This window comes from Triturus cristatus, chromosome 8 (genome assembly GCF_964204655.1).
Source record: "Triturus cristatus chromosome 8, aTriCri1.1, whole genome shotgun sequence".
NCBI classification, from domain to species: Eukaryota; Metazoa; Chordata; class Amphibia; order Caudata; family Salamandridae; genus Triturus; species Triturus cristatus.
The window spans coordinates 1056589739-1056866558 of NC_140591.1; the positions used below are offsets into that span (position 1 = coordinate 1056589739).

At 44.5% G+C, this 276820-nt stretch overlaps 1 protein-coding gene across 1 annotated transcript; it reads left to right on the forward strand.

Annotated features, from left to right (window-relative positions):
* The first annotated feature begins 14973 nt into the window (after window positions 1-14973).
* On the forward strand, window positions 14974-242710 carry LOC146805375 (interleukin-18 receptor accessory protein-like). Its single transcript, XM_085620500.1, has 10 exons — window positions 14974-15159; window positions 84609-84879; window positions 99692-99866; window positions 99962-100136; window positions 114844-114912; window positions 127788-127911; window positions 169527-169681; window positions 170044-170187; window positions 238001-238180; window positions 242321-242710. The coding sequence occupies exons 1-10, from the start codon at window positions 15084-15086 to the stop codon at window positions 242689-242691; spliced, it is 1740 nt and encodes a 579-aa protein (XP_085476626.1). The 5' UTR covers window positions 14974-15083; the 3' UTR covers window positions 242692-242710.
* Window positions 242711-276820: the final 34110 nt, after the last annotated feature.

Below are 276820 nucleotides of genomic sequence, written 5' to 3' on the forward strand. Positions count from 1 at the left end.
AAGCAAAGAGTAAAGTTGCAAAAGGTTTAAGCAAGTTTTACCAGTATTTCCTGTTGTCTACAAGGCATCTGGGAGAAATCATTTGAAAAGTACTGGAGAATTCCATTCTAAGATCAATGTTATTTTCACCCCAATTTTCTATGTTAGAAGGCATGACCGCAGCTCTTCAATAGCATGTACAAGGAATTTCGGTAACTTTAACATTATTTGAGAAGTATCGGGGCGGAAGTACACCTTGCATGGTTTTGTGAGCATGAGCCCCTGACCAGAGATACCCAACTGCAAGTATCCATGGTGTATTTGATTTTGAGAACTCATCCTGCAGCAATTACGCTTGTGCTCTGGCGAAGACCAAGAGTCTGGTTCTGTGGTCTAGAGGGCTGCACCAAGCTGGCCTTCCTCTTTTTACACGGGACACTGTTCATGTTCTGGTTCATAGATGCATAGCGGCGGTGGCAGCAAAAACGTTTTCAATCTCTAGTACCAGACTGGTGTCTCTTCCCTGTCCCCAGTAGCAAACAAAAAGCCTACTGACCTGACTCACAAAAGTGCTATGACCGGCCTCTTACTGCCAACCAGTGTGTGTGCTATGCGTGCAATGATCAGGTGACTTGCATGACGAATCTTTGTGGCATGCAAGTGGATGTTAATGAGACCAGTGGGATCCATTTTGGACTTTTCCATGTGATGCATGGCACAAAATAGGAGCTGGATAACTGCCTCCCAGATAAGGAATGTGTGCCAACATTCCTGAAGCTTTTGCGAAGCACCAGACATTAAGGTGTGGGAAGATGGAAACATTGCTCACTATATAAATGTAGCAATTGCCCTTCAGGAGTGGTCTGCCTGATTGCTCGTCCATGAGCACTCCCATTAGGATAGATGGAAGGTGTGCGGAAGTGGAGACAGCAGCATCCAATGTAAGTTCAAAATTAACCATTCTGTTAGGGGCCTACCTTTTATCTCTCTGAGAGGCCCAACTGGAAAAGGCTGATGGCTCTCTGGTGCGAGCACCTCATTCCTTATTGTGCTTTTGCTTTGAGTACTCTCCCTGGTGGAGCCCTCCAGCACTCCCTGCTATGGAAACATGACCTGAAGTCAAGGACATTGGGCCATATTTAGAATGTGGCAAGTGGGATACTACTCCACAAATGTGACAGATATCCCATCTGCTTTATTTCAAATATCATAGGCATCAATACACCAATGCAGTGGATGGTATAAGCGCCTTTGTCTGCTTTGGAGAGAAGAGATAAACAAACTAACCAAACCGCCTCAAACCAGTATGAGAACAGTGATAGTGGGATCAACATTCTGTGTCTAGAAAATAACTAAAAGTGAAATCTTGAAACATCTTCAGATGGTTCCAGGATTTCTTACCGACTGAGCAGGTGACACTCCGCATAGTATAAGGGTAACACTTGACATTCAGGCTGTTATCACTGACAGTCAGACTTCTTGATCATTGTTTAATTAATTTTAAGGATGGATACAGAGAAGAGAATCTATCTTCTAGAACTTTAAAACATGGACAAGATAGCCATCAAATCGACTACATATTTATGCCCCCCAAGATAGTTAACCCATTGCCAAGGGTTATGTGTCTTAGATTGAAAGTGAGTGATTATTTTTGCTTAAATGTTTGTCTAGAAATCCATTGCAATCCCACTTTAAATAAACCTCTGGTTTCAGATTTAGACCTCCATGGTTAGCATCTTCGAAAAATATTGAATTAAACCCCAGGCTTTTGATTAATGTGACCCTCTTAAATGGTATGGAAGTGAATACACCAAAATTAGAAATTGTTTTAAACATTCTATCACTACATTTGATCAGCAAACTTGTTTGACAAAGAATCGGAATTAAATCACCCTAGTTTTATAAAGAATACAAAATGTTTCAAGAACGCTTTCCTATTTATCTATAAAAAAAAGAAAATTGAAATTAATTGCTCAAGTTATGAATCTAACGTATGACATCAATTTGTGGCATGATAATTGAGATAAAAAACAAAGGTTCTTAGGAAATAAATGGCAATTTATGTTAAGAAAAAAGTGACTGCTTATTTTAGTACAAGCCTATCCTAGTTTTGCTGGTATGAGTCCAGAACATGTACGAAAAGCCTTGATGGACCAGTATTTAATGTTACGAATATGTTCAAGATAAACATATATTGTATAGTATTACTGTACAAAAGTCACAAATTTAACTCAAGCAGTTGGGCCTTGAAAATGCTACAAAGTATCGTTAGGGCAAATGTCCGATGGTTGTCCATCTTACTTTGCTCACTCTTCCAGTGCATCGTAAGAGAAGGTAAAAAGCCTTCTTTCTGGCAGAGAGCCATGATGAGTTTTCAAAAAAGGCAGCAAATATAATACCATCAGCAATTGATTAATATCTTTGATTGATTTATCTGCAAGCAATTCAATTCAATTCAAAGATCTTTATTCGGCCAAAAAATGACATAAAATCACACAAGTTAAAACAATTGTACCAAAGACAAATATGAAATACAAAAAGCTTTTAAAAAAAAGCTGTAAATACATAGCAGGTCCAGTTAACATGCAAAAAAATATCTAAGACATTTAATACAAGAAAATAAAACTCACTATTAAAGCAAAGGGAATTCAGAATACAGTTAGAGATGTAAAAATCAGCAGATAAACTCCAAGTCTGGCAGTGCGTTGGCATGATCAAGAAGCAACAGGTTCAAACCCTACAATATTCATTCATGAAGTAAACACTAATAATTACCATGGGGCTCAAATCAGATTCAGACTTACTGGACCATGAGCATCTTCTTCCTGAGTCTGAATGCTCCCACAGAAAACAGACATGGGAGAGGAAAGCATTTGTAAGTACAATAATGCAGGCCTTACTTGAACAAACTGGCCAGATATAAGCAGGGGAAGAACACATTTTTTCGGAAAGTGATATAAAATTAGCAAAAAATATAAAAGGGGGTCCTGGTCAGAGAAAGTGTCACATGGGCATGGCTTTAAGGCACCTGGCTTCGAGAAGCCCTTAGGAAAGGCTAGTAACTAGTGTATAAAGTTAAATCTAAATCTGGTTAACAAGAAGCGATGGTGAACATTGTTAGCAAGTGACAAACAGGGTGTACCTGCGAGCTTAAGTTCAGTGTAATATATTTTCTCAACAAGAGATTAGCAAATTTCATACCCTCCCTTTCTCCCTGCTGCCTAGCCAGAAATAAATGTTTAATGTTACTAATGTCACTAGGGCGTAAAGGCCTGGGGTTTGTGGACAAATCAGAGCCACCTAACCGCCTCATCTGCTCCATGATGTACCTTAACCAAGGAATATGCAGAGCCCCCTTAAGTGCAGTACAGTCCACTATTACAAGTTGATTTAAAGTGGGAGCGACTGCGACCGCGATAAGATCTGAAATGTATGCTGGGCCAAGCTCCTCGTACACCATGATGGCAGGGGTGCAGGGGGGGACACAAGGAGTATATGCATACATTTGTTTTCCACCACCTGCAAGTTTCTCACATTGTTGTACCCCCACACATCACATTCATATGTGGCCATTGAGATACATTTATCTCTATACACCTTTAAACAAACAGGAACAGGCTTAGCCTCTGATCTCTTTGTAATGTCCATGGTTGCCCCCACTTCCCCTTGTCAAAACTTTCTTTTTGTGTGCTCTTTGCGCAACCCACAAACTTCTGTCATCAAACAGCACACCCAAAGTAGGGGAAAGTTGAAAGTTTTGATAGTTCTACCCCTACAGAATAACTAGCACCAAACAGACTTCTGAATACCGATCATCATGGTATGAGATTTAGGAAAATTAGTTGGGAGGTCAAGGGAATCCATAAAATCCATAAAAGCATTTAAAAGTGTTGAAGACCTACGACAGCCCTGGTAAACAACACTGCGTCATCAGCGTAGAGAAGTGCAGGAATACGTTTGGAGCCAGTCCTAGGGATGTCTTTACTTGTTGCTGAAAGGGCGTCCCCTAGCTTACTGACGTAAAGCGTAAATAGCAGGGTGGCCAAAATACACCCCTGTCTGACCCCTCTCTTGACCTCCCAAGAGACTGACATACTGCCATCCTCGTTATATCTCACTGTCGCAGTAGTGTTAGCATGGGCGGAGTGTAGAAAAGCCACCAAATATTCGTCCATGCCCAGATGCAGGAGGCTAGACCACAGCTTGGATCTGTTGACGCTGTCAAATGCCGAAGTTAGGTCTATAAATGCCATATACAGCGATCCCCACTTAGCTAATGTATATTTACCCACCACCAATTGTAAATAAATGGTTTGATTTTATGTCCCTCTGCCATGTCTAAAACCGTACTGTAAGTCTGAAATAACATTAAAATTATCTAACCAGGAGGTTAAACGCACCAGGATCACCTTTCCCATAATTTTTGCAATTGAATCTAGAAGGGAGATTGGTCAATAGCATGCTGGGTCACCCTTATGCCTTTTTAAAAAATAGGTAAGATAATAGACCAAGAAGAAGGTAATCAACACAGGCAGGCTGCATAAAAGACCCGTATCAATATCTTTGCCCAGGTCGAAGGGTCAGCTTTATAGAGGTCTGAAGGGACTCCATCCAGAGCCGGTGCTTTCACCCCGGCTGTGGCCAGGATAGCTTTATGTACCTCGTCTGCGGTGAAATGCAATGGCACAGTGACCATGCCAGGATCCCAGTGTTTACCTGACCCTCCTACATCATCGTCACTGTCCATCCAAAGTGGAGAACCCATCTCTTTGCAGCTATAGTGCAATCTACTCTAGAATTTGCTGCATCTGACAAAAAGGGACTGTTGACCATTTCTCAGAACTTGGTGCTATTTTTCAGCACACTTGCCTGACTCAGGGCCTCCCATGTCCGCTCCCTGATAGCCTTCTTCCTCTGCTGGGTTGCAAGCTTGTAGGCCCTTCTACAAGACCTGACCCTACCTCATCCCTCGGATTTTGCTTAAGGGCCAGCCTTGGGCTTCTGTGAGCCTTAGAGTAAGTGCTATCAAACCACTTTTTCTCCTTGGCTTCATTAGACCTACAATTAGTGGTTAGGTTATAGGCTATCTGCTTAGTAAGTTTATTAAAAGCATCTAGTACAGTTCTGTCATGCGTTCCCCTATCCAGGCAGACTGAAATCTCATCTGCACAATCTGCATACAGAATATGTAGAAAAGCCTCCGATATCACCTTCTCCCATTTTAACGAGCGCTTGGTCTTTTGTGCTAATAGCAGAGTTTGGAATGGTCCTTCCTGCCCCTCGGTGTGAGTCAAAGGAATGAGCCAGTTCAAGCGTTAAGGGGTTGTGATCACTATATCTATTCCAAGAGACAGTCAGTTTATGGACTGCAGATGCTAGAGGGACAGGGAGCATTATAAAATCAATCGTGCTGGAGGAACCCCTGCCTGAATAAGTGGGAATAGGAGCTTCCAGTCCAGCCTGTTCTAAGAAAAGCAGATTGTACGCTGCAAGGATCTCTTCTATGAGATGACCTGATTCTGAGTGTTCAAAATGGACAGCCTGCGGTAATATATCCGACTGACCCTTTGCGAAAGTACAATCAAGCTGACATTGATGTGTGTTAAAATCACCTAAAATTATGACCTCATAGTAAGTCTTCCCTCTCCTGGTATTGTTCAAGAAACTCATCTAATGCTGCGATGTGTTCAACATCAAAATTTCTAGAAAAAGAATTGTAAAGATTTACTACCAACAGGGGAGGATGGATTGTGAAAAGCAGCTCTACTGCTAACAGGTGGGGTGAGTGGCAGTCTACCTATCCAGTAGTACAATTTAATTTAAGTGAAACCAGAAGAAGGAGACCACCCTTGGCTCTGGCCACTGGAAAGATGAGGATGCACTTTTCAAAAAAGAGGATAGCCATCCAGGAAAAAAGACTCATCAGTATCCCATGTTTCCTGCAAAGCAATTATGTGGCAACGAGCAAGGATCCTCCGCCACAATGCGTCATCTCTTTTGGACCTCAGTCCTGCTATATACCAGGACATGATCTTCATACAATGGGAACAGGAGTAATAAAAGCTGATTTGGGGGGTGTAATGGATACATGAATACTTGAATGTCTGATCTGAAACTAGTAATCTTCTTTCCCTTGAGCAAGCTGGGTTTCAAAAGAACCCTTGAACTTCAGATCAATGTCCAGTGTTGTAGGTAACTTCCCAGAAAACCACTGAGCAACAAGATCCTGTGAACGCTTGCATCGTAGATATTTAGGCATCCTTCAATTCTGTGGACTGCCAAGCTTTAAGGGCAAAACTGAAAGTAACTTGTACTCATCTGGGGATGTTAGCTATGATTAAATGTACACACTGGTGAAAAGGAGCACATTTAGAATTAACATTAAATGGGACCCGGCAAAATTAAGATAAAAACCTGGATAAAAACCACAGTTAATGAGGAATTGAGCATTATACAATCAAAGCACGAAAGCACAGTGCGTGCCTTAACAACCTCAACAGGGTGGCGCCAACCAATAATCTGCGCGGTAGTACACCAATTGTAAATGGCATTGATACAAACTAGGACTGCAAAGTCAATAGCAAATTGATGATAAATCTGTTACAAGCATGTATAATGTCGAAATCTTCGCCAACTATGTAACGCAAACGTGTGTACAATTGCAACGTTCATATATACTTGAAACATTTTAATTTAATAAACAGATTTGAAATAAAAACCTGGATAAAAACAAGACTTTCTTTTGACTCCTGTTCAGATTTTCTTATTATCGTCTATCTGAGTGCAGCTTTTGCTGATACCAAATCCTTCTCTCCAAGATTCGGCCATAGACACATTGGTTCTCTCCTTTTTGCAGATAACATTGTTATTTTACACATGACACCTATACGCCTACAGCATCAGACTAGCAACCATCAGGAATATAACAAGGTAAATACATTTGTTATCAATACTGGGACTACAGAGGTTATTAGATGTTGCAGAAAAAAATAGGATTTACCTGGTGGTTAAATGAAAAGAAGCTTGAAATTATTAACCATTTTCAATATTTACAAATGAGTTTCACTAGCAGTGCAGTGATCTGACCGCAGGATGGAATAGCAGTATAAAATGTAGTACATTTTCAAGGCTTGATGCATTCTATTAGCATATTTAGAGGGCATTCTGTCCTACTCCCATTAAGAGCACTAGAGGGTTAACTTTTGCCTTCTGTGCATTATGGCAATGATCAACCACACAAAAGGTGATGGGAGGAATTCTTGCAATAAGTTAACCATTGTCAATCACTTGGGTAGGTTTCCAACCAATTGTTCTTTTGACCACCGTGCCATTTCATTTTAGACCCAGCCATATGCAAATCCGTCTAGACCCTGCTCCAATGGGATCAGTCCCTCCCTGAAACAGAATACCAAAAAACCAGGACCAGATTCACTTTGACTGGTGATCATCAGTCACGTGTAGCTTGGATCCAGTGGCACAGTGAGCACTGGACCCATATCTGAGCATACCTATCCCACTTGGGGCAGTACATCAAACACACAAATGGTGATGGGAGGAATGCTTGCAATGAGACTAACCACTGGCAAACACTCAGAGTAGCATTCCAACCCATTATTCTTTTTGTCATCATGCCATCTCAGTTAAGACCTAGCCATATGGAAATTATTCTTGACCGTGCTCTAATAAGAACAGTCCAGACAAACTGCTGGGTCTGGTTCTCCCTGAACCAGAGCACAAGGAACCTAAATCTGGTTTCACCCTTATTGGGGCGTGTCAATTGTATCTTTGTTTCAGTGGCGCAGTGAGCACTGGAACCACATCTGGGCCTACCTTTTCCACTTAGGGCCGTACATCAAACACACCGAAGATGATGGGAGGAATGCTTGCAATAAGTTTAACCAATGGCACCTGCCACCAGTGTACACCCTAATCCTGATCCAACTCTAGACGCTGTGTTGTGTAGGCATTGAAATGGGTGATCCTCTGTGAATGTGTATAGCAACCAGCATTCTCTTAAAAATTAATGGACCAGTCACTGCTCCATTCTTACACAACACACCCCTGTTTGTGTTTTTTTCCTGTACTACAGCACTAAATGTGCATGGTACCTATGCATTTGCTTAAGCAATAAACACGTTTTGCACCTATCTTGATGTTGTGTCTCATTTCAAGCAAACCCACTTCTATATAAGAGAGAATGGAGGCAAAGGGAGGAGGAAAATGGGGCATATCTATTAAGATTAGGTTGCCATGTGACAATGCACACACCCATGAGCTATAGTGGAAGCTTGTGTGTCTTCTCTACAGCATTGGTTTAGTACTGGGAGGGGACCTTCCCAGTACAAAAACTATCCTGTATGACTTTTCCTACTTTGTATGTGTGCTCTACAATGCAGCACACAAGGAAAGCTGGAAAAATAAGGAGAAATAAAAAATATTCTCCTCGATACACCTGTCACTGGGAGGCATAAGGTTTTGGTGCTTATCTTTGTCTGTGAATATTAGTTGATAGCATTTTGCGTCACAACCAATGGGCTGATGAATTGGAATGCCAATGTATAAGCCATAGAAAGTTCCTTGATGCACAGTAGTGCATAGCACAACTTTGCATTACTTTGGGGAACTTTCAATTGCAAATCCTGGTTTTTGTTTGACAGTAAATCCCATCCCAACTCTACAATGGGTTTGAGTCACCTTTGTCATGCAAACCCAGTGCAAAGAATTCGTAAATCTTGGCCCAAGTATCATCAGTTCATGACAGATATATCCCTCAAGAGACAGAATCACATAGAATGCACACAATTAAATTACTGTTATGATGAAGTTTGTCACTAAGAATAATTATTAGAAAGAAAAGAAACATATGTGACCATTCAAGAGGCATAGCACCTGTGGATATGTGTCATATTTGGGGGTAAAGATTCCAAGATGTAGAAACAATGAACTAAAATACTTCCTGAGTCCAGTCAGGAAGACTAAACTTGCAGGGGGCAGGCGAAAAATAAAAATGTAGGGATGTTGGAGAAAATATTATTTCCTATGCACTAAGGAGGAAAGTAGGGAGAAGAAAATCAGATTTGGACACAACGTTTTAACATAAGACAAAATATCCAAAATCATAGTCATAGGCAAACAATAGAACAAAATTGTTCAGTTCAAAGATACATTCCCTCAAGTCAGACATGCTTTCTTCATCAATGGCAAGAGTTGGGAAACAGGAGCTTTTTAATCTCTACAATGTCAGCGATGAGGGTCACCTGTAGCAGTCCCTCTGGATATTTCTTGAGGTTTATTACATACTGGGTGAAATGAAAGGCAAGTGGCTACTGACAAACAAGGGCTGGCAATGACAGCATGGGAGAAGAGCAGGTTGGACAATGGGAAGACAGTACAGAATTCCAGGGCAGCAGTAAGCAGGTGAGTTCCTATTGTTGGGATGTCTGGGCATCTTGCATGACTCTGAATGAAATGAAATGAAATGAAATGAAAAAAGGAATTTAGTAAAGCGCACTGCGGCCAAAGCGGCTTCCTGGCGCTGAATGCTCCAACATTGTTGTCATTGCCACACACGTAAGGTTCTGCAAGATGCCCTGCTGCCAAGAGTGCTGAACTCAAAGAATTTCTTCTGAGAAATATAAGTAGATGACTGATGAAAAGAGACATGTGAAGTCCCAGAGGTGTCAGCTGATGTTACTGACAGGCACTACCAATGGGATGAGTGCTGTAGACAAAAGATGTTTTAACGCCCGGTTTTGGAGGGGTTTGGTCACTGACACTCATCTCAATCTCATGTTATTCTCATGCCCCAATGGTGAAGGGGCTTGTTCTTTTGACATCAAAGTTTCTTGCCCACCATGATGAGCCACCTCCTCAGACTCCTCCAGACATGTGGTATTAAGGGTGACCATCTCCTTTTCTATGGCTGTGGCCTCCACCTTGAGTCTCTTTGGTAGCAATTGTATCTGCTTCTAAATAAGCAAGCTCTCATTATCAGTGGTGTCATTACTATCCTTCTTTGTGGTGGCAGTGTCTCAAGCCTGCCCTGTACTGAGGCCATACATCTATTTTGAGTCAGCATATTCTCATGTAGGAGTCACTAACCTCCTACTACATGGTGGCATTGTTCCACTGTGCAACTGAGGCCCTGAATCTCCTCAGCTTGGATTTGCTGCTCCCTGCCTTGTTTCTGGCTGCCTATTGCAGAAGAATGGAACATGATTGAAAGACCCATGATTGCAACCAAAACATTATAGAATGTAATCCTTTAGTCAGGCTAACTTTAATTAAACATTCAAAAGTGCACTTCAAATACATGGTTATACTTGTGCACATGTAACTCACGAACAAATGCAAACGTGAGTAAAAGCATAATTGATTACACTTTCAAATGGGATTTTCAGAAAATATGCAAATGTAACTTAAAGTATAAACGAAAATGTGAATACAACATACATGTGTCCATACTAAACTGAACATTAGCACACGTTTGTAAAACTCTAGTTTCTAGAGTAAATACATGTCATTAATGCATTTAAATGTTCACACACATTGATAAAGTTATGGCACACAGTAAATATAGTGTTGCATGTGGGTACATAAGCGTATTTCCGTGATGTGTAAGGGTGGAATTTAAATTGTGCGTTTCCACCCTATAAGCTTATTTAATTGAATCTAACGTTATGTTGCACCCCCTAGATAACTACAAATAAAATATTTTAACTCGAAATTTCCTAACCAAAAAGCAGAAAGAAGCTCCCCTATCTTAATTATTGGGTACACAACCTAATGTTTTGCAACAACCTTTACTTAATCATCACTGTTTAAACGAACTCCAGAGTTCAATATACATTATTTTTAAAAGTATATTATTACTAAGAATGTATCATTTAAAGAATATAAGCCTGCATAACGATTGCCAATTGTCTCAAAACCAGATTTGTGACCGCACTCGCTTCTGTTTGCCATTTAAGAATGCAATATGAACTAACTTTCTGTTGAACTGAACCAACCGGAATCTACTGAAAGATAGAGTTGTAGCAGAAATTCTTTAAACTAGACTCCAAAAATCAAACAGATAGCCTTACCAGCATGATAAACACAATGTTATCTCGGGCAGGTTTGTTCACTACGGGCATCCCAAATGCCATTCATTTAAACTCGATTTCTGTAATCAAGTGAGCGTGTGATCCTTAGTGCTAAAACAACTAGTATGCTGACTTCGCACTAATGTATCAAACTGTGGTCACCATTTTCTCTAACGTGATCAAGCTTACTTTATGAAATGTAAATTATTTGAAAAGGTGAAGGAAATTATCAAACAATTATATGTCTTTGGTGGCATGATCTATTGCTTCTTTACATAAATATTTCTCAATCTCAAGCACTGATTACATCCTCAATACAATAATGATCTAAACTGCTAACTACAACCTGAGTATCCCTCTACATGCACCGTTAATTCTCCTGATTGTGTTACAAATCCTAGATCCGTATGCCTTCTCATGAAGGTACTGCATTAAACTCAATTGTTCTTGAATTTAGAGTGCTTTCTTGTGAATAGTAAGTACTCCCTAAATTCTCAATTAGTACATTATGCTCATCTGTCTACATTTATGGAGCAAGTATGACAACTATCAGCAATTTCCCATGCAAAACTAAAGTAGACACGCCTAACTGTAAGCTCAACTGCAATCCAAGTCATATCTATGTAATGGAGTTGATTTTGAAAACAGTAACCCCAACCAAATGTCAGACTATCTTGGAAGTCATGAATAGTGACCTTATTCCCATGTTTACACCTCTGAATTCCTCTAACTCTACAGGAAATCACTTATACTCACATGTGCTAAACCTGTTCAAAATTAGTTCAACCATAAGAGATATTACAATAAGTAGAGTAACTCCTCTTCCTTATTGAAACCCCATTCAAATGCCTTCAACTTATAAAGGGAGAAACGTTCTCTCTCTCTCGCAGTCTTTGTGTGCAATCATCTCCCCTTCTATGTGGTTTGAAAGTTCCAAAAGCTACAAAATATATTTCATCAAGTGTTTTCCCACATTCCGAGAATTTAAGATGTATCGACACTAGATATTTTTCATAGGGGCTCCTGAAAGCCATTAAATGTTCTTACCATCTTTTAATATACATTCTTATTGTTCTGTACTTAAGGTAAAGCGTTGGCCCTGAAGAAGAGACTTTACTGTAGTAAAAAATGTGTTGGCCAGCATATTTTTAAAAATAAAAATAAACGATTTGAATGAAAATATCCTTGTGCACAATCACTTTATCTTCAGACCTCATACCAAGTCTGCTGTGAATGAAATAATTAGCTGTGGCAAAGAAGACAAAGAAGCCCTCAAAAGTGAGTGGGTCCTTCCCCACTAACTTTTGAGGGCTTCTTTGTCTAAATGCAAGAGCCTCAGTGTTCCCCTTCCTGCTAGTAGTTATGGTGGGTACCTAATCAGGTTGCAGGTGAATGGATCAGAAACGATCCCACATTACAGAACACCACCACCTCAAATATGCCTCGCTCCTCACACAGCAATACTAACTCTAAGAAGAAGCAATGCTAGGCCATGGTATGGGCACCTGGAACAAACAAGACAGCCACAGAAAAAACTGTGTCAGGAGACACAAAAGCTAAAATAACATTGAAGGAATACGTAAGTATAATAGGTCAAGAGAGGAAGGAAATTAGAGGGATTCCGCTAACACACTATTTACCTGAAGGTTAGTCTGGTGCCCACAAATTATTATTTTAGGATCCTCACACCGGAAATGGCTTCATTAAATGAGATATATTTGTATGAGAAGAGAGAGGTTCTTTACAAGTATTTGGAGTGGGATTGAATATTTTCCAGCAATTACTAAAACATAACATATTATTTTACATTACTGCTGCTAGTTATATTTTTAATGTAAAAAAGTATTTAAATATTGAACCTGTGACATTTGATTGGAAGGTGCTAGCAAAACCTAATTTTCGGCACGTAGATAGTCCATCCTGAATTGACTAGTTGTGAAGTTAAATTCTTATTACATATTTCTTTTATTATATCAGTTTTGGAATTTGGGATTTATTCTGCCCACACTCAGGTGAGAGGCATACACAGTTCTGGTTAGAATTTACTCACCCCTAATGCATGCCTTTTTGGCCCCTAGAAGTCTGCCTGAAGCAGATAATTCCTGACTACCTACTAGAGTATTGGAGAGAGTTGTCTCGAACCCTCATATTCAGAACTGCTACTCCTAGTTTCCTATCATAGTGTTCCCAGGAGGATTTAGGTACATCTTCTGAAAAGATGGTTGGTGAGTGAGAAGATTCACAACCCTTCTGGAGATTCCTGTCCTACCTAGAAGAAAGTTGCCTTGAACACTGAATATTGAGGGGACTAAGAAGAGTCTAAACTCAGATGGAACTACTGAGAGTGAATGTTAAATGAAGTTGCAGTCAGTAAAACTAGCCGCTAAGATTTCAACACTCGTTCTGGAGGGGAATTTCTGCACCTTTACCTTGTTTCGGTTCATAAAAGTTTTAAGACTCTATGTTCAAGGAGGCTTCTGAGCTGATTGTTAATCAGCAAGCCAGCATAACTTTGTAGCCACCACAGTTGCCTAAGTCAAAGAAGTTACACAGCAATTGCTGGTGTCCATAAACTTTAATCTGTTTACATTGGACAATGATCGCAGCTCAACAACATGCCCCTAAGTGGTTCAACCCACATTGACCATTACTTCACTGAAGACTCAATGCTATTGAGCCATTTAAGTTGGTAAAATGACAAAGACATAATGCTTCTTTGCATTTCTCACATTGCTCCATTTTCGTTGGTTTGTGATTTGTCTTGTTTTTTTCAAGAATTTATCATTGTTATTGATCTTATTTTTTACCTTGAAGTTCTGTTTTTTCTTCACTGCATTGTTGTTTGGCCAGTTGTTGCACACATATCTCACAATAATCTAAGATATTTTGAGAGAAATCCAGTGAACTCTGAAGGATCAGTGTATTGGGTCTTAATGGAGCCCAGTCAGTGCTCACATTCAGACATCTCTTTTCTGTTGTTGAAAACCCTGACTCCCTGTGACCCCCTTCCGAGATGTAGCATCTTTGAGGGGGGAACACTGTTCGAAATAATGCTGCTATTTTTTTAGGTAATGCCAATAAACATATACATTAATTATCTACCACCTGATCTTTGTTCAATGTTACTTGCGGTTTTATATTTTGAATGTTAGTATTTTCATTAAGACTTCCTTTCATTAAGATTAAACAAGTTCTAGTAGTATATTCACTGTCTGAAGGATTATGACATGCTTGGGCGTGAGTGGGAGAGAGAGAAAAGCACAGAGGGTTAAAGAGAGACGGACAGAGAGAGATAAACAGAGGGAGAGATAGCGAGAGGAGAAAGAGAGAGACATAGAGGAAGAGACCGAGGGTGAGAGAGAGAGAGAGATAAAGAATGAAGTCAAAAAGAAGACAAGACCGGAGATCAAAGAGGAACTCTGATTGCTTAAAATCTTAGGCAAACTAAACAGTTGTTTTGACAGCGAGTATAACGTGCAACAATTAATATAAAATATTATGTAAAAATATTATATTCTGAGCATGAAACAAGTTTTGTCAATTGGAAATAATCTAAAATTTTACAAGTTGTCAAACAAGTTCATCGAAAATATTTCCAGGCACCACTTCAGTTGCTTGTAACTAATTGTTCCTAGATCTACTTAAATAGCTCAGTGAGAATTCCAAAGCAGCCAACACGTATGCGCATCTGAACGCGGTCCCTTTAATTATGAGTTAATACCATGAGACCGTCGGCAAGATCGTTTCTTTGCACACGCCCGTGCACACCTGAAAGAAAAACGCTCGTCATTAAATCCTGCCCAACAATTTCAGTCACACTTCCAGGAAACATATTGTTTTTGTGCAATCAATGCTTTTCTCACATATAAAACGCCGAGCATGATAAAGCTGTCCAAAGAAGTACTGTGTGTGGTGCACGTAGTTAGCCGGGTATTGTTTTGTTTCCTTTAGAGAAGGAAAAATGTTCATCGATTCATCCTGACGTTCTTCGACTCATCAGAGAATTGTGACGCAGCAACTATGGAGCTCATGTTCATCGTCTTTTGGACTTTAGTGTTAGTAAAGGGCGCAGCAGGGATTGCATTTCCTTTATCAGGTAAGCGTTCTGTTCTTATTTTACCTCTTGGCGAAAAGATTTTATTCAGAAGTATTAAATCGACAGAGATAACCCATCCCAGATGAGCGAGTGCCCACTGCTTTTGGTGGTGCAAAACGACCGCAGCTTCACTTTATTCGCATATTAACTTAAAAAACAGACAGTCCAAATTTAAATGCATCATGTTATCATTACCCCAAGTTGCCTGTAGTTCAAGTCCCGTAGTACTTAGTCCATAACAGCATCTTGTGACAGCGCCCCGAGAGAAGGCCCCCTTCCCAGCCAGGTTCTAACACCTTTCCTGCGGCTTCTAGGCTACACCTTGCTGCCAAGTGGTGTCGGTGGCCCTCGTGCCTGACCCGGTCTGTAAGTGCTGTAACGCCCTCTGCTGACCCATAACCTGCTCCCTGTGCCCCTCCCTAAGGCATCCAAAGGGCACCTGTTTGAGCGGCACCACCATTGGCTATTGCGCTCCTTCATTTGTCTCACTGGGCAGCCCCCACCATGCCTGAGCCCATTTTTTATTTGTGGCTGCGATGCCTGCTTTATCGGTGTGGGTGGGTGGCTCAACAGCGAAGGCACAGGACTTTTTGGGTGGCCCCACGCCCTTTTATCTTTGAGGTGCACCAAGGGGGCCCCTGCCAATTGGTCGCTTCAAACCAAGCTGACCAATCGGTGCCTGTCATTTTCCTGGGCTCAGCTGCTGCCCGCTCTTATTTCTGCCCCTCGGGCCGTTCACCGGTCCGGCTGCACTTCCCCGGCCCGCGTGCTAAACTGGTGCTATTCAGTGACTCAGGTGAAGTAGAAGATAACGTCCCACTTCCTCTACTCAGTCAATGGAAAATTCACAAGAAACATACGTACCTGGTAAAATATCTTCTTCTCATGAGCCCAGCTTATACTAATTAGTGACATTTTTGCAGTGTCTTTGAATTAAAATTGTGTTGGAGATTTCTAAGTATCTGCTTAAGACAGTTGTGCAAAATTACAATTTTGCTAGTAACCTTTGTAAGCAAAGCATACTGCCATTTCATGACTTTGAAAGTTTGTCACTTTTACAAAACCTTTACTAACTAAGAATTGCTTTGCGCAGAATAATGATAGAAGACATTGCTCATAAAATCTCTTTAAAAAACACTTTTTTTAGTCTCACGCTAGCCAAGATCTTTTGATTTGTTAAAGAAAATATAGATATGATATACTTATTTAAAGTGGCTTTCAGCCAGCTATCTTCATCCATTGGTCTGTTGGTGTGTCGTTCACATTTTGCATCCACCCACTATGCCATATAGTATGGGGAAGGGTGTCAGCCCTCGTCAGCCACTGGATAACTACAATTTGAGTGGCTGCATTTTGCTACTTCATGAGGAGCACACATGCACATGAGGTAGTTCTCTTTAGTGCTAGTGTTTTGGTTATCACTTCATTGTTTTGGTGTTGCCTTTGTGTTTAGAGTCCAATGTGATAGCAGGAGGCTTTCTGTCACCCCTTCTGTGCTGAGCACAGGGCACATTCAGTTTTATCAGTCCCTATCTCCTGCTAATGGTATTTTAAATCCCTTTAGGGTGGCTTATTTGTTATTAGGTCTGGTGTTAGCCACCTCTCTTCGGCCATTGGTCTGTTTTTGTATCATTCACATATTACTTCTGCCCACTATGGCATACATCTTGGGGAAATAGGGCAGTCTACTTCAGCCATGAGCTAACTTCATTTTAAGTGACTGCAATTAGCCCTTTTGCTAGGAGCACATCCACGCATGAGGTAGTTCCCTTTAGTGCAGGTGTTTTTTGTTGTTTTCATTTTATTACTACTTTGATGTTACCTTTGTTTGTAGAAGTTGATGTGATAGCACGGTGCTTTTTACCACATGAGAACAAAGGACCCATTCTACCTTTATCATTTCCTGTCTATTGTCATTGCTGTTGTCATTTCCTTTTGTAATGGCCTGCTGCTTTTTCACACCATACCAGCTCCTTACATGAACTCCGAATATAAGCTCATGAGAGTACTCTATATTTGTAGCCCTCTCTCTCTGTCTTTCTTTCTTTCTTTCTTTCTTTCTTTCTTTCTTTCTTTCTGTCTTTCTTTCTTTCTTTCTTTCTTTCTTTCTTTCTTTCTTTCTTTCTTTCTTTCTTTCTTTCTTTCTTTCTTTCTTTTTTCCCAAAGGAAACAAGCTAGATACCAGTACCACAGCTATTGGCTTGTTTGCCTCTGCCTAGCCCAGACCTTCTGATTTGACTAATATTATGCGTATAATATAATTCTCTATAGGGGGTGTCATCCAGATTTCGTGCATTAGTCTGTGGTTCTGCAATTCACATGTTTCTTCCACCCACTCCAGCATGAATCAAGGGGCAATAGTCAGCCAAGTTTAGAAATGAGCTAACTTCACTATAGGTTATGGCTTGCTGTCCTTTCATGAGGAGAGCATCAACACACAAAGTAGTTCTCCTTAGTGCCGGAGAGTACTATGGCAACATGTGATTTTTTTGGGACCAAACCATTATTTTGCCTTTAGTCCATGTTTAAATTGATGATTGCCCAGCATCCCCCCATGAAATAAAGTGTTCTAAAAACCATCACAAAACAAGAACTGCCCAAAAGCTGGTGGCTAACACCAGACCTATTGACTTTGATAATGATTGTTTGTCTGGCTGCTTCTATTTCACATCATACCAAATTTTGTGTCCATATGCAACTGTTCCTCATTAACTTGTAATTTTTCTTTAGCATGCACACAATGAAGTGCATTTCTAATTGCACTCCTGTATCTCATGGTGGTATATATTTTAATTGAGGACTGCAGTTATATTTGTGCAACAATTTAGTCGGTATGCCCTGCCGGAATGGCTTTCTAGTTTTCTTTCAGTGCTGTAGTATATTTTTATATTTGTAAACCAATTTAGACTGTATGTCCTGCTTGTATGGTTTTCTAGTCTGCTTTCTGGGCTCTTGTATATCTTGTTTGTATAGACATTTAACAGTTATATTACATATTTTAGCTCTGATGTTTTTTCCAATGTCCTGTTCTGTCTGTCTGTCTGTCTGTCTGTCTGTCTGTCTGTCTGTCTGTCTGTCTGTCTGTCTGTCTGTCTGTCTGTCTGTCCGGCCGTCCGTCCGTCCGTCCGTCCATCCATCCATCCATCCATCCATCTTTGCAACACTATCTAAATCTCTTTTAACACTATCTATATTTGCAAAACTAGCTATACAATCCTCTCTGTATCTGTTTTTGCAAGCCTCTGTCATTGTAAGCCTCACTACGTCTTTGCAAGCCTCTCTGTTTGTAAGAAAACTTCATGAAAATGTTACAAATAAAGCATTGGCAAATGCAAAAGACTGGCAGCCAATGGTAGCCCAATTGCCTTTTTTTAGTCTGGTGTGTTCTGCAGGTCCTTTTGATTTTACTATACTTATGTGTACAAGTTAATTACTTAGAGGGGTTTTTATTCAGATTTCATCCATTAGTTTATTGCTATGTCATTTACATTTTTCTTCCAGCCACTGCAGCATGCATCACGGGGCAGTGGGTTGTCACACTTCAGCCACTGTCTGACTTCACACTGAGTTACAAAATGCTGCCCTTTTACAAAGAGCACATCCACCCACAAGGTAGTTCCTTTCAGCGTTACGGACTAATATGGTAATGTGTGTTTTTGGAAACCACAAAAATATTTTTCGCTTTAGCCAATGATTTTGTTTTAGATTGATGAAGTCCTGGCTGCCCCCCGCCCCCACAATATGGTATTGTACAAACTTTGACAGAACAAAACAACAATTGCCAAGTCCAAAAGTCTGGCGGCCAGGGCCAACCCTATCGGCTTCGCCAATGCTTTTTAAATTTGGTGAAGTCTCGAAATGTCTTTGAAGACACATTCAAAAGTTTGCTTAACCATAACACTGAAACTTGATGTAGTTATTTTGTATCTAAACAAAAGGGCACTATATATGAATGTACCAAAACAGTTCAGTTATTCATTTTGTATGTAACATAGTGAAATCTACTATGTTAGGGGAAAATTATTGTACAGAATACATGTTACATCAAGTGATTGTGATATGACAGTTTTTTACACATTTGGTAGTCAAGTATAATGGTTGAATATCATTAACATACAGAATCAATATAATAAATGGCATATTTTGCAAACTAATGTTGTGTTTAATTGTGAATAATTAGAAATTGCAGATATGAAATGCATTTTAATGATATTCAATTTGAGCAATCACAAGCACAGCAAATTACATGATAGTGTATATATCACTTACTCTTCAATAGGTAGTGTACTGTCTACACACAGAGCATTGCTTTACCCCCCCCCCCCAAGTACAGCCTGGCAGACAGGACTAGATTAATAGGGATCCTTGTGCACTTCCGAGAGCTGCTTTGAAGTCACCCCCTACATCAAAGACACTTTTGGGTATAAGAACTTGGTCTCTGACCCCCTAAAATCAGACACTTCTGGATCTTAAACTGACTACTGTGTTGCTTAAAGGACTCAACTGAAACAGTGAATATATATTCACTGAAAAAATCAAAGGTTACAGGGACGTTATAGTTAGGCTCAGATTTCAGAAATACAAAACTATAGAAATTCAGCAGTTATAGCTATCTGAGCTAACTATAACTTATGCCCTCTCAATGCACTGCTTATGACCTCATATATTACATCAATCAACATGGTCAGTCACATCTCTTATGACATCACTGATGTGATGACATCTCAAATGACATAATTCACAGAACCACTCCCATACCCACTCACACCCATGCGACCTCTCATACACCTGCTTGCAAACCCATTCAACCACTCACATACCCATTAATAGAACCATATAGCCACTCACACAGCCACTTCCACCCCATACAACCTCTCTCATACACCCAATTTTATACCTATTCACAAATCCATACAACCACTCTCACACCCACTCACTCATCCACAGACACACCCACCTACCCACTCACTCACCTATACCACCAGTCACTTACCCATACAGATACTAACAGGGGAAGGCACTCTCCTATACAGCCACTCACACACCCATTAACTAACCCACACAATCACTTACATACCCTTTCACTCATCTATACACACAAACACTTGCCTATACTACCACTTATCCAGCCACTGATGCATCCACCTACTTACCCTACACCCACTCAAACAGCTACTCACTCACCTATATACCCAGTTACATACCTAGTCACTCACCCACAGAGCTACTCACACAGTCACTCTCTCACCAAAATAGCTACTCACACAGCCTCTTACATAGCTATATAGCTACTCAGAGGCCCAATCACCAATACAGCCACTCACAGAACCACTCACACACCATACAGCTGCTCACACACCCACTTATTGACCCATACAGCCACTCACACACCCATAGAGCCACTCACACACAGATTCAGACAGTCACACAGCCACTCAGATCATATATGTTAGAAATAGTATCACTCATTAGTAGTACAGAACAAATGGCAATGTATGTAATTCAGTAGCTTATTATATATCTTTAAGTCTCAGAAATATTTTTGATATACCCCACTCACTGGATGATGCCATCAGCAATGTAATTTGTGATGTCATCAGTGAAGTTATCAGTAATGTCACTAACCATGTCATGAGTGATGTGATATGTGAGGTCGTAAGCAGTGCCTTGAGGAGGCGAAGTTGCAGATAGCTCAGGTAACTATAACTGCTGAATTTCACTGGTTATGTACGAGTGAAATCTTAGCGTAACTGTAATATCCCTGTAACCTTTGAATTTTTCAGTGAAATTCTAAGTTTTTCTAATTCTATTTCCTGACTCTAATGTCCCTGTAGCCTTTGTTTTTTCAGTGAATTTCTAAGTTTTGTTTTTTAAATTGTATTTCCTAACTATAACATCACTTTAACCTTTGGTTTTCTCCAGTGGATTTCTAAGGTTTTTTTAATTGAATTTCATAACTATAATGTCCTTGTAACCTTTGTTTTTTCAGAGAATTTCTGTTTTTTCAAATGTAATTTCCAAACTATAATGAACCCTGTAACCTATGGATTTTCTACTGAATTTCCAAGGTTTTAAAGAAATAATCTATTTCCTTACTGTAACCTGTAACCTTTGAGAGTGGGTGTGTGAGTGGCTGTTTAGGTCAGTGAGTGGCTATGTGAGTGGCTGTATGGGTCCGTGAGTGGGTTTATGAGTGGTTTTATGGGTATGTGAGTGTCTGTATGTGTTAGTGAGTGAGTGTGTCAATGACTGTTTCTGTGAGTCGATGTGAGCGTTGCAGAACAGGTGTGTAAATGGGTGTCTTAAGTGTCTGTATGGGTGTATCAGTAGCTGTGTGAGTGACTGCAGGAGAACGGAACCTCACCTGCCCCTTTATCCAACCAAGTCCACAGCTTTGCTCTACCCAACTAGAGTACTTTCTACTGGTTCATTTTTAAGTGCTACTTTGGTTAAATATCTACTGCATAGTCTACACTACAGCTATGTAATGGACCAAAAGGAATTGTTTCCAGTGACCTTGTGTACTTTTTGGCAATGTGATTGTTTCTCATGTGTCTTCATCTAGAAATCGGTAATAATATGAATCTTTCTATAGAGAAGACAATGAGACTACAAAGAGATAAATCTTTACCAAACAAGCGTAATTCCTTGTAACTATATCAAGTAAGTGCTTCTTTGATTGGTGGTGATGTCCTCATATTCCATGGCATCAAGAATGCACCACCAAAATTATTGGGAAATGTGCTGGGGCCTTTTATTAAGCTGCCCAGCATCCTGGCAAAAGGCGGGAAGACCATTGCTTACTACTAAGGTAAATGGGGCGAGGCCAAACGGTGATTTTACACATTTGTATACCTGTAGTCATTCAAGGAAGGCCCATGGACTCTGCTCTCATTAGGTAAGGACAAGAAAGAACCCACTCATCACAGTCACTACAGATTACGCGCCAATTTATCAATGATGCATTCACCTCCACAACGCATTTCAGATCATCTTTCAATGTGGAATTGCCAAGAAAAAAACTTGCTTTGGCTTCGTCAAGCCCAGGAGGTTAGGATCATTTGTCCTGAACAGAAGTGGAGCTTCAACTGGGGCACCCGCTATGTTTATATCTGTAAGTGCTTCTTGTTGAGGATTAATTTCTATGAAATGAGCATAAGGGCCAGAACTGCCCAGCCAAAACCTAATTGGGGCCCAGGGGACCCAATTCCTGAGGTCCCAGACATTATTTAGTGGGGATCGGGGCCACGTGGCCCCAGGGACCCCACCCCCTGGGGCCTGGCCTCTTCATGTTGGGTGCCCTGGAGCCCACCCGGACCACCCAGTCTGCAACATTGGAGACTGTGGAGGGAACCCCAATGCCCCCAATGTCCCTACCAACTTCCCATCTCCAATAGGAGCTGCCATTGCTCCTGCATATAGGGAGCTGCAAAAAATTATGTTCCATGAATATGGAAACAATTCCTTCATCTGTTTCCTTTCCCAAAACAGATAAAAACTCTGCTCGCAGTGAGTGGGAGAAGTTTTCCTGCTCCTGTCTGCTGGGATCAGAGTTAGTGTTTTCTCTAACTTGGCTGGGGCTGCCAAAATTCCTGCCAAGTGGGAGCAAATGGCCATGTCCTGAGGTTTGGCACCTTGGGAGATAGCAGCCATAGCAACCAAGTGTCTTCCTAGGGTTTCAAGTCAACACCCCTATAACTCAGTTACAACTTCCACAGAAAAAGTTAGCAAAGATAAAAAAGGAGGTCTCTTATGTCCTTTCAAGGGAATCAGTCAGCTTAAGGGAATTAGCAAGGATAATAGGTCTTTTATCTTCCTCGATTCAAGCAATTTCTCCGGGGCCTTTACACTACAGGGCCTTACAGAGACTGAAGTCGTCAGGGCTAAGGCAAGGGCTTTGGTATGCAGACCTTCTCCCCCTGTCGTTGGAATCCCGGGAAGATCTTCTTTGGTGGCGCCACAACCTAGACAGCTGGAATGGAAAGGCGATTTTCGGGAACATTCCGGAACACACATTAGAATCAGATGCAAGCAGTCTGGGTTGGGGTGCAAGATTAGGGAGTTTGGAAACTGGAGGGAGGTGGTCCCAGAAGGAACTTTCCTTACACATAAACAGTCTGGAAATGATGGCCAGCTTGAACGCTCCAATCAGTTTCAAGGATATATTGAAAAACAGCGTAGTTCTTATCAAGCTAGACAACTTTACAGCTGTTTCTTACATCAATCGCTTGGGTGGAGCCAAATCCAAAATCCTTGCGGACCTGGCACAAAGGATTTGGTACTTCTGTTGGAATCAAAAAATAATTCTAATTGCAGAATTCATCCCAGGCCATTTGAACACAAGAGCAGACTGGAATTCAAGGTTTCTGAGGGATTCAAGCGATTGGAAACTCAGTCCTTTGATTTTTCAGAAACTGCAGTTCCTTTGGGGTCCTTTCAATCTGGATCTCTTTGCGAGCAGGCTAACCTTTCAGATAGATCAGTTTTTCAGTTGGAGACCAGACCCTCTAGCTCTTGCAGTGGACGCTCTCCTTCAATCATGGGACATACCCAACTGTTATGCGTTCCCTCCTTTCGCACTAATTCAGAGAGTACTCTTGAAAGTTCGAACGGAGCGTTGCCGCATTGTTCTAATCGCTCCTTTTTGGAGTTCTCAAGTTTGGTTCCCAGCCGTGATGAAGTTGGCAATAGATTTTCCACGCTTCTTCCAAGGGAGTTTAGATCTCCTTCAGGGCCCAGATGGGGAAGTACACCCTCTTCTCTCAGAAGGAAAAATGAACCTTCTTGCTTGGAAGATTTCAGGGGTTCAAGAAGATATTCTGGCCTTTCGGGAGAAGCTAAAGTTCTTCTGGATGAATCTTGGGCTCCAGGAACAAGGAGAAGATATACCGGTTCTTGGAAAAAATTGCATAGTTGGTGCCTGGAACGGGATTTGGATCCCGTGGATGCACCTGTAATTGAGGTTGCGAACTTCTTAGCAGATTTATTTAAGTCAGGCCTTTGCTATAGAACGGTTAATTGTTATAGATCAGCAATTTCTGCAGGACATTCTTTACTAAATGATTTTTCAATAGGTTCTGACCCCCTAATTCGCAGGGTGATGAAGGGAATTAAACTCAAACGCCCTCCTAAAGCTAGGTATGATTCTTTATGGAATGTAAACCTTGTTTTTGAACTTTTGTCTTCTTGGCCTGATAATTCTTCACTAACAAGAAAGCAAATCTCCATTAAGTTAGCTACCTTATTATGCCTTATATCCTTCAGGCGCGTGTCAGACGTTAAAGCTTTAGAGATTTCTAATAGGTTTTATTCTCCTGATGGCGTGTTGTTTGAAGTTTGTAAAAGAACTAAGACTATGTCAGAAAATATTTTCTATCCCTCCTTTTTTGACTGTCCCAAACTCTGTGTGGTAAGTTGTATGAAAGTTTATGAAGAGAAAATGAGTGTTTTGAGACCTTCTAATGAGAATCAGTTACTGATTTCGTTTGTTAAACCCTACAAGGCTGTTTCTTCTGCTACTATCTCTAGATGGGTTAGAACAGTGATGTTGGATGCCGGTATTGACCTTTCAAAATTTGGTGCTCACTCCTCTCGTGGAGCTATGGCTAGCAAGGTTTTCTGGGGTGGAGGTTCACTTTCAGATATCCTCAAAGCATCTGATTGGTCAAATGCTTCAACCTTTGTTAAATTTTATCTTAAGCCTGTAGATCATGTAAGCAACATAGCATTGCAAAGCTTTAAACTTGCATAATGTAGCCTCCGGTCTTGTAATGAAATGACGATTCTCCAATTATCATACAGAGAGAATCTTGATTTCATTAAAGACAACGGAGGCTTTAGTGCCTCCTTTACTTTTCCTAGACCAGCCCTGTGGAGGTTGTTGTCCCCAGGGTCCCAGGGGGTCAGTGTGGACCCCCTTCTAATTTCTTAATTTTAGCCCTGGGGAGGTGGTGATCCCTGGGACTCTAAAGAGCCACAGTAGGGTGGGTCCACACAGCTACCCCGTCCATATTATATTTTTAACCCCAGGGTGGTGGTGGTCCCGAGGCTCAAAAGAGCCTTAGAAGAGGGGCACTGTGTGCTCCCTCCTTTTCATTTGTTAGCCCACATGCCCCTGGGACCTGGTCCCCCGGTAGCTATATTATAAATAAGCACAGTAGACTGTGCTTGTTTTTTTGGGAGGGCCGCTAATTCACAAATCAGTCACGATTTCCACCTTGAACTTTAAAAAAAAAAAATCTTTTTGGCCCTGGTATGGCCCTTGGGGATCCCGCGCACCAGGCCTAGGGTGTCAGGGTTTTTTTTATCCTGCTCCCTCGTGTTCAGAATTTTGGGCTGTAGTCATGCGTAAAATTCCTTTTGAAGGTAATGTTGTAAATGCACATCGTTTGCCCCCCATTTTTCTTGGCCCCCGCTTGATGGATGACCTCAAAACTTTTCATGCACTATGGGACCTAGCGGCACACTTTTTTTGGAAAACTTTGTGAAGATTCGTCAAATGGCACCAAGGATATAGGCAAGTCAAAAAGTACTTTTCCTATGGCAACTAGGTCCTAGCTGCCAGTATGTGATAGGTATATATATCTGAATGAAATCCTTTGGACTTAGCTGGAGTGTAGGCACTTATCTTTGCGGCAAGGCGTGTCTGCATTGGCAAGGACATTCAAGCATATATATATATATATATATATTCACTGAAAAAAACATAGGTTTCAGGCACGTTATAGTTAGAAATTAGCATTTAAAAAAACCATAGAAATTAACTGAAAAAAACATAGGTTTCAGGAAAGTTATAGTTAGTTGGGCATTTCACTTGTACAAAACCATAGAAATTCCTGTGTTATAGTTAGTTCAGCTAACTATAACTCACACCCCCACAATGCACTGCTGATGACGTCACATATGAAATTTAGCAGTTATAGTTACCTGAGCTATCTGCAACTTCGCCTCCTCAAGGCACTGCTTATGACCTCACATATCACATCACTCATGACATGGTCAGTGACATCACTGATGACATCACTGATGACATCTCAAATGACATCACTGATGACATCACTGATGACATCATCCAGTGACTGTGTGTTTCTGTAAAGTTTAATTTTGTTTTATGTATATGCCAAGCTGTATTGAGGAATGAGTGAGTGTATAAGTGTCTGTATGGAGGATTTAGTAGGTATGTGACTGAATGTATAAGTGAGCGATTAAATGTGTCTTACTGAATGCATGGGTTAGTGACTAAACTGTGTGAAAGTCTGTATCAGTCTGTCTGTTGTTGTGTAAGCTGCTGCATAGGTTCGCGAGTAGCTGCACGAGTGTCTATATGGGTTATTGATTGCTTGCCTGAGTATTTGTATGGCTGCATGAGTGTGTGTGTGTGTGTGTGTGTGGGTGGGAGGTGTGTCTCTCTGTGCATAGATGTGTGAGTTGTTGACTCAATGAGTGTATGGGTTCAAGAGTGCATGTGGAAACAGCTGTATGGGTGGGTGAGTGTGTGTATGGGTATATTGGTGAGTGAATGGATGTCTCAGTGGTACATGTGCAAGTAACTACATATGTAAAAGGCAGTATATGTGAGTGATGGTGTATATAAATAACTATATGTGAGAGTCAGTAATTGTGAGAGTGGCTGCATGGATGAGTGTGTATTTGTATCAGTGATTCTATAAGATAGTAATTATGTGTTAGTATCTGTATGAATAAGTGAGGTTGTGTCTGTATAACTGTATAGGTGAGTAAATGGAAGTATGATTGATTCTTTGCATGACTGACTAAGTGTGTGAGTAACTCTGGATATGTGGCAGTGTGTGAGTGTCTGTATAGGTGTATGAGTGCACATGATAGTGTTGTATTGATGAGTGACTGCATGTATGAGTGACTGTACGGGTGAATGAGTGGCTGTGTGTGTAGACCTAGGAATCAGTCAGTGCGTATTTAGTAACTGGTATTGATGTGTCTATTTTTTCGAAAATTATAGTCTGTATTTTAGAGTGGGTGTATCAAAGGTTTTATTCAGGTGTGAGGAGGTGCATCAGATTTTCATGTGGATGATGTCATCAGTGATGTCATCAGTGATGTCATCAGTGATGTCACTGACCATGTCATGACTGATGTAATATGTGACGTCATCAGCAGTGCATTGTGGGGGCGTGAGTTATAGTTAGCTGAACTAACTATAATGCCAGAATTTCTATGGTTTTATACGAGTGAAATGTCCAACGTTCCTGAAACCTATGTTTTTTTCAGTTAATTTCTATGGTTTTTAAATGCCAATTTCTAACTATAACGTGCCTGAAACCTATGTTTTTTTCAGTGAATTTCTATGTTTTCTTAAATGCTAATTTCTAACTATAACGTGCCTGAAACCTATGGTTTCTCCAGTGAATTTCAAAGGTTTTTTAAATGAAAATTTGTAAGTCTAATGTACCTTAATCTTATGTGTTTTATTTTTATTTTCGATATATATATATATATCCATATATATATACTTAAAAAAATTGTGAATAATTTTTAGTTAGGTAAACTATATTCATTCTTTTTTTTTTATATTGTACAGAAGTCGCACACCCTTCGCACACCCTACACTATGGCTGCGCGCATTCTGGTAGGCATTTTTAAAAATCGCGCTGGGGTTGCAACTTCGGCGTAATTTGTAAAGTATGAAATATCTTTAAATTATTTCTAAATAAAAGTTTTCCTTTAAGTGTTTGTCTAAGTTTATTAATAAAAGTATTTTTTAAGTTTTATTTTCAATATAATTTCGACTAAAAATATTATTCAATTATTATTGGATTCAGAGGTTAGGAGGGATAGACATTTTGCTCGATCTGTTTTGCAAGATTTTTTGGTCTAGTCAGGTGGACACCCTCCTCCAGGTGAGGTACGGCTTGAGGATTCTATTCAAAAGGTGCGGAATCAACAGGCAGAAGTATCCATCAGAAGAGCAAGTTACTTACCTTCGGTAAGGCTTTTTCTGGTGGATACAGTATCTGCCTGTGGATTCTTCACTATCCCACCCGCCTCCCCGTTGCCCACCTGTTTCTACCAAAAAGATGCTTTTACTGTTTGGCATGAATGTTTTTAATAAGTCTTAATCATGCTTATGTTTTAATAGTGAGAAATGCTTGATCTGTTGCTATTTCTTTATGCTATTATTGGTTATGCATTTGTACATATATATATATATAAATATATATTACCTACTGGCGGTCGCCAGTAGGTAGTTATAGTTAGGACCTATTTTTCATAGGAAATCCGCAACATTCTATTCCCAATAAGCCTGGCGCCGGTTGACGAATCTTCGCAAAATTTTCGAAACTTTTGGCCAGCTCCGGTCCGCTTCTATCCTGAAAGTTTCGTGGTGATTCGTCAAGCGGGGGCTGAAAAAAAATGGGGGTCCTAAAACGCTTTTTCCCCATGCAATTTCAATAGGACCTGTTGACGCAGCTACAGCCCGAACTGCTGAACAGAATTACACCAAATTTGGCAGAAAGGTAGACCTTGGTTCAGAGTCGAGCCTTTTGCTTAAATGGTGTAAATCCGTTCAGTAGTTCCTGAGAAAATCAAAAGTAAAATCACATATATATCTGGGCGGAGCCTAACCACACATCTCATCGTGAGATCTGATTGGCTGTCAGCACTTCATCCAATAAATGTTGGCAGCCATCTTGGGACCAATATACATGATAGCACCTCATTAAAAAGCATTGCAGTTAATAGCAGGTTTTAAGACTTTAGTTACATTATAAATCATTTGTTGATGGTACCATACTCATTTTAGGAATTGTGGTATGTTCTAAGGGGATTTTACCATGTGAAAAAGCCTTCTGCTGGGATATCATGAATCATGTTTGAGAGAAAACTATTTTCACATGCTTTTCCCACAGAGGTTTGGAAGGTGATCTATAAGCTAAACTGAGAGTATATTTTCTGTAAATTCACATTATCTTTCTTAGTCATGTGAGAATGAAGTCTGACATTCTCAGTAAAACATGTACATCCAACAAGGGCAGAGACTGCCAGTTGACTCCTTTGTGTTCTACTGCAGCTTCCCAGAGTGTTCCAAAGAACAACTAGAGCGCTAACACTCCTACTTATGATAAACGTATGGCACACCAGAAGCCATCTTGATTGGAATAAAGTGGTAACTCTTAAAACATTTAATTTAAAAAGGAACAAAATGAGGGGGTTCATTTTGCCATAGAACGTATGATTAGTGCTGCAGAAAGAAAAATTAGGGCACATTTTGAGAGACTTCTCAAATCCTCTTCTATTTCATTAAATAATTCTGACATGCAGACTGAAACATGCACTTTCAATACCAGCAGCAGACTTCCCTGGTGAGCAGTAGCTTTATTACAGTGATCTAATAAGCAACTAGAGTGCTAACATTCTGAATTTATGGCAAATGTGTGACACATCTGAATGCCTTCCTTCATTGAATCAAAGTAAAAAACTGACAGTATGCCTACTGAGGAGACTGTAGTAAATGAGGAAATTAGGAAACTTCATAACAAGTCTCCCAAGATGGCCACCAGAGACAAAAGAGCCCAAATGTAGCACAAATATCACCGAGATGTAGCCCAAGTATAGGCCAATGACAGAAATCCCAGAGTGTTTTAAAGAACAACTAGAGCGCTAACAGTCTTACTTATGACAAAAGTATGGCACACCTGAAGCCATATTGATTGGAATAAAGTGGTAACACTTAAAAAAATTAAGTTGCAAAGGAACAAAATGAGGGGGTTCATTTTGCCATAGAAATTATGATTAGTGCTGCAGAAAGAAAAATTAGGGCACATTTTGACTTCTCAAATCCTCTTCTATTTCATTAAAATGTTCTGACTTGCAGATTGAAACATGCACTTTGAATACAAGCAGCTGACTTCCCTGTTGAGCAGTAGCTTTACTACAGTGATCTAATGAGGAACTAGAGTGCTACCATTCAGAATTTATGGCAAATGTGTCACATCTGAATGCCTTCTTGATGGAACCAAAGTAAACAAGCATTGAAAATGCAATAGGTCTCGCCCTCGTTTAAGTTAAAGCAATTCTGTTTGTAATTAGGTGGCTTTTTAGCTTTGCTTTTATTAGTGTTTTTCAAAATTTCATGTACATAACATGCATATATGTATATGTATGCATGCATTTATATTTGTATTTATATAGATATGCAGATTAAATATATGTTTATATATGTATGCATATATATATATACACATACATATATATAAATGCATATGCATATATGTGCATATGTGTGCGTGTAGAGAGAGGTAGAGAGAGGTAGAGAGGTAGAGGTGTAGAGGTAGAGACGTAGAGGTAGAGAGGTAGAGAGTAGTAGAGAGAGAGGTAGAGAGAGGTAGAGAGGTAGAGAGTAGAGGATGAGTAATAGAGAGTAGAGAGTAGAGAGAGAGTAGTGGAGAGTAGTAGAGAGAGTAGCAGAGAGTAGGAGAGAGTAGTAGAGTGAGTAGTAGAGAGTGATTAGTAGAGAGTAGTAGAGAGTGAGAAGTAGTGAGTAGTAGAGAGTAGTAAAGAGTGAGTAGTAGAGTAGTAGAGAGTGAGTAGTAGAGAGTAGTAGAGAGTGAGTATTATAAAGTGAGTACTAGAGAGTAGTAGAGATTGAGTAGTGGAGACTGAGTAGCAGAGAAAGAGTAGTAGAGAGAGAGTAGTAGAGAGAGTGTAGTAGAGAGAGAGTAGTAGAGAGTGAGAAGTAGAGAGTAGTAGAGAGTGAGTAGTAGAGAGTGAGTAGTAGAGAGTAGTAGACAGTGAGTAGTAGAGAGTGAGTAGTAGAGAGAGAGTAGTAGCAAGTGAGTAGTAGAGAGTGAGTAGTTTAATTTAAAGGGAACACAATTAGGAGGTTCATTTTGCCATAGAAATTATGATTAGTGCGGAAAAAAGAAAATTAGGGCACATTTTGAGTGACTTCTCAAATCCTCCTCTATTTCATTAAAAAATTCTGACATGCAGACTGAAACATGCACGTCCAATACACATCTGAATGCCTTCTTGATGGAATGAAAGTAAAAAACCTGAAAGTATTTCCCACTGAGGAGACTGTTGTAAATGAGGAAATTACGAAACTTCAAAACAAATAAGTCTCCCAAGATTGCCACCAGAGACAAAAGAGCCCAAATGTAGCACAAATATCACCGAGATGTAGCCCAATTATAGCCCAATGACAGAATGTCCCAGAGTGTTTTAAGAACAACTAGAGCGCTAACAGTCTAATTTGCAAAGGAACAAAATGAGGGGGTTCATTTTGCCATAGAAATTATGATTAGTGTTGCAGAAAGAAAGATTAGGGCACATTTTGACTTCTCAAATCTTCTTCCATTTCATAAAAAAATTCTGACATGCAGACTGAAACATGCACTTTGAATACCAGCAGCAGACTTCCCTGGTGAGCAGTAGCTTTATTACAGTGATCTAATGAGCAACTAGAGTGCTACCATTCAGAATTTATGGAAAAAATGTGACACATCTGAATGCCTTCTTGATGGAATCAAAGTAAACAAGCATTGAAAATGCAATAGGTCTCGCCCTCGTTTAAGTTAAAGCAATTCTGTTTGTAATTAGGTGGCTTTTTAGCTTTGCTTGTATTAGAGTTTTTCAAACTTTCATGTACATACCATGCATATATGTATATGTATGCATGCATTTATATGTATATAGATATGCAGATTATATTTATATGTTTATATATGTATATATATATATATACACATACATTATCTACTGGCGGTCGCCAGTAGATAGTTATAGTTAGGACCGTGTTTCCATAGGAAATCCGCAACATTCTATTTGGAATAACTTTGGCCCCGGTTAACGAATCCTCGCGAAATTTTCAAAATAGGTGGGGCGCTCTGCTCCGCTCCTACCCTGAAAGTCTAGGGGGGATTCGTCAAGCGGGGGCTGAGAAAAAAGGGGGTCCCAAAACGCGTTTTCCCCCATGCAATTTTCCATAGGGACCTTTAGTCCAAGGTACAGCCCGAACGGCTGAAAAGAATTACTTGAAATTTGGCAGAGAGGAGGTCCTCAGGTCAGGGAAGTGCCTTTTGCAGGTCTGGTGTCAATCTGTTCAGTAGTTCCTGAGAAAATCAAAAGTAAAATCATATACATATGTGGGCGGAGCCTAACCACACATCTCATCCTGAGATCTGATTGGCTGTCAGCACTTCATCCAAGAAGTGTTGGCAGCCATCTTGGGACCAATATACATGATAGCACCTCATTAAAAAGCATTGCAGTTAATAGAAGGTTTTAAGACTTTAGTTACATTATAAATCATTTGTTGATGGTACCATACGCATTTTAGGAATTGTGGTGTGTTCTAAGGTGATTTCACCATGTGAAAAAGCCTTCTGATGGGATATCATGACTTGAGAGAAAATTATTTTCTCATGCTTTTCCCACAGAGGTTTGGAAGGTGATCTATAAGCTAAACTGAGAGCTTATTTTCTGTAAATTCACATTATCTTTCTCAGTCATGTGAGAATGAAGTCTGACATTCTCAGTAAAACATGTACATCCAACAAGGGCAGAGACTGTCAGTTGATTCCTTTGTGTTCTACTGCAGCTTCCCAGAGTGTTCCAAAGAACAACTAGAGCGCTAACAGTCCTACTTATGATAAACATATGGCACACCTGAAGCCATCTTGCTTGAATTAAAGTGGTAACTCTTAAAACATTTAATTTAGAAAGGAACGAAATGAGGGGGTTCATTTTTCCATAAAAAGTATGATTAGTGCTGCAGAAAGAAAAATTAGGACACATTTTGAGTGACTTCTCAAATCCTCTTCTATTTCATTAAAAAATTCTGACATGCAGACTGAAACATGCACTTTCAATACCAGCAGTTTTCCCTGGTGAGCAGTAGCTTTACTACAGTGATCTAATGAGCAAAAAGAGTGCTAACATTCTGAATTTATGGCAAATGTGTGACACATCTGAATGCCTTCTTGATGGAATCAAAGTAAAAAACTGAAAGTATTTCCTACTGAGGAGACTGCAGTAAATGAGGAAATTAGGAAACTTCATAACAAATAAGTCTTCCAAGATGGCCACCAGAGACAAAAGAGCCCAAATGTAGCCCAAATATCACCCAGATGTAGTCCAAGTACAGCCCAATGACAGAATGTCGCAGAGTGTTCTTAAAAACAACTAGAGCGCTTACTGTCTTCTATTATCACAAAAGTATGGCACACCTGAAGCCATCTTGATTGGAATAAACTGGTAACACTTAAAACATTTAATTTTAAAAGGAACACAATGAGGGGGTTCATTTTGCCATAGAAATTATGAATAATGCTGAAGAAAGAAAATGAGGGCACATTTTGAGTGACTTCTCAAATCCTCTTCTATTTCATTAAAAAATTCTGACATGCAGACTGAAACATGCACTTTTAATACCAGGAGCAGACTTCCATGGTGAACAGTAGTTTTACTACAGTGATCTAATGAGCAACTAGAGTGCTAACATTCAGAATTTATGGCAAATGTGTGACATATCTGAATACCTTCATGATGGAATCAAAGTAAAAAACTGAAAGCATTTCCTACTGAGGAGACTGCAGTACATGAGGAAATTAGGAAACTTCATAACAAATAAATCTCCCAAGATGGCCACCGGAGACAAAAGAGCCCAAATGTAGCCCAAAATCACCCAGATGTAGCCCAAATATAGCCCAATGACAGAAGTGTGCAAAACACTTATTATTTTGTGTTTTTGCAGTGTTATATAGTGCAGACTTGTCAGGTATTGGAGTGCTTTACATGAGCATTGGTTACATCACACAAGAACAAATTATTTTTGGTTGTAGACATGGGGAGACTAAGTGATTTGACCAGAATCACAGAATGTCGAGCTGAAGCAGAAACTCCAACCTGGTTCCCCAGTTGCAAAGTCTGCAGTTCTGGAAGTAACACCACATCCTCTCACCTAAGTGCAACATTTAGTCAAGTGGTCAACTGGATAAAAAAACATAAAGATAACAAATAATTTAAAAGTGCTTTGTCGCTATTTGAAAACTCAGAAAATATGTCGTTATTTTAGTCTTTTAGAGCACTAACCATAATTTTGATGCCAATAAGACCCTCTCATATATGTAATTTCTAAAGGAAATGCTCTAGGTATTACAGTTTTGATTACATCAAGATGACGTCAGGCGTTCCACACTTTTGTAATAAATATAGAATGTTAGCAATCTAGTTGTTCATTAGGATACTGTTGAGAGGCAGAGGCCAGGGGCACGGACTCTGAAAATTGAAGGCAGGTAGGAGGGTGCAAAGGCAACAATTTAACCACACTGAGCAGGCAGGAAGGGCCGTGGCAGCACAACAGACTATGGAGGGCAGTGGAAAGGGGGGCAGGGGCAAGAAACGAACAATAAAGGACAAGCAAGAGAGGCTGTGGCAATGTAATAGACCATTGTGGACAGAAGGAAGAGGCAATGGTAGTACAACCATACATACCAACAGACCTGATTCAGCCAGGAAACGTCCAATGTTTTTAAGCTCAAATGGGCTTTATTTGATCTGTCTCCTGTCTACAATCTCCTCTTTTTCAATGTAACTCAAAGGGGAAAATCAATACCCCAGTTTTTGTTCAAAATCTCCCTCTTACCAAGTTCAAAATGTTCGCAAGTATGGTACATTGGATCATGGAAGGAAATGGGGTAGGGACATGGACTTGGATAACAGAGGACAGGAGGGACATTGAGAGGTGCACCAAACTGACCCTGCAGGGCAGGCATCAGGTTTTGCAGCAGCACAATACACCACACAGGGCATGCGGGACGGGAGTGCAGCACAACAATCCATAGAAAGCAAGAGGGAGGGGACAGGACCATGCACATGGACAACAGAGAACAGAGGGGCAAGAGGCAATGGTAGCTAGCTGACCATAATGGACAGACAGGAGAGAAAGCTGCAGCATGACAGACCATAAAGGGCAGGAGGGACGGATCAGGTGCATTACAATGGAAAAGACAAGCCAGGAGGGAGGGAGTAGGGGTCTGCACATGTAAACAGAGGGCTGGGGGCAAGGGGTCAGGGCAGGAGCAGCAAGATAGCCATGGAGGTCAGGCAGGATGGGCACTAGAAGCAAGACACACCATGAAGAGCAACACTGAGACTGTGATGGCATACACACAGACCATGGAGGGAAGGTGGGAGGGGGTCAGGGGCAGCTAACTGACCACACAGGGAAGGTGGGAGGGGCCATGGCAGCACAGAAGACCATGCATGGCAAGTGGGAGGGTTAGTGGCAGCACAATGGCTATGATGGGCAAGAAGGAGGGTGCAGGGGCATGCACAAAGGACAAGGGAGGATAGAAGGGAGGGTCAGGACCTGTGCACAGACAAGAAAGTTCAGGGGAAGGGGCCTCACAACAGACCGCACGGGGCAGGCAGGAGGAGCAGTTGCAGCACAACAGACCAGGGAGGGCAGAAGGGTGTGGCAGTACAATGGACCATGTAGGACAGGAGGAAGAGGATAGGGGCATGGCATGTGGACAGGCAGGGTGGAGGTGGCAGTGACAGGTTACAGTCATCTGATAATGCTAGGCAGGTGGGAGGGGAGTGGCAGCTCAACAGAAAACTCAGAGTAGATAGGAGTGGCAGGTCCATGGAACATGGTGGGCAAAAAGGATGGAGCAGGGGCATGCACAAAGACATCGGAGGGCAGGGGGAAGGAGAATAGGGGCAGCAAGCTAAGCACAGAGTTTAAGCAGGAGGTCAATGATGGGGCATAGAATTGGGCAATGGAGGGCAGGAGGAGTGGACTGGTACATCATACTAAATTGAGGGCAGTGGCAGCACATCAGACCATGCATGGCAGGAGGGAGGAGGCTAGTCCATGGATTCACACAACAGAGGATAGGGAGGAGGGGGATGGGGCAGCAAGCTAACTGTTCAGAGAAGGCGGGTATTAGGAACTTTATTGTTTTTAAAACGTGTGTCTGTGCGAACTACTTAAAATATGAACAAGTATGCAGCATAATCTCACTTTTATTCAGGAAGAAGAGGACGTTTGTGACTGTGACTCCGGGCTCACTTGGAAGAAACACCCCCTGACCCTCCACCCCCTATCGCAAAATGTAATGCTCTTGAAAAGGGTAGGTGAACACAGTGTTATATAGAACATATAGAACATAGTCCTGAGAGCACGATTGAAAATGAAAACTGGTATAAACTAGGCACCAAAAAGTGTGATATAAGATGAACCGGGCGTGAAATATAATATGCAATACATTGTGCGTAATTACAGATTCATTGGAGAGCGCGAGATAGCACAGGTACTAGCGCGTGCTATGCGATATGCGCCTTGGAGTGTAATATGCACAGGGCAGTGTTGTGTAACCTAACTAGTCTCTAAAGTTGTAATATAAAATATGTGCTGGGGAGTGTAACGTTGCATATGCCCTGTGACAAAGATATGGATCCCAGATTGTAATATGTATGGCATAGCACTGTGCGTTATAACATAGGCATCGAGGAAGGCACGTTAGATGGGGCAATAAAACCCGTGCGAAGACAAGTGTGGCATGACATATTCACGGGGTGGTGTTACAGTGCACATGGGCTAGAGAGTGTCATAGCATATGCACTAGCTAGTGGAATACAACACAGAGGTGTGTGGCACTCAGCAGGCAATGGTGGGTGTAACACAGCATTGGGCTCTGCCAGGAGCATGCTGTGACTCTCAAGTGATGTTCGTCCCCTTTCCAGAGAGTAAAATAAAAAGTATTACACATCCGGCAGTGGATGTGTGTTTTATTAACCGTGAGGGGGGTTTCTTGCATAGTTTTGGTCGAATTTTTGTCGAATCCCCTTTGAATGGCTTGGTGTACATGTGTATTAAATGTGCCCGTCAATAGCTACCCATGTTTGTATAAATAAACGACAAGGGTGTCTACCGGGATTAGGCACGGTAGGGCATCAGACATGTCAGAGCTTCACTAGTGGTGTAAATACATTCCACATGGATTCATTGTATGCATAGTCGCCTTTTAATGAATATCACGCAAATCGTCATGGTGATAGGTACGTACGGTTTGTCCAGCATGTCCTAGGTGTGTCTATATTTTTTTTAAATAATAAAAAACAGTGGCCGGCCCTGGGGATTGGGGTCAAAAAAATATAATTAAGAGACAGGCCCTGGGGGATGGGGTCATCAGGGCCAATAAATTAGAATAAGAAGGGGAACCACACAGCCCCCCTTCTTAAAAAATTAAAATAAATAAAAGACTGGCATTGTGCCGGAGGCCACGCCCCCTCCTTGCAGCACTCTGCAAACGCGCCCCCTGGCGATTTGTAAGTTGGAGAATTAATTCCTCTTCAATACTGAGGGTCCCTGAGGGCCAACTAGCCCAACAGGCATCTCCAGTATGCGCCAGGGAGCTGCGCTGCAGACAGGTGTTCTGAGGCCAAGCCCCTTTTTACACCTCTCTGCAACGCAGCTCTGTGGCACTTACTGGAGGTACCTAGTGGTCTAGTTTGACCCTAGGGACCCTTAGGATTCAAGGAGACTTAATCTCTCAACTTAGAACAGCCACAGGGCGCGTTTACACAGTGGTGAAGGGAGGGGATGGGGCCTGAGGTGACGTGTGCAAACACGCACTATGGCACGTTTTAAATTGGGGATATAATTTTCCTTCAATACTGAGGGCCCCTGGGGGCTAGCTAGCCCACCAAGTGCTTCCAGTAAGCGCCACTGAGCTGCATTGCAGAGAGGTGGTCCAGGCCGTGCCACTTTTTACACCTCTCTGCAACGCAGCTCTGTGGCACTTACTGGAGGTACCTAGTGGGCTAGTTGGACCCTAGGGACCCTCAGGATTCAAATGAACTTAATCTCCCAACTAAAAACGGACACAGGGCATGTTTATACAGTGGTGAAGGGAGGGGACAGGGCCTGAGTTAACGTGTGCAAAAACGCCCTGTGGCCTGTTTTAAGAGGTAGTTTTAATCCCCCTGCCCTATTATATACTAGGGGCTTACAGAGGAGGTCATGCTAATCACAGGGGGACCCCAACGCATAATGTTCCCTAGTGTATGTTGGTGTTTTTACTGTATTCTAAGTGTCTTTTAACATAGCACTGGCTCTAGGACTGGTTAGTCAGACTCAGTTACCACCAGTATCTGTCTGAAAAAGTTGAGGGTACAGGATGATTTTGCGACAAGGCTTCTTTCTGTTCTTCTGTTTGTTCTTTCTGCACGTTATCCTTCTTACTGCACTTTTCTTCGTCTTTGAGGACTTCTGTTGCTTCTTTCTGCATTTCTTTTTTTTCTTTCTGTGCGTTTTTTCTTCTTTCTTCACATGTCCCATCTCTGTAGCCATAGTTAGAAATTAGCATTTAAAAAACCTTTGAAATTCACTGAAAAAACCATAGGTTTCAGGCACGTTATAGTTAGGAATTAGCATTCAAAAAACCTCAGAAATTCACTGAAAAAAACATAGGTTTCAGCGGTGTTATAGTTAGCTGGACTTTTCACTTGTACAAAACCATTGAAATTCCCCCGTTATAGTTAGTTCAGCTAACTATAACTCGCGCGCCCGCAATGCACAGCTGATGACGTCACATATTACATCACTCATGACATGGTCTGTGACATCACTCATGACATCACTGATGACATCACTGATGACATCACTGATGACATCATCCTTGTGATAGAGTGGCAGACCTCCTCTCACCCTAATATAACCTATGATACACACATTCAAAAATAGAGACTAAACTTTTCAAAACAATGGACATACCAATACCAGTTACAACAACCTCTTCAGTAATTCTAAGATCCACATACACACCCACTCATTCACCAACAGTCCTATACAGTCACTCATACATGTACTCACTCAGCATATGTACTCATACACCTATACATCCTGTTACACAATGCCACTCATCCATAGAGTTACTCACACACATAGTCACTCATGCTAATAAAGAATCAAACATACATTTAGTTACATATACAGTTATACACACACCACCACACTTACTTCTACGGAAACTTACACATACTTAGTCTTTTAAACAATCACTTATAGAAACACATACTTATTCATACAGGAACTCTTTCAATCTCTCACTCTCACATATACTCACTTATATACACCAATAGTCACATATACTAGTTTAAAACATATGTAGTTACTCATAAAGACACTATTGAGACAGTCATTCACTCACTAACAAACCCATACACACACTCATCCACCCATACAGTCCTGCACACATGCTGTCTTCAACACATACAAACAGTGAGTCACTCATTCATGCACCTATGCACTACGTAATACCCCCCACCGAACCATGCAGACACTCAGACTGATACTCAAAAAAACAACTAATAACCTATATAGACACCCATGTAGCTACTCACCAACCCATGCAGCCACTTATACACAAAGTGAGAGACTGATACAGATATTTACATATTTAAACATTACTCACTAAGCCATGTATTCACTATGATACACTTAATCAGTCAGTTACACAATCAATTTTTCAAAAACAAATCATCCATTTAGACACTTATATACCCATGTATTCTTCCATCGACCTTGAGATATACATATATAAAACATATTTATTTTCAGAAAAACACACATTCACTGGATGATGTCATCAGTGATGTCATCAGTGATGTCATTTGAGATGTCATCAGTGATGTCATGAGTGATGTAATATGTGACGTCATCAGCAGTGCATTGCGGGCGCGCGAGTTATAGTTAGCTGAACTAACTATAACGGGGGAATTTCAATGGTTTTGTACAAGTGAAAAGTCCAGCTAACTATAACACCCCTGAAACCTATGTTTTTTTCAGTGAATATATATATAAATGCATATGCATATATATGTATGTTCATATGCGTGCATGTACAGAGAGGTAGAGAGGTAGAGGTGTATAGGTAGAGGTGTAGAGGTAGAGAGGTAGAGAGTAGTAGAGAGAGTAATAGAGAGTAGAGAGTGAGTAGTAGAGAGTAGTAGAGAGTAGTAGAGAAAGTATCAGATAGTGAGTAGTAGAGAGTAGTAGAGTGAGTAGTAGAGAGTGAGTAATAGAGTGAGTAGTAGAGAGTAGAGAGTATTAGAGAGTGAGTAGTAGAGAGTAGTAGAGAGTGAGTATTAGAGAGTGAGTAGCAGAGAGAGAGTAGTAGAGAGTGAGAAGTAGAGAGAGTAGTAGAGTAGTAGAGAGTGAGTAGTAGAGTGAGTAGTAGAGAGTAGTTGAGAGCAAGTAGTCGAGAATGAGTGGTGGAGAGTGAGCAGTAGAGAGTAGTAGAGAGTGAGTAGTAGAGAGTGAGTAGTACAGAGTGAGTAGTAGAGAGTAGTAGAGAGTGAGTAGTAGAGGGTAGTAGAGTGAGTAGTAGAGAGTAAATAGTAGAGAGAGAGTAGTAGAGAGTGAGTAGTAGAGTAGTAGAGAGTGAGTGGTAGCGAGTAGGAGAGAGTAGTAGAGTGAGTAGTAGAGAATAGTAGAGAGTGAGTAGTAGAGCGAGTAGTAGAGAGTAGTAGAGTAGTAGAGAGTGAGTAGTAGAAAGTGAGTAGCAGAGAGAGTAGTAGAGAGTAGTAGAGAGTGAGTAGTAGAGAGTGAGTAGTAGAGAGTAGTAGAGAGTGAGTAGTAGAGAGTGAGTAGAGGAAAGTGAGTAGTAGAGAGCGAGTAGTAGAGAGTAGTAGAGAGTGAATAGTAGAGAGAGAGTAGTAGAGAGAGAGTAGTAGAGAGTGAGTAGTAGCGAGTAGTAGAGTGAGTAGTAGTGAGTGAGTAGTAGAGAGTAGTAGAGAGAGAGTAGTAGAGAGTGAGTGGTAGAGAGAGAGTAGTAGAGTAGAAGAGAGTGAGTGGTAGAGAGCAGCAGAGAGTAGTAGAGTGAGTAGTAGAGAGTAGTAGAGAGTAAATAGTAGAGAGTAGTAGTAGAGAGTAGTAGAGAGAGAGAGAGTAGTAGAGAGTATAGTAGAGAGTGAGTAGTAGAGAGTAGTAGCGAGTGAGTAGTAGAGAGTAGTAGAGAGTGAGTAGTAGAGTAGTAGTGAGTGAGTGGTAGAGAGTAGTAGAAAGTAGTAGAGAGTGAGTAGTAGAGAGTGAGTAGTAGAGAGTGAGTAGTAGAGAGTGAATAGTAGAGAGTAGTAGAGAGTGAGTAGTAGAGAGAGTAGTAGAGAGTGAGTGGTAGAGAGAGAGTAGTAGAGTAATAGAGAGTGAGTGGTAGAGAGCAGCAGAGAGTAGTAGAGTGAGTAGTAGAGAGTAGTAGAGAGTGAGTAGTAGAGAGTAAATAGTAGAGAGTAGTAGTAGAGAGTAGTAGCCAGTGAGTAGTAGGGAGTAGTAGAGAGTGAGTAGTAGAGTAGTAGAGAGTGAGTGGTAGAGGGTAGTAGTAAGTAGTAGAGTGAGTAGTAGAGAGTGAGTAGTAGAGTGAGTAGTAGAGAGAGTAGTAGTAGACAGTGAGTAGTAGAGAGTAGTAGAGAGTAGTAGAGGTAGAGAGTAGTAGAGAGAGTAATAGAGAGTAGAGAGTGAGTAGTAGAGAGTAGTAGAGAGTAGTAGAGAAAGTATCAGATAGTGAGTAGTAGAGAGTAGTAGAGTGAGTAGTAGAGAGTGAGTAATAGAGTGAGTAGTAGAGAGTAGAGAGTAGTAGAGAGTGAGTAGTAGAGAGTAGTAGAGAGTGAGTAGTAGAGAGTGAGTAGTAGAGAGTGAGTAGCAGAGAGAGTAGTAGAGAGTGAGAAGTAGAGAGAGTAGTAGAGTAGTAGAGAGTGAGTAGTAGAGTGAGTAGTAGAGAGTAGTTGAGAGCAAGTAGTAGAGAATGAGTGGTGGAGAGTGAGCAGTAGAGAGTAGTAGAGAGTGAGTAGTAGAGAGTGAGTAGTACAGAGTGAGTAGTAGAGAGTAGTAGAGAGTGAGTAGTAGAGAGTAGTAGAGTGAGTAGTAGAGAGTGAATAGTAGAGAGAGAGTAGTAGAGAGTGAGTAGTAGAGTAGTAGAGAGTGAGTGGTAGCGAGTAGGAGAGCGTAGTAGAGTGAGTAGTAGAGAATAGTAGAGAGTGAGTAGTAGAGCGAGTAGTAGAGAGTAGTAGAGTAGTAGAGAGTGAGTAGTAGAGAGTGAGTAGCAGAGAGAGTAGTAGAGAGGAGTAGAGAGTGAGTAGTAGAGAGTGAGTAGTAGAGAGTGAGTAGTAGAGAGTAGTAGAGAGTGAGTAGTAGAGAGTGAGTAGTGGAAAGTGAGTAGTGGAAAGTGAGTAGTAGAGAGCGAGTAGTAGAGAGTAGTAGAGAGTGAATAGTAGAGAGTGAGTAGTAGAGAGAGAGTAGTAGAGAGTGAGTAGTAGCGAGAAGTAGAGTGAGTAGTAGTGAGTGAGTAGTAGAGAGTAGTAGAGAGAGAGTAGTAGAGAGTGAGTGGTAGAGAGAGAGTAGTAGAGTAGAAGAGAGTGAGTGGTAGAGAGCAGCAGGGAGTAGTAGAGTGAGTAGTAGAGAGTAGTAGAGAGTAAATAGTAGAGAGTAGTAGTAGAGAGTAGTAGAGAGAGAGAGAGTAATAGAGAGTATAGTAGAGAGTGAGTAGTAGAGAGTAGTAGCGAGTGAGTAGTAGAGAGTAGTAGAGAGTGAGTAGTAGAGTAGTAGAGAGTGAGTGGTAGAGAGTAGTAGAAAGTAGTAGAGTGAGTAGTAGAGAGTGAGTAGTAGAGAGTGAATAGTAGAGAGTAGTAGAGAGTGAATAGTAGAGAGAGTAGTAGAGAGTGAGTGGTAGAGAGAGAGTAGTAGAGTAATAGAGAGTGAGTGGTAGAGAGCAGCAGAGAGTAGTAGAGTGAGTAGTAGTGGGTAGTAGAGAGTAAATAGTAGAGAGTAGTAGTAGAGAGTAGTAGTAGAGAGTAGTAGCCAGTGAGTAGTAGGGAGTAGTAGACAGTGAGTAGTAGAGTAGTAGAGAGTGAGTGGTAGAGGGTAGTAGTAAGTAGTAGAGTGAGTAGTAGAGAGTGAGTAGTAGAGTGAGTAGTAGAGAGAGTAGTAGTAGACAGTGAGTAGTAGAGAGTAGTAGAGCGTGAGTAGTAGAGAGTGAGTAGTAGAGAGCAGTAGAGTAGTAGAGAGTGAGTAGTAGAGAGTAGTAGAGAGTGAGTAGAAGAGAGTGAGTAGTAGAGAGAGAGTAGTAGAGAGTATTAGAGAGTCAGTAGTAGAGTCTCCCAAGATGGCCACCAGAGACAAAAGAGCCCAAATGTAGCACAAATATCACCGAGATGTAGCCCAATTATAGCCCGATGACAGAATGTCCCAGAGTGTTTTAAAGAACAACTAGAGCGCTAACAGTCTTACTTATGACAAAAGTATGGCACACCTGATGCCATCTTGATTGGAACAAAGTGGTAACACTTAAAACATTTAATTTGCAAAGGAACAAAATGAGGGGGTTCATTTTGCCATAGAAATTATGATTAGTGCTGCAGAAAGAAAGATTAGGGCACATTTTGACTTCTCAAATCCTCTTCCATTTCATAAAAAAATTCTGACATGCCGACTGAAACATGCACTTTGAATATCAGCAGCAGACTTCCCTGGTGAGCAGTAGCTTTACTACAGTCATCTAATGAGCAACTAGAGTGCTACCATTCAGAATTTATGGAAAATGTGTGACACATCTGAATGCCTTCTTAATGGAATCAAAGTAAACAAGCATTGAAAATGCAATAGGTCTCACCCTCGTTTAAGTTAAAGTAATTCTGTTTGTAATTAGGTGGCTTTTTAGCTTTGCTTGATTAGTATTTTTCAAACTTTCATGTACATACCATGCATATGTATGCATATATGTATATGTATACGTTTGCATGCATTTATATTTATATAGATATGCAGATTATATTTATATGTTTATATATGTATATATATATATTCACTGAAAAAAACAGAGGTTTCACACACGTTATAGTTAGCTGGACATTTCACTCGTACAAAACCATTGAAATTCCCCCGTTATAGTTAGTTCAGATAACTATAACTTGCGCGCCCGCATTCCAAGGCTGATGATGTCACATATTACATCACTCATGACATGGTCAGTGACATCACTGATGACATCACTGATGACATCTCAAATGACATCACTGATGACATCACTGATGACGTCATCCTTTGACTGTGTGTTTCTGAACAGTTTTAATAGGTTTAATATTTTTAGGGAAAGGCCTGTTGAAGAATAAATGGGTGTAAAAGTGATTGAATGGATGATTTTGTAGGTGTGTAACTGACTCAATCAGTGAGTCATTAAATGTATCTTACTGCATACTAGTGACTAAACTGTGTGAATCTCTGTATGTGTCTGTGTGTTGGTGTAGAAGTGGGTGCATGGTTTTGTAAATAGCTATATGAGTGTCTATATGGGTTAATTATTGGTTGTCTAAGTATCTGTATGGGTGCCTGAGTGTATGTGTGGGTGGGGTGTGTGTGACTCTGTGCAAAGATGTATGAGCGGGTGATTCTATGGGTACATGGTTTTAAGAGTGCAACTGTGATCGACTATGGTTGGCTGAGTGTATGTAAGAGTGTGTTAGGGATTGAATGTATATCTCAGTTGGACATGTGACAGTAACTACATATATGAAACACAGTGAATATGTGTATAAGAGTATATAACTATCTATATCTGAGAGTGTGTGATTGCGGGACTGGCTGTATGGATGAGTCTGACCTTGTACTAGAAATTGAATAAGAGAGTCAAAATGTTTTAGTATTTTTATGAGTAAGTGAACTTGAGTGTGTTTAACTGTATAGGTGAGTTAATTGGAGTGTGTTCATTTATTCGCACAACTGACTAGGTGTGTCAGTACCACAATGGATGATTGTTGGTGTGTGACTGTCTACATATCTGTATAAATGCATATGATAGTCTTTTACGGAGTGACTGTAAGTATAAGTGACTGTACAGTTGAGTGAGTGGAGGTGCATGTAGATCTAAGAGTCAATGAGTGGGTATGTAGTTATTGGTATTGGAGTAGCTATGGTTTTCAAAATAGCAGTCTGAAATTTTGAGTTGGTGTATCAAAATTTATATTAGGGTGGGAGAAGGTGTACTAATTCATCACATATATGACATCATCAGTGATGTCATTTGAGATGTCATCAGTGATGTCATCAGTGATGTCACTGACCATGTCATGAGTGATGTAATATGTGACGTCATCAGCAGTGGATTGCGGGCGCGCGAGTTATAGTTAGCTGAACTAACTATAACGGGGGAATTTCAATGGTTTTGTACGAGTGAAATGTCCAGCTAACTATAACGTGTGTGAAACCTCTGGTTTTTTCAGTGAATTTGCAAGGTTTTGTAAATGCTAATTCCTAACTATAACGTGTGTGAAACCTATGGTTTTTTCAGTGAATTTCAAAGGTTTTTTAAATCCAATTTTAGTTATTATTTCTTTTTAGATTTTGTTTTTAAACAATATGCTACCTATGTATATAATCATTGATTTACTGTACCCTGCAATATGGAATGGTTCACCTTTTTTAAATAAATGTTTAGATATAGTTGAACAATATAATTAATATCTTCTACAAACCTTTAAAAAAATATATATATATTTTTTTTAGGATTTTTTACCGTGCGCGTACGGTAAGCTTACGGTACGCGCACGGTACGCTATAAGTACGGTGCGCGTACGTAATATTTATGCTCTGTGTGCGCATGCGTACGCGATTTACGTATGCATCCGTACTTCGTTTGCGACGCTTATGCGCTTGCTTCCTACGCGCATGCGCGCGTTTTATTTTTTGCGCATGCGCGCGTGCACCTTACGCGGAACTGCCGTACGCGCATGCACGCGTGCCTCTAAAGCGCATGCGCGCGTGCGCGCGTGCCTCTAAAGCGCATGCGCACGGGCCTCTAATGCGCATTACGTACGCGCATGCATACTTTTACCGTGCACATACGGTAAGCGTACGTAGCGCGCACGGTAGGTCATGTGATCCAGAAATAACACTTTTCGTTGGTTTAAACTTCTTTCATTTCCAGAAACTTCCAACACCACACCCATTCCCCTCATTATTGCTTGTGATTCCCTAGGAGAAGGAGCTGAAGTGTCTTTGGGATACAATGGCAGAGCAGCAGTCCTCTTCTGGGAGTGAGCAGGACAGCATTATCAGACAGAGAAAGAGGAAACAGAAGGATTCTTTTGTCTGGCAATATTTTACATTTCCAGAGGGGCAGAAAAAAGTCAATGCTCCATTAGTCACCTGCAAACTTTGTGGGCGTGTCTTGTCTAGAGGAGATCCAAAGAAGAAGTACTCTTTTGGAATCTTCACTATGTTCAGACACATTCGGGATGTACATCCCAAGACTTTTGCTCGACATACTGAAGCAACCCCTCCAGTAAGTCAGCCGAGCACATCCGCAGAAGCTCAGCCGAGTACATCATCGGCAGCTCAGCTGAGCACTTCCTCTGCGGTGGGAGCGTCACCCTCTTCTGCTCCTCTGGACATTTACCCTCGGTTTCAGAGAGTACATAGACAATAAGATAGAGCAGCACAAGTGCGGTACCTTATAATATTGCCATTCTTTCCTTCCTCTGTCCCTGTATTAACACAAGGGCTCTTTTAAGAGCCACCTTACCTCACAATTTTTTAAATTTTTTTTAATCACTTTTTTTTTATTTTTCTCTACCGTGCGCGCAAAAAAAAAAAACTTTATTTCACCCTTCAAGGTACTTGAGGGACCACAAGGGAAATGTGAAAAGCAGAGTGAGGAGAAGTGAAAAAAAGGGAGTATGAAAGTAAATGTGTGATAAATACAGATATTTCAAACTTACCTGACCAACAAAATAACTTAATTATCAATAAATGGTTTTTTTTAATTGCTAGAAAAAAGGATTCATTTTCCTAAATTTTCTTTCTCAATCTGTAAAAAAAGAAAAAAAGTATTAATATTTAATAATACATTTTAGAATACAGTACACATATTTTCGTATTTAAAAAAACAATATTTTGCCCTTTTTTTGCTGTTTTCAGAATATATTGAATTTCACTGTAAATCGTGAAATCAATTGCATTCATCACTTAACAGCGGGCCAAAAAATTAACAATCTGAAAGATTGTTTAAAAAAAGCCCTGAATCTCTTCTCCGTAAAACATACCTTTATAGAAATGTAACATATTTAATAAAAACATCATCTAAAAACAATAACTATTTGCAATAAATATCGTCTGTAAATCTTGTTGCTTAAGCACATACACCAAAATAATATCTGTCAAAGAAGTCCACAAGAGAAATTTTTACCTTTCTATGAGGCCAAATGGTAATTTTTAAATTCTTTTATGATGAAATATCCAATGGTAATCCAATAAAGTCGCAAAAATGATTTGTTCAGATGTTGCAATTTGTATCTAAAATTTTGGTTTCAGAAAAATTCAATAGGAATTTGGTAATTCTGCAGGCAAACGTTGCTTGAAAATCAATTGAGAATCATTACACAGTGTCCAGCCTTTTTCACATTTAAGATAAACTGTGTAATGACCAGAAGTTATAGAAGGTCCATCATGGAAAATTATTGCAACTGCAACAAAAGTTTTTCCAGATATTGATAATTGATGTCCTGTAAACTTCTTTATTAAAGTGTCCAATTTTGAACCATCAGCTCTACAACGTTGCATCATTAAAATTACATACTGTCTATATTTCTTTTAAAATAACGTTGAAAACATGTCTGATTTACATTTACAACATTCCATGTTGTGATTTGCATCTTTAACTAATTTACTAAAAGTCACTGATTTAGTCTCTGGTAATGTTAAATATATAAACCTTTCTGAAGCAACATTAGAGCTGCATGTGTTGAAACAGTTTTCACAACTGTGTTCCCATTTATAAGAGAGACCAAACATATTTTCTATTTCTACCCCTTCTTCTTCCAGCACCATAAGGATATACATCAAGAATTCCTGTGCATCTTGCTGGACATTTTGAGTAAACTGTGTACATCCTGAACATACATCTAAAAGTTTTCTAACATCAGAAGCACTTTCTATTTTAGTTTTATCAATTCTCAGCTTCTCAAAAAGAAAACTCATCAGAGAACAAAATCTTTTTTCATGATTTACTATTATCTGCTCTTGCAAACTTTCAAGATAAAATACAACATTCAGCACCACATTTGCGTAGCAGTTGACACCAGAGCTATTTTCAAAATGACAACCAACAACCTCTTGAACATTGTCCTTTTTCTTTTTGCTTGCAATCACATCACTCTCCTTTTGTTTTCTCTTCTGTACATCCTCATTACAGATATTCTCAATTCTCCTTTTCCGAGAAACAACACGTTTTTCAAACACAGGATACTGACCTAAATGAGGAGCATAGGTTCTTCTTAATCTATTATACTCCTTTACACAATTTGCATCAGCACTAACTTTTGAGTCATCAAAGTCTATCATGAATAAACCAGATAATGTTTTCACTTGTGACAAAGCAACATATGCCATACCTTCTTTGAACACAGTAGAACCAATGTTTACAAAAGCACTATCTACAGTTAATCCTTGAGATTTGTGAATAGTTACAGCATATGCTAGAGAAAACGGAAACTGCTTCCTACGTACATATAAGTCTTTTACAAGCAAAAAACGGACTTAACAACGACTAATGTCTCTAACCTCTTCAATGTGATCAAATTTTATTTTTAAAAATTCAATCCCATCTTTTTTCTGGTATTTCACAAAACCCACAACTTTACCCATAGCTCCATTCACGAAACCTTTTTCTACATCCAAATTTCTTCTTAAAAATACTCGACAGTTCATACAAACATAAAGATTTTTTTCTAATCCAGCTGTTTTCGAACTGTTCTTCTCTAGAGAATCCAATTTATTTTTCAGTTTGCCTGTTAATGTAATAGTAATTTCTTCATGCTGAATTTTGTCCACTGCTTCCATTTTCTTAATCTCTTCCTTTTCCAATTTCAAAAGTTCCTCATTGAATATCGAGCATTCACGTAGTGTTGGCATTAAGCAGATTACAGTATTTTTTTCTGCAATGTTCTGGTATATTTTCTCTGCAACTATTTCTTCACTTGGAAATAAATTATGTAGCAACCGACTCTGTAATGCTTTTCTGACAACTTCTGTGAGTAGTCCAATTCTGATATCTTTCAGAATACTTGCATAATCTTCATCATTTGCTTGCCTCGTATTGGTAGTGAGTTCTTTGTACTCAAAGAATGACCAAATATTCGCATTACCAATACTTCCTAATGACTTCTTCGTGTCTTCATGTGTCACAGTATTAAACACTGGTTGTCCTTTAACTGGAGTGAGCTGCAGAAGATGCCTAAAAACTATAACATGTTTTCCACCAAATAACATGTCATAGTCTCTCTTTAGAATTTGCTGCATTCTTAAATGCACAAAGGCAAGCATTAAGTTTGATACCATGCTTACCTCATCAATAATGAGAACTTGCATCTTCTTCAACACTCTTGAAGCTTCGAAGCATGCTTCTCCTGTTAGCTTGTGATATTCTATTTTGTTCTCATGCTCCACTGGTAACATTAGCAAGCGATGTAAGGTAATTCCTTTTATGTTATATGCTGCTAGCCCAGTTGGAGCAGTAACAACACAAGACAAAGTTGAATCTGTTTTTTGCTGTAGGTAGCTTCTGATGACTTTAATTAAGAAACTTTTTCCAGTTCCAGCTTGTCCACTCACATACATCCTGATTGGTTCAAATGATGTGCATGAGCATCTTTCTTTTCATGTAGTAATCCATGATCAATTTTTTTTGTGACTTCTTCATAAATTTGTTGTTGTTCCTCATTCAGTTGCTGTTTCAAATTTGGTAAGTCTATTAAATCTTCCTGAGCTTGATTCATAGCTGTTTCCACTTCAGTCATTGCTATTGCAGCTTCATTTTCTACGTTGGTTGTCCTAGGGGATCTTGACTGAGCGTTCCAGAACTTTGGCTGTCTTGAGAACTGTCTCTAGCTACTTCAGCTGCAATTGTAGCTTCCTGTTCAATTTCTTCATTTAACATTTGTACATATTTTGTGAAAGTACTGCATTCAATCGTATCTTTACATGCATTAAAGGAATCTTCATAGCTGTGAAAATCTCCAAGTAATTCATCCTCTGAACGCCATGGTTTAAACAGCTGTAAAAGTGCTAAGTAGTAAAATTCTTTTGTCAGGAGTGTCGCAACTCAGCTTCCTGTGATTAATCAAACTTCCTTTTGTTTGCTTCACCAAACATCCTTCCTCACCAATGACTTTATATTTTCCATTGTTGATGTCTTCTGTGGCTTTCCGTGTAAAAATGTAGTTCTGCAGCACTTCATAGAGACACATGTTCTCAAGATGACGACTTCTTTTTGGGTAATATGTGTCCAACATGTTTGATTTCAAAATATCTGTACTTTCCGGGTCGTTCTCTGCCAAATATTCAATTTCTCAAACAGATTTCAGTACCCGATTTCGCATTCCTGCTAGGCCTAAACTTACCCAAATTATTCTTCTGGATTTGGAGTACAGACTTGCAGATGATAACCTATCTGAGCATTCGTAGGATCCAATTTCTCGATGCGATACTATCTTTAAACTGAAACTGTATAGCTTCTTACTGACAGTCTTCTCGTGAGAAATCTCTTCCCACATTTCCTTCAATTCCGTTTTCTCAGATTTAGTGATGTAAGATGTAACATACCGAGCAACAGCAATAGAATTGTCAGCAACATACTGTATATCCATGTTAGCATTCCACATGGATAAAATGACTGGGTTGTAGTCATTTATATATTTTGACTCTTCTTTTCTTTTTAGGTTGTACGTATTTTTGGGAGATTTTCTTGTAATAGTATGTCGCACAGCTGACATAAAACTGTTGACTCTTCCTTTTGAAAGAACAGGTCGTGGAAATCCAAATCAACATTTTGTGTAGAATTTTTCTTTACTCTTGTACTTTCGTCGACAGTATTTTCCACACCGATGACTTTGGAAATGTAAAACTTGCTCTTCTAAGTTTTTCTCTTATGTGCTTTTAGGTATAGCACATGTTGCATATTCTTCGATGAAACTTAAAACTGCATCATCAGAATCTGTTCCAAATTTTGGGGCATCCTTGATCCACAACAGCATATGAATATGAGGAGCACCTCTTGCTTGGTACTCTTTTCTCCAAAAGAAATCCACAACTTCTCCAAGAGGTGGATTTTTTTTATTGCAGATGAAGGACATCATAGCCTCAAATCTATGATTGAAATATCTGCAAAAATTAACCGGATCCAATGAGCACAATTCTCCTGCTGTCTTGTATTGGATGTTTTCAATATTTGAATTTGCCTTTCGAAGAAAATCCAGAATATCATCCCAAGCGTACTCAGCACAGCTTAGGGTGAGAAACCATGTAGGAGTTCCTAAATTCCGTAACATACATTTCAATTCTCCATGGCGTCGGTACCAATATTCATTAGTTCCACGCTGACAAGCCATCAGATTCAACAATTGTGATTCCAAATGATCATCTCGCTGTTGCACTTTGTTCATAAAATCCTTTGCAGACACATTATGTAGATGTACTCAACTTTTTAAAATGTGATTTACTGCATAAGATAGTGCAGACAAGTCACTTTCAAATAAAAGATGGAACAAATAAGGAATACTTTGACAAAATCTTGGATCTTCTGCATATAATCTTGTAGTCCGATACTCAGAAGCAGGAATCTGTACTGGACGTTCATCATATCGTCCACCTTTTTTCTGTTGGAAACAGCTTGGGAAAACAACGAGCTTCCAAGCTCTCCTCCCATACACTCACGGGAGTTCCTTGTGCTTTTTTCATCTGAAACAGATCAATAGCGTTTGCCATAACTTCTTTTGAATGAAGAGGATGTATGCTGAAATGTTCATAAATTTCTTCTTCTTTTGACTTATCCACTTTTTCAATTTGCCCAGCTGGTATTCCTGAGTCTGGTAGTAAAACTTCTTCATCTTCCTCCATATAAATTGTTTCATACCATTTATTATTTCTTTTCAAATATAAATTTGCTCTTTGTACTTTTCGTACATCTACCAGCTCCTGCCAAATTTTCTTATTCTTTGTTGGTACTCCATTAACCAGAATAACTAATGGTTCAGTTTCCAATCTATCTGCATCAATTGTTTCCATATTATTTTTCAAATCCAATGGCAAATAGACAACTCTTCCTTTTAAACCTCTTTGTAAATCCGAAGGAGGTAATTTACCTGTTTTTGGCTCCATACGCACTATGGTCTGAAACGGATGGACACATTGAATGAGTATAGACTCATACGTATTTAAATCACTAAGTTCTGCAGGAATTTCAACCAATTCTAAATTATTATATACAGCTCTGGCTGGCATTCTATTTTCTTCTAACTTGTTATAACAGTATTTACAAATACGCTGATCTTCACCCAAATCAAACTATTTGCCAGAAATATATATGTGGCAAAATCCTTCCACTTATAATTATCTTCATTTTCACTCTTTTTATACAGATCAACATTTCTTGTTTGAATTTTGTAATGGCTTCTCCGGCAACAAATACAAGTAATATTTGGTCTTTCATTAGAGATGATAGTAAATTTTGTCATTTGATCTTCAAAATTTTTACTAACAGTGGGTTCTACATTCTCTTCCACATTTTCTTCAATAACTGTGTCATTACCTGCACTTTCTTGTTCCGGACCAAAGTAACAAAACTGAATTTCATCAGTAACCTTCTGTACATCTGATACAGATCCACGGAACAAAGCCCTATTCAACTCATTTAACTTTAATGCTGGACTTTTAGCAAAATACAATCTTCTCACAAACTTTCTCATTTCAGTATGATGAACTGCCAGCATCCTAAAATGGTGAAAACACTTTGGCAAACTTTCCTAGAAAGACAAGCCAGAGAATGTCCTTGCAAACCAGTATTCTCTCTCACTCTACATGGATCTAGTCTTTGAAGCACCTTAATCTTCTGTTTAACACTTTTTTTACTATATTCTCTTAGAAACTCGCGTAATTTATCAATAGATTCTTGTCGTACAGTACAAATACTACTACAATTCCAAGTGTACACTGGGGCTTTAGGTCGTCTCCCCATAACCTCATCAGCTATCACTTCTTCCTCATTTCTTGGAACCATTTTCTCCTTTTCCATTACACAACCATCTTTCACTTCAGAAGCACGACCTCTGGTGTCAACTGCATGCAGCAAACTATTACTTTGAAGATAACTCTCTTCATTAAAAAATGGTTCAGTACTTGAACTATGCATCCATTCTCCTAAAAACACTTTACAAAAATTATTTCTTTTCACTACTCTTTTCGTTTTGCTTTGTGACTTCATTACATTGACCATTTTATCTAATGTACGGATCCTGTTCAAAATTAAAATGAATAGTTTTCTTTTCAAATCTAAAGCCTTAGCTACAATTGATTCAATTTCTTTCTTTCTCTTATAAAATTTCGCTTTCTTCTTATATTTTTTCACATCCTTTAGCAAATTGGACATCACTCTTCTCTGAAACATTTTTCTACGAATGTCTTTAAATGCTGTTTTTCTTTTTAAGTCAATCTCTATTGCTTCTGATTGTACATTAGCATTTAGTAATTTCTCACTTTTGTCCTGTTGTTTTTTACTTGAAACACTATTTGCAGTGGGGACATTTTTCAAATTTTTTCTTTTTTTGAAGATATTTTTAAAAAAATCCTTACTCTGCTTACCAGAAGACTTTTTTTTCCCAACATGAGGATCTTCAACTAATTTGGGTCCTCCATTTGTCTTCAAATATAAATGTTTTTTCTGTTCTTTTCTCTTTCTTGATTTTATAGGCATCTTTAATTTATTTCACTGTTGTTCAGCAATACCTGAAAGAAACTAAAAAAAAAATACCTTTATGTAATTTAAATATATTACTATATATTTTTTGAGCTTTTCAAATCCTATCATATGAGCTGCCCCTCTCCTACGAGTGCAAGTCTTACAGAACAAGAGCAACACAAATTAAATCTCTGACAACAATTCCTGTGTGCACACACACTCATGGTGTGATTCTAGGCAGAAAACGATATTTGATTGGCAATTTCAAAGCACATTTACTACTGTGGTAAAGCAAGTGATAATTACTGTAACAGCCTGACACATTTTCCTTATAGTTTAGAGAGGCAGAAAAGAGCACATGTCCTAACAGCTACTTGAGACCATGAGCATGTGGAACCTGGGTGAGTGATTAGACTAGAGCAAAGGAAATGAGCCTTGGTGACGTTGAATGTGGTAGCGTTACTCACTGCTATCTGAAACACCACACAGTGCTGAATAGTAAGCATGACTGTACATGAGAAACAGCTTGCTCTCTGCTAAGAGTGGGCTTCTGGAGACTGTCTACTGTCAGGTGCAAGAGAGATCTGCATGGACGCTTGCACAACTGCATAAACACTGGAGACATGTATGTAAGACTACATGTGTGGTAAGGGTTAATAGGACTTTTGAACATGTACAAACTATATGACCCCTTGCAGGAGTGGAAGGAAAATCTACCATTTTGATTTCAAATGTGTTAGCATTGCCCTCTCATTTGTGACATATTAATTTGGGCTGAATGCTAACCAACACAGTTCATGAAAACAAGCTTCCCCTTTCCTACGAATGCAATTCTATAAGAACCAGAGTAACACGAATTGAATCTCTGACAACAATTCCTGTGTGCGCACAGACTCATGGTGTGATTCTAGGCAGAAAACAAAATTTGATTTGCAATTTGAAAGCACACTTACTACTGTGGTAGAGCAAGTGATAATTACTCTAACAGTCTAACACATTTTCATTATAGTTTTCAACAGCAGAAAAGAGCACATGCCCAAACAGCTTTTTGAGACCATAAACATGTGTAACCTGGATGACGTACTACACTCTAGCAAAGGAAATGAGCCTTGGTGATGTTGAATGTATTAGCATTACTCACTCCTATCTGAAACACCACACAGCGCTGAATAGTAAGCATGACTGTACAGGAGAAACAGCTTGCTCTCTGCTAAGAGTGTGCTTCTGGAGACTGTCTACTGTCAGGTGCAAGAGAGATCTGCATGGACGCTTGCACAACTGCATAAACACTGGAGACATGTATGTAAGACTACATGTGTGGTAACGGTTAATAGGACTTTTGAACATGTACAAACTACATGACCCATTGCAGGAGTGGAAGGAAAATCTATCATGTTGATTTCAAATGTGTTAGCATTGCCCTCTCATTTGTGACATACTAATTTGGGCTGAATGCTAACCGACACAGTTCATGAAAACAAGCTTCCCCTTTCCTACGAATGCAATTCTAAAAGAACCAGAGTAACACAAATTGAATCTCTGACAACAATTCCTGTGTGCGCACAGACTCATGGTGTGATTCTAGGCAGAAAACGAAATTTGATTTGCAATTTGAAAGCACACTTACTACTGTGGTAGAGCAAGTGATAATTACTCTAACAGTCTGACACATTTTCATTATATTTTTCAAAAGCAGAAAAGAGCACATGCCCAAACAGCTTTTTGAGACCATAAACAAGGGTAACCTGGATGACGTACTACACTCTAGCAAAGGAAATGAGCCTTGGTGATGTTGAATGTATTAGCGTTACTGACTCCTATCTGAAACACCACACAGTGCTGAATAGTAAGCATGACTGTACAGGAGAACAGCTTGCTCTCTGCTAAGAGTGTGCTTCTGGAGACTGTCTACTATCAGGTGCAAGAGAGATCTGCATGGACGCTTGCACAGCTGCATAAACACTGGAGACATGTATGTAAGACTACATGTGTGGTAAGGATTAATAGGACTTTTGAACATGTACAAACTACATGACCCATTGCACGAGTGGAAGGAAAATCTACCATGTTGATTTCAAATGTGTTAGCATTGCCCTCTCATTTGTGACATATTAATTTGGGCGGAATGCTACCCAACACAGTTCATGAAAACAAGCTTCCCCTTTCCTACGAAGGCAATTCTAAAAGAACCAGAGTAACACAAATTGAATCTCTGACAACAATTCCTGTGTGCGCACAGACTCATGGTGTGATTCTAGGCAGAAAACGAAATTTGATTTGCAATTTGAAAGCGCACTTACTACTGTGGTAGAGCCAGTGATAATTACTCTAACAGTTTAACACATTTTCATTATAGTTTTCAGAAACAGAAAAGAGCACATGTCCAAAAAGCTTTTTGAGACCATGAACATGTGTAACCTGGGTGACTGACTACACTCCAGCAAAGGAAATGAGCCTTGGTGATGTTGAATGTATTAGCGTTACTCACTACTATCTGAAACACCACACAGTTGTGAATACTAAGCATGATAGTACAGGATAAGCAGCTGAGTGTGTGGTAAGAGTCTGCTTCTGCAGACTGTATTTTCAGTTACAATAGACATGTGCATGGATGCTTCCACAACAGCATAAACATTGGAGTGATGTATATAAAAGTACATGTGTGGTAAGGGTTAATTGGAGTTTTGTACATGTAGGAACAACCTTACCCATTGCATGATTAAAAGTAAAATCTACCATATCAATTTCAAATGTGTTAGCATTTGCTTCCCATTTGTGAGATACTGTTTTATGCTGAATACAAACCATCACAGCTCTAAAAAACAAGCTGCCCCTTTCCTACGAATGCCATTCTTACAGAACCAGACCAACACAAATTAAATCTCTGACCACAATTTCTTTGTGCACACAGACTCATGGTGTGATTCTAGGCAGAAAACAGTATTCCTGGGTGATACCAGTACACCATAACTTCTAGAGAAGACATACTCCATAATATTTTACAAGTTCAAGGCACTTAAATATCTGCCTTAACATAAAATGTAAAACACAACTTTAAAAGTGGAAGGAAAATGTACCATGTTGATTTCAAATGTGTTAGCATTTGCCTCTCATTTGTGAGAAAGTGATTTCTGCTGAATGCTAACCATCACAGTTCAAGAAAACAAGCTGCCCCTTTCCTGCGAGTGCAAGGCTAACAGAGCAAGAGCAACACAAATTAAATCTCAGCCCTCCACAGGGCTTGGTCGCCCCACTCACTGCTGCCGCTCCTGCCTGCCTTTGCCGCCTCCTGCCTGCAGATTCCTTCGCTCGCTGCCCGCTGCTCCTGGGAATTTCCAGCTGCTCCTGGGAATTTCCCACTGCCCGCTGCTTCTTGGAATTTCCCGCCGCTGCCTCCCTGCGGCCCCGCCCCCCTGTGATTCCATTCGCCGCCCCGCTCCCGCCACCCAGCTGCTCCTCCCTCCCGGCTCATTACTTATGACGCCCCCAGAGCGACCGCGCAGTGGGAGCGCCGATTGAGCGCCGAAGGTGCGCCAAAGGTAAGCCCGTCTGCGCCCGTCCGCGCCTGGACCGCGCCCAGCGCCAGACCCCCTGGTCCTCGCCCTCGCCAGCACACCCTGCACATCTACGACGCCAAAACCCTCCACGCACTCAACACCGGCCGAAACACCGCCTGCTACCGAGCCACCCCGACACGCACCCAAGGACCCTTCACCTGCCTGACCTGCCGCTTCACCGGCCTCCGACCCAACACCGCACCTGCTAAACCGAGCCCCAGCAACAAACACCTGATGTGCATCCTGCTCAACACCCGCTCCGTTCACAGGCATGCCGTCGAACTCTGGAACCTCCTCGACTCGACAGCACCAGACATCGCCTTCCTGACGGAAACCTGGATGAACGCCTCCTCAGCGCCCGACGTCGCCATCGCCGTCCCAGAAGGCTACAAAATCACCAGGAAGGACCGCGTCAACCAGACAGGAGGAGGCATCGCCATCATCCACAAGAACACCATCCGCATCATGACCAACTCCGATGACACCTTCACCTCCGCCGAACACCTCCACTTCCAGATACACACCTACCCCAAGACCACGCTCAGAGGCACCCTCGTCTACAGACCACCGGGACCACGCACACAGTTCAGCGAAGACATCACAGACTTCATCAGCCCGCACGCTATCAATTCCACCGACTACATCCTCCTGGGGGACCTCAACTTCCACCTGGAGGACAACAAGGACCGCAACACCACTGCTCTGCTGGACAACCTGGCCAACCTCGGACTCAAGCAACTGGTAACCACCCCCACCCACTATGCCGGCCACACGCTTGACCCAGTCTTCTCATCCAGCAAATACGTCACCTTCAGCCACTCCACCAATCTCCAGTGGACTGACCACAGCTGCGTCCACTTCAGCTTCAGTAAAACGACGACCCACCACCACCCTCAACAAGGCCCCCGCAGGAGCTGGAACAAGATCACCGGCGACCAACTCACCACCTTCCTCAGCCAGAACCCCCCACCAGCTCAACGGACCCCAACAAAGCCACCAACAACCTCACACAGTGGATCACCAACTGTGCAGATGCCCTCACACCACTGAAGAAGAACCCCCCCAGCAGACGCGGCAGCAAGAAAGCCTCCTGGTTCACTGACGAGCTCATCACCTCCAAGAAGAACTGCCGCTCCCTGGAGAACACCTGGCGCACCAACCAGACCACAGACAACATGACGGCCCTCAAACACGCCACCCGCAAACACCACCAACTGATCCGCGCCACAAAGAAGACAGCCTTCAAGGAACGACTGGACAACAACACCCACAACAGCAAGGAACTCTTCAGCATCATCAAAGAGCTCTCCAACCCTGATGCCGGAAACAATGACATCACTCCCTCGCAAGACCTCTGCGACTCCCTCGCAGCTTTCTTCCACGACAAGATCGCCAACATTCACAACAGCTTCGGCCCACCAACCACGAACCCCACCACCGAACCGATGCCCCCCACCGCCACCCTCCGCACCTGGACCCCAGTCAGCACCAAAGACACAACACGCACAATGAACACCATCCACTCCGGATCCCCTACGGACCCCTGCCCACACCACATCTTCAACACGGCCGACCACATCATCGCACCCCACCTCCGCGACATCATCAACGCCTCCTTCAACACCGCCACCTTCCCGGAGTGCTGGAAACACGCCGAGATCAGTGCCCTGCTGAAGAAACCAACTGCAGACCCCTCCGACCTCAAGAACTACCGCCCCATCTCGCTCCTCCCGTTTCCTGCCAAAGTCATCGAGAAGACCGTCAACAGACAGCTAGCCACCTTCCTCGAGACCAACGGATCCCTCGACCACTCGCAATCCGGCTTCCGAGCCAACCACAGCACGGAGACCACCCTCATCGCAGCCACAGACGACATCAGATCCCTAATGGACAACGGGGAAACTGCGGCCCTCATCCTCCTGGACCTCTCCGCAGCGTTCGACACTGTCTGCCACCGCACCCTGGTACAGCGCCTGAACAACACCGGCATCCAGGAGAAGGCCCTGGAGTGGATCACCTCATTCCTCGCCGGAAGAACCCAGAGAGTCCGCCTCCCCCTGTTCCGGTCAGCAGCCACCGAAGTCATCTGCGGCGTTCCCCAAGGGTCATCGCTCAGCCCCACCCTCTTCAACGTCTACATGAGCCCCCTCGCAACCATCGCACGTCAACACAACCTCAAGATCATCACCTACGCCGACGACACCCAGCTGATCCTCTCCCTCACCAGCGACCCGGACGCCGCCAGAGCCAGCCTACACGAAGGGATGAAAGACGTCGCCGAATGGATGAAGAACAGCAGCCTGAAACTGAACTCAGACAAGACGGAGGTCCTCATCCTGGGATCATCACCCTCCGCCTGGGACGACTCCTGGTGGCCCCCCGCCCTGGGAGCCACCCCCAAGCCAACGAACCACGCACGCAACCTAGGCTTCATCCTGGACTCCTCCCTCTCGATGACCAGACAAGTCAACGCCGTCTCGTCTTCATGCTTCAACACCCTGCGCATGCTTCGAAAGATCTTCCGGTGGATCCCCACCGAGACCAGGAAGACGGTCACCCAGGCCCTCGTCACCAGTCGGCTGGACTACGGGAACGCCCTCTACACCGGCACCGCCGCCAAACTCCAGAAGAAACTCCAACGGATCCAGAACGCCTCAGCACGACTCATCCTGGACATCCCCCGACACAGCCACATCTCCGGACACCTGAGAGACCTGCACTGGCTCCCTGTCAACAAAAGAATCACGTTCCGACTCCTCACCCACGCACACAAGGCCCTCCACGACCTGGGCCCCAAGTTCCTCAACAGCCGCCTGACCTTCCACAAGCCCACCCGCCAGCTCCGCTCCGCCAGCCTCGCTCTCGCCACCGTCCCCCGCATCCGCAGAGCCATCGCCGGAGGAAGATCCTTCTCCTACCTGGCAGCCAAGACATGGAACTCCCTCCCCATCCACCTCCGGACAACGCAAGACCATCTCGCCTTCAGGAAGCAACTCAAGACCTGGCTGTTCGAGCAGTAGCGTTCCCCCCCCCGCGCCTTGAGACCCTCTGGGTGAGCAGTGCGCTATACAAATGCCTATGATTGATTGATTGATTGATAACAATTCCTGTGTACACACAGACTCATGGTGTGATTCTAGGCAGAAAACAGTATTCCTGGGTGATACCAGTACATCTTAACTTATGGTGAAGACATACTCAATAATATCTTACAAGTTCAAGACAGTTAAATATCTCCCAAAACACAAAATGTGAAACACAACTTTAAATGAAGAATCACATATCTATTATTTATATCAAAATGCACCACATACATCCCCTCTCATATTCATGACTCACCTTTAAAAGTAGTTAGTTCAGAAAGAAATGTGGCACTCAAACAGCAGATTATCACAGCAACAATCACTGAGCTGTACACCTCTCTCCTCTCACCAGAACCAGTTAATGGCAATGTTTCCCTCTCTTGTTTCACACATATACATGTTAACTCCAAATCACAGTGCTTCCCACATTTTTTTTCAAATGGAAACACACATTTCTATTGGTTGGAAATGTCAACCCTTTCCAAATGATCCCTTCCCCCAACATGACTTCTGCCTGCTACCATAGCAACAGGTCATGGAACACTGTTGTGAGCAGTGAGAACATAAGTTCAACACACAATGTTTCTAATCCTTAGAGCAAGAGTGCTTGACTTTTCAAAACTAACAGCAAACCCAAAGTAATGTTCTGTGGGTACACATTTTTCTGAACCAATACAAAACATGCTTGTAAATATCTAAACATACAGCCTAGTTTTAACTGTAAAATGGTTTGAATCAGCCAATCAGTTCTTTTTAAAAAAAAAAGTATGTTAGCCTCCATTTTACAACTATTTTTCTTTTCATATTGCCATTCTACTGAGAGACACCTTCTTTGTGCATCCAGATCTCTTTGAAAGATGTTCACAGTGTGGATTATAGGTCATAGCTATGTCTTCTGGAGTGAAAAGTTTGCAGAAAAAAGAGGTATTGTGAAAGACCTTGCTTTGCCAAATGTAGACATTAAATGGATTGGTCAGAGAGGGTTAAAGTGGCACCAATTAATGCCTTTGGTGAAAACCTTTCTACATCTCCCACAGCCTAACCTTATTATTGTGCACTGTGGTGGAAATGACCTAGGCACTTTAACTGGGGTAGGTCTGGAAATGCTTATTAAGGACACCTTTGTGCAATTGATGTCACTTTTTCCACAAACTGCCTTTGTATATTCTAATATATGCCAAAGGCAAAAGTGGAACTGGTCCAACCAATTTTGTCCGCAGATTGACAAAGCAAGAAAGCATGTCAATAAGTCTGTTTCTGCTTTCCTCAGAGACAATGGTATGGGTTCTATATACCACAACAACTTGCATTACAACATGCAAGACATTTATAGAGGAGACGGTGTACATTTCAATGATGAAGGGAGCAGAGTCTTCCTCTTGAACTTTAGACTCTGCATCGGTACTTACTTGTAGGTACCAAAAAAACACTTCATAAACACAACAGCTCTTTTTAGAGCCACCTAACACCTAAACATTTAATTTTGATTTTTGATTCTATTTTTTTTCTTTATTTTTTTACCGCCATACGCGTACCGTACGCGCACAGTACGCGTACCCCGCAATTTAAAAAAAAAAAAATGTATTTTTCACACTTCTGGGTCCTTCTTGGACCCCCTGACAAAGGCTAGGGGGTCTGCAACTCTCTACCTTGCCCCCTTTTCCCGTGCTTCACCTTTGTTTTTCAGTGCGAGACACACAAAATGGCGGCCGACACTTCCTGATTTCGACCGACTGGAATGTTTACTGTCATGTAACCACCAATCAGAATTACGCTCGCGCACGGCAGCGTGTGCGTACGGTATGCGTACAGTGCGCGTACGGTACGCGTACGGTGCGAGGCTATAGATATGTATGTACTTTTAACTGCAATTTTCTCAGAAACTACTGAACAGATTGACTCCAGATATTCAAAAGGCACATCCCTGACCTGAGGACTTACTCTTTGCCAAATTTCAAATAATTCTGTTCAGCCGTTCGGGCTGTACCTTGGACTAAAGGTCCTTATTGAAAAATGCATGGGGAAAACGCGTTTTGGAACCCCCCTTTTTTCTCGGTCCCCGCTTGACGAATCACCCCGAGACCTTTAGGGTAGCAGCGGAGCGGAGCGCCCCACCTATTTTGAAAATTTCGCGAGGATTCGGCAACCGGCGCCAAAGTTATTCCAAATAGAATGTTGCGGATTTCCTATGGAAACACGGTCCTAACTATAACTATCTACTGACAACCGCCAGTAGATAATACACATACATATATAAATGCATATGCATATATATGCATACATATATATGTGCATATGTGTGCATGTACAGAGAGGTAGAGGTAGAGAGTAGTAGAGAGAGTAATAGAGAGTAGAGAGTGAGTAGTAGAGAATAGTAGAGAGTAGTAGAGAAAGTATCAGATAGTGAGAAGTAGAGAGTAGTAGAGTGAGTATTAGAGAGTGAGTATTAGAGAGTGAGTATTAGAGAGTGAGTAGTAGAGAGTAGTAGAGAGTGAGTAGTAGAGTGAGTAGTAGAGAGTAGTAGAGGCTAGTAGAGAGTGAGTAGTAGAGAGTAGTAGAGAGTGAGTAGTAGAGAGTGAGTAGTAGAGAGTAGTAGAGAGTGAGTAGCAGAGAGAGAGTATTAGAGAGTAGTAGAGAGTGTGTAGCAGAGTGAGTAGTAGAGAGTAGTTGAGAGTGAAGTAGAGAGTAAGTAGTAGAGAGAGAGTAGTAGAGAGTGAGTAGTAGAGAGTAGTAGAGTGAGTAGTAGAGAGTGAGTAGTATATAGTAGTAGAGAGAGAGTAGTAGAGAGTGAGTGGTAGAGAGAGAGTAGTAGAGTAGTAGAGAGTGAGTGGTAGAGAGCAGCAGAGAGTAGTAGAGTGAGTAGTAGAGAGTAGTAGAGAGTGAGTAGTAGAGAGTAAATAGTAGAGAGTAGTAGTAGAGAGTAGTAGAGATAGAGAGTAGTAGAGAGTATAGTAGAGAGTGAGTAGTAGAGAGTAGTAGCGAGTAAGTAGTAGAGAGTAGTAGAGAGTGAGTAGTAGAGTAGTAAAACAGCTGCGGATTACCAAGCTCCTCACCTCCTGATTGTGCACTGTGGTGGCAATGAACTAGGAACATTGACTGGGATAGGGCTGAAAATCCTAATGAAAGATGCCTTTGCAGAACTGATGTCGCTTTACCCTTACACTGTCTTGGTGTACTCTAATATATGCCAAAGACAAAAATGGAAGTGGTCAAATGAATTGTGTCCACAGATTGACAAAGCCAGGAAACACGGTAATAAAACTGTTTCTGCTTTCCTCAGAGACCATAACATGGGCTCTCTTTACAACAACAATCTACGTTTTGACATGCATTGAATATATAGAAGTGATGGAGTTCACTTTACAGACAAAGGGAACAGGGTGTTTTTAAGCAACCTGAAACTCTGCATACAGTCTTATCTGTAGCTGGCTTATACACACTCACAACACAAAGGCTCTTGTCTGAGCCACCCAAGAGTCACCCTAAATTGTGTTCATTTTCTTATTAAGTAGTTTTTGTGTGTGTTTTTTTATAAATTCAGGACGATGAAACAATGATCGCGAGCACAGCGCGAAATCGCAAATCAAATGCAGACATTCAACGACCACCAACACATTAAAAAAATTTACTTAAAAAATGTATTATAATTATTACAATACACATGTTACTTCCTACATCACTGCTTTAAAAACATATTTGTACACATATTTTTCCTAGTAATTTTTTGAAGAAACTTCATTTCAACCCTACTTTTCATTTTTGCAATTACTCCAAAAGTTGTGATGCCTTCGGTACCCGCGATGCTTACCCTTTTTTTTTAAAGTCTAAAACCCATGTATGCACACAGTTTACAGTATTTTAGACCATAGTTGTTTATTACTACACTGTTTAAAATCATATTTGTCTAGATAGTTTGTATAAAATTCATCTTTAAACCTGATTACCTGTTTTTGCGGTGACACTGAGCGTCGCAATAACGTTGATACTGGCAATCACCACGAATATGTCGCAAAATGACAAAACAAATGCAGACATTCAGTAGCCACCACCAGCACCACATTAAAAACTTAAAACCGCAAAATGGATTATAGCCAACACACTAAACACATTGCTATCTAAATGATTTAAGAATAGCATGTAAAACTCCCTTAATATCTCTATAACACAGTGTATAACCTGTTCAGTGTAATCTATGTCTGTATACATCACTGTATCAATAAGTCTCTCATTCACTGTATAAGTATTTGAGTGGATCTGTGAGACAGTGCATCAGTCTATCAATGCTTCTGTAATAAGCTGTATGACTGCCTCAGTGCATCTAGGAGTGGGTGCATCAGTGTCATAATGGGTCTGTGATTGGTTGCATACGTCTCTCAGTCGAACTGTGAGAAGGTGCATGAGTGCCTTTGTGCATTTGTAAGTAAGCATATGACTGGATCCGTAAGTCCAAGTGGATGTCTGAGTGGGTGAGTGAGTGTGTGCATGAGTGTCTGAGTGGGTCTCTGAGTGATTGCATGAGTCTCTCAGTTGATCTATGAGTGACTGCACGAATGTCTGAGTGGTTCTGTCAGTGGGTGCATGGGTCTATGAGTGTGACTGTGTGTGGGTGCATGAGTCTCTGAGTGTATCAGTGACTGGGTGCATACGTCTCAATGGGTCTGTGAGTGGCTGTGTGAGTCTCTGCCTGAATGGGTGAGTGGCTCACTGCATACGTCTCTGAGAGGGTTTGTGACTGTGTGTCTGACTAACTGTATGGTTGTGTGAGGGGGTGAGTGAGTGAGTGTATGAGTGTCTGAGTTGATATGTAGGTGGATGGATGAGTGTCTCAGTGGGTCTCTTACTGGGGGTGAGTGTCTCAGTGGGTCTGTGAGTACATACATGAGTGTGTGAGTGGGTCTGCAAGTGAGTGTGTGAGTCTCTGAGTGGGTCTGTACATGGGTGGATGTCTCTCCAAGTATAAGTGGGTGCATGCGTATATGAGTGGATCTGTGAATGGGTGGGTCTGTGAGTGGGTGTAAGAGTCTCTAAGTGGGTATGAGACTGCATATGATTCTATGAGTGGGTCTCTAAGTTGGTGCGTGAGTCTCTGAGTGGGTCTGTACATGGGTGCGCCATTCTCCGAGTAAGTCTGTAAGTGGGTGCATGAGTACCTGAATGGGTATGTGAGTGGGTGCATGTGTATGAGTGGTTATGTGACTGGATGTATAAGTGTGTGAATGGGTATGTGAATGGGTGTATAAGCATACATGAGTCTGTGACAGTGACCGGCGAGTGTGTACAAATATATATTTTGTTATATTTCCAACATTATTCTCAATGTCGCTAAGATAGTTGCGCTGACCCCGCGACGTTACATGGGGGTATGCTGGGGATCACGGCGTTGTCACAAATATCATGCACAATCAAAAAAATCACTTTTGGACACATAACTTGTGTCACTAACACCCCCATTTTCAAACATGGGGTCAGAGTACCTCCAACATGACCCCTTATGTTACCCTTCAAACAAATTTGCAGATCCAGGAACCGTTCTCGATCAGTAAAATGGTGGCTGCACCTTTCTGTTCAGATTGCGTCCAGCCAATCAGAGCATTCCCGTTCGCATGCGCCTTCGCAATTAATCGTGAAATCGTCTCAAAATATCCGCGGTCAAAGATATCACTTTAATTTTCAACTTACATTTCTCAAAAACTCCAGAACGGATTACCACCAAATAACAAAAAGAACAATCTGCATAACAATATCTACCTTTCTGCAAAATTTTGTGTAATTCCGTCCAGCGATTCGGGCTGTAGGTTCAACAACGAGTTCCTATGGGAATTGACATTTCAAACACACCCTTACTTTGCACCCGTATTTCTCGGTCCTCACTGCACAGATCACCCCCAAACTTTCCATGACAAATAGAACCTACTTTGACACTTTGGTGCCGATTACGATCCTGGAAAAAAATTCCCCATACGACTCGTATCCGGTCTTTTTACCGTACGAATCGTACAAGTGCCGTACAAACTGCCAATCACGATTCGCATGGTAAAAAGTCCATACGAATCGCATTGGGAATTATTCCCCACACGTCCTTGGGTCGGAAAATGTGTCCGACACGTCCCCGGACGATTTACCGTACAAATGTGAAAAGTGAAGTCCGACCGCGGAATCACGATCCATCTCATGCGTCCGATGTTACAACCGTATGGAAAAAACACCGTCCGCACTGAACTCCCATAGCAACCATGGAGACATGTGCCCGCATACACGCCCAACACCCCCCCAGCCCTCCTATGTACAAGTCGAATCCCCACCCGTGTATGTACACCCATGTATGTACGAGACGTACCCCCACCCGTGAATGTATAGCGCGTACCCCCACCCCAACCATGTATGTACGACCCGTACCCTCACCTGCGTATGCATGGAGCGTACCCCCACCCCAACCGTGTATGTACGACCCGTACCCTCACCCACGTACGTATGGAGCGTACCCCCACCCCAACAGTGTATGTACGACCCGTACCCCCACCCCAACCGTGTATGTACGACCCGTACCCTCACCCGCGTATGTATGGAGCGTACCCCCACCCCAACAGTGTATGTACGACCCGTACCCCCACCCCAACCGTGTATGTACGACCCGTACCCTCACCCGCATACGTATGGAGCGTACCCCCACCCCAACAGTGTATGTACGACCCGTACCCTCACCCACGTATGCATGGAGCGTACCCCCACCCGAACAGTGTATGTACGACACGTACCCCCACCCGCGTATGCATGGAGCATACCCCCACCCCAACCGTGTATGTACGGACCGTACCCCCACCCCGACCGTGTATGTACGACCTGTACCCCCACCCGCGTATGCATGGAGCGTACCCCCACCCCAACCGTGTATGTACGGACCGTACCCTCACCCACGTACGTATGGAGCGTACCCCCACCCCAACTGTGTATGTACGACCCGTACCCTCACCCGCGTATGCATGGAGCGTACCCCCACCCCAACAGTGTATGTACGACCCGTACCCTCACCCGCATACGTATGGAGCGTACCCCCACCCCAACAGTGTATGTACGACCCGTACCCTCACCCGCGTACGTATGGAGTGTACCCCCACCCCATCAGTGTATGTACGACCCGTACCCTCACCCGCGTACGTATGGAGCGTACCCCCACACCAACAGTGTATGTACGACCCGTACCCTCACCCGCGTATGCATGGAGCGTACCCCCACCCCAACATTCTAAGTACGGAGCGCACCCCAGGCCCCAACACCAGCACCTTCACACAACATCGCGCATGTACGAGTCGTACCAAGCCAGACACAAGGACAGCACTGTACAACAAAATTCCCCAAGTACACACCGTACACACGCTAAAAACGCACGTACACAACCAGGACAAAGCACAACAACACAAGAATACACCATTCGAATGGCACAAAGCCACAAAACATGTCCAACAAGCACAAAAACAACACATTCACTGACCTGCAACTGCCAAAATCCCAAACAGAGGCCCAAAACACAACCACTCCTTATAACACACCCACCCAAACTTCAAACACAGCCACACCCACCAATAGACCAATAAAAAGGGCCCACACACACAAACCATGAGCCTTTGCAACAGACTCACTGCTGCCAGACCCCACAGACAACCTACAGCACCATACTAGAACCTTTACTACACCTTACACTTGCACACCTTCACACACACACCTTCACAAACACCCCCTCATCACATTCACACACACACCTGCACAACTACACCCACACACCCACAACCATCCACCCCCCCATCCACATCCACACCCCTCACCAGGCCCACTAACAAGAATCCAAAGTTCACTAGCCGAGAGTTGGAGGTCCTTGTCGACGAAATCCTCAGAGTCGAGCCACACCTCTTTGGAACATTGGTCAGACAGACCTGCATGACCGAAAAAACAGCCATGTGGCAGAGGATTGTTGATGCTGTGAATGCTGTTGCGGCCACCAGAAGGACCAGGCATGAATGCCAAGCCAGGTGGTACGATCTGCGGAGGAGGGTCCAAGCCAAAATGACCGACGACCACAACCAGGCCAACATCACTGGAGGAGGGCCGCCCCGCAGACCCGTACAATACAATTCCTGGGAGGAGAGGGTGATGGCCATACTGCCGGTGGTGTCAGTGGACGGATTAGAAGGACTCCGAGACCCGGGTGAGTACACAAACAACTCACCTCACATGGGAGGAACGTCATCCACAACCAAACTCACAATCATACACGCAACCCCCCCAAGCTATCGCATGACTCAACCACACTCCATAAACACGCACATGCCACTAGCGCCACCATGCCCCATGCACCCAGCTGGACAATGCCAAGTCACAGGCCACAGAAAACACCAACACAAGACACGGTAACCCGGATGGCAGGAGTGTGGGCCACCAAAATCACATAGTGCAACTCAGAAGCAGACAACAATGCCCCCTGCCCATATGGCCTAGGTCACAGCCAGACAAACAGTGTGTCCCCACACAGGAAAGACTTGCCAGCAAATGGCAGACGCCTTGCATTAACACATGGGGGTGACGGCACGTTATCGCACATGACAGCAGCTAATGAACAGCCAACACTGTGAAAGAGTGGCAGCACACACCACCACAGGAGCAGCGCAGACACAGACACCACACCCAATGGGTGCCTGGAGATCAGAAACAAACTCACATCAACAAGCCAAGGGCCATTCAAAGATCTGCAAAAAGTGTGTGCTTATGAAGCTGGGCTGAGGTGACAGAGGCTGACACACAGAGGGAGGGAGAGGGGGACAGAGAGGGAGTGAGAAAGGGACACACAGGGAGACCAATTCAGCCTTGGGGGGTGTGGGAATGTCTGCTCGTCAGCAGGTGGACTGCGTGCATGTAGACAAGGGTGGCCAGTGCCTGAATCCCCCTCTCTTCTCCATGGCAAAACACTGGGCCATGTCTCAACCTGTGCACGAGCACAACGCCAGCTACCTGCATTATCTAAGTGTGTGGAACAACTCCATGTGCCCACGTACAGTGCAAGACGGAAGGCGCCAATGCATGGCTCACCACACCTGCTCACTCCACTGCTGACTGCAGTCACAATTGACGCAGCAAGTAAGACTGTGTCACACATAGGTAAAGTCGCAAAAGCTGTGGCCAAGGGACATACCCATGCACAAGTGCACTGTGAGTGGAATGCAAGACATATCCAAATTCCAAGAGGAAATGTGCGAACTTAGAAACCAATGAAACATGGATGTTGCATGGAACACAAATAACATTGTCTCTCTCACACACAGGTCAACGTCGTGGATCACCCCCCAACACTGGGGGGAAAGACTCACAGGACCCGGCGCGGCGGGATGACGGAGCCACCGGCAGCGACAACTCTCACCACTCTGTGGACGAACCCGACCCCGACCAACCTGGCCCCTCTGGTGTCCAACGACCTGCAGCACCTGCGTCAGGTACAACTGGGCCAACCACCACCCCCACTCCTGCCACATCCCAGGAGACACCCCGGATCCCTGCCCCACCACCACAATGCAGCCAGGCTGGCCAGGAGGGACACGGTGTACCGGGCACCCAGGAGGAGGCAGGCGACAACGCCAATGCCACCCCTCAAGGGTCCCGGAGACCCGATGTGCCCACAAGGGCAGGCCAGGTGCAAGTGGGCAGGGGTGGTGGGAGTGGAGGAGGGCGGAGGCGCGAGCCTGACCGGTTGGCTGCGGAACCGGTATATTCCCATGTCCGAAACATCCTGGACACATACCGGCAGGACACCACGGGCATGGCCCAGGTTGTGTCCATCCTCGAGGAGATCAAGACCCAGCAGGCCCAGCAACATGCGGAGCAACATGCCTGTCTACTGCGACACCAAGGGCGGATGGAGGACAGACAGGCTGAGCTCGTGACGGTGTTCACGGGAATTCACAGTACACTCCGTCGGATGGCCGACAACATGGGCAACCCTCCCTGTGCCACCAGGCGTAGAACTTCACCACCCACAGAGAGGGATGAGGAGGAGGAGGAGACATCCGACGGAGCATCCCAAACATCGTCATGGCCTGCTTCTGAGGGTCCCCACAGGAGGGCGGGTCGTCCACGGAAAAGACCGTGAGGGTCAGCGCAACAGCACCATCTCCCAGGACACCTGGCCTGGCACCTGGCCCACTGGACCAACAGCAGCACAGCAGCAAAAGACATTCTCTGCCACATGGACTTGCTGGTCACTGTCTGACCAATGTTGACAAAGACTGTGGCATGGACTCTGAGGATTTTCAATGGCAAGGACACCAACTCCCCTAGTGAACTTTGGATTCCACACACCCGGAAAGCCCCTCATGTCATACCCCCCCCACGTACCCCAACCAAAATAAAAAGTTACACGATAAAGAGATGATGCCTACATTTTGCATTATTACCTTACATGTGTCTTGTAAAGTCTAACCATGCCTGAGTTCTCATTTGACTTCAACCATCCACACCCTGGGGCCTGAGTCTGGCACAGGACACACATGGGTCACAATGTATTAGGAAAGACGGACATGGAGCACCATACACACCCGTGATGGGCCCAACCAGCTGAGGGGGTGGCCGCACAACCGTGCCGACAGACATATTGAGTACAGCGACAGCCATGTGCAGTGGTCAGGGATCATGTGGAGTGTCCTGGGGGGCACCCAGGTATGTGTGGACAGGTGGCAGAACCATGTCCTGCAAGCTTGAGTCAGGTGGATGCAGAGAATGGTGGCCTGGCCAACATTGGATGCATGGGGATGGCACATGTCACAATACCCACACAGTCATGGACATCATGCACAATACACAGTCTAATCCCACACAAACAGCTTGCATCTTGCTACTCGACACATAGACACATAGCCACTATCACAGAAAACCATGCCAGACATGCCGTATGCACCGTGGCAACACACCAGCATTGACTGAGAATAGGCACCTTGGAGGCATAGGGACACCTTTATTAGTCATGTATTTGGTAATGCGGAGGCAACTCGGAGTACACATGAACAGGTCATGTGGAGTAACATGTGGGTCCAACACTGGAACCCCCCTTCTGCAGCACAAATGCGTGATAGCCATGGAACTGGCACACAAGTGTTGGCTAACAGCTAAACACCCCCTGCTGCTCACGGAGAGGCTGCCATACACCATTGATCCGCTGATGTGGAAGTCCCACACCATGTCAAGCCAATGCAAACCGTATGTGTCCGAGGGCAGTGTAACACACATTGATGCCATCATCACAATCCACAATCCCATCACTGATGACTGTCAACAAGTCTGACCATCTATTCAGGTGTACCCAGCTGCATGTCATGTGTCCCATGGTGATGCGACATGTCTGCAGAGGAACCAAACATCGACAGGGGCAGTGTGCAAACATCATAAACAACTGCCACACCCAATACACCCCTGATGCATCACTTACCCTAAGGAGACTTCCACACTTGTCCGTGCGTGTAACGCTGAGTCAGCACACGATGACGTGTCCATGAGGAATAGCAGTGCCACAACAATGCAACCAGCAGACGGCATGCGCAAGTACCTGGGGATGAGAGACACACAAGAAGTCAGCCACAAAAAGCACAGCCACTTGCATGTGCATGTACTCGACACATGTAAGGATGACAACATGCTAGGTCACTATTATGACTGTGGAAATACACTCATCACTGGCACCATCACTCCAGTGACACATCCACACACACCTCTGACTCACGTGGCATACATGCAGATGGACACACACATGGCAACACATGCCACACGGGGACCAATGCGTGCACACACAGACACTGGTACTCACCACTAAGCGAAGAAGTCGCGTATGAGCCGACTCCGGATGTCCTCTTGCGGAACCACATCCTCCACATCACTAGCCCCATTGCCAAGACCTTGGTCCTCCACGGGTGGATGGTCCTGATCATCTTGATCCAGGATGAGTGGCACAGCTTTCTCAACTGCCATGTTGTGCAGCATGCAGCAGACCATGAAGATTTTGCAGACCTTTGCCGGGGCTTATGGGAGGGCGCCGCCGGTCTTGTGGAGGCATCTGAATCGGCTCTTCAGGAGGCCAAATGTCCTCTCTATCACTCGCCTTGTCCGGCCATGGGCGGTGTTGTAGCGGAGCTGGGCAGGCGTGATGGGGTTGCGGAGAGGTGTGATCAGCCATGGCATGTTGGGATAGCCAGCGTCCCCTACATGGAAAGCACATGGACATAAGTAGGACAGGAGAAGCGGTCGTGCTGGGAGTCTACGCAAAATACAGGACAGACAGAGTGTACCCACCAACAACACATGCTCGTTCGTTGCGCAGCTGCATCATCATTTCAGGCACCCTGCTACGCCTCATGATGTAGGTATTGTGTGCTGATCCTGGAAAACGAGCACAGACATGTGAAATCACCATGTTGGACAGACACACCACAAGGGCATTGATGGAGTGGTAGTGCTTGCGATTCCTGTACGCTACCTCCTGTGCCTGTGGTGGTACCAAAGCCACATGTGTCCCATCTATGGACCCAATGACATGGGCCATCCCTCCCAGGGCATAGAATCCATGCTTGACCCCAGTCAACATTTCAGGGGTTGGGAAATGGATGAACTCATCCAGGTGAAGCAACATGGCCTCTAAGAAATCATGCAGCACACGGAAGAACATGCTCTGGGACATGCCACCAACATGAGCTATGGTATTTTGAAAGGTACCCGTGGCAAGAAAATGTAGGGCTGCCATTACCTTCAGCTTGGGTGTCAGTGCCGTAGGATACCTGTGCAGCGGTTGCAGGTGTGGTGCCAGCCGTCAACTCCTCAATCAACGGTTGCGGGAAGCGGTAGCACCGGATACAGTCATTCTCCCGCATGTCAGCCAAGTCCCGGAATTGCTCGGGGAAGAGGCGGCGCTCTGCACTAATTTGGAAGTGACAAGGAAGAGTGAGTGCACTACAACAACAAATTTGTGGTGCTGAGCACATGTTAATCTGTCAATACACATATGCGACATACGGAGTCAGGTATGTGCCACATGCCCTGGACACGTATGGCTGCCAGGTGACACTCCTACCAAGACCCAGCTACACACGGAGATTGTGAACCTCCACATGGCATGGGATTAGCTGTGTCCCAGTGTAAGTGAACATCCAGACGCAACACAGGAGTGACATACATCAACACATCAGCAGAAGTAGGATGTCGATTTCAGAGACCGGTAGCGGAACACTAGAGCCACAGGTCACATGACATTACACTAGGACCGCCCACACACCTTGCCAATAAGGTGTACATGTAATGACTCACCACACATTCATAGAGAGGATGCAGACATGTCCTTGTTACGCTACTCCGTGTCCCATGCATACATACGCACCTCACATCCGATACCACATGTGGCCTGGTGTGCGTAACAGTGTGCCATGTCCATCTACACACAGACACATGTTGGTTGCTGCAACAGCTGATGCTTTTGAGGGAGCACCAACATCAAGCTAATGGGAAGCCCCCACACATACATGACATAGTCACATTGTGCACCGTGGGTAGTCACATGTCTGGTGTGGTAACCCCTGTAGCGGGCATCAGGGGACACTTGCGAGTGTTGTTGACTGTGCCATGCCAGTGACGCTCATCCCAAGTGTGCAGTACGACATGCACGCATGTCAAAGGAGTGAAGGGCATGCCTGGCACACATTGCACCATCACACATAACATCTGTACACATCTCATCATACATCTGGTGCCTTCTCGACTCAGGAGTAATGTGCCACATCACAGCCTTTCACACGTGTGCCCCACACATGTAGTACTGCCCAGATAATGCCTTGATGTCCATCCATGGACAAGTATGTCAGCCCTATTCCTTCCTGTGTGCTGCCTGTCACCACTGTGATGTGTGAAAGGCACCGTACATTCGTTCAGAGGGCCTGTGTACGTTCCCTATCACTATGGGAGTGCTGCCGTATGTGTACCCATAGTGATAGTGAGCGTACGCACGCGTGTACGGTCCGTACCACTATGAGTACGCATACGCGAGAACACCCATAGTGATACGGACCGTACACGCGTGCGTACGCTCACTATCACTATGGGTGTTCTCGCGTATGCGTACTCATAGTGGTACGGACCGTACACACGCCTGTACGCTCACTATCACTATGGGTGTTCTCGCGTATGCGTACTCATAGTGGTACGGACCGTACACGCGTGCGTACGCTCACTTCCACTATGGGTACGCATACGCGAGAACACCCATAGTGATAATGAGCGTACAGGCGTGTGTACGGTCCGTATCACTATGGGTGTTCTCGCGTATGCGTACTCATAGTGGTACGGACCGTACACACGCCTGTACGCTCACTATCACTATGGGTGACCTCGCGTTTGCGTACTCATAGTGGTACGGACCGTACACGCGTGCGTACGCTCACTTTCACTATGGGTACGCATACGCGAGCACACCCATAGTGATACGGACCGTACACACGCCTGTACGGGCCGGTGCTATGCATTTGTGGTGCCCTAGGCCCCCGGTACGCACCGTACCTGTGTGTGAAACTCCAAATTACATAGGGGACACATGAGGGACAAGTATAAAGGCCTACATGCATGCTGGTTGTCATGGAGACCAAGTTTAAAGTTTGAATTTTTTTAAGCAGGTGCACAGCAGTAGGCAGTTTGAATGAATCTACTTTGTTGCAATGTGGTTCTGGAGTTGACATCATGCTCAAGAAAAAAACACAATAAGAACCCACTGACTCTGCTAGGTTTGAAGGGATTGGAGGAAACATAGGATGCAAATGTGAGTGACCAATCACTCTGTACTCCTGTGCATGAAACAGGCCAGCAAGGCAGATATAAGGCAGCCAGGTCCCATGAGGGAGCACTTGCCTGCACATCTTTGGATTCGACGACCCAGCTGCTGCTACTGATTCCCTGGAACCATGTCAAGGTCTGTGGAGAGGTCACAGCCTTTCACCCTGGAGGAGAACCTGGCTTTGCTGGATGTGATCCTCCTACAGTACCCCCTGCTGTATGGGCGACCAGGGTATCAGGTGAGTTCAGAGTCTACTAGCACAGACTGTGTCCCTTGTTTGTGACTGTGACTTCTGGCATTGTGTCCATGCTATGTACTGTAGGCGGGGTCCCAGGGGGGGGAATGCCTGATGTCTCCGAGCCAGTGCATGCTGTGGTGCATGTCTGCCGTCCTCACTTGCATTGTGTTTACTGTGACAATCACTGCATGGTGCATGCCACATTCTGGCTGTCCTCCTGGGAATGTAGCCTCTACAGTCCTCATTTTATTATGTGGTCAGCCCAGTGTGACAGGTGACTGTACCCACAGATGTGTGTTAGTTCTGTGTACCTGTGCTGAGAGTGTCCACATGATGTGTTCGTACCCTGGACATCGGTGTGTGTGTAAGCCCCCTGTCATGTGGGTGGGTGCATATGTGGAGTGTGGCACCCAGCCTGCATGAGGGATGGATATACCCTGCCCATGTGATGTGAGCAGGGAGCAGTGCTGTGTGTCTGACGTGCAGAGCCAGCCCCACACCTGTGAGCCCCCCCCCGTCTAGTGGCACATGTGCAGAGTGAGGTTTGTCGCTGCATTTGGCAATGGCAGGTGAATGTCCTGTGCCTGTGTGTGTCTGTGTACTCTGCTGCGGTAGCGTCAGTGGCCTGTGGCATGTGACTGCTTAGAGGTGCTGCACATTATCCTGGTGTACCTTCTGATGCACAGTGTGAGCCTGGATCATTGATTGTGTCATTGCCCTCATTCCACCTGTGTACTTTCAATGGCACGTACTGCTTTTGCCCTTCCCCAGAGGATCATGTCTCTATGACAAAGGTGCAATGCGTTGGATGCATACCATGCCTTGTTGTAAACAGCTAATTTGTTCTAATATGTCTCTCTGTGACATGTGCCTGGTGTATTGATGTAGTGTCACTTGTTCATCCTCACAGGTAGGCGCCTCTGCCAATGAGCAGATATGGATGAACGCCGTCAGTGCCGTGAGGAGGACGGAGGGTCGCGAGCGGTGCCTGGCCCAGGTGAGGAAACGCTGGCAGGATATCCGGTGCTGGACGCGGAGGATCGCACGGGTCCTGCTGGGGGACTCACCTGAGACCCATAAGAACCGCGGGCGCCGCCGTCTGACCCACATCCACAAGCATGTGCTGGCGGTGGTATTTCCAGACTTGGACAGGCGCTTACAGGAGAAGCAGCAGCAGGAAGGGGGTAGGTACATGTGTGTTTGTTGTGTGTCACCAGCATTTGTAAGTGCACAGTTGCATGGATACACTGCCAGGGTTTAAAGGTGCTGTGCAGATCCAGTTACCCACAGTATAACGGTGCTCTCCTGCCTCCCTTCCCCTCCTTGCAATGTGTTCCCTGGTCTGTGTGTAGTCACTCCTTCACAAGGTAATGTAGGCTGGCGCTTTCTCCACGTGAACTATGCCTGTAGCATCATGTGTGGGGGTGGTGTGTAACAGGTTTTGGGACCTTGCCTGTGCCCTGTCCAGTTCAGTACATGTGGGTTCCATGTCAGTTGGCACTGATGCTGAGTCCAGACATGGGAGTTAGTCTCTCAAGTGTCATGCCTTACAGCACGCCTGTCCTATGTTGTGGCCTGTGACATGATGTGTATGTGTGTGCGATACGCATAGTACAGGGATGGTGGCGTGTGTTGCAGTCATTCCCATTCAGGACCATGGAGTTGTGTGGCCACTACTGTCCCCTGGGGCATATTTTCCTAGGTGTCATGTGTGTCATCACAAAACGTGGACACTCTCAGTGTCTACAGCATAGGTTGTGCTCTGTGCCATTGTCCCCTGGCACCATGTATATTGACGTAAAATGTAGTACAAGTGTCCACTGTACAGCCTGACCTGATTTTCCTTGTTCATACTCACAGTGGCCAGTGCCTGTGTGTCTTGTTACAATCATCTGATGATGACCATTTGTACATGATTATTTGGACAGGCGCACCTTGGGTATTTGGCGTCCAATCTCGCATTTATGCAGCCCCTGTGTATTTCATCCAGACTAAGAGATGTAAGTGCTTCCTGTGTCTCAACAAATTGTCTCATGTAGGGGGTGGTTGGTGCGGGCAAAGCCTACATGTCAAAACCTGAAATCTCCTTGCTAGTTCTGGCCAGTGTGTGTTGTTTGTCTGGACATACACTCAAGGTGCAGTGAGCCAGTCATGTTGGGCATATTTTCAGTATTACCTATGCAGCATGTGCCTCAAGTTCATGGATATGGTCCCTGCTCATCCCTATTTTCAGCAAAGCTGTGTGGTGCAGATGCAGTGCTGGATTGTCCCCAGGGCCTGGCTCCTCTGTCAAACTCCATTTCATGTCATTTGCTATTGTGTCATGGTCTCCATGGTTTTTCAGTGGCATGGTGGGTCAACCAACTGTGTGTTGCATGCCCTACATCTGTACCTTGTTTTGTAGATGCTACAGATCTTTCGTTTCAGGCTATGCACTGTAACCTATGTAGATTGGACTCATGTGACATATGTATACAGGTGTATGATTAATTGCTGTCTCTTCACCTTGCCCACAGCATCGTCGGGGGACACGGAGGGAGACATGAGCACAGACGGAGCGGAGGGACCGAGCACCAGTGCCAGCGTTGACATCGTGCCTGGCACATTGAGTGGAACTGAGGCGGAGGAGAGTGAGGCCGAGGACCTGTCCACTGGCACGACAGAATATGAAGCTGACGGGTCCGAGGATGATCTCTCCGAGTGGGCGGAGGCTGCACCAGCAGCTGACAGCGGCACAACATCTTACCCCGCCCCCTCCATTGCCATCAGCTGCCTCCCACTCGCTCGTGTCCCTTCCCAGCGTGCCCGGTCACCACATGTCTCCTTCCTGCCAGGCACCGCACCCCCTGCCCCTGTCTCCACTGCTGCCGCCAATGCCGAGTCTGTGGACATCCAGCGGCAGTTGCAGGTTGGTCAGGCTGCGATGCTTAATGTCCTGGCATTTTTTCATCGCAGGCTGACCAACGCAACTTGCTGAGGTCCATTGACTCGACACTGACTGCAGCAGTGGGTCTCCTGCAGCGCTACGTCCAACCCCCTACCCCTGACCCATCCACACTTCCCACTCCCATGCCTGTCCCACGTACACCCAGACATCAGCATGCACCCACCACAACAGACACAGGCACCACACCAGCAGGGAAGGTCATACGCACACCTCCTGGCACGCACACACAGGGTGAAGTAGGCACACCGACTGGGTCGGGGGGCAAACATAAGTCACGCAGCCAGAGTGGGAGTCCGCATTCCACCAAATCCACTCCCTCCAAATCCCCTCCCCTCAGCTCTCCTGGCCACATATCCGGCAAAGGCTCCTTCATGGCCGCTCTGTCCCTGAGCCTCACTGTGACACCACCCCGCAAGCGGTCAAGGGAGTCCCCGGTCAGGGTGGTTGAGTCCCCCCCCTGTCCACACCCTCCCCCAGTGGCGCTGCGACCCATCCCTCCGCCCCCCCCCTCCTTGGGGCCTGTGGTTCCTTCGGGTGCAGGGGAGTCGCTGGAGGACCTTGCTAAGGTGTGCAGCGCCATCCTGGCCTCCGCCTTTGGCCCTGACCCACCCCCTGTGGTGGAGTCCTCCATCCCTGCACCCACGACGCCTACCCTTCACCCTCATGTCCCTGCGGTGCCTGGTCCTTCCCCCCCACATGATGCCCTCCCCGCTCTGGAAGACGAAGGAGTCTGACTGTGCAGGCAAGCTAGGGGACACGCGTCTCACTGTGTCCCCCACCTGGATTGGAACTTTGGATTGCCCTATAGGCGTTGTTCTTTGTGAACTTTCAAGGGACAAACATATTTTTGGATGCTGATTAAAGCAATTTATTTTTCCTTAGTACACTACTGTCTGCCTGGTATTGCTGTTGGTCGACCTGCCCCATTATTTTGGGTGGTGATTATGTGTTGGGTGTGTGGGAATTGTCGTCTTGTGCTGGTCATAGGGTGGATCCTGGTATCTGTGTGCCATCACAAGCCGTTGGCTACATAACTTTGTTCATGTAAGCAGTTACTGCATGGTGACATCATCCCAAGGTGTGTTCCTTCCTCTGTGTAACCTGACTTCTTCCCTGCAGGGTCTTTCCAATATGTGGTGCTGAGCTGTGTCTACATTGGCTGGGTGTGTGACGGACTCGTTAGACTTGGCCCATGCATGCTGAGCGATGTCTCCACCTGCATCATTCGTGGCGTCCTTGGTGGTCACTGTACTTGTGTATGTAGACTGTTGCCATGACTTCATGTGTACATGTATTCTTTTAGGCGCTATGCATATGTATACTTCCAGCCTCGCACACATGTGGTACATGTACTGCAGGATCTTTGTGCACCTGATTGACATTTGTGGGCATTGGATCTGTGGGTACTCCACCCTTTTCTTTGCAGGGGCACTGCTGTGAGTGTTAGGCACCCACCACTCCTGCGTCTGGGCACTGCTGGGAGGACTCTGCACCCACCCCTCCTGCGTCTGGGCACTGCTGGGAGGACTCTGCACACACCACTCTTGTGTCTGGGCACTGCTGGGAGGACTCTGCACCCACCCCTCCTGTGTCTGGGCACTGCTGGGAGGACTCTGCACTCACCCCTCCTGTGTCTGGGCACTGCTGGGAGGACTCTGCACACACCACTCTCATGACTGGGCACTGCTGGGAGGACTCTACACCCACCCCTCCTGCGTCTGGGCACTGCTGGGAGGACTCTGCACCCACCCCTCCTGTGTCTGGGCACTGCTGGGAGGACTCTGCACCCACCCCTCCTGTGTGTGGGCACTGCTGGGAGGACTCAGCACACACCACTCTTGTGACTGGGCACTGCTGGGAGTGATAGGCACACACCCCTCCTGTGACTGGGCACTGCTGGGGGGACTCTGCACCCACCCCTCCTGCGTCTGGGCACTGCTGGGAGAACTCTGCAACCACCCCTCCTGTGACTGGGCACTGCTGGGAGGACTCTACACCCACCCCTCCTGTCTCTGGGCACTGCTGGGAGTGATAGGCACCCATCCCTCCTGTGTCTGGGCACTGCTGGGAGGACTCTGCACCCACCCCTCCTGTGTCTGGGCACTGCTGGGAGGACTCTGCACCCACCCCTCCTGTGTGTGGGCACTGCTGGGAGGACTCTACACCCACCCCTCCTGTCTCTGGGCACTGCTGGGAGTGATAGGCACACACCCCTCCTGTTTCTGGGCACTGCTGGGAGGACTCTGCACACACCCCTCCTGTGTCTGGGCACTGCTGGTAGGACTCTACACCCACCCCTCCTGCGTCTGGGCACTGCTGGGAGGACTCTGCACCCACCCCTCCTGTGTCTGGGCACTGCTGGGAGGACTCTGCACCCACCCCTCCTGTGTGTGGGCACTGCTGGGACGACTCTGCACACACCACTCTTGTGACTGGGCACTGCTGGGAGTGATAGGCACCCACCCCTCCTGTGACTGGGCACTGCTGGGAGGACTCTACACCCACCCCTCCTGTCTCTGGGCACTGCTGGGAGTGATAGGCACCCATCCCTCCTGTGTCTGGGCACTGCTGGGAGGACTCTGCACCCACCCCTCCTGTGTCTGGGCACTGCTGGGAGGACTCTGCACCCACCCCTCCTGTGTGTGGGCACTGCTGGGAGGACTCTACACCCACCCCTCCTGTCTCTGGGCACTGCTGGGAGTGATAGGCACACACCCCTCCTGTTTCTGGGCACTGCTGGGGGGACTCTGCACCCACCCCTCCTGCATCTGGGCACTGCTGGGAGGACTCTGCACCCACCCCTCCTGTGACTGGGCACTGCTGGGAGGACTCTACACCCACCCCTCCTGTGTCTGGGCACTGCTGGGAGTGATAGGCACCCATCCCTCCTGTGTCTGGGCACTGCTGGGAGGACTCTGCACACACCACTCTTGTGTCTGGGCACTGCTGGGAGGACTCTGCACCCACCCCTCCTGCGTCTGGGCACTGCTGGGAGCACTCTGCGCCCACCCCTCCTGTGTCTGGGCACTGCTGGGAGGACTCTGCACACACCACTCTTGTGTCTGGGCACTGCTGGGAGGACTCTGCACCCACCCCTCCTGCGTCTGGGCACTGCTGGGAGGACTCTGCACCCACCCCTCCTGTGTCTGGGCACTGCTGGGAGGACTCTGCACACACCACTCTTGTGACTGGGCACTGCTGGGAGGACTCTGCACCCACCCCTCCTGTGTCTGGGCACTGCTGGGAGGACTCTACACCCACCCCTCCTGTCTCTGGGCTCTACTGGGAGTGATAGGCACACACCCCTCCTGTGTCTGGGCACTGCTGGGGGGACTCTTCACCCACCCCTCCTGCGTCTGGGCACTGCTGGGAGGACTCTGCACCCACCCCTCCTGTGCCTGGGCACTGCTGGGAGGACTCTACACCCACCCCTCCTGTGACTGGGCACTGCTGGGAGGACTCTGCACACACCCCTCCTATTTCAGGATATGTACGCTTAGAACATACACGGGTGTGGGTTCGCTACATGCATACGAGGTGGGGGTACAGTCCGTACATACACTGTTGGGGTGGGGGTACGCTCCATACGTACGCGGGTGAGGGTACAGGTCGTACTTACACTGTTGGGGTGGGGGTACGCTCCATACGTACGCGGGTGAGGGTACGGGCCGTACTTACACTGTTGGGGTGGGGGTACGCTCCATACGTACGCGGGTGAGGGTACGCGTCGTACTTACACTGTTGGGGTGGGGGTACGCTCCATACGTACGCGGGTGAGGGTACAGGTCGTACTTACACTGTTGGGGTGGGGGTACGCTCCATACGTATGCGGGTGAGGGTACGGGTCGTACTTACACTGTTGGGGTGGGGGGTACGCTCCATACATACGCGGGTGAGGGTACGGGTCGTATTTACACTGTTGGGGTGGGGGTACGCTCCATACGTACGTGGGTGAGGGAACGGGTCGTACTTACACTGTTGGGGTGGGGGTACGCTCCATACGTACGCGGGTGAGGGTACGGGTCGTACTTACACTGTTGGGGTGGGGGTACGCTCCATACGTACACGGGTGAGGGTACGGGTCGTACTTACACTGTTGTGGTGGGGGCACGCTCCATGCATACGGGGGTGGGGGTACGGTCCGTACATATCCGTCCCCACGCTATGTGATGCTTGTGCGGGCCGTACCCAGGCCTTTGCCACGTGGGTACAGCCCTCCCGCCATTGTTGGGATGACGTAGGTGTGGGCGTGGTACGACTCGTACCCACGCTCTTAAGGCGTGGGTGCGGGACGTACCTTTATTGTTGTGTTGCCGGTTCGCGTCGTGAAGCACTTCCGTTGTGGCGGACGCTGGCTTTGCTGGACACGCCCCCACCCCCTTGTAGTGACCAGGGCCTGGGGGTCAGGTATGTCCAGGGCATGTGTGCTGTGTGACTTTGGTGGGGGTTTTGTGGCCTGCCCCTGGTCCTGCCCCCCCCCTTTCCTCCCTCCCTTTGTTGTTCTGACCTTCTGCGGCGTCTGCGTCGTAACCTGTAGAGGAGGTCGACTGCTATGAGGGCCGGGATGACACGTAGGTTCGGTTCCATGTCTGTCCGTCGCGTGCAGGTACTCCTTGTTCGCGTCGTCCTGATTTCCCGGCAGTTTTTGGCTGCCTGAAAATATTCACCGTGCGGGATGACGTCGGTGCGAATCGTAATTCCTGGTTCGTGAATGGTAGGATGCGTGCGTTCCGACGTCACATCGGCGCTTTCCCGGATCACATTTGTATGTTTATTTTCGTCGGTCGGGGTTTTGCACGATTCGTACGGAAATGGGATTTCCGTGCAAATCGTAATTCCATGTTTGTATATTTTTTCGACCGGGTACGCGTCGGACGGAGAATATGCTCCGTCCGACGGTTCGTACCCGGTTTTTACCGGATCGTGATCGGCACCAAAATGGGGAAATTTGCATGCACATTGGTGAAATGACACCAAAGTTATAGGCAAGTCCAAAAATTATTTTCCTATGGAAACTAGGTCCTAACTATCGCTACCTAATGGCGACTGCTAGTAGGTAATATCTATACACACACACACACACACACACAGTGATAACACACAAACATATATGATAAAGTACCCGCACTGCACATCATAACAATATTCCAAGTCACAGAGTAGTTCTATGACCATGTAGATGAAGGCGGCTGAAGGTGACTCGCAATATTCCTATATTTTTTGCCAGGAGGTTCTTATTATACAAGATCACACCGTAACCCTTCTTATAAACCACATTTATCCTTTGTGTTGTGCTATATTATATGAAAGAGTTTGGATGTTTGTAAACATGGAAAAAATAGAATCTGTAGTGCAAAATTAAATACACTGAAAGGCAGTTAGAAATTTGTTGCAAAAATATTTTAGAATCATTTAATGTAAGTCAGATTTTTAATGGTGTTCTTGCTCAGAATATGTAATATCTAGCAGAGAGGTTTTATCTTGCCCATAGTTACCTAATTCATGGAAAAATATATATGTTGTAATAAGTATCTCCTTTCTGCTTATCACTGTTCATCTACAAATACAGAACAGAAGAAGGAAAATCCAAGTTTTGTTTTAATTTTTAAAGTGTAACTTTAATTGATCTCTGTGATCTGCCTATCCCCTTCGGCTGATCCTTTGGCAGCAGGCATTTTGGCGGCATAACTCAACTGTATTAAGTTATTACAGTTGAGCAGCTACATAATTTCTTTATCACAGGTGACTATTGATGCCACAAGTCTTCTATTTTGAGGAAATAAGAGATGAGCTTTCATATGGCGCTTGCATTCTCCCATGTACTAAAAAGTCAGATGGGCTGTGAAGGGTTTACTCACAAGTCATTTCACATCAAAAGGCTCTGTAAGTTTGTGCAGGAATAAATCAGTGATGCTGTCTGTGTTTCCTTTCATACAACAGATGTTAGCCATCACTCAATGTAATATTGAATTAATTATGCGTCCTATTGAGGTGTGCTAACCAACTTTCTAATCTTTCAGGTTGTTCAGAACGTCAGCCTGAGTGGAGATACCGTGCTTTCAACGAGGAAGATTTTTTCTTCCAGTGTGCCCTGCTATCTTCCAACCCCAAAAATATTTTTAACGCTTCATCATCCTATATTAAAGACGTGGAATGGTTCAGAGTACAAGAAGATAACAATGTGGTAAGGATAGACTTTACAAGAGAAACAAACATCAAACAAAATGGAGATTCTCTGCAGTTTTCACCAATAGGAACTAAGGATTCTGGGACATACATCTGTACTGTAAGGTATGTTTTTTATTCATAAAAATAATAAATATTTAGAGAATTTGGACTTCCATCATATGCTCACTGTGTTTAACATCCAGGTTTTTAGAAGCAAGTTAGCACTTTCAGCTCAGCACCTGCACTGCTCTTTTATCATGTCACCACACTTTCTTCAATTAGACTATCATTAGTTGAGTACGATTAAAGCACTCTCTTGGCCACACATTCATCTGCATCCCCAAACATGCCTGAAATATAACAACCAAGTAGGCCCATGGGAGCACCACGCATGCCTGGGCATTTGCTACTGAGATCTTTTCTGTTGGCATCTAACTGAGCTCTAAGACAATTGGGCTGCATAAGGTCTGTTAGCCCACTTCCTACTCAGAGCTGTGCATACCATAAACTCAGAGTTTAAATCCAGACAGGGCTGACTTATAAGTTCTCTTGTCAGAGCTCTTAAATGTGAGGACCATTGAGAAGGGTTAGAATTAATACCTCGAATACCTTGATTATACATTGTAGGAAAATGGCACCGCTTTGGCTAAAATTCATCCAAGTGCAAAATTTAAAGCATCTCAAGTTCTTTCTTCAGGCACGCAAAACTCAGAGTCATATATAATGTTGCATGAGTCATGTTTTATGCACACTTATAGGATGACAAATATGATTTTATCACCCTATAAGTACTTGGATTTCATGATTGGAGCTGCAGCTACCTGGATCTTGAAGAAACCCTACTGATGGTTTGGGATATACTCATTAGCAATTTAATTCTGTTAGGAAATGTAGTTCCCTATCTAGCACCTATTCTGCATCTGGGTTGACACTACAAACTCACTGCGATATAATGAATTGCATTTTTGGTGAGAGCTCTGACTCATTTAGTGGACATCCATTCTGTTCATGTGTGAATTCCATAGATTTACTTGTATACATTCATCTGTATTTACATTTTGTTTAGAGGTGTGCCACTGCGGTGGCACTACTTCCACCACTGGGTTGACTCTATAGATTGAATGTGATATAATCACCTTTATATTTGCTGGGATCCCCACCTCTCTGAATCTTACTCAGACATCTCCTTGGTGAATCCCATTGTTTTTTTTGTTCAATATTATTTGCATTTACATGTCATTAGGAGCTATACCCCTTTGAGTAGCACCTATTTTGCTCTGTTACAAACATGTAGATCGATTAAGCATAGTCATATCTATTCAATGAAGTACTGAATCTCCGTTGTTCATTAAAACAACACATCTGGCTCAACCTGTGCCTTCCTCATCTAAATATATAGCTGTATGGGTGAACTACAGACAGACCAACAAATCCATTGATCCACTCAAGAACCAGAACTGGTAGGCATTGCATGCCTAATTAGGCAGTGGTGCAAAAGTGTCCCAGCTTAGTCCAAGAAATAATTTGAGTCTATCACCCTCTGTCATCTGACAAAAATATTTTTTATTCTCAATAAAACATCCTTCAAAATCTAATTTACAGCATCTCTTGAAAGTGGGTTTTAAATAAAGTCATTCAAAGTTCATTATGATTTCATCACATATAGGTAATGCATGCCTCTTTATATAGGCACATGTCATCACTCCATCTTCAGGAGTGTAATCCATTTGGTAGCAATTACTAGGCTCTGGGTACAGACCAGGATATGTATATTTGGTAAAAAATGTGTATTTATTAGCACCATTCTTCAAATAGTTGTGAGCAATCTTGTGTTAAACGTGATTTGGGTATAACTCAACCAACTGAAAAAGAAGACCGAAAGATAATTCTTTAGGCTAAAATGAAAATAGGATAGTACCACATAACTGTGAAAGTTCTTAAAATGAATGGCCCACTGTCTTGAACTGTATTCCCATAGTATACCGCTTTGAATAATTAATTTCAAGTCAACACAGCAGTGTCTGACTCCAGTGCCATAGTAAATGTTGTACTCTTTGATGGCTTCTAAGTCATTTCTCTATTGCTGTGTCCTTTGTAACTGTGCCTCCCTGAACATGGCCCTGAGATGCACCTAAACCCACATGCATTGAACTGTTATGATGACAACATAGCCTGCTCCCTATTCCTCTCCCCTCCATTTGACCTATTCAGCTCAGGAACCCAGCAGACCTCATAATCTTAACAATTCCTACTTTGAATGTGTTCTCATCCTATCATCCCTCAAACCTTCCCTACCTCACTCATGTACTAACATGCACACCCCATTCTTTTTGGCCTCTAATACCCTTATTCTTCTACCCCCTCTTGCAATCCCCATCTTCTCTAGCTGTTACTTCACCCATCAGCCTTTAACTGATCAAACATGTCTGCGATACAACCAGTTGTCTCCTATTTTGGTTCTCTCTCCATACAGCAATCATCCTTGAAGAACACTTACACCTAGTCAGAATCCACCCAAGTCCCACATGTCACCTTGATACTCCCCATCTCTCACCATTGCTATTGTCATAACTCTGTTCCCTAAATCTCGTATACATTATTGCTCTCTCCCCCACACTACTTTCTCTTTAGGTACACATATGCTCTAACCCACCAAATTCACCACTCTAAATTGATGCAAACTCTGTTTTTCCTCCTCTCAGGGATGTCTTAATTAACATAATGGACATTGTTAATGTTTTACCTACCACCTGTTAATCTCGTTTTATTCACCATCACTTTGGCTTTCCTTAGCTCCCTCTCCAACATGTCAACCCCTTGACTTTGTCTCAAACATTCCTCCTTCTTCTCTCCCCTGATTTTTTCTTCCCCCGTACTGTGCTTATGTCACATTTGGTTTGCGAATATGCCTTGTATATGTATTTTCAGTTCTCTCCAAAACACTTGAATGCATTTAGGTGCAGTGGTGCTATGGAAAAATACTGAAATTATATAAATACAATACTATACCAAGCCAGGACTGCCAGCCCCCCATCTGACTCATCACCATTCTCATCTACTGACTAACCATGACCTTACCTTATCATGCCCAATCCTGTCAGCCTCTTCTAGTTATACCCACAGAAATCATGCTGAAGCCCTCAAATTACTCCTGGCCCATCCTGGCCACCCTCTGGTGTTCTACCCCTAAAACTGGCAAATCTTTATTACCCTTACTTGACCTTCATTTCTTATTGTCTTATCCCTATCTCCTGTCACAAACAAGATCCCTTTGAGCTCCTATTTAAAGCATACGGGTACTCACAGTTTTCATGCATACACCATTCAAAATCATCAGTAATCGTAAGAAACCAAAAAAAAAGATAATATAAAACGATATTTTTATTATATTGTTGTATATAGATATTTCTGATATAAAAGGCTGTGTGTCACTTGAGCACCCAAGCATCACCTGGGGTCATTAAGAATAAGGACAATATGAAATTGGGTTGACCTCAAATTATTTGGTTGTAAGACTTGGTGTGCCAATGGAATAATATTGGGTCTTCTGTTTCCAACAGTTATCACAGTCTTTTAGATTATGTTTTTTTAATATAATTGTGATTCAATCTGAACATTTGTGGTATATTCTGGATTTTTTTTAATTAATTTATTGTGTATACATTTTTTGGGTTTTATATCAGAAATATCTATATACAACAATATAATAAAAATATCGTTTTATATATCAGTTTATTAAGCAATGGGACCTACTCAGTACTTGAGTTTTAAATCAATTAAATGTTGAATAGTTTTATTAGAGAGATTCAAATAAGCAGTACCGAGTCTAAGCCATGGAGGCTCTCAAATGCAAAGTTATACACAGTATATAAAAATCGAGAAATATTGAGCCAGATGTACGACCATTGGCTTTTGCGACTCGCAAATTGCGAAAAATTGCGACTCGCAATTTTCGAGTCGCAAAAGCCAATCTACCACAGTGTCAGAGACACTGTTAGCGAATCCCAATGGGGTCGCAAAATGCAAGGCTCATGAATATTACTTAGCCACTCGCAATTTGTGACGCCATTGGGAATGATGGCCATCCCAGGGATGGTGGCCTGTTGGGCTCAGCAGACCTCCATGTCTGGGACTGCTTTTAATAAAGCAGTTTTTTGGGGGTTTTTTTGCAGCCTGTTTCCCTTAAAGGAAAACAGGATGCATTACAAAAAAAAAAATGTTTTTGTTTCTATTTTTTAAGGGCAGGCAGTGGTCCCTGGGACCATGCCTCCCATTAAAATATATTTTTCCATGCATTCCTAAAGGGGAAAGGGTCACCTGGGGGCTTTTTCTCGTTTGCAAATTCTTTACCACCTACTTGAAGTAGGTCATAAATTGTGAATGTTGTGCGACCGCGACTGCGGTCTCAAAACAGTCATACATAGGGCTCAGACTCGCAATAGGAAGAGACGCCCTTGAAACGCCACTTCCTAATAGCAAATCGCAAATCCTAATCCTAAATCTCAACTCGCTAATTATGGTTTGCACATGGCCCTTAGTTATTTTTGCACACGCAGACGGGTCAATAGACAGTAAAATCTGAAAAAATGTGTTTAGCATCAGTAGTAGAACAGGGAAGTTCTGGCTCATCCCCAAAATCAAACAGTTCATATGCACAATTCTTGCAAAGAAAATTAGTAAAATGACAAAATCATTGTGTGTGCAAAAGAATCAGTTATTTGATAAATCAGAACCCTAGAATAATATTTGTTATTAACATTACAAATAAGCACCGTACCAATTCTAAAAAACGTTTTTAGCACCCTCTATGCTAATCTCATCAGGCGATGTTCGCACCAATCTGAAACACTTAGACAATAAAAATCTTTCATCAAATGAATAGACTAGTGGTCACAGCGTAAGGTAGCGGAAGGACCTTGACAAACATTATAAGTCATAGGGAACAGGGCCATGGGGCATAAAGGGGCTACTGGACCCAACCTTGGTGGTTGAGGCCTTTTACTCCTGATATCACAGGGCCTGACCTACTATGGATCCCGGTCAACTGGGCCAAGTACCCCTTCTGCACTTGACTCTCAGTTGTAGCTATGGATGAGCGGTCAAGGCTCCCTCGGGTGGGGGTTATGGATACAGGTCAATAAACAGCACTCTGTAAGAAAAAGGTATCAATGTCCAGTCAAATACTTGCTTTTCTAAGGAAAAAATGTATTTTATTTGTAACTCTACACATAGGAATACAACATTCAGAAGCAACAACACAATCCCCCTTGAGGTCATGTCTCTAGTAGTGATCAGGCAAATCCTCGTCCCACCCTCCTTTATGTAACGTGTTTATTATAACACCCACTAGAAGACAATATTAGTGTCATTAAATTATGTCATCTTTTAATTGAAATTGATATATAAAACTGTTTGGTGTTAAAATATTAGATTCAATAAAACATGTTAGCCTTTTACATTAATATTTAACTCAATTAAAAAAATAATTAAATCCAACATTTAAATTAAAAATATAGATATATTTTAAAGAAATAAATGCATAGCTATTGATTAAATTACTGTTTAATAATATTTAAATATGAAAATGCCAGTGAAGGTGTTTTATAAAAAAGAATTGGTTAAAAATAAAATTCAAAATAATATTTTTGATGCTTTGCTTCGAACACGAAAGGCATTAACAAGAGGAAAGGTGTTTATTTCTCACTACAACATGCACTACATGTATGCTGCAGTGAACGGTGCACATCCAAAGCATGGGATGCTTCTGAGTTTGTCTAGACATAGGAATTTGTACAGGAAGGTTGTGCTTTCTGTACACGTCTTATGGTACATAGTAAACACTCACCTCTGCTCCATTGTGCATGGTCATGCATTGCACAAGACAGCATGTTTTTCGAGCAGTAGAACGCATGAAAGCATCAGCAGGCGAATGTTAGAAGATATGGCTTTGCTCTGTTTCCCTCCTGCACAGCTTTTACAAACAAGACTATTGGTCTACATAGCAATAGTTATCTTGACAATGAAATAGGTTATTCAGCACACGAATAACATAGTAGTCAGTGCATGACTGGTTACATCTAAACTTATGAAATTTGTAAATAGAGCTTAACAAACACCACATGCACTGTCATCAGCTGAAATTAAGATTGTATAACAATGTGCAAAATGAAAAATTATTCCCTGAGGCATAGGGTCAGACACAAATCAGTTTCTGTAGCAGACGAACTGCATTGTGTTCGTTTGTTACTAAGGATCTCTGGAGTCAAGAAAAAATCTTCTATTAAGCAGGGTGCAGAACCACAAGCTATTACTAGAGGGCTTGGAGTGAGGCGCCTGTCCTTGCTAGATTCAAGCTTCAATACCTGAGGCTGTTGGAGTCAGATAGGTGTTCTCGTTGAAATCAAGCTGATGTGGCCTAGGTCTACACTGGAGGTCCCTGGAGCCGGAAGTGATGTTTTCTTAATCAGGCTGCCTGGAGTCAGACACTTAATTTTTTGAAGCACAATGTAGTACCTTAGGCTTTACTAGAGACTGCTGGAGTCAGAAATATGTTGTTCCTCTAATCAGGCTGCAGCACCTTTTGAAATGATTTATGGTCTCACGGGTGTTAGGTACTGCCCCTTCAATTTCAGGACAACAGAGACCTGTGCACAGAACATTTGCAAAATGTTGACAGTGCTTTTGTTTTCGGCAGGCCAGATCACAGAGAGGATATAGCTTTAACAGAAGTTTCCTTCACAAGCCTCTCCTTTATGCACATATTCTGTTACATAATTAAATATGCTAATGTTGTTTCGTGACGATAATTATCATGGATCTAATTCAATTGTATATGGTCTGGATGTCACTCTAACATTGTGAGCTAATACCGGAACCATGTATGTACAAAGACAAGGAATAAAGGGAAAGGCAAAGAGCAGAAGAGAATGGAAAACAAAAAAGGTGTTGTATTGCATTGCTTGAACGAGAGAGAGCAGAACTTGTGCCATATCTTCAAAGAAATGGTGCAGTGTGCCTAGCGCCAAGACAGGCACCCTTGCGCCATAGTGCAAGGGTGTTTGCAGTACTGTCAGGAAGGGTTACTTTCCTGCACAAAAACTACCCATTCAGGCCATTTCCTCTTTCCATGTGTGCTGCAAAATGAGATAATGAGGAGAAATAAAGATCTTTCTCATTGTTGTGCCACCCTTAGGCAGGCGCACCATTTTGGTCCAAACTCACTTCTACATCTACAATTCTTTGTAGCTATGGGTTTGCATCAAATTTCATGGATGGATGCACAGGAACGCCCAGCACCACTATTGGAACGCCTCTCTGATACAAAGTAAGAGAAGGCAGTGCTGTGTACTGTTACAATTTTCTTTTCTTTTTTAAAAACAATGCAAATAGCCATTTATGCTACTTTGTAAATTCCCAAAAGAATTTTGCATCAGGTCTGCCATACAAAAGTAACACAAAGTGATGCAACCCCTCTGTAAATCTGGGTCTAAACCTGTACTGCCCTCTGCTAAGGTGGTACAAAAATGTGGTGAAAAATAGTTCTTTGATGTTATTAGTAAACTCATCCAATCAGTATGCTCTGTCTGGAATCAGACACATATCCCCTTCTTTTTGGAAGCCGGTTGCAGCACCTTGGAACATTACTAGAGTACCCTGGAGTCAAACACAGTTAAATTTCTGAAGTGGTGTGCAGTCCTCTAGGGTGTTGATAGAGATCCCTTGAGACAGAGGTCCAGGGAGAAGGGCATATGTACTTCTTGCAACCAAGCTGAAGCACCTTGTACATCTAGTCGTGATCTGTCCTCTAAAGTGGAAAGAAACAATGGTTAAAAGGTGACTGTACTCTCTCTTCTGCAGGCCATATCACAGAGAGGGTATGGCCCCAATTCAAGCTAATGCTTGATTGTGATGATAATAATTGTTATCATAGATTTATATGCACTATCCTATGTTTTCGAAATAGTTACGTTTACATTCTTGGCTTGTACCAGGAATTTGCATTAGTGTGTGGTGCACAAAAAGAAAGTTAGAGAACAGAACGTGTGGAGTGAGGACGAACAATAATTCACATGCATACCGTTTGGAAGCAAGACTTGATCTAAGAAGTTAAAAGAACCTTCTCAATTAATATATGTTGTGCAACATATGAATAATGCAGTGGGCATGATTGATTAAATTGTAGTCCCCTGACGTTTGTAAATATAGATTTTGAAAAAGCTACATTTATTGGTATCTGCTTAAAGTAAAATGGTAAAGCAGTGAGCAAAAACAGGAATTGGGGCTCACATACAAATCTTTCCAGTAGCAGGTAGTAGTACCCTAGGTCATTACTAGAGGACTCCAGTGTCAGTAACAGAGCTCCTCTGATGCAGGGTGCAGTACCATAAGTTAATTCTAGAGGTCACTGGTGTCATATAAAATCCTTTACTGCAGCATGCTGCAGTACCATAGGTCATTACTGGACATCCTCGGGTTCAGGCACAAAACCTTCCAATAGCAAGCTGTAGAACCTTAGGTCATTATTAGAGGACTCCCGTGTCAGTAACAGATCTTCTCTGATGCAGGTTGCAGTACCATAGATCATTACTCGACGTCCCTGGTGTCACACAAATCTTTTCTGAAACAGGCTGCAGTGCCTTAGGTCATTACACACAAGGTCAGAACAATAGAACAAAGTAGAACAAATGAATTCAATGAGCATTAGAAAGATAACTTGGTCTCGCCTTGATAATATAGTGCAATGGCATTTTATTTTTTATTGCAAGCATTTGAGAAGAGAAAAATAAAACATTCTTATGCCTACACGTGGTGACAGAGCACTTGCAATACAAAGTTTATATGTACAAATGACCACCACATGTAATTTTATTAGAACAGCATGGGGCCTCCTAGTTGGCAGGTTTATTTAGAACTGGTATAGAAATAACTTTAGCTTTTTAATCATATTCTATTGAGTGTTATATGTTACTATGATGAAAAGCAGTATTATTATAAAGGTAGACATGGAATGATTGTGATATGCATCCATCACAGAGATGTTTGTTTGTGGTTATTATGCAAGACAAGCAGAGCATCAATCTTTTATAGATATTTACATCCAGTAACAGCATCAGGAATAAGGAAAACATAATTGAAATGTGATTCTAGTTTTGACATTCATTTATGCAGGATGACTGACTCACTATAATAAAGTTGATCGCATCCTCTAAGATGTATTACTCCAGTCAAACCCATGATATTCCAAAGGCCCCCCCATATTTTGTCAAATTCCTTTGCAGATGCACGCTTTGCACCCGCCAATCACCCCACAACCAGCACCTATACTTTTTGTGACTCCGTTCCACAATCAACGAAAGTATCGGCCTATCACATTGTTGTGCTACATCCCTCTTCTCTACTATTAGTCCTTGCTTAATTGATTAATAAATAGTTTATATTCTATAGTTGCCTTCTGTGTACCCCATATCTCTTGCTAAATGGTGAGTGCATTTATTCGTAACGTTAATTCCAGTGCCATTTCCCTATTTGTTCTAAATTGTGCCCTGTAGGTTGCGATAATCGCAAAAAATAATCAAACTCCATATAGTGTGAATGAAAGCGCGTCTTTGTCAATAAGCCCAAAGACATAGATCACTTTCAGTTTACCCACATTTTCATAGTTGAACTTCAGCATGTCTGAGGCACTGCTTTTCTTGTCATCCTTACAATAGTCTTGTCTTTTGTGGTCACACCTCGTACACCCCTCGCTATCTTGGGCCATGATTTCAATGTATGCTTGAACTGCAAGAACTTAAATGTCTGGGGACACCATACATCTCCTAGTGTATAGAAACCTGTGTCTTCCCTCCCCTTAAATCCTACAAGACCACTCAACACCTGTAAGGTGGGACCCACCCACAATGGGTTTTTGGTTGTCAATTTACCTTTCCAGACTACTTCTCAGTGAGTTTCCTTCAAGTCTTCACCACCGCATTTGTACCTTGCAGTGTATTGTTTGTCCCGATATAATGCATGTGTGTAACATTTCCTGCCCATTGCATGCCTATCTATTCTCAAAGCGGCTTCATCCTACTGGACAAAGGCCATTTATCGCTGTTAATAACTGGATGGTGTCAGTATCTAAAGCATGGAAGAGCTATTCTGCCCTCAACTGTGCTTCTTTGTAGTATTGCCAGCGCCATTCTTAGGGTGCCCTGAGTAATGTTCTTATCATGTTGCCTAGTTTTTCAAAAAACCTGTCAGTTATCTCATGTGCAGTTTTTTGCAATATGTATGGCAATCACAAAAGTGTGTTCATCTTGTATAGAGCTGCAGGGCCTAGGATCTATCAGGGAAAGGGGTAGTTTTTTCCAATTTAAATCCCCCACACTCATGTAGCCAAGAATCCCAAAGAAATTGCATTTAGGAAAATGTAGCAGTGCCCCTGTTGTAAACAGAAACAGTAAGAATGTTAACCTATTATCGCGCCTCAAAGTACTGTATTACTTGCACCTTGCACATGAATCCTTTTTAATTACTTTTAACTAGTTTTATGCTGGTTTAAACGCTGCGATTACTGTAAAAACTCCTGTAAACCTTACTTGCTACTCGTAGGAGCTGCCCTGCACCCCGGTCCGTTGCGGCAAGTGCCGATCATACGGAGGGTGGACCTTGGGCTCGACTCCTCCCCCTCCCCCCACCACTTCCGGGGCCTTGGGGTTAAAAGCAATGTTTTGGCGAGCGCGCAGCGGACGCAGGTGATGCTGCTAGCGGTGTGAATCGCGCCTCAAAGTACTGTATTACTTGCACCTTGCACATGAATCCTTTTTAATTATTTTTAACTAGTTTTATGCTGGTTTAAATGCTGCGATTACTGTAAAAACTCCTCTAAACCTTACTTGCTACTCGTAGGAGCTGCCCTGCACCCCGGTCCGTTGCGGCAAGTGCCGATCATACCGAGGGTGGACCTTGGGCTCGACTCCTCCCCCTCCCCCCACCACTTCCGGGGCCTTGGGGTTAAAAGCAATGTTTTGGCGAGCGCGCAGCGGACACAGGTGATGCTGCTAGCGGTGTGAATCGCGCCTCAAAGTACTGTATTACTTGCACCTTGCACATGAATCCTTTTTAATTATTTTTAACTAGTTTTATGCTGGTTTAAACGCTGCGATTACTGTAAAAACTCCTGTAAACCTTACTTGCTACTCGTAGGAGCTGCCCTGCACCCCGGTCCGTTGCGGCAAGTGCCGATCATACGGAGGGTGGACCTTGGGCTCGACTCCTCCCCCTCCCCCCACCACTTCCGGGGCCTTGGGGTTAAAAGCAATGTTTTGGTGAGCGCGCAGCGGACGCGCGCAGCGGGCGCGCCGGTGGCGCGCCGAAGGCGCGCCTAAGGCAAGCCCGTCTGCGCCCGTCCGCGACCTGCTGGGACCCGGGGCCACAAAACTTGGCTCTCATGATATCCATAGTGGGACTTACAGCTCGGCGGCCCTACACAGTATAGGTAGGATTGTCACTTCTCAGTGCCCCCACATTTTTGCGCCGTTAGAACTACCCGCCCGCTGTCCAGGGTGCAAGCACTCATTCCGCAAACCCCTGTTAGCCACAACACAAACGTACCGCATGTACATGTTAAACTGCCGCTCCTTGCCCAAACACAGTGCACAGATTGCCATGCTGCTTGAAGAACATAAGCCTGACGCGGTATTTCTGACAGAAACGTGGCTCACTGTCCACTCTGAACCAGACGTAGTTCAAGCCTTACCCGTAGGATATTATATCCTTAGAGCAGATAGACCGTTAGGGAGAGGCGGAGGTCTGGCGATCATTCTGAAGAGCCAGTACCGATGTCATACCACAGCAGAGATTACTATTCCTGAATGTGAGAGCATAGCCTTCTGCATAGAGTTTAACGCCAACAACACCTTCTCTGGTACCTTGATATACCGCCCCCCGGAACCTGTAAAAGAGTTTCATAGGTCTCTTCCTGAGACCATAGCGGGAAGAATTCTCTCTGCCGCCAACTACACGATCTTAGGAGACCTTAATCTCCATTTCAACTCCCCCTCAGACCACATTGCTCAGGACTTACTAGATGATCTTGAAGCCCTCCAACTGTCCCAACTGGTTGCTGCCCCGACCCATGAAAAAGGAAATTTACTCGACCCCATATTCAGTAACTGTCCGGATTTAATTGCCGATCAACCCATCCCTCTCCCATGGTCGGACCATTTTTTGGTCCCTTTTACCTGGGTCAAACACAAAACCCCCCAGCTCCCTCCTCAAGTTTCCTCTAGGAGGAACTGGTCCAAACTTCCTTTGGAGTCCTGGCTGCTCAAACTAGACTCCACCCTCCCTTCACCTGGCCCAGATCCTAATGTGGCCAACTCCCACTACGAAAACTGGATCACCCATTCGTTAGACTCGATCCTCCCGATTCGCAAATCCGCGTCTAATAGATTACAGAAATCTGCCCGCTGGTTTTCTGACTCTCTAAAACAACTAAAACGCCTCTGCAGGCAACGAGAGCGAGCCTGGTGCCTAGATTTCCTCCCAGACAAAAAGGCCTCCTACAAAGAGGCGGTCAAAGCCTATAAACAAGGGATCAAAACGGCCCAGGCAACTTATTATTCTGAGAGAATTTTAGAAGCTAAATCTAATCCTAAGGAAATTTTCCAGATCATAAAACACTGTTCCATCGCCAATACGGCACCCCCACCCAACAAAATCAAGGATCAATGCAACGAGCTTGCGGATTTTTTTCATAATAAAGTCACAAAAATTTACTCCACCTTCCCCACCTCAGACATAACCCTGGATATACTTCACTCTTCCCCCCCTAAAGCACCTCGGCACCCAGATCAGCCTTCCCTTGAGCATTTTGCTCCGCTGGACCTTGACACTCTAAGCAAGGTGGCACGACAAGTAAAATCTGGCTCCCCCCGTGATCCCGCCCCTCCAGAAATTCTATTACAGGCAAGCCCAGCCACTCTGCCTGTCATCCGGGATCTTTTAAATACTTCTATTTCTGCATGCTCAGTCCCCACAGTGTGGAAGCAGGCCATGGTACGGGCGCTGCTGAAGAAGCCCAGCCTGGACCCAAACGACTATTCCAACTACCGTCCCATTTCACTTCTCCCTTGGACCAGCAAGGTGTTAGAGAAGCATATAAACGCGCAGCTAGTCCAGTTTCTGGAGGACCACTCCCTACTACACACATCCCAGACAGGCTTTAGACCAAAGCATGGGACCGAAACCGCCTTGCTAGCCGTCACCGAAGAAACTCGAAGGATACTGGACCAGGGAGGATCAGTGGCAGTGATCCTCCTTGATCTAAGTGCCGCCTTCGATACGGTCAGCTATACCACTCTGCTTGACCGTCTCCATAACATCGGAGTTTCAGGTGACGCTTTAAGATGGTTCGATTCCTTTTTGTCTGGGAGGTCGTTTCAGATCTTCGACGGAGAGATGGTGTCCTCAAGTAAACCTCTGAGCTGCGGAGTACCACAGGGCTCTTCTCTGAGCCCTGTACTGTTCAACATATACATGAGGCCGCTGGCGGGTGTTGTCGAACCATATGGCATTAAAATTGTGTCATATGCCGACGACACCCAGCTTGTGGTCTCGTTGGCCACGAAGAACAATAGGCATTCTGCAGCCGACCTCCTGAACTGCCTGGTGGACGTCAAGGGATGGATGACCAACTCCTCCCTAAAACTAAACGGTGTTAAGATGGAGCTTCTGCTCCTAGGCCCTACCTCTCCCGTATCCTTCACTTCTCTGTGGCCCAGCGCTCTGGGCTCCCCTCCCACCCCCAAGGACAGTGTCAAAAGCCTGGGGGTGTGGCTGGATAATAAACTCTCCTTCTCTACTCAGGCCATAAAACTGTCTTCCACCTGCTTTGGCCTACTTAGGATCTTGAGGAAGGTTCTCCCGCTACTCCCCTTAGAGGCTAAAAAGGTGGCGGTACAAGGCCTCATCCAATCTCGTCTGGATTCGAACAATGCCTTATATGTAGGGGCACCGGAGATAACCCTCCGAAAACTGCAGGTCGTTCAAAATTGTGCAGCCCGCACATTGCTAGAAGTCCCGCGTACTCACTCAGCCAGACCTGCTCTGAAAACCCTTCACTGGCTGCCAGTGAGGCAGAGAGTTACCTTCAAGGCGCTGTGCTTGGCGCACCACGCCTTCTGGAAAACAGCCCCAGCCATCAACTCCGACCTTATCATTCCTTATCAACCTAACAGGAACCTTCGGTCGACGGAGGCGTTCCTTGCTGTTGTTCCCAGAGTGAAGCGAGCCAGGTCAGGGGGCAGGCTGTTCTCCTTGAACACCGCTAAACTCTGGAATGCCCTCCCAATCTCACTCCGATCCAACCCTGACCTCTTCTCATTTCGCAAAAATTTAAAGACCCTATTGTTCGCCAAATCCGACTCCTCCTAGTTTGCCTCTAGCTCACTCCCTGCTTCTATTCAGCGCTTGGACGCTTTCGGGTAGCAATCGCGCTTAACAAGTACTGTTACAATTACAAATTACAATTAATGCAAAATCCCTAGTAATAACAAAATTACTTTTTTCTTGGGAAGGCTAAAAAAAATAGACTAAGATGAGGAAGAGGGACAATGCTGCATTGTCACTTAGTTGATATTAGTATTAACACATCATAATTGTGGGGTCGGGCGGGTATATAATCCTGGGTATGGGACCACTGCATGCACTGTAGGAATCTGTGCTTGAGCCAGTGTTCAACAGTTTTAATCATGGCGGTTCTATTCTTACTTTCATCCTCATGAGGTTGATAAAATGAGTACCAATAAGTTGGCTTACAAGGCACATCTGTCATAGAGCACCAAAAGACCATTTTAGGTGAATAAGCACACTACAAATATGTGTTGTTAAATTATTTACTTAATCAATACCCTGTGCTTATTTAGCTTTTTCTTCTTTTAATGCACTTCAGTAAGGAACTACTTTGCCTCAAAATAATTCTGGATGTTGAGGAGAAAACCAACGCAAATTGTTCCAACTTTGGAGAAACTAAGCTTTACTTTTTCATTAAAATTGGAAAATCCCTTTATTGCCCATCACTGAACTGCTATAAAGATACACAGAGGTCGTCAGTGAAGTGGTATAAGGTAAACACTCAAAAGTACGTTCTATTGGTGATAATGCATGTTCGTGGTGTGATAATTATAACTTAAAATATTTTTTTCACTAATTTATTTATTAGGATGGGAACCTAATCGTACCAGATGAAACCAGACCTTCTCTTAAGATAAAGGAAAATGAAATTGTCTGGAACGAAATCTATGAAACGGATTCAGGCATCTATGCATGTGACTACATTCAATTTAAAAAAACAGACAAGTGGCTAGTGAGGTCGGTGGTTATCATACAGGCTATTGGTAAGTAGTATGTTAATTTTCAATGCTGTTCATTGTTGTTAGCTGCTGGTATGGAGTTAGTAAGGAAGCCCTGATTGGCTGATTTAGCATTGTATAAACAATCCTTGATAAATGGCCAGTAAGCACAATCTCTGCTATTCTTCTTCTCATCACAGAATCCTTAATAGTGAGAATACTCTAGCTTTGAACCAGGTACATTGGTTACTTCAGGAGCCTGAGTAAACAATTGACGCTGAAAAGACATGGAATAGGCAAAAGGAAGTAAAGAATGAAACCAGCTACTCAAAAACGTGTTAGAAATCTTGGACCAGAATGACAGTCTTGGCATGTTGTAAATATCTAATTCGCCTTGAGTTTCTGTTTGCAATCTTTTGGCCTAAAATGGTTGAAAAGAGTATGCTTGGATTAGGACCCCAGCTGGCTTATCCTCAGTCTGTCTAGAGGGAAATCTCGCCTAGGCAAGAGGGCAGCAGGTAAGCAGAGCAGCAGTTCCTTCAGAGCAGCAGTCCAGCAGAGTAGTCCTTCTTCCTGGCAAAGTATCCACAGGTCCAGAAGTTTTCCGAAGTGGTGATGTCTGAGTTCTCTCTTTTATACAAAGTTGTGTCTTTGAAGTGAAGAGAAGCTTCTAGAGGAATGCCTTTGAAGTCCACAGATGCCCTGCCTTCCCTGCCCTGGCTCCAGACTAAGTACAGGGGGCATGCAGCCCTTTGTGTAGAGATAGAACATAGCCTAGCCAAGCCCTTTCCTTCATTATTGAGCTCATAGCCCAAAAAGAGCACCGCCAAATGGGCAATGTGCGATTTTGCAAAATTTAACTTATACCTGTCGACTCTGACATTGTGTCATTCAACAAAGACACAATCTGTGCTGCGAATGCCCCAGGGCTATTCTTATACCCCAGAGGCAATTGTGTACATTTTTTCTGACTCCAGACAGCAGTGAATGCTGTCAAATCACAGCTCTCAGGTGCGAGATTGTGACTGTAGAAATCATTTGAAATATCAAGGGTGGATTTGTATTTTTTACAAACAAGGTTGTTCACCAGCACAGAGCTGTGAGTGTTCTGCACCGCAAAAGTGTGACAATGACTAGTTCAAATTTCGGTAATCCAATACAATCTGATATGAACCATCAGGTTTAGATACTGCAAAGAGAGGATTATTCATTGGAGATGTACATGATTCAATCACTCCTTGATACTCCAACTGCGTTAGAATATTCCAAACGGTAGCTTTCGCTTCATGTCTGATTATATATTGCGATTGTGGCTGTGGCATAGAGCGTAAAGGTATTTCATGAGCCGGTGAATCAACATCCCAACCCACCTGATTACGATACACCGCCGGGGCTTGGGCCAGAGCCTATTCATCTGCGAAAGCCTGTGCATGCTCTTCAGGGACATAACGCGGAAAACTCGGAAGTATCACATCTTCCCCTCTAGCAGCAGCTAACACACAGGGTGGAGGGCAGTCTGCCTCCGCTAACAAAATGTCGTACGAGGAGAATAAATTCTCCCAGAACACCGCCTTGATTGGATGTGGTATATCACCTTCAATTTGGAAAATAATGTCATAGAGTCTATCCGGAGGGGCAACCCGGGAATCAGTTGTTTCTACTGTTATGAATGTGTCAGTTGCTGTCGCCTTCAGACAGGGACGCAGAGCCTCCCGCACTATGGTAACCTCCACTGCGCTGTCGAGCAGAGTCACTGCCCATGTCCAATCCAGGAGTCGCGTTCTCACCGTCTGAGGCATACCTCGCTGTTAAAGTGGCAACTTTTTTCCTTTGAAACAGGGGTCGAAAATTAGGTAGATTCTCTTGTTTTCCTTTGACTTCAAACTGTCGAGGCTGATCTCGTCCCTGTGGTGCCACAATCTTGTCATTCCCCACCACCGATGTGAGAACCAGAAGCATCCTGTGAAGAACAAGGAGAACGTTGATCAGGGACTTGAAATCTATCAGGATACTTAATTTTCACGCGGTTGCGCAAGTCATAAGTACGCTCAGAAGACACAGGTGTCGGTGAACCAGCACGCGGACCTTGCTTCTGTTGTTGTTGCCCCCGCTTTTTATTTTTCCAGTTCGTTTTAGGAAAGAACGGACGCCCATCTTTATCAGTCTGGGCTTTTTGTTGTGTTTGTGTTTGAGTTTGCGTTTGAGTAAAAGGCTTAACTTTGTGACCAATGGTTTTATAAGCCTTTGCAAAAATCTTTAGTAATTCGCGTGGCTTGTCCACATCAGGGACAGCTTCCAAGCAGTTCACCACTTGAAAGCTTACTGCATCGCCCTTGACGTTGGCAAGGATCATATCAGCAACCACATCGAACACCCCCACCAGGCTCATCCCTAACTCTACAGCCACTTCGGCTCTGTGTTCATCTTGAATACGCTTAATCATGGAGGGGAGGACAGTCATGGAGGGAGTGCCAAAACACTTTGAATATACCGCTGCGAACACCTGACCCCAGGTGTTGCAATGAGCTAACTTGGGTAGTAGGTCTTTAGTCAAACTTATAGTCAAAATCCTTATTCCGTGGACGCTTGCCAAATTACTGAATTAACCATAACGGGACTGCTAGTTACACCACCAGGTCCTGCAGGGTGCGCAGCAATGCCAGGTGGTCCCACCTGGACGTTGCGCGTGATGTACCGAATAACAGCCCGATGTGCGTGTATTAAAGATGAATGTAATACTCAAAGGTCTCCAATTGCAAGAGTTAAATAACGTGGGTGTGGGGTGTACCCAGCCAAAACAGGCCAAGTGGCCCCATCTATAGATAAAGGACCTAAACGAACTGGTGATACTGGGTGAAGAAGGGCGCCATTAATCCAAATTTGGTGTTGCAAATCCGTAACCGGAACTTCTTGAGTCCTATTAGGCTGATAAGCATGAGGAAGGGCAGTGGCAGTGTATTCATGAAACAAATCTTCTGTTCCATCCACTGCCGGGAAGGTGATCCAAGAATAAAACACCTTGAAGCTTCCACAACAAATATAAGCTTCACACCCGTGTCAGGCACTCCATATTGAGCCAAATAGGCGGCTATGAAGCGGAACATCAACCACCATCAGGAAAAACAAAGATTAACAACCTAAAGCACAGCAGTGCAATAACGGCTTAAGAATAAAGGGAAAAAACCTTTTAAAAACTTCAAGCTTGAAAGAACCTATGAAAACATCAATATAGGAGGTTACACCATCACAGCTGTCACCGCAAACAGAACTGAGGGGATTAAGAGTCTCGCGGATAAGAACCAGACCAAACGTTGGCGGTGCCATGTTGCAGGGATTCTGCACATACACAGAACTATGCACAGGAAAACAGGACCTTAGTGAATAGGGGTGTACCAACCTACCACATTGGTACCCAAAATCCCAAACCGACTAGCTATAGTTTCTCATTCGCTCTCCTCTAAATATCACGGAGCTACAAATGATTAGACAACACAGAACACAACACTCCTGACTCTCTCAGGAATCGCGGGAGCAAGACATCTCTTTCGCTCACTCACTCGTACTTGTCCACAATGAGAATAGGCAGGGTCACTGAAATAATTTAAAATGTTTATTTTAACTATCGTGCTCTGCAATACAGTATACGTCCCATAAATAGCAGCAAAATGCATAAACTCAGCATAGTTAGCATTGTTACAATTCCATAGAATACAAAGGGAGAAGTCATCATATAAAGACTTGTGGAAAAAAGGACATTTAGGCCTGACCACCCTCCCCTTGACTAGATGAAGTTTATTTTATAAAAAGGACGATCTCTGGGCTTTGACAGCAGACCCCATACCTTAAAGCCTGGATGTAAAGGTTTTTATCATATGAACAGCAGAGCTCTTCTCCATGGAACAGCTTTATCCAAGTGTGTTAAAACAACATGCAACAACGTAGTATCAAAGCACAAGTCTTCAGTACTGCAGCTGTGTGTAGCATGTTATGTCTAGGTGCTAGGGACTGACCAGAACAGAATAACAAGGGGCATTGTTTATCGACCTTGCACATCATGTTTAGACTAAACTCCAGGAAAAGCAGAGAGCGCGAAAGAAGCCAGTTCTCATGTGAAAGGCACTAACAGAGTCTTGCAAAAACAAATTCATGTAGTAACGTGCGCAAAAGCAGCATCATGGCAGCAAAACTCATGCTAACTTAGCAATATGGACACTGTCCCTAAGGGCCATATAACATCCTAAGAACCATATAACAGTAAGTGAGGCTGGGACCAGCTCCTTCCTCCCATCCTGCCAGTGATGACTCATCCAGTCATATCTAAGCCCCCAAAGTGGTTGGCTATGAAAGAAGTGACCCGATTAGAAACACCCGGGTCACTCACGACCACCTCTCAGCCTTCCATACAAATGAACAGTCGGTCAGACAGCAGAGAATACAAACCAAAGTTATTTATTAGTATTGCGCTCAAGCGGAGTCCGGTCTGACCAGACTCCTTAGAAAACTGCTGAGGGAACTAACCCCGGTCCATAAGGTAAAGTTAGATATACATTTTCTTTTTTTTTTTTTTTTTTTTAAAAAACCTTTATTTAAAAATCAGGACACAGCTATTCAGCCGACAACCCGGAGGTTCGGCAGCATCGATAATTAGAAACAGTGATGCGTCCCCAGTACAGTACAAAGAGAAGTGCAAAGGTTCAATTTTAAGCAAACACAAAAAATCACAGCAAACCCCAGCAAGGCAAAAACACTAAAAACCCATGGTGAGAGCCCCCAGGGGAGGCCGGACCCCACTCATCTACCAGTTCCAGATAGTGTAAGGAGGAAGGAGGGGGACAGCAGAGGCCCAAATAGTTCATAAACCAGACTGTGCTGGAAAGAAGGTCAGGGGGAAAGCTGTTCCTCGGGAGGTTCCAGATCAGGGGCAAGACATATTCCCCCCCTGTATTGATTCCACCGCCCCCAGATGGCGTGCCACTTCCGGGGGCGGCCTCTAGAGCAATAGACCGTCTTCTCCCTAAACATGCTCCAGTCCATGTTCTCTTTCCACGCAGTCAGTGTGGGGGGCCCCGAGGAGCCCCACAATCGCGCGATATCCCTCTTAGCGACCATGTTACCCAGAGTCACCCATTGGGTCCGCGCCTCATCGAGGTCAGTGGGCCCCCAGACATTCAGGAGACAACACCGCGCCTCCGGCTGCACAGCAATGCCCGTCACCTCCCCCATAACTGCATGGACTCTCCTCCAGAATTCCACAATGACACCACACTCCCAAATGATGTGCAGGAAAGTACCCACCATACCACACCCCCTCCTGCACAGGCCGTCCTCCGAGAACCCCATGTGGACCAGCCTTGGCCCCGTCACATACACTCGGTGCAGTATTTTAAGCTGCACCAGCCTCAGACGCGACGGGATCGCAACCTCCCTAGGAGAAGAAACAGCTGACTGCCAGTCCTCATCATCCAACTCGAGGCCATCCCTAGTCCACTGGTCCCTCAGCCCCAGAAGCATATCCGCCCGGACGTTTATCAGTTTCTTATATATGAGCGAGATCGTGCTCTCGGGCATATGGCCATCAAGGACCCGGTCCTCCAAAGGAGAGGACTCAGGCACCTTCTCACCCTCCACGAGGACTGATCGGAGGGCGTGGCGCATCTGAATATACCTGAAATACTCGGAGGGCCCCAGCTCATACTCAGTCTGCAACTCCTCAAAGGACTTCACCTTCCCCTTATGCAGCACATCACCCACCCTGGAGATGCCAATCAGGTCCCACTTATCAAAGCCTTTTGAATGCCAAAGCCTTCCCAATCTCTCCGATTCAAACAACGGGCTAGCGAGGGTGAGCCTATCCTTCCAGCCCAGCGAGTCAGTTGCCATCTTCCACACCCGCACTGCCACACCGGTGGGCCCCGTGAGGGACGAGTCTAGGGACCGCGATTACAACGCCCTGTAGTAGTTACCACCACGCAGCAACCACCTGTCCATGGCATACCCAGGGCTGAGGGCAGGGCCATAAAGCCCATGATTGATCGCGCTCAGCTGTGTGGCCCAATAGTACCGTCGGATGTCTGGGCGCGCAATGCCCCCGTCGTACCATGGAAGCGTCAACTTTGCAATAGCAATTCGCGGCCGCCCATCCCACAGCAACGTCCGTTGGAGGCCTTCGACCTCCCGAAAGTATTTGGCCGGCACCCAATCCAAGGTATTCTGTAAGGCGTAGAGGAAGCGGGGAAGAGACATCATTTTGAACAGGGCCGCACGCCCAACGAGGGAGAGCGGCAGCCTCCGCCAACCTTCAACATCGCGCCTCAGGCGTGCCAGGGGGGGGAGCAGATTCTTCTCATAGCGCACAGCAGATTCCCTGGAGATAAAGATCCCCAAATACACGAAACCCTGCTGGGCGACCTGTATCGAACATGTTCTAGGGATCGGTGGAACCTCGCCACTAAGAACATACAAGTACGATTTGCTCCAATTGATGACGAGACCCGAGTTCCTACCAAAAGATGTGAGTACGTCACAGACCACTATAAGTGACTTCTTAGGTGAGGCAAGATACAACAGGATATCATCGGCATAGAGCGAAATACGGTCCTCGTGTTCAGGCGACCACCGAAGGCCCCGTATATCCGGGTGCCAACGTATCCACGCAGCCAGCGGCTCAAGGGCGAGGGCGAACAACAGAGGCGACAGGGGGCAACCCTGCCGAGTACCCCTCCCAAGCTGAAACGGAGTCGACGCCCGACCATTCACCACAACACTAGCTAGCGGCCCCTCGTACAGCAACCTCACCCAGCTCACAAAACTGCGGCCAAAGCCGAACTTGGCCAGCACGGCCCACAAGTATGCCCACTCCACCGTGTCAAAGGCCATCGTGGCATCAAGAGACGCCACAATAGCCGGTTCACGCAGCGTGCCCGCCCTGGCGATTACGCCATGAAGACGCCTAAGATTCAACGCTGTGTTTCGGTGCGGGATGAAGCCGGATTGATCCGGGTGGACCAAGTCGCCAAGTACCCTAATCAAACGGGTCGCCAGGAGTTTAGCCAGAATTTTCGGCTCCGCCTTAATAAGTGAAATAGGCCGATATGAGGCGCACTTATCGCGGGGTTTACCCTCTTTGTGTATGACCACAATCGACGCCAGTCGCTGATCCAACGGGAGGGTCCCACCCCCCCGCGCCTCCAAGAACATGGCGCGCAGGTAAGGGGCGACCCTATCCGGGAACAGCTTGTACAGGTCGATCGGCAAGCCGTTCGGTCCCGAGGCCTTACCCGAGTTTAACGCGCGGATAGCCCCCGCCACCTCGTCGACCGTTATGTCACCATCTAAATCGTCCCTATCTATAGCAGAGAGGCAGGGCAACTCGATATCACGGAGGAGGTCACACGAGTCCTCGGGCGGCCTATCCGACGCCGAGGCATAAACCCTACAGAAATAGTCCGAGAAACACTTTACAATCCCCTCAGGTTCCACAATCGCCTCTCCCCTCTCTCCCGTCAACTCTGGCACCACTCTATTGACCCGTTCTTTTTTGTCCAGCCACGCCAGGAGTTTCCCTGCCTTATCACCAACATCATACAGTCGGCCCTGCTGTTCCCTACTGAGGGTCTGAGCGGCGTTCGTCACCAGGTCTTTATACTCAGTTTGCTTCAAACAAAGCTCATGCAGTGAGGACTCTGTAACCTCCCCCTCCATCGCTCCCTCCAGAGCCGCGATCTCCTCCTCCACCTGCAGAATCTCACCATCTCTACGCCTCTTGGCAGCCACTACTAGGGAGAGGGCTTCCCCCCGAAGCACGGTCTTAAAAGCTTCCCACAGCGACACTGCCGAGTCCACGGTTCCCTGATTGTCCTTGAAAAAATTATCTACCTTCTTTACCAGGGCGCTGCGCATCTTGGGGTCTCGGAAATACCAAGGGTTAATAGGGGCCACCCTTCCTCCTCCCTCCCGACCTAGATCCAGCCGGATCCACACTGGCGAGTGGTCAGATATACCGCGCGCCATGTGCCTCGCCTCGGACACCAACGAGGCATGCGCGGCCAGAGTGAGCAGGTAATCAATCCTGGAAAGGCTACCATGTGCCCCGGAGTGGAACGTGTATTGGCTCTGTGTGGGGTGCCGGAGCCGCCAGCAGTCTATCAGGCCAAGCGTGTCTAGGAAGTCTGGAAGCCATTTCTGAGCCCCCCCTGTGTCTCTGGGCGGGTATCTATCCAGCAGGCCGGAGCCAACAGAGTTGAAATCCCCTCCCACCACAAGCATTCCCCCCGGGAGATCCAGCAGGGCCCTACCCAGATCTGCAAACGTGGAGGCCTGCAGGGCCGGCGGGACATAAACAGAAACTAAAACCAAAGTCCGTCCTTCCCACCGCCCCGCCACCGCCACAAACCTCCCCCTATCATCAACAATGGTGGAGTCCACCTCAAATGGCAACGAAGCTCTAACTAGGATGCCCACACCCCTGGACCCAGATGAGAATCCTGAATGTGCAATGAATTTATACCCCTTCCTATTCAGGGCATAGCAGGTATTACCTATAAGATGCGTCTCCTGCAGCAGGGCAACATCCGGCATTGATCGTTTCAAGAGTTGCAAAACAATCCCCCGCTTAATGCGATCCCCCAAACCATTAACATTCCAGCTTATAACACTTAAGCCCCTACCCCCATCCTCAAACGGAAAGAGGCCCACCCCACACCCGAGGAGCCACCATGGAACAGCCCTGGAAATAAGCATCATGCCTTGCAGAAATAAACCCCCAACAACAAACCCAAAATCCCTGAAACTCCCCCCACCCTGCACCCCTGCTGCAGCTTACAAAGCCCCCCCAACTTGCAGTGTGCCTGTCGCCCTACAAAACCAAAAGTCTACAAAAAGTACCCTAAGGGAGGAAAAGAGCACCCCTCGTCCTCCCGCAACCCTCCATAGTTACTGCACTCTATGCAAGTCTTCAAGTATAGTCAAGTCAAGTCAGACCGGCTCCGAGATGTCAGCCCTGTCCATCCCGGCCACTGTCTCCATCCTCGGCTGTGTCGTCCCCCGTCCGTCGCCGGGGCAAAGCGTTCAGCCATTCGTCGGCCATAACAGGAGAATCAAAAAAGAATGTCCGATCGTCGTGCACCACCCGCAGTCTGGCAGGGAAGAGCATGGCATACTTCAGGTCTCTTTCCCGGAGCCTCCGCTTCACCCCCAGGAAGCCCTGTCTCTGCCTCTGCACCTGCTGGGTGAAGTCCGGATAGAAATTCACCGACGCGTTCTGGAAGGGGACCGGGCCCGTCACCCTCGATGCTTGCAGAATAGCGTCCCGATCTCGAAAATGAAAGAGCCGGGCGACGATCGGCCTCGGCGGGGCACCCGCCTTGGGCCTCCCGCCCGGCACTCTATGGGCCCTTTCCACCGCAAAGAACTTCCCAAGGCCCTTAGGCTTCAGATGATTAAGGACCAAGTCCTCAACAAGCAGGTCAACCGAAGCCTCATCCGAGGACTCCGCGACCCCGATGACGCGCACATTGTTGCGCCTGGCCCGGCTCTCAAAGTCCTCCAGCCGGCGGGCGACGAGATCACTCTCGGTCCTCAGCTTACGAACCTCGGTCTGCAGTTCCGTAACATCATCAGTGAGGCCCGTGGTCTTGAGGTCCAAGTTCTTAACCCGTTCATTCGTTTTGCCCAAGTCCGCACGGATCAGGTTGACATCCACCAAAATGGCATCCACCTTATGCGCCAGGGCCTCAAACTGTCTCCCAATCCCTTTGAGCGCGCCCATGACATCCTGTAGGGAGAGCTCCGGGGCCACAGGCGAGTCCTCCTTCTGGGCATCCGGCGCCTGGCTCGATCCACTCGGTGATCCCTTCTGCAGAGCATATCGGTCCATGCTGTTGACTTGGGTATAAGTTCCCCGCCTGGTAGACTTAGGCTTCAGCCGATCCCCTTCTGCTTTGCCCGACATGGTTGACTCCAAGCAGGTCGGTTCAGTTAAGACAGGTCCCTCTCAAGGAGAGGAATAAGGAGTGATCAGTTCTGCCGTGGGCCGCCAGAGTAGCCTGCAGAGCGTCCCTGGGGTAATAAAGCCTCCCAGAGCTCTCCAGTGGCAGGGCTGACAAAGGGAGCGAAATCGAAAGTGAAAGAGCGGGGACCTCCGTCCGACAGTTCACACCTCGCCTGGCCGTTGTTGTTCAACTAGGAGTCGGGCATCCAGCCAACTCTAGCCCCTGGCTTCCCCGGGAGATAGGCCGCAATCTTCCGCCAGGCGTAAGTCCGGTTCCCGGTGGGCGATCCGACCGCGGGTAGCATCAGTCGCCTCCCTGACCAATCATCTACACGATGCCATGCATACCGACAGGATTAGAGACAGGATAGTCGACGGAGGGCGCGAGGGTCTCGGGAGCTCTGAGCTCACGCGGCCATCTTGGTCAAGCGCTAGGCTCCTCCTCCTAGATATACATTTTCAACACATCTAAGACACACCCAGACTGAAATTTTCCAGCATGGGCACAGATGAACAAAGGAAGAACAGAAGGATGAGCTACCATCCTGAGACCGAGTACACACTATCTTAGCTTCAAGGTTACTCAGTCGTGCCCGTCTCTATGTGAGTGTGAGCAGGGCTACATACAAGGAAAGGCATGCAAACATATAACAAGCTATTCATTAGTGCAACAAAGCTCAATCTTGAACATTAAAAAAGAAACAATCAAGGCTATTTTCTGCTGAGGCAGACAGTATGAGACAGAAGCTTCATTTCAATCATAGCACAAAATGGCGACCGAATACAAAATGGTGCAGCAAATGCTAACTTAACTCGCACAATGCTGGTAGGAGTCAGATAGACACATTTTCAGTCCAACAGACCCTCCTTTTAGCATTTGCTAACAATTTTATCTAATGCACAGGATAGTATTAAGTGATATCGCTAAAAGACTACTAGTGCTCTTTGTATTCAAACATTTATCAGTACTCAAAAATGCCTTTGTTGATGGCCATTAAGTTGTGGACAGCTTGCATCATCATAGTGGAGGACTTAACATCATGCACAGGGGCCTTTGGTGTAGGTGTTAACTTTCCAATACAGAAAGAACAACAAGCTGGAAGGGAATGAATGCATAAGCAACAAGTGAAAATAGCTCTGGCTACTATTACTAGAAAGATAAGGATCTTCCAACCCCAGGATGCTACAAAACCCCACAACCATCCAGAAAGGGTATAAGTACCATTCTCTTGGTGAATGTTGAATGCAAGCCTGTGCAACTTCTGTATCGCAGCGTATACATTTGGTGCATGATTCGGTACGTATACACAGCAGCTGCTACCAATAACGTGACAGGTCCCACCCTGATCACCAAGGATGACGTCTAGCACCATCCTGTTCTGAAGAGCAACAAGCCTCATAGCCTGAAGCTCAGCTGTAATATTTGTTAAAATCCCAGCTGTGGTATTAATGACTCCTTCCACCACCCTAGTGAGGCGACAGATATTAAGGCTATTGGACATGGGGCCCCAAAAAGGAACTATACCCTTCATGGCATCAGTGAACTACTGTAGGGTAGTATCTGTCTGATCAATTTCTTCTCTATTGATGACCCTTCTAATATGGGATAGGTGGACACCCCTACGCTGCAACTGGTGATCCCTATGATAGTTGGATGGAGCTATATATACCGGGGGAAGGAGGCAAGAGACATAACATATGCCAGACCACCCTCTAGTAAGTCACACATAAGCCTAGGACCCACAAACAAAATAAACATTATGGGGTGGAAGCAAAGGTGGGCTACTTGTTGTGCACAACACATAGGTATAGTTGCAATTACTCTGTCCCACTTGAACATTTCCAGAACCTTGAGCACAAAAACTAGCTGTGGCGTTAACTATCGGCACTGGCATTGCTTCATCTTGAGTAATATTGCGCATCTGAAAAGACCTTAAACATTCAGTGACGTTAAATCCCTGGAAATCCAAAGTTTTATTTTGAAGCCATGTTAATTTTTTTTCGTTCTCATATATATATATTAATGCAGGCTATTGGAGACAATGTACATGGGGCCCCTCGATCTCCTGGAGTAAACCCTTGGTGAACTCGTATATATTCTAACACAGTATCATAATCAGCATAAGTCATATTCATGGCTTCAGCATGGAAATGGATATACATCATGGTGAACAGTTGGAACCAGGCCTCGCAGCTTCCCAGAAGTGAAAACGGCAAGGACAGCGATACATCATTTCCATGTGTCACAGTAGGGAGCAGGCTGCAAATCTAGCAATTAGTAGCATTTGAGGTGTGGTGCTCCTGGTGGAGCATCTGCAGAAAGACATTATCTACATATATTTTTGTGTGCTCACTCTTGTGAGGGGCTAAAGTACCAAACATGTGCTCAGGGGGAATGGACGTTGTACCAATCAAAGAGTGCACAGGATATTTCTCTTTAAGGGACCACGCTATTCCAAGCATCGTTATTAGAAAGATCAAGATAATTTCTACGAAAACAATTATATTCTTAACAGACCAACTAGTCCAACCAGACCCATTCTGCCAAAAGAAACTCACCTGGTGCACTAAGGTCAAACAAAGTTATTTTCCACTGCCGACTCTTCGGACCAAATGGTCAGAATCAACGGTTTCACCGTTCAGGACCACAGCCGGGATGACCGCTGGCTGAGGCACTGCCTGGTCAGACAGACGGGGCAGCTGTGAGTTCAAGACTCTATCGTGCAGGGATCCCCGATCTGCCCATCTGACCCGACGTGGCTCCGTCCTTGTCACGCGTCCACAGGCAAAGATGGGTCACTCACCCGATGGGGTCCCTGTTTGGGCACTAACTGAAGGAAGTGACCCAATTAGGGCCACCTGAGTCACTCATGACCACCTCTCAGCCTTCCATTCAAATAAAGAGTTGGTCAGACAGTAGAGAATACAAACCAAAGTTATTTATTAGTATTGCACTCGAGTGGAGTCCGGTCTGACCAGCTTCAATAGATAGCTGCCGAGGGACTAACCCCCGTCCACAAGGTAAAGTTAGATATACATTTTCAACACCTCTAAGACACACCCAGACTGGAATTTTCCAGCCTAAGCACAGAAGAACAAGGGAGGTAAAGAAGGATGAGCTACCATCCTGAGACTGGGTACACACTATCTGAGCTTCAGGGTTACTCAGCCCTTGCCAGCTCTCTGAGAGTGGGAGCAGAGCTATGTACGAGGAAAGGCATGCAAACACAAAACGAGCTATTCATTAGTGCCACGAAGCTCAACCTTGAACAATAAAAAAGAAACAATCGAGGCTGTTTTCTGCTGAGGCAGACAGTATGAGACAGACGCTTCATTTAGATCATGGCACAAAATGGCAGCTAAATACACAATGGTGCCGCAAATGCTAACTTAACTTGCACAATGCTAGAAGGAGTCAGCTAGACATATTTTCAGTCCAACATCTAGGAGGAATACACAAAGCCCAACTGCCTACTATACCCAGTCATGTGACCGCAGACAGGCTTCAGGCACCAGAAGGCTAAGGCAAGAAAATGCCAACTTTCTAAAAATGCCATTTTCAGATTTGTAATTTAAAATCCAAGATCACAATAAATTCAAATTTTAAATTAGGATTCCAGACACACCAAACCTGAACCAGTTATATTTCCCTATTTGAAAATGACATTTATGAAATGTAATAAGGTAGCTCCAATATTATCCTATGGAAGAGATAGACCTTGCAGCAGTGGAAAGTGAATTTGAGATTTTTTCACTGCCAGAACCTGTAAACCTTAAAAGTACATGTCCAAGTTTTTGAATACACTACACTCTGCCCTTGGTCCTGCCTAGGGCCTACCTTAGGGATGACTTGTATGTATTAAAAAGGAAGGTTTGGGTCTCGCAAAAGGTTTATTTTGTCAGGTTGACATGACAAGACTAAACTCACAGGCTGTGTTATTGGCTGCCTGAGACATGTTTAAAGGGCTATGTAATTGGGTGGCACAATCACTGCTGCAGTTCCATTAGTAGTATTTAATTTACAGGCCCTGGGCACATGTAGTGCCCTTTACTAGGGACTAATAAGTAAATTAAATATACCAATTGGAAATAACCCAATGTTACCATGTGTTCAGCAGAGAACACAGGCACTTTAGTACTGCTTAACAGTGGTAAACCGTGCAGAGTCCTAAGGCCAGCAAAAACGGAGTCAGCAAAAACAGGAGGACTGAAGGCAAAAGGTTAGGGGGAAACCACACCAAGGATGCCAAGTCTAACAGTAACCAAGTATATTACCAGTAAGTGGGACTAGGGAGTGGGAGAATGATTGAAAGTGCTGAAAGGTGTAATTTCAGTTTCATTACACATGAAATAATATATTTGCCTTATGTATATGTAAAGTGAAATAAAATAAAAAAAATGTAGCTTTATCCTAATAACTCAGACCACTCATTTAGAGAGGTATTAAGACTTTATATGGGATAGCCATGAGTTCCCTTCAACCAGAGTATATCCTAACAATGCATCCATACCAACATGTACAAGTAGGCCGTTTGTAGGCTTCGCTGTTTAGACTGGCCCTAAGACATATGGACCTATGTAATTGGTAGATGATAGAAAGCCACACAAGCTGACATGCTACCAGATACAGCAAGCATCTGGTAAAATAGTCTTGAAAGTTATTTGGGTGTATTTGTAAGGATTTCCCTTATATTGACTATTTAGAGAAAAAACATATATTTATGTTTGCTTTGATATCCATTTATTCTCTGTTCTTTATTCTAGAAAAAGACACTGTTCATAAACCAATCATTTTGGATCCTACTGATGGGCAAAACCAGGAAGTGGAACTTGGTAAGATAATGTTATTTCCTGCTAATAACATTGAAGTGGCAACATAATATTGAAAACGCAGTATGATAATCTGTATACCACTTTCATCATAGTGTGATTTAGTGACTGAAATTACTTAAATTTTTATGTGCAGTCAACAAAACTAAAAGTGGGACTATGGAGATTTTTAATACTCTTCATTCCTCACCAAGAATCAATATACTGGCCATATGAGCCGGAATTGCCTATGAAGGACATTATTTGCAAGTATGGACATTTTTAGCTCATTCACATTGCAGCATTCCAGAAGAAGCACTGAAAAAGTTTTGAGGGGCCTGCATGCAGACCTGAAAATATGATATGTTGAGAGTTTGTATAATTTACACTATAGCAAGCACAGCAACTGAGAGAGTAGTGAGTACTCACTGCAAATGTGCGACAATAGTTTGACGTGAAGTATAGTAGATGATCCGGGCATACAGAGATATATGGAAAAGATATAGATGAGATGCCCCAGGAAAGCAGGGCAAGCAGAAGGTTTCTCCATTGAAGCGCTCTGTGTTTACGAGCAGTAATAACTTTTTAGGTTGCTCCATGGACGAGAAGAATATCTTCTTTTTTTATGTATCGACCATGTTACTATGAATCAGTGAAGGGCTAATGGACAGGGTTTGGACACTTGGAGTGCACAGAATTATTACCTATAGACACTAGCTGTAAAACATCAATTATAAATCTAGTCCACTTGTGGCCCTTTTGTTTTTAGGGGAGATCTGACTAAAATGGTATGGAGGTTCAAAGACATTGCTCTGCTAATGCTGAATAGGAGGGTGGCTATGCCCTGGGGCAAGGTAAGTATCCTAAAATGGATGAGAGCTTAATAGACTTAAGGCCTCTTTTAGTGTTTGACAGGAAACCCAATTTTCACCAGTTTGGTGTAGTTAATACTCTGCCCACCATGTTTGGAGATCTCTGCCTACCTGACATAGATCTACACTTTTAGAGGGGCCATCTTCACAGTGACTCCTCTGAAGATGTAAGTTTCCTGGGTGACTGCAATGTCTCATGGCGACATTCAGAAAACATTGCCAGTAGAAACCTGACAGATTGCTCAAATCTAAATGAAGCTTGTGGAGTTGTTAGTTTGGTTGACAGGGTACTGGTGGAGTGCTCACATGTGATGGAATACCCGCTATACCAAACTCTCAGTATACCAAACTCTCAGCCCTCTTGCTCTATTCTGATCCAGCATTAGATGGAGTAGGGGCTGTCGGAGGAAGTACATCAGTCTGTCTGCCCTATTTAGAATTGACAGTCTTATGCCTTTTTCTGACTGCCACTGGCAGGAAATACCTGGTGGTCACGGGCGTAAAAAAAATAATGACCTGCCCCACGTCCTACACCTTGGAAGACAACTCCACAGTCCAGTGGTCATTCGTTTTTTGATTCTAAGAAACCAACTCCCGCATTTGACTGGGTAATTACAGACATTGTCAATTGTTCAAGCACAACAGTGGCTGCAAAAGGGAGGCCAGCCAGAAGGCTCCCAAAGTTGTGTAGAACTACTATGAATTTTAAAATGGAAACATTAAATAATAGGAAAACGTGGCTTCTTGGAATACTTTTAATTCTAATAAGCCATTTGAAAACCTTCTACTGCTCTGCATGTACTTGAAGGTAGGTCAAAAATCTCTTAGAAAGAAAGTACACTATCTCTGCAAATACTTACAGGAAATATTTTAGCACACGCTGAAACAGCATTCATCATTTACTGGGGACTTTAACCTAAATCTTGTTCATCTTAACGCAGACATTGAGTTCACCAGACAATAAGATCTAACCTGGCAGATTCCTCCATCACAGTCTCACCCACTGCGGAAGGACAGTATATGCAATGACTTAATTGAAATACTTCACTCCATCACCCTCTGAGCAATGAATGACCGGACCAGGCATGACCAACCAGCAGCCTTCACCACACATCGCTGAAATGCGGTGCAGTACTCAGTTACACTTTTCTCTCGCTGCCTCTATTCAAACAGCTCTAAAAATGTGTAATTGAACATCGATTGGAAATCAATCACTTCCTGCAGAAAGCAGTACTGCTGATAGGAAGCTATAAGCTTCAATATGCCAACCAGGCAAATGTTGGCTCACTTAATCTAAGAGCAGGGCATGTTAAATATTCATCCAAAGTGGAAAAGCATTTCACAAAATAAAGGAGCAAAGGTGAGGAGAGTGGCGTGCTACTAACCAATGAATACGCGGGAGCACTGATGTAATCACTATGTGTGGTGTGTGAGGTTGGTGAGTGCTAGGGTCAGATGTGAATGGATTAGTGAGTGTTTAAAAAATACCTGGCAGGTGAGGACTAAAATTTTTTTAATATGCCTCCGTGCTGGTATTGTTAAAAAGGTGTGATGGAGGTTTTATGTGTATTTAATGTACATAACTTCCTGAGTGTGTGTCGACATGTTTCGAAGCATAAAGCTTCTTATTCAGGACGGGTGCACAGATCCCTAACTTACTCACATGTGACAGACTTATGTTGTCTTAACATAAATGATATTATGCGTGGAAAATAGCCAAATGTGCCTATTATTGTAGAAATGGCTTGAAACAAGGTAAGGGCTTCAGTGTCAATTTGCTAATATGAAGTCAAAGGCATCATGAGCCTGCGAGGACGTTGTGCTGACTAGCACTAAATGTAGAGGTACTCCCTGCTACCAACGATCCTATCGCGGCTCCTTGGTGTTGCATTGGGATCTTTTCTTATTGACCAAAGCCTGCACATCAAAATTGTCTTAGCACATTGAATCACATCCAGGCTATCCTGTAGCCTTCAGAAGATACTATCACAATTGGTTTGGTTATATTAGGGCCCTATTACGATGTGAGTCGGAAAGCCCCTGACATCAGGTTGGAGACTTTCTGATCACATCGCCGGTTTCACTTCTGACCACCTAATTGCAATCTAGGTGGTCAAAAGTGAAACCAGCCGGTAATTCCGGCTTGATTCCAATGGGCTCCAGGAGCCTTTCGGCGAGTTGGAGACAGCAACATAATCCCATACAACGGCTTTTACATACATCGGGATTAGGATGCTTGGTTTCTAAAAGGCTTTCCATGCTGGGCTTTCTGACATGGAAAGCCTGTCTTAAAGTGAGTTTGGGGGCCCCTAGCAGGGCCCCCTTCTCCCTGTGGCCTCCGGTTGGGGGCCACGGGGGCACCTAGGGATGAACAGATTCTCCCATTTCTCTATGGGAGCTTGTGCTACTGCCTGTTTATGGCCGGACCGCACCATGTGCGGCCGCATTGTAATTGCGGTGTCAGGACTGCAGATCAGAGGTCGGTCAGTCCCTAGACCGCGACGGTGTCAGTCGGAGGCAACTGCAACCAACATCGTAATCAAGCTCATAGTGTGTACATGGAGAGGATTTTGTAATCAATAAGGGCTTCAACAAGATAGTCCTGTTTATCTGAGCCTATATACTCTTTTATGTCCTGTTCCACTTCCCTTTCATTCTAGGTATCTTCTTATCATGTTTGATCTAGAACTGACCTGGGCTTTTCAATGCAGTTTGCAGAATGACTCTGAACAACAGCTTGGGCAAGTATTTAAAAGGAGGTGAGGAAGTTCCTCTTACTCCTGTATGTAAGTGTTGCTACAGTTAAGAGACGTAAAAAGAGGGGGGTCTCATAACCGTACCCTCACCAAACCTATTGTAGAAGGCTCCGAGAATACTGCGCCAGATTATGTAACCAGGCCTGATATTCCTTTAGAAAACAATCTAGTGGCAGAAACTGGGACTGCAATTGCAGAGACTTCTGCTAATTCTGAAGGTGGAAATAATCTTGTTGAAACCCCCACTGAAATTACTTTAACTATCATCTATAACACCATGATGGCGCATCGGGCAGAAAGTAAATCTGAAAATCTTCGTACTCAAGCCACCTGTACCAAAATGAAAAATGCTATTCGTCGAGCAATTAAAATTTCTGCTGAGACTGCTGATAGAGTAACTGAAGCTGAGGCACGCATTTTTGGCTCTGGAGGAAGAGTCTATGTCCCAGAAGCAAAAACTCGAGAATGTTAAAGCCCATAGTGATGACCTTTCCTACAAGTTAACGGGCCTAGAAAATCAGGCCCGCAGAAATAACTTACGATTTCTTGGAATACCTGAAAAGAAGGAACGGACTGATGTTAGACAATTTGTTATTGGACTTTTAAATGAGGCTTTTCCCCTTTTCTATTAAGAAACCTCGTCAGGATGAGACAGATTATCCCCGGGCAATCCTTGTCAGCTTTAACAACTTCCTCACTAGAGAGGAAATTTCAGCCTTAGCCAGACCTGAGAAAAGAGCAATTGCAAAAGTATGCACATTTTTTGTGCGGCCGGACTTTTGTCAGGCAACGGTGGCCCAGCGCTGGCATCTTAGACAATTAATACCTGATTTCCAGAAAAAAGGGGCCACCGTTTACCGCCAGAACCCAGCCAAACTAAAAATCTTGTGGAAAGGGCAAACAAAATTCTTCTTATCAGAGATTAAGGCTAAGGAGTTTCTACATACATTATAAAATTTAGATTGTTATTAGGCGGGATATTATGTTCTTATTTAGCTTGTAATATCACTATACCAAACTCAATTCTTAAGTCACTAGGGTTATATTGGATTCTAATTTTTTGTCTGCTTCTCCTTTTTTCCTCTTGGGGTGTGCGGAGCTGGAGGGACGCGGCACTCCATACTTTACAGGAACTGAGAGTTCCTGAGCCTCATGTGTGGGGGAGGGGAGTGGGTGGCTGGTCTCGGACCAGGGGTTGGAGGTGGTGGTGGTGGGGGGTGGGGTGTAATGCAGCAACAACAGTTAACCCGGGCATTATAAAACAGATTAGTTGGACTTTTATAAGCCATAAGAGTATTTAGAATCAATTAAAAAGTTTGTTGTTCATCGTGTTTTTCAAAATTCTAAAATGGGGAGAAAAATTAAAATCTGTTCGTTAAATATCAATGGCCCGAATGATTTAAAAAAGTTAGGGATTAGGCGGCATTTGATTCAATCTTTGCAATTTGATATTCTGTGCCTACAAGAGACACATATTCCATGGTCTAAGAGGAGTTTGTTGAAAAATGTGGGTCTTGAGCTTCTAATCTGTTCCAAACAAACGGGTGTCACAAGAGGAGCTGCTGTTCTCATAAAACAAAGCATTGGGAAATGTGTTAGAACTTTAGGCGATAAATGGGGGAGATGGGGACTAGCGGAAATTGTTATTGAAGGGACTAAATTTACTGTTGGCTCTATATATGGTCCAAACCTAGACGACAAGGAAGTATTTAATCTAATTAATTCTGAGTTAGCTGATTGGAATCAACCTTTAATTCTGTGTGGAGATTTTAATCTCAACATTGATGCTAATTGTAATATCAGGAATACTTGGAATTACAAAGGTCGTAAGATCCAAACCTTTAGAGCCCTCAGGGAACTAATCTTAGGGAACGGACTGATAGATGCGTGGAACAAGCTAAGACCCACGGAGCCAGGCTTTACTTATTTTTCAGCTCCACACCAAAATGTTTTCGTTTAGAATATTTTTTTATTTCTGCAAAGTTTACTGAAAATATAAGTATAGATGTTCTACGACAAATCGTCTCCGATCATAACCCTATTGTACTAGAATTATTACTTTCTCCTCAGGATTATTTTCAAAAAAGGCGATGGTCATTTCAAAGAAATCTACTGTTAGATCAGGACTATCTAGCTCATATGGATATGACTATAAAGGAATTCTTTCTGAACAATAATAATACGGCTTCGATCCAGACAGTTTGGGACACTTTTAAATCGATTATAAGAGGTAAGACCCTGAGCTATTCGAAATACCTTTTTTAAAAAAAACAAGCTGAATTTAAGGCCGCCTTGGACAAAGTAATTCAGGCGGAATTAAAGCTAGCCTCTTGTATCAGATTCGGTTCTGGTGTACAGGAAGCTCAAAAAGCTCTGTCCTCTGAGCGGTCAGCCGTCTATTCACTCCTGGCTGAGCAGGTAGCAGTGAAGTACAAATTATTTAAAAAAGAATGCTATGAATTAAGTGAGCAGACGGGCTGAATACTAGCGCAAAGATTGAGGCAGAAAGCAGCTATCACTGAAATAATTAAAATTACTGATCAAGATGGTGTAGGTCAAGAGTCTAGGTCTGGTATATTGAAGGCATTCCGGGATTTTTATCAATCTCTGTATAATAAATCGAATGATGGTACTAGTGTAAGGAGCGATGCGTCCAGTTATTTTTCAAACTTAGATTGTTCCTCTTCTCTTACTGAAGATCAAAGAGCAGTGCTATCTGCCCCAATCACTTGGGAAGAGATAGAAGGGGCTATTCTTGGACTAGCTCCTGGTAAAGCAATGGGTCCGGACAATATCCCCTTGGAATTTTACCGTATGTTCCGTAATGTTCTGAAACCAGAGTTGCTAAAAAGTTTTCAAGAAGCATTTCATGGCCGGTCTCCTACCTGATGGTCATTAGCAACTATAGTTGTATTTAAAAAAAAGGAAAAGATTCTATGGATCTTGGGTCATATAGACCAATTTCTTTAATAACTTCGGACAGCAAGATCTTTTCTAAAATTTTAGCAAATAGGCTAAACGATCTGATGCCTAATTTAGTAGCTAAATTTCAACACGGCTTTATAAAAAAGAGAGACACAACGGATCACATAAGAAGAATTATTGCCCTCTTCGATTGGGCGCAGGCCTTGGGATCCCCAGTCGGAGTGGCCCTACTGGACGCCGAGAAGGCGTTTGATAGGGTCGACTGGGGGTTCCTTTGGCGTGTTCTGGCTTGGAAGTGCCTCCCCGTGGAATTGAATGCTTTATATAACGAACCCAAAGCCGTAATCCGAATAGCTACCGATACTTCTACCACACTCTCAATAACAAGGGGGACCAGGCAAGGGTGCCCCTGTTCCCCCTTGTTATTTGCGCTTTACATAGAACCATACCTGCAAAAACTCACAAATGAGGATAGCATCCCCCCGGTTATAATCCATCAAATAGGATATACAATCTTAGCCTACGCTGATGATGTTGTGATCGTCACATCGGATATCAGTTTGGCATTTCCTAAGATCATAGAACTAGCTCGTGAATTTGGCCTATACTCCGGTTACAAATTAAACATTGCAAAAACACAGATAATCCACTCTGCTGCCGGTTCACCAGCCGGTTTGACACTATCAACTACGGCTCTTTACCTAGGTGTGAAACTGTCCGCTAAGGTAGAAGATATTCTAGGGCTTAATCTTGATCCATTACTTGCTTCCACTAATAGGTCTCTTGAAAGGTTAAACAATTTACATCTCTCTCTTTATGGCCGTACTAATGCTGTCAAGATGCTTTTTTTTCCTAAATTTCTTTATTTTTTTCGGACTATACCTTTATTGATCCCCTCTAGCTTTTTTATAAAACTAGATAGAATAATCTCAAGATTCTTATGGGGATACAAAAGAGCTAGGAGGTCTCTCAACTGGTGTACCCTACCTATGCTTAGAGGAGGTTAGGGAATGCCGAATTTCTGTCTATACTATCTGGCGGTGTCGCTTAGGCTCATGAGTGTTCTAATCTTTCAAGGGATAACTATAGATGAGCCCACATATCCATCAATTTATGTAATGATCCTTGGTACTCAAGCACGACAATGTCTAGTACGCTTTACCAAACCAAGCTATTACAAAAAAACAAGATTTAAAGTCATGCTAACGGCTTTCCAGATATGGAAGCAATTTAAGATAAGATTTTGTTTGAATAGCAATTTTAGCTACTACACACCACTATTTGATAATCCGATGTTGCCAACAATATTCACAGATTTTATTGTGCAGCGCTGGCAAAGTTCTAACATATCCCGGTTAGGGGATCTTTATCAGGAAGAACAATTCGCAACATTCACGTACTTACAACAACAGTATAATTTGCCCAAAGCCGATTTTCTTAAATATCTGCAAGTACGCAGTTTTCTAAATACAAAAAATGTATTGAACACTAATAAAATTAAGAAAATTGATGTATTGGAATGCTGCTGGAAACAAAATAGAATCGGGGTGATCTATCAGACAATGATAAACCGACTAGAAGACAATCTTGAACTATTTAACATAAAATTGCAAAGGGATTTGGGTATAGAGAGTATTAATGTATCTGATGCATTGGCATTGTCCGATCAAGTCTTGTGTAATGGATCTTTAAAAAGCCAATTCTTTATGAGCATATTCAACCTATACTATACCCCTGCTAAATTATTGAAGTGGGAAGCCAATAGAGGTGACAAAATGCAGCCGATGTGGATTTCTTGGTGCAAATTCTATTCACATGTTTTTTCTTTGTCCTAATCTAACCCAGTTTATTTCTGAAATTCAAAAGTTTTTAAATAACATTATGAACCCACCAGTAATACTTTCTGCCGAACTCGTAATACTTGGTATCCAATAAAATCCTGATAGGCTGAAGACAGGTGCTGAAGAAGGTTTTTTATTTATATCTATGTCTATTTTTAGATATTGTATAACCTCCCATTGGCTTGATGCTGATCCTCCTTCATTTTCTCAGTGGCAATCTAAATTGTTAAACATTTATCAGCTAGAGAAAGCTGTGTATTGTCTAAAGGGGAAGAAAAAGAAAGCTTTTGGTTTAAAAATTTGGGCCCCTATTTATAATTGGATTCAATGCTAAAAGTCTAATCTGTTTACCCATGTCAACGCTGTTAAAGTGATGCTCAGGTCTGTTTCTTCTTAATTTTTATCATTTGTCTGATCTGTAATGCTCGGCTAACTATTTATCTGCTGCTATACAAAATAAAAAAAATAAAAAAAGAGGATTAGGACTCACACAGGATGGGTCCAGGTAAGGATCCAAGATGATTGGAGCTCATTCTGCCCCTGAGGCTCTGATCAGGAGTCCACTCGACTAGCCCTTGGAGTCACTCTGGTAGTCCTGGGCTTAGCAGTAGAACAGGGTGCAAACAGCAGGGCAGGCCTTTGAGGGTTCAAGGCAGGCTTCAGGCAGTGAAGCAGGGCCTTCCAGGTACAGCAACACAGTCTTTTGACGTACACAGTAGGCCACAGAAGTTGACAGTCCTCTAAGAGTCCTTCTGCATGTCCAGAAAGTGAACAGAAGAGTGGGTCTGAGGGTCCTATTTTTAAACCTGGTGCCTCCTTTGAATTAGGAGAAGTTTCTAGAGAATTCCCTTTGAAGTGCTTGAAGTGTTTTGCTTCTCCTGCCCCTGCTGTAAGCTGGCTGCATGTGCAATGCAAGGGTCACAAGTCCTTTGTGTGAATACAAAGCACAGCCTATTGAGTTGCAACTGGGGGTGTGCCCAGCTCCGTGCTCCTATCCTGCCAATTGATGGCCCACCCAAACACACCTAATCACTCTATTTTATGGCTATCTGGGAGGAATAAATAAGGTCCAGCTGTCAGCTACACCCGGTAATGTGACCCAGAAATAGGCTGCAGTCACCTAATAGTTAGGACAGAAAATGCCAACTTTCTGAAAGTGGCATTTTTCAAAAATTGTAACTTAAAAGTTGACTTAAAAACGAAAGAGAATTTTTTTAATTGCAATTTAACCAAATGCTTACATGTTCCTAATAAAAAAATTGCACTATTAAATATAATAAGGGAACCCAATTTTATCCTGTGGGAGAGTTAGGTCTCAAAGTAGTGGGAAACAATTTAGGACTATTTCATTACTAGGACATATAAAACTTAAAAGTGCATATCTAACCTTTTAATTACAATACGCCCTACCATATGGCCTACCTTAGAAGTGATGTATATTCAATAAAAGGGGAGTTTAAGGCTTGGCAAGGGGGTTTTATTGCCAAGTCTCATTTGCAGTTTAAAACTGCATGCCAACTGCAATGGCAGGCCTGTGCCATGTTGTAAGGTACTACTTAAGTGGGAGTTACATTAAGTGCTATAAGCCCACTAATACCATTTAATTTACAGGCCCTTAGTATATGGCATACCACTTTACTAGGGACTTATAAGTGAATTAAATATGCCAATCAGGTCTAAGCCAATGTTGCCATGTTTTGGGGAGGAAAAGCCCTTTAGCATCGGCTAGCTGTGGTAAAGTGCACATAGTCTTAAAGCCAGCAAAACTAATTCAGTATAAATAGGAGGACTGAAGGAAAAAATCTGGGGGTGGCCAAGTTCAACAGTTCAACAGCTAAAATATGAGATCTATTTATTTGCTATTTAAAATCATAAATCCATCATTTGTAACATTTTTTGTAGCATTTTTCATGAGAGAATATGATGGATGGTTTTACATGCCAAACGGCTTTTCACAATTGTTTGCTGAAGCCCTGTAGCTTTGCTGGGAGTCATATAGATGAAAATGAATGCAGGCAAAGGTTTAATGGGACTCACTTTAGAGGATCAGTCATGTTGCAATATGATAAACACTTTCCAGAACAATCCCATGTTGAACTTGCAGCGAGCTTGAAGATGGGATGATGAGCTTTACTGCCTTTTGTAATATATAAGGGGATTAAGATCTTTCTCACATTGGAAAGCTGCAGCATTTTGTGAGAAATGGCCTAATATCCTCCATAAACCAGAGATGCACAACCTTAATCAAACACTTTTAGGAATGGGAGGAGACTGACAGCTGATATTTAGGATTTATAGCGCAGTTCTACCAAAAGCTGATGAGACTGGGAAACCTAAAAGTGTGTTGGGGTGCGGATACAGGAAATTGAATTAGTGTTTAGGGATAGAATAAGATACTAAGAGCTTTAAAAAACAGTCACTCAAAATGCCAGGTTGGAATTGGTCAATTATAAGTGCATACACAGAGTATATTTGACTCCCCAACTGCTGCAAACGATAAAAAACGGATCACGCCGATGCCTGCCTCAGGTGCCAGGCGAGAACGGGTACATACATACACATGTGGAGGGAGTGCCCTGGGATGGACCGGTTTTTGGCAAGGGTTGATACGTTGAAAATGTTAATGGCAATAACAATGCAACCAGCTGTACAATTGTGACTGCTGAGATTGGTCCAGAGTAGCAAACTTGCAGTAGCAATGTCAAAAGTGGTAGAGCTAAGCTTGGAGCAGGGCAAAAAGAGAAATGTAGTCCGATGGAATAGACGTACAGAACTGAGGTCCTGATTATGATGGCAGAAGGCACGCCACCGTCAGTCGCCACGGTTCCGACAGGCGGTCATTTCCCAACCGCCTGTTGGAGCATCCGCATTGCCCAGAATAGCCGCAGTGCCTGTTGGGCACCGCCGGTCAAATTAGCATGTCCATCCCCGCCCGCCTTTCCATGGGGGTTCAACTGCCATGAAAAGGCTGTCGGGATGGACTTTGGGGGCCCGTTGTGGGACCCTCTTGAGCGGAGCAACTTCCTTTGTGCCCTACATTTCCCTGCACCATGTGGCAGGCACAGCGTGGTGCCTGCCACGTAGTGCAGAGATATGCACAATGGGCATTATTTTTCATTGTGGTAGGTTATGTAGCTAGCAGCACCCGGCACACTGGAAAACATCTACAATGTGACCACCACACTGGAGGGCGCATTGTAATTTGACCTGTGCTTTCCCCGACACTATATCGGGTGGTCCCCATCTCTGTTAGTTTGGCAGGCGGACTCACATCCTAATTAGGCCCTGAGTATCAGGGCTTGGAAGAAATGGAGACATAGATGATTAAATGGGTGTTTGAAGAGTGTGTGGTGTGGAAAAGAATAAAATACCAAACAGAAGAGGATGGTGCAGTACTGGTGTGGGAAACAACGTTAGTGGAATTGACGCAGCAGGGAGAAGATGAAGATGAGCATAGTGAACAACATGATGAGGAATATTAAATGCAAAATTGGACTACAACATGGGGACATGAAAGGAAAGAAAGTAAGGCGAATTGATAAAAATGTGTAATACAAAACAAATATAGGTTAAATGTTGGCTGGATTAAATCAAGAATGTGGGGTTCCTAACTGGTAGACAGAGGGATGAATATGTTAATATAGGTTGTTAAATGTCAATAAATATAGATACAAAAATGCATTTAAAGAAGCACTGCACAAATGCGTTGTGACATCTAAAGGTCTTCGGAGAGGTACTGCATAATAATACTAAAAGAGACAGCAGGCCCACACTTTAATGGTTATGGAGATGCTTTGTTTCCACAGTGTTTCCGATTTAGGGGCCGATTCCGATCTCGCTCGAAAGGGCTCCTAGTGGCATCCGTCAGGAGCGAATCCGAAATGCGCGTGCAAATTCCGAACGATTCGTCCCACCGTACGAGCGAGCAAGTATGATGCGTTTTAAGCCTCGCACTACAACGGACTCGTACCCATCAGCGATGCCTTCCGAGAGACTCCAAAATAGCCGATGCATGCAATATCCAACCGAGCGTTTGCAATGCGCGTTTCGAGCATCCGGAGCGAGTCGGAGCCTGCGACTTTGAAAAAGCTCAGCGAAATGGACTTCGGGGGTCTGTGGCAGACTTCCCTTCAACCGGGGCCTATGACTCGGCCAGTGGGTACGGGGCGCGTGGGGCACCGACATATTCCCATGACAGGGAGCGCCCTTTTCCGAGATGTGCCTTCTCCGTCAATGAGATCCTATGTACACTCTGTACAACAGGCTCCCATTAACTTCAATGGGGCTCCGAGCGACCCGAGTTCATTACCGCATACTTGCATCATACTCAGACGCTCGGAGCCTCGGTGCACGAGACGATCGGAAATCTCTGCAGGCGTGAAGTGGCTGTAGGGCTTTCCCTGCGAGATCGGAAATGGGCCCTTAATGTAGAAAGATAATTACTATGCGTAGTGAAATTAGTGTCAAGGTTCCATGCCTAACCTTACTTTCTTTCATTCCTGCAGGAAAACCTTTTGAACTAAAATGTAATGTTCTTTTTGGTTTTGAATGGAATCCAGCTGCTTTTGCGACATGGCTACGGGGTAATCTAAGCTTAACTGGTGATCGACTTCAGCAGGAAAACAAAACGTAAGTAGAATCTCCTTTTATCCGTGATAATTAGATGTGAAAAACACTGTGGGTGTGCTGTACCCCTAACATCTTACACCTCAAAAGCACGCCCATGGGTTGGGTGTTCAATTTCATGAGGCAGTGTGCACCACGATAAGGTACAAAGCCAGCATATAAAAAATACTGTCAAATTAGCAAGTGCTGACTCAATGAGTGAATTCTAGAGTAGAATTAGTAAATGTATGAAGATTTATTACCAAATTTCAGTAGGTACAATAGAGAGATAATAAAGTGCTGATGTAGCAAGTCTCAGTTAAATGCAAATAACATCGCAGTGAAGGCTTGCAATAGTAGGACAATGCAGATTAATAGGCAAAATCAAAAATAGACTAAGACTCAAATGGGCAGCAAAGTCAGTAAGAAATTGGACAGCATCCCAGATACCATTGGAAAGTTCTTTGGCTCCCCACCAGATCCAAGGGTTTATGCAGGAAACATTCTCATAGAACATCATGGAAAGAACAGCAAATCATAATAAACCTTTAAAGATATAACACAACCCTACCGTCCAAGCACTAACCCATTAAATGAATATTGCTTGAGCCCCCTCTGACCTAATTTCATCCAGAGGTGTCAGCAAAAACTAGTTACAAAAGCAAAAGTGATTCATTGTGAATAAATGCAAAAATTTGTGCAAGCAGAAGATCTTTCAGGAAATGTTATATTAGTAGGCATATGCTAGAGAATCTTTTTCAATAACAGTGTAATTCAGAAATAAACAAACATGACTTGCTGATCTACGGGCAGCATAAATAACAAACATTGAATGTGAAATCCATTTTGAATAAGATGACGTCAAGGACTAGCTAAGGGCTAGTTAGCATAAGCCAGGAAAACACACTTTAGCAGGTCATATTAAAATAGTTTCAAATGCAGTAGTATCTTATTGGTGTGCATGGGTGGATTTGGTTGTAGATAGTTCAACAACTATTAATAAAGGTTCCTCAACAGGAAGGATATTTAACTTAGACATAACTACCACAACCCCAAGGGAAGATAGAGATGGAGGAAAATCTGCAATTATCAGATTCTATCGTAAGAATGAGGCATAACATGATATGCGATAATTGTTATACCAAATTTCAAATGTTTTGCATTTTTAGTGGTTTTCCCGTCTCTTTTCAGCTTTTGCCCAAGTAATTTAGGGGGAAACAGTGAGGGTCCACTATTTATTACACAACTCATGAGTCTGATTCCTGTGCAGTTATTTGAATTTCCAACCTGACTCCTAATTAGGCCCTTATTGTGGCATGTTGGTGAAAAGCTAGGAATGGCAAGAACATCAGAATGGGTTGGCTAAGGTTTATTGGTGTTTCTTCCAATGGATATTTATATATTGTGTTGAGCGTTACCATATGAGATGCCTAAGAAAGCATAACAGTCCAACTGTACAACTGGTACAGCCCAACGTACATGCATCAATGTTCCCCATTCATAATGAGAGCAGAAACAAGCAAAATTTGTATTCCATCCAATAAAGAATATACATGACTTGACTCGAGGTCACTTAGAAATATGAAAAGATGACTTTCATGATTTCATTTTACTTTGACCGTCAGAAGATTTTTAGCCATTCGGGGGATCAAAAAGGATGCAGAGACAGAATATCAACGTAGAAATATCGAATTCCCTTAATATCGAGTCAAGAATATCTATGGTGGAAAATATCGAGGTAAGTTTTTTCGTTGTTAAAAATATCGCTTTTAATCTAGTGCAGAAATATTGATTTTGCAAATTTCGATGTTAAAAATATAGTTGTAAATAATATCGATTTTTTGTTGTTGTTTAATGTTGGTATTTTTATCATTATTTAGTATTAGTTTTCACATATTTTATATAAAAAAATTATGTTAACATTTTTGTATTTTTTTTAATTAAGTTTTGGCAGCAGGATGTTGGGTTTATAGTGGCTAAGGGTGAGGAGCAAGTTAAATATTTTGGATTAAAATTTAAAAAAATGTAAAAAGAATTTAAAAGTTTTAGGGAATAAGGGTGGGAAGTAATTTTAAAAAAATTAAACATTTTAAAATATTTTTACATTTTGTAAACATAAAGGTGCCGATTCGGATCCTGGAGAAACCGGGTACGAACCGTCGGTCGGAGCGTTTTCTCCGTCCGACTCGTACCCGGGAAATAAACATTACAAACATGGAAGTACGATTCCCACGGAAACATCATTTCCGTACGAATCGTAAAAATCATCGACCGACGAAAATATACATACGAATGTGATCCGGAAATGCTCCGACGTGACGTCGGGACGCATTCAGGCTGCGGTTCACGAACCAGGAAGTACGATCCGCACCGATGTCACCCCGCACGGATTATATTTTCCGGCTGCCAAAAACTGCCGGGAAATCAGGACGACGCGCACAAGGAGCACCTGTACGCGACGGACAGCCATGGACCCGAACCTACGTGTCATCCCAGCCCTCATAGCAGTCCACCTGCTCTACAGGCACCGACGCAGACGCCGCAGAAGGTCAGAATAACACCCAGGGGCAAAGGGGGGGGCAGGGGCAGGACACATAACCCCCACACATGTCACAAATTACACATGCCCTGGACATACCTGACCTGCAGGACCTGGTCACCTCAAGGGGGTGGGGGCGTGTCCAGCAACGCAAGCGTCCGCCACAACGGAAGTGGATGTGGACGCGAACCGGCAACACAACAATACCGGTACGTACCGTACCCAGGCCTTAAGAGCGTGGGTACGGGCCGTACCACGCCCACAACTACGTCACCCCAACAATGGCGGTACGGCCCATACCCACGTACTAAAGGCCTGGGGACAGGCCGTACCAGCATTGTTGGGGTGATGTAGGGGTACGCGTGGTACGACCCGTACCCACGCTCTGAAGGGCTGGGTATGGTGCGTACCCCTACGGCACCTCATTGGGGGTCTGCACCGTACCCAGGCCCTCAGAGCGTTGGTACGGGTCGTACCACGCGTACCCCCACATCACCCCAACAATGCTGGTACGGCCCGTACCCAGGCCATTAGAACGTGTTACAACAAAATGGTCGCACACTGCTGACCTACCTGCGTGTTACCCCAAAGAACTGTGGTCCCTGTAGTTAGCGTCGGCGGATACACCTATGCTCGTGTCGTGAGTGCAAGTGTGAATAGCGTTAGCCATCCCTGGACACGTGTTTCGAGGTAGTTGCCTCTCGTCAGCAGGGAGTAGGAAAGAGTGTAGGGTTGCAATGTAAGCTGCTAAAATCATTATCAGGTCTAGTACCTCTCGTAGCAACGCAGGTGCGTAACCTGAGTCCGTCGACTCCCCGGCTCAGAGAGCCACTAAATAGTTACAACAAAATGGTCGCACACTGCTGACCTACCTGCGTGTAACCCCAAAGAACTGTGGTCCCTGTAGTTAGCGTCGGCGGATACACCTATGCTCGTGTCGTGAGTGCAAGTGTGAATAGCGTTAGCCATCCCTGGACACGTGTTTCGAGGTAGTTGCCTCTCGTCAGCAGGGAGTAGGAAAGAGTGTAGGGTTGCAATGTAAGCTGCTAAAATCATTATCAGGTCTAGTACCTCTCGTAGCAACGCAGGTGCGTAACCTGAGTCCGTCGACTCCCCGGCTCAGAGAGCCACTAAATAGTTACAACAAAATGGTCGCACACTGCTGACCTACCTGCGTGTTACCCCAAAGAACTGTGGTCCCTGTAGTTAGCGTCGGCGGATACACCTATGCTCGTGTCGTGAGTGCAAGTGTGAATAGCGTTAGCCATCCCTGGACACGTGTTTCGAGGTATTTGCCTCTCGTCAGCAGGGAGTAGGAAAAAGTGTAGGGTTGCAATGTAAGCTGCTAAAATCATTATCAGGTCTAGTACCTCTCGTAGCAACGCAGGTGCGTAACCTGAGTCCGTTGACTCCCCAGCTCAGAGAGCCACTAAATAGTTACAACAAAATGGTCGCACACTGCTGACCTACCTGCGTGTTACCCCAAAGAACTGTGGTCCCTGTAGTTAGCGTCGGCGGATACACCTATGCTCGTGTCGTGAGTGCAAGTGTGAATAGCGTTAGCCATCCCTGGACACGTGTTTCGAGGTAGTTGCCTCTCGTCAGCAGGGAGTAGGAAAGAGTGTAGGGTTGCAATGTAAGCTGCTAAAATCATTATCAGGTCTAGTACCTCTTGTAGCAACGCAGGTGCATAACCTGAGTCCGTCGACTCCCCGGCTCAGAGAGCCACTAAATAGTTACAACAAAATGGTCGCACACGCCATTGTTGGGGTGACGTAGTGGTGGGCGTGGTACGACTCGTACCCATGCTCTTAAGGCCTGGGTACGGTACGTACCCAGGCCTGCAAATCGTGGGTACGGGAATGTACGGAGCGTACCCCCACCCGTGTATGAATAGAGCGTACCCACACCCCACCAGTGTATGTATGGAGCGTACCCACACCTGTGTATGAATGGAGTGCACCCACACCCTTGTATGAATGGAGCGTACCCCCACCCGTGTATGAATGGAGTGCACCCACACCCGTGTATGAATGGAGCGTACCCACACCCGTGTATGAATGGAGTGCACCCACACCCGTGTATGAATGGAGCGTACCCACACCCCACCAGTGTATGTACGGAGCGTACCCACACCCGTGTATGAATGGAGCGTACCCACACCCCACCAGTGTATGTACGGAGCGTACCCACACCCGTGTATGAATGGAGTGTACCCACACCCCACCAGTGTATGTGCGGAGCATACCCACACCCGTGTATGAATGGAGCGTACCCACACCCCACCAGCGTATGTATGGAGCGCACCCACACCCGTGTATGAATGGAGCGTACCCACACCCCACCAGTGTATGTACAGAGCGTACCCACACCCGTGTAAGAATGGAGCGCACCCACACCTGTGTATGAATGGAGCGTACCCACACCCGTGTATGTCCTGACCGTACATGCCCAGACATAAGAGGGGTGTGTGCAGAGTCCTCCCAGCAGTGCCCAGACACAGGAGGGGTGTGTGCAGAGTCCTCCCAGCAGTGCCCAGACATAGGAGGGGTGTGTGCCTATCACTCCCAGCAGTACCCAGACACAGGAGGGGTGTGTGCCTATCACTCCCAGCAGTGCCCAGACATAGGAGGGTTGTGTGCCCATCACTCCCAGCAGTGCCCAGACACAGGAGGGGTGTGTGCCTATCACTCCCAGCAGTGCCCAGACATAGGAGGGTTGTGTGCCCATCACTCCCAGCCTGTGCCCAGACACAGGAGCGGTGTGTGCCTATCACTCCCAGCAGTGCCCAGACATAGGAGGGGTGTGTGCCTATCACTCCCAGCAGTGCCCAGACATAGGAGGGGTGTGTGCAGAGTCCTCCCAGCAGTGCCCAGACACAGGAGGGGTGTGTGCAGAGTCCTCCCAGCAGTGCCCAGACACAGGAGGGGTGTGTGCAGAGTCCTCCCAGCAGTGCCCAGACACAGGAGGGGTGTGTGCAGAGTCCTCCCAGCAGTGCCCAGACACAGGAGGGGTGCGTGCAGAGTCCTCCCAGCAGTGCCCAGACATAGGAGGGGTGTGTGCCTATCACTCCCAGCAGTGCCCAGACATAGGAGGGGTGTGTGCAGAGTCCTCCCAGCAGTGCCCAGACACAGGAGGGGTGTGTGCAGAGTCCTCCCAGCAGTGCCCAGACACAGGAGGGGTGTGTGCAGAGTCCTCCCAGCAGTGCCCAGACACAGGAGGGGTGTGTGCAGAGTCCTCCCAGCAGTGCCCAGACATAGGAGGGGTGTGTGCCTATCACTCCCAGCAGTGCCCAGACATAGGAGGGGTGTGTGCAGAGTCCTCCCAGCAGTGCCCAGACATGGGAGGGGTGTGTGCAGAGTCCTCCCAGCAGTGCCCAGACACAGGAGGGCTGTGTGCAGAGTCCTCCCAGCAGTGCCCAGACACAGGAGGGGTGGGTGCAGAGTCCCCCCAGCTGTGCCCATGGAAAGAAAGGGGTTGAGTACACACAGATACAATGGCCACAATTATCAGTCAGGTGCTCAAAGACCCAGCAGAACACGAAACACATGTGTGCGAGGCTGGGAGTACACACATGCATAGTGCGGAAAAGGGAACATGTACACATGAAGTCCTGTCAATATACTCCAGTCACAAGTACAGTGACCCCCAAGGATGACACAAATGATGCAGGTGGAGACCTTGGCCAGCATGCATGGCCAAAGTTGAAGGGGTCCGTCACACACCCAGCAAATGTAGACACAGCACTGCACAAATGTCTTCACAACACCCTGCAGGGAAGATGTCAGGGTCCACAGAGGAAGGTACACACCTTGGGACAATGTCACCATGCAGTAACAGCTTAAATGAGCAAAGTTTGATAGCAAATACCGTGTGATGGCACACAGATAACAGGGTCCACCCCACGAACAGCACACTACAACATATCCCAGACACCTAACACATTATCGCCACCCCAAATCATGGAGCAGCACCACCAACAGCAATGCCAGAAAAGCAGTAGTGTGCCAAGGAAAATAAAATCGCTTTATTCAGCAATGTTCTAAAATAAATTGTATGAAGCGTTCCATATGCACAAGGCCCATAGGGCAGTCCATAGTTCCAATCCAGGTGGGGGACACATTGGGATGCGTGTCCCCTAGCTTGCCTGCACAGTTCAGACTACCTTGTCATCCACAGGGGGGGGCATCATGTGGGGGGAAAGGACCAGGCACCACAGGGACAGGAGGGGCAAGGGTAGGTGTTGTGGGTGCAGGGACGGACGACTCCAACACAGGGGGTGGGGCAGCGCCAAAGATGGATTCGAGTTCGGCGCTGCACACTACTGCCAGGTCGCCAAAAGTCTCCCCTGCACCCAAAGGAACCACAGGCTCCAAGGAACGGGGGAGTCGCAGGGATGGGTCGCAGCACTACCAGGGGAGGGTGTGGACAGGGGGGGGACTCAACCACCCTGACCGGGGACTCCTTTGACCGCTTGCGGGGTGGTGCCACTTTGGGGCTCAGGGACAGAGCGGCCATGAAGGAGTCTTTGGTGGAATCCTGGCCAGGAGAGCTGAGGGGAGTGGATTTGGAGGGTGGTGGTCGTGAGAATTGTGGACTCCCACTCTGGCTGCGTGTCTTCCGTTTCCCCCCCGACCCAGTGGGTGTGCCTACTTCACCCCGTGTGTGCGTGCCAGGAGGTGTGCGCTTTGCCTTCCCTGGTGGTGTGGTGCCTGTGTCTGGTGGTGTGCGTGCATGGGGACATCTGGGTGTGCTTTGGACAGGCATGGGAGTGGGAAGTGTGGATGGTTCAGGGGTAGGGGGGGGACGTAGCGCTGCAGGAGACCCACTGCTGCAGTCAGTGTCGAGTCTATGGACCTCAGCAAGTTGCGTTGGTCAGACTGCGCAGCTGAAATGCCCTCCATGTATGCCTCCATCTGGTTGAGCACTCGGCTGTGGCCACGGAGGACATTAAGCATCGCAGTCTGACCAACCTGCAACTGCCGCAGGATTTCCACAGACTCGGCATTGGTGGCAGCAGTGGAGACAGGGGCAGGGGGTGCGGTGCCTGGCAAGAAGGAGACACGTGGTGACCTAGCACGGCGGGAAGGGACACGAGCAAGTGGGAGGCTTGTGATCGGAATGGAGGGGGCGGGTAGTGATGGAGTGCTGGTGTCAGCTGTGGGAGCAGCCTCCGCCCCCTCGGAGTGCTCAGCCTCGGACCCGTCTGCGTCATAGTCGGTGGTGGTTTGACTGGACAGGTCCTCCGCTGCACTCCCGTCGGCCTCCGTGCCACTCGATGTGCCAGCCAACTCAGCCCTGCTGGCACTGGTGCTCGCTCGCTCCTCACGGTCCGTGCCAGTGTCTCCCTCCTAGTCCCCTGACGATGCTGTGGGCAAGGTGAAGAGACAGGAGAAATCAGACACCTGTATACCGATGTCACATGAGTCAACTCTACATAGGTCACAGTGCATAGCCTGAAAAGCAACAAGAGTAACATCTACAATACAAGGTACATTTGTAGTCCCTGCAACACACAGTTTGTTGACCCACCATGCCACTGTTAAAATATGGAGAGCATGACACAATAGCAAATAACTTGATATCAAATTGTACAGAGGAGCCAGGCTCTGGGGACAATCTAGCACAGCATCAGCGACACACAGCGTAGCCAAGAAAGGGATGAGCAGGAACCATGTCTATCAACTCTTGGGACATACTGCAAAGGTAATACTGAAAACCATGGCCAACATGACTGGGGCACTGCACCTTGAGTGTTTGGCCACACAAACATCACACACTGGCCAGACCGAGCAAGGAGACTTCAGGTTTGGACATGTAGGCCTTGCCCGCACCAACCCCCCCACCTGAGACAATGTGATTGAGACAGAGGAAGCACTTACACCTCTTAGTCTGGGATGAAAACACATGGCCTGCAATTAATCCTGATTACACACAAACTACCCCTGGTGCGCCTGTCCACATATATCACTGACAAACAACCATCATCAGATAGTTGTACCAAGACACACAGGCACTGGCCCCTGTGAGTATGCACCAGCTAAATTAGGTCACCCTGTACAGTGGACACATGTAGCACAGTATACGTGAATACAAATGAGGCCAGGGTACTATGCCACAGGGCCCAAACTATGCTGAAGACACAGAGAATGTCCGCATTGTCTGATGAAACACATGATACCTAGGAAAAGGTGCCCCAGGGGACTGTAGTGGCCACACTACTCCATGGCCCTGGATGGATATGACTGGAACACAAGCCACCATCCTTGCACTATGTATATCTCACACTCAAGCACATCATGTCAGAGGGCACAACATTCGACATGCAGGCAGTAAGGCAGTACTCATGAAACACACACTCCCATGTCGGGACTCAGCATCAGTGCCAACCAACATGGACGCCACAATGACAGAACTGGCCAGGACACAGGCAACGTGCAAAGTGCAAAAACCTGTTAAACACCACCCCCACACATGATGCTGCAAGCATTGGGCACTTGGAGTAACTGCCAACCTAGATGACTTTGTGCAAGAGTGACTACACACAGACCAGGGAACACATGGCAAGGAGGGGAAGGGAGGAAGAACAGCACCGCTTTACTTTGGGGAACAGGATATGCACTGCACATTTAAACCCTGGCAGTGTATCCATGCAACTGCGCACTTCCAAAAGCTGGTCACACACATGTTCCTACCCCCTTCCTGCTGCTGCTTCTCCGCTAGGTGCCTATCAAAGTCAGGGAAGACCACCGCCAGCACACGCTTCTGGGTGTGGGTCAGACGCCGGCGCCCACGGTTCTTGTGGCTCCCAGGTGAGTCCCCCAGCAGGACCCGTGCGATCCTGCGCGTCCAGCACCGGATGTCCTGCCAGCGTTTCCTCACCTGGGCTAGGCGCCGCTTCCGACCATCCGTCCTCCTCACGGCACTGACGGCTTGCTTCCAGATCTCCCCCTTGGCACAGACGCCTACCTGTGAGGATGCAAAAGTGACAATACATCAATCCACCTTATCAATCATACAGAGACACACATATTACAAATCATGCATGTTAGAACTGGCCATAGTATGCAGCCAACTCATTGCACCTTTGTCATAGTGACATCATCCTCCTGGGAAAGGGCAAATGCAGTAGGTGCCATTGAAAGTACACAGGTGGCATGAGGGGTGCAACACAATAAATGATGCAGGCTCACACTGTGCATCCCAAGCTACAACAGGAATCTGAACATTACCCCTAAGCAGTCACATGCCCCAGCCCACTTACGCTACCTCAGCAGAGTACACAGACACACACAGGCACTGAACAATCACCTGGCATTGGCAACTGCCGCTACAAACCTCACTCTGCACATGTGCCACTAGACTGGGGGTGTCACAGATGTGGGGCTGTCTCAGCACGGCAGACATCCAGCACAGCTCCCTGCTCACATCAGATGGGCAGGGTGTATCCATCCCACATGCAGCTGGGGTGCAACACTCCACATATGCACACACCCACATGACAGGGGACTCACACACACACACCAATGTCCAGGGGACGACCACATCATTTGGACACTCTCACCACAGGTACACTGAACAGACACACATCTGTGGGTCCTGGCACCTGTCACCCTGGGGGGAGCACAGACTCACATCAGGACTGTAGAAACAACATTTCCAGGAGGATTAGGCAGTCCGAACGCGGCATGCACCATGCAGTGATCATCACAGTAAGCACCATGCTAGTGCGTTGTGCACACAGGAACTACAGCATGCTCTGCATGGGAGACATGAGCCCTTCCCCCCCCCCCGGGAACCACTATGAAGAACCCTGCCTGTCTGTCACACCTGGACACAATGCCAGAAGTCACAGTCACAAAAAGGGGCACAGTTTAAGCTAGTGGAGTCTGCACTCACCTGCTCCCCTGGTCGACCATACAGCATGGTGTACTGTGGGAGGATCACATCCACCAACGCCATATTCTCCTCCATGGTGAATGGCTGTGCCCTCTCCACAGACCTGGACATGGTGCCAGAGGAATGACAAGCAGCAGCAGTGTTGTGGAATGAAAGGATGTGCAGGCAAGTGCTCTCTCAAGGGACCTGGCTGCCTTATATCTTCCTTGCTTGGCTCAGTCACATTTGCATCCTACGTGTCCTCCAATCATTTTAAAACTACCCCAGTGACAGGCTTTGCATGGTTTTAAAATTGAGCATGATGAAATGTCAACAACCACATTGCAACAAAGTATATTGTCTCCAACCGACTTCTGCTGGCCACATGATGCAAAATTCAAACCTGAAACTCGGTCTCCATGACAACCAGCATGCATTTAGGCCCCTATACTTGTCCCTCATGTGTCCCCTATGTCAATCCTATGTCACAACACAGGTACGGTGCGTTCCACAGCCCTAGGGCACCCCAAATGCATTGCAACGGACCATACATGCGGGTGTAGGGTCCCTATCACTATGGTGGTGATGGCATATGCGTACGCCATAGTGATAGGGACTGTACACGCGTGTGTAGGGTCCCTATCACTATGGTGGTGCTGGCGTATGCGTACACCATAGTGATATGGACCGCGTGTGTACGGTCCGGACTACTATGGCGTACACGTACGTGAGCACCCCCATAGTGATAGGCACCGTACACACGCGTGTGTACGGTCCAGACTACTATGGCGTACACGTACGCGAGCACCCCCATAGTGATAGGGACCGTACACACGCGTGTGTATGGTCCGTATCACTATGGCGTACGCATTCTCCAGCACCACCATAGTGATAGGGACCCCACACACGCCCTCAGAGCGGATGTACGGTGGGATTCACACCTGACAGTGGTGACAGGCGGCGCACAGGAATGAATTGAGCTGTCATACATGGCCAAGGCTGGACATCAAGGCATTGTCTGTGCAGTACTACATGTGTCGGGCACAGGTGGGTCAGGCTGTGATGTGGCACCATACTCCTGAGGTGTGAAGCTAATTACAGTATGATGAGCTGTGTACACATGTCACGTGTGATAGTGCCCTATGTGCCACACATCCCCTTCACTCCTTTGACATGTGTGCATGTAGTACTGACTTGGTGGGCCATGCGTCACTGGCATGACACAGTCACCGACACCCGCAAATGTCCCCTGATGCCAGGTACACGGAATGTTACCCCTGACAAGTGAATGCCCGCGTTGCACGCTGTAGCTATGTCATGTGTGTGTCATGTGTTCCCATAGGTTTGCTGTAAGTGTTTGGTCAAATGCATCTGCAGTTGCTGCAACCAACATGTGTCTGTGTGTAGATGGGCATGGCACACTGTTACGCACACCAGCACACATGTGTAATCCAACGTTAGGTGTGTATGTATGCATCGACACGGAGTTCCAAAACAAGGACATATCTGCATACTCTCAATGTATGTGTGATCAGTCTTGACATGTAATCCTTCATGGCAAGGTGTGTGGTCTGTCCATATTCTATGACATGTGACCTGTGCCTCTAGTGTTCCGCAACCTGTCTGTACAATGAACATCCTTCTTCTGCACATATTTAGATGTCTGTAACTCCTGTAATGCGTCTGCCTGCTCACTTACACTGGCCCACAGCTAGTTTCATGGCATGGCATATTGAGGTTGAGAATCAACGTTTGTAGCTGGCTCTTGGTAGGAGTGTCACATGCCTGGCATACGTGTCCAGGGCATATTGCACAGACCTGACTCTGTATGTAGCATATGTGTATTGCCTGTTGAGCATGTGCTCTGTACATTGACATTGGTGGTGTACTCTACTCACTCTTCGTTGTCCCTTCTAATTCACTGCAGGGCTCCGCCTCTCCTTCGACCAATTCCGGACTTGGCTGACATGCGGGAAAATGACTGTATACGCCGCTACCGCTTCCCCCAATGCTTGATTGAGGACCTGATGACTCGGCTGGCACCACACCTCCAACCGCTACACAGGTATCCTACTGCACTGACACCCAAGATGAAGGTGATGGCAGCCTTACATTTCTTGGCCACGGGTACCTTTCAACATACCATTGCCCATGTCGATGGCATGTCCCAAACCATTTTCAGCCGTGTTCTGCATGATTTTTTAGAGGCCATGTTGGAGCACCTGGATGAGTTCATTAAATTCCCAACTCCTGAGCAGTTGACAGCTGTCAAGTGTGAGTTCTATGCCCTGGGAGGGATGCCCCATGTCATTGGGTCCATAGATGGAACACATGTGGCTTTGGTACCACCACAGGCACAGGAGGAAGCCTTCCGTAACCGCAAGCATTACCACTCCATTAATGCCCTTGCGGTGTGTCTTGCCAACATGGTGATTTCACATGTCTGTGCTCGTTTTCCAGGATCAGCACACGATGCGTACATCATGCGGCGTAGCAGGGTGCCTGAAATGATGCTGCAGCTGCGCAACGAATGAGCATGAATTGTTGGTGGGTATACTCTGGCAGTCCTGTATTTAACGTCATCTTCCTGTCTTACTGCTTCTCCTGACCCACTCTTGTCCATGATGTTTCCATGTAGGGGACGCTGGCTATCCCAACATGCCATGGCTGATCACGCCTCTCCGCAACCCCAGCACGGCTGCTGATCACTGCTACAACAACGCCCATGGGCGGACCAGGCGAGTGATAGAGAGGACGTTTGGCCTCCTGAAGAGCCGATTCCGTTGCCTCCACAAGACCGGTGGCGCACTCCCATATGCACCGGTGAAAGTCTGCAAGATATTCCTCGTGTGCTGCATGCTGCACAACATGGCAGTGGAGAAAGCTGTGCCACTCATCCTGGATCCAGATGAGCAGGACCATCCACCCGGGGAGGATGATGGGCTTGGTCACGAGGCAAGTGATGTGGAGGAGGAGGAGGCGGTAGAGGACATGCAGAGTCGGCTCATACGCGACTTCTTTGCTTAGTGGTGAGTTCCAGTGTCTGAGTGTGCACGCATTGGGCTGTGTGTGGAAAGTGTTGCAATGTGTGTGTCCATCTGCATGTCTTCCAAGTGAGTCAGAGGTGTGTTTGGATGTGTCACTCGAGTGATGGTGCAATAGAAGAATGTTTTTCCAGAGTCATCATTGTCACCTAGAATGTTGACAACCTAATACGTGTCGAGTACATGCACATGCATGCGGATGTGCTTCTTTTGGCTGACTTCTGGTGTGTCTCCCATCCACAGGTACTTGTGCATGCTGTCTGCTGGTGGCATTGTTGTGCTCCTGCTATTCCTCATGAACACAGCAACATGTGCTGAATCAGCATTACATGCACGGACAAGTTCGAAAATCTCCTTCGGGTAAGGGATGCAGCACGGCTTTTTGGGAGTGGTATTTGTTTTGAATGTGTGTGCACTGCTCCTGTTCATGTTTGGATACTTTACATACATGTAGAATCACCATGGGGCACATGACATGGAGCAGAATTCACCTGAATTGATGGTCAGACTTGGTGACAGTCATCTGTAATGGGATTGTGGATTGTGATGGAGCCATCAATGTGTGTAACACTGCCCTCGGAAACATACGGGTTGCACCGGGTTGACATGGTGTGTGAATTCCCCATTAGGGGCTCAATGGTGTATAGCAGCCTCTCCGTGAGCAGCAGGGGGTGTTTAGCTGTAACCCGTCACTTGTGTGCCAGTGCCATGGATTTCCAGCATCTGTGGTGGTAAGGGGGGTGCCAGTGTTGGTCCCACGTGTTCATCCACATGACCTGTGTATGTGTTGACAGAGTTGCATTAGCATTCCGACACACATGAGTAATAAAGGTGTCCCTCTGCCTCCAAGGTGCCTCATCTCTGTTAATGGTGGTCTATGTGTAGAGTAGCAAGATGCAAGCTGTTTGTCAGGGATTAGATTCTGTATTGTGGCATGTCAGTCTCCAGGACGGCCACTGTGCTGCATGTGAATCCATTGTGTGTGTGTGTGCCATGTTGAACCAGACATTCCTTCCTTGACATACACCTTTTGCATAGTTCCTTCCTGAGATCCTTGTCTTTGTGTGCTACTTGTGGCATTGTTTCCTTGACATGGCGCATGCTGCTGCAGGCCCTGCAGCAAGCGCACCCAGTGTCCACGCAAACGAGCTGGTGTTCATCATGGATTGCTTGCTGACATGTGCTATGCTGATCAGCAGCATCTGTGCCTCATGCGGCAGCACACTCTGCATTATGCACAAGATCCCCAGTTCCATCCACCTCAAGGCAAGAGGGAGACCATCCCCCAGGTCAACTATGACATCCGTGTCTAATCCAAGCCTGCACTCTACGGACATGTGCGTTAGAAATCCCATGATACTTGTCCACATCCAGGGTGCATCTGCACAGCTCTGCTACTACATCCGGTGACCAGGCCACATCAATGTCAAACAGAGATGGGGGGAGTGGATCACTGCCAGCTGCAGGATGACCTTCTCAATACACGCACACACTCAGGATGCAGCCCACAAGCACAACACAACCTTGTGGCACTGTGATCCAACACCCAATTGTGCCATCTCCATGCATCCAACCTTGGCTGGCCCACCATTCTCCACATCCACCTGACTCAAGCATGCAGGACATGGTTCTGCCACGTGTCTACACATACCTGGGACTCCCACCCCAGGACACTCCACATGATCCCTGACCTCTGCGCATGACTGTTGCTCTTCTAAATAGGTCTGTAGGCACAGCTGTGCGGGCACCCCCTCAGCTGGTTGGGCCCATCACGGGTGAGTATGGGGCTCCATGTCTGTCTTGGATGGTACATTGTGACCCATGTGTGTCCTGTGCCAGACTCAGACCCCAGGGTATGGATGTTTGGAGTTACTTCAGAAATCAGGCATGGTTTGACCTTACAACACACACATGTAGTGGAATAATGCAAAATGACGGCATCATCTTGTGATTGTGATGAATTTTATTAGTGCTGGGGTACGTGTTTGGGGGCGTGACAAGAGGTGCTTGGCGGGAGTGTAGAATCCAAAGTTCACAGGGGGAGTTGGTGTCCTTGCCATTGAAAGTCATCAGAGTCTGTGCCACAGTCTTTGTCAACATTGGTCAGACAGTGACCAGCCAGGCCATGTGGCAGAGAATGTCCTTTGCTGCTGTGCTGCTGTTGGGCCAGAGGGCCAGGTGACCTGGGAGATGGTGATGTTCCGCTGACTCTCACGGTCTTTTTTGTGGACGACCCACGTTCCTGCGGGGACCCTCAGAAGCAGGCCTTGACGATGCTAGGGACGCTCCGTCAGATGAATCCTCCTCCTCCTCCCTCCCTGTTTCTGGTGCTGCTCTACGCCTGGTGGCACAGGAAGGGTTTGCCAGGCTTTGGGCGATCTGACGGAGTGATTGGCTCACGTCCCTGTGCACCGCCAGGAGCTCTGCCAGTCTTGCCTCCATCCGTCCATGGTGTTGTAGATGACTGGCATGATGCTCGACCTGCAGGGTCTTCATCTCATTGAGGGTCCCCACTACCTGGTCGATGCCTCTGGAGTCACGCCGGTATGCGTCCAGGATGTTTCTGACGTGTGACATAGCCGGGTCCTGAGCCAACTGGGCAGGTTCGCGCCCTCGCCGTCCTCCACTCCCACCACCCCTGCCCACTTGCGCCTGGCCTGCCGTTGTGGGCACATCGGGTCTCCGGGACCCCTGAGGGATGGCATTTGCGGTGTCGCCTGCCTCCTCCTGGGTGCCCGGAGAACCTTGTCCCTCCTGGACAGACTGGCTGTGTTGTTGTGTGCGGGCAGGGCTCCTGGGTGTCTCCTGGGATGTGGCAGGAATGGGGGTGGTGGTTGGCACAGTTGTTCCTGACGCAGGTGCTGCAGGTTGTTGGACACCAGAGGGGCCAGGTTGGTCTGGGTCATCCACGGAGTGGTGAGAGTCGTCGCTGCCGGTGGGGTCCTCTTCACGCAGAGCCTGGTCCTGTGAGTCTTCCCCCCCCAGTGTTGGGGGGAGATCGACAACGTTGACCTGTGTGTGAGAGAGACAGTGTTAATTGTGTTACATGCGACATCCATGTTTCATTCATTTTTGATTTGGCACAGTTCCTCTGGGTGGTTGGATTTGGCAAGCATTCCTCTCACAGTGCACTTGTGCATGGGTATGTCCCTTGGCCACAGCTTTCGACACTTTACCTATGTGTGACACAATCTTAGTTGATGCATCTTTTAGGAACGCAGTCAGCAGTGTAGTGAGCGGGCGTAGCAAGCCATGCAGAGCCGCCTTACAGGTTGCACTGTACGCCAAATGTTGTTTTTTCCATGCTATTTGAGAATGCAGGTGGGTAACTTAACAATTTGTGACAGGGTTCTGACAAACACAGTGGGTGGGTATACTGCGTGTAAGGTTCTGTTTGGGCCTGCAGCACGGATGTACTCGTGCACAGATTGACACATGGCCTAGTGTTCCTCAAAATGAAGGGGGGTTCACGCACTGCAAAACCTTGTCTACATGCACACAGTCCACCTGCTGACGAGCGGACATGGCCACACCACCCAAGGGTGATTTGGTCTCCCTCTGTCTCCCTTTCTCCCTCCCTCTGTCAGCCTCCTCCCTCTGTCCGTCTCCCTTTCTCCCTCCCTCTGTCAGCCTCCTCCCTCTGTCCATCTCCCTTTCTCCCTCCCTCTGTCAGCCTCCTCCCTCTGTCCGTCTCCCTCTATCTCCCTTTCTCCCTCCCTCTGTCAGCCTCCTCCCTCTATCTCCCTTTCTCCCTCCCTCTGTCAGCCTCCTCCCTCTGTGCATCTCCCTCTATCTCCCTTTCTCCCTCCCTCTGTCAGCCTCCTCCCTCTGTGCGTCTCCCTCTGTCTCCCTTTCTCCCTCCCTCTGTCAGCCTCCTCCCTCTGTCCGTCTCCCTTTCTCCCTTCCTCTGTCAGCCTCCTCCCTCTGTCCGTCTCCCTTTCTCCCTCCCTCTATCAGCCTCCTCCCTCTGTCCGTCTCCCTCTATCTCCCTTTCTCCCTCCCTCTATCAGCCTCCTTCCTCTGTCCGTCTCCCTCTATCTCCCTTTCTCCCTCCCTCTGTCAGCCTCCTCCCTCTGTCCGTCTCCCTCTATCTCCCTTTCTCCCTCCCTCTGTCAGCCTCCTCCCTCTGTCCGTCTCCCTCTATCTCCCTTTCTCCCTCCCTCTATCAGCCTCCTCCCTCTGTCCGTCCACCCTTCTCCCTCCCTCTGTCAGCCTCCTCCCTCCCTCTGTCTGTCTCCCTGTGTCCACCTCTGTCTCTGTCCCTCTCTCTGCCCCTCTCCCTCCCTCTGTGTGTCACCCTCTGTCACCTCAGCCCAGCTTCCTGGGCACACACAGTTTGCAGGTCTTGCAAAGGCCATTGGCTTGTTCATGTGGGTTTGTTTCTTCTCTGCCGGCACCCATTGGGCGGAGTGTCTGAGTCTGCGCTGCTGCTGTGGTGGTGTGTGCACTGCTGACACTCTTTCAGTGTGCTGCGTCTTCATTAGCTGCTGTTATGTGCAAATTGTGCCTTCATACCCATGTCATCCTGCAACGCGGCCACCATTAGCAGGCAAAACAGTACTGTGTGGGGACACACTGTTTGTATGGCTGTGCCCTAAGCCATATGGGCTGAGGGCATTGTTGTGTGCTTCAGAGTTGCTCTATGTTAGTTTTGAGGCCCACCCTCCCGGCATCGGGGACATCCTGTCTTGTGTTGGTGTTTTGTGTGGCCTGTGGGTTGGCATGGCCTTGCTTGGGGCATGGGGCATGGAGGCGCTAGTGACATGTGTGTGTTTTTGGAGTGTGGTTGTGTCCGGTGCTGGCTTTGGGGGGGTTGCGTGCATGATTGGTATTTGGGTTGTATATGGCGTTCCCCCCATGTGAGGTGAGTTGTTTGTGTACTCACCAGGCTCTCGGACTCCTTCTAGTCCGTCTACTCCCAACGGCGGCAGCGTGGCCATCACCTTCTCCTCCCAGGGATGGTAGTGTACCGATCTGCGGGACGGACCTCCTCCAGTGATGTTGGCCTGGTTGTGGTCGTCCGTCATTTTGCGGCGGACCGTCCTCCGCAGATCGTACCACCTGGCTTGGCACTCGTGCCTGGTCCTTCTGGTGGCCCCAACAGCAATCACGGAATTGACTATCCTCTCCCACATGGCAGATTTTTCGGATATGCTGGTCCGTCTGACCAATGTTCCAAAGAGCTGTGGCTCGACTCTGATGATTTCGTCGACAAGGACCTCCAGCTCGTCCTTTGTGAACTTTGGATTCTTGTTGGTGGGCATGGTGTGGGGTGTGGGTGTGGATGGTTGTGGGGGTGGTGGTGTGGATGGTTGTGGGTGTGTGGGTGTGTGTGTGTGAATGTGATGAGGGTGTGTTTGTGATGGTGGTTGTGTGAAGGAGTGCAAGGGTAAGGTGTATTGATGGTTGAAGTATGGTGCAGTGCGTTGTCTCTGGGGTCTGGCAGCAGTGGATCTGTTGCAACGGATCATGGTTTGTGTGTGTTGGGCCTTTTTATTGGTCCATTTGTGGGTGTGGCTGTGTTTGAACTTTGGGTGGGTGTGTTATAAGGAGTGGTAGTGGTTTGGGCCTCTGTTTAGCTGTTTGTCAGTTGCAGGTCAGTGTATAGGATGTATTTGGCCTTGTTGGATATGTTTTGTGTATTGTGTGCCTCGAATTGACTCTCCTTGTGTTTTTTTGGTTTGTCCTGGTTCAGTAGGAGTGTTTTTGGTGTCTGTACGGTGCGTACATGGGCCATGTTGTTGTACAGTGCTGTCCTTTGCTATGGCTTAGTATGACTCGTACATGCCCGATGTTGGGTGAGGGTGCTGGTGTGTGGGCCTGGGGTAGGGTGTGTACGAACACGGGCAGGGTGTTGGTCCGCACTGTCCATCGGTGGTGGTGTTTCGCACCGTACATACAGGGGGGGCTGATTGTAGGGTCCGTACATACACGGGTGGGGAGTTGGTACGCTCCATGCATACATGGGTGGGGGTACGGTCCGTACATACACTGGTGGGGTGGGGGTACTGTCCGTACATACACGGGTGGGGAGTAGGTACACTCCATGCATACACGGGTGGGGGTACGGTCCTTACATACACTGGTGGGGAGGGGGTACGGTCCGTACATACACTGGTGGGGTGGGGGTACGGTGTGTACATACACGGGTGGGGAGTAGGTACGCTCCATGCATACACGGGTGGGGGTACGGTCCGTACATACACTGGTGGGGTGGGGGTACGGTCCGTACATACACGGGTGGGGAGTAGGTACGCTCCATGCATACACGGGTGGGGGTACGGTCCGTACATACACTGGTGGGGTGGGGGTAAGGTCCGTACATACACTGGTGGGGTGGGGGTACGGTCCGTACATACACTGGTGGGGTGGGGGTATGGTCCGTACATACACGGGTGTGGGGTACGGTCCGTACATACACTGGTGGGGTGTTGGTACGCTCCATTCATACACGGGTGGGGGTACGGTCCGTACATACACGGGTGGGGAGTTGGTACGCTCCATGCATACACGGGTGGGGGTATGGTCCGTACATACACGGGTGGGGAGTTGGTACGCTCCATGCATACATGGGTGGGGGTATGGTCCGTACATACACGGGTGGGGTGGGGGTACGGTCCGTACATACACGGGTGGGGGTACGGTCCGTACATACATGGGTGGGGAGTTGGTACGCTCCATGCATACATGGGTGGGGGTACGCTCCATGCATACACTGGTGGGGGTTCGGCGCATACATCCGCGGCTGGGGGGCGTTTTGCGCGTACATGCGGGGTCTGTGGTGGGGTGTTCGGTGCGTATGCGGGCACGTGTCTCCATGGTTGCTATGGGAGTTCGGTCCGTACGGTGTTTTTTTCAATACAGTTGTGAAATCGAAAGGACGGGAGTGATCATACTTGCGCGGTCGGACTTCCTTTTTCCGATTCGTACGGTGAATCGTCCGGGGATGTGTCGGACACAATTTCCGACCCGAGGACGTGTGGGGAAATTTTCCCGATGTGATTCGTATGGAGTTTTTCCCATGCGAATCGTACTTGGCAGTTTGTACGCTACTTGTACGATTCGGACGGAAAAAAGTCCAGATTCAATTTGGACAGGGGAAATTTCTCCAGGATCCGAATCGGCACCTTAGTAGCAGGATGTTGGGTTTATAGGGGATAACTGTGGGGAGTAATTAAAAAAAAATATTACAAAATATTTTTTAAAATTTTGCAAACATTAAGGGGTCGATTCCGATTCCGGCCACAAAACGTACCGACCGACATGGACTCAAAACGGAGATCGACCAACACGGACCAGCGCCGTACGACCCGTGCAGTACGATGCAACGCGTGTGAATTACAACCGACACGTACGGAATACAAGCTGTACGAACGAGCCGTAGGGAAAACAGTGAGTCGCCTGGAAAACCGACGCGATTTGCACCGACTGACACGTACCCGTGATGTCCAATCCGTGCAGTACGATGCAATGCGTGTAAACCCAGACCGACTCACATGGAGCCCAAGCCGCGTGACCAACACGCACAGAAAGCCGTGACCTCAAGCAATAGAGATCTCTGCGACCGACGCATATGAAACACAGAAGAAAGTCAGCGTGAACGAGCCGGAGAAGGCCGCATAAGCCAACATCAGCGTCCGTCTCGGTCAGAAGAACGTCTCCTTCATGCCTAGAAAACCCAAAGGAAAAAATACAAAAAAAGGACCAAACAAGCAATGACAAAGTCAATAAATGTCCCCAACAAAACCTGGAACAAAGACACACCCACAACTGCACTGCATAAAGGACATCAATCACTACCATGATCCTTTGCAAATAGGAGACAACAGCCAGCAGAAAACACCATCACACAGCAACCACAGACACACTCACAACTCACCCATCACACAACTTTCACACCATTAGGACCTCACCAAAAGCACCCACACATACAGCTAGCAAAACCAACACTAACCCATCCTCACTTGCACCCTCACACACACATCAATCACCACCACCACCCATCACCATGCCCCCAAAGAAGAATCCAAAGTTCACAGATAGTGAGTTAGAAGTGCTGGTAGACAAGATCATCAGAGTATAGTCACATTTGTTTGGTACATTGGTCCAAAGGACCCCCATGTCACCGAAAACAAACATGGGGGCGAGGATTGTGGACCAGGTGAATGCACAAGCACCAACGTTGCACACAAAGGACGATATCCAGAACAGGTGGTATGACGTGTGCAGGAGGGTCAAGAAACTCATTGAGAAAGATTACGCCTTGAGTCAGCGCACTGGCGGTGGCCCTCCTGCCAAACCAGTATACTTCAGGACCTGGGAGGAGAAGGTGCGGGACATCCTACCACCGGAGAGCGTCCATGGTCTAGCAGACATACCAGAGCCTGGTGAGTACACAACCAACATACTCAATATTGTGTGGCAAGGGGACAGTGAAACCATGCACAGTTAGCAAAGCCACAGTAACCAATAGATAATCATCCCAAGATCTGTATGCTAGTCAGACAACCACAATATCTGCCATCTCATAGTGACTTGGAACTGTGTCATGACATGTACCAACCTACAAACAAATGGAGCAAGGCAGTGGCACGAAGCCAAATAAACACTGTCAGACAGTTTGCCACCACAAACACACTACCTCACAGTGCAGCTGACTGACAGGAAGGAATATTGGATATGCAGGTGAAGTGAGTGTATCCAAAAGCATGATGGGGTTTGTAGTCACAGATAATGCTCCCCCTCCAAATTGGCCCATCAAGATCTCTCTGAACCATGCCCACATCACAGGGAGTGGAAAATGAATGACAAGATGGCTGACACTGGGTCCTGCTGTGGGGAGCACAAGGCCCTGGTAGGGGTTGTGCGCCAATCAGAAGCAGGACACCACTGACTGACATCCTGAAAGACAACTTGCAGGCCCTCCAATGGAAGCACGTTTCATGGTGGTATGTCTGGCCGGGTGGGAAGGAGGACTGACAGCTCTTACCATACTTACCAGCATGTGGAGACATACACACCCCTCAACACAAACTCCACACAACTCACCGGGTAGAATGCATTGACTCACACCGTAGTGAAATATCAGCCAAAGATACACCGTACTGGGTGCTGCTATGTGAAGCACAGGGGCTCTCTTTGGACTTGTAGCCAAACAAACACGAGGGGCCCGATTCACAGAACAAACTTAAGACAAAATCCTAAACTTAGTACCATTTTAGTATTCACAGAATGCACTTACTACTTCTGGTATTCACAGAATGAACTTACTACTTTTGCGATTCACAGAATAAACTTACTACTTTTGCTATTCACAGAATGGATTTAAGACTACTAACTTTACGTCCGCACTCGGGCCGGAAATTCCGGCCCGAGGCGGAGCTTCCGGCCTGGAGGCGGAGCTTCCGGGCCGGAGGCGGGGCTTCCGGGCCAGCGGCGGGGCTTCCGGGCCAGAGGCGGAGCTTCCGGCCCAGAGGTGGAGAGTTTAAATCTCCACCACTGGCCGGAATCCCTGCAGTCAGCTATGCTTCAGGTTCCGGACAGCATCTGTTACCGTGACTCTGTTGTGTGTTATATGGGTGGGTCAATTGTTTACACAATGCCTGAGATCTGACATGTGATCTGTGTGTGCCCTTGATATGTGTTACAATTGCCGGTCTGACTCGCCACATGTGGCAGGGGTATTTCAAACATACACATGCAGCAGGGGACTCTAATTTGTGTGCCTAAGGAGTATGTATATCAAGTGTGTCACACTTGCTTAGCCACCTGACTACTGTCCAGGGCTAAACATGCCGACTAAAGGGCATTTAGAAACACTCTGTAATCCCACTCCTGTGTATCAACTTACAGGTTGTGCTGAGTGACATGTACCTTCAGGTGTCTGCCTCTGTCTCATTGTGGTTTGGCTTCCTTTTCCGTACAACTGTGGTGTTCATGAGTTTGAGGGTCAGCAGGACATCTGAGATGTGACTATGAGAGACAATACCTGTGTGACATATAGGTGTTTGATCACTTGACAGTGCACAATGGTGTATGCAACTCTGCACTTCATGCAGCTGTGTTACATGCACAGCAGACTGTGATGTGCTAATGTACAGGGAGTTGTGTTAGCCGAGACTCATATGTCTGTTTTGTATGATGTGGGGTCTTCTGGGTCCGGGATATGTTGTTTGCAGAGGATGGGCAAGTGCACTTGTCAGCTGCAGAGTTTGCTTTACCCATGAGCTATGATTGTGACACAGTGCATACTGTTGTTGTCTGGATGCCCTGCCCCTGTGACAGGAGACAGTGTTGAGTGACTTTCCAGGCATGCCAGTGCCATGGCATTTAACTTGCTATGAGTAATCCTGCATTGTTTTCATATGTGCTCCATGCACCCCATTGTGGCACTGACTATCAGGACATGAGAACATCATAGTGTGTTTTGCTGGCATGCATCACAACCATGTGAAATGAGACTCTGCCCATCCATTCATCCTGACACCTGTACTGAGTCAGTGGCAAGAGATGTGATGTGTGCATACTGACATACTCCTACATGTTCACTTGCATATCCAACAAGTGTGTAGGTGGTACATGTCGGAACATTGTGGTATTAGCATCCAACATGCAACAGACATATGGGTGCAAGTCCAGGAGGGATATGAGTGCCATGGTTGATGGTGAGACTGGCAATTGGCTTATTCGAAACAGTGTGAGCACTTTGAGCAGTGTTCAGTTGATGGTGACAGGGCTTGCCCCGTGATGTGATGTACTCACTGTGGTGTGTGCAGTCAGTGCAGGTGACTGATGTTGTTTTCTTTTTTCCTAATTATATCCAGATACTTCCACGACCACAGGAGGGGACAGCTCCACGGACCAGGAGGAGCCACAGAGCCTGACTGGGACAGAAGTCGAGGAGTCGGAGGGACCCAGTGGCACAGAGGGTGAGTGGAGCCACACCAAGGAGTCCTCAGAGACATCAACCCCAGCCGAGGGCCACAGCAGCTCGGAGGATGACTCCCTTGTGGAGGCGGGTGTCAGCAGCCACCAAACCCCAGCTAGTGAGGCTGTCCCCGCCACAGCCCCCTCCACCACCACCACCAACCTCCCATCGGCTCCCATCCCAGAGGTCCGTGGAGGCTCCCGTGTTCGTGAGGATGTCTCCTTTGTGCGAGGCACCGCACCCCCTGCCCCTGTGTCCCCTGTTGCCCTGAGTGAGGAGTCTGTGGACTTGCTTCAACAGTTCTATGTAGGGCACACATCAATGCTGAGTGTCCTCCATGCACACACCAGTCTGTTGACACAACTGGTGTTGTTCATGAAGGGCATTTCATCGGGCATGTCTGCCCTACAGAGGACCAATCAGTCCGTAGCCTCCTCCCTGACGGCAGCAGGGTCCCTCCTCCAACAGTCCTGTGCACCTCCTACCCCTGCACCTACCACTATTCCTTGCACCATACCTATCCCAAGCACACACACACACCTGCACATTCTCACAAACCCACAGACACAGGCAGCACACAAACACCCAAACCAAGGAGCTAGACGTGCACACAAGCAAGCGCAGGGGACTGATACCACACTCACAGGGGATTGTTTGCAGACACACACACAGTCATCCACAACCACTCCGTAGTCCTCTGATACCTCTCCCTCCCAGCCCCCTTACCTTGCCTCACCTGCAACCCCATCTCCACAGAAGCTCTTCTTCTGTGACCTTGGCCTCTTCCCCACCAACCCAGCAGATCCATCTTACAAGGGGAAGAGGAAGCCCCCACACACAGAGGGGCATGACCCTGACACTCAAACACACTCCCCCAGGTACAGTTAGACTGAGGCCCCCACCCGCAAGTCCCCCCCGAGCCAGAAGAGCAAGACCCCACCCCCGCCCCGCAGCTCCACGACAAAGTCTCCGTCCTCCATCCCCCAGGCCACCACTCCACAGGTTCCCCCGCCACACCCTGCCCCAGGTTCCCCCACCCACAGATACACATCCCCAAAATGCTGAGGCCCTCCCTCCTACCACTTGCTCTTCCAACCCCGGTCAGACAGTTTGTGCCACTGATGTGGGGACCGTGTCCCCCCCCTCTGTCCTGCCGACCTCACCTGAACCTCATTCCGCTCACATTGAGTTAGGCACTGCAGTGGAGTCCACAACCACCCCGTCTGACTTTGGCACTGCAGTGGGGACCCAGTCCACTCCATCTGACCTGCCCACTGCAGTTGTGCCGGCACCCACCCCATCTGACTTGTGCCCCAGAGTTTTGGCTGCACCCACTACTTCAGTCAGCTCCACTGTAGTTGCCAGTGACTCTTCTTCATCTACCACCCCTTCACTGCCTCCTTCTGCTGCGCTCTGATCCTGTCCCTGCGGTGCCTGGCCTGCCACCATGTATGCCCCTCCGAGGGGATGTCCCCTGTCCTTACCAGTGCAGGCATGCAACGTGTGACAGTTGTCACTCAAGTTAACTTTTTGTCATTTGGATATGGACTGGCCATTGGCCTTTGTTTTGAACGGACTTTGCATTTAACAATTACTGAATAAAGCATTTTTCTTTATCCTTGTGAATTTGATTTAGCTGTACATTATGTTGATGTTTAGCATGACCTTGCAGTTGTAATGCTGGATTTCCAATGTTGAATACTGAGGTGTTGATGTGAGGTACTCCATGTGGTCCATGAGATATGTATCCTATTCTGGTCGTTATCCATATCATCCTTTGCAGCTAAATGGATGTGTCATGATTAACAATTTTTGGATATCCCTGTAAACATTTCATTTGCATGGTCACATTAGTGGCTTACACACATGCACATATGATTTGCTTCCCATTGTCCAATTTGTCTATTTCCCTGACTGTGGGCGCATCTCCACTGGACATGTAAGTGTGGGCATCATTGGTGTAGGAGCAACTGGGTCCTCTGTGCAACTTGCTGGACATATGTATTGAGTATGTGTAGATAACTTAAGGGAGACTCCCGTACCCATGTTGTAGTGACCAGAGCCTTCATTGTATGGTAACTGATGGCTCACTGACCAAGTGTTCTGCTGACATGACTGAGACCTGCTGGGACTCTGTTTGGTACAGCTGAGCTTCCACAGGAGTTGAGTCCCCTCAAGTAAGTGTGTTGTTCTGTGACATTGCCTGGGCCCATGGTGTGTGTTGTGTGAGCATGTGTGTGTGTGTGTCCACATCCCTTTTCATACACAGTGTTCCCTTGATATGTTCCTGTTGTTGATGCTTGCTGAGTTGTACTGTGTTCATCCCACAACTTTGCCATGGGCTACCAGATGTGGGGGTGCATGACACACTACTGTTAATTGGTGTTTCATCATTGGAATTTGTCAGTTATGAGTGGTGATGATGTGGTCAGCATCAAATGTGACACAGTCAGGGGTACACAAGGCACTTGTTTGTTTGCAATATCATGTAGTTGTTCCTAGGTGGTACCTTTCAGTGATTGAGACATGTGTATGTGTGTGTCTGCTCCCACTTGCCCGGTTCAGGACTGGAATGTTTGCAGGTGTCAGCATGTGTGCCTTGTGGTTCGCCTTGACTTCTGCATTGTTCTGGGACTGTGGCAGGTATTCAGAAGGTTACGTGAGCTTTGACATCATGGCCATGTACCGCATACTGTGCAGTGTGTCTGTCATTCACCAGGGTTGTAAACTGTCCTTGCGTGATGAGTCTGTGCACCTTAGTTCCTCCCAACATTACTGTGTTTGTCATGGGTGCATGTGCAATGTCACCTGTCCCTGTGGGCTTCACAGATGCACATTGGTGCAGTTCAGGGTGTGTGGTGTTGAGGGTGGACTGATGTAAATGTTTGCATGGATGGGCCCCTAGCTCCCGTTTGTCTATGGATGGCGGGCCATGCTGAGTGATTTGTGTTTGTGTAGGTGTGATGTACGTTTGTGGCACAGGACACATGTCTGGGTTTCGCAGTTTGTATGACATCTAACTTTGTCAGCACAGTGGACGTGTCATGCATGCTTGTGTCACCCCATGTCTAATCCCTGGGGGTAGTGCTGTTGTGTGTCAGTCTCTTGCTGTGTTACATGCTGTTCATTCCAGCTTGTGTCACATGTGTCTGTTGGGCTCCCTCTCATCTCACAATGCCTGATTGCCTACTAAGGGGGGATCATTGATGGTTTACTTTTGTATGGCACTGTGTCCACATCTGTCTCACTGTGGTTCAGCCCCACTCATGTATTGTGTAGTTGTCTGGGGATACTGAGACACACACACACACACATGTTGTGTCAGATGTGCAGTGTGAGGTTGCCTGTTTGTGTTTGTGCATCTGCACCAGTGCATTGGTATTGCTGTTGTGGGCCATTGTCTGGATGTTGTTTTTGTGATTTACCCTGCTGTCCCTGTTAGTCATATCACATCATTCTGCACATTCATTCTGGTTGTTAGGTCCCATTGCAGGCATGGAATTGGAGTTTGTGACCTGACACCTACAGTCTACACAGGTTGTTTTGATTTGTGTATCTATTTTCGAGATTTATGTATACTTTGTGATGGTCACTTCTGCTTTTGTGTCATTGTACACTGTATGCATTGTCAGCCCCCATGGGTGGTGCTTGTCTGCACATGGCAGAGAGTATGTTAGATTTTAACTGCACTGTTAGCCTCACCACATCTCTGTGGGTATGGGACACCACCAATACTTTGCCCCAAAAGTGTTTCATGTGTTGGGACCAGGAATCATACATGCTGTTTGGCATTTGCAGCTTTGACCATGATGACACTTACCGTTTGGTCACTGTGATGAGGGGGGTTTTAGACCCCATCACCACAATGCTCAACATTTGCTGCAGTTTGGAACCACACCCTTAACTTTTGTTCTACACAGTGAGGGGGTGTTATTTTTACATTGACACAGTGCTATAGTGATGCTTGCCTTGTGTAGGCCACACTCAGTTTTTGGTAACACATGTGATATTAGTTACTTTGGGCCCTATTCACAGAACTAACTTAAGACAAAATCCTAAACTTACTGCTTTTGGTATTCACAGAAGGCATTTATAGTCGTAAAGCTAGGATTTTGTCTTAAGTCTGTCTTAAGTTTGTCTTAAGTCTGTCTTAAGTCTGTCTTAAGTTTATCTTCAGTCTGTCTTAAGTCTGTCAACTTGCAACCATTCTCCGCCCTCCAAATTACGATGGCGGGTAGTTTGCAGGCAGACGGAAAGACCGTCCGCCACTGGTCCAACACAGGCAAACGTTCCGATGGCCTGGCGTACCCGGAAAGTTTTAATGAGGTTTAATCTGTGAAATATAAAATAAAAGGTTATAATATTAGTACATTTGTTTATTTCGCTTTTTTAGCCTCCTTATTTAATTAAAACATTTTTTTTACTGGATGTAGTTGGTGAAGTACCTTTCGTTGATGTTGCTTTTTGTTGAAGTTTGTAGAAGCTGTTAAGAGAAAAGTATTTGTTAGTAATAATTAATTTTTTATTAAATGTATAGTTTTTTCATAGTTAGGTTTATTTGCTGATTAATTTATATAGTTACTTTGTATTATATTTTTCTTTCATTTTGATTTTGTATTTGTTTTTGAATGTGATGATTTTGGGGGGTTTTGGGTGGAGTTATTGTGAAGTCTAATCTGTGAAACATAAAAGAATTTGTTGGAATTTTAGTTAATTTGATTATTAATATTATTTAGTGTTTATTTTTATTTATTTATAATTAAATAAATACACTTTTTTTAGTTGATGGAGTTTCCTTGGTAGATGTTGTGGTTTTGTTGAATTTTGTGGAAGCTGTTAAAAAGAAAGACATTTGTTAGCTATGTTTGGTTATTTTATTACATTTGTTAATTTATGGTATTTATTACTTTAGTCATATACTTACATTGTGTTTTATTTTATTGTTGTTGTGTACATAAATCTTTGTGTTGAATGTGTTATATATAAAGGAAAACATGTTTTAATATTTTTTAAAGCTTATTTAATTTATTTAGTTACAAAGTTTTGTGCTTACCTTTATTGCGGGGTGTTTGGAATAGTTTTTGGTGTAGTTGTTTTTCATTTTCTCTTTTCTCTCTCAAAGGTTTACTCTTCCTCCGTGGTTGTCCGTTATACAGTAAATTTTCTGTGAATTATTTTATTGTTGTTATAGTGTTTGTTTAATTAGTTTTCTATTAGTTTTTGTTTGTGTATTTTAAATTTATTGGTCGAGATTGTTTAACTGTTACAATTTAATTTGTTTAATAATTATTATGTTTACTTATTATTTGTTTTTATTTTGTTTATTGTTATTTAATTTATATGTAGATACATATGTTATTCATTTTAATATATTACATTTATGTTTTTTTAGTTTTGATTTTTGTGATACATTTTTAATGTTGTAGTGTTTATTTATTTGTTTTTGTATTTTTTAATGTATTTGTTTTATTTAATGTGGTTAAATTGTAATTGTTTTTATTGCTTGTTTAACATTTTTGGTATATGTTTTTTTATTATATTATTGTAAGTAGTATTATTTAATGTTTTAATGTTATTTTCAATATAGTTTATATCCATTTTATGGATGTTTGTGTTGTCGATATTGTTTTTATCGATACTTTTTTTGTTTTTCATTTTAATTTAATTTTATTGATATTTTTGTGTCCTATATTTTTGTCATCAATATTTTTGTAATCGAGATTTTTTTAGACGATATTTATTTATCGATGTTAGTGTCCTTTCTATTTTCTGTATTGTGTATCGATATTTTTGTTTACGATATTGTTGACTCGATAATTTTGTAGTTCGATGTCATCAGAGTCGATGTTGTATCAGTGAACCGATCAAAAACATGTAACATTATTTACAATATTGTGGCATTTTTTAGGGTATTTCAAAGAGAAAAACAGCAACAAAAACCCATGTTAGAGTACCTCCTCTTTTGGACTTCTGCATAAGGGGGCCATTATGATGGCGGGCGCATCGTCACCACCCGGACGGCGGTGGCGATCCGCCTGCCATCACCCGCCATATTACTATAGCGGGGGTTCCGCGACGCTTTTCCGCCGGTCGGCAATCGTCACGATTGCCGGCCGGGCGGAAAAAGCCCACAATATGGTCGCGGTGCCATCTATATTATGATGTATGCGGTGGGCATGCCTTTCCATGGCGGAGACTCCTCATGGAAAGGTATGCGGGAAATGACTTTAGCGCCCCTTTGCAGCCACTGGGGGGTGGGGGATGGGGGGCTGCACTGGGGGGGTACCTCTGGTACCCCCATCATTGCCATGCACAAGGTGTCAGGCACCACGCGGTGCCTGTCACGTTGTGCATGGCAATGCAAAACATGCCTCTTTGGCATTGCGGCGGGTGCTGCTTACAGCACCACCTGCCGCAATGTCAAAGATGTAGGATACGACCGCCAGGATGGCGGTCTCATCCTATTTGGCGGTGCGGGACCGCTGCACCCCTGGTGGCCGGTCCCAGCACCGCTAGGGCGGCGGGCGGACTTTATGGGGCCCTTAGTCTTTTTTATGCTGGCAATTTTACCTCTATTGATGTTTACACTGAAGCTACATTTGCAAACCCTAAAAGTGATGGTCAAAAGCCATAGGTGAAAATATTTATGCTACAAGTCAAAGAAACCACTGTGTGACAAGTTAAACGTACATGAAATTCTCACAATAATCAGAAAGTAAAAGAGGCACACAATTATAATGTAATAGGAAATTGCCAACACATTCAAACCACAAATGCCAGAAATGAAAATTGCCAAATGGTAGCTTTATATATGTTTTTGTACTAATGCCATGCCACCCCATATCTGCTGATCAAAAGCCTCCCTCCCATGCACCACATTAAGGGATGCTATTCTGGCATCCAAAATCCTGCCAAGCACAATGAATAGTATCTCTCACCTGTTAGAGCATGCTACCTTAAAAGCAATCCTAACAACCAATCTGCAGTGTACAACTTACGAGCTGCTCCTAGATACTTCATTGCATAATATCAGATCCTCAACGTACTCAAGCATGCCTTGCTGCAGGAGTGGAAAGAGCAAAAGGAACATTGTAAAAGACCCTTTCGATGAGTAGAGTGTTATGAGCACCCGTGTAAAACTCCTTAAAATAATAGATAATAGCACTGTCCTACAGCAGATAGAAATCTCAACATCATGAAAGGCACACAGGTGTCTCGATATGGGTAGTATCAGTCTCGTCAGTTCCTCCAAGGGAGCCGTTGACGAAGACTTACATTGTGAACGCAATTCCTCCCTTGGGGAAATTGCTGACCCTACTGCATTTTAGTCAAATGGAGCAATACAACAATAGTTATCCTGTGTCAATGATTTTGGACACTATCACTCCTCTAATCACTGATTATAGTTATGCTGGAAATGTCATTGTCTGGGCCACCTTCCACATATACTTCCAATAGTAAAGGAACAAGTGCACCAGAACCATAAGATGTGGCACACTGAACTTGAAGATGTCATGTAACACTGATGTCTGCATCACAAATTTGCTGTGCCAGATACCAATGGCCTGATTGTCTGTGTGATGGATGGTACTCCATCAGTCAGGATGGTAGAGGAAATTTCCATTGCAACCCTGTTGGATGACTCTCCATCAAATTTAGAAATGACTACCAGCAATTGGTTATCTTTGTACATTGAAAGGAACCTCTGTCACAGTGGTTTCTGTCAATGTACAAAAGGTTGGGGGGGTGGCCGCCATCAGTTTTGATGGCCATTCACTATGTTTTAATTTTTTTGTTTTTCAGAAACAAACTGACAAAGCACGAGTTTGCTTCTGACTCCACAGCCTGAAAGTTTTCTTCCAGGGTACGTGGGTCACTATTTTGTTTCTGTCTTTCACTGGCAGATTTTTCCTGGCAATCATGAACAAAAAAAACAACATTGCACCTTCCACCGTAATCAGGGCGGGTGGTGTAATGCCCTTCCTCCAACAGGCCATCAGAGGAACTTTTCAATAAACAAAGATAACCGAGGCTTTGTCAACTGAAAATGTACGGCCTGATCATCTCTAAATGAGGCGGGTGGACTGAAGGTTTGGTTGAAAGGGTAGTATGTCACCTTTGTGATGGGGTATCCTCTTCACCAGACTTTAAATTGGGCCCCATGAGTCCAATCATGATGCAATGATCCTAAGGAGCAGCTTGAACCCTAATACAATGGATACAATGAAAACTCTACAACCTGCAGATTTTGGCTAGTAGGTGTCGGGCACACTCACCCCAATTCTTTCCACACCGCTTCCTAAATGTTTCAGAATGTAGTAAAGGACTTTTCTCGTTCTTTATTGTGCAACAGCTTTGCAACCCATTGCTTCCCTCAAAGTGTCCATTCTTTCTCTGAGTACATTTGTATGGCCTCACCCAACTGTATGAGACACATAATTATTTTCCATAAACGGGCTATGCCTACTAATTGACCACTGTAAAACATATGTATGAGATTTTCATATGTATTCTGTAACACAGCAAACATGGCATACCTCTAATCTGCAACATGTGGACACCTTGGTCACAGCACATGCACACTGCACCCTACAGCATTAATGCAGCAGTACCATATTACATGTTGTACATCCAGCAGCCACTGCCTTTCATGGGTATTTTAAGGATGAGGCCTTTATGTACAATTATGAAAATGTGGACATGGGAGAGACCCCATTTCAGGATGATGTAGATAAGACCTTCCTCGCCCCTGGATTTATCTGGTTGCTTTGTTGAGATTTGTACTCCTCCTTGAAAGTCTACTTTAGGTGGTCCTGGATCTTGGAAGGTGCATGGGTTGAGTTGGCATTTTCTGTCCAACCTTCAGAATGGTAATAGGCTGGGTGATCTGCTTGTGTAGTGATGGTGAGGATGGAGATCTGTCTTTTGTCACAAGTGTTGGGAGTACCGATAGCAAAGGAAGGAGATTTAACTGCTATTTTTACTATGTGCCTGTTTTAGTGTCTGAGCCTACGATGCAGTTCAACTTCTAATCCACATCTCCTGTGTGTCATTTTCTAGGACTGCAGTAAACATGGCTCAAGTGCGAATGTATTAGAACCCATAAGCCATGATCTGAATGCCAACTGCCATCAAAAGGATAGTGGTTGTATTTTTGGGGACCTTTGTTGTTGTCCTAATAGCACCTGGTGCTTTTTGAGGCATAGCTGTATTGTCAGATGTACTCTCATCTAGTCAGTGCCAAATGCCTCAATTTGCTTTGTGTTACCTACAAATGTGTATGCACTGCCAGTATAAGTAATGTTACAAGTTTTTCCTCTTCTGGTTGACGGTGCTCATATAAAGTTCACCTCCTAGAGGCTGGATGTTTCTGAAAACCTCCATACTGCAATGTGAATTCCATGAGGCTGAGTTCCCGCAGCATTGACTCCTTCTAAGACGTGTGGCAGAGCTGCAGTGGTCCTTCCTGTTTTCAAACACAGGCCACATCAATGGATGATGTCTGCCTGGTGCCTCAGCAATTCCACCACTACTTCTCGTGTTCAGTTCAAGGGGGTTAAGTGGATATAGTTCTTACCCCTCCACAGAATTCTATTTGTTCAGGGCAAAGTGGCCAATAGAGGTATGTATGCATGCCCTTTTACACCATCATCTGCTTGAAGATATTTTTTCGGAAAAGCCATATTTTCAGATCTCTGCTCATCCTCTTTTTAGATATTAGGTACACAGGGGGGCGTGGCCAACTGCCAGAGAAGATAGCCACACACTAATGCAGCTCGGCTCCAAACACCTTGAGCCCTGAAAAATCCATCGTAAAATCCATGCCTGTGTGAAAATTCCGGGTCGCAATAGGGAAGGCTGACGCCAGTGGCTGGGATCGCATGCTTAGACTTACGGTCTGTCTGGGCTGATGAGCTGCTGACTTGTGTGGCCGTGCAGGTGGTGAGATGCAGCCAAATGTAGGAGCGTCAACAGCATGTTTGAAATGTGACTGACCGGAACTGACTGATTCCCAGTGACCTGCGGTTGCTGCCAAGATCTCGAAGCCGGAATCCACCTGGTGGCGCTGCCGCATAAGCCTGGGGAATATTAAGAAGTGTCAGGCAGGAAGGCGAAAGGAATTACTGGCGCATCGTGGAGACGACGGTGCAGGAGTTAATGGTGGCAGCACTCCTTATGGCCTGACCTCGTACTGACTCCATGTGGCCGCGCTGAGCATAGCTGGAGGGGGCCAACAAGAGAGTATCGTTAACCAACCATTGAGTGATAGTCACCATGCTCAAACACCAGCAATAAAAGACACTCATCCCTGGCAACTCATGGCGACCCGGAGTTGGCCTTGAAGAGACTGCTGCAAATTACTTGTGAAGACTCGGCGGGGGGTGCCGGGAAGGGTAAACCGACAGGCCGGTGGGATGCTGTCCTGGGAAGGTGGCGGTGAGCCCCCGGACTTCTCCCTTCAGATAGCAGTGTAGTCCACAGCACCACCAAGGCCCGCCATGTCAGGGAGCAAAGGAGGCCATGGTTCACACCAGCCCAAGCTTGACAAATTTTCCTGCCACAAGAATCAAGTGGGGGCAAATGCTCAATCTGATGCAGTGCAGGAATTGCAGCGGTTGCCGGCGGAACAGAAAACCCCCACATTACATGACATACTAGAAGCGGTCAATGCTGTATGTACGTCACTTGAGACCCTTATAGATACAGTATCCATGGAAGTCTCCCTCATCCGTGCTGATCTTAGGAAAATGGATAGCCGAGTAACAGAGGTGGAGGACTTAACTAAGGGCCTGGTCGCCAACACCAAGGCCCTCAAACAACAGGTTTGTGTGCTGCAAAACACCAGCAAAGCCCTGGCAGATCAACTGGATGACTATAAAGGTAGAGCCAGGATGAACAATGTGAGAATTTTGGGGGTTCCTGAAAGAGCGAAGGGCCCCGCAGCAGAATTATTTGTGGAGGAGCTAATCGCACAGCATTTACAACCGAAGAACCTCTCCTTGTACTTTTACATTGAAAGGGCACATCGAGTACCAAGACCTGGGCTGCAACCAAGACCAATACTAGCTCCTGTCTTTACCTTCCGAGATCGAGATGTGATTTTATAGACTGCACACTGCCTTCTCAAATTTGAAAATAACACTGTCCTTTTTTCCCAGACTTTACTGTGAAAGTGCAGAGGCAGCGACTGAGCTTTCTAGAGGTCAAAAAAGCCCTCCGAGATAAAGCGCTGAAATATGCAATGTTGTTTGCCGCAAAACTCAGGGTTGAGGCGGAGGGTAAAACGTGTTTTTTTCACAGAGGCAGCCTGGGAGTGGGTGGACGGGTGGCGGCGAGTAGGAGGCCTGGACAATTCTGAAAGATGCAGGAGACAAATGGGGAGAGATCAGAAACAGATTGAGTCTGGTCAGAAAGCAGAGGATTCTGCTAATAAAGACCCAGGGCTGGACACACCCCTGATTGCAGTACTTGGATAGCCCTCCGTTGTGCAGTTCTGAACTTTCTACGATTACAGAGAATGAACGGATGGCCTGACGGATACAGACCAGGCCAAGCTGGGATTATGCTGAGCCGGGAGCAATGGGCCCGGTGGCCCGGCAGCAAAAATGGCTAAGCATACGCACAACCATCCACTCAGACATCAGGCGATATGCTAATCATTGACAATGGGGTGAGGAGAACGGAACAAAGGGTCCACGTCTCCCCCGAACAAGGGAGGGCGACGGGCACTCTGCAATGTTGGAGTTGCAGGTAGTTCAAAGTCCATCTTGCAGGGAGTCAGGTTGGGGGGAGTTTACAAGTTACTGAGATTTTTCTTAGTTTTTGTTACTTATTCAGAGCAGATACCAGTACATGTTTTTATATGCATATGACTTTTCCCGTGGGGACCAATGATAATACAGTTCTTAATCACAACAACCACTACAAACACTGTCATGTCACACCCACTAGATGGGACTATCTCTGACAATATCACCCCAAAGTCTCTGATTCAAACAGTGTTAGCATTGGTTGACACACCTGTCATGCGAAGTACCAAGCCAGCATTCAATCTGCTGTCTTGGAATGTTAATGGGTTGGGCGAAAAGCTCTAGAGGAGGGTGGTACTCCAATATATCAAGCGGCAGACACTAGATGTCGTCCTGTTGCAGGAAAACCATCTAGTTGGAAACACATGCTAGGCACTTGACAGATGGGTATACAAATTAGTAGTGCACTCAAACTTTACCTTTGGGTCCAGAGGGGTGGGGGTACTGTTGCGGAAAAGCTTCCCATTTATGGTGACTCACTCACGCACTGATGAATATGGCCCCTTCGCAGCCCTGTCTGACACCTGGGAGGGTAGATGCATAAATATCATGTCAGTATAAATACCTTTGGCACTGCATAACGTGGATTCACCAGCTATGAGCAAGATGATATTAGACCTGCTGGAGGGTGAACGAGTGATCGTGGGGACCTCAACATGACACTGAGTGATCAGCTAGATAGATGCCCACTAAAGAATAATTTGAGGCCCAGAAACTCTATGGCCAAATTTCTGACATCTTTGAGTCTAGCGAATTTATGGCGCGAGGCACACCCGCAAACACGACAATACACTTTCTATTCAGCAGTTCACAACAGCAGATCTCGGATCGGCCATATCCTGACATTGGCAGACAAGACGCACGGATCACGCCCCCATTCTGGCCCGATATGTGGCTGGTACCTCCCTGACTCGTAGTACAATCTCGATCAATCCCTGGTGCCTTAAAATTCCACATATCAAAACAAACCTTTTGAAAGCCACAGATCACTATTTTTCTGAAAATGTGGGATCAGTCCAGTTGAACCAAGTTATCTGGGAGGCCTACAAGGCAGTGATAAAGGGTCAAGCTCTGTCCCTTACTGTGCAATACTAGAAAGGAAAGTGCAAACAAATGAAGAATAAGAGCCTGAAATTCTAATAAGGGAGCAAGCAGCTATACATGCCCAGGACTGGGCAGCTGATCATATATTAGAGCTCAAGCGACAGTAATATAGAGAACTAACAACTGAGGCAGCCAGAGAAAAACACCCGGTGCAGCTTCATAGAATATATGAACTGGGAGATCGTGCAAGTAAATTACTTTCATGGTTGGACAGGCGGGATAGGGCTGACCGTTGGGTTACAGCTATAGGTAGAAGAAAGGGGGTGTGGGTGAGGGATCCACAGGACATAGCCCAGAGCTTTGCAGACCATTTTGCACAACTCTACTCTCCGGTGGCCTCAGCTACAGTAGATGAGTCGAGGGAACTGCTGGCCGACATACCACTCCCAACACTAAACTCTGAAGACCGACTAGCACTTGACGCAGACCTCACTACTGAAGAAATAACAGCGGCAAAACTCAGCATACAAGCTGGGAAGGACATGGGGCCAAATGGCCTCCCAATAGAACTCCTCAAAATTGTGACCTCTAAAGTGGCACTCCACCTGTTCAACAAGTATTTTGAAAGTAAACAAACATGAAAATTTCCTGGAGACCAGCATGTGGTCTCCATTGTAGTGATACTTAAGAAAGTTGTGGTGGGGCTTGTACACCCAGATCTGTCCGGCTTAATGCTGGGCCCAAACATTGCACTGAATCTCCGGCGACTGAACGGGGTGCTCGTCAGGAAGGATACGATCCAAGAAGATGCAGCCATACTGTCATTAGACGCCCGCATGGCCTTATATGTTTGCCGTCCTGCAACATATGGGTTTGGGGAAAACCTATATTGAGTGGATCCAACTTTTACATGCAGAACCACTCGCACAGGTGGTGGTGAATGGACACACATCAAAGACCTTTCCTTTGCACCCAGGGACTAGACAGGGTTGCCCCTTGTTCCCAATAATATTTGTACAGATTCTTGAGCCCGTGGCGTGTTGGATATGAGGGCATCCCTTGATACGTGGGCTAAAGTAGATGAACAGATGGGAGAACAGAATCTCATTTTATGCCGACGACATGTTGCTGAATGTGGCATCCCCTCGATCCTCAATTAACCAAGTCTTTCAGATCTGTTCCAATTTTGGGAGGTACTCAGACTACACTATAAATTGGTCTAAATCAGTGATATATCTGCTTCACCGGCCCTCCCCAGTCATTCTAATGGAGGGCTTTCGATATTTAGGCATTTTCGTGATGGCTGATCGAGCACTTTTCTATAAACAAAACCTCTGCGTCCCCCTGACTCATCTAAAAGATTATGTCCGGCACTGGCGTGCGCTATCGATATCCCTGTTGGATGGAGCAGCAATATACAAGATAATAGCTCTACCCCACTTCCTATATATCCTACAAATATGCCATACAGAGTCCCTAAAGCATATTTTAAAGCAATAGAGGGTGAAGTTAGAACAATACTCTGGGACGGAAAACCACCGACATCGCAGCCCTTAAACTGGTACAGGGGTGGTATGATGGGGGGATTGAATTACCAGATGTGCAGGTCTACTACTGGGCGGCCCACCTGTCAATTATTAATAAATGGATATATGGTGCTCAGCAGGAGTAGGCCTGCAGCACGGAGAAATGGGTGGTGGGTAGCGGGGGATTCAGAGAGGCACTGTACACAAAGCTAAATAAGCAGCAACTCACTGGCCCAAAGGCCCTTACAGTGGCTCTATGGCACACCGTTACAAGAAAACTGGGCTGGTGTAACAAAGTGACATTGAGTACACCCCTATGGCATGCGCAGATTTTGGGCAGGTTAGGCAGATATCAAGGGTTTGACAAATGGGACACTATTGGCCTGTCCAAAGTAGGGGAATTTGTAAAAAGAGGCAAAATATTAGCATTTGCTGACTTGCAACAAGAATATGAGTTGTCCGCAGTGAAAGCGTTCAGATATTTACAAATACGTCATGCCTTGCAGGCGGTGCTCCGGACAGAAGGTGACATACCAGAGGCCTTAACTCTGGAAGACAGGTTACATGGACTGTAAGATAATATTACTCACTTATCGGAAGATAACCACTAATTCTCCTGATCCACTGAGGTGCCTGTGCGAGCGCTGGCAGGCAGATCATGGAAGAGACGGATTGGCATGACGCCCTAGACTCCCCACCAGAAGTTGCCATATCATCACCATTGCAGCTAATTCAACTAAAGGTCCTCCACCAAACATACATTACATGTACATCATTGGTTAAGATGGGCAGAAGTTGTGAGGCAGAGTGTCAAAGGAGATGTGGGGGGACTGGTACCTTTTACCACACAATATGGGAGTGCCCGATCATCCAGACATATTGGAACACAGTAACTGCAAGGGTGAGCGAGGTGAGTGGCGACACCCTGATCCCCGGCACCCAAATAGTGTTTGCTCATTGTGTGGGAAGCCACCGACATGAACAACACAGATGAAATCTGGATTACTCTGGGCTTTATAAGTGACAAGTGAAACATTGCCCGTAGGTGGGGTGTCCCTGAGCTGCCAACTCTTGAGGAATGGGTGCAGGATATTGATTGGTGTATGTTTGCTGAAAAGGCAGCCTATAAGGATGGAGGATGTCCCAAGAAGTGGGATGGGGTATGGGGAAATGAAATACACACAACATGTGTGTTTCCCCCTCCGCTCAAGAGAAGGGCCCATCATGGTTTGGACAATCTGCAGATCCAATTGCTGAAAACAGAGATGGGGAGAGAGAGATCGGCAGGTCACCAATGGGATGAATATGCATAACTGTTTTATTTGCTGAGAAATGTTGTACCTTAAGTGTCTTCATTGTCCATATTATTTTTTTATTTATGTATGCTGCACTGACAATTTCAATAATAAAAAACATTTAAAAAATATATATATTAGGTACACTTAAAAACTTTGACGGCATTCTGCGTTTTGACTAATCATGCTACGGGAAGGATGGTGTATGACTGGGTGAAGGACTCAGACGTAATTGCGCAAATATGCTTACAGTTGCAAATCTTATGCTAGACAGCATGCACACACCTTTCTACCATGGTTCAAATGTTGTGCACAATGCTAGGAAGATTATGTGCTAGTGCAGGGGTAGTAAGTAGCAGTAGACCATTTTTAATAAATATGTCTCTACGCTGCTTTCTCCTCCTTGGTCAACCATGAAGCACAACAGCTTTGGTCGCTGTGCTGATCAGTGAAAAAATAATACAACTGTTCACAGTGTTTTGTACAGGTAATGCTGCCAAGTTTCAAGCCTTGTTTAAGCACCATCATTTCCAAGTTGAACTTAGAGATCCTGGGGTTGTATCTATGTTGGTGTTCAGGCTCAGAATGGATCTATGCTCTTGTTTATGCTGAATCTACACCATCTGCAGCACATATTTGGAAAGACAAAGTAGTGGCCACTTCTTTATGGTTCTGACCTGTGCTGTCTGCAGTTTGCACACTAACTCATAATTTTTCTGAGTTAATATATGCACAAAAATCAGTGCAGTTTTACCACAACCAACTCATGGACCTCATTACATGGCACACAGGTGCAGAACATGTTAATGAAATAGCCCCTGACATTTCAGTATAAAGATGCAGCTCATATAGTCATGCTTTTTAGACCATAACAATCTAATTCTAAGACCAGGAGTGTCGGGTACAATGTTTTATGGGAGGAAATTGATGCTGAAGGCATTCATATGCACAGTAAAATCCTTATACCAAAGGTTTCAGAAAGCAAAGTTCTGGCCTACTCTCAAAGAAGGAGGATGGAATCACGGAGGTGCTGCTTGGCCTGTATAGAGACACTTCACTGCTCAGAGTTCAGCTGAAAACCTGCTAACCACTACACAGTACCATTCAACTAACAGTGAGCTGAAGCCATATCATCTGAGTCATGTTCCTAAAATGAGAGCAGAAGTTGTCATAATTGTCCAGTGACCTTGAGATTGATCATAAGAGCATATTTAGAGGCATAGCGGGGGCATCCATCACAGAAAAGTGCTTGGAGACGTACAAACTGCTTTTATACTGTTTGACACTAGTGTACACCAAAAAGTGGAGAACATTTCTGGGGTTTTCCAGTTTATACTGAAAAACGGATAGTCTCTTTGATGGTGTTTTATCAGTTACAATTGGTTTTAACTGAAAACCGGAAACATTACTCATACTTTACGTCAGCATGGACCTGTGTCTTTGTGGAAATGAATGTGCTGAAGGACTTTGACATTAACCGTGAAATGTATTCTATGGTGATTTATTTTTTGTGTGAATTATGTGAACCTCTTTATTACCTAATTTTAATGAATATGAATAATTTTTCTACTTTTAGGATTATTGCAAGGCAATTTGATGGATTTATACATGATCAGAAAGCAAAATTGGAGAAAGTTACTGAAAATGACCTACAAAATACATTTATTTGCTTTGCTCGTAATTCAGTAGGGAATTCGTCTGTAGAGGTCAAACTTGTGAAAAAGAGCATAGGTACATTTATTTTTTTAATTGTGTTTTCAATGAGTACAATAAATGTATAGCTTCCCCCAAAAAAGAATGTCTTTTTTAATATTGTGCATGTAAAGAATGGTTGCTCAAGAGCAATACATCTGAATCAGGAAAAATATGTTTTAAACCAAGTAAAATGTTCACAACTAGGTCTAACTGTGACAAAAAGTTTAATACAATTAGTAGATAGCCCTTGATGCAGGGAAGTAAGCAAATATTTAGGAATGCCACCACTATGGCTTATTTAAGTGTGTTTGTGTCCAAATCTGAAATGTCTCAAACACGATATATTTATCAACAAAGCATACCAACATTAAATATTATTTGGTGTTTTCTTCCAACAGACAGAGTGGTCCTTACCTACATATTGTGTATTACAATTGGTCTCTTATTGGCAGCCTTTATAGCATCTGGATTCATCTATGTATATTGGATTGAAATAATACTGTTATTTCGAAATTACATCTCAACGGACGAAACAATTGGAGGTAAAAAACAAAGCATCCTTCATTTACCTGTTTTTTCACAGTGTCAAGTATGTCCTTAAAACATAAAATAAGACAACACAACACACAGAGTGCAAAAAAAACCACATAATATAACACCAACCACATCATATACAACAACAGCTAACACATCACACAACTCAATACCAAACATGTCACATTATATCACATCACATCCCAAAAACCTTATTAATGTATGGATAAAGTGGTGTACTTTCTCAAGAACATGCTGTATCAAAGTTGTTGCAGAATACAAAATAAACCTAATTGTGTGCAATGCCAATTTCAGAAAAATAATGATGTTGCATGAAAACCAGTCTCCAAATGTGTTGTACTTGGTGGTTGGAAATTGAAATCTTATCTTCGCCTCAAAGTTTAACACTTTTTGCTGTTTAGCACAAGTTAAAGTATGAGAGTAAAGATGGCTGCCTGGAGTGCTTACCTGTCAGGGAAATCATTGCTTGGTGTAACATCCAGAGTGGAAGAAAGAGTTTAGTGGGGTAGGTTCGGAAATGTCTAGATTTAAAAATACAGAGAGGCAACTGGGTGTAGGTATGAGGTAGTGGTTCTGCCATTAAGGTTAGCAAAGAAAGGTTTTTAGATATTTTGAAAAATAAATGGTTCTCTGTGCAGCAGTGGTATGAAACCTAGGGGGATATTCTCAAGAATATGTGATAATTATCGCAAAATTAGCTTAATGCAACTTTCAACATCGCAGTCTATCGCGGGAAAATAACGCCGTGTCAACGTTGTATTCCCAACATGGCGGTTCCATGCGATAGTCTTAAGATAACGCGTCAAATGACCGTGGTAAAAAAAATACAACGCCTAAAAAATGTGAAACACGAACGCGAAAAAAATGGAGATGTCCCAAACCGCGATACAAAATTCAGCGATAACCAGCGACATCCTTGGAATTCCCACGTGTCATGCGGGAAAATGCACCAGATAAGCAGAGAAAAAAAAAGTGAGATGATAATGTACGAGTACAACCTCACATCCATGATGTAATACAAATGTCCACTGTCCCGCATCAAAAAGGCATCTCCTCACAAACAGCCGCAATGTACATTGTCATGCAGTCCATATGTAAACTTCGCCAATGCGTAAACATACATGGAACACACTGTGAAACTGCATCTCCCCATTACATTGCAGAGGGACAATCAACACCTCCTGCAGAGCAGACCCTACATCACGTCAGTGATGTTGTAGACGACACCCAGGACAACGACTATGACGAAATCCAACGGTTCATGGACCACCTCCAAACATCACCTCCAGTGGCAGGGCAGCCCAGCACCATCGAGGTGAGCCCACCGCCTGCACAGACCACACAGCAGGAGGCACCCACCACCACATCTGGCTCCCAGCTCCTCACCTAAGAACACATGATGTTCCAACGCCGTGTTTTAGACCACCAGAAGAAGCTGGCTGAACAGGTGCGGGTGGGGTTTGGACTCACGGCAGCCAAACTAGATGCCATGCCTGAGCTTCTAATTCCCATCGTGGACCACTTACACTCCCTAACGGACACCTCCGTCTCATGCCCTCCAAAAATCCATGGCTGTCGTCGCTGGAGTCATGACTTGGAGACAACAAAAACTGTCCAGTCAGAGTGGCTACAGCGATGTCATCCGTGATTTGGGAAACATAAGGAGGGTCATGGAGAACATGGAGCGAATGCAGGCGCAAATAATGTCACACACCGTTGCAGACCAAACACCACCACCCACATGTGAGGCACATGAAACTTCAGAGGATGAAGATGAGGATGAATCTGCCTTAGTGGTAAGAAGGAGGCAGTAGCACTCATCTCTGCCATATGGCTTGTTCTGCTTGGTTCTACCCTCTGCATCGTGCCCTGGATTAACACCTTCCACATCCCCCCGATACACTCAGAAACACTAACCTTGCACCTCGACATGGACTGACATATATTCTTTGTAAAACAATGATACAGCAATCAGCCTGCAGACTGGACTCTTCCCCTTCCAAGTAACTTGTCAATCCCAAAGGATTCTGGCTAGCCCTCCACGGGGCAACATTGTAAAGTGGTGTCTGCAAGGCCCAAGACTAAGACAGCTTGAACACTACGCTGAACATGAATACAAACTAATACACTCAGATGTGTCATGTCTATGATTAATCAAGTATGAGAGCCTGGACGAATGTAGGGGCAGTGATTCCCCCACAAGTCCATGTTGCTGATGTCATGATACTTGAGTCACAGGGTGCATCCCTGCATCATGGTTGTACACTACATATCTAACCCCAAAAAAAGTCCTGTTGTCAACTGTAGGTCACAAATGACAGCCTATGTGAAATCATTTGGGACACATGTGAAATGCGGATGAGTGGGATCCCGTACTTTCTTTGACACACAGAAGTGGCATTTCGAAAACGTGACACCCCAAACAGCCTCTCTGTACAGAGGTGACACACCCACTACTTGTTGCACTTACACTTGTCAGAGTGACATGCCTGTACAGAGGAGTGACATGCACTCAGGGAATGTGTGTTGGAATTAAATTATTTGAACATGCTGTGCCTGTGGTCATTTTGAAGACTGTCCCATGATTGCTAAAGACTCTGACAATGTGACGTGCTCATGTGAAGAAATTGGCAATGATGATGTTCCTACGGGCTATTCCTGCTGCGACAGCAGTGGGGTGTGTTCCACCTGCCTAATCTTCCTCATCATCATCCGGTGTACCTGGCACTCATATCCATGTGGCATTGGTGCGTACACATATGTTGTGCAACACACAACATGCAACGATCATCTTGCACACGATGTCTGGGCTGTACAGGAGCCTTCCACCTCTGATGTCCAGGCATATGAAACGTGACTTCAACATGCCAAATGTGCATTCCATGATGCCCCTGGTGCATTTGTGGGATGCATTGTACTGCCTCTGGGCCTGTGTGTTCGGAGCTCGGAGGGGTGTCATCATCCAAGGGCAGAGTGCATATCCTTGATCACCTGTGACAGTGCAGAGGGACATGAATCAATAGTTGGTTCTGCATGATGTGTTGGCAGGCTCACTGGTTCATCGGTGTGTGATATGTGTGAATTAGTGATTCCTGTTTGACATGTACTGCTTGTAGCAAATGAGCAGCATCAATGTGTATTACGTAGCATCACTGCTGCTCCTCCCTCCCCCCGAGCCTATTTACTAGTGTGCACTGCGCGGTTGCATCACTTGCACTCCTACGACACATCATTGCCCTGCCTGTCTGTGCATGTCCACAAGCCTGACAACGACACTGTGATGTTGTGCGTTGAAGGTGGGCGGCCATGTGCGTGTAGGCCTATGGTGAGAATAGGGCGAATACAGATGTAGAGTTTATGGCTTGCTGAGCTCGCGATGCGGTTGGGGGTAGACCTTTGGCTTATGCTGAGGTAATAGCCACACACACAGCAGTTGGCATGTATGATCCCTGACCCCGAGCGGGCTTGCGCTCCCTCATTTACACCTTCGTCCGAGCCCGCACTCGGGGGGCATGCTACATTGCAACATTGGCCATTGCGGGACGGGTGGCGCCAACACTACAACAGAGACACATGCATTAGTTACTTCCTTGGCACGGCCAAAACTACCATGCAGAGGGCAATGGGTTGATGAACCACACCCCTTTGCTGGACTGTCATACGCCAGTCCACTCCACTTACGCTTACAGGGGGGTACGACGCAGCTACATGTCCCAGGTCAACTCCACTGCCTGAGGGGACATGATTGTGTCCGCTGTACACAGCACAATGTAATGTGGTAGGGCCCGGGGCCCTCCTGCATACATAATGAGCGCGTGGACACACTTATATAGTTTATGGAACTGGCTACGGGCACGTGTGCCCTGCCCCTTTTATTGCCAGGGTCACATGTCCAGTGACGCCTGTGTTGTATGTTTGTGGGGCGAGTGTCAGCCAGCCCTCAGGGAGTGATTGCTGTTGGCAAGTACTACAACAGTGATCAGACAATCAGAAGTTCAAAGTTCAAACAGCAAGGGTCCCTGACTTGAACAGCACAGAGTTAGTGGCCCGGAAGGCACTGCAGCCGGCACAGGTACGGCGCCATGGGACGGTGACTTGCGGTGCACTGAGGTAGAGCCATGGGAGCTGAGAGGGTCCTCGTCGATGTCCAACATGAATGTCACGGAGTGTTACGGGGGACAGTGGAAGGTGTTCTTCCAGGCATGATGCAGAGGGCAGAACTAAGCAGAAACAGGCAATATGGTAGAGATGAATGCTACAGACTTGTTCTTAACACCAAGTCAGTATCAGCTACATGATGATGAAGACAACCCCCAGGCCATATACTCAGATGCCACCAAAGTTCAACAAGAAAGTGTCCATGAATTTCGGGGCACAGAGTTAGTGGCACCAGAGTTGGAAGGAGATGCAGTCTGCGATGAGGCCTGTGCACTGATATAAACTCTGCCATAAATAAATCAAGGCTCAAATCCAAATGTTTGACCTACTTGACCACAGTGTAGGCCGGAGGCAGCGGTCAGCATGGGCCCACAGACACGTGTCATTGGGATGCTATGCAGATTTGCTGGCACCAGATTGAAGGGAGTACAGTGAAATAAAAGCTGCCATAAATATATGACCTCGGACATCATGAAATCAGGACTCAGTTCCATATGTGTGACGTACTGGACCGCAGTGTAGGCTGGAGGCAGCGGTCAGCAAGGGCCAACCGCTCTCCAGCCAGTTCCTCCTGGAACTCTCACACACGACGTTGGAATGGCATGTGGCGATGATTTGTGGTTGACGGAGGTAGAAGCACCAGAGCTGAGTGTGTGTGCAGCCTGAGACGATGCTGTGTCCTGCCTGGTCTGGACTGGGTTGGATTAGTGTGAGGTCTGCTGGACCACAGTGTAGGCCAAAGGCAGTAGTCAGCAAGGGCCCACAGCCACGTGTTGTTGGCTTGCGATGCACAGAGTTAGTGGCACCAGGGAAGTTGTTGGTAGTGTTCGATCACCTCCGTAATGATGATCCTTTTTTCCTCCGGACTGAACCGTGTCTGCCTCTTACTTGCGTACAATGATATGAACTCTGCCATGAAGAAATCAAGACTCGGTTCCAAATGTGTGGCCTACTCGACCGCAGTGTAGGCTGAAGGAAATAGTCAGCAAGGGACCACAGACAGGTGCCGTTTGAATGCTATGCACAGAGTTGGTGGCACCACATCGAAGGGAATACAGTGATATCAACTCTGCAATAAAATATGTACTCTACCATTGTGTAATCAAGACTCAGTTCCAAATTTGTGACCTACTTGACCGCAGTATAGGCCGGTGGAGTACGTCAAAGAGAAAGGAGTGCTGGGGGCCTGTGTCGCGGAGGCCGTGATGGTCTGAGGTGGCTGCCAAGGTCACGGGCCCTGGGCTTTAAGCTTGCACAGGCACGTGGTGGGCCCTCTATGACACACGCCGGTGTCAGCAGGTGAACGGTGTGGCCTGGTAGCGCAGGGGTGGTCAAGACAGGTCTGGGGACCTGCAGCCTGGGGTGCAGCAGGCGCACATGATCGCAGGCACTGTCGCTCACGGCGTCAGCCTTGTGGAGGGCTGTGAGGCGCCGCCGTGGCAGACACGTTGGCCATTGCAGAAGAGAACCACGCCCAGAGCAATGGGCTTTTTATGTACACCCCTACACTGGCCTGGCGCACGCCGGGCCGAACCACTCCGCTCACGCTTACTGGGGGGGACGTAACAAGCTACATTTCCGCGATCATCCCCACTGCCTGGGGTAACATGGTTGCGTCCACTGTTCACTACACTCCAGACACCAGCAGTATATGTCGGCATGTGCATGTCTGTGGTCTGCATACTGCAGTCTGGCCAGCACATCCATGCCACACTTGGCATTGTGTACATTCTCATTTGTGTGTCACTCGCCGCCTTTGCACATGCCAGGTTCCCACCTCTCCACACAATCTGCTATTGTGTGGCTGAGGTGCCATGCCATTGATGGCTTGTGTACATGGCTAACTAAGGTTACCACAGTAAGTTGTGGTATCATGTCTGGTGGGTTAGGCATGCTGTATGTGAGTTTGTAACGTGTGCATCCCCAGAGTAGTGAGTTCATTATTGGGAGTTGAGGTGTGTGGTGTGTTCATTTGGTACTTCTAATCACAAAAAAACTCCACTGAATGTGTGGAGGAGGGAACAAGAGGCGTGGGGTTCTAGGAGCTAGCAGCCTCCAATACTAAATATTTACCACAAAAGAGCTGCTCCTAGTGTGATAACCCAAACGAGTTGCAAGAACGTCGTGAGCGTGGGCATCTCACAAAAAGTTACGGACTGGTCTCACACACCACCTGGTGTCATGCTTCATCATTGACCAGTCCTCGCCCTCCAAAACCTTCGTTTGATGGAGGGCGGGCATACACTTGATGACAAGGATGCACTTCTAAGTGACTAAGTGGGGGCCCGTGAATATGTGAGTGGGGTTAAAAATCATTATAGTAGTCAGAGGCGTTTTTAATGTGAAGTGAAAACTATATGATATTAAAATGTAAATGTGACGGTGATTGGGGTAGTTAGTGTCCCCTACCGTCTAGTGAATGGTCGACATGTTTATGCCCAAGCCGCCCAATTGGGTCCATGGCATTCATCAGGACCTAGAGATGAGAAAGGGGCTCCGTTCTTACCAAATGTTGGTAAGATGTTACCACTGTGTGAGTGTGGCGTTGGTCACACTTCACTGTTTTTAACTGCTTCCAATGGTGAAGCCTAAAGTAAAAATATTGGAGAAATAATGATTAGTGCAACTCGTTGGGTCACTTGTACCTGTAAGGAAAAAAGAGAGAGAAAAAGACAATGCATGCATTGGTTTCTAAGCGTGAAAAAATGTGTGTACGTGACTTGGTGGCACTCTAATTGTGTACACTTATGTGAAACTTTGAGGATGGTGGCAGGCGGCGTTGCCACCAGTCTTACCCTAATTGAATGGACAACTTGTCCCATGGGGGACGGAGGGAATCCACAGTTTTTGTCTCCTCTGCAAAAGAAAACATAGAAAGCCACAACCTTCATAAAAGCGTTTTGGTTTGAGAGAAATCTCCCAAAGCAAACTGAGCAGTGATCTAATCAAACCTCATGGGGTAAATGGGCATACACACATAAACACACATACACACACTCCCTGGTCTTTCAGTTCATGCACACTCTTACTATGACATGTGATGGATGCGTCCCGAATCCTGTATGTCCGCTCCCGGTCCTCCCGAATGTGGAAATGGCAGGGAGCGGGCCTCGTCTTTATAGGTGGAGGAGGCCCATCGTATCGGGCATTGGGTCTGTATTGGAACCTTTGTCGCAATTCTGTGACTGGTTCCTACGGCCAATTGTAAAAGAGACACCATCCTACCTAAGGGACACTAAAGATGTCCTCTGCCTCCTAAGAGATTTGGAGGTAGATCTCACCAGCGACTGGCTCATAACAATGGACATCGAAGCCCTGTACACAAGTATACCCCAACGACGAACACTGGAAGTCGTAGAGAACATCATCCTACGAAGATAATGGGATTTCATCACTCCTCAACACTTTGTCATGGAGTGTGCTGAATTGGCCCTTACGAAAAATTTCTTTCAGTACGAACAGGTCATCTACCATCAGATAACAGGAACTTCGATGGGGAGCACCTTTGCCCCCAGTATGGCCTGTTTGTACGTCCAACAATTTGAGGATGACTTCATTAACAATCAGGTGAACCCGTTTCTGAGTCACCTCAGAATTTGGAAACGGTACATAGACGATGTACTTATTGTATGGAATGGAACAGAGGAGGATGCAACAGCTTTCGTTCACTGGGTCAACTCACAAGACAGACATCTCAAGTTCACACATACCATCAACAAGGATCACGCAGTTTTTCTGGACTTGGACATTACACTTACCAATGAGGGGATAACAACCAAGGTCCACAATAAACCCACAGACAGGAACAGCTTACTCCTATACGAAAGTTACCACCCAAAAGCCCTCAGACAGAACCTACCAGTTGGTCAGTTCCTCCGAATAAGGAGAAATTGCTCTGAGAAAGATACCTACAAAGAACAGGCAAAACACCTCGAGAGGAAACTCATCGAACGCCATTACCCAAGAAAAATGGTAAGAAGGGCAAATAAAAGAGCAATAAACAACCCTAGAGAAGCACTGTTGGAGGATGTTGAGCAAGTAAAAACAAATAGACCAGTATGTGTTACCACATTTACACCAGCATCCAACTCATTTCAAAAAATCATCAAAAAGAGATGGCATATACTAAACAGCGCCGTGAAACAATGGGAAACACCTCTTTTGGCGTTCAAACGCAACAGAAACCTACGGGACGAGCTGGTACATGCCCAGATGACCACAAAAGAGGACACTGAACAACCTAGGCTCTGGGACCAACCACGTGTAGTGGGCCATTTCTCCTGTGGTGCGTGCAACTCGTGCAACCTCACTAAAAACACCAAAGAGGTGGACATAGGCACTGGAAAATCCTGGCAACTCAGAACATTCAGTAATTGCAACACGGAGAACGTTGTGTATCTTTTGACATGTCCTTGCACGCTCCAGTATGTGGGAATGACGACTAGGAAGATAAGAACCCGCATCAATGAACATCGAAGCACGATCAGGTGTAAAAAAACAACACTAAGTTGACTCGACATTTTTTCGAAACAAACCACACAGAAACAGACCTAAGCTGGACTATACTTGAGGTCATGAAAAAAGGCAGATCTGACCTCACCAGAGCACTGCATTTCAGAGAGCAACGATGGGTCTATCGCCTCCGTTCCCATGAAAAGGGCCTTAATGATGACATCCCCTGGCTACAGCTAACACGATGAAAAAGAGCAATGAACTTGATATACACCATTCTTAGACCATGATCTATTTACCACCCATACTTACGTGAAAAGCATGGTCGGGATACACACAAAAGAATAGATACTACTGCCACCAACACCATAGTTGTCCCCACCAGACAATCTTCAAGTGCCCCTTTCCATACTTAATACGAACACGATTACACATCCACCCGCGCGCCACTATTCTGCAGTGTCAAGTTAACCACAGACGCTCTGCGCGCGCATGACCAGCCCTGTGCCACCTCCTAGAAATACAGTACAGCTACTAATTGCTATACCAGCTACAGTGACCATACTACCGTCCACACCTCTGGCCGGTTCGTGAATGAAGTTCAGTTCGTGATTTTGCCTTTATTGAGCCGCACACCACTACTATGTTTCCATGCCAACTAGACATGCTCTAGCACGCATTGACATCATCTTGTGATCTCATCGTTTGGGCCACTGCCCTTGCCGCAATGCAACCAACGCACGCAATGCTCCCCTCGATTCCCCGCAACGTTACCATAACATACGCTCCAGAGGGCACTAACAACAGTCTCTGTTCCCATGCCAACAACACACGCTCAAGCAAGTATTGACAACATCCATTTGCATTCGTCATTTGGGCCACCACCCCCTGCCACAATGCAACCAATGAGACAAAGCTTAAGAATTCCACACACTTCTAAACCAATGGAACCCCCCTTCTGTTTCCAACTCCTGAAAAAGCACACCCTCGCTTGTACAGACTTTTCAGCACAGGACTTCCGCTGAGAACGCCCACTCGCCTTTTCACAAATAAGGCCCGTATATTCCAGGAATACACACACCTACCACCGACATCTTTTCTCCAGGTGTTGTTACTCCGGGACACCGGGAAACGCGCAAATGTAAACGCTTCCCGCTAATTACATTAATTAAGCACCCACGATCCACCTATAAAGACGAGGCCCGCTCCCTGCCATTTCCACATTCGGGAGGACAGGGAGCGGACATACAGGATTCGGGACGCATCCATCACATGTCATAGTAAGAGTGTGCATGAACTGAAAGACCAGGGAGTGTGTGTATGTGTGTTTATGTGTGTATGCCCATTTACCCCATGAGGTTTGAATAGATCACTGCTCAGTTCGCTTTGGGAGATTTCTCTCAAACCAAAACGCTTTTATGAAGGTTGTGGCTTTCTATGTTTTCTTTTGCAGAGGAGACAAAAACTGTGGATTCCCTCCGCCCCTTCCCCCATGGGACAAGTTGTCCATTCAATTAGGGTAAGACTGGTGGCAACTGCGCCTGCCACCATCCTCAAAGTTTCACACAAGTGTACACAATTAGAGTGCCACCAAGTCACGTACACACATTTTTTCAAGCTTAGAAACCAATGCATGCATTGTCTTTTTCTCTCTCTTTTTTCCTTACAGGTACAAGTGACCCAACGAGTTGCACTAATCATTATTTCTCCAAAATTTTTACTTTAGGTTTCACCATTGGAAGCAGTTAAAAACAGTGAAGTGTGACCAACGCCACACTCACACAGTGGTAACATCTTACCAACATTTGGTAAGAATGGAGCCCCTTTCTCATCTCTAGGTCATGATGAATGCCATGGACCCAATTGGGCCGCTTGGGCAGAAACATGTCGACCATTCACTAGACGGTAGGGGACACTAACTACCCCAATCACCGTCACATTTACATTTTAATATCATATAGTTTTCATTTCACATTAAAAACGCCTCTGACTACTATAATGATTTTTAACCCCACTCACATATTCACGGGCCCCCACTAAGTCACTTAGAAGTGCATCCTTGTCGTCAAGTGTATGCCCGCCCTCCATCAAACGAAGGTTTTGGAGGGCGAGGACTGGTCAATGATGAAGCATGACACCAGGTGGTGTGTGAGACCAGTCCGTAACTTTTTGTGAGATGCCCACACTCACAACGTTCTTGTAACTCGTTTGGGTTATCACACTAGGAGCAGCTCTTTTGTGGTAAATATTCATTTGGTACTTACCAACGAGCAATGCATTCCCATAGGTGGCAGCCTCAAAGCGCTGGTTGATGATGGACTGATGATGGACTGTCGGAAGATGCAGGAATCATGCACACTGCCTGGGTAGTTAGCTACGACGTTGGTGAAAAGTACCCAGTGGTCCACTATTACCTGCACATTGATGGAATGCGTGTGCTTTCTGTTGTGGTAATTGTGTGCAGTGTCGGCAGGGGGCACAAGTAGAACATGTGTGCAGTCAATTGCCCTCAACATGTGCGGGAAGCCTGCTATGGCGTAGAAGCCTTGCTTGGTCTCCAGCTGTTCCTGCGCAGTGTGGGGGAAGTAAATGTACTGGGGTACCAAGCTGATGATGGCATCCAAGACAGGTGTGAGGAACTTGGATAGGGCTGGCTGTGAGACTCCTCCGACTCTGTCGGTTGTTGGATGGAAGGTACCAGAGGCCAGCAAGTGCAGCACAGCCAGCAGCTTTGTCTGAGGTGGAATGTTGATCGTCCACTGTGTTGGTACGTCAGCCTGTGGGCAATGATGGTCAGGATGCGGAGGATGGTTGTCCTTTTGAGCCTGTAGTGGGCAATGACATTCTCTGGTGTTAAGTCTGTGTGGCTGATGTGTTTTCTGAAGGTCTGCTGTCTTTGTCTGCGCTGCCTTTGTGGTAGTCTGGGGAAGGGGGGTCCTGAGGGGGCAGGCCTGGGGGTGGTGACAGTGGGTGTTGTGGCACTGTTGGTGCTCCAAGCTGCATGATCAGTAGCTCCATGGCATCTGTTGATCTTCAGGTGTGGCTCTGGGTAGGGCTTCCTTTTATGGTGCAGGTTGTCGTCCGACTTTACACCAGGTAAGAGCAGGTGTTAAATCCCTGCTGCTAACGCACCTTATCACTTGTTTTGTGATCTTACCGCCAATCTGGCTGGTCGTTGTGAATGTTGTGAAGTGGTGCTGTTGCGGCTTTTTGCACAGGAACGCCTACTCTGCATCTCATTAGCGTTAGTTTCCAGTGTCATCTGTGTCGATGTTTTTTGCGGCTGCTCTCGCAGGTAAACTGGTGATATCGGCTGTTAGCACCAGCTTGTGAATGGGGCGATGAATTTATCACCACTTTGGCTGCGATAAAGTGCTGATAACTCGGTGATAAATCCTTGAGAATATGCTCCTAAATTCTCTTAGATGGGAAGCGGAGAGGACAGATGTAGCTTGGGCATGGAAGTAGGAGTCACTGATAATTATGCAAACTTTGATATAGATGATAAATCGGTTTGGTTGGTCTCAGATTCTGGTAAAAATATTGCTTGCTATTATGGTATGATGAAGCCCCCCTATTCTGTGAGAATCCCTTGACCAGATCATTTGACTCAATACATGGGAGAGGAGTAGCTCCCATATATTTTTCTTTAATGTATCAAGGGCTGAAACCTGCCTGGGAAAGTGGCTTTTCCAGATCGGCTGTGTTTTCTATTATATGTCAATTATTGATCAGGTTATCTGTTCTGGAGAGAATCTTTAATAAAATTGTGTTAAGAGGCACCAACATCCTGGAGAGAAGGGACATAAGTTCCTATTCTAGAAGAGAGGACAGATTCCACAGCCTTTGACGGCATTTTCTGCTAAATTCAAAGGCAAAGATTGCCTAGAGCATCTTGTCTTCCTACCATAGTATGTTTTATCCAACTGTCCTATTACAGGTGATTGAAACCTTTTTGGTGCTTGGGAGAAGTCTTGTGAAACACATTTGCATGCTAGCTGTTGCATTCGATTTGGCTCAAAATACGGGGGCTCTCTGGGAATATTTTCTATTGATCTCAAGAAGGTGATTGATTGTGTGAGGTGATGGTACCTATGGGCAGTGTTGAGAACGTTTAGATTAACATAATCAGTACTTCTGAGGTATGAATTTTGTGTTCAGTAAGACATACACAATCCCTGTTTGTTAACTTCCAACCCGCAGAACCCTTCCACACAAAAGGGCTATGCTGCATGTTTTCCACCAAATCCTGTTCTGTTCTTTCTCGGATTAGGACCTCTTGCTCAGAATATTGGAAAGTAAATGAATATTCATGCATTTGCTGGTCAAGGTTTGAAGATAAAATGTGCCTTGTATGCCTATAAACATGAGAAGGCAGAGGTCTCAGTTTGTAACTGTTCAACACCACATTTGTCATAATCACCTCCGGTCTCAGGTGTGCAATTGTCCAAAATAGTTGAGTGTACATTTTGGGCCCTAATATTCCGAATCTACAAAATTGTATATGTTTTTGGCAGAACCAACCTGCAGGCCAAGGAAGACACCCGTAAGCTATGCATGGCTGCTCTGCTCCCTCAGCTCCCCATCTTCCACATTCCTTTCTCACCTGAAATGCACCATTCTAGCGCACAACCCACCACCCTTATTACTCAACAAGACTAATGTTAGTTTACATTCCATATTGCAGAGACAGTCCTTCCATTTTGTCTCTGACGATATAAGAAAACTAAGTAATATCAGTTAAATTGTAGAACGTCAACTCCTGCATAAAATCACCCACTGACTGACACATGAGTTTGTAGCCTTTGACAAATTCCTCTTAGAATCATGTCAGACAATGTGGTCATATTTTGTTATTTTTTATATCCATACATATAAAAAGCAAATGACAACACACGGCACAAATTGGATTTAAATGATTATTTTCAAAGCAGAGACCATAGTGAAACAAATATCAAGTGCATACTTATTAATGTTACTAATGAAAATGAGAGTTAAATAATTATATTACACTAGAGTGAATATTTTTAATTTTTATCATTTTATGTTGTGATATGTTGCCAACATATTTCTAATTTGCTTGTAAATATACAGCAATATTGATATTGACATTGTGAATTGTTACACAATGCAAAATAAAGCTAATATCTAGCTAAGTACAATAATGGCCCAGCTGAAATGCAAGCTATAGTATGACAAAATTTAATAAATATGTTGTGGAGTCACAAAATACAAAATCTTGTGCAACCTAGTAGCAGAATTCAAATGCAGGTCTCAACCCAGAAGCTTAGGGCTTGGGTTGTAGTTGTTGGCACTGTTATTAGGAACCCCATGAGTTAAAGTGATTAACAGTCTATTTAGACATTGGTGGATACATCCATGCCATTGCCAACACCCTGCCCAACACCCACCATGTAAGAATGAAATGGTGGCATTCAAAAGTGTATTTTAAGATAAGCAGACAGGGATGAAGAATGGCAATGGGCTGTCAGCTCGGAGACTTGCATTTGCAGCAGGCAGAGTGGAGAATCCAGGACTCCACAATTTCCATGGAGGGAGAGACAGCTTGAGTTATCCCTACAACCTGGGGCCCAAATAGCCGGATTCCCTTCACTGGAACAAGGAAATACCCATCCGGATTGCTTTTTATCACAGAGTGCTTGCACATCCTAGAGAAGGTAATCCGTAGAAATACCGGTTTACTCTGGGAAATTTCTAGATCCTTGCTCCTCGGCAAATGCCTAATGTAGATTCTACCAAATACCCACCTGTACAAGTTCTGCTATTCCAGTTTGTAGGGCACAAAAATCCTATGGTACTGATCAGGATTAAACCTGGGTGGATACAATGCCTCTCTACTTCTAAACGGAAGCATGAGTGTGTGTGAGCTTCTTTTAATGGAACTTAGCTCTGGACCCTTAAAGAAAATCATCTGAGCTAGCAAAGCTGTTAATCATTATTTACTGTGAATAAATTACCCTTTGTCCATATTCATTCTCTCTGATCAGACATGGTGGCACATTTTGCAGTACAAAGTATTGATTCTGCAACTCTCAAGTTTTCCTTTGTTATGTACTCTGAGGGGACTGCCTGGAATGATATTCTTTTTGCTAATGGTATGTTCTCATTTTTGCTTTCCTCTTTCCTGCCATGATTCTATGGGAGATCTGAGTTTCGCTCTTGCCCTGTGTTAGCTCCTGGAGCTCAATACTGTGGACCCTAGAAATGATTGAGAAGTACCCATTTTAGCACTTACCTCTCAGGGTTGTGAGGCAGAGTAGTTCAGGACTGACTTGTGTAAGCACTGTAGATTAAAAACAGAACCCAGCAGTGCACAACACACTTAACACATCTTTGTCCAGTGAGTGCTATGTCTTTAAAAGTAAAAGTAATTTAGCTTATGTGAAACTATATACTGTGCACAAAATTACAAATATTAAAAAAATGGAAGGTGACAATACCAACTGGAACCCTTCCTAAATGCAGCTTACACACTAATCAGGGAATGACTGCCTGAATCAAAATGAGACCAGTTATTTTTGACGTACCTCTAACCATTCGTGCACCAGCAGCCCCTATCCCTTGAAACAACAACAAGGCCATATGTAAGCACCAGTCAGAGGTCAGACCTATGAGATTTGTCAGGGTGTACACAGTGCAAAAGTCAATCCTAAAGCCTTTGGCAGTACATATGCAATCAATAAAAAACAAAAACCTACAATTTTACTACGCAGCAATATCATTTACCATTCATTAAAAATAAGCCACTCCAACTAGCTGTGTCATTGCTTTTCACAATGGAAAGATTAAAAATGGAACATTTTGAAATTCTACACCTGATTGCCTAACAACAACTCAAAACTCACAACAAACAAGGGTAAGATCAGTGATATTTTATCTCACATCATCATTCCTAATGTGTGCACGCATAGAGTGTCACGTGTCAAACAATTAGTCACTCACAATTAACTGAACCAGTGCATGTATTGTTTTCAGTGTTCATTTGTGACCCAGGTATGTTGCTACATATCCTTTTGTAATTTTTTTGTATTTCAAGCTTGAATTTAGAAGCCACTTTCAACAGTGGAGAGTGACACAGGTCACACCCGCATAGTGGTACCTTCTAACCACTAGTTGGTAAGAAGGGAGCCCCATTTTTGTACTAAGGTTCTGATGAATGCCCTGGACCCTTTTGGGCCATTTTGGCAGAAACATGTTGACCATTCTTACTACGGTTAGTAGACAATTATTTCCCCACATACCGTCCCCCTATTTTAATATCATATAGTTACCAGTCTCATTTACATCCACAATTTGATAACTATAATGATTTTTAACTTCACTCACTTTTTCAAGGGCCCCCACTTAGCTTAGAAGTGCATCCCTGTCATCAGGTGTATGCCCGCCCTCCATCAAACTAAGTTTTTAGAGGGTGAGGACTGGTCAATGATAAAGCATGACACCTGGTGGTGTGTGGGACCAGTCCGTCACATTTTGTGAGATGCCTACACTCACTATTCATTCCGAATTCCATAGTGGTCACTACAATAGGAGCAGCTTCTGTTGTGGTTAACATCACAACAAACAAAGTCAAATACTCACAAGGCATTTTGAAAAGCTAAGGTGCTCATTAGGATGGTGCGCGGAAGAGTATCCCGACCACTGTGGTCGCGGAAAAGTACTGTCCGCAGTTACCGCAGTAAAACCGACGGTCACTTTAGGACACTGCCTGAAACACCCTACCGCGGCGGTCAGATTCTAGGATTCACTGCCAAAATAGCTGAAAATCCATCCGCGACAGGCGGATTTGCTGCAGAAAGGCTATAGATCACCATTTTCCCAGTGGTCAGGAACACATGGAGCTATCCGCAGTATTGCCTCGCCATCCCCGTATGGCCGGATTCTCCACTACGGTGTGATGGGCTGTTTGGTGCATCATGATTCGACCGGCGGTCTTCACCGCATTCCGCACAGCGGTACCTCTCTATTGGCTCAGTCCACTACCGGTGCGGATGGAGGTTTCTGGCGGAACGACAAACACCGCAGCAGATAGGAAATGGGCTATCTATGCCCATCATAATACGTCGGTTGCAAGGACCGCCGATGGAGTGCAGAAAAGGGCATTTTCTGTCACTGCCGGCACGGTGTTTGTGCCTCCGCCGCCATCCTAATCAGCCCCTAAGTGTAGTATCTAGCAATGTGTAGTATCTAGCAATGTGGTACCTAGCAATGTTAGCCACTGCCAGCTAAACAGAATGTGTCGGGTGTGGAATGTTGTTGAAGGGTTTGCATGGTGAGTGAGGGGGGTACGGGAGAACATCGATGAAACCAGGAGGAGGTTAGATGGAGAAGGTTGTAGTGAACATCACCTATTTAAATAAACCGCTACATTTTCAACTATTCAGAGCCTTATCATCATTTCATTGGTGACGATTTGGTGCGGAGCGGACCACACCTGCTGGATGAAATTGTCAGTCCAACTCATAAGCTAACCACCTCAAGAAACGAATGCTAAAGCATACATGCTCTCGATTTAACATTGGAATCCCTGGTGAGTGCTTGAAATTGACATATTGCCTCAGCTGGAATCTTTGTTTAGATACTACATCTCCTTGGCACTATTTGTGTTTCCTTTAAAAAAGGAAAACAACCTTTAACACTCACAGTTGATCGCGCGCTCTGTCCTCGAATCTAGCTCTGCACAAGCCTGCTCTTCACTTGTATTCCCTAGAGCTGACGTAATTGCTAAGAGGAAAAAACTCATCAGCTGCGAAAATAACGTCAAGGTTGACGTTGTCACGCACAGCGGCCATTTTGACAAGTTGGGAGAGATTACATTCCTCTCTCTGCAACTCGTCAATTTCATGCTCGGTGACGGGCACACCATTTACAATCACTAGGTCCTCTGTAACTGCGTTTTTCGATGAGTTGTGTGCTTGGTGATGTGCACACCTTCAAATATGGAGTATTCAGTTTATTCATGATGGCCTAATGATGTATTTAAATTGCAGAGTCAAAGTGTAATTTTATGGTGAGTTCAACTGGAATTTTTCAAACATATTAATCGTCACAGCCATCTACTCAGTGTTGTTTGTTGAGTACTTCTGGTCGATACAATTCTATTAACTCAGGGGGTGGAAACAAGAACTTTGCCACACCCTTCTGGGGATCAATTTATTTGCGTCATCTTCCAAGTCATCTTCTTCAAGAGTATTTTTTTAAAATATGAATTCTTCCATAACACCTGGAATATTTGCATATCGTGCTACCATGCAAAATGTTCCTGCAACACTCTTCTCTCTAATGAACCCTGGTGATCCTCCAATTCCCTGGAAGAAATGGAGAAATGTTTTTGCAAGTTACGCTAGGGTTTGTGGAACATCTCTAAGTGCGGAATGCAAAATGTTGTTACTGTTACATTGCCTGGACTCTGAGGGCCAAGAAGTATTTGAACATTTGCCTGATATTTCTGCAGACATTAGTGACAATCTTAATGAGTATGAAATATGTGTAAAAAAATTAGATTTACATTACTTACCAAAGATTCCAAGGATATTAATAAGAAACAGTTTGGTATGCACATGCAAAGATCTGGAGGATCCGTTGAATATTATGTGTCTGTTTTAAGAAAACTGGCCTCATCTTGCAGTTTTGGTGCTGGTAGTGAAGAAAGATTACAAGATCAGTTTATTTTAGATTGTTGTGTGGAGAAGGCCAAAGAAAGATTTTGGCAAATAGATAATCCCTCTCTTTATGAGGTTGTCACTCTTGCAAAAGCTCTGAACATAGGCAAGCATGTGTATAGGTGATAGAAAAGGGAAGGGCTAGTTGAAAGGAGGAAACAGCACAACCAGTTTCTGAGCATAAAAAAACAAGCAATGATAGTACAATGTGGTTGGTTCAGACGATGTTGGGAAAGATGGAAAGACAAATCTAGGGAAGTGTTATAGGTGTGGCAAATATGGTCATTATGCCAATTTTAGAGGTTGTAAGGGTTGGAAAGCTACTTGCAAGAAATGTTGGAAGAAAGGACCATGTCAAAGTATTGTAGGAGTACTAATAGCAAAAGTAATGCTGTCTCCAGAAAGAAGATTCACAAAGTCACATGATTCATCAGGTGAAGAGATTAGTTTACAAGTTCAAGATGGTACTGGTGGTGCTTCGGAAATGGTACAAGTTGAAGGTGCATCCGTTTGTATGTGGTTTGACTCAGGGGCAAAGATATTGTTGATACCTAAGGAGTTTTGGGAAAAAAATCTATTAGGAAAAGGTAAATTGTTTAAACCCGACATTTGTCCAAAAGGATATGGGTGCCAATCAATAAAGTTGATTGGCTACTTCACTGGTTCCTTACAATTTAAAGACAGACTAACTACGGTAAAGGTATATGTCTCCATGTGCGGTGACTCTCTCATTAGTTGGTATTACCAGAGAGACCTAGGAGTTTATCTTGATCCCAATGAACACCCATCAGCTAGGTTGAAGCAAATTGAACAAGTAAATAAGGTGGGCCATGTCAAACCAAACTTTGAAAAATAATTTCCTGAAGTATTTAACACCAAGTTATGCTGTTTAAAAGACTACATGCATAAAATAAGAGTGAAAAAAGGGGTAACACCTATTATGAGCAAGTTAGGGGGTGCCATTAAAAGTTAAGGACAAGATGAGTGCAGACTTGGACAAATTGAAGGATAGTGGCATAATTGAAGAGGTGGTAGCCATGGAGTGGCTTGCTCCTGTGGTTCTGGCGAAGAAGGCTAATGGAGAAGTTTGTCTTTGCGTGGACTTGCGTGAATTAAATAAGAATGTTATTGTTGATCACTATTCATTGCCAAATATCATCGAGATGCTTTCAATGTTAAAAAGGGCAAAATATTTTACGACAGTTGACCTCACGTCTGTGTATCAACAAGTTAGACTTCATTAAAATTCTCAAGATTTGACTGTTTTCTTTACCCGTTTGGAACATATATATTTGTGCTCATGCCCTTTGGGTTGATCTTGGCAGCCGCTGTTTTTTAACGGGTAATGGAGAGGATATTAAGCGGAATTTGAGGTATAAAATTTTTATCATGATGATATGCTAGTGCATGGTAAGAATGAAGATGAACATGATAGACGTGTGCTTGAGGTGTTGCAAAGATTTAAGGACAGTAGTGTAACTTTGAAAGCAAGCAAATGTAAGTTTGATCTAGACCAAAATGATTACTTGGGGCACAAAATAACCTCAGATGGTATTGAGCCGAAACAAGAGTTAGTTGACGCCATTAACAATTTAGTCACTTCAAAAAAAGAGCTGGTTAAGTTATTGGGTATGACTGAATATTATAACAAGGTTATTGAAAAGTTTGTGAAGAAGACGAAGAGTATGCGATCTCTATTAAAGAAAGGTGTTCATTTTCTGTGGAGTGAAGAGTGTGAGTGTGAGTTCGCAGTATTGAAGAGTTCTCTGAAAAATGCATCTTGTCTACAGAGTTTTGAGCCAGGGCAGGAATCTACAACAATGTCTGATGCCAGTTTTAAAGTTCTGGGAGCAGTTCTTCTGCAAAAATATAATGGTATAGAAATAACTATTTTGTTCATTTCCAGAAGCTTTAAGGGGGCAGAACTGAACTACTCGGTTATTGAAAAAGAGGCGTTGGCAGTGTCTTGGGCTGTGCAAACATTAAGAAAGTTTTTATGGGGAAGCACATTTTTTTTATAAACCGACCACAAACCTGTTAAAGAGATCTTCAGGAAAAAAAAAGGGGTTGGACGCAGTTTCTGCAAAGATAAGACGCTGGGTGATTGCATTACAAGAATTTCATTTTGATGTTGAATATGTTCCTGGTGTGAAGAACTGTGTGGCAGACTGTTTCTCTAGTTTAGTAAGTGTAGGTGATGGGATTGAGCAAGAGAACAAACGTGGTGGGGAAGAAGAATTGGAAGTATGTTTGATAAGAGAAGGGACGATTAAAGAAGGGGAATGGTTGGTTGAACCAGGCAAAGATGAGACGTTACAATATGTTGTATGAAGAAATAGGAGTGGTTGGACCAATGTAGACAAGAATCCTTCACAATTGTAATCCTTTTGGTGAGACAGAGACAAATTGTCTGTGCAAGGGCGATTGGTATTCAGAGAAACCAGATGGATTGCTCCAGTTTCATTAAGGGAAGTGTTCATCTCTCTAGCGTATGACAGTCATCCTGGGATCTCAAAAACAAAAGAGATACTTATACACATGTATTGGTGGCTGGGTATTGATATGCAAGTGGAGCGTGATGTGAGAGAGTATTGTGAGTGCAACAATGCGGACAAAACACTAAAGTGCAGAGTTCTACCCATGATAATCGGGGAGATACCCAAAGAACCCTGGCTGTAAATTGTGGTTGATTTTCTGGATCCCATTCAATATTCCAACACTGATAAGTATATCTTGGTGCTTATCGATATGTATTCCAGATAGCTGGAGGTTGCAATAACTAATTCAATTGAAACACGTAATGTGATAGGGTTTTTGGAACAGGTCTTTGAGACAGAGGGTTTTCCTGTGTCATTACTTACTGATAATGGCGTGCAATTGGTTTTTCTGGACATGGAGGAATTTTTGTGTAAAGGGGGCATTAAGCACAAAAAGTCAGCATTATATAATTTCAAGATCAATGGTATGGTGGAGAGGTTGAACAAGGTTCTCAAAGAGACAACACAGGGAGCAATTGCTGGAAATATATGCTGGAAGAATTCATTTTTGTGCAAGATAAAGAACTACATGGTTACTCCACATTCCTCCACGGGGTTTTCTCCATTTAAACTATTCAAGAGAAGAAAGGCAAATACTTTGGTATGTCCATCGTGGGTTAATGACAAGGTGTGTGACAATTTGAATGTAGGCCAAAAAGAGAAAATAAAGAATCTATGAGAAGGCAAGAAAGTATCTGCAAGGAAGGTGTGGGTTGATTACCGCAAAGCTGTGAAGAAAACAGTGGTCCAAAGTGGGGACTTTGTGAAGATTAGGAATTCTCGGGTAGGTGTCTCTAGAACATGTTCCAAACATTCATCTCCTATGAAAGTTATCAAGGTATTCAGTAATGCCCTGAGGACTGAGGACCATAGAGTTTGGAATTTGGGATGTGTGGTAAAGTTGAATGAGGGAAAAGATGGAAATGTCAAAAAAAATGTGGTGCGTGGTGACTATGTTAAGAGACAAGGGCTAAGAAGAAGTTTGAGAGTCTCGAAAAAAACTCAAGTTCTCAAAGAGTTTATTTAAATGGTTTGTGCACTGTAGTGTCTATAATTTCCAAATAGTTTGCTGAACGATCTGTACACTAGAGTGTTTATTCATGGTTATTGTAAATATTTTTAATTGGTTATTCTTACCATTGTATGACTTTGTATTAACTGCATTGGATAGGCGGGAGGTGTGTAGTATCTAGCAATGTGGTATTTAGCAATGTTAGCCACTGCCAGCTCAACAGAGAATGTCAGGGTGTAATGTTGTTGAAGGGTTTCCATGGTGAGAGAGGGCATTTGGGAAAAGGTCAATGAAGCCAGGAGGATGTTAGACAGAGAAGGCTGGAGTGAACATAATCTACTTAAATAAACCTCTACAATTTCAACTATTCAAAGCCTTATCATCATTTCACTCAGCCCCAGAAGTGGAATGAAAAGCAGCCCAACATCTTGCAGGGTTATAGTTTCTCCCTCCTGGTAGACGTATGATGAGAATTATCTCTCTGTGCAAGGGAGCTTCTGGGAGGTCTCCTGATGCTCAAGATGGCCATCCAAACAATTAATATCCAAGATGGGTGATTTCAACACCAAAGACTTATGGGGCACTCTTTTGCCCAGGTCTGTTTTCTTCCCTTTACTTTGATGTGGCTGTGACATTTTTACATGTGTGACCCATGGGGTACAATAACTCTCTGGTGCCAGTGACTTATCTATTGGTACCTACAAACTCCTCTTGACTGTGCAGTGGGCCCCATGAGAACATTGTCAGGTTAGCTCCTCTGTGCCCATCTGTCATTTTTGTTTCAGTGCTAGGCAGTTTAGGCAAGTGTTTCTCTGTCCCCGCCGTTCCACTGGGATTCTTATGTCTTAGATCAAGGTGGTGGGTGCTAGAGGTTCTTCTAGGTTACGGGGTCCTCCTCCTCACAGGACTTTATAGAGCAGCCATGTGTGCTCCCCCTGAAGAAGACAGCAACTCTCTTTGCTACCCATAGGTTGTGGGGACCATCACACAGTCACAAACAGTCCCTTCACTTCTACAATGGATTAATATTTTTTAAATAGTGTGGGTATATTGTCCTGTCTCCCAGGGGAAACAGCGATGAATGGGCACCCAAAGAAGGACCATTGATGCTGCTTGGTATGTTCTTGGGGCTTTGAGTATGACACCGTCTACCATGCACCCCAGGCAATGGTTTTGAAGCCATGCATAATATTGTGGGCCAATTGCAATGTGGTTTGCTGCATTTTGCACTTGTGGTGGTTATCTCAAACCACTAGAGAGTATGCTTCAGGGGCTTCAGACCTCCGAATTTCCATTGAGCAATTCCTAATGCCTTTAACAACCTCCAGCAATGCTGTTTCCCCCCATAGAAGCAGCTCAGCAATAAGAGTCTGAATCTTCCCTTCTGCCCGGCCTAGTGGTCTCCTGACCTTGGGACTTCTTGACACTAGGCTGTCATCACCAAGGTTTTTCATGGCCACTCCATCCTTAAACTCCATTGCAACTTGGAGGGTTACTGGGTGTTTAGCAAGAGCCTGTAGTGCCCACACCTATGGTACTCATTAAAGGGCCAGTCCACAGAAATCCAGCGGATTTCCTCTTTCATGATCCACATCAGTCTACACTCTACTGGTCCTCAGAGGGACTTAGGGAGCTAAAGCAACCGCCTCTGGAGAATGTCCACAGAAGTGTAGAATACAAGGCATGTGTCACCAGAACCCTGGCAGGGCTGCATCAGTTCAGATGTGACCTTTGTAGACTCCTTCTCAGCTCTCTGAGTCTGCACAGGAACTTAATAAGGGAGGTCGTTTTCTGCAGATGGTGGGGCACCACCTAATTGGGTACTGCCATATCATCCTTCCACAACTTATGTCACTCGCAGGGCCAAGCAAACTGGTTCTCCCTATGTTGACTCCTGGGAAAATTTCAAATGGCAACTCCCTCCAAGCTTCAGGCACATCTCTCTCTGTTCCATGCTCTAACCACTTTGATCTGGATCATTCCCTCCTAAATTTCAAAGATATTCATGGTGAATGGAGTGAGAGTTCTGGCTTTTCTCCCTTTCTCTCATGTGCGAACAAACTCCAAGACAATTTACAGGGAGGTGCTGCTAACAGCTATAAAGATTCATATCCTGCCTCCTGCCTCGAGCAGAAGAAGCCTAACCTCCCTGGCACAGGCATTTTGTGTTCTGTAGTTGTTGATCTACCAGGTGTTACAACAGAGCAAATAAATCTCTGAGACACGCAGCTCAAAGCATAAATGTGGTTAAGGTTGATTCTGGGAAATATGCTGAATTATTAATTATGTGAAGGAATCCAAATATTTTAATATAAACTTTAGATTTATTTTTTATTTTGATTTGTTTAAAAGTGTTTTATAAAGTGTGAACATTCTCCAAGGGTATCAGAGTGCTGTATATGGCAGAAAGCTACAGGATACAAGTAAACATAATACAAGCTGAAAGGAAGCAGGTCGAATAACGAGTCATAGAGTCATAATCTATAGCACTCAGTTGTCTAAGTACTGTAATCCTAGTTGTGACGAGACCCAACAATTTATAAAATGGCAGTAACTCTGACCCTTGTATCAAATTCCAGTTGGGAACTACAAGGAAACATAAATTACATATATAATAAAAAGTGAAAAACATTATCCATGTTACACTATATCCAAAATAAGATGGAGCAGTACCTTTTGAACTCCAATTAAAATAGTTAATAAAATATTTGAAATTTTAGGCTGGGCTCCATCTACCACAGTGCTGCCTGTGCACAGACCCCAGGCTAAGGACCTGATTAGTATATTGGTGGAGAGGGTACTTCGTTGCAATAGCGACGGAGTTCCCTGCCCTCCAATATAGTGGTCCGTCCACCAAATGTAATTGCGTTGGACCTTAAGCTTGACTACGGTAGAGACTACTCTGTCTCCGCCGTGGCCAAACATCTCCAGAGGCCTTAGGGAGTAAGGGCCATCGAAGAAACGGCTACCTACCTGCCCATCCATTTTAGATGGACTAGCAGGTAGTCATGTTTTACTGTTCCATACCACCAGGTAAAACCTGTCGGTAAGGAAAAGTAAATCCAATAAATGTGCCCCTCTCCATGGGAGAAGACTCCCCCAGGAAGGGAAGCATTACATTTTCCTTTTCAAAAAGAAAATCCATGTTCTGGATTTTCTTTGTTAAAGAAAAACAGAATACTGTTCGCTGTCCATCCGACCAAGCCCTGCAGCAAACTGTAGAATGCATTGATAGGAACCGCTGTGACGGCGGTTCCCTCCAATGCCTTTTTATATGACCGACTGCTTGGCGGTCATTTATAAATTAGGTGGGTGGCCTCTCCAAAATGGGGCCAGAGTAAATGCCTGCCTAAATATAAATCATGCCCTAAGTCTGACAATAGTCTTCCTTACTGAGCCTAAATGCAGTCAACAGGCGAGCGCACATATTCATGTGCTGCACAACAGCTGACTTTTTACCCACCCCAGAACAGGTGCATTAGTCTTTCTCCCTCCGTGGGAATCTGCCCCATGAGGACATAAAGGACCCTAGAAACCATGGATTTCAATATGGCACCAAAGCAAACAAAAGGCTAAGGTGACCTGCACTGGTATTAAGCCAATACTCTTACTCCAGAAGAGGAAATACAGTCTTTTTGCACCCTGGAGACTAAAGCATCTCCATGTTTAAGGCAAAAATATACATTTTGATTGTGGTTGTTTTTTTTTACATATGGGTTGCAGAGTTGGGCTAAGTCCAAATATCATCCAACTTCTGTGTTGAATGGCAAAACCTTTTGGGCTCAGTTCAGCTGCCCCCTGGGAAAACCTACCAAAGCCAGGCATTTTTGAAAACTAAACACCTTGGTCAATCCAAGATGATGTTAAATGTGCGGATCCCATGTCATTTTCCTTACACACAATGCTATGTAGATATTAAACTTTGACTATTATTACACATTTTCCTTGCATTTCTGTGATGTAAGCTTCCAGAAACCTCAAGTGTCCCCAAAATTCCTACTACCCTGCATTCTTGCACCTTCCTCGAAAAGAAATGTTATACCACTTGTGTGGGTAGGCCTAGCATTCATGATACAAAACACAATGTGGATAATTCACCAATTGGGGTAGCTCCAGTGAATTCTACTGAACCCAGACATTTCTAAAAACTAGACATCCAGGGTAGTTCAGGTTTGTGCCTTGTGTGGATTCCACAGCATTTTCTTACCCACATTGCTGTGCATATAACAAACTTTGACTAAAATCACACACTTTCCTTCCATTTCTGTGACCTAAACTTCTGGAAACTTCAGAGATCCACAACATTTCCGTCACCTAGCCTTTCCTGACTAGTACCGATAAAAATGCGTGACCCGGCCTAGTGCCCCTGAAAGGCACAAATCAAGCTAGGGTGAATGAGAGTCGCTCTGCTTAATTCCCATTGACCGCAGTTTGATGCATGCATGTTGCATAGGTTTCCCTGGGTGGCCATCGATCCCTAGCCAATAATTTTTTTTTTATTGTTCTTCCACACAAAATACAAAACATATAATAATAAGTGGCAGACAGGAATATTTTAACCATCATATACAAATATAAAAATCAGATAGTTTGTGCATATTGATCCTTTGCAGCAGTTCCTAAATACATATATATCATTTTATATACATGCAGTCCCAAAAAAAAAACCCAAACCATATGGGTCAGATTAAATATTCCTGGTAAGCTAAGAGGGGGAATATAAAAACAAACAATCATTTAGAGAGAAAGAACAATGAAAGTTCCCCCTAATAATTAATTCACCAGTTTGTCAATTAGTGCCCAAAATCGCTAACCTCTTTCTCTTTTCCTACGTCCTTTTAGTTTATAGATAGAAGAATCTAGATTGTATACCGCCAGTAACCGTGCCCTCCAATTTGAAAAAGTCGGGGATCCACACTAATCCAGTGGGACGTGATACACAGACGGGCAATGGCCATAGAGATAAATATTAGTTCTATATCTGATCTTGCCCATCCATCTGTTAACTTTTGACTAATACCAAAAATATGGAGGGCTGGATTAATTCGGACTGAGAACCGAAAGATTGCGGATAGAAAGGTTTCAATATCATATATAAATTCTTTTAATTTTGGGCATAAGAAAAAAATGTGAACAGCGTCTGCTGCAAATAAATTCCACCTACTACAACTTGTGCCCCTAGTGCCACCCCATTTTGATATTTTCGCTGGAGTATAGTATAAGTAAAATATGGACATAAAATGTTTACTCCTTATACTACCCATGATCAATATCTGATTTGCTAAAGATATGGAATCTTCAATGTCAATTTCATCCTCCCCCAACAGTTTAGCCCATTTTCCGGTATGGGACAGTAAGTCATCTGGAAAGGGCTCAAGCAGATTATTATATAATTTCCCCAAACGTTCCCTTTTCTGAATCAGTTCAACCAAGGGTATTTTACTGAAGTTATAAACCAAGCGCTGGGGTCCACTAGCAAAAAAGCTACGGATCTGTAAGAATTTAAAGAAGTCAGTCCTGCTTAGCTCAAGCTCCTCTTGTAGGGTTGCAAAAGATTTCATTTGCCCGTTACAGTAAAGATCTCCCAGTATATAGATACCTTTCCTACCCCAAATAGTTGGAACATAATCCCGAAAGATTGGCGGTAAACTGGGTAAAGGAGTATATGCATTTAAATTTGGGATTTTTAATTTCCGTTGAATCTGTCTCCGTACCTTAAATGCTGTCTGTAGAATTTTAAATCTTGTCTTCTTGTAATAACTGGGTTCAAATATTGAAACCAGCAACCCTTTCGCTTGATCCCCCAGACCAAGTTCATATATAGATGGGCGGCATGCCATAGGTATATTGGATTTTGATCCAACGAGTAAAATAGCCATATGTTGAAGAATTGCGGCCCAATAATACAATAAGAAATTTGGAATGGCTAGTCCCCCACGATCTTTGGGGAGGATCAACCATTTGGCTGCTCTCCTTGATCGGCGATAAGACCATAGAAACCTTGAGCATACCCTTTCCATTTTCAAAAAAATATAAGAAGGAAACTCAAGAGGTATGGTCCTAAACAGATGTAGAAGTTTAGGTAAAATCAGCATCTTTAAAACATTACTCCGTCCTATCAAAGATAAATGTAGATGATCCAACCGCTCCAATTTCTTATTGCTAGCTTCAATTATAGGGGAAAGATTCGTATCTGGGATATTTTCTACTTGGGCAGTGATTGTAATGCCCAGATACGTAGCCTCAGTCACGACAGGAAAGCCAGGAGGGCAAGACATACCAGAGCACAAAATTAAAGTTTTATCAGCATTTAGTTTATACCCCGATAAGACTCCAAACTGTTCTGCTAAATCTTTAACTGTTGGGAAAGCAGAAGCGACATCGCTCGTAAGGACCGCGATGTCATCGGCATACGCCAGTGCTCTGTATATTACCCCTCCCGTCTCGATTGCTTTAATGTAAGTGTTGATCTCTAGTTTCTTCAGGAAAGGATCAATATACAGGGCAAAAAGAAGGGGTGAACATGGACATCCCTGCCTTGTACCTCTACTTATAGTGAATGTTGATGATTCCTGACCGGCTATCCTGATTACGGATTCGGGATTTGTATACATCACTTTGATTGCCCGTATGAAATCTTTACCCAAATTTTTCCAGCTTAAAACTGACCAAAGGATCCGCCAGGAGACCCTGTTGAACGCCTTTTCGGCGTCCAAGAGGAGAACTCCCAGCGGTGACCTTGTGGCTTGAGCCCAATCAAGAAGGGCAATCACTCGACAGACATGATCAGTTGTGTCCCTTCCTGGAATAAAACCATGTTGATATTGGGAGACCAAGGGGGTTATAATTTTACCTAGACTTGTTGCCAGTAATTTTGAATAAATTTTACTATCACTATTAATAAGCGTTATTGGCCTATAAGAAGCAGGGCTTAGCTCTGGTTTGTCCTTTTTTGTAAAAACAATAATGGTGGTCATTCGCCAAGAATCAGGAATCTCATACTTATTACGTGCATGTTCAAGTAAATGTGTCATATCATGTTTGAGCTCTGCTCGAAATACGCAATAAAATTCCAGCGGTATGCCGTCAGGTCCAACTGCTTTCCCCGAAGCTAGGGAAATCAAAGCAAGCTCTATTTCCGTCCAGCTAAAATGTGTTCCCAAAGCTTCCTTTTGACCCTGAGGAACCTTCTCCGTTTCCAACTCATTTAAGTATTCAGTAAGGATATCATTCTCTATCACGGTAGAGTCTTGTGAGTACAGCTGTTTATAAAATTTTTGAAAAACCTTCAAAATTCCAGTTGGGGTCTCATGAGTCTGTCGTTCATCATCATTGATTTTAAGAATTCGGTTAGCAGCCTCCCGTTGTTTCAATCGCTTGGCTAAAACTCTACCAGTGTTTTCACCCAGCTCATATGCCTCTGCCTTCTGTTGAATATATCTGGCTGCAATCTTCGTACTAATATACTCATGAATTTTGTTCTTTAATATAGCAATAGATTGTTGACACTCCGCTATGCTTGTCCCCTTAGAGATCTTATTAATTAGATTACATTCTTCTTGCCTTAATAGTTCAACCCAATTTTGAATCTCCCTTTGTATCTTTTTTTTTTTTTTTTTTTTTGTTTTTTAAAAGTTTTTATTGAACAATAATTCGATTACAAGCACGGGCCTACAACCACCAGGGCCGGCCGCTAAGTACAGAATGAAATATACATTTATCAAAGCTGCAGTCGGTTCCCGGGGGTCGGCCCCGTAGTGAGTCCGGATAGTTCTAGAGGCACAGGAGACTTAGATCAAACAAACACAGAAAACTAAAAGAAAAACAAAAGGCGAGGCATAAAGACAAACGGCGCAGGTCAGGCTTCCTCCGGGGAACTCCAGGTCAGACCATTAAGCAGCACACGAAAGGAAGGAGTACCGGGAGGCTGGGGACGGGGGGGGGGGCCAAGGGAACTGAACGTCCATATGTAGTCATTCCAAAAGGTGCCCGGAACCGTCAAGGGTCAGGGGGACATGGCGATATCGGTGTCCACCCGGGGGGCGTACAGATACCCCCGCGATAAGCATTCCATTGCCCCCAGATTCTGCCCCATGCCCCCGGCTTACCACGGGCAACATACACAGTCTTCTCCCTGAACATACACCAGTCCATATTCTCCTTCCATACTGACACGGTGGGCGGCCGCTGGGCACCCCAAAGCTGCGCTATATCTCTCTTGGCAATCATGTTCCCCAGGGCCGCCCACCGAGTCTGAGCCGCGCTATAATCATTGGGCTCCCACACATTCAGGACACAGCGACGCACCTCCGGCAGCAGCACAACCCCAGTGACCTGTCCCATAACCGTATGTACCCGGCGCCAGTAGTCCGCCACCTCGCGGCACTCCCACAGGATATGGAGAAAGGTGGCACTGAGCCCACAACCCCGCCTACAGAGCCCATCGTCGGAATATCCCATCGAGACCAAGCGAGGACCCGTCACATACACCCGGTGAAGAATCTTAAGCTGTACCAACCGGAGACGGGCTGGAATGGCGACCTCTTTGGGGGACGACAGTGCAGACTGCCAGTCCTCGTCGTCCAATTCCACCCCATCCCCCGTCCAAGCCTCCCGAAGGCGCACCAAGAGGTCAGCCCGATGATTAATCAGTTTCTTATAAATTAAAGAAATAGTGCTGTCCGGGACATGTCCGTCAAGTATGCGGTCCTCGAGGGGCGAGGAAACCGGGATCGTGGTCCCCTCTCGAAAGACCGAGAGAAGGGCGTGTCGAACCTGGGCATAGTGGAAGAACTCCCTGTCCGTAAGCTCATATTCGGCCTGAAGGGCCGCGAAAGTCTTAACCGCGCCCTTATGCCACAGGTCTCCCACTTTGCTGATACCAATCGTGTCCCACTGGTCAAACCCCTTCGTAGTCCAGAGGCTCCCCAGGCGATCGGAGGCAAACAAAGGAGTAGCACATGTCAGTCGCTCACCCCAGCCCGTGGCCGCAGTGGCGGCCCTCCAGGTCCGCACAGCAATCTTAGTAGGACCCGTAAGGGTCCGGCCAGCCGAGCGGGAGTACAGCGCCCTGTTATAGTCCCCGCCGGGAAGCAGGAACTTGTCCATCTCATACGCCGGGTTCAGGCCAGGCGCATACGTGGCATGGTTGATGGCCGAAAGCTGCGCGGCCCAATAATACCTGCGAATGTCGGGAAGCGCGATGCCCCCGTCATACCAGGGGAGAGTAAGCTTAGCAAGAGCAATACGCGCCCGCCCGTCCCACACCAGTCTCCTCTGCAGGCTCTCTACCTCCCGAAAGTAGGCCACTGGGATGACATCGAAGGAATTCTGGAGTGCATAGAGGAACCTGGGAAGGGACATCATTTTGAACAGCGCGGCCCGACCCAGCGGGGACAGGGGCAGCCTGCACCACCGGGCCGTATCCTCTCGCAATCGCCGAAGCGGACGCAGGAGATTCAGCTCATAGCGAGCCACCGGGTCCAGCGAAACGTATATCCCCAGGTACTTAAAGCCGCTCAGTGATACCTGGATCGGAAGCCGAGGCGGTAGGAGTGGAGGACCACCGGAGATCGGATAGACGCAGGATTTAGACCAATTGATCGTGAGACCCGAATTATTCCCAAAGGAAGTCAGAACGTCAAAGAGGACGTTGAGCGACTGCCGCGGTGAGGTGAGATATAGGAGAATATCGTCCGCATACAGCGAAACCCGATCTTCAAAGCCCGGGGCCCACCGGATCCCTCGAAGCGAGGGCTCCCAGCGGAGCCAAGCCGCGAGTGGCTCCAGGGCGAGAGCGAAGAGCAAAGGGGACAACGGGCATCCCTGCCTCGTGCCCCTGCCGAGGGCAAAGGGCCGAGAGACCCGCCCGTTCACCACCACCTTAGCCATGGGTCCCGTGTACAGAAGCTTCACCCAGCCAATAAATCCTTCTCCAAAGCCAAATTTAGCCAAGACAGCCCAGAGGAATGGCCACTCGATGGTGTCAAAAGCCATCGTGGCATCCAAAGAAACCAGCACGGCCGGTTCGGAGAGGAGCTCCGTCCTGGCAAGGGCGCCATGAAGACGCCGCAAGTTAAGAGCGGTGTTACGATGCGGGATGAATCCGCATTGGTCCGGATGAATCAGATCGCACACGACGCTCAACAGACGATTGGCAAGGACTTTCGCCAGGATCTTAGGCTCCGCATTTAGCAGTGAAATAGGCCGGTAAGAAGTACAGCGATCTCGCGGCTTGTCCTCCTTGGGGATAACGACTATCGTGGCCAAACGCTGATCGGCCGGGAGGGAACCCGCCGCCAGAGACTCACGGAACATGCGACTGAGGAAGGGCGCAAGCTTGTCAGGGCGCAATTTATATAGCTCAATGGGCAGACCGTTGGGACCCATAGCCTTGCCCGAGCGAAGGGAGCGGATCGCGGTCGCTATTTCATCCACCGACAAGGGGGCGTCCAGCCGCTCACGGTCCTCAACGGACAGGCAGGGCAAGGCGATATCCCTCAGTAGAAGGCGAGAGTCGTCCTCATCCCTGTCAGTCACTGGGGAGTACACAGCCCGGAGGTGGTCGGCAAAACATTCCACAATCTCGTCAGGCTCTGTCACACACACACCATCCGCAGCACGCAACTCCGGGACCACACGATTCACTCTCTCCTTCCTGTCCAGCCACGCGATCAACTTTCCCGCCTTGTCCCCGGCATCGTACAGTCGACCCTGCTGCTCCCTATACATAGTTTTGGCCGCGTCAGTGACCAGGGACCTATATTCAAACTGTTTCAGGCTGAGGGCATGGAGCCCGTCCGGAGTAACATTCGCCTCCAAGGCCGACTCCAGCCCCAAGATGTCAGTCTCCAGCCTCACCACTGCCTCACTCTTGACCCTCTTAGCCACCACTATCTGGGAAAGGGCGTGTCCGCGGATCACGGTTTTAAAGGCTTCCCACAGGGACATTGCAGAAGACACCGACCCCTCGTTATTCAGGAAGTATTGGTCCATAGCCTTAACCAGGCTGTCACGAGTCGTAGGGTCTCGCAGGTACCATGGGTTAATGGGAGCGATCCGCCCTGCAGACCGCGGCCCGGTGTCAAAAACAAGCCACAGCGGAGAATGGTCGGAGATACCCCGCGCCAGGTGCCTGACCTCTCGAATCCGACCAGTCTGCGCCGCGGGCATAAGGAAGTAGTCTAACCTAGAGAGACTCCCATGCGCCCCCGAGTGAAAGGTGAATTGACATTGGGTCGGATGCATTAATCTCCAACTATCCACCAGGCCGAAGGTCTCCAGCATCCCACCCAGCCATGCCTGGGCAGCGGGGAGGGTCCTTGGTGGGTGACGATCCAGTTCACCCGAAACCACAGAATTAAAGTCCCCGCCCATGAGCAGGAGGCTGTCCGGAAGGTCAAGCAGCATTCGACCCAAGTCAGTGAAGGTGGAGTTCTGGAGGCCCGGGGGGACGTAAACTGAAACCAGGGCAAGGGGCTGCCCCTCCCACCTCCCAATCAAACACACATAGCGCCCTCTGTCATCCGAGACTATCTTAGTGATCTCCACCGGAAGTGAGGTTCGCAGCAGAATGCCCACCCCCCTGGAACCAGTTGTGAAACCAGAATGGGCCACGAGGCGGTATCCCCCCCTGTTCATTGCATGACAAACATTGCCAACCAGATGCGTCTCCTGGAGAAACACCACATCAGGAGTCAAACGACGCAAATATTGCAGTACTACACCCCGCTTGATACGGTCCCCCAACCCATTGACGTTCCATGACATAAGCCTCAACCCGTCCCCCCCCATCCCCCCCAATAGATCAAGGGTCCCCCAGCCTGCAGCACAGTTCCCAAATGTGGACAAAAATCAGTACCTCGCCCTGTAAACAAAAAACACACAGCAAAACAAACCCTCCTCCCCCCCAACCCCACCCCAGGACCAACTCCCCCCACCCTGCACCCCTGCGGGCCAAAAAACCCCCCCAACTTGCAGTGTGCCTGTCGCCCCACTAACCCCATTCTACGAAAAGAACCCAGAGGAGGTAAGGGACCCGTCCCCGCCCGCCCCCCTCACTGGTCCTGGTAAAACACAATATGCAAATGAAATAAGACCCGACTGTACAGTGCAAAAAGGCAAAATCAAGGACCAAAAGTCATTCTAAAGGGGACCCATCACCTGCGGTGCCCGCAGAGGGTCCGGGACGGCCACCTCCGTCCGGCAGAGAGTCCAGCCAGTCACTTGCAGCCACAGGAGAGTCAAAAAAGGCTGTCCGATCCCCATGTTCCACTCGGAGTTTTGCAGGGTAGAGCATCGAATACTTTAGGCCCAGCTCACGGAGACGACGCTTCACCCCTTGGAATCCCATCCGTTGTTTCTGGACCAGTTGCGTGAAGTCCGGGTAAAAATTGATGGTCGAGTTCTCATGACGAACCGGGCCGTGGGTCCGTGAGGCCTGCAGAATAGCGTTGCGGTCCCTGTAGTAGAACAGTTTGGCCACGATAGGCCTCGGGGGGGCCCCCGGCCGCGGCCGACCGCCCGGAACTCGATGGGCCCGCTCCACGGCAAAGAACTTACTTAGGCCAGCCGAGGACAACTGTTTCAGGATAAGTTCCTCGACCACGAGGTCAACCGGGCGGCCGTCAGAGGACTCCGGTACACCTATGACGCGGATGTTGTTGCGTCGGGCCCGTCCCTCGAAGTCCTCAAGCCGCCGGGCCATATGGTCGTTAACCACCCTGATGTCTCCAAGCGCGGCCCGCAGATCCGACACATCCGCACCGAGGGTGGAGGTCCGTGCGTCGAGAGCCTGGACCTTCTCGTTAGTTTTGGAGAGGTCGGCCCGGATCAGGGTGACATCGATCGCGACAGTGTCAATCTTACGGGCCAGGGCCTCATATTGCGTCGCGATGGTTTCCCTGATGCCATCAATGGCGCCCATAATGTCCTGCAAGGATAGTTCCGTAGTGGCGGTCGCGCCTCCTTCCGCAGTATCCGAGGGGAGGCCAGCAGCGCCAGAGGGCCCCCTGCCCTGGGTGTAGCGGTCCATGTTATTGCTCTGGACTGCCCCCCCGCGGAGGGAAGCCTTGGTCTTGCGGCCCTCGGGACCCCCTTTGCCCCCCATGTGAACACGGTCACCCGAGGGGACCTCCAATCAAGAGGTGTAAGGCACCAGCAAGAAGACCACAAAATGTCGGTATAGGGGGTCCGAGGCGATAGGCGCTCTAGTGGCAGATGAAAGAAAACCTCATGCAGAGGCCCAGGAAGCACCTCTCCACCCCGAGCGCACCTCCCTGCCGGTCTCCTGAAGTGCAAAACCGAAACCGAAAGTGGTGGATCGGCAGCTGGCACCGCGCTGAAGCCGCTGTTGTTCAATTGCAGCCCGGTCCCTCGGGTCACCTTCACCCCGGTCACCTCCGTCGGGTGGGTCCCAAAAGTTCCGACGACGACAACTCAGGATTCCCAGGTCCGATTTGAGTTTTGAAAAGAGATATACGCTCAGCTGGTCTTTATCTCCCAGATTCCATAAGCCACGTCAGGATATTCTCAGGATAAATTCCGAGGAGCAGAGAGGGTCCGGGGAGCCCTGTGCTCACGCGACCATCTTGGATGCGCGCTAGGCTCCTCCTCCCTTTGTATCTTTTTTTTTGTCGTGCAATAGTGAAACTCAAATTTCCCCTCTAACAGCTGCTTTAAAAGTATCCCATACTACACAGGGTGATGCTGTATCTCGGTTGATAGAAAAAAACTCAGGTATCCAAGTAACCATGTGGGAATAGTATGCCTTATCCAACAGAAGTTTTCTCTCGAACGTCCATGGCCGCTGAACCTTACCCATCCCTTTGATAGGAATTTCTATTACCAATGGGTTATGGTCCGAGATGACTCTAGGGAAAATCTCAATATCATAAGCACTTGCCAAATGGGTAGAAAGAAAAAAATAATCCAGCCTCACGTGTTTATTGTGGGGGAAAGAAAAAAAGTATATCCTGTGTCTGGAGATTTAAGTTTGAACCAGCTATCAGATAGCCCATATTCAGTTACCAACCCTTGAAGGGCTCTAAAAACCCTAACTTTTTTACCCTGATATATGGAAAAACTATACAGATCATATTGGCTATCAATATGAATGTTAAAGTCCCCACATAATATTAAGGGGCTTGGCCATAGGGCCAATTCTATACTTAAAAAGTTCAGGATCACAGGATCATCGAGATTAGCCCCATAGATTGAGAATAAAGTCAGGACTGATTTTTTTACTATGATTTCTGCAATCGCCCACCGACCCAGATTATCTGCTTTTGTCCTCCTGCATTGGCATATTCCCTTCTTTGATAATATTGCCACCCCCCTTATGTTTGAGCTTTGGCGGGTGCATGTTACTATCTCAAAGCCAAGTTCCCCCAACCATCTGTGATTATTCCATTGTATGTGAGTCTCCTGAAGGCATAACATATCAATCCGCATAAAACGTAATTGTTTAGCCAGCATCCCACGTTTCCTCCTATCATTGAGACCACAGATGTTAAGAGAACAGATACGTAGTCTACCTGTCATCAAAATGTGCAAAGAACCCCGCAATCAATATTACATATAAAAACATTAAAAAGATTTTTCCCCCTCTCAGAAGGCAATTATTCAAATGCTGTAACTCAGAGTCCATTAGTAATAAATTTGTTGAAGAAACAAAACCAAAAACCCATCCCTTCCCCACCCCCCGTACTGCCTTCCCTCCCACCCTTCCCCCACCCAACCTGTCCCCCTTCCCCCCACCAAATGAGGCATAAGGACCAAAGTCCTGGGTGATGAAAAGCAAGCTCTGCCTCCCACTCACTCGACTGAGCAGCTCCACTTCCACCCTTTTAATCAAAATAGAGAGAATAGGGGAAAGCAGAAAAGAAAACCGAGCTAGCAGAGCTATCAATTACACGTCCCTATATTGATACATCAGCAATAATATTACTAATTTGCACCCAAGCCACCCTCCAGTGTGAGCAAATATTCTTTTGCCTGAATTTCAGAAGTAAAAAATTTTACAGCCCCATTCACAATGACCTTTAGCTTTGCTGGATTCAATAAAAACACCTGAACCCCTTTCTCTTGAAAGCTCGGAATTAATTGCCTAAGCTGCCATCTTTTCTCTACTGTTCCTTGACAAAAGTCGGGTCTAACGAAAAATTCGCACCCTTTACCCCTACGTTTCCTATCAGGCCGGGCCAGATCATATAGTGCTTCACGAGCCAGTAAATTATTTAAGCAGATCAAGATAGCTCGGGGTTCCCCATGTGTACGGCTATTCTCCTTATATTGCTTGAAGGGGAAGCGGTGAGCACGCTGAAGTTCAATCTTCCAATCCCATTGTTTCAAGTCCGGGAATGCTTCATTAAACAAATCAATAACAAACTGATGGACATCCTTTCCTTCCTTCCCTTCCGTAATACCCAGTATGCGCAAGTTGTTTCTTCTCGCGCGATTCTCTAAATCCATCAGTTTCCATGTTAAGTCTGCCCTTTGCGTTTCCAGAGACTGAGTCCGGGATTTCTGTGCTATTAATTCATCCTCCACTGCGGAGATTTGATCTCTGCCTCTCCTACTCTCGTAGCAATATCTGAACATGTCTTGGCCACTCTCCGAATCACATTCTGCACTTTGCGAAACCCTCCCTGAATACGGACGCTCTCAGCCCTAGTTTCTTCCCTATGCGCCAAGATGCTTTGATAGATAGTGGCGAGAGTAACTTCTTCAAGCAGATTTAAATTTGAAGTCTGGGCTAAGGCTTGAGCTTGAGATTGATTTGAATCCTCAGCTGATGCTTTCCCAGTCTCTCCCAAATTAGGAATGAAGGAGTAATCCCACACCATTGACCCACCTTGGTCAGAGACTTTATCCAAAGTATGGGATCTCGTTTTTTTTCTCTGAACTGTCCCTCCCTTCTGAGAAGAGAGCTCTACCTCTTCAATATCCAGGTCAGGGCCACTCAGATCGCTATCATCTTCCCCCATCCTCTCCCAAGGCTTTCGTCCCCTGAGGAAAGAGATGGATCAGATGGATAAGACATTGAAAAAAACTTTTCCCCCTAGTCTCCGTTTATCCTGGTGCTTAATTGATCAAGAATAGGTTGAGTGATTTGGGATTCAGCGTTTATATTACATATTTCAGGTAAGTCGATCTGTGCAGTGTCGTCACAAACTACATTATCCACAATGCATTTGGCTTGAGATGAAACCACCCTTCCAATTCCACCGAGTTCCTTCTTTATCAGAGTCAAAGTCATAGAATTAACATCAGGAGGGGAGGGTTTCATAATATTGGTTATCCCATCGATCGGTAAATGCTGTATCAAGCCATTAGCCTCCCTGTCCAAAACAGAGACACCAGAAATGGTGTTTAACATTTCATTCGTTGAAGTAATGATAGATGTATTGTTTTTCCCCGAGGGGCCGGTCAATACCTCTTTTTCCTCGGCGTTGTTTTTCAGTTTCTGGCGCTGGACTTTGAACATGGAGGTGACTGTCTGCTTATTGCGAGTAGGTACGTCTCCCCTGCCTCCTCCTGCTCCAATACCGCCGTCTCCCTGCCGGGTGTCGACTTTGTCCAGCGATGCTCGATTTTTCTCCAGGCTGCTGGCTGAGCTCGCGGGGCTGCCAGAAGCAGTCTGTAACCCCCGAGGTTTGGAACCCCTCCCGCTTGCTTTTGGCACCATCTGGATGGTCTGTCGGATCCGAGAGAGCCCCGTTGCCACTCGGTACGCTGGGCACAATGGAAGCAAACAATGAGGTGCCGATACTTTCTGATGCCACCACAACCAACACAGAAGCATTCCAGTTAGAGAGCCGCATCTCTGCTCTTTCCCCCGATTAAAGAGACGGAGAACTATACAGAGAGAGGATGCTGCTCAGGTGAGTGCCAGAGCTTGCTTAGCCAGCCGATGTGACGGCCGCCATCTTGCCCCTCAGGACTCCCCTAGCCAATGAAAAGGTTGTTTTCTCCATTGCCAAATCCTGTCACAAAAATATTCTGAATTGTTGATGTCTCCACATTATATTTTGGGGCCTTTCCTGTTATGGGCACCAGGCCTACCCACACAAGTGAGGTACCATTTTAATGGGAGTCTTGGGGTAATGATAAATGTAGGAAATGTATGTCTTCTGCAGATTCTAGAACTTTCCATGATAGAAATGTGAGGAAAAAGTGTTTTTTCCACAGTTTGAGGTTTGCAAGGGCATCTGGGTAAGAAAACCTTTTAAGAGCCATGAATGTCACCCAACCCTAGATTTCCCCAGGTGTCTAGGTTTCATGAATTTACAGGTGTGCTAGGGCCCAAAATCCACAGCTAGTCACATTGCACAAAAAGGGTCAATTTTCAGTCAGAAAATGTGATGTGTCCATGTTGTGTTTTGGGGCCCTTCTTGTTGTAGGTACTAGCCCTAAACTCACAAAACTATACTGGAAATACTGGGTGGTATGAAATTAGTGGCTCCCCACTGATTTCAGACATTTTCCTCACAGAAATGTGAAGAAAGTTTGTGCTTTTTATCAAACTTTGAGGTATGCAAGGGCTCTTTGGTAGGAAAACTTGGTAGCAGCCATTCAAGTCACCACACTCTGGATTTCTCTCAGTGTCTATCTTTCAGAAATCTACAGGTTTGCTAGGTTTCCTTAGGTGCTGGCTAAGCTAAGGCCCAAAATCTAGCCACATTGTAAACAAGCATTTGAAAAAGCAATAGGTCTTGCAATCATGCGAGTTTGAGCTATTGGTATTGTAAATGACAATGCCTTTTATGTATGTTTTGTGTTTTTAAACCTATATAAAATGCATTGTTATTTATAACCAATAGGCCAAACTCTTGCAAATGTGAGACATAGTGCCTTGCAATAAAGGGCCTTTTTGACTGCATGTTATATTGTAAATATTAGAGGAAGAGACTGGCATGTGATGCTATACAAGTAGTAATGAAATTGTGCAGTGAAGATGTGTTAGTGTTGTAAATCACATTGATACAAGTGTTTTGAAATATAAACAAAAGGCATTGTTATTTATAACCAATAGCTTAAAGTGTTGCAAATGTTATACAGGCGCTATTGTGGTCAGTTTTTCCTGCCTGTGCGCTCTGCTCTTCCCGCCCCACCTCACTTTATTTAGAAGCTCTAGCGAGATGGCAACTTCACTTTATTTCCAGGCTCTGGGGAGATGGCAAGTGTAAAGGGGATATATATGTGTGTTAGGCAGTTGGGGATTAAGTGCCATGTTTAAGTACTTGCAGAGGATTTATCGACATTGAGAGGCTGATGAACCGAGCGGACTCGCTCGGATTTGAGCTTGTGACAATTGGGTTTAACACACATCCCTGCAGTTGGTAGACACATCAGTTTGCTGAACCATGAGACCCACGGGAGATAGAAGCAAGCAAAAAGGGTGACTGGATCGAGAAGAAGGGAGGGGGGCAGATGGCTGCGTAGAGGAAGGAGAGACGGAAAAGAGGAGAGGTGAGAGAGTGGGGGATTAAGTGCTGTGCTTGATTAATTACTGCAGATCTATTGACATTGGGAGGCTGATAAACCGAGCGTACTTGCATGGATTTGAGCCCGTGACCATTGGGTCCAACATACAACCCTGCAGTCGTTAGACGCATTAGTTCGCTGAGCCATCAAACCCACGGTAGGTAGAAGGAAGCAAAAAGGGTGACTGGATCGAGAAGAAGGAAGGGGTGGGTGCGGATAGCTGTGTAGAGGAAGGAGAGGCGGAAAGGATGCGAAGTGATAAAGACACTGCTCACTAGTACAGCTTCTGCATACATTGTGATATTGTGTACTGTTCCTTAAACATCTACTTGGTGACCCTCGGTCTCTCCTTGGCAGGCGCTATTGTGCTCAGTTTCTCCTGCCTGTGAGCGCTGCTCTCCCCCCCCCCCTCGCTTTATTTCCAGGCTCTAACGAGATGGCAACAGCACTTTATTCCCAGGCAGTGGCAAGATGGCAAGTGTAAAGGGGATATGTATGTGTGTTGGGCAGTGGGGGATTAAGTGCCGTATCTGATTAATTACAGAGGATTTTTTTAACATTATGAGTCTGATGAACCTAGCTAAGTTGCACGGATTTAAGCCTGTGACCATTGGGGCTAATACAAATCCCTGTAGTCAGTGGATGCATTAGTTTGGTGAGCCATTAAACCCACTGGAGGTAGAAGGAAGCAAATAGAATCACTGGATCGAGAAGAAGGGAGAGGGGGGTGCAGATGGCAGTGTAGAGTAATGGAGAGACTGAAAGGTGGAGTGGTGAGAGATACGCTGTGCACTATTACAACTTCTGCATACATTGGGATATCGTGTACTCTTCCTTAAACGCCTCCTCGGTGACGCTCGGTCTCTCCTTAGGAGGCGCTGGTCTGCTTGGTTTCTCCTGCCTGTGCGCGCTGCTCTCCCCTCCCCCCTCACTTTATTTCCAGGATGTGGCGAGATGCCAATTGTAAAGGGGATATATATGTGTGTTGGGCAGTGGGGGATTAAGTGTTGTGTTTGATTAATTACAGAGGATTTATCAAATTGGAAGACTGATGAACTAAGCGGACTTGCAAGAATTTGAGCCCGTGACTATTGAGTGTAGCACACATCCCTGCAGTCGGTAGAAGCATTAGTTTGCGGAGGCATCAAACCCTGGGGAGGTAGAAGGAAGCAAAAAGGGTGACTGGATCGAGAAGAAGGAGAGGCGGGTGCAGATAGCTGTGTAGAGGAAGGAGAGGCGGAAAGGATGTGAAATAACAGAGATGCTGCGCACTATTACAGCTTCTGCATATATTGGGATATTGTGTACTGTTCCTTAAACACCTCCTCAGTGACCCTCGGTCTCTCCTTGGCAAGCGCTGGTCTGCTTGGTTTCTCCTGAACTGTGCATGCTGCTCTCCCCTCTCCACTCACTTTTTTGCATTTTAATCTGTGCTCATAAATGTAGTTTTAGCGTACATTAAGGTGCGTGGCGACGGGTCTGTGGCTGGCCAAGGCTTCTTCTTGCGCCTCTTTTTGTTACCTGGTGTTGTGTGCTCGTCTTGGGTCGGCGATTTACAGCGTGGTACACATTCAGGGACCAGAAGGCAACCATAAATGTATGCAATGATGTCTTGGAAAAGGTGGCTGTTATTGTGTGTGTGTGTGTTATTTGTGCGGGAAGTAGAGAGGTTGCAGCAAGCGAGCCATCTGGTGCTTGCTGCTTTTCGTGGCTGGGGGTTATGTAGGTGCCGAGCGAACGTGAGCAGCGTCACCTAAACAAAGAGAAAAAGATAGGTTGGTGTGTGCATAAAAAAGCAAAACATACCAGAGAGCAAAGCGCCGCGGCGACCTTCTGAGTGAGGAAAAGCTTCTAGCGGAGAATAAAGCTCTGCAGTGTCTGGTGAGATGCTGACGCTGCACACGACGGGTCACTACTCATTACAGTAATTCAATAAAAAACATAAAATTTCGAGCTCATACCGCTGCAGCCGCCATTGTCCCCATCAGTGTCTCAATAAAATAGTGCTCACCCACCAGATAAAGCCCACCATGTCACGCTGCAAGTACATGATCCAGTCCGGATAGGCTGGCCGAGAAGGAGACAGAGTGGTAACAAAGAAGCCTTGTTTTAATGGGAAGCCAACGTTTAGGATAAACAATGACGCCAGCCAATACGAATGATGTGCGGGGCTTCAAGTACCCTTCTGAAATCTACTCCATTACAAAAAGCCTCGCAGAGTGTGCAGGTCTGTGAGACCTAACAAGGGCCAGTTTTCCGTGGAAAAATATGATGTGTCCATGTTGTGTTTTGGGGCCTTTCTTGTCAGGGCACTTGCCCGATGCACACAGGTGATGTACCATTTTTACTTGGGGGAATGCTGGGTGGTCGGAAAATTGTGGCTTCCTACAGTGTCCTGATGTTTTCTTTACAGAAATGTGAGGAAAATTAGTGTTTTGTCAAAGTTTGATGTTTGCAAAGGTTTCTCAGTAAGAAGAACTGGTGGGGGCCACACAAGTTGCCCCACTCTGGATTCCTCTACGTGTTTAGTTTTAAAAAATATGCAAGTGTGCTAGGTTTCCAAAGGTGCCTGCAGAGCCAGGGCCTAGAGCCCACAGCTAGCCACATTGCAAAAAGGGTCAGTTTCGGTGGAAAAACTGTGATGTGTCCATGTTATTTTTAGGGCCCTTTTCTGTAACAGGTATTAGGCCTTCCCACACAAGTGAGGTACCATTTTTATCCGGTGATATTTTGAAATACAGAATAGTTGAACATTTGTTATTACCAATTGTATTACTCTGCATTTGTGCCTTCCAAATGCAATACAGTGTGAAAAATAGAAGACATTTTGATAAATGCCCTCTGAACCACATGGTACTATGGGTACCCACACAATCAGAGATGTACAAATAACCACTGCTCATACACTTTATATCTGGTGTCTGTTTCAGAGATACATAGGTTTCCTTAATACGCATTTTCACTCTCTATATTTTACCATATGAATTGCTCTATACCCAGTACATAATGAAAACCTATTGTAAGATGTAGTTCTGTTGTCAGCTCAGGGTACCTTCTTGGAGAACCTACAAATCCTATCTATGCTGCAGCCAGAAGGGTCTAGTTGATGTAATGGTACATTGCTTTTGTAATCCGGCCATTGTGACAAGAAGTTACAAATGAATTGTTATCAGATATGGCAGTTTTTTCCTACTCATGTTGAAGTTAGAATTTTGTCTATTTTACAGAAATATATACCTTTCTGAGATCACCTAGGTGAGTAACCCCGGTTTCCACCAAAAACTGGAAGTAGTTTGAAAGAACCAAAATTAGGAACAATGGCCTACCTCTCTGAAGTATGCTGACTGTGGTTAAAAAAAATCGCTTTTTTGATTCAGCTGTGCATGTCCCTGAAATCCAGGAAAATTATGACTTTACCACAGCAAACCTTTCCTTGATGTCATTTTAGGGGGGAAAACTGAATTTATTTTGTGGAGCACTTTTTTCCTTTTTTTCCACAAAACAAAGTGCATTTTGCTATATTTTGGCTATTTTCTCTGTTCCCTCCAGGGAAATCCACAAACCTTGGGTACCTTTGTAATCCACCAAAGTAGGAAAAAAAGGACGCAAAGTTGGCATGGATACCTTATGTGGAAATAAAAGTTATGAGGCCTGTTAAAAAGACGTAATGATGAGTAGATGAACAGAAGTATCATCAGGTTCCAGTCAGCTGGAGTCAGCTGTGGAACCTTCATCCACCTACAGCAGGAACATTCCAATTAGAAGGTTAGGGAAAGGGGGGAAAAGGCAGGGGAATGAACCAAGGTAGATTACAACACAACTCCCTGAGCAGGAAAAGAGACCAAGAGTAAGGAATGTTGCGCACAGGGAAAGGAAGGAAGAAATAAAATATACAGAGAAAACATATGCACACAGAATGACGAATATACCAAACCCTGGAGCTCAAAGGTACAATATGCAGATGAGACTAACAGATTACTCAAATGTATAATCTTTATGCCATGTAGGACAAGTATAACATCTCAATGACCTCAGAGAAAGAATATTTATATTTCCTGGAGAATTGATAGAGGCACTGGATCCTCTTTGAAGGACTTGAGGTGTCTTAAGTGGTATCACTTTGTCCATCCCCCAAGTTTGCCTTTCTCTAGCTGGACCACATTAATTCCCACACTTGGTATTCTGAACAACTGTTTTCTGACACACTTGGTATTTTCATCTCTAGTTTTCTACTTTTCCTGGTGCTGATGTATCCTTTTAGCTATCTCTACCCTGTACACAGTGCATGCTCTGTCTCTACATATCCATGCAGCAGTCAGATTAGTTTTGGGTTTCCTTCCTTTTAGGTAGAAAAAAGGAGAAACCCCTGTGATACAGTTAGGTGCAGTGCGGTAAGCCCATATCATGTCCTGTAAAGCTGCTGTGGTAGGTAGACCCAGCACTTCTGCCCTTTGCAAACACGGTTCATGCTCTCAAAAAGCCCATTCACACTGGAGCATTACAAAGCTGTTATAAGATGTTGTATTTGAAATTTGGCAAGGAACTCCCTCATAAGCTCTACCGTGAATTGTACCCCATTGACCGTTACCAGAATGTCAGATATGCCTTCTTCGTAGAAAGTATCTCTAAGAAACTGAATGAGTGGTTTAGTGTCTATTCGGTGTACATACTTCGTGACAACCCATTGTGTGAGGTAATCGATGAGAGCTAAAACAAAATGTTCACTTAACCTTTTGAAGTTGAGTGGGCAAATAATGTCTAGGGCAAGTTTTGACCATGGGACAACAGGGACTGGAACAGGAGACAAAGGAGTTTTCCTAACCTGTTAGGTTTTATCACCATTGATGCAGTCTCTGTAGTCTTTGACAATACTCTCCACCATGGCATCCATACGTGGCCACCAATATTCCTCCCGCATATTCTTCTTAGTGAGGCTGCAACCTAGGTGCCCAACATGTGCCAATTCTGCTATTTTGTATCTCATATCTTCTGGAGGTACAATTTTCTTCCCCTGCAAAGTGTCTCACCAAATATACCCTGCTCCAACCTTACTTCCCAAATTTTGTGTAAGGTATTAGGCAATTCATGTTTATGCATCAGCCATCCATCTCTTTTGTAACTTTTGACGGAAACCAAAACCTCATCATGTACCATGCAAACATCAAGGTCTTTTTTATTCATTGTAGTCACCTCAAGTACTATATCCATGTCCTCTTCCCCTTGTGTTTCTTTACTTGCTTCTAAAGGTACTCTAGAAAAAAAGTCTGCAATGACATTTTGTTTTCCCCGCACCTAAAGCACTTTGAAGTTGCATGCTTCCAATTCAAGGATCCATCTAGAGGTCCTGGACGTGGTTCTGGTAGACCCTTATATGGTGAAAGCATAGATTAAGGGTTTATGGTCAGTCATAACTGTGAAAGGTATTCCCCAAAAAAAGAATTGTAAATGTCTGATTGCCCAAAAACACACTACAGCTTCTTTCTCCACCACGGAATAATGTTCTTGAAGCAAAAGCGACTACATGCTCTTTGTCCCCCACCCACAGTCCTCACTCCATGCAAACAGAATTTTAGTCCTGAGTAAATTCCTTCATGGTTCAGCTATACTAGCGTAATTATGTATATACTTCGAATAGTACTCTGAGCGTCCTAAAAATAATTTAATTTCTTCCACATTGGTAGGCACAGTCGTATTTTGGAAATTTGAACAACAGAGCACAGCACAACAAAAAAGTTCCAACGGACTATCTTAAGTCAGTAATATATTTAATTCCAAAATGAGCAATGGATGAAACAGTCAGTATAACATAATCTTGATCATAGGTGGATCAGTTTTCAAAATGTTGACACGTAGGTGTAGCAAATAAAGAGCCGATACATGTTTCGTCCTTAAACAACTTTCTCAAGGCTTAAGTTAATGTCTGTATGCAGAAAGATCAGCAAAAACACACTTGTCTTCTCCAGTACAAGGTTTATATAAACCTTTCGTGATTGGGGTAGAAAACTATGCTCCTTTGGATCTTGACTGAAGACTGATACCTCTCTGGAGGCTTCATACATTGGCCGCAACTCGTTTATCACATCGGGTTTCCAACTCATGTGCTATTGTTAGCGACTATTTAGATACACTTTGATTCATGGATTTGTATTGATATTGCTGCACACCTTTTGATCGTCGTACTGGAGAAGACAAGGGTGGTTTTGCTGATCTTTCTGCATACAGACATTAACTTAAGCCTTGAGAAAGTATTACTGACTTAAGATTGTTGTTCTGTGCTCTGTTCAAATTTCTATAATTGATTTGTATGGAGGAAATTTTCTCTATTTACTGAGTAACACTGTGGATGGCACAGTGTTTACATTGAGCACGCCAGAGGACATATTGCGATTTACATTTGCAAACTAAACAGAGGTGCTGGCTTTTTTCTCTGAAACCACTGCCATCATCTTGTACATAACAGTTGTATTTTGGATGGCTTCACCTAAGTTAAGTTTGGGTTTAATGCCGTACTGTGAAATAGTATGCCTAAGTACTCTACAGAACCCACACCAATCTGACACTCTTCTTTCTTTAAGGTAAGCCCAGCATTGAGCAAATTGGTTAGTACTTATTTGAGTATGTTATTGTGTTTCTCTATGTCCTTACCATGGATGAGAAGGTCATCCTGGAAACATAAGGTGTTTGGGGTATCTTTTAAGACATGCTGCATTATCCTCTGATATGCGGCCGCAGCCGACGCAAGAACAAAATGCATGCATAGGTATTGGAAAGCACCAAAAAAGGGTTACAAAAGAAGTGAGGTGGTGAGAATTAGGGTGCAGTTCCACTTGCTGATAAGCAGAGGATAGGTCAAGAACACTGAAACAACTAGCATCTTTGATTAGTGTCAACATTTCATGAATACTAGGAAGTGGGAGTCTGTCCACTCATATATTCATAATTACTTCCCTGAGGTCTATGCACAACCGGACATCTTCACTGGCAGCCTTGATGCAATAATGAATGGGGGCAACTATTGTGAACTTTAAATGAGTTCAATAACACCTAGTTCTAACAATCTCTCAAGTTCTCTTTCTAGAGGAGCCTGCGTGAGGTGGGTAATAGGCCTGACCTTGTGCGCTACAGCGTGGGCATTAGCATTAAGTTTGATGCAAAATTGGTAATTCTTCAATAACCCTAACCTGTCGGTAAAAACATCTGGATACTTGCTGCAAATGTCATGGCCACAAATCGAGGGATAAACTAGAAGGACTTGATCAGGACTGTTAGGATATAATTTGATGCCTAGCTCTTTTTGGTGGCTCCAACCCAAAAGGCTTGATACTTTCTCAGTGACATAACCTTACCCACAGTGTTCCTCCCCTTAAAGCTAAGTTGCATTGTGGTCATACCCACTAATGGTATAGGGTCTCCATTATATCTACGCAGCTTGATGTCTGGTACATCTAGTTTGTCAAATCTATTAGGAAAGGTTTCTTTAAAAACTTTCATTTCATGTCAAGCAGGGTATAAGGTGAACATGAGTCAGCTAAAACATCAATGTGTTTGGTATCCAAACTAATACTGCATGCTGGAAACCGAGAACATAACTGTCATTTTTGAGTTGGAACACCAATTTGGTTTCTATTGCAGATGTGGGTTCCACCACTGATACGGTTCTGTCTCGTATCTCACGGCAAACCCTGGCTAAATGTCCCTTCATTCCACAGTTGTGACAATTTACGTTCCTAGCTTGACAGGCAGGACTATTTGCCATAAGTGAAGGATTCCCACACCTGTAACACAGGCTTACTACATTTGGGGCTTTGGTATTTGAATTTCTCATCCTTATCATTTTTGTGTGACTCTTTACACAGTGGTGAAGGGAGGGGACGGGACCTGACGTGATGTGTGAAAACACGCCCTGTGGTGCGTTTTAAGTTGGAGAAAAAATTCCACTTTAAACCTGAGGGACCATGGGGGCCAAACAGCCCACCAGGTGCTTCCAGGAAGCGCCACGGCGCTGTGTTGCAGAGAGGTTGTGCAGGCCGTCCCCCTTTTGACATCTCTCTGCTACGCAGCTCTGTGACGCTTACTGGATGTGCTATGAATTCCGATTTACTCATCTGTTATCAGGAGAGACCTCAGTGCTGCATCTTTTATGCCCACAACTGATCCTGAAAAGTAATTTTAACCATACTTACCAGTAACTTGAATTACCTTCCATAGGCTAACATTCACTGGTTTCACTTGGAAATTCTTCTCTAAGTGTGGAGTTTTGGAACTTTAAAATATTCACCTAAAATCATCCGAAGAACGAATTCCAATTTACTCACCTGTTATCAGGAGAGAACCCAGTCCTGTTCACTAAAAGCTTTAACTTCAGAGGAAAATTCCGTACTCAATTTCATCTCCCTAATACAGTCTGCAGTGTGTTTCACTCCTAATGCTATTTCCAAAGCCTGTTTAATTTCTGGGTTGACAGCTAACAATTTCTCTTGGATCTTAAGATTGTTCGTACAGCTCACCAACTGATCCCTGATAAGTGAATCAGTTAAGTCTTCGAATTCACATTTATTTGCTAAACCCTTCAATACAGCAATATAAGATCTCACTTTTTAATTTTTACCCTGAACTCTTGAAAAAAATGGACTCTTTCCAAGACCACATTTATCATTTGCCCATAATGCTTTTCCAATTTATTAATAGTGACCTGGTACACATTATCCTCTTCATCATCTTCATCAATATAATCTGCAGACTCACTTATGTTATTAAATGTTTTCCACCCTTCAATCCCTAAATTGTGTAACAAAATGTGTTGTTTCCTAAATGATTAAACATTTTCATCTCCAATGGCTATGAGATACGACTCAAATACATCTTTCCATTGTTTCCAAGGGATATTAGGTTCCCCAACTTCATTTAACCCCTTCCATGCTGCGCGAATTCCGCCGCTGTGCTGACGGTTTCTTGCGCGGGCGTGGTCATGACGGAACGGTTCCGTCATGAGCACAGCTCAACCGTGGCTCATGACGGAACCGTTCCGTCATGAGCACCGAAGGGGTTAAAAACAAAGGTTGTTGCGACATATTGCTTGCAGCCATTGTGAAAACAGTGCTGGAATGACACAATGTGGATGGCACTAATCCAAAAAGGTTCAAACTTTTCCTATAAGGCAGTGATAGGTAAAGATAGCACTAGAAGATTATAGGAAACTACAATAGGTTACCAAAAAACCTGTGAATATATCTTTTTGCTGCATTCAAATTCTAGAAATAATATCTTTGCTGCTGAAACTATGTGCAAAAGTACACCATGAATGACGCATTTGTCCTATTAGCCCAAAACAATATACAATTGTGCAAACACGAATTAAGTAACAATAAAAACAATAAAGTTTGGCTGGCAGCTGTGCCAGTCAGCATGAAGTGGAGGAAATATGCAACAGAAAGCTTTATTGTAATGTTCTTGCGGTTGAAGGAATGCGGAGAACTGGATCAAGATCGGCACTGTAATTGATAGGCTCACTGCGCCTGTCTGCGGACCTGATCCATAGTGGCTGAGGTAAGGCGGAGACTTGGATCCCTAACAGCACCTTATTTGACAGGCTTGCTGTGCCTGTCAGTGATAAACAGGCCCAGACTCCTCGCATGACTCGCACACCGGGATTGATGGCCTGCTTTCTCCGATGATCAGCACACAAGGCGGAGTCAAGTAAATGGATGGCCTCCAGGAATGCCCACCGACACCTCCGTGGATTACGGGCTTAGCTGTGCCCATCAGCATTATCAAAGATGGAGTGCTGCGCACAGACGGCCGCTCACATGCCATACACTCTCCTAAGAAACAAATCAAGAAAAAGGGACTGCTGTACCTGTTAGCTCCGATAACAACCTGTACACCGGACCAGGAACGTCCCTAGGACCACTCTAGAATTTCCACTTAAGTATGGTTATGACTCCGCATAGCCTCCGAAGTACTTGTTCCCTGAGAGCTAGCCCCAGTCAACAGAACCAGCTTGGCAAGATCCTCACCTCCACAGCTCAAGAAGAGAAGTACATGTAGCCATTTTAAACAGCAATAATGCTGGTGAGGAGTCAATTCGAGCACCAGTAAGTGTAGGTTTCTGTTCCACACTACTAAATAAAGTGCATCAGGTGTACCATACACCAAAAGCACTTGAAGAGAAGTTCCATTGTGATGTTATGTCTCTTTTGTTTCATTTATGTAAAGAAAAATCAACAGTCTCACCACAAAACTCTTTTTATAAACAGCTTCCAGTGGAGTACTGCTGTACACACACACACACACGATTTACAGTTGGGGATGGTGGTGTGGCTGCCCCAGGTCATCGCCAGTGTTAAAAAGACGTAACACTGAGTAGATGAACAGACATATTTTTTGCGTTTTACACCCCCATCAGGTTCCAGTCAGCTTGAGTCACCTCTGGAAGCTTTGTCCACCAACTGCAGGAACATTCCAATTAGGAGGTTATGGAAAGGGCAGGGGAATAAACCAAGTAGGATTACAACAAGCCCTAAGCGCAAACTTCCCAAAATAGCCAAAAATTGGCTTAGCATTCGAGGGAGAAAAAGGTCTAGCATCGAAAAGGGCTTACAGTACTTTGCCATCTCCTGGCTGAATCACACTTGACAACCAGGCCTCCTCCACTAACTTGTAAAACACTTGGCTGTGTTAAGTGACACCACCAGGCTTTTCTAGACCTTTACTCTGGCTCCCACCAAGTAGGCCTTTCACCAGCAGCACCATGCTGAAGCTCCAAGGGCAAGAAGCATTGTGGAGAGCAAAACACTACCAGTGTCAGTATACACTCTACCAAGGCCTCAGCAGGGCTGAACAGTCATTTTATTCCACTTGCCATTTTCCTGGTTGGTTGGGGCCTTGGAGTTCTGTTTTGAAAGCTTAGGGCTGCTGCTGATACCGCTGTCACTTTTCCCAGCACCTGGAGGATAATAGTAGCAGGTTCAGGAGGCTTCCAGAGCGAGAGAGAGAAAGAGAGTGAGTGAGAGGGAAGGTAGAGAAGAAGCAATCAGAGAGGTAAAAGATAGAGGGGAGAGAATGGATGGAAAGAGACAGCTAGAGAAAAGAGAACAGCAGAGCCGGGCTGGTGTAGCATTTTTGCCAGGGCTCCTTTTGGTCCTCAGCCTGCCTAGGACCTCAGTCAAAAAACAAAAAACAAAACAGCAAAATGCAGCACACACCACATATTCTTTCTTAGCTGGTCCAGATGGGATAGAATGACTTGTTCTACAATATATCTTCAGCAGCTGTGTTCTAGGGCTGCCAAATGACACTTGGCACAGGTGAGGTGCACTTTTCCCGTATCTCCTTTCTCTTTCCAACCTTGTTACATCTTGAGTTCTTCAGTTTCATGTAGGCTCTAAACACTTTTTTTCCAACGCTTCTTAATACAGTTTCCAGTAAACCAGAGTTAAAGTGAACAGAGTTCAAGCAAAGAAGTACATTTAAGTTTGTTTATTGAAGCAACTTACATGTGACAGCACCCAACAAGAACCTAGTTAATACTAGTTCAGTCTTAGCCATTCTGAGCTCTTCCAACTAAATGGTGGAATCCACTGCTCTAAAAGGCACCTCATTACATCATGGATACCATAGACACAGACAGCTAACACAAGACATAGCATACTGTTCAGGACAAAACATTAATTGTATTCCCAGTGTTGTGCATTGAAGTAAAAATATCTCACAAAATTCAGAGGCCCATGAGGTCCTTCTCTTTAAATTTTTCCAGGGCAACTGCAAAGTCATCCGCAACAACCACAGTTTCTGCTGCTCTTGGCGGTACTCTGCATGCTTTCCACCACCCATGCCTTGTGTACCATTAAACAATATCAATCTGTGGTCTTACCAGCTTAACAGCAAGCATTCACATATAGTAAGGATCTCTTGATTCAAAAACATCACATCTAATGTGTATCAACATATGTGAATTGAGATATTAACCTGTTGACTTAAGCCAAATCTTAGCATGACATCCAAGAAAGCCCTGGTGGTCCGGTCCCTCTCATCCTCCAATTGCAAGCTAGAATCTCCCAGAATGGTGAGGTTATCACAAGAGATAAATTACTCTAATACTTGGTGCCAGTTTTACATAAATTGCTTTATGGGACCAGGCGAACGGTAGGTCAACAGCCCGCCAAGATCACTGCCTGTTTAGTTTTAATTTTAAAATGTCCCACCTCGAGCCATCAATAGTGATGTTAATGGGCTTTATCGTGCAGCTCAGCTGCTCCCTACAGATAAAGGGAAGGCCTCCCACCCTCAATACCCTCCTATCCAGTCTCACCACCACATATCCAGGCGGTGTGGCAACTGCAAAGTCCGGGCCAGAGTCCTCCTTGGCCCAAGTCTTGGTGACGAACAGACTATCTTTGCTGTACCAATCATCTCACTAATATCAAAGCTGTGTTTTATAAGGGAGTTGAGTTCACTAACAAACAGCATAGTGCCTCTGCTGCCCTTGAAGCTGCCCCCCTGTGTTCTCCTCACAGAGATTCCTGGAGGGAGCTATCATTGGAGCCAACATACTCCCAACCTCAGGGCTTCTTGGTAGTCCAGTTGCCTGAAGTGCAATGCCACCGTCCCACCATGCCAGCGTCTAACATTTCCCATCTCCCACACTTCACCATATGCTTGAGGTTCAAAAGGTCCTTCTTCGTGTAGCTAAACCGGTGCTTAACTGTAGGCAAACCAACAGCATCCCTGGCTCATGGTCCTATTCGGGCGTGGACGGGCACAGGCGGGCTTGCCTTAGGCATGCCTCTAGCATGCCAGTGGCGCATCTGTGCATCGGCGCATTTATATCTCGGGGGCAGGCACACATTGCGGGAGGGAGCATTAGCTACTATCACGCTTCCCTCTGTGCAACGTATAAACGTGGTGGCACACTAAGGAGCCGATTACGATGGCAGACGGACTGGAGAACGTCCTCCAGCTTGGTGGTGACCGGGACCGTCCACAATACATGCGGCGGTCCCGTACACCCAATTAGGATGCGACCGCCACCATGGTGGTTGGATTCTGCACTTTAACATTGCGGCGGGTGCTGCTGACAGCAGCACCCGCCGCGATGTTAAAATAGCATGTTGTGCAGTTCACTGCACTACGTGGCAGGCACCACACGGTGCCTGCCACTTGGTGCAGTGAAATGTAGAGGGGTACCCCCCAGTACACCCACACCTCCCCCCAACACAAGGGGGCCCGCAACGGGCCCCTGAAACCAATCTCTACCAGCCTTTCAATGGTGGTTTAGCAACCTCGGAAAGGCTGGCTGGAGACAGCATCGTAATCTGGCGGACGGAGCCTACTAGGCACTGCCACCAATTTATGGATGCAGACCGCTCTGCCAGGCAGTCGGAAGGATTGCCTGTGGTGGTTCCGTCCGCTGCAGTCCAACAGCAAATCCCACTACCATCGTAATGTGCCGAGGGAAAATTGCGGTCTGATGGCAGAAGTACCTTCACTGTATGGCTGGCGGTGGTGGTCCTTCCGCCATTGTAAGTGGCCCCTAAGTTAGGCAGGCAATGGAGCAAAACAGGCTCTAGCAAGCCCTGATTTCAGCCCAACAGGAAATGAATGTAGTAAGCACTGGGGATAAATCTCATCATTGCTCACGTTTTTAACATTTCAAAAAACACACTTTACAAATACATTAAAAATGGTGATCAGCTGCAAAGGCCGACACCACCAGATCAGTCCAGTAGTCCAAACAGTGCTGAAAAATCAGTGCGAACAGCGCCATATGGTGCGCAAGAGTGCGAAACTTATGCAGCAGCTTACGGTGAAAATCTACTCAAGCTGCAGCAAATCTACTTGAGAAGCAGCACTCTGACGACGGCCGCCTGCATTCGAAAATGGCACCAGGGTACACCAAATCTCACTCCCATTTCGGTATGCTTGCAGGAAATAATTCCACATGGTGCCAATTGGAGGAATTTGGCCAGAACTCTGCGTTACAAGAGTAATGTGGAGTCACCAAATTCCACCAATTCTACCAGTAGAATGAAACATTCTGCCAACCCCTAATTATTATTTGGGGTGTGTGACTGCCCACCTCAAGGAATAATAATACTTCTTGGCAGGGTGAACTTCAAAGTCACCAAATTATTGGGAGCTGAACCCACTGGTGCTCTGGGGCATACCATATACGCTCAACTTAGCGCAATGTGGAAAGTATTTATGTAGCACCCAAACGGAAATAAAGTCAAACAGCAAACAATCAAAATCCTAAACTGAATTAGAAATCTATAGTAAAAGTTAATTAACAAAATGACACCAAATCAAAAGAAATCTAATAAGAGGAACCTTAAATATGAATTTTTAAAGTTTAAAGTAGAACTATCTCCAGAAAGCACAAAGTGCCTGTTAGATATTGGGTTAAGAGGGGTGGAAGCCCAACTCAGGCAACAACCACAATCCTTGCCAGGGTGAACCGCAAAAAAAACACTAAATTAAGCTGTGCCTAACCCTGTGGTAGCTTTGCACAAAGCAGTCTGGCTCAACTTAGAGGCAATTTGTACAATAGTTAGGCAGCACACAAAAAGTAATGAAGTGAAACTCAACACTAGAAAAACCCCAAACCAATTTAGAAAGATAGAGTAACGTCTGTCTACACCTAGGGCCCTTTTTGTCACTGTCTGGAAGCAATACACAAACCCCATCGGCAGAGCCTCTCACAGTCATGTGACCCAAGACACTGGCAGAATGCACATGGTTGGGACAAAAAAATGCCAACTTTCTAAAAGTGAAAACAAATACCTGGAAGTGTGTCCAGGTTAACCCAGTGCACTACAGTTGCGTCACATTATAGTGTACCAAACGTGATCAAAAAATTGTTAGAACAATGCTCAATCTGATACAATGTAACAACAATAAACGAAACAGTGTTCCATTGAATCCAAAAGTTCCAAATGAATTCTCCAGAGACAGGAATACGCGGGGATCTGCTTTAATTCAGAATCCTCATGAATGAAATCCAAGGATAAACAAAAGAAATGGCTTGTATTCAGCATACGGTAACAAACTTCATAAATCCCAATGCATGTCGGGCTTTAAAACAGGCCCTTCATCAGGGAAATCTGTAACATGTAAATGTATAAATTACACATTCGATATGTTCAATGACTGTCACAATTAAAGTAAGGACTGACACATAGGCTCAAACAGTCAGAAACAATGAGATAACTGAAAAAAGATGACTAAAAGCGCTGCCTTTACATAACCATGCTCAATGGTGTCTGTGATGAAACACAACTTAAACCCACCCGTGAGGTAAACTCGGCATACATCAAAATGCCCAAAAAAAAGTGCCCAGTGAGGTTAAAAGCTGGTGGTGCTCCGTGAAACAAACATACCTGTAGGCTAGAATGTGAAAACATACTGCCTGAAAACCGCAACCAGCGGACTCCACAACAATGCTGCCAAAGTAACCACACGGCAACATGATTATGAGGTTGCCAAACAATGAAAATGCCAAAAGTCACCAAACTCAAACACGACCTGCTTACCTATGACGAAAAACGAAAGGTATCACTGTGGTCTTCTTCAAGTAAAATCGACAAAAAGTAGTGTAAACCGCTGTAATCACGCGGTAAAATATATCGAAAAAAGAAAGGAAAAGGAAAGAAACTCACCACTTAACCTACACCGCCTATCAGTAATGCCCTCTTTCAGCGACACGGGTTGCGAATACACGCTAACGCCAGTGTGCACCATAGAAATACGCTACATCCCCGTTGAAAACATGAACATAGAGATGGGACTCAAAAGTGATCCGGAAGTCGGCAAAACTGAATCAACAGCCCGAGGCAACAAGGCCACAGCCACTCACTAGGGAATACAAAGTTAGTAAACAAAAACCAGTGTAATATGAAAAACATGCACAAAATGAAAACGCGCTCTACCGGAAACTGAATCGACAAACTGAGGCAATAAAGCCACAATCGCTAACGGGGACGTGAGGAATAAGTCAATAAAAATAAATAATAAATGATAAATAAAAAAAGTGGTGTGTATTGTGAAAAACATGCACGGAATGAAAATACGCACATAATGAGATAAGTGAATCGCATGGAATAAAGAAAACGAAATTGAGAGCATGGTAAGAAAAATGCAAGTGCATAAAGGTATGAAAACAGGAATACAATGAGTCTAAACTAATACATACACAAACTAACTGAAAAGACAATAACATGCACCTGACAACAATGAAACTGCCACAAACTGAAATTACAGAAAACATGATAATTCAAATTTATCATTAAGCCATTTGGGGGACAATGTTTGCATGAACCAGATCAAAAATGATTCTCGTTGAGATAATGCTTTTGACATATCTCTATCCATATGGTTCTCTAGAATTTCAAGCACCCCAAATCTAAGTTGTGAAATAGAGTGTTGTTCGATCTGCCAGTGTAGAGCTAAGGGTGAACTCACTGTTTTAGTCCTGATCCTGCTTTTATGTTCAGTTATTCTAGTACGGAGAACTCTCTCCGTCTTCCCTACATAAAACAAGTCACATGGACATCTGATGGTATAAATCACATGGTGACTGTTACAGTTAGCATTGAAATTTAAAGGAATCTTTTTACCGGTACGAGGATGTCGTACACTATTGCCAACAATTACGTTATTGCAATGTGAACAATTCATGCATTTGGTCATTCCTTTGAATGAAACTTTGTTGGTGTCTAAGGTGTTGTTTAAAATTTCTTTAAGGTTTCTTGCTCTTTTGTATGCGAATAAAGGGGGACTAGAGAACATACCCTTAAAATCTGGTTCAGACTGAAGCAGATCCCATCTGAGTAAGATACTGTTTTTCACAAGATTAGAGTGAGTGGAAAAAGTAGAAACAAACACTTCTCTGGGCTGGGGAGAGGTAGGTGTTCTTTTTTTCAATAAATCCTTATGATTTAAAATTGATGCTCTGCTCTCAGCCTGATCAATAACTTTTTGGGGATAACCCCTGTTCAGAAATTTATGTTTAGAATTATTAATGGTCTGCAAACCTAACTCTACATCCGAAGTGATACGTTTAATACTCAGAAATTCGAGAAAAAGGAAGATGGCGCTTTAAAGGCCAAGGGTGAAAGCTCTGGTAAAGTAAGGCATTGTTGCGATCAGTGGGTTTCTTATAAACAATGGTTGCGCCTGTAAGTTTAAGCATGACATCCAGAAAAGCTATGCGCTGTGACTCAATCTGAAAAGTAAATTGAATACGAGGGTTGATTGCATTCAATTTCAGGATCTGTGTCTCTAATAGACTTCGTGACCCATGCCAAATAATAAGTATGTCGTCTATGAAACGTCTATAAGCAATCAAGTTCGAAGTCCAAAGACTGTCGGACAGGATATGCTCAGTTTCAAACTTCAACATAAAGATGTTGGCATAGCTGGGGGCTCTTGAAAAGCCCATAGATGTGCTATTGGCCTGAAGAAACAATCGATGGTTCCATTGAAAATTTGAATTTGAATTTAAAAGCATTTGTTATGCGCACGTATACCATGCGGTTTCATGGCGCTTTAAGTGATGCAGTAGCGGTCGGCAGAAGGGCTAGACAGTATAAGCTTGCTCAGATAACAGGGTTTTAAGGTCTTTCCGAAACTGTGTGTATGACGGAGAAGATCGGAGAGCAGGAGGGAGAGAATTCCAGAAAAGTGGGGCGAGAACAGCAAATTTCGCTCCGCCAGATTTCTTTTTCTTGAAACGAGGAATGATGAGGAAAGCCCTATGGGCAGACCGGAGTTCACGACCTGGGAGGTACGGTTTTATGGCGGCGCAAATGAACTCGGGGGCTGTACCTGATCTAGCCTGAAAGGTAAGGCAACCCAGTTTAAAAAGGGCACGCTCCCTCACCGGGAGCCAATGCAAAGCTTTAAGCAGGGGAGTGGCACGATGGTATTTGGGTAAGCCATAGATCAAACGAGCCGCTTGATTCTGAATGAGCTGCAAACGATGGAACGCATATGCTGGAGCTCCATTGTAAATGATGTTACCATAGTCAACTCTCGACAGTACCATGGCCAGCACAATGATTTTTAAAGCAGGAAGGGAAAAAAAGCGGGATACTTTCCTAATTAGTCTTAAAGAAAAGAAACAAGCAGAGACCACTGAACCTACATGTGAGTGAATAGAGAGTTGTGTGTTAAGAAAAATCCCAAGAGTTTTGACCTTAGAGACAGGAAGAGGGGGAGCACCAAGTGACAAGGGCCAGTGGGCAGAGGTCCATGGACTGCAACCACCTCCGGTCAGGACTAACTCAGTCTTGTCCGGATTGAGTTTGAGGTGGTTGCAGTTCATCCAGTCCTGAATGAATGTCATTACGGTCTGAACATTGGAAGCAGATGAGGGGGAGTTGGAGAGATTAAAGATTAGCTGGAGATCATCAGCGTAGTTAAACACCGTGACCTCCATCTGCTGTAACGAAAAAATGAGGGGATAGATGTACAAATTAAATAAAAGTGGGGAAAGTGATGAGCCTTGAGGGACTCCGCACTCCACTTTGCGAAAGTCAGCGGTGAAATTGGCCAAATGGACGGCTTGGGCCCTCCCTGTGAGGAAGGACTCAATCCACGAGAAGGCAGAACCTTCTATGCCCGCCGCCCTGACATGGCTGAGAAGAATGGAATGATCCACCGTGTCAAAGGCGGCGGACAGATCTAATAAAATCAAGGCTTGCGGAAGGTTGGTGTCAATGCCTTCACGTAGCACGTCCATTACCGAGATCACCACTTTCTCGGTGGAGTGCAATGGGCGAAAGCCGGCTTGACGGGGGGAAAGACAGTGATTGATTTCAACATGAGTGCTTAAGGTGGTTGTGACGTGAATTTCCAAAATTTTTGCTAGGTAAGGCAGTAGGGAAATGGGACGGTAGTTGGAGGGGGAGGAAGAATCAGCGTCAGGTTTTTTAATAATAGGTATGACAACCGCTGATTTATGTATATCAGGAACGTTTCCCTTCTTTAGCGAGTCATTGAGGAGGGTCAAAGGGGGAGTGGGGGAAGATAAATAGATTTCCCTGAGGATATGGGCGGGGGCAAAATCTAAGGGAGAACCGGATTTGACTCGGTGAAGTAATGAGAAGAAGGTGTCCTCAGTTAAAGGTGGAATAAGGTTAAGTTTGGGGACAGTGGGGGGAGGGGAAGAATTGACAAATGCAAGGGAGGGTGGTGGAATGTTAAGTTTGATTTTGAGTATTTTATCAATAAAAAACTCATTGAGCGAGTTACAGAAGGACTGAGAGGGGGGAATGGTAGTCGTGGTTCGACTGGATAATGCTAATTCATGGACCGCGGTAAAGATTTCCTTTGAGCGAGACTCAGCTGCCATAATCCTGCTGGTATAGAATGCAGTTTTAGCCGCTAGAATGCCCGCTTTATAAGTTTTTAAAACAGACAGATATATAGTCTTTAGCTCTGGGCTGTAGTCTTTCCTCCAGGCTCGCTCGGCTCTTCTAGCTGCTAGTTTCTGTTCTTTTAGCTCTAAGGTGAACCATCGATTGGCTGCATGGGCCCGCTTGACAGTGAGTCGCCTCATGGGGGCGAATTCGTCGCCTGCCAAAGTCAGCCAATTATCAATGGCGGCCAGTTGCGACGTAGCAGTGAGATCTGTAAGGTCGGGAGCGGTTTTGGCCAAAGTTGAACAGAAGGAGGGCATGTCCGTTTTACCCCATTTCCTGACCCAAATGTTTTTAGGAAGAGGAGGTTTGACCAGTGTGGTCAGTGCAAGGGAAAAGGAAATAATAGAATGGTCGGACCAGGAGCACGGGGAAATTATGGGGGGTGTGGATGGAATATTTAGCGCCCAGATTTGATCCAACATATGACCGTGGGTATGTGTGGGGCCATGAGTGAGCAGAGAGAAGTTCAAGGAAATCATGAAGTCTGTAAAATCTTTGGATTGAGGGCTCTCAGCAGGTTCATTGGGCCAAAAGTTTAGGTCCCCTAGCACTAGTACCGATGAATTGTTAACCACCAAGGTGGCTAAGAGAGCCTGAATGCTAGGGAGAAAGGATGGGGTTAGCTGGGGAGGACGATAAATTAAGACAAAGGTGAATGGTACCTGATGGAGAGTTGAACGAGCTACTAGGTAATCTACCTCAGGAATGGGTAAGGAGGGGAGAATCTGGAAGCAGAAGTCTGTCCGGGCTATTAAGGCTACTCCGCCACCCCGCTTGCCCTCAGGCCGATCTGCTCGAATGGCAGAGTATGATGGAGGCAATGCGGCTAATACATTGGGTAGGGAGTCTGCCTTAAACCAGGTCTCCGTTAAGAATATGAGGTTTGGATTATGGGTATCAATGTAGTCAAATAGCTCGTATTGATGACTAACCGCAGACCTGGTGTTTAAGAGTATTGCTGAAGTGTTACAAATTGGTGCTGGGGGGGCTGGGGGGGGCAAGATGGTACAGGATGGTGTATTGGATAAAGGAAATAAAGGTGGGCTGATACTAGGAGGACGGTAAGGTGGGGAAGAACATAAATCAAGCTGTCTCAGGTGGGTACTGATCGAAGGGTCAACCGTTCCAGGGACCCAATATGAGAGTAGTAATGCAGGTGAGTACGTAAGTAAGCGGGCAGCCTTTCGTGCCCCTAGCCCCGGTCGGCCGCGGACGGGCGCAGACGGGCTTAACTCTGGCGCAACTCCGGCGCGCCTACGTCGCGCCCGCTGCGCTCGTCCGCTGCGCTGACACATGCTGCACGATTAAGTAGGGGCGGAGCGGTGGAGGAGGGGCAGGGCTAGGAAGGAAGGCAGCCCGATCTAAGATGGCGCCTGTTGCTGCTTAGAAGCCCGCAAGTGCACCAACCCGCCCTGGCAACCCACCTCTGAAACCGCAAAAGGTAAGAGACCTGCACAAACTTTGAAGATGAGTTAAAAGCAGTAAAATACAATACAAATGTACATCGCCTGCGCTAGTAATCAGCGGGGGCGGAGAGCAGGATGATCGCGACCAGCAATCCAAGCGTCAACCAGCAAGCCCACTGCCACCGGGCTACTGGCAAACACAGTAGAAGGACAGGTCAAGGCTCTTAAATAGGGGCGGAGCGGTGGGGGAGGGGCAGGGCTAGGAAGGAAGGCAGCCCGATCTAAGATGGCGCCCGTTGCTGCTTAGAAGCCCGCAAGTGCACCAACCCGCCCTGGCAACCCACCTCTGAAACCGCAAAAGGTAAGAGACCTGCACAAACTTTGAAGATGAGTTAAAAGCAGTAAAATACAATACAAATGTACATCGCCTGCGCTAGTAATCAGCGGGGGCAGAGAGCAGGATGATCGCGACCAGCAATCCAAGCGTCAACCAGCAAGCCCACTGCCACCGGGCTACTGGCAAACACAGTAGAAGGACAGGTCAAGGCTCTTAAATAGGGGCGGAGCGGTGGGGGAGGGGCAGGGCTAGGAAGGAAGGCAGCCCGATCTAAGATGGCGCCCGTTGCTGCTTAGAAGCCCGCAAGTGCACCAACCCGCCCTGGCAACCCACCTCTGAAACCGCAAAAGGTAAGAGACCTGCACAAACTTTGAAGATGAGTTAAAAGCAGTAAAATACAATACAAATGTACATCGCCTGCGCTAGTAATCAGCGGGTGCGGAGAGCAGGATGATCGCGACCAGCAATCCAAGCGTCAACCAGCAAGCCCACTGCCACCGGGCTACTGGCAAACACAGTAGAAGGACAGGTCAAGGCTCTTAAATAAGGGCGGAGCGGTGGAGGAGGGGCAGGGCTAGGAAGGAAGGCAGCCCGATCTAAGATGGCGCCCGTTGCTGCTTAGAAGCCCGCAAGTGCACCAACCCGCCCTGGCAACCCACCTCTGAAACCGCAAAAGGTAAGAGACCTGCACAAACTTTGAAGATGAGTTAAAAGCAGTAAAATACAATACAAATGTACATCGCCTGCGCTAGTAATCAGCGGGGGCGGAGAGCAGGATGATCGCGACCAGCAATCCAAGCGTCAACCAGCAAGCCCACTGCCACCGGGCTACTGGCAAACACAGTAGAAGGACAGGTCAAGGCTCTTAAATAGGGGGGGAGCGGTGGGGGAGGGGCAGGGCTAGGAAGGAAGGCAGCCCGATCTAAGATGGCGCCCGTTGCTGCTTAGAAGCCCGCAAGTGCACCAACCCGCCCTGGCAACCCACCTCTGAAACCGCAAAAGGTAAGAGACCTGCACAAACTTTGAAGATGAGTTAAAAGCAGTAAAATACAATACAAATGTACATCGCCTGCGCTAGTAATCAGCGGGGGCGGAGAGCAGGATGATCGCGACCAGCAATCCAAGCGTCAACCAGCAAGCCCACTGCCACCGGGCTACTGGCAAACACAGTAGAAGGACAGGTCAAGGCTCTTAAATAGGGGCGGAGCGGTGGGGGAGGGGCAGGGCTAGGAAGGAAGGCAGCCCGATCTAAGATGGCGCCCGTTGCTGCTTAGAAGCCCGCAAGTGCACCAACCCGCCCTGGCAACCCACCTCTGAAACCGCAAAAGGTAAGAGACCTGCACAAACTTTGAAGATGAGTTAAAAGCAGTAAAATACAATACAAATGTACATCGCCTGCGCTAGTAATCAGCGGGTGCGGAGAGCAGGATGATCGCGACCAGCAATCCAAGCGTCAACCAGCAAGCCCACTGCCACCGGGCTACTGGCAAACAGTTTCAAACTTCAACATAAAGATGTTGGCATAGCTGGGGGCTCTTGAAAAGCCCATAGATGTGCTATTGGCCTGAAGAAACAATCGATGGTTCCATTGAAAATAACTGTGAAACAGACAAAAATGAAGTATTTCTAAGAGAAAAACCTTATTAGCTCTCATGTTCTCTTGTTTCAACAGGGCCCATTCAATGGCCTCAATGCCTTCTGTATGAGGAATAGATGTGTATAATGACAAAACGTCAATAGTACACAGCCAGATTGGTCCATTCTCAGGGATGGAAATCATCCGTAAGATGTTCAGCAAATGAGTGGTGTCTTGAAGATATGATGGACTGGCTTGAACAATAGGTTGGAGGAACACATCAGATAATGTCCTAACGGCTCATGTAAAGATCCACAGCCAGATACTAAGGGCCTCAATGGGGGATCCCTCAAAGATTTGTGTATTTTAGGGAGCATCTATTCTTCATACAGAAGGCATTGAGGCCATTGAATGCACAGAGTCCAAAAGCCAGCAGAAATTAATTCAGCAAAACACGAGAGGCATAAGCAAAATATTTGGAGAATATCACATCAAAGAGGTCAGGTCTAACAGTGCAAATGCTAATCCGTGGGGGAGGTAGACTGGGACCTATTTGCGATTGGGGGCTGCCACCGTATAACCCTGGTCAGATACAACCAATGGTTTGGTCCAAGTTAAAAGTATAGAAGTCAAAAAGCTCAAAAAGGTTTCTGTATTCTACTTCAGAACAGAAAGAGTCTTTGTCATTTTTTGAGAAGAAGAATCCTCCCTGAGCATGCTGCTACTGAAATTGCAGCCTCCACTGTGGAGTAGTCAGGATACTTGAAGCAGCTTGGTCATGCTTGAGCTTTGCTGATATCACTCTTAACATTTTTTGAAGTCTCAATGCAGCGTGGGACTTAGTTGTTTTGGGGTTTTTTTTTGGGAAGTGCTGAGAGCCTGACTGGGATGCAGCAGAAAATCAATCCAATGCCATGGACCTGCTGATCTGATTTTTTTCATTGCAGGTCCTCAGAAGCTCTGGAGCTCTGGAGAAAAAGTGTCGGGCAGAGGCCAAAAGCAATGTCCAGTCCAAGTCCAGTTACCACTAGTAAGCTAGGCACTTTAGGGAAAAAGAATCTTGCTGCTTTTTATGTCCCTGTAGCCACACAAGATCTCATCCACGCGACCTTTGAAGTCCACTTCTTTGTCTTGGGCAAAAGGTGGAGCAGGTCCAGTCCTTCTGGCCCTCTCTCAGGTCATAGACAGCAGAACCATCCCTCTACTGTTCTTCCGAAGATTCAAAAAGTGTTCTGCAGATGGTTACTGGGAATGCCTCATTTATGCCTGACACCAGATAGTAGGTGGGGGTAACTCTGTACAGTCACTAACCAATGGGGCAACATTTCTTGGGGGCAAGCCTCCAAACATTTTCAGTAGTTCCTGTTTGTCTTACTACAAACAATCCAACAGTGCCTTTTAGTCTCCAAATTCAAGGCGGGAAACCATTTTCCTATTGTGCAGAGCCTGTGTAACCACACAGAGGTGAGGCCAGGGTAATGAGCAGTCCTCTCCTTAGATCACTCAAAACCAGCTCTGGGGGTAGCTTTTGTGCACAAAGACTGGGCCTTTGCCAGGTGTCACCTAACATTTGCTTTTGACTGAGCAGGTCTTTGTGAAGTAAATTAAATTATTGTGCCCACCCAAGCGGGTCTTCCTTCCAGGGGTAAGAAAACTCCTACCCACTCCTAAGCCATTGCCTCTGCTGTGAAATCAGTTTTCACACCTACCTCACACCTAATTCTGGCCAAGTACAGATTCAGCGGTTGGTGTAGAGAGAAAGCGAATTAGTGACCAGCAGCTTCAGACAGAGTAAAGGTAACTTTCTAAAATGTACATTTCCCATATATTTAATAAAAATACTGGTACAGGGCAAAGGTTATGGATTAAAGTGTATAATTGATACTTTGAGCCTTCCTATGTGCCAATTACATCCTGACCAGCGACAATGTTGGTTTGGCCTAGTCTCTGGGGGAACATGCAAGTTCTAACTTCACTCATGTTCCACTCTTATATATTATGTAGCCTACCTTGTGCCATAAAAGCTGTGTTTAGGTGGGGACTTAATATATAAATTCAGGTTTTCCTACTTGGAAAAATAGTGATTTTGACAAGTCTGTGCATCAGGATTCAAGCTGCTGTTTTTATGCTACACAGTGTAGCCCTGAAGCCATGATTTGATTGCCACTGTAGTGGATAGCACAATAAGTGCTGCAGGCCATGGGTGGCATTTAACTTTCTATGCCTGGGTTTTTTTTTCTTTACCCAATACAATGGCCTTATAGGAAAGTGTTATTGGGCCATTCAGGTTTACGTCAATTCCTACATTTTTAAGGAGGCATTAAAGACACTTTACTTTTGTTTAGCAGGGGTAGAGTGCACAGTTCTAATTCTTAAAAAAAAATAGGGTCCAGAAAAGGCAAAAAATGTAGGGCGACCACATAGAAAACGCAGATTTTCTACAGCTTTTATCCACCTTGAGAACATATTTTTATGACCAGTAATAATGGATTCCTCAATTTTCTTTACAGAATTACTTGATGTCATTGCTTTTAAATGAAGCTATACCTGCATACATGTCATTGATTATGCTTTATGTTGGTTGGACCTTACTTTAGGACTCCATTGATTTACTACAGCTGGACTCAATTGGAGATATTTTAAAAAGTTGTGTGTAGGTTCTCACGGAGCGCAAGACAACTTTAAAATTAGCAGCGATTAAACATACAGGGGGGTTTATTTACAAGCCCCTTGTGCCACTTTTGCGTAATTTTTAACATAGGAAAAGTGACGCACGGGTGGCACAAGGGGCTTGTAAATCTGCCCCAGGGGCATATTTATGAGAGCCCTGCGATACTTCTGCACAATGTAAAATGGTACATGAGTGACGCAGGGTTCTCATAAAGATTTATGAAGCCACGCAAAGCCACTTTACGTGGCTTTGAGTGGCCTCATTAAGCATGAGTAAGGCAACACAGCGCAAATTGCTGTGTCGCCTTACTCTGCACCAGGAAAAGCCACGTAAAGTGGTTTTAAGTAGCCTTGTAAATATGCTGGGGCACATTGCGACACCGGAACGTCAAAAAAGAGATGTTCCAGTGGCGCAAGGGGCCTCATAAGTGAGGCCCGTCCCATTCCTGCCCTTTCAATTTGGCGTAAGGCAGCGCAGCAAGGTACCATGCTGTGCTGCCCTACTCCAAATTCTCATAAACTAAGCCCACATTTGAAAGCCAGTAAGTGCGCTGCAATGTTGCGATGAGCTGCACGAGCACCTGAGCAAATTATGCTACTTAAAGAACGAAGGGGCATATTATCAAGCCAGGCGATAAAATTATCGTCGCTTTAGCGGCAGAAAACTGCCGCTAAAACGGCGATAATGGGCTTGATAATATGCTCTATGGAATTCCAATTGAAGCCCATGTTAGATGTGAAGGACATCTATGCTACTCATAGTGTTCCTTGCATATGCCTGAAGATTTTTTGTGAACGACTGAGACATTTGTAATTCTTTGCAAAGCATAGCTGCATGCATAACCATCCGGATATTTACATCTCTTTTGTAATTTGGGAGCTTTATGAATAAGCTATGGTCGCCACTAACCCAGATTTAGGGGCAGATTTATCAATATTTCATGCAACGCAGCTGCTGCGCTGTGCTGCATGAAAGGGAGAGGGCAAAAATGTGCCATATTTAACATTATATGGCACATTCCTGCTCTCTCTCTCCACCGGTGAACTTTTGGCTAGCTAGTACCTTCGCAGGAACCCTTGCATCATGGTGCAAGCATGCCTGTGTTGCAGGCAGGATTGTTTCTGTGCAGGAAAGGACACCTTCCTACACAAAAACTATCCTCTGAGTCTTTTTACTCATTCTACGTGTGCTGCAGAATGTAGCACACTTAGAGGAAACAACTAGGAGAGATAAAGATATTTTTCCTTGTTACGCCTCTCCTGGAAAGGTGTAGCCTTTTGACGCATTCCCAGGTCTACCACTCATGGTAAAAACGGAAAGCGTCAAAATTCACGGGTGGATGCGTGGGAACAACTTGCGCTGCCTTGCATTACTCCAGGTTTAACAAGCACCGCAGAGCCTCCCAAGGTGTCTTGCGCGACTTGGTAAATCTGACTTTAGTGTAGTGTTGCCCTTGTGTTACATTGCGTGGCACAAGTGCAACACAACACTTTGATAAATCTGGCCCTTGGTCTTTACGCAGACTTTAACCAATCACTGAGACAAACAGATAATTCCCTGGACCTGGTTGGGCCATTAACTTCAGTAAATAACACATATTCGAGGAAGTGTAAAATAACACATGAAACACATGTAGAAGGAAAATGCAACTTTGGTCAACAAGGATACAAATAGGCAGAATATTCCAATCAAAGTCTAACATATCAGAGAGAGGGTGTTTGTAATAATGGGTCATCATTAAGGTATTGACACCTATTGGGTTTTGAAAAGCAACATTTTCTTAATATGGCATGGGCTCAAAGTGTGTAAAGTGTCTGTTTGAAATTTGTCAAGATGGAAGTGAGTAATATGTTCTTTCCTGTTCATTGATTAGATTTTGATTTTCATCTCTACCTCCCTTTCTTGGTCTGTCTAAATATGGAAGTATAGGAAAATGGAAGAAGTAATAAAGAAATAAAAAGTTCAATAAATGCTTGCAATTTGTATTGTAATTTTAAATGATACTGATACAAAATTAATTGTACTAGATAATCGCCTAATGTTCTGTATCTTTTCTCTTAGATAGTAAAGAGTTTGATGCATTTGTATCCTATGCAAAGTCAAATTCATATTCGATTGAAAATTCAACGAGTGAAAACTACACTGAGGAAGAGTTTGCAGTAAAACTACTTCCTGAAATTTTGGAGGACAAGTATGGTTACAAGCTGTGCTTTCTGGAAAGAGACATCATACCAGGAGGAGGTACTTTTTTAATACGAACTACATTTATAATATGTAAAATGTATCACAATTAATAGAACTTTTAACGATATACCATAGTGGGTTGATAGGCTGTGAATAACATGTCTCTTTTCGAAGAGAAAAAGCTATGGAGTGTGCAACGAATGACTGAGTGGGCTGTTCCAAACAAAATCAGAGATCAAAGTCAAGAGACCCTTTGCAGTGAAATGTATGGGCTTGGGTGAAGTAACTATATTTTAATATTAAAACACAGATTTATACTTGTGAGACGCCTTTCAAAATCCAAAAGGACTCTGGGGCAGGTTCATTACTGACATCTTACTGTCGATAGCGGGTGGTCATCTGTGATGCATAGTTTCAAAATGGCAACCAACCCAATTAAGTCCCCTAGTCACTAAAGTGATATGTACATTGTACTGGGGCAGATGCACGACAGATTATTTTTCTCTTCGCCCACACATGAATATGGAAAAGAAAAATGCATATATGGGTATTTTAATACTATACGTTGTGCAACGTTGCACAGGCGTAATGTCCGGTATGCTAATGCAGGCCTTCATCCCAGCAGAGAAGAGTTGGACACCATGAAGGCTGCCTCGAAGAAAAAAATACAGGTGACGTCTAATAGAAGATCATTAGGTGTGATAATAAATGTTAAGAATACCCACTCAAGAGTTGACCCAACAAATGTGGTGCAAACTAAACAGGTGTAATATTTAATCCCAGTGCCCTGCATGTATTTTATAGCACCAGCATAAACTGAGGCACCATTGAGAGTCATGCAGAGTTCATAAAGGTGGCGTATCCCTTTGTGAATAAGAAATAATGTATATTTAGGGTGCAATACTCACCAAACCAGATTCTATTACAGCAAATGTTCAAATATCTACACTACAAACCTGTGGGGAGGGCACCTCGGATGGACACCAATACCTCTTTCATTTTTGGACAGCCTGGTTTGACAATCTGATGTTTTACTCAAAAGGTGATTCATATAAAGTTGGTACCCTGTAAATCGTATTGTCTTGTGGTAAATACAATAAAATATGTGGTGATTATCAATTCCTGTACCCTCAGACAGGGTCTGCTATATCATACAACCTTGTCTCTCAGTACATTCAATGGGTCATATATGAGACAATGAGGGAAGAGCATGGTGCAAGAACTGGGGGTGCCTAAAATCTCCTTGCGTGCATCTCAGGGTTCTGAGTCTTTTTCAAGAGGCCTCTTATGTCCTGTGGGAGCAGAATATAGTGTATATTTTAGCTAATTCCTTGTTACCTTTTTGGAGAATAGCAAACGAGTCATCGCGTCATTGTTATGCACTGATAGTAATCTGGGGGTGCCCTGACTATTATTTCTGCCTCTTCAAAAATCTTTAAATAGCATCCTAACGACCAAATACTTAAAAACATGCCTTTCTAAATAGGAATCAACATTTTAGCACTTCCAACTTACACCATCATAAATATTAATAAACATGTCACTGGTCAGTATAGGCATTACCTGCAGCATTACTGATGTTTATGTTGTGTTGAAACAGTGAGCAAGTTTTGCCTCTTTCTTTTTCTGAACTCTGTTGTCTGCAGGCACATAAAACAGGTTCCCGATTCTGTTCTGCACCAATAAAGGACAACATGAAATGTCCCCAGTCCTTTCTGAGTGAATTGAGGCCCACTTTGTATGCGTTGTTCCCTGTCTCAATAGTGGACAGTAGAGATGGTGCAAACATCCTGCTCAGAAACAATAGATTCTCTGTTGCCTTGTATGTGATTTTTTGTGTTATATGCCCCATTCTGGCAACCACTTGGCAAATAACTCTGGCATTAAATTGCAATTTGAGTGATGTGATATCTTGTGTATGTATGTATAATGTATTTCCATAGAGCAAACTAAGCCAAAAGACAGTGGAGCCCTGTACATTGTCAAAGGCAAGCTTAAAGTTGGCGAGTAATTGGAGAGGAAGCAGAATTGTGAGCAGTTATTCCATTGTGATGTAGTGTTCTTTAAAGTGGTTAGTCTTCAACGCTTTCCTAAATAGGAGCAACATTGAGGCGGTCCTGATGGATATGGGGCTTTTATTCCAGAGGGTGGGCGCAGAGATAGAAAAGGCCTGTTGTCATATTTTTTCTTTTTAACTCTTCTTATTCTGCAGCCTGATCGTGTCCTGGCTATGGGTGTGCCGAGAATCCACAGAGATGGTGAACTTGTCTGTAAGATAAGCAGGGGTGCAGGTTGTGCTGGCTTGACGGTGTGGTCCGGCAAGCCAACCTTGATGACATGCAGTGGCATGTAGGATGCCCTGAAGGAGTAGCAGTGTGGAGTCTGGGAGGCCATTGAGTATAGCATTACCACCACCCGCATGCAAGAGAACAAGGGCTTGAATAGCAGTTCTGAAGATGCTTTAACTTTCTTTAGAAGAGAGAGCTGGTGCCAAGCTGTCTTTGGTGTTTTGGCAATGTGTTCCTTGAGGGAGAGGTTGGTGTCTAGGTGAATCCAAGTGATTTGGCAATTGGTGGTGGTTGAGGTTCAAAACCACCAAGCCTCACTTTACTGAGCCAGGTTTGTATTGTATTTTGTTTGCTGGTTTGGCAAATAATTCTGCTCGGCTGTGTTGAGCTTCAGGTAGGCACTGGACATTCAAGTCTGTATAATGTGCAAGTAATGTTTGGGGCGTTGGATATGTGAAGCAGAAGAGACTTTCAAGTACAGTGTGTCTCATCAGAGTATTGGTGAATCTTGATGCTCTTGTCTGTGAGTAGAGCACTGGGTAAAAGCTCAGTGTAAAGACTGAAGGCAACAAGAGATAGTATGAGAAACTAGGGGACTCCTCATATGATGTGGATCTTTTGTGACCTGGAGGTGCCCGTGTGAACACAGTATGTGCATGCGTCTTCTGTTTATAAATATATTTATTAATTAATGCACCTCTACTTTGGTTTGTAACATAGCGATGCTTAACGTGTTTAGATGGCTGTTTGGGTTTCTAGGCTGCCAATTAGCATAGCAGCCAGTGAAAGGCTAAACCTGAATGTTTCCCTGATTCTGATATTTCACGTATTTTCTAAATTATAAGTAACTGTAATCTCATGGCATAAATCACCATAATTGCATCTGTCCATTTCCATTCATCCTTTCTTGTCTGCTGACAAAAATATCACTTTTTTAGCATCTTCACTAGATTTAAGGTAGGAATTAAGGCCCAGATTTACTAACACTTTGCACTAGGTGTGCATCACTTTTATTACACAAACCCAGCACAACGTATTAAGGGGGAATTACTATCAAACAAAAATCTGAATTTGTGTTGTTTCACAAAGTAGTGCAAAGTTGCGCTATGCACTGCTTTGCGTTATTTTGCATCAAGGAGGCATTCCCTGGGTGACGCTTGGGCATTCCCATGCAACCATCAATGGGTTTTGATGAAAATCCCTACCTACAAATGTTAGCAAACAAGGATTTGCACCACGGTCTTACACCTCCTCAAGACAGGCATAACGAGTAGAATTTGTTTCATTTCTCATTGTTTATCCAACTTTGCATGTGTGCTGTGTTGTACAACACACGTAGAAGGTGTAGAAGCCTTAAATAATAGTTTTTGTACTGGATGAGACTCCTTCCAGATCAAAACCTATGCTTCAGAGAACACCCACACCCTTGCAGAATGGCATGAGGGTCTGTGTGTTGCCTCATGGCTGCTAAAAGTTCACCAGCGCTGGGAGACAGAAAGAAAGCACCATATCATAGTAGATATGGCATATTGTTTTCCCTCCTTTTGACCCAAGGCTGCAAATAAACTTTGATGCAGTGTTGTTTTGCATCAGATAATATTAAAGGTTGGCCAGGCTCTTAATTCCAATTAGTCTCCATTTCTGAGTGCTTTGTAGGGGTAGGCATAATTATTCAAGTGCAATGTTACGATATTTTCTGAATAGGTTCCTGTTTTTCTGTGTTAAAGTAGAGCCACATGCATCTTTCAGTGCAAAACCACATTTTGTGCCAGCATAAGAAAATTTGATTACATTTGTGAAAGGGGTCATAGTAAAACAGGCCCATTGTTTATAGTGTTTCCTTTTTAAATTCCTTTCTCTGTAAACTGATTATCCTAATTCATTTCTTATTCTCCATCCTGTTTTGCAGCTTATGTTGAAGATATAGCTCGAATAATTAAAAGGAGCAGGAGAGCAATATTTGTCCTCAGCCCAGCATACATCAACGACCCAATCCTGTTTGAGCTGCAAACAGCAGTCAAGTGCACCTTGGAAGACAACACACCGAAATTGATTTTGATTAAATTCAAACCATTTCAAGAGCCCAAATCTTTACCTCACGTCATAAAACGAGCTCTGAAAGTTGTGCCCACCATCCTTTGGAAAGAAAAATACGGCAAATCAACGTCATCATCGTCAAGATTCTGGAACAAGATTCGATATCACATGCCCATTAAGAAGAGCCCGGTATCAAAAGACGAATATTCTTGTTTACCGAAGTGTTCTTTTCTTTCACATTAAAAAGTGCCCGTTTTGTACATTTTGGCTTGTTTGTGGTTTATAGTGAAACGTGTATCATATGTTTATCTCCTGGCTTGTATGGGAGATGCGGTCGGAGGAGAGGGTTGTATTAAAGTTTTATTAAACTCACCCTTGGTGATGCCAAACTTCAGTAAATCTGGTCAGAAGACTATATGACCTCTTCAGCTAGGTCCAGTAGCTGTATGGCTCTACTGTGACTGTTTAGTGCCAGTGGCGGCTCGCCCAGGGAGTGCTGTGGGGTGGGAGAGGGGCAGGGTGGGGGGTAGTGAAGTTTGACATACGATGGACAGGAGTAAGGTAAGTAATTAAATAAATAAAACTATTTACCTTGCACGCGCTGCATCGCCAACTCAGCGATGCAGCGTGCGCAAGGTAAATCGTTTTATTTATTTAATTACTTACCTTACTCCTGTCCGTTGTATGTTGGACTCCACTAACCCCCAACCTGCCCCTCCACCACCCTCCCACATCGCCCCACACCACTCCCTGGGCGAGCCGCCACTGGCACTAAACAGTCACAGTAGACTTAGTGGACCTAGCTGAAGAGGTCATATAGTATTCTGACCAGTGGCGTAATGAAACTTGTGGGACCCCCCTGCTAAGTACATGGACGGAGGAACCCCACGCTCTGGACCCAGTCAGGAGCTCTCAGGCCAGGGGCCTACTGCCCATGCACAGTGCAGGAGGGGACCCCCTGGAGCTTAGGGGCACCCCCATACTGTGCGGGTTGCGGGGGCCATTGTTACACCACTGCACCTACCTTCTTTTCTTCTTTCTCCCTCTCACCTCCATTAGCAATTCGTGTGTCTCCTCTCTAACCCCTCACTGAACCCACTGCTGTCTAATTTGTAGTCATATCTCTTGCTCCCCTTTCCAGTCCTTATGTGATGCCCCATTCACCCCTGTAATCCCCACATTTTTTCCCTTCATCAGTTTACACCCCCTCCCCTCCTGCACCATTGTTCCCCAGCTTTCAGTTATACCAGGTTGAAATTTAAATTATGCCACTGCATTTTGCATTCTTTTGGGAATTTCACATTGCACTCAAATGATGCCACGTTGCGTAATTCTATTACTGGAGTGCTGGAACAATGCGATCAACCAGAACGTGAGCAGCTGTTGTTCTAGGCAATTCTGTATCTGTACTATTCTTTTAGCAAGATATGTGAGCTTTTAAAAAAAAAAAATTGACACAAGGCTGCAATTCACACTATAACGTAGGACTAAATGACAAGTTTGCATTTTGTGCAATCGCTCATACTATTCCTCCTATTTCACATAATTTCGCAAAAGCAAATTTGTGATGCTTTGATCTACTAGGTTGAATGCTGTGGGTGGCTTAGAAGTGGAATGCAGGGTTTTGAAATGTTAGTGGGAAAAGCATTGAAGATAGTTCCATGTCAGTTAGTGGTAGCAGCTTAGCTGAAACAATGTGAATAGAGGCTTCTGCTTTTTTCAAGGGGAGAGCGGTGTTTGCTGTCATCGTTTACCCTTAATTACTACATTTCCTGTTGGCCACAAGTGGGCGCAGGAGCTGCCAGGACCAGGACGACCAATGTTTGCTGAATCCACAATCGCTGTCTTATTATTCCTTGTGGCGCAGACTAGCTATAAAAAGCATTTTTAAAGCGAGTAAGCGGAGCCTGCACAGTAAACTCTGACCTCTCTAAAGCATCAGCATTTGCGCAGTCTCGTACCGGCACATGCGCAGTGTTCCAGCCAGCCTGGCCCGCCCATTTGTCAGCGGCCTCAGCGGCTGAAAGGCAGAGAAGTTCAGTGATGTATACAGGTGGAGCCTTTTTCTGTGCACATTGCAAATACTGCATAGCTTCTATTTTCCAAACACATTAAAAATGTAAGCGTTCAAATACAAGTTGAATGAGCATGTTTCCAATTACATCTCTATTCAGTGGCCATTTTGTGCAAGACAGGCCTATTCTCTTTTTTTTCATTTCAGAAAAGTCTTTATTAGGATTTTGCCTACAGAAAATACAGGAAAGAAGGTACAAATAGAGTAATCCATCCAAGGGCTGCTACAGATATTCTAAGTGAGAGACAATATTATAATACATAGATAAAAGCTATGCTTTGGAGGGTATGAGGTGTTTTAAGTATAGATGATTGGTGTTTGGCATTGTGAATGGGTTGAGTTGGTTAGCGCCAGGATACCCCATCAGGGGTGAATGTGCCCCTTACAAATACACATGTTATATTATGTTACTAAGAGATGACTATACAGTATCTTGTTTGTATGCCAATGGTTGTGGATTGGGAAAGGATAGAAATACAGAAAGCGAGAGGAATGAGGAATTGACAGTGAGAGGAAATTAGCAGGGAGAGTCGAGGAATGTCAGGGATGAGGTGTGGGGCACTGGGAGGTAGGGAGGGTCTATACGAAATAAGAAGTGAGGAGGGAGAGAGGGTAGGGAGTGTCCCCTAACTTGAATGGTCAGGATAATTCAATATATATTTGACTAGTGTGGTCCAAATACAGAATTACATAAATAAAAAATATTAATTCCATTTATGATTATTAATATTGTACATATTTTTCAAAATGCACCCTCACTAACATTTTTATATATGATTATTTACTAATTTTGTGAAATCTATTTGTTTTCATCAATTTAATCTAATTTACATTTGTGTTAAAATGTTATTTAATTAAAAGTGTAAATTATTTACCATGAAAGCAATTCGAAAATAAGTATAACTTTTTTCATTTTTGTATATATATATATATATATATATATATATATATATATAACTTTGGTGTCGCAGGACGAATTTTCTGAACATTTTCCAAAAACCTCCCCTTTTTCATTCAGCTGCCGTGCTGAAAGTCTCCAGGTGATCCGTCAAGATGGAGGCTGAGAAAAAAGGGGAGCCCCGAAACGCATTTTCCTCATGCTATTTCTACGTGGCTTTTAATTTTTTGAACACAACTACAGCCCGAACCTCTGAATCGCCGAATACATTTTTTTATTAATTTCATCTCATTTACATTTGTATTAAAAGTTTTAAAAAGTTTAAAAATGTACGTTTTTTCATTTAATTAAACTTTTAGTATTTTATTGAAAAATAATTGAAAAATAAGTATACCTTTTTGCATTTTAATATGTATATATGTATATATATATATATATATATATATATATATATATATTACTTACTGGCAGTCGCCAATAGGTAGTTATAGTTAGGACCTATTTTCCGTAGGAAATCTGCAACATTCTATTTGGAATAACGTTGGCGCCGATTGACGAATCTTCGCAAAATTTTCGAAACTTTTGGCAAGCTCCGGTCCGCTCTTATCCTGAAAATTTCACGGTGATTCGTCAAGCGGGATCCGAGAAAAAAGGGGGGTCCCAAAACGCGTTTTCCCCATGCATTTTCCCATGGAACCTGTTGACGCAGCTACAGCCTGAACTGCTGAACGGAATTATACCAAATTTGGCAAAGAGGTAGTCCTGAGTTTAGACTCGTGCCTTTTGCTTAAATGGTGTAAATTCGTTCAGTAGTTCCTGAGAAAATTAGAGTTAAAAAGATAGATATATCTGGGCGGAGCCTAAACACACATCTCATTGTGAGATCTGATTGGCTGTCAGTACTTCATCCAAGAAGTGTTGGCAGCCATCTTGGGACCAATATACATGATAGCACCTCATTAAAAAGCATTGCAGTTAATAGAAGGTTTTAAGACTTTAGTTACATTATAAATCATTTGTTGATGGTACCATACTCATTTTAGGAATTGTGGTGTGTTCTAAGGTGATTTTACCATGTGAAAAAGCCTTCTGCTGTGATATCATGAATCATGTTTGAGAGAAAACAATTTTCTCATGCTTTTCGCACAGTGGTTTGGAAGGTGATCTATAAGCTAAACTGAAAGAATATTTTCTGTAAATTCACATTATCTTTCTCAGTCATGTCCTACTTATTACAAACCTATTGCACACCTGAGGCCATCTTGATTGGAATAAAGTGGTAACACTTAAAACATTTAATTTACAAAGGAACAAAATGAGGGGGTTCATTTGCCATAGAAAATATGATTATTGCTGAAGAAAGAAAAATTAGGGCACATTTTGACTTCTTAAATCCTCTTCTATTTCATAAAAAAAATTCTGACATGCAGACTGAAACATGCACTTTGAATACCAGCAGCAGACTTCCCTCGTGAGCAGTAGCTTTACTACAGTGATATAATGAGCAACTAGAGTGCTAACATTCAGAATTTATGGCAAATGTGTAACACATCTGAATGCCTTCTTGATGGGACCAAAGTAAAAAACTGAAAGTATTTCCTACTGAGGAGACTACAGTAAATGAGGAAATTAGGAAACTGCATAACAAATAAATCTCCTAAGATGGCCACCAGAGACAAAAGAGCCCAAATGTAGCCCAAATATCACCCAGATGTAGCCCGAGTATAGCCCAATGACAGAATGTCCCAGAGTGTTCTAACGAACAACTAGAGCGCTAACAGTCTTACTTATGACAAAAGTATGGCACACCTGAAGCCATCTTGATTGGAATAAAGTGGTAACACTTAAAACATTTAATTTAAAAAGGAACACAATGAGGGGGTTCATTTTGCCATAGAAATTATGATTAGTGCTTAAGAAAGAAAAATTAGGGCACATTTTGAGTGACTTCTCAAATCCTCTTCTATTTCATTAAAAATTCTGATATGCAGACTGAAACATGCACTTTTAATACCAGCAGCAGACTTCCGTGGTGAGCAGTAGCTTTACTACAGTGATCTAATGAGCAGTGCTAACATTCAGAATTTATGGCAAATGTGTGACTTATCTGAATACCTTCTTGATGGAATCAAAGTAAAAAACTGAAAGCATTTCCTACTGAGGAGACTGCAGTAAATGATGAAATTAGGAAACTTCATAATAAATAAATCTCCCAAGATGGCCACCAGAGACAAAAGAGCCCAAATGCAGCACAAATATCACTGTGGCCCACATGTAGCCCAATGACAGAAGTGTGCAAAACACTTATTTTTTGTGTATTTGCAGTTTTATATAGTGCAGACTTGTCAGGTATTGGAGTGCTTTACATGAGCATTGGTTATATCACACAAGATCAAATTCATTTTGGTTGTAGACATGGGGAGATTAAGTGATTTGACCAGAATCACAGAATGTTGAGCTGAAGCAGAAACTCCAACCTGGTTCCCCAGTTGCAAAGTCTACAGCTCTGGAAGTAACACCACATCCTCTCCCCTAGGTGGAACATTTAATCAAGTGGTCAACTGGATAAAAAAAATCATAAAGATTGCAAATAATTTCTTTGTCCCTATTTGAAAACTCAGAAAATATGTCCTCATTTTAGTTTTTTAGAGCACTAACCATAATTTTGATGCAAATAAGACCCTCTCATATATGTCATTTCTAAAGGAAATGCTCTAGGCATTACAGTTTTGATTACATCAAGATGACGTCAGGCGTTCCACACTTTTGTAATAAATATAGAATGTTAGCAATCTAGTTGTTCATTGGGATACTGTTGAGGGATACTGGCAGAGGCCAGAGGCACGGACTCTGAAAATTGAAGGCAGGTAGGAGAGTGCAGAGGCAACAATTTTACCACACTGGGCAGGCAGGAAGGGAAGTGGCAGCACAACAGACTATGGAGGGAACTGGAAAGGGGGGCAGGGGCAACAAACCAACAATACAGGACTGGCAAGAGAGGCTGTGGCAATATAATAGACTATTGTGGGCAGAAGGAAGAGGCAGTGGTAGTACAACCATACATGCCAACAGACCCATTTCAACCAGGAAACGTCCAATGTTTTTAAGCTCAAATGGGCTTTATTTGATCTGTCTCCTGTCTACAATCTCCTCTTTTTCAATGTAACTCAAAGGGGAAAATCAATACCCCAGTTGTTTTTCAAAATCTCCCTCTTACCAAGTTCAAAATGTTCGTAAGTATGGTACATTGGATCATGGTAGGCAGGAGGAATTGGGGTAGGGACATGGACTCGGATAACAGAGGACAGGAGGGACATGGAGAGGTGCACCAAACTGACCCTACAGGGCAGGCATCAGGGTTTGCAGCAGCAAAATACACACAGCGCATGCGGGACGGGAGTGCAGCACAACAATCCATAGAAAGCAATAGGGAGGGGACAGGACCATGCACATGGACAACAGAGAACAGAGGGGAAAGAGGAAATGGTAGCTAGCTGACCATAATGGACAGACAGGAGAGAAAGCTGCAGCATAACAGACCATAAAGGGCAGGAGGGACTGATCAGGGGCATTGCAATGGAACAGAGAAGCCAGGAGGGAGGGAATAGGGGTCTGCACATGGAAACAGAGTGCTGGGGGCAAGGGGGCAGGGCAGGAGCAGCAAGAAGACCATGGAGGTCAGGCAGGATGGGCACTAGAAACAAGACACACCATGAAGAGCAACAATGAGACTATGATGGCATACACACCGACCATGGAGGGAAGGTGGGAGGGGGTCAGGGGCAGCTAGCTGACCACACAGGGAAGGTAGGAGGGGCCATGGCAGCACAGAAGACCATGCATGGCAAGCGGGAGGGTTAGTGGCAGCACAATGGCTATGATGGGCAAGAAGGAAGGTGCAGAGGCATGCACAAAGGACCATGGGGGATAGAAGGGAGGGTCAGGACCTGGGCACAGACAAGAGAGTTCAGGGGAAGGGGCCACACACCACACCCCGCGGGGCAGGCAGGAGGAGCAGTTGCAGCACAACAGACCAGGGAGGGTAGAAGGGTGTGGCAGTAAAATGGACCATGGAGGACAGGAGGAAGGGGCTAGGGGCATGGCATGTGGACAGGAGGGTGGAGGTGGCAGGGACAGGTTACAGTCATCTGACAATGCTAGGCAGGTGGGAGGGGAGTGGCAGCTCAACAGAACACTCAGAGTAGATAGGAGTGGCAGGTCCATGGAACATGGTGGGCAAAAAGGATGGAGCAGGGGCATGCACAAAGACATCAGAGGGCAGGGGGAAGGAGAATAGGGGCAGCAAGCTAAGCACAGAGGCTAAGCAGGAGGTCAATGATGGGCCATAGAATTGGGCAATGGAGGGCAGGAGGAGTGGACTGGTACATCATGCTAAATGGAGGGCAGTGGCAGCACATCAGACCATGCATGGCAGGAGGGAGGAGGCTAGTCCATGGATTCAGACAACAGAGGATAGGGAGGAGGTGGATGGGGCAGCAAGCTAACTGTTCAGAGAAGGTGGGTATTAGGAACTTTATTGTTTTTAAAATGTGTGTCTGTGCGAACTACTTAAAATATGAACAAGTATGCAGCATAATCTCACATTTATTCAGGAAGAAGAGGACGTTTGTGACTGTGACTCCGGGCTCACTTGGCATAAACACCCCCTGACCCTCCACCCCCCATCGCAAAATGTAATGCCCGTGAAAAGGGTAGGTGGACGCAGTGGTATATAGAACATAGTCCTGAGAGCACGATTGAAAATGAAAACTAGATATAGTATATGGTATAAACTATGCACCAAAAAGTGTGATATAAGATGAACCGGGGCGTGAAATATAATATGCAATACATTGTGCGCAACGACAGATTCATTGGAGAGTGCGAGATAGCACAGGCACTAGCGCGTGCTATGCGATATGCGCCTTGGAGTGTAATATGCACAGGGCAGTGTTGTGTAACCTAACTAGTCTCTAAAGTTGTAATATAAAATATGTGCTGGGGAGTGTAACATTGCATATGCACTGTGACAAAGATATGGATCCCAGTTTGTAATATGTATGGCATAGCGCTGTGCGTTATAACATAGGCATCGAGGAAGACACGTTAGATGGGGCACTATAACCCGTGCGAAGGCAAGTGTGGCATGACATATTCACGGGGTGGTGTTAGAGTGCACATGGACTAGAGAGTGTCATAGCACATGCACTAACTGGTGGAATACAATACAGAGGTGTGAGGCACTCGGCGGGCACTGGTGGGTGTAACACAGCATTGGGCTCAGCCCGGAGCACGCTGTGACTCTCAAGTGAGGTTTGTCTCCTTTCCAGAGAGTAAAATAAAAAGTATTACACATCTGGTGGTGGATGTGTATTTTATTAACCGTGAGGGGGGTTTCTTGCATAGTTTGTTCGAATTTTTGTCGAATCCCCTTTGAATGGCTTGGTGTGCGTGTATATTAATTGTGCCCGTTAATAGCTACCCATGTTTGTATAAATAAACAACAAGGGTGTCTACTTGGAGAGTACCCACCGGCGGGGGCGCCGGGATTAGGCACGGTAGGGCGTCAGACACGTCAGAGCTTCACTAGCTGTGTAAATACATTTCATGTGGATTCATTCTATGCATAGTCGCCTTTTAATGAATATCACGCAAATCGTCATGGTGATAGGTACATATGGTTTGTCCAGCATGTCCTAGGTGTTTCTATAAATATATTTTAAAAAAAATAATAAAAATCAAAGGCCGGCCCCGGGGGATGGGGTCCCCGGGGCCATAAGTGGCCTGAGGACGGGGGCAACGCTGCCCCCTCCTAAAGAATAAAAAAAAAAAGGCCATGCACCCGGGGGTTGGGGTCCCCGGGGCCGATTAAGGCCTTGGGAGGGCCAAATTAATTTTTTTCAACAAAAAAAGAAAAAGAAGGGGGGCCACACAGCCCTCCTTCTTAAAAAAATAAAATAAATAAAAGACCGGCATCGTGCCAGAGGCCACGCCCCCTCCTTGCAGCACTCTGCAAACGCGCCCCCCTGGCCAGTTGTAAGTTGGGGAATTAATTCCCCTTCAATACTGAGGGTCCCTGAGGGCCAACTAGCCCAACAGGTATCTCCAGTATGCGCCAGGGAGCTGCATTGCAGACAGGTGTTCTGAGGCCACGCCCCTTTTTACACCTCTATGCAACGCAGCTATGTGGCGCTTACTGGAGGTACCTAGTGGGCTAGTTTGACCCTAAGGACCCTTAGGATTCAAGGGGACTTAATCTCTCAACTTAGAACGGCCACAGGGCGCATTTACACAGTGGTGAAGGGAGGGGACGGGGCCTGAGGTGACGTGTGTAAACACGCCCTGTGGTGTGTTCTAAGTTGGGGAAATAATTCCCTTTCAATCGTGAGGGACCCTGGGGGCCAACTAGCCCACCAGGTGCTTCCAGTAAGCACCACTGCTCTGCGTTGCAGACAGGTGGTGCAGGCCGTGCCCCTTTTTACACCTCTCTGCAATGGCGCTTACTGGACGTACCTAGTGGGCTATTTTGCCCCTAGGGATCCTCAGGATTCAAGGGGACTTAATCTCCCAACTTAAAAAACGGCCACAGGGCGTGTTTACACAGTGGGGGAGGGAGGGGATGGGGCCTGAGGTGACGTGTGCAAACACGCCCTATGGCTCGTTTTAAATTGGGGAAATAATTCCCCTTCAATCCTGAGGGACCCTGCGGGCCAACTAGCCCCCCAGGTGCTTCCAGTAAGCACCACTGCGCTGCGTTGCAGAGAGGTGGTCTAGGCCATGCCCCTTTTTACATCTCTCTGCAATGCAGCTCGGTGGCGCTTACTGGAGGTACCTAGTGGTCTAGTTGGACCCTAGGGACCCCCAGGATTCAAGGGGACTTAATCTCCCAACTTAAAACGCCCACAGGGCGTGTTTACACAGTGGGGAAGTGAGGGGACGGGGCCTGAGGTGACGTGTGCAAACACACCCTGTGGCGCGTTTTAAGAGGTAGTTTTAATCCCCTGCCCTATTATATACTAGGGGCTTACAGAGGAGGTCATGCTGATCACAGGGGGACCCCAACGCATAGTGTTCCCTAGTGTATGTAGGTGTTTTCACTGTATTCTGAGTGTCTTTTAACATAGCACTGGCTCTAGGACTGGTTAGTCAGACTCAGTTACCAGTCATTCACTCACTAACACACCCATGCACACACTCATCCACCCATACAGTCCTGCACACATGCTGTCTTCAACACATACAAACAGTGAGTCACTCATTCATGCACCTATGCACTACGTAATACCCCCCACCAAACCATACAGACACTCGGACACTCATACTGATACTCAAAAAACCAACTAATAACCTATATAGACACTCATGTAGCTACTCACCAACCCATGCAGCCACTTATACACAAAGTGAGAGACTGATACAGATATTTACATATTTGAACATTACTCACTTAGCCATGTATTCACTAAGATACACTTAATCAGTCAGTTATACAATCAATTTTTCAAAAACAAATCATCCATTTAGACACTTATATACCCATTTATCCTTCCATCGACCTTGAGATATACATATATAAAACATATGTAATTTTCAGAAAAACACACATTCACTGGATGATGTCATCAGTGATGTCATCAGTTATGTCATTTGAGATGTCATCAGTGATGTCATGAGTGATGTCACTGACCATGTCATGAGTGATGTAATATGTGACGTCATCAGCAGTGCATTGCGGGCGCGCGAGCATAGTTAGCTGAACTAACTATAACGGGGGAATTTCAATGGCTTTGTACGAGTGAAAAGTCCAGCTAACTATAACGTCCCTGAAACCTATGTTTTTTTCAGTGAGTATATATATATATATATATATCCACTCTTGCGGTTCCCCAGTCACCGGGCAGTTGCAGCGCTCCTCGTGGGTGCTTGTCCCTGCGGCAGAACCACGCCGCTTTAAATCCACACGTAATCCCTCCAGCTGGAAGGATAAATGGGATGCACTCTCCACAACCTTTTGCACTTTTTTTTTGATTTTCTTGATTCCAGTATCATTGTTTATCCATTGTTACTATGATTTCTAAAGATGGAAGGTTCATTCCCATTCTCCCTTTGATTTTTTTCCGGTTTTGCCCCTCTTGTGGGGAATGTCATTATTATTATTTGTGAACATGAATTCTCCATTCGTTTTTTCTTTTCCTTCCTTTTCCCATCTTTTATTACATAACTCACTTTTTTATTCTTTATCCTTACTTTTTTCACTCAAACTGTACCTTACTGGTGCTTCCACTTTACTTTTCCAGTACAATTCTACTGATATTTTCATTTTATATCTCATTATGAGGCACATTCTTTTCTTTTTTTCATGTTAACAAATAATAATAATGACATTCCCCACCCGAGGGGCAAAAACGGAAAAATATCAAAGGGATTATGGGAATGAACCTTCCATCTTTAGAAATTATAGTAACAATGGATAAACAATTATACTCCCCACTGGAGGGGTAAAAATGAAGAAATCTAAAAGGAAAAAGAAAATGACCTTTCCATTTTGTCGTACATATATATATAAAAAAAATATTTTAAAAAGAGACACTGAAATCTTTCTTCCGATCGTTTTAATTACATAATTATCATTAAATTTATAATATTTCTTTGGGACTTCCACGTATAAAATGACAAAAAATTATAAAAAGTTGTTTAAAAACTACATCCTCCATAATGCAAAGGGGAGCTTAGGTCACTGCCAGGAAATGATGTAACAACTAGTGGAATATTAGAAGGGGCGGTGCCAAGCAAACAGTTGATCGTGAGCAAGGTAGCTGGTATACGGAAACGCGTAGATCTGTTCATGCCTGTATCCCGTGAAATGAAGGAATCAAGAAAATAAAAAAAAGTGCAAAAGGTTGTGAAGAGTGCGTCCCATTTATCCTTCCAGCTGGAGGGATTACGTGTGGATTTAAAGCGGCATGGTTCTGCTGCAGGGACAAGCACACACGAGGAGCGCTGCAACTGCCCGGTGACTGGGGAACCGCAAGAGTGGATTTAATTTACCGGGCGCAGTGACCGCTGGATCAAAAACGACAGTGGAATGCGCACACCGCTCGGGGATGAAGACCGAGGTAAGCGTGTGTTAAACAGCTGAGAGTATTGCATATTTTACTCGCATTGAAGTGATTAGCCAGCTAAGTGTCGGAGAAGAGTAACTACAGAAAAAAGAAACCGCATTAAAAGTTTCAATGAAGAAACGCGCGGTTAATTGACTGACTTTAAAGTTACAGTCAAATCCGATTGCAACCGTGCACATGAAAAATAATTAACAAGCTTTAAATAAGTGAAAAACAGCGGGAAGAAAAAGAAAACAGGCATGAAAAATGGAGAAACGGGAAGCGAAACAAAATGAGAAGTTGAGCTCTATGTTTGAAAAGGGCAATGTGGACAAAGATATGGGAATAGCCAATGTAACAGGAAAAATTGAAACCAAAAGTAAAATACGTGCATGGGTAAAATGAAGCCGCAAGGAAATAAATAAGTCTTGGGAGCTCATTACTCTGAAGAAATACTTGGAGGTACAACGTGTCCCAAGGGGGCTGAGGATAATGTTAATGCCAAACCATCAGGACGCCTCAAACGAGTTGTTACAGGAGTGGGGTGATTTTATTTTAAAATCATCACTAGGCTTAATTGAAATTTTAGTGAAACACATTGAAATTGGCCTTGTTAAAATAAAGGAACAACTATTTGAAACAGAAAAGGAATTATCATCATTAAAAATGACAACAGAAATTTAAAGAAGAGCTGGAAGTACAGATTGACAAACATGAGGATATAGTTAGGGAACGCAAGCATTCCAAATTCATTAGAGATTCGAAATATTATGCGGAGGGGCACATATTCACTTTCTCTTGAAAATTTGATGCTATGAAAGAACAAGCGACTTGGAATAGCACAACAAGCTTCTCAAGTAGTGCCTCCTCTCTAATATCCAATGACCCCAGTGATGATGAACAATCAACTGAAGCAAATAGGAGCAAGTTGTCTTTTTTAGGGGACATGCGATTAGTATTGCAACAGAGACAGTGGGAGCAAAATCGACCCACATTTCAACAACCAAGGGGAAGAGGAAGAGGACGGCAATGGTCACAAAGAGACCCAAAAGAAGGGGCAAAAGACGTCAATGCTATCACAGAGAAGACAGGAACAGAAACGAGGAGTATGCGCCGGAAGAACAAATGAAGGAAGAATTGCAGGTGGTGAATCTATCCAAAAGACCCATTTCGGAAATGGAAACATCTTTACTAAAAAGGGGCATACATTTTGGATCTAGCACAAGTAAGGATAGACTTATACCTATATATCCAAAAAATAAAGTTAGCTAAATTCTTTGCAGAAAAACAGAACAAACAAAAAACAAAAACATCGGAAGAGACAACAGCCAGTGCACAAGTCAAAGATTCTGAGAGCTTCCTGACACTATTAAATCTAGATGTGGTGGAGGGTGAGGAAATTCCTTTGAATATAGCAGACTCAAAAGGAGGAGCGGGCCTGAGTGGCATGAAATCAAAGTCAAAATTGTACCCTCAACTAGCATCAGGAAATAAAATAGATCTATTTCAGGAAGCGGTCACTCAAGATCTGTACAAACTAAAAGGTCCAGAGTTCAGAGATAACCTGACTAAACAAGAGAGGGATGCCCTGTTGAACCTAACAACTGATGACCAAATTGAGATCAAAATGGCAGACAAGGGGGGAAACAGTGATTTTAGAAAAAGGAGCGTATGCTTTGGAAGCACATCGCCAACCTTTTAACATCGAATACTGTGAAAGATTGAAAAAGAACCCAACCTTGGAAATAAAAGAAGCAGTTGATAATAGGCTTCAAGAATGGGCAGGACAAGAACTTATAAATGAGGATGAACGGAAATACTTAACAGTGACTCATCCGATTACAGCTACAATTTATTTCCTGCCAAAACTTCAGAAAGATCAGAAAAAACCACCGGGCAGACCTATTTTGTCAGTAAAAGGATCCTTAGTGGAACCCATGGCCAATTACATTGACTATTTTTTAAATCCCTACGTAACTCAACTTAGCTCCTACATACAAGATACAACGGACTTGTTGAGGTTGCTTCAAAATACTCCCTGGCAGGAAACATATCAATTGGTAACAATGGATGTCATATCCCTGTACACAAATATAGGGAATGACATCGGTCTGGAAGCATGTAATTCCTTTTTACAAGATTGTAACATCAAATACAGTGAACATAATAAAATGCTCCTGGAAATGATATCAATATGTCTCAATAAAAATATCTTTGTTTTCGGAGAGGAAGTTTATCGCCAGAGGAATGGTACTGCGATGGGGTTTTCATTTAGCCCCAGTTACGCCTGTTTAGCGATGGGATACTGGGAAAAGGAGGTAGCATGGAGTGCGAGCAATGACAGAATGTTGAATAAGGTCGTCAGTTGGAGACGATTTATTGACGACTTATTCATTATATGGGATGGCACAACAATGGAATTCCAAGAATACTTTGAATTGTTAAACAACAGCAAAACAAACTTAAAATTTACTGATGAAATAAGTAATGAAAGAATAGTGTTCTTGGATACAGAAATCTACATCAAGAATGGCCACATACAGACAACGTTGCACAGAAAAAGCACGGCAACAAATGCTACCTTGGAAGCAACAAGTTTACATCAAAAACCCTTAATCTCAAGAATACCTTATGGGGAATTCTTGAGGATTCGGCAAACTGCAGTGAAGAAGAAGAATGGCGAAAACATGGAAATATTACAATGGAAAGATTCAAGAAAAGGAAATACAATACTAATATTGTTAAAAGATGTTGGGAAAGAACGAACAGTAAAACACGAAAAGACTGTTTATCTCGAAAACAGAGGATGATAGAGCAGGAGACAATTCGACTGATAACGGATTACTCACTAGAGAACAAACAAGTAGTGGGTATCCTAAGGAAGAATTGGAAGATACTACAGTAGGATGCCACTGTAAAAGAACTAATAGGGAAGCATCCAACGGTGACATACAGGAGAGCAAAAAACTTAAAAGATCATTTAATTCACAGACACTTTAAAGGAAAAGGCAAAGAAACTACATGGCTCAATACAAAGGGCTTTATAAAATGTCATATGTGTAAAGCCTGTCAAATTGCCAAACAAACAAAGGAAGTAAAAATGGCGGAGAATAAATCATGGGAAATTCGACAATTGATAACATGTAAGACCCAGTATACAGTCTACATATTAGAATGCCATTGCCCATTGAGATATGTAGGGAGTACGATTTTTGGACTGAAAAAGAGAATATTGGAACATATAAGAGCAAAAATACATAAGGATAAATCCAATGCAGTAGCCAAACATATGGAGCAATATCATCAAGCAGACTGGAAGCAATTGAAATTCTATGGAGTTGAGACAATTCCAAGAAAAGAACGTGGTGGGATCGGGAAAGACAATTGCGCCAGAAGGAGTCACGTTATATTTTGAAATTGCGAACACTCCAGCCGCACGGCCTTAATCAATCAGAAGAGATTTACATACATTTATAATTAACTACAGCTTCTCAAATATAAAAAAAAGAAAAGAATGTGTCTCATAAAGAGATATAAAATGAAAATATCAGTAGAATTGTACTGGAAAAGTAAAGTGGAAGAACCAGTAAGGTACAGTTTGAGTGAAAAAAGTAAGAATAAAGAATAAAAAAGTGAATTATGTAATAAAAGATGGGAAAAGGAAGGAAAAGAAAAAACGAATGGAGAATTCATGTTAACAAATAATAATAATAACATTCCCCACCAGAGGTGCAAAAACGGAAAAACATCAAAGTGAGAATGGGAATGAACCTTCCATCTTTAGAAATCATAGTAACAATGGATAAACAATGATACTCCCCACTGGAGGGGTAAAAATGAAGAAATCTGAAAGGAAAAAGAAAATGAACTTTCCGTTTTGTCGTACATATATATATAAAAAATTTTTTTTTTAAAAGAGACACTGAAATCTTTCTTTCGATCGTTTTAATTACATAATTATCATTAAATTTATAATATTTCTTTGGGACTTCCACGTATAAAATGACAAAAAATTATAAAAAGTTGTTTAAAAACTACATCCTCCATAATGCAAAGGGGAGCTTAGGTACTTCCAGGAAATGATGTAACAACTAGTGGAATATTAGAAGGGGCGGTGCCAAGCAAACAGTTGATCGTGAGCAAGGTATCTGGTATACTGAAATGCGTAGATCTGTTCATGCCTGTATCCCGTGAAATGAAGGAATCAAGAAAATAAAAAAAAGTGCAGAAGGTTGTGGAGAGTGCGTCCCATTTATCCTTCCAGCTGGAGGGATTACGTGTGGAGATATACATATATATATATATATATATATATATATATATATATATATATATATATATATATATATATATATATATATATATATATATATATATATATATATTTATTTATATATGTGGTGTAAATCTTTTCAGTCTTTCCTGGGAAATTGAAAAAATAAAAATATCGATATCTGAGGGCCGAGGAGGGTTCGCCGACCCTCCTGACCACGAGCTTCATTGTTATTGGCTGCCAACACTCCAAACCAGGAAGTGTTGGCAGCGATCTTGTGACTCAGTAAAACCGAGTCAGGCTCCCACGCTTCATTTCTTTTAAGCCCCTGGGTGGGCCAGGTCCCCAGGGCAATTCATAGTTATCGTGTGGGGCCCATGGGGGGCCACCACAGCCCCCGGGACCGCCACCTCCCCGGGGCTTTGCTGATAATGTACGAGGGGCACAAGGCCCCTGCACAGCCCAGCAAACCGCCACCTCCCCGGGGCCTTTTAAAAAAATGCATGGGGGCGCCTGGCACCCCATACTACCCCAGAGACTGCCACCTCCCCAGGGCAACAATAATTATGTGTGGGGGCTCACATGCTCCCCAAGCCCCGTGGACCGCAACCTTCCCGGGGCTTAAATTTTAATAAAGATAGTGTCGGGGCCCCTCCCCAAACTGCCCTGGGGACCACCTCCTCCCCGGGGCATCTGTATTTATGTGCAGGGGGCCTCACGGGTCCCCCCAAACCCCAGGGACTGCCACCTCCCCAGGGCTTAAATATACATTTAGAAAATGTGGGGGGCTCCTGCCCCTCCCCACTCTGCCCCAGGGATCACCACTTCCCCAAGGAAAACTTTAATCATGTGTGGGGGTCAGTTGCAGACCCCCAAGGCCCCCACCTCCCCGGGCTTTTCATACGAAGGGAGGGGGCCATGCGGCCTGCCTCCTGGAGCCCTTCTTGGCCCTGGGAACCTACCCCGGGACATTGCAGTTTGCAAAGGCAGGGAGGGAGCAATGCTCCCACCCTTACATTGCAAACTTCTAATTTGCTTTTGGACTAGGGGAGCTGCATGTTAGCAGCTCCCCTTGTGCAAAAGCAATGCCAGCTCCTGCGGGAGACGGGGAGCCTGCTGGGACCATGGGGGCATTGGGGCTCCCCACGCCGTCCCTGATGCTGAGGCCAAGCCCCGGAGCCAAGGAAAGGGGGGGGCCACATGGCCCCCTCCCAAAAATATTTATAAATAAGAATGAGGCAATGCCCTGGGGCCAACAATGGCCTCAGGATGGGGCTGTGTGGCCCCCCCTCCTGAAAAATAAGATAACAAAATGAATAAATATGTGGCCATGCCCCAGGTGATGGGTTCCCCGGGGCTGAAATAGGCCTCAGGAGGGGGGCTGCGCGGCCCCATTCTTATTTTTTCTCTAAATGAATAGTGTTGTCCTGGAGGATGGGGGCCCCGGGTCCCAGAAAACATTTAGAGAAGGGGGGCCACCCAGCTCCCATTCCAACCCCCCCAAAAAAGAAAAAAAAAGGCATCTAACCGGAGGACCCGCCCCCTCCCAGCAGCACACTGCAAACGTGCCTCCTGGTGCATTGTGGTTTGGGGGATTAAATCCTCTAGATCCTTAAGGATTCTTAGGGGCCACCTAGCCCACAGGTATCTCCAGGAAGCACCACACTGTGAGATTGCTGAGAGGTGGTCCGAGGCCAGGCCCCTTTTTATACCACTCTACAAACGCACCTCTTGGAGCACTGCTGGTGGGGCGATGAGGTCCTCTTGTGTCTTGAGGACCTCAGGACACAAGTGGACATCATACCTCGAGCAGCAGTGCACCAGGAGGCGCGTTTGCAGAGTGGTGTAAAAAGGGGGCATGGCCTCAGAGTATTTTCAGCAATCCGGCTGTGTGGGGCGTACTGCAGGTACCTGGTGGGCTAGTTGGTCATCCCCTAACCAAGAGCGTGCCCGGAGGTGCATTAGCAGATAGTTGGAGAAAGGGGGCGTGGCCTGTGTCCACCTGTCAGCAATCCCACTTTCTGGGGCATACTGGAGGTATTACGTAGGCTAGTTGGCCACTAAGGAACCCCAGCAGTAAAGTGGATCTTAATCCCCACCCAAGAGCATGCCAGGGAGCGCGTTTGCAGAGTGGTGGGGGAATGGGGCATGGCCGGCTATAAGAACTTAGCAATCCTGGTGTGTAACTTACTGGATGTAATAATAGGGGTATTTGGCCCCAAAGGTTGTTCTTGTGGCCAACTACCCCTCCTATTACCTCCACTAAGTCCCACACGGTGGGATTGCTAAGAGGTCTAAGGAAGCCACCCTCACCTTTCTCCACCACTCTGCAAAAGTGCTTCCAGGCACAGTACTGGTTTGGGATAAAGTCCACTTTACTCCTGAGGGACTTTGGGGGCCAAGAAGCCCTCCTGGTACCTCCTGTAAGTCATGCGCAGCTGAATTAGTGAGCGCTGGTTGCTGGTCCAGCACCCTTTCTCCACCTCTCTGCAAATGCGACTACTAGTGAAAGAAGCATTTGCAATGTAATAGGTTTCACATTTGCGAGAGTTAGAGCTATTGGCGTTGTGAATGTAAAAGTGAATTACTAATGTTTCTTGAAATGTAGTGGATGTAGGTTGTGTGCAGTGACATTAGGTGGATAGACATTGACTTTGATATGGATAGAAAGTATGTGGTATTTAGTGTATAGGAATTATGTAGAGTGGGATTATGTGTTATGAAGAGTAATGATGTGGTACGCTAGTCTGTATTGTGGAGTGGTAACCTCAGGTTTAGTCATCCTCATTTCCATAGAAGCTAAACTATAATCTCAATGAGACAAAAAAATGAAGGAACCACTGAGGAGCACTTCTGGACCTAGTCAGAGGTATGAGCAGGGTCAATGGAATTATGCAAATGTTTGGCTGCACCAACTTTCTCACAATTATAAATTTTCTGCATTTGCCACATAATCCATCATCTGCTGCATAATCTGCAGATCTGAACAAAAAAACCTTGTTTCTAGCTCAAACTGCTCAAAAGCAAAAATGCAGCGACAAGTGTTACAGCATGGTGGAAGGCCCTTTGCAAACCTAGAATGGTTACTTATTGCTAGATGTGGGTGTTAAATTGGTACTAATGGTGTGCAAACCACTTTTGCTTCTTTCTGCGCCTCTCTTGCCACTTTCTGCATTTCTGTTGCTTCTTTCTGCAACTTTTGTGCTGCACTTCTTTTGCCTCTATCTGCTTATCTATTCTTTTTTTGTACCTCTCTTGCCTCTTTCTGCACCCGTTACCTCTTTCTGTACCTCAATTGCTTCTTCCTGTACCCCTCTTGCCTCTTTCTGCACCCATGTTCCCTCTTTCTGCACCTCTCCTGCCTGTTTCTGCACCTCTCTTGCCTCTTTCTACTCTCCCCTTGCCTCTTTCTGCACCTCTGTTGTGTCTTTCTGCACTTCTGTTGCCTCTTTCTGTACCCCTCTTGCCTCTTTCTGCACCTCTGTTGCTTATTTCCGCACCCCTCTTGCCTCTTCCTGCAACACTCTTCCCTCTGTCTGTACCTCTCTTGCCTCAGTCTGCCTACCTGTTCCCTCTTTCTGCACCCCTTTTGCCTATTTCTGCAACTCTCTTGCCTCTTTCTGCAGTTCTCTTTCACCTTCTGTACCTCACTTGCCTCTTTCTGCAACTCTCTTACCTTTTTCTGCAGTTCTCTTGCCTCCTTCTGCATAAACTCTTGCCTCTTTTAACACTTCTCTTGCCTGTTTCTGCACCTCTCTTGTCTCTTTCTGCACCTCTCTTGCCTATTTCTGCTCCTCACTTGCTTCTTTCTCCACCCCTTTTCACTGTTTCTGCACCCCTCTTCCCCGTTGTGCAACTCTCTCGCCTCTTTCTACACATCTCTTTCTTTTGTCTACACCACTCTTGCCTCTTTCCATACCTCTGTTGCTTCTTTTTGTACCTCTCTTGTCTATTTCTGCACCCTTGTTGCTTCTTTCTGCACCTCAGGTGCATCTTTCTGCATTTCTCTTCCTTCTTTCTGCACCCTTCAGCCTATTTCTGTACCCCTCATGACTCTTTGTGCACCTCTCTTAACCCTTCCTGTATCCCTCTTGCCTCTTTTTGCATCTCTGTTGGTTTTTTCTGCCCCTCTTTTGCTCTGTTCTGCACTTCACTTGCCTCTTTGTGTACCCATCTTGCCTCTTTCTGCACCTCTGTTGGTTCATTCTGCACTGTTTTTGCTTCTTTTTGCACCTCTTTTCCAAATGTCTGTATCCCTCTTGCCTTTTTCTGCACCCCTCTTCCCTCTTTCTGCACCTATCTTGCCTCAGTCTGCCCACCTGTTCCCTTTTCTGTACCCATTTTGCATCTATCTATCTATCTATCTATCTATCTATCTATCTATCTATCTATCTATCTATCTATCTATCTATCTATCTATCTATCTATCTATCTATCTATCTATCTATCTATCTATCTATCTATCTATCTATCTATCTATCTATCTATCTATCTATCTATCTATCCATCCATCCATCCATCCATCCATCCATCCATCCATCCATCCATCCATCCATCCATCCATCCATCCATCCATCCATCCATCCATCCATCCATCCATCTATCTATCTATCTATCTATCTATCTATCTATCTATCTATCTATCTATCTATCTATCTATCTATCTATCTATCTATCTATCTATCTATCTATCTATCTATCTATCTATCTATCTATCTGTCTGTCTGTCTGTCTGTCTGTCTGTCTGTCTGTCTGTCTTTCTTCACTGAAAAAAACACAGGTTTCAAGGACGTTATAGTTAGGAATTCTCATTTAAAAAAACCTTTGAAATTCACTGAAAAAAACATAGGTTTCAGGGATATAAAAATTAGAAATTAGCATTTAAAAAACCTTAGAAATTCAGCGAAAAAAGCACAGGTTTCTGGGATGTTATAGTTAGAAACTAACATTTAAAAAACCTTAGAAATTCACTGGACAAACCACAGGTTTCAGGGAAGTTATAGTTAGTTGGACATTCCACTCATACAAAACCAGAGAAATTCAGCCGCTATAGTTAGTTGAGCAAACTATAACTCACGCCCCTGCAATGCACTGCTGTTGACTTCACATATTACATCATTCAAGACATGGTCAGTGACATTACTGATGACATCAATGATGGCATCTCAAATGAATGCAAAGAATGAAAACACCTGTGAGATATTGTGAACCTCACAAATGATTTTGGCTCTTGTCGCGTGACCCTGGTGTTTACAGCACACCATCTTGAAATATCAGGAAATAGATAATACCGATTAGCAGATTGCTGACCATCATCGTTAATTATTAGGATAAAAGGTTTAATGCACGTCAAAGTTATAATCTCATTATGTGGATTTCAATCATTTACAGATTTCCAGCAAAAAGGACAATATATTTAGCGATCAACAAAAACGATAATAATCGCAAAAGAATACGGGCACTATATTGGGCAAGAATGCGTGCAACACATTAAAATACCAGGTTGATACGATCAACAAATCCAATTTATGCATTCATGCTGTAGATTTCAGATATATGGCAAGAAATGATACATGTGATGATCGACAAAGAATTGAGTGCCATGTTATTCAAGAATGCAGGTGCCATATTGGAATGGTACCAAGTCAGCATGCTCCACAAATCCAATATAAGGAGCATGTATTTTTTATCAAAAATAATAAGGCACAAAGAGTGTCTAACTCTACTCATGAGAACGACTTATTGTATTGACACCCATATTGCATGGAAATCACCCCTTATCATATATGTAGAGAAAAACGTATATGTCTAAATGGAAAACATAAACTGTACCATAAAGGAGAAGAGCATCATATGCAAATGGTGCAATAAACAGTATTGAACGATACAATGTTCAAAAGGACTGAATTTGACAGAGCACCTCACTGTTCTTTAGCTATATTCGGATTCCGTCTCTAAATAGGGACTTATTCAAATTTAACAACATATAATGAGAGATTCTCTAAAGAGTCAGTATAACAGAATATGGTCAGTCTAAATGGAACACCATCTAAGAATGTTGCTTAATCTGTTGTCACAACAAAATCTGCAAGAATCATATTTGATGCAAAACTCATGATAATAGACCTTTTGTATATAAATATTTACAGAGCTCCCAATCCTTCCAAGGTGAGTGAACGTTTAAGAAGAGAGGGATCCCAATCACTATTGATTAGTTGATACACAGCCATCACAAAGAAAGTGATGAAATTCATTATTGACATTTAGGCCAAAGGACACAGCCCTGAGGCGACAAATCCAACGCGCCTCCGTCTGTCTAAGAGGATTGATCTTATTACCACCCTATCATTGCCCTTGACATGGTCCAAAGTATGAAAAGTAATTTTTGTCTTATCAGGATGAGTCATGTGTATATGTTGCTCAACAGGATATCTTTCATCCCTATTTTTAATGCTTCTTACATGTTCCTGTATACAGATTTTTAAGCTCCGTATATTGCTGCCAACATATATCTTCTCACATGCACATTTGATTAGATAAACTACAAAAGTTGTAATGCAGTTTATAAAGGATGTGATCTTAAATTCCCTCAAATTCTTATACTGAAAGCTGGTGAGTTTTTTGACTCACAAACTACTTTGCTGTACATCTGTAAATGATTGAAATCCACATCACGAGATTATAACTTTGTCGTGCATGAAACCTTTTATCCTAATAATTAACGCCGATGGTCAGCATCTGCTAATTAGTATTATCTATTTCCTGACATTTCGATATGGCGCGCCATGAACACATCAGGGTCACGTGACATGAGCCAAAATCATTTGTGAGGCTCACAATCTCTCACAGGTGTTTTCATTCTTTGCAATGGCATATATTGCAAAGCTTTAGGGTGATTGGTTCTTTCAATTGTTTGAACGGACACTATCACAATATGCTTAGGAGGTACATATCCCGTAAGTACGATTATATGAGTTCTGTTTTTGGTTTAATAATATGTTTTTCCTTTATGATGGCATTTATATATATGTACTATATCCTTACTTAACATTTCTCCTTCTACCATATTTGAGTAATTTTGGATAATTACTACAATATCCATGCCTCGATTTTGGGATGGTGTGGCCGTATTAGATTATTCTTGGCATTTAATATTGGTTTGAGGCACCATGATTAACAGTCATAATATCGAGAAAAAAAATATCGACTGGACAGAATATCGAGTTTTTAATATAGAATGGACAGAATATCGAATTACCAAAATATAGTGGTGAAGAATATCGAAAGTCAGGTAAGAAATATCGATTTACATAATATAGAAGTAAGTAATATCGACAGTCATAATATAGTTGTTAAAAATATCGAATGTTTTTATAGTGTTTTAAGTGTTAGTATATGTGCTAAAAGTATGTACTAATTTTGGAATGTACGTTTGAATATTTTTAAAGTAATGAATTTTATGGTATTTAATTTTTGTGTAATTTAATTCTGTAGCGGGTTGTGGGTTTATAGGGGAATAGGGTGGGAAGTAATGTAACTGTTATTAAGTAATTATTAATTGGTATTGAAAATTAAATGGTTGTTGATCAATTATTAATTGCTAAATGATTTGTATTAATTGGTAATTAATTTGTATTAATTTTTTAATTGATAATTATGTTAATTGTATTAATTTATTATTTGTAGCGGGTTGTGGGTTTATAGGGGAATATGGTGGGAAGTAATTTAATAGTAAATAATTAATTATTGAAATAATTTTTGTATATTGATAATTCATTTATTATTAATTAATTATTAATTGGTATTATTTGTAATTATTAATTTTTGGTATTGAAAATTAATTGGTTGTTAATTAATTATTAATAGGTAATTCATTTAAAAAACAATTTGTTGGTATTTATATAACTAATTAATTATTAAAAATTGTGTGATTGGTAATTCATTTTAATACTTTTTTTTGTTGGTATTAATAATTAATTTAGTTTTTAATAAAATATTAAATTATTATTTCCCCTACTATTGCACTCACTGGAGTGGGAATAGTAATTTTTACCCCTACGCTATCCAACTCTTTCCCTACTATTGCACTCCCTGGAGTGGGAATAATAATTTCCCCCCCTACGCTATCCAACGCTTTCCCTACTGTTGCACTCTTTGGAGTGGGAATAGTAATTTTTACCCCTATGCTATCCAACGCTTTCCCTACTGTTGCACTCACTGGAGTGGGAATAGTAAATTTTACCCTCCCGCTATCCAATGCTTTCCCTACTGTTGCACTCTCTGGAGTGGGAATAGTAATGTTTACCCCTACGCTATCCAACGCTTTCCCTACTGTTGCACTCTTTGGAGTGGGTATAGTAATTTTTACCCCTACGCCATCTGACGTTTTCCCTACTGTTGCACTCACTGGAGTGTGAATAGCAAATTTTGCGCTCCCGCTATCCAACGCTTTCCCTACTGTTGCACTCTCTGGAGTGGGAATAGTAATTTTTACCCTCCCGCTATCCAACGCTTTCCCTACTATTGCAGTTACTGGAGTGGTAATAGTAAATTTTACCCGCCCGCTAACCTACGCAAAAAATATTGAATATTTTTAATTAATATTACATTAATATATATGTATTCATTTTTTTTTTTTACTTACGTTAATTATTAAGTATGTTTTAGTTAATTATATGTAATATTTCATTAATTTTACATTACTTTTAAGACATTTAAAAAATGTGATATTTTGACCAACTATATTTTTTACAACGGTATTTTGGATTCTATATTTTTGTACTTACCTGTTTGTAGATAGGGATTCGATATTTTGGCATTCTATATTTTTTCCTCGATATTTTGGCAGGTCGATATTAACCTTCTCGATATTTTGTCAGTGATCCGGCACCATTTCAATATGGCGCTCACTCTTCAGTAAAGAGCGTTACTCTCGCTTTTTATTATGAATGTCTCTTTACCTTGTATGCTTACAAACACATGAAACCGCCACAAATTGGTCATGTTTATTTATTTTCTGATACATTTATTTTCTTTCTGTAAATTAGAGGTGCTCTTTTACAGGCTGTTACCTTACTATTATCCAATCTTTGTCATTCCAAAATGGCACGTTTTTGGACATGCCGGAGTCAATTGCTGGATATTGAGCTAAATAGTGATAATATGCATTTGGTGGTATAATCATCTCTCTCCCGAGAGTTCGACCAGTGTTTTATGTGGACTGCTATTTTGTAATTATCCACTCTCATGAAACTTTAAGATGGTATATTTCAGGCATTTCAGTGTGATGTGGTATATATTGACTTTAAACTTTTGGTCCACAACTTTTTGCAGGTGTTGTCACTTCTGGAGAGGTATGCACCGTGCACCTTTTGGGTGCTTTGCTCTTTTTGACACTGCAGAAGGACAACCTGCAAGTTTATTGACATATGTTTTGTTCTTGTCCAGGTCCTTGTAATAACGTTGTTCATAACGCTTTGTCTTTATTTAAATAATTCTTGACAGTAACTCATTTCTGCCCAACTCTGTAATTGCTTGCTTCCCAAGCTTTTAACATCACTCTGTGACATTTCTTTGGATATATACATACTCTTTATACCATGTACCATGTCTTTAACTATTTTTGGTATATCGCTATTATATTCATCTTGCCATACTTGAAGATGGCATAACCTCATTGGACTAAGTCCGACATTGCATATCACTGATACTGCTAATGCATGGATTGTTCAATCGAATAGCAGGCAAGAATAAGAGCGACTTATATATATATTATTTAAAAACAGGATAAGACCGGCAATGATTATCATTGATATTGGCAAGGCGTGCATTGTCTAATTTAACAGCAGGCAATAACAAAAACAATACATATTTTTCAATAGTAGGATATGGTTTTTGTTTTCTCAAACCGATTATCTAGTATTCTTTTAATATTGTAGAGTAGAGACAACATTCATGTACTGTGCCTTTGCAACTGATGTCCTCAAAGCAGTATCATATACAAAAATATCAATGGCAATAAACTAATTCAACAAATATTGTTAATGGTACACCTGTTGATGTGTACATGAAATTGAGTTAAGATCAAATGGTGTATATTGTTATGTCATTGAAGGAGCATCTGTGATTTATTTACCCCCAGATACATTTGCTTTACCATCAGTTTGACTGTTTATAACAAGAACCATATTTCAAGGAACATACAATATATAATTCTTACTTACCAAGGTATGTTAGAACAATTAAATGATGCTGTTAGACAATCTTCATTTTCTAGGTTTTTCTGGTTGTACTGTACAAACTTTGGTATTTTCTCCATGGTATGGTATTTTGACTTTTCCTGGGTCATTATTTTCAAGACTGAACTTAAGTTTATGAATACAGAATATTGACCAGTTATTGATAACAACGATGTTCATTTTGTAATGCTTTAATTGAACTTTGCAAAGTATGAGTACAGTAGTGAACTCAGCTTTTTCACTCCCTGTAATGTGCACAAATGTATATTTGCTTTCTTGCTTCTCCATTGTACAAAATCATCTATGGAATGTCCTCTCAAGAGCTTTTTTTTAAAAATGCAGACCATTGTTACTATATTGGATAGATATGCATTCTACCTACATATAATACAAGCTGTGTTATGTCTGGTTAATTGTGTTTTTTGTTTTTATACATTGTAAATAGCCTTTTGTTTGTATATATTTTAGCCCTGAAGAAGTCTCATGAGGGAAGAAACACGTCGGCAGTCTTGTCCAGTGTGTGCTGTGTTTTTATAGAAATTTTCTATGGATTAAAAAGAATAAAAGGACTTGTTTTCTACAACCAAAAAACGACCACTATTCTCTCTTGTGTGAAGACCTTACTTCAATTATTTGTGTTTATTATGGACAATATCTGCCTTTACCAATTGTTTACCTGTTGTTTTGAGTGCAGGGCAATTTGTGCTTATTTTAATATTGCCTTTGTGTTAGAGGCTGATGTGACTGCAGGACACTTCTGGTTTGAACGCAAGGAATATTCCATCCTTGTCATATTATGTCTACTAGCAGTTCTGTTGTAAATTCCTTTTGGAGAGTTTTGCTTTTCTGATTGCTACTATTTCACAGGTTGCATTTATTCAGAACAGTTCTGTATTAAGTTGTCCTATTTTTTCTTTTTTTTTTTTTTTCTTTCTCTCCTTTCTTTCTTTCTCCCTTTCTTTTCTATTTCTTTCTTTCCTTGTTGCTTTCTTTATTGTTGCCTTCTTTTATTCTTCCCTTCTTCTTTTCTCTTTTCTTGCTTCTTTCTTTCTTTCTTTCTTTCTTTCTTTCTTTCTTTCTTTCTTCATTCTCTTTCATTTTCTTTCTTTCTTTTACTTTTCTTGTTTCTTGCCATGTTTCTTTCACTTACCTTCTGTCTTGCCTTCTTTCTTGTCTGCCTTCCTTCTTCTCTGCCTCACTTATCTCTTTCTGATTTCTTTCACTCTTGCCTTCTTACTTTTCTCCTTTCCTTTTTTTTCTCTTTTGTTCTTTCATTCCTTCCTTGCCTTGTTTCTTTTCAGTCTTCTTTCTTTCTTTCTTTCTTTCTTTCTTTCTTTCTTTCTTTCTTTCTTTCTTTCTTTCTTTCTTTCTTTCTTTCTTTCCAAGAGGCTTGGCTCCATCCAATGCCAGCTGATTGTCTGCGTTAGCCAATATTTTTTGATTGTACTAGAATTGTGTATAACATGATACTTATAAGGGTTTCAGCCAGACTTCAGCCATTAGTAGTTGGTATCATTCACTTTTTTTGTTTTTTACCCACTCCAGCATGCACTAAGGAACAATGCATCAGCACACTGCAGCCATTAGCTGACTTTACTATGAGTTAATTATGAGTTAACAGCATGCTGCCTTTTCACAAGGAACACACCCACACACTTTAAATAAAAAAAACAGTGCCCATTAGCATCCCATATGGGTGATGGCTGGGAGGGTGGCAGAGCCTGCAGGGGCTTTGGAGCTCCTCTCACTCCCTCAACTTATAAAAAGAAATTTTAAAAAAGTGTGGGCACCCCAAGTGGGCACCCAGCAACCATAACAAAAATTACATTTTCAGCAGACCACCATGTCTGTGATTATTTTTATTAAAGCAAACATTTTTTAATTGCAGCCCATTTTCTTGAGAGGAATTGGTACTGAGTTTAAGAAGAAAAGTTTATTGATTCTTTTTTGTTTGTTTAAGAGGAGGCAGTGGTCCAGTGGGTTCATAAATGGGATTCAGTAAAAGCCTTTTAGAATACTGGTGCTGGGATCGGATTTCTTTGATCATTTGACAAGGTGAGCCATGGCATGTAGAGAAGCTATGAAAGCACCAAAGGCCAGTTATTGGAGATCTGCTAGCAAAGCATTACCACTATCAAGGTATGGAAGAAGTAAGGTTTGTATCGCTAATATCAAGTCAGAAATAGAAATGGTAGGGTAAGACTTTTTGAAGCAGATCTAGAAAATCCAAACAGGTCTAAACATATGTCTATAGTTTACATAATTATATTTTTATAATAATCTCAAAAGGCGCAGCCATAAACCAAGATAATTTTTTAAAAACCTTTTTAGTTTATCTGGCAGCCATAACCCAATAGTGTAGATTTTCCATTCTTTGAAAATATGTAGCTATAGTATTCGGTGAATGTGTGGATTGTTCATTTATTCTTTTTACTTACTTTCTTAACATAGACATCATTTGGGTACTCAAAGAAATGGTTCCAATTCACTACTGAAATATGATTTTGAGGCACTTCCAAGAACCATGAAATATTTACAACTACTTGAAAAAGTGCAAGAACACAACATTGTGGGTGTCCACCACATTAGCCATGCTAACACTCATGGCATTCCTCAGGAAACCTCAGCTTTACTGATCCAAACCAATACTCACTTACTGCAGAAAATCCAGACACTTGGGAGATTTGCAATTTCAGATGCATTATTTTGCTAAAATAGGTTTGGACTATGTTCACAAATATCAACTATCCTTAAAAAATTAAGAACAAAATTAACAACTGTCAAAAGTGGAACAAAAAAATGCTGGAACTGTATACATTGTAATAATGTTATTTCTAGACGGTAGGAAATACTGTAGCCGCTTTTATGTTATATTATAGAACGTTCCAGTAACCGATAGGGATTCCATTTATGTTTCAGACTTCGTGTCGATAGTTAGGGCGTGTCTACGCCATTGTCCTTGCGGCCACCTTTGATGCCTATTTGAACTGCATACTGATTGTGAACGTGAAAACAGTATATACCATTTTCAAGGTCAGTCGCATGTTTTGCATTATGAAAAGTAACATGCCTGCGAGGGCTGTCTTATGAATATCGATATAAAATAGGACTCATCTGCACTGGTGGGTTCTACATGCGAATAGCTGTAGGATTAACATGATCTTCTGGAATTGTTTTTGCAGTTTTACTACAGTTGCATCATTCTTTGACGACGCTTGGTGTTGTTTTCAGCACATGGTGAGATTTGCAATACATCAGATACATCATTGGTTTGACGGACTGATATAGCGCTGTGGAAACATATGATGCTTCATTTTGTAGGTGCTCGACATCGCCAGACTACAGTAAGCCACTTCAGGGAATACACAAGTTTGATCATAGTTCTAATAGGTACGTGGAGCAAACGGCTAATGATATATAAAACGTTGGTCATTGGACCTTGTTTGAGGCTTAAACATATTTGTTTTCATCTTCATGTTTCTGTAGCATTGTTTGTGTGAAGACAGTATGTGTCTATTTTCCTGGTATCACATTGTGTCACTGATTTTATCACTATATGGTGGAGGGTGCATGACCACTTATAAAACTAGAAGACGTCTTTTGATTCCTCTGAAAATCTTGTTATTGATCCAAGTGTGCATTTTTTTAAATGTTTCCCATTCCTTCCCTACAGATTACCCCTGACGAAGGGACCTGGTGTCCCGAAATGCATTGGGTTCTGTCATTTTGTTTTGTTTAAACAAAGTTTGTACTACTGATGTTCTTTGGAAATGAACATATTATCCATTATATATGCAAAATACATGAAGCATCAATGTGGTAATGTGAAAAGTATTACACTATAATTTCTCATTAAAAATGTTGATTTCAAATCGAGTATCACACATCAATTTGTAGTGCATGTTAGAGTCCTAGTCGCCGCCCAGGGACTAGGCCACTTTCTTTGATGTCAGTGGAGCCATATAAGTCCCCTCCGGCGCACAGATGCCATTTTCTTCTTTTCCACGCTACAAAGCGGATCCTGAGAAGCGGATCTCTGGCTGTTTTTTCGGCCTGCTGGGTTGATCTTTTTTAGTCAGAAACAGTGTGCTCTATGCCCTCTGGGTTCAAGTCTTGTGGGTCCTGTGCTCGTAAGATGTCGGGTATAGACCCACATTCTATCTGCTAGCCTACACTCTCGTCTGGTTGTTTCTAACCAGGGTATTTTGTGCAGTTTGGTTTCTTACTTGAAGCAGACTGCTATGTATTATAAGTGGTTTGACTTTGAATGGTTAAGGATGTTTCAGTCATGCGTTGCATAGTAGGAGATCTTGTTGGAAGATGAAGGATTCTTCTTACTCTCCTGCAATGTTCCTGCATATGTTTTCTATTTAAGATAGATATTACTGGTTCTTTTGAGGTATGTTTCTGATTTTCTTTTCGGTACTTAACAGTCCTGGAGACTTCATTACTATTTCTTCTTAGAGAAGGGTAAATTATGTATAAATATATTGTTTAAGTACAAGTGGACTTTTTTTATTCAATTGTTTTACATGAGTTATTTTCATAATGCCAGGTTACCTGTAGATATGATACCTTAAATGGATGTCACCTAAGATGCGGTACATTTTTCAATAATAGTATAAGGGTTTTGAACTGGTTTCTCAGTGATGTTTTGCCATTAGGTATACAGTGTATACACAGATCTGTGCAAGTGCCACAAATCTTTGTTTTTTCAATGAGTTGTGGTTGCTTCTCTTTCCTCATTTCCCTTTGGTACCTCGGGGTTTCCATGATTCGAGGTCATGCGCAGACTGCTGGACTAAGGCTCTCCTGTGGTAAATGTGAGCCAGTGATGATCTCTGTGTTGTTAGACCATTACGAGTCTGTTGGGAGCAATTTTATATATATTACAATATGCATATGTACAGGTGATACACCTTTGTGACAAAATTGTTTACAACTGGCATAATTGCTGGGTATGAAATATTAAATGTAAACCCATTTGTGTAGCTTTAGTCTTTATAGTGCATTATGGACTCTTCAAGAGGTCATTTTGTTCAAACTAAATTCTCTAGACCGTAGAAGCATTATTGTTCATTTTGCTTTACTGAACCTTCATCTTGGTATAATGGAGTAAGTTCTGAGTGTCCCTCTTTTGGATGTTATCATGACTGCTTTGGTGAAGAACACAGATTACATGTCTTTGTTTTGCCCTCAGCCCTTTTAGAATTCTCTCTCTTCCCTTGGGGATAGAGGATGTCTGTGTAAAGGTTCTTTTTACCCTTTCCCTCAAGGACTAATTCTTTCGGCCTGTAGGGTTCTTTGTTACTTATATGTCTGTGACAGTGATCATGGATTCTATTAAGAGCCAAACTCTTGTCCTGTTATTCCTATGTACATTGGTCAGTTGTTGGTTAAGACCGGCTGGTTCTCTTTGAGAACTTTCGTAGGATTAGTTCGAAGATCCTCCTCCAGGTAGGTATAGCTATGGTATTTAATTCAAAAGTTAAGGAATCTGTGGCTAGATTCACTATCAAATGAAAAAGTTACTTACCTTCGGTAAAGCTACATCTGGTAGAGACAGTCTAGCCGCAGATTCACTAACTCCCTGCCCATCCTCCCCACGCTGCGATTGACCTACGAGGTAAGGGTAACATCCTTTTTTCAGTACTGGTTTTAAATACCGGTATCATATTTACAACTTACGTTTAAATGCATCAGACCACTTTGCCTGGCCACATAGGTTTTGTTTAAATGTTTCCATACCATCCATTTCCAAATGTGTGTGGTCGATAGAGTGCATGGTGTTTTCTCTTTCACACTGATTTAGAAATCAGTGAGCAGTATTGATTTTATTGTTCTTTTCTTGAAAGTTTTGATAGGTATCATAACACCTTGAATGGAGACTATCGATATGCCACGTAGTTATGTGCTTCATCACACAGTGTAGAGTTGCTTGGTAGGCTTTGTTTTGTTACTACAATGTCATTTATTACTATTGATGAATGGTCTATAGAGTGTATGGTTTTCTTCCCGTTCATAGGAGTTATTCACCAGGACACAGGTTTCATGTAACCCTGTGTTCTGTTGATTTTTTTAGGGTTTCTTTAAAATCCATGTCGGTATTAACATACCATTTTATGCACTTCTTTGTTAACATCCAAAAGATTTTTGATCATTTTTGGCACACTGTTTTCACTATCAGTTTCTATGGTGGCTCCGCATTCTGGCGTGGAAGGTCTTACAGAAAAAACTGACATATGCGCCCAGGAGGGAACTTTTATGGCTCCACGGACGTTATGACCAAAGTCAACGTCATCACGGAGCCATACAATGCCATCCCCCGTTGCGCAGAGATACTGATAAAAAATTCCTGGATACAGACCGGCACCTGAGGAGAATTCAAAAGTTAATGAATCTGCGGCTAGACAGTGTCTCTACCAGATATAGCGTTATCGAAGGTAAGTAACTTTTACCTTAATGCATTTGGAAAATGGGCGCTACACACTATGTGCAATGCACATAGAAAATAGTGGCACCTGTATACGTCACTGAATCGCTCTGCCTTTTATGTGCAGCTGCCGATAACAAATGGACAGGCCAGACTGGCTGGAAGACTGAAGAAGTGCCGCTATGAGACTGCACAAATGCTGACGCTTGAGAGGAGTCGGAGTTTACTGTGCCTGCACTGCTCGCTTTAAAAATGCTTTTTATAGCTTGTCTATGCCATAAGGAGTAATAAGACTTGCGATTCTGGATACAGCAACTGTGGGTCATCCTGATCCTGGCAACTCTTGACCCCGCTTGTCGAAAACAGAAGATATGGTGAATGAGGGTAAACGATGACAGCAAACACCGCTCTCACCTCAGAAAAGTATGTTTAATTACAGCAGGATGCATCATACACATAATTTCAGCTAGGCTGCTGCCACCAACTGACTTGGAACAATCTTCAATGCTTTCTCCACTAACATTCCAAAACCCACCATTCCACTACTAAGCCATACACAACATTTCACTTACTACATCAGAAAACAAATTTGCTTTTGTGTAATTATGTGAAATATCAGTAGTACGAGTGATTACACAACATGCAAATTCGTCATTTAGACATATGTTATAGTCTGAAATGCAGCCTTGTGCCAATTTTTTAAACAAGTTCACATCTATACAAAACCAGGGTTGCCTGGAACAGCAGCTGTTCACGTTTTGGTCGATCGCATTGGCCCATCACTCGGTACTATAATTACGCAATGTGGCATCATGGCATCATTTGAGTGTAATGTGAAATTACCAAAATTATGCAAAATATGCAGGCATAATTGAAATTCCATCCTGGTATATAAAAGGAAGCTGGGCGACAGTTGCGAAGGAAGGGAGGTTGGTGTATACTGATGATGGTAAAAGAGGCGGGATTACAAGTTTCGTTATACCACTGGGTAGAAGATTATGGGGCATATGTACAAACCCCTATCACCGCCACAATGTCACCTATATTGACGTTGTGGTGGCGATAGGGACTACGCCTTATGTACAAGGCAGCGTTAGGCCACTTAAAGTGGCTTAACCCTGCCTTGTATCTAAGGCCCCCATTCATGCTATGGTTAGCGTGAAAGGGGTGGACAGTGGGTGTTACTGTGGGCGTTCCACCGCAACACCCATTCATTTTGACGTGCCCCCTAAGTACAAGGGTGGCGTACATAGGATGCAGCGCCAAAATTAAGACCAGGTAAAAACTGGTCTTAAGATGGCGAAACAAGGAGAAATGCATTATTTCTCCTTGTTTTTGCTTTTTCCATGTGTGCA

Coding starts and splice junctions, on each gene's coding strand:
- LOC146805375 (XM_085620500.1), top strand. CDS start 15,084: ATGGAGCTCATGTTCATCGTCTTTTGGACTTTAGTGTTAGTAAAGGGC. Junction 99,867..99,961: donor CGTCAGTGAAGTGGTATAAG/GTAAACACTCAA, acceptor TTTATTTATTAG/GATGGGAACCTAATCGTACC. Junction 114,913..127,787: donor AAACCAGGAAGTGGAACTTG/GTAAGATAATGT, acceptor TCATTCCTGCAG/GAAAACCTTTTGAACTAAAA.